General features: G+C 41.8%; 2 protein-coding genes across 2 annotated transcripts; one reads left to right on the top strand and one right to left on the bottom strand.

Moving 5' to 3' along the window:
* The first annotated feature begins 43,994 nt into the window (after positions 1–43,994).
* Positions 43,995–190,416, top strand: RBM33 (RNA binding motif protein 33). The gene is made up of 19 exons (XM_065397927.1): positions 43,995–44,075; positions 57,103–57,181; positions 67,212–67,260; positions 70,458–70,534; positions 74,047–74,359; positions 75,569–75,691; positions 86,681–86,852; positions 93,750–93,958; positions 96,914–97,163; positions 105,789–105,847; positions 128,346–128,514; positions 129,322–129,653; positions 130,910–131,200; positions 132,213–132,500; positions 142,663–143,304; positions 160,903–161,112; positions 166,352–166,540; positions 189,486–189,574; positions 189,787–190,416. The coding sequence occupies exons 1-19, from the start codon at positions 44,051–44,053 to the stop codon at positions 189,833–189,835; spliced, it is 3,615 nt and encodes a 1,204-aa protein (XP_065253999.1). The 5' UTR covers positions 43,995–44,050; the 3' UTR covers positions 189,836–190,416.
* Positions 190,417–229,936: 39,520 nt separating this feature from the next.
* Positions 229,937–243,501, bottom strand: SHH (sonic hedgehog signaling molecule). Its single transcript, XM_065399438.1, has 3 exons — positions 243,193–243,501; positions 237,776–238,037; positions 229,937–230,640 (listed from the first exon to the last, which is right to left on the bottom strand). Exons 1-3 carry the CDS (start codon positions 243,499–243,501, stop codon positions 229,937–229,939), a joined length of 1,275 nt encoding a protein of 424 aa, XP_065255510.1.
* Between the last annotated feature and the right edge of the window lie 6,188 nt (positions 243,502–249,689).

Below are 249,689 nucleotides of genomic sequence, written 5' to 3'. Positions count from 1 at the left end.
ATCTTTAGCAAATCTAGATCTACGTTTTCCCTCCTTGAAAAAAGTCAGCTTTTATATAAACAACTATCTAATAACAACCCAACTAGCACAGTTCCATAAACCATCCATATACCCAATGTGTCAACTACCTAGATGTGAGAAGTTACCACCACACCACTCCGGAGTGAGCCTTTACCACTCACTTCTCCAGGCAGTTTAGCACATCTGAGGCCATGTCTACACTAGTGAGCTTACAGCGGCACAGCTGTACTGATGCAGCTGTGCCAGTGAAAGATCGCTCGTGTAGCTGCTCCATGCCGATGGGAAAGAACTCTCCCATTGACATCATTAAACCACCTCCAATGAGCGGTGGTAGCTATGTCGGTGGAAGAGCATTTCCCACTGACATAGTGCTGTCCACACTGGCGCTTCTCTCGGAGTAACTTATGTCACTCGGGTTGTTTCCCCCCCCCACACACACACACACCTGAGAGACATAAGTTATACTGACAAAAGTGCTAGTGTAGACATAGCCTGAGTCTTTCAGGACATTTGATCTCCCTCTTTGATTTTCACAGTACTGTATCAGCTTTTCATTAGAGTCTCTGTTACTTGCCAGTTCCTCCTTTGTCTGTTGATGATAAACGATCCATTTGTTGGTAAATGCCAGAGTTCACATCTACTGTGTCAGCATATTGGAACTTTCTGGAATTATTCTTCGATTCCTTCAGTTACACTGAAATGTGTCCCCTTGTCCTGTCCGGACTACATAAGACTTTGAATGCAGCTATTCTTTAATGGTCCCCTTTGTTCCCAAGCATTAGCGGTGTGTGATTCCTCAGGCACACTCTATCACCTGATTAAGAGAAGGGAAGTCATGGGCCCTTTTGTCAAAATAATTTCTGCTTCCACTTCTGATTTTCTTTCATCTTCCATATGGTTTCATTGTCATGAGATTTTTGGCAAGTTATCAGTGATTGATAAATTAGATCTGATCCTTCTTCCCATTAACAGCTGAGCTGTAACACTATTCTCCAGAGGTGAACTGCAGTAAACTAATAAAAATTTATGGAAATCACTCCCACTATCAAAAGTCTTTTTCATAAGGTTCTTTACTGTCTGTATAGACCTGTCCACAAGTCTATTCAAGGGGGTAATTTGGATCTGATGTTTTATAACAAAAATTCCAATTTTAATTGCCTAAAATCTGTGCTGGAAAATTGTGGCTCACTATCACTAAAGAAAAAACAATGAGGAGTCCTTGTGGCACCTTGGAGACTAACAAATTTATTTGGGCATAAGCTTTTGTGAGCTAAAATCCACTTCATCAGATGCATTAAGTGAAAAATACAGTAAGCTGTGTGTGTGTGTGTGTGTGTGTGTGTGTGTGTATGTATATATATATATATATATATATACACACATACAATAAATTTTACAGCACATGAAAAGATGGGAGTTGCTTTACCAAGTGTGTGTGTGGGGGGGGTCAGTGCTAACGAGGCCAATGCAATTAAGGTGGACCTCGCCCATTCCCAACAGTTGACAAGAAGGTGTGAGTATCAGCAGAGGACAAACTACTTTTTGTAGTGACCCATCCACTCCCAATCTTTATTCGGGCCTAATTTGATGGTGTCCAGTTTGCAAATTAATTCCAGTTCTGCAGTTTCTTGTTGAAGTCTGTTTTTGAAGGTTTTTTGTTGTTGAAGAATTGCCAATTTTAAGTCTGTTTGAGTGTCCAGGGAGACTGAAGTGTTCTCCTACTGAGGTTTGGCCAATGTACATGGCAGAGGTGCATTGCTGGCACATGATGGCATATATCACATTGGTAGATCACTAAAGACTTCATTTGGATTTCCATGTCTGGAAAATATTCCTTTCATGATGGCTATCACTGACTCACTACTAGCACTGTGCAATGTACAAATTTCTGAATACAGAGAATACTCCTCTGTGTCTATTAAATAATCCTTTGATTGCCAGGTAAATAACTCAGTACCTACCACCTCATAAGGCCTTTGTGGAACTGGATGAGGTCTCAGCAGCTCTGCCTGTTGACATGGCTTGTATTTCAAGCTTGAAAAGTAGTTTCCTACAGCATTATTAATGTTGTGATTGATCCACGGCCAATACATCACCTCTCATGCTCGTTGTTTGCACTTCTCAATTCCTAAATGACCATTGTGGATCTTCCACAGCATTTCTTTCTAAAGGCTGCTTGGAATTACAACCTTTCTGCCCCTGAAAATCACCCCATCTATCACAGCAAGTTACAATAGTCTCTTATACTTGGATAGCTACTGCTTATTTCTTCATGACAATTTTTTAAGGATCCCCAATGATTTGTCTTTCTCTGTCCCCTCTTATTTGTTGCAGTTTTTTGTTCGCCACAGGAATTGACTTTACAATCAAAGCTACATAGGCTTGCATCTCTATCTCTGAGGTCTTCTCTGGTTTCATAGTGGGACTCACCACTCTGGAATGTGCACCCGCAGTAAACGTGAATTTACTGGGCATGTAGATCACAACCAAATAATATTTTTTGAGTTTCATCATCATTCTTTGAATGCTTAAGATACAGCCATTCAGTGGTTGGCCAGACAATGCTACAAAATGTTTGTGGTCTGTTTCAACATCTACTATCCGGCTGTAAATATTATTGATTGAATTGTTCACAGGCAAGCAATATTCCTAAAAGCTACTTCTCAATCTGTGTGTATCTGGTTTCCTCAACAGTCAGTGATTTGGATGCATCCACCACTGGTTGCCAATGATCATTTTGTTTCTGTAAAATCATTGCACCTAACGCAGACTGTGAAGCATCTGCTGAAATTCCAATAGGCCTGGCCGGTGTGTAAAACTTCAACACTGGCTCTTGCATTTGTTGTTTCAAACCCATGATCCCTCCTGTTCTGCACCCCAGTACTTTTCCTTTTTTATTTTCTAGGCTTTTCCTCAAAGTTGCTGCTTTTGTAGATTAGGTATGAATTTTCCAAGATAATTAACCATTCCCAGGAATCGTTGGACATCTTTCTTTGACTGGGGACGTGGCATCATTTCAACGGCTGAAACCTTCCTCTTATCAGGTTTGACACATTCAAAAGTCAGTTCGGTAACACCTGAACCACATTTCTCCCTATTTAGTTTCAGATTTGCAGCTCTCATTGCTTGAATTCTACAATCATGCTCCTCTTTAGTTGAGCCCCAGATGATGATGTCATTCATTGAGGTGTCAAAACCATTAATATGTTCATAGATCATATGTATGGTTTTGCGGTACACATCTGGTCCGGAAGCTATGCTAAATGGTAGGCATAAGAATCTGTATCTTCCAAATTGGGTGTTAAATGTGCATAGTTTTGAGCTTTCTTCAGTTAATTTTAGCTACCAAAATCCTAAGGAGGCATCCAATTTTCTGAAATATTGTGCATTCCCAAATTGAGCCATAATCTCTTCTCTGGTTGGCAGTTTAAAATGTTCTCTGTTTATAGCTTTGTGGAGGTCTCTTGGATCTAAGCATATGTGTAGCTTAGCCATTATTTTTCTCCACAATACTAGGGAGCTTGCCCATTCTGTTGGCGCCTCAATTTTTCATATTAGTTGCGCTGTTTCCATCCTTGCAAGCTCAGCCGTGAGGTCATCACAGAGTGAAAATGGCACCTTTCTACATGGATGGTAACTGGACAGACCTGCTTGTTTATCTGGATTGTATGGTCATCCCGACAGCAACCCAACCCTTGAAACAGGTCATTTTATTCCCAAAGAAATGCCTCAGAGCCAGGTTCAGTATGATCTGGGAGTGAGAGCACCCATTTTACCAGACTGAGTTTTTCATGGGTGGCCAGGCCTAAAACTGGTGCCACCTGCTTTGGTACTATAACAAACTGGAGTCTGCACACGGTGTTTTTATATTTGATGCTAGCAATGCACCTCCCTTCAAGGGTATATTTGTTCCAGAATAACCAGTGACTTTTATTTTTGTCGGTCCCAGTTTTGGTCTTCATTTCAGTCTCTCATAATCTTGTTCAGAGAGAATATTGACCTGAACTCCTATGTCTAGTTTGAACAGAATAATTGTTTTGTTCACTTTCACTGGCAGTATCCAGGCCCTCTCATCAGTTTTGCTTGATTCCAGCTCATTTACCTAAAATCCTCAACCAGGTTGTCATCAACTGAATGCACTTGACTTTTCTGCATTTGGGATCTGCAGCATCTTGCAAAACTATTATTTTTTTTCTATCTTTATGTTACCCAAAGGCAAACCACTGTTGGGGGCAATGCTGCAATCTACACTTTCACATAACCATCTGTACCCAGTCTTCCCATTAGCAGTTGCTTTCATAGCAAGCGGTTCCACTTTTTGATTTGATCTTTTCTGGCTATAGTCAGAAGGATAACCCCTTCTGGTGAACTCAGCTCTTTGACTTGTGCTTTGATAGCTTTTTCCAAAGTTAAATCTCCTTCATGGAGCAGTCTCTCTCGTAACACATTGTCTTTAATGCAAATGATTCTATCTCTGACCAGAGACTGTTAACTAACCACAGTCACAAATCCTACGGAGTCCCCTTAATTCTGTGACATAGTGCCCTATGGTATCATCAGCTTTTTGAATGCATGTAAAAAAATTGTCTCTCACAGGTCTCATTTCTTTTTGGCATGCAATGTTCCTCTGATTTGGTCAGTATTTTACTTAACTTCATGTTTTCACCTTCTTCAAACTTAAAGTTGTTATAAATATCCAATGCTTCCTCCCCAGGAACAGGCAAATAGATTGATTTCACTTGCTCCCCTTTCCTCTGTTTTCAGTTTCAAACACAGGAATTACTCTCACAATTACTGCAGCCTCTTTCTCATTCAGCACCTCTGACACCATGTAATGACTTTGGGGTTTATTAAACAACAAACCAGTGAATGAGGAAGGAATAAGTTCTTATTCAAAACAACAAAACCTAGAAAGCATCCAAGATAAACTGCTATGCCCTTTGTTCTACACACACATACCCCCGCTGCTTCCAGGAAATGTTTCAAACTTCTTATATTCATAATACTGTCCCATATGAGGGAGCCTCTCTAAATTGTAATCTTTCACAAACATATCTCTACACACTGCACATTAAGCAGAGATTTTGATTAAGCTGTCCACAGGGATGCCTGGGTCTTTTTCCTGAGTGGTTGCAGGTGATTTAGAATCCAGCAATATATGAGTAGTTCAGATTGTCTTCCAATGTACGTGACCTTGCGTTTGTCAATGGTGAATGTTATGGAAAGACCAAGTGATCTTTAATGGCCACCTGTGGCCAGAACATCAATTTTGCACCTTACCAAACAACAAGACATCCACCATAACAGTGCCTTCTAACATCACGGTGGAACAGTGGCTCAGTATTAACCCAGAAGGATGGCTGTGATTAGAAAACCCAAACGGACAAAAAAACATCAACCAAAGAAGAGATTTCAACACAAATCTCCAGTGCAGACAACTTTCAGTTATTGCTCTCCCCCAGATTAAGAGAAGGCCAGTAACATCCCCACCCCCGTCATTTTTTTTCCCATAGAGAGAACTCAACGCCTGCCAGCTTCATCAGCTGGGATTTTAAACCTTACCTAATGTGTAACGTCTCAGACTGAGCAGGCAACCAAAATTGGGTTATGTATGGCTGGGTGGGCTTTCAGGTTGGACTGAGTCAAAAACTGATGGTGACGAATAGGGGGGGGGGGGGTCTCCTTAGTGCTGGATCCTTCTTCCTCCTGCTCTAGTCAGTCTGGCTGCAATGCTAGGCAGAAACAGCCGGGCAGCAAGTGTCACTGCCTGTTTGGATGGGCTCTCCCAGCACTGTTACAGTCAGCAGGTGAAGCAGCCAGTCAGCTGATTGTCAGGGATTTTAACCAATGAGGGAGCCGCAGGTGGAGAAAGAGAGAGCCAAACAACCAGCAGCAACAGGCAGGTAGATCTTCTTGCCTTGCCTGTGAGAAAGCTCTAGCGAGGGGTCAGAAGCGAGAGGCTGGATCCCAAGGCACCATGGGGAATAACCACAGGAGACGCCCTCCTGTGACATTTGCTTCTTCTCGGGTTTCTGGAGAACCCAGCAAGGCTCATCTTAATGCGAATTGTCCGACGGGGCTGCAGCGTCCGGTTGCTGAGAGCAGCTCATTGCACGCCCTCCCCTCCCCCAGTGCCCATTTCGCCTGAGAATCTGGATTGAAGTCACTAGTGGAAATGGCGTTTCACTAGTCCCCGTCTGGTTGCATCACAAAACCATTACACATCCAGGAGTCCCTGCTCCAGCGAGATCCAGGGCGGGGGCCGCTCAGGGCTGAAGGTTGTTGGCAGTACTCTGTGGGCACCTGGCACTGCACCAGTGCTGGCTCAAACCATTGCTTGCACGTTGGTTTTAACCGGTGCTAAGTACAATCACATGCACTGAAGGGTCCTTCATCCCAATACCGAGATGGATGTTACTTTTAAACCTACCTTACAAGGTGACTCAAATGGTTTCTACTTGGCAGATCTGATTAAATGGTGTTGGAGGGAAGGTTGGGGGGGAAACCTCTAACAAATCAAAAATGCAGGAAGGATCTGCCATCCTGTTAAACTTCATCCGGGGACTTCAGAATCTGAGTGTCTGGGGCTCGGTGGGAATACCATAATGCTGCTGTTACCAAACACAATGGTTGGGAGTTAGGGTACAAGAACTGAAATATAGATTGGGGGTGGCATCTGAAATCTCACCAGAATAGCAAGATTGAACTAAAGAGCTGGAGTGGCTGTGTGGTTAGAGTACTGACAAGGACTCAGGTTACCTGGGTACTATTCTTGCTGCTATTTATCTGCTGTGTGACTTTAGGCAAACCCCTTCACCCTGTTGCTACCCTCCCATCAGCGCTGGCCTCAGAGAAAATCGCACCCTGGGCAAACCTGTATTTTGACACCCCTGACCCCTGCTGTCTCTCCATTCATCCTCCCCTCGCCCCCGCAGCCTCCCTGGGCTCCCCACCTCCCCCATCACCTCAGGGCCCCACTGCCTCTTCCCTCCCCACATTGCCCTGATCTCCCTTCTGTGGCCTCGCACCCCAGGCCTGCCCCCCTCCTTGCCTCTTGACCATGGCAGCTGGAGAGCAGCAGCTGCTGGCCGGGTGCCCAGCTCTGAAGGCAGCGCCACCGCCAGCAGCAGCACAGAAGTAAGGGTGGCATGGTATGGTATTGCCACTCTTACTTCTGCGCTGCTGCTGGCAATGGCGCTACTGTCCGAGCTGAATGCCCAGCCAGCAGCTGCCCAGGCCAGGCTGCACAGGGAGGAGTTTCTGAGCCTAAGGGCTCCCCTGGCCATACACCCCCTTATCACCGGGCCTGCAGGAAGGGGTGGCTCAGGGACTGGCCTGCTCATTCTTCAGGGGCGAGCCCTGCTGCCTGCGCTTCCCCACCAGGCTGGCAGCTCCAGATGGCATTACCCAACCCCTGCCTGGCTGGACAGGGGCTCCAGCCCTGGGCTCGCCTGTACTCAACCCCACTTCGGAAGTCCTGGGCTGCCAGCTTGCAGCACTGGGATGGTGCCCCCCTTACCACATTGCCCTGGTCAATTGCCAATGTCACCCACTCCTAAGTGTGGTCCTGCCTCCCATCGTTTGTATTAGATTGTAAGCTCTTCAGGGTAAGTAGGGACTGTCTCTCACTATGTGTTTGTATAGTGTGTGGCACAAAGGGCCAGATCTCAGTTGGGGCCTTTAGGCACTGCTGTAATACAGATGGGGGTTGGGTTGAAGCTCTTATTACATAGGGGAGGGGACAGAACATCGCTAAGGGGACAGAGGTTGCATTTAGAATACTTGTGATTGAATGGTGTCCTGTTCATGACCTTTCCTCACTTCATTCCTGACCACCTACCTGTGGTCTGACTTCCAGTGTCCTCCATGCTGCTTTAAGATATGATCTTGAGGCCCAGCTACATCTCCACATTGAACTTGACTGCTTCATATCCTGGTCTCATGTAATGTGTCATGCTCCTCCAGAAGACATGGCCATTCATTAGAGAAGCACCACCCTACCACAGAATCTGTAGGAAAGTTGTGGTGTATGGAAATGTGCAGTCAGAGAGGAAACATCTGTTCCCTGTGTTTGCAGATGGTCTCCAGATGCTTACACATTCATGAAACCTGTTTCTACCAAAATGTCATGTTTTTCTGAAATACTCGGTGCTACACCTTGGAGCATTCATTGGCTCTAAGTTCTCTCTATAATAATATATCTTGGTTCCCAGGATAGCACACATCTTACTTTAGCTTTGCCCCAACTCTACTCTTCATGGATTCATAGATTTGGCTTAAAAAAAAAAAAAAAAAAAAAAAAAGGGACCATTATGATCATCTAGTCTGACCTTCTGGATAACCGTCTCATTGATCCACAGGATTGGTACTGTGCCCCCAGTAGTCTCTGCCTGGAGGAACCCCTTCAATGTGCCAGCCCCCAAAGGGTCTCACTCTTCCTTCAGAATAGGCCAGGCAGCCTCACCACTTCCTGAGACTGAACCTTTGGGCTCCAGCACTCTGGCTTCACATCATGAGCTCTACTCAGCAAGTCCAACTGAGACGGACTCCTGGTAGAGAGTGGTACACTATTCAGGAATTAATGCACCTCCCCAAGCATTTACAGTGATAGGCAGGTAGTGTTTTCAAAAGGGTAGAATTTATTAGTAAACTGGATCACAACATAGCAAGTCCTTAGGTTAGCATAGAGAAATGAAAGTTAAAACATTATCCATTCTGGTCAACCCAGAGTCCAGCCAAGCTGTTGTGAACTCCATTTTCAGGCTCTGTCTCTGTCTGACCTCTTTATTCAGTTTCCAGGTGAGCGAGCACCCAGCTTCCTTCAGAAGCCAACACTTAACCTCAGACCTTTCCATCTTTTGTTCTCGAGCTGGAGTCTTTGCTCAGTTTACCTGCTGAGAGGTGGAGAAATTCATCAATCATTGGAGCTTTCATTGTTTCTCTGGCCCCCTTGTTGATTTGGGTTGGTTTCAACTAGTCCCTTCCAGACAGGGAGGTGATACTCACCTAGGTATCTTAGTCTGCCCTGATAGAAAACTTAATCCCTTTCCCCCCACACTGGGTAACAATGCAGCATATAGGGGAAACTGAGGCACTGGTAGGGGTCATAAAAATATTACATAAAACTCCCATTTCATCACATACACAAACACCCCATAGATTTCCCCCCAAGTGATTCTTGCCTCAAGCCCATAATTTCTGTGTGAGTTAAGAGAGATCTTTTAGAAAGACACTCAATCTTGATGTAAAGATTTCCACTGGTGAGGAATTCACTATATCCCTAAATAGTCAGACACACACACTTGTGTGCATCCACACACACCCCACATCCTTTTTTAGTTTGCAAATTTGAAGATCATCAAAACGGACTTATTTGTGAATTGTGCACTGGATTAGTATCCAAACAAAGAGGAGTATTTTAGTTTGGGGACAGAATTTGAAGGCAGGTTTTGTTGCCAGCTAATATATTTTTGAAAGCACATGTCATTCAACACCCACTCCTGCTCCTATTCAGTTCAATGGTAAAACACCCACTGATTTCAACAGGAGCAGGACCAGACTTAAAAACTGCTAGTGATTTAAATGGGTGGTTTGGTTTCTAGAGCTGGTCAGGAATTTTTCAATGAAATGTTTTTCTTGGAAAACACCAATTAATTAAAACCAATTTTTTTTCATGAAAATGTGTCAGCTGAGGAAGTTTGGGAAAGTTTCTCAAGTCCAGAATGGAACTTCTGATCAAAGTGAGCAAGTGAGACCCCAGGACAACCGACTGTTTAGGGTACTCATCTGGCCTGCAGGGCTGGAGAACCAGCTTCAAATCCCTCCTCCAAATGAGGCAAGCTGTAATTTGAAGCTGAGTCTCCCACAGCCAAGGTGACTGACCTCATCACAGGCTGTAGACTCAATCTCTGCTTCTATCTATGGCCCAATTAATTTTAATTAGTTATACAAAGCAGAACAGCTCCTAGAGGAAAGATTGGCTTTATAGCCCAGTGGTTAGGGCACGCATCTAGAATATAGAGGATAGATGTGCAAGTCCCTCTTGAATCAGGCAAAGTAAGGATTTAAATCTAGGGCACTGACATTCCAGGTGGGGGTTCTAACCATGAGGCTACTGGTTATTCTAAGGTGGAGTTTCATTTTTCACAAAAATCAGAAAAGTCTTGGCTTCATTCCAATACAGAAAGAAAACAAATTCTGAAATCTTGAAATTTGGCTGGAAAACAAGAATTCTGTTTTGTGAAAATCTTACTCGGCAACACGCATGGCACCAACGCTCTCCTTTAGATTCTGATACAGTGCAATTGCTCCCTGTCAAGAAAAGTGAGGCACAAATCAGCAATACAGTTTAAATCACTTGCTCTTCCCTGTACAGTGGATGCCCAAAACAATTTTGAGAGCTGCAAGGGAAACTGGAGAGCTTTCATCTATCTAATCTACTAGGCCTAAGTGTTTCTACAGCACCAATCACAATGGTATCTAAGAGCCATGCATAGGAGTCAAAGCTAATTTTTTACTCCAAATTGACTAAAGAAGAGGAAGTCATATATATTTATGGAGACTAAACAACAACTCAGAGATATGGGATGGGGCTATGTCCTGTTTTTTCCAGTGGTGCTTAGGATCAGGTATAAAGCCAGATCTACATTTTGTTTTCTTTTTCAGGGTGCCAGTTTTTTCCTGAAGCAGAGATGAATAGGGAGACTATATTGATGACTGAAGATTCTCCTGAAGGGATCTGAATAGTTCAACTTGTTTGTTCTAGGTTCTAAGAGAGCTAAATTAAGGTATTTCTGCTTCTGATACTGTTGGCTACAGACTTTATAATGCCTATGGCCAAGTCTACATTAAAAACTTTTGCCAGCAAATATTGTTGGTTAGATGTGTGATTTGATTTCCGCCCTCCTCCCCCCCCCCCCCCCCGCAACATTGCTATGCTGAGAAAAGCCCTGGTGTAAATGCAGTTATATTGGCATAAAAGTATTTTTGCCAGTCTAGTTTAGTTTATTTAGCTCACTTTTTTGCTGGTATAAGCTGCATCTATACTATGAGGATTGTGTCAGTATAAAACTTAAGTGTAGTCCACCTAAGTATAAGCTGAGTATTTAAATTACCAGTATGTTCCATTCTGACTTTTCCCAAATGCTTGTGGCTGTTTCATTGGATGTGGGATCTTTCCTCATCCCCATACAGTACACAAAATGTAGGGTTAGTATGGTCTGATTTTTCTTCTTTTGTCTTACAGAGGAGTGGCTTCCTGGGCAAGTGCTGGCCATGCAATGTGGCTGATGACTGTTAACATTGTTCCTTGGATTCATGTTAAGTCCATGATCATGTTTATATGTGGATATGTTTATTTTGCAATGTTTTTCAGGACTGACACATAGCAGTGGGGACCTTGTATGAGAGTATTTGCTAAGTTCCTGCTGCCACCCTCACCTCATAATCATCTTCTGAACACAATTCCCATGGTGGGGCTCAGATGTCTGAAATTTGTTTCTGTGCCACTATTATGTATTGTCAGGTGAAAACTGGCAATTATTTCCTCTCATGTTCAAGGAGATTTAACAAACATGTGGGCGTGTTACCCTTACTACACTTGGGTTTGTAACTATTAACCCTCTCCATGGCATATTACCTGAAAACCAACAAACTGTAAATCAAAGCAAAAAGAATTTAAAATAAAGACAGGACGTTTTTCCTAATGTCCAACTTAAACCTCCCTTGCTGCAATTTAAATCCATTGCTTCTTGTCCTATTCTCAGAGGTTAAAGAGAACAATTTTTCAGCCTCTTCCTTGTAACAACCTTTTATGTAGTTGAAAACTGTTATGTCCCCTCTCAGTCTTCTCTTCTTCAGACCAAAAAAAAAAGATTTAAAAATTTGGATTTTTTTTTTTCTCATAGGTCACATTTTCTAGACATTTAATCATTTTTGTTGCTCTTCTTTGGACTTTCTCCAATTTGGCCACATCTTTCCTGAAATGTGGCCCTCCAGAACTGGACACAATATTCCCGCTGAGGTCTTAACAGCACGGAGTAGAGCAGAATGTGGTAGCCAATTCCAGTGCTTGACATTAAAAGCTTTCTAACTATGAGTATCCCACTGAATTGAAGTCAAGTCATCAAGGCCCTAGTGACACGGGATCCTGCAATCAGATCCATGAGGGCAGGCCCCCACACCTGTATAGAGTCCCACTGAAGTCAGTGGGTCTCCACACAGGTGCAAGGGTCTAGACTTGCAGATCCACCAGCTGGAAGCATGGTTGCTCTCTGTGTATGGAAAACCATAAAGTCAGCACTATGGAGGGTTTGTTTTCATGGACAATAGGATGCCAAAATCTCTTGATGGGATTACAGCCTTATTAGGCATATTTGAAGTTGCAGGTGTATCACTGTTTAAAGTGACAATTGCTTTTATTTTTACATTTAGCCTAATTGTAGGGACCATTACCAAGCGCAGTGCACTAGAGCAGCAATGCTCCCACCCCTTTTAATTTTTGCACCTTAGTCATTTTCCCCACTCATTTCTGCTCTTATCCTGAGATATGACATTTATAACCCCCCATTTTCTCTTAAGAAACAGGTTAATTGTTCCTCGCTTAAACGTACGAAAGAGCTCACTTTTTCTCCCACAGGTGTGTTTATAAAAAAAAAAAAAATAAAAAAAAAATCAAGCTAGTTTCATTATGTCAATGAATGTTTTACCTGTCTCAAAGCTATTTAGTAGGACTTTCAAGATGCTTTACTCTTTGAGGCTGAAAAGTATGCTTGTCTGGGTAAATTTTGTCTATGCTTTGTTCCTTTGTCTAACCAAATAAATAAACTGGTATGTGACCCAAGGATAATTATTGTATTTCATATCAGTGAGATCTTCAAAGAAAACATGTAAATTGTAGACTACAAAACTATTCTAAAATATTCACAGGCATATTCTGCTTCAGGAAACATATACATATGCATTGACAGTTTTTATTTGTCTTCAAAACACTGAAATAGATTGATTCTGAAAGAATAAATCACATGGAATTCTAAAAATAAATCCATTTGTTTCCAGCCAAGACTCCAGTATAGTTTCTCATTAAGTGATTAACATTTCTGCAATCATATTGAGCAGGCAAGAGTACTAATGAAGACATATTGGTTTGCTATGGTGCTTTCTATCCTCAACAGGAGACTTTCAAATTATTGTAGTTTACATGGAAGTTTTCTATGAATACCAATTCTCCTATTTCTAAAATTAAAGTTGCTTAAGATTTATAGCAATTCTTTTTACTCTACTTGGCTCATGTCATACCTTTCTTTGTATTTTAAAGTACTACACCTATTGAAATCAATTGCAAAATCCACAATAACTACAGTGTGAGCAGCATCAGGTCCAAAGTGTGTTTTCTCCAGGGCTAAGTGTAATTTATTGTGCTCTTTCAATGTGTAGCTGCATAATTTATGCGGGGGGGGGGGGGTTCTGGTCTGCATACACTTATCTACAATACTGAGGCTAGGTCTACACTACAGCGGGGGTCCGACCTAAGATACGCAACTTCAGCTACGTGAATACCGTAGCTGAAGTTGCGTATTTTAGGTCGGCTTACCTGGCGGTGAGGACGCGGGAAAGTCGACCGCTGCCGCCTCTTGCCGAGGTGGATTTCCGGAGTCGACGGCAGAGCGATCAGGGATCGATTTTACCACGTCTTCACTAGACGCGGTAAGTCGATCCCCGATAGACCGATTGCTACCCGCCGGATCGGCGGGTAGTGAAGACATAGCCCAAGTTCCAGTGACTTCAGGAAAAGTAGACCCATGTTCTAGTCCAGGCTGTGTTACAGACTTGCTGTTTAATTGTGGCCCTGCCACATAGCACAAGGAAAGATGGGCAAGTGGTTAGGATGCTAGTCTGGGATTTGAGACATCTGTGTTCAGTTCCATACAGCCTTCCTATGGGACCTCTGTGCCTCGGTCTCCCATCTGCAAAATGGGGATAATAGTGCTCCTGGGATGTTGTGAGGATAAATATAGTAAAGAATGTGAGGTGCTCAGAAACTATGGTCATGGGGCCATAGTATTGTAGAGAGATTAGACCCCCCAAATGGTCTCTTTCATGCTCACATTAGAAGGCTAGGGCCTCATTTACAATGACATTGTGGGTGTTAAGCACTCATTGAAGGCACCCAAAAATTGAGGCATGTAAAATTAGAAGCTACTTCTGACAAACTGGCCCTCTATCTCCCATGTGACTCAATTTCACTCTCTGTAGATAAGGAATAACACCTACCCTTGTAAAGTGCTTTGAGATCTTTGGATGAAAAGAGTTTATTCTACTTCCCAAGCCAGAATGAGCTATACTGGTATGAACACCTATATATTGGTATAACTGCCACACTAGTTTCCCCCCCACAAACACACTTTAACTATACCGGTATGGTTAAAGGAGCAAAACTTTCTAGTGCAGACAAGCCCTAAGCCACTAAAACCAGCTCTCACTTTGCCCTCTGTAAAACTGCACCAGAGATGAGGGGGAAATTTGAACACTGAGCATGCTGGGAGGCCAACAGAGATTCCCTTAGGCAACCGCTTTAAAGGTTGATACCTCTGGTCCATAAAAAAGGAGTGCAATGTAGGTTCTGTCAGCACTTAGCAAGTGTGCTGTTACTGCATAATGTTTATAGATCTTGGTAGCAAAATCCTGCCTCTAGCAGGCTGGAAGGGCCCTCAAAGAAGAAGTAAAACCTCTGCATGGCAGGGGGCAAGCTGGGGAAAAGCCATACAGGGCATCTCTGTGTCCCTAGCATAGAGCAGTGCCCTCTCTACAATAGCAGGCAGGGGGCATTGGATGGTGGGGAGGTGATAGGCTGAGGGAAGGTAGAGAAGTGGCTGCTACCCACCCATCTTGTGTGCAGGTAAGGAAAGAGCTCAGTGCGGGAATCCTGGGGCTACAATCTGCCCCCACACATGCACAATATTATTTTGATTATTTATTATTAAAGTACAAGACTAAACCTTGTGCACAGACTGCATCTATGAACATGAACAGTGACCCTATGTAAATGGCACTTAAGAGCAAGGTGATGGGGAAAGGTTGGGTTTGCCAGGCTCCCCTTGAAGCTGCTCAGGATCTGCACATTTAGGCACATTTTTACTTTTTCAAAAGTACTCACTAATTAAGGGGAAAACCTCTGACTTCTGCTTTGGAGCTAGCTGACTCCCTGTAGAGTGCCCCTACCTCCTTAAAAGGAGGCACCTTCCTTAGCAGAAATGAAAGGCCCCCTCAAATGCACAGTGCAGAACACTAATTTCATCTAACTTAAGTGGCAGTGAGGTTTCATCATTTAAATTACACAAAAACCTGAGGTTGGCAGGAAGTGGTGTTGCTAGCCTTAATGGTGATATTTTGAGAACACACTTAATTATGGAAGATCTCTTTAATAATATCAAAGTTTGAAAAGCAAACAAAACCACCCCAGTGCTATAAGCCATCAGCCCTGTGCTCTCCTAGCATATCACCTTGGTTGAAACAGAGGGATGAATACTCAGTTATAATTAAGGAGCAAGAGCTCAGTGAAAGCCTGGCTTTGTTTTGCTTTTAAGAGACGGGTGTTACCAGATTTGCCCATTACTTTGGGGTATGCTCATTTATTCGGGTTACTCTTCTGGGGAAGGGGATTCTGTAATCCTATCAATGTACTGCTTGTGTCACTTGTGTTTTCATATGGAGCTCTACCTCACCCTTCTGCAAGTCCCCTCCCAATGGAGCTATCCTGCAGGACCTAGGTTCCCTAGGGCTGGGTTACTCCAGCCCCAGAACCGGATGAACACCCACACATATATTAACAGAGCAAGTCTGAGTGGACCGGGTCAATCAGCACTGTCAAGCTGACCCCTGATATGTCTCTGGACTCACTGGGCTGGATGAAGCAGCACTTTCAAGCTGCCTCTCCTTATATGCCCCTGGGCTCCATGGACTGGGTCAAGCAGCACTTTCAAGCTGTTACCTTTATGCGCCCCAGATTCAGCACGTCCCTATCCCCACTCTCACATCACAATTGTACTGGCAGTAACCTACCTGATGAGCAAACCCCACAGTATTTTGGGCGCTGCAGGAATCTTTAGCTTAGGTAAAAGAAGCGTTGCTGTAGAGTGAATGGGGGAAGCTAAAAACACAAAAGAGTAAAGTTCAGCAAGAGAGAGAGAAGCAACCAAATTAACCATAAAAGTTATTTATTGAATAATAGTGATAACTACACAAGGAGGGCTAAACCAACATAACATACATTATTAAAGGTTAATACCTAAGGTAGAAAGGAAAACAGAGAGAGAAAGAGGGGGGATCTCACCTACTCCATGAGGCTTGAACTGGTTGGGGTTCCCAGGTGATGGTGGTAGCGGAGGGTCCTGAGTGCTGGAGACAGGCAGAGCCCCCAGCACGATCAGTCAGGAGAAGATGGAGTTCCAGTGGAACTGATGCATAGTTTGGATCTAAGCATCAGAACCCTGACTAGAGGGTGAGTAGGGATTTTTGTAGAGAAAATACAATTGTTCAAGGGAGAACACTAGATTTGTTTATAGGTAAGCTGATGACTCAAGGGTTTTCTTTAGGCTAGACAATAGGAGCTGATCACTCTTGGCTATGGGAGGTGTTTTCTTCCAGGGAGCTCACAATGCAACTAGGCTGCTTCAGTATTTGGATATCAATTAAGGATTCATTACTAGAATTGGTCTGATAACTGCTGAGCTGGGTGTGTGCAGGCATAGGTTTATTAGCATCTGGAGCAGAGATTCCCAGGATGCAGTGCTTCCCTGATTTTTCTGGTCCCAGAGTTCAGTGCGGTTCTATGTTCTCCATTCTGTATGGAAATTAAGATGTCTCCCTGTCCCATCTTTCATGCATATGAGGCTGGGGGAGTTGTCTTTGCTCTCCATTCTGTATGCTAATGGAGATGTCTTAATCTTGTCACCCTTGTCTAGGTGTGTCTCCCAACACCCTTCACTGCTCTCTGCAAGTTTTTTTTCCTCTGATGGGTTTTGGTTTAAGCAGAGGCCGGGGAGAGGGTGTCTTTTATGAGTCAGGCTGAATACTGCACCCTGGTTCCCCAAGAACACAGAGGTGTCTGGTATCAGGGGGCCGTTGGTTAGGATGCTGAGGTTGCTTTCCTACTCATTTGGAAGAGTCCCTTGGTAGCTTTAACTTCCACTTGGACAGTAAACAGAGATGAGCAGAACTCCCTGCTCTCCTGGTGGCACTTCCCTTGGTAGGAGGCTATCCTTCCGTTTTTGCCATTGTATATTGGAAAGGCAGAGCAATGGAACTATACTTTACTTACCAGCCAACTGAACTATAACCAGTGCAATCACCTACCATGCTGATGAACACAGTATAAATTACTCAATATACAGGTTTTTCTATTTCCACATTGCAATGCACTGAAACAAGCTGAGTCTTTATTTATGACCAAAGCAGATTTATTCCAGACTGCAAAGAGACAACAGCCATGAAACCTTTCCCTCCCCAGTACCAGTTTACTGAGTCACAGCTCAGAGCAGAACTACATTTCAAGCGGATTCATATTCTTCATCTAGTTCTGGTCCCAGTATGTGAAGCATGTAGCAATTGTTGTTGTTTAATAATCGTATTGCAGCAGCACCTAGTGGCCTTAATCGAAGATTGGAACCCATGGTGCTAGGCACTGTACAATGTTCTGCAAAAAAGATAGTCCTTGCCCTCAAATTGCTTACGATCTGAAACACAACAGATAGATCCAATAGTCACTGGGAGCATAAGGTTACAGTGAGTCAGTTAGCATAAGTGTAATAAGTAGTGGTCACAGCACCCCAGCTTCATTAAAAACCAAGTCCCTCTCTTTTGTAAAAAGGAGCCTAGCCATTTAGGCATTATCACAAGATACTGTGTATGTTAACCTCAAGAGGTTGGATTCACAGAGCGTGGTGTGAATTACACCCCCATCTTCCCAAAGGGACAGCTTTACCTGAGGTGGGATGTATTCGGGGGAGGCCAGGTAGCAGTTCCTATGTTCCCCTCCCCTAAGGAAGCAGCTTTAAGTTCTGGTCAGGTGCCACAGGAGCCCCTGAGAGAGGTGGCGTGCCAAATTCTACCAACTGGTGTCACCACCAGAGGTGTAAGGTAGAACAACAACATGGAGAGGAGCTGGACCAAAATGTATTAAACAGTAACAGGTGCTTGCCTATTTGAAATCTTTGAAGGGGGAGGCCAATAGTTGCCCTGCAGCCCGTCAGTCCATTGTATCATTAACTCACCAACTGCACTTCACAAGCACTAGTGGCCAGATTGTGGCTTTTAAACCATGGCCTGGAGAGGGTGCAGAGCAGCCACGCTGAAGGATGAAAGCCCCAGGAGAAACTGTCAGACTCAGAAAGGCTTCCAAGAAGCACATGACATCTCTTCCACCCTTACATGTGTGCCTCTCCGCACCCAGGCAGCGCTGTTGGCCACGGAGTAGAGAAAAGAGGCCGTGGTCTCACCTTTACTTTATTCCTTCCTGTTCCGGTTCCAGTACCTGTAAGTGGGTTCTCCAGAGAACCATCAAAGAGTGGGACCTTCACTCCCCAACAGGATTGTACTCTGTGGGGAATGCCGCCTGCTGCCACTCCTCCTCACTCTCTCACACACCTGCCCAGGACACGGTACAATTGGGTCCTAACCATTTGTACACGTCAGAGGGAGCCCTGTCCCTTTGTAATGTCATCACCCGCTTGGGAGTTGTGCCTTTTTTATAGGGATGTAAATGAAAAGTGAGGAGGGGAAGTGAACTGATTCACCTACACGGATAAGCCATGCTTTGCCCTTGGGAACTTTTTTTCCTTCCAAACATCAAGTAAAATACAGTAACTCCTCACTTAAAGTCGTCCCGGTTAACGTTGTTTTGTTGTTACGTTGCTGATCAATTAGGGAACATGCTCGTTTAAAGTTGTGTAATGCTCCCTTCCAACATCATTTGGCGGCCGCCTGCTTTGTCCACTGCTTGCAGGAAGAGCAGCCCGTTGCAGCTAGTTGGTGGGGGCTTGGAACCAGGGTGGACCAGCAGCCCCCCTAAGTTCCCTGTGCTGCAGCTGCCCAGCAGGCTATCAATTGCTGGGCAGGTCAGCTATCCCTCCCCACACTGCCATGTGCTGCTCCTGCCCTCTGCCTTGGAGCTGCTCCCAGAGACTCCTGCTTGCTGTGCAGGGAGAAAAGGGGAGCCTAATGTCAGGGTGCCCCCTTCCCCCCGCTCCTCACCCCACTTACCTCTTCTCCATATAGAGCAGGGAGGGGACACGGATGGAGAGAGACAGAGAGAGCCTGGGGCAGCAGTTGCTGTCTCAACTTCCTGATCCACTTAAAAAGACAATGCACTTAAGAGTAGGTCAGCTTATTTAAAGGGGCAGTGTGCATCTCATTCACTCCCACACACAAGGTGTGTGTCTGACTCTGTCTGCTATGCTGTCTCCCCTCCCTCATGTTCGTGCTGCCTTATGTGAGAGGATACATTAACAACGTGTTAACCCTTGAGGGCTCAGCCGAGTGCTAGTTCATCATTTAGCAGCAAGCATTCCCTGGGACATATCCCTCCCTCTTCCACCCTCTAACTTCACCACCTCAACCAAGCTTCACAATCATCATAGCTGTGAACAGTATTAAATTGTTTGTTTAAAATGTATACTGTGTGTATATCTATATAATATATAGTATTTTGTCTGGTGAAAAAAAAATGTCCCTGGAACCTAACCCCCCCCATTTACATTAATTCTTATGGGGAAATTGGATTCGCTTAACATCGTTTCGCTTAAAATTGCATTTTTCAGGAACATAACTAAAACGTTAAGCGAGGAGTTACTGTAACTTAACATTTGATCAACTAATTTCCCTCTCTCCCCCTAGCATAAATATAGTGCCAGTCCAACAACACTGGAGAGTACAATTTGCTCTATCTAGAGAAAGTACTGGTAACTTATAGCATAGCCTTTCCTGCACTGTGCCACGAACGTGGCTCAAGAGTCAGCTTTTAGTTCTGCCAGAGGATAGTTCAGTCTCTACACCAGGCAACTGTCCATCCTTGGTCTCGCTGGTGAAACTGTGAAGAAGGGCATCAGTTGTGATGTGGGCACCTGTCTACAAGAAATGTGTCCAAGACTTTCCACTGATTTCCTACAGGCCATCAAACAACTGTCACTAGCAGCTTGGGCCAGAATTTAAGCAGTGCCTTAGACGTAAAGGGTCCCTGGTCGATTTTTTTTTTTATGGCTGTTTTGGTGACTCACAGGTGGAAGGTACCTCACACCACCAGAGGCAGAAAAGGGGTGTCTCAGAACTTCCATGGTTTGTTTCTTCAAGAAGTCTGAGAGCTGCTGTTTCACCCTCCGAGAGACATCCCAAATAGAGTGGGATTGACAGTGTCCTTTAGATACTCCCTCATACTGGAAAGAAAATTACTTCTCTCAAAACTTAGTTGGGAGCAGAGCACTAATGTATTTCATAAAGTAGAAAGGGAAGCTCGGACAACCCTCTGAGATACCATTACTGGCCAGAATGGAAAGGTGCATGGTTTTCACAACTTGATGCTGGGATGAGAAGGGGCGGGGGGAGGAAAGGGACAGCTGTAGCCTACCCAGCTGCAGCCTTAGCTGCATATGAACTGCAGAGCCTCATTCCTTGCCACATACATGCTCTCGCTCCCCTGACCTGCCATCCAGCCACAGTCCTGCCAGACTCTGGCACCAGAGGCTGGAATCCCTAACCACTCTCCTCTGCTCTGAGGGTTGCTTTTCAGTTTCATTTCTGATCCATGTAGCAGGAGACCAGTGGAAGACTGAGCCTCACACATAGTTGAGGAGGTTGCCAGAGCCTGAGGTATGTAGCAAGCAGGCAGGGATGGAGATAGGGGGAGAAGAGAGGGCCTTATTATAGGTGGTGGGGGGAGCTGGATTGAGCCCAAGAAAATCAAGGACCCGCTTTGAGAGGATGGTATAGGGAAGTCCACAGACAAGTTGCTTAATTACAGTGAGTATGAGTCGCTGCATGTGTGTGTTATTTAAAGATCACCCCATCTAAAACAAAGCAATGAGCAAGGCTTGTTCTTTGTTACCCTGACAGTTAACCTCTCCTAAAGAGGATCATTAGGACCCTGATCCTGCACCCACTGAACCAATGGCAACATTCCCTTTGGCACCAGTGGATGCAGAATTGAGCCCTAGAAGAAAAAAAAAAGTCCTCACTATCCTAGGGCTCAGTCCTAGCAATGACTTGGCACCCACCTCTCACGAGCATTCCTTCTGATCAGGTGGGCCTGTGGTCTTTAAATAATCGCAGCCCTGCTTGGGTGCAATGGTTTCACCCTTTTGGTCTATTCTAGCCCCAGCTGAGTAGTTCAGATCCCCTTCTGAGGGTTTATTATTGTCCAATTCTAGGCCATTTCCCTACAATTGGACAATAACAGGCCCACCCATTATTCCTGGTCCCAGCCCAGGGACCCTAAGAATAGCAACCACATGCCCCTATGTCCCTTTAACTACACTGCTTTCAGTTCCCTGGGCCACTTCCCCGCAGCCCCAGCCTTTGCCAAAGCTTCACCCTTACCTCAGGGACCATCTAAGCTCAGGCCCACAGCCAGCCAAAGCTCTTCCTCACTGCCCCAGTCCCTGCCATCACTGAGCTATCCATGGGGCTACAGTTCCCTTTAGCCAACCAGGACCACCATTTACACTCCTCTAGCTACAGGAAGGAACTGACTATCTCTAGCTCTGCAGCAACTTTTATACAGCCCTCCTGGGCCCTGATTGGCTGCTTCCCCTGCAGCCACTCTAGGCTGCTTGATGGACTCCTCTACTGCTCCTTTCCTGGGACAGGTGTTGCAGGACACTGAGGCCTCCAGCAAGGGACCTCTGGGCCTAGTCCACCCCGTCATAGTCCTACAAATACCAATAGGCATAGAGCGTACTATTGTGAATGGTCCCACTGGCTTCCATGGGACTATGTTTAGTAATATGCTGTCTGGCAATACGTATTTGCAGGAGCAGGCCCCAGAGCTTGTTAAAATGGAAAGAATTAAACAACAACAACAAAAATCCCTAACGCTGCTTATCCAGTCAGTGGAATGACAACAGACTAGTCAGTTCCACTTCTGCTTCTATTATTATTTATAGTATGATGGCACCTAGAGGTCCCAACAGAGATCTGGACCTCATTGCACTAGACACTGGCCAGAGGCAGAGTACAAGATGGTCCCTGCTCTGAAGAGTTTACAGTCTAGATAGACAAAGGTGGGAAGAGAAACAGAGGCACCAGAAGGTGTCTTGCCTAAGATCTCAGAACTGGTCAGTGGCAGAACCAGAACTACAACCCGCATCTCCTGTCTTTCAAGCCAGTGCCCAGTGAACACACTGCCTCTCTTCTAACCACTCTCCCTTCTCTTGCACTCTGTTAATAATGCTGCTGTGCTCTGATTGCAGGGAGATGTTTAAATCCAAACAATAGGCAGTTTTCATTATTTTGCATTTATTAAATTCCTAAAACACCCTTTGCATTAATATTCAGTTTTGTAAAACATTCTTCTTCCCAGAAAACTGCACTAAAATTTGGCAATAAAATATGCATATTTATGGGACTGTATTAATAATACCTGACAGTGTCCTTTGAAAATCTGTTGCCTTCGATGAATGGCTGTAATACATTGCACATTTGGATGCACAAAACTTTTAAAACTCCAATAACAAAATTTAACCATAATGTAATAGAACATAATAGGATTGTTATTTCCTGCAAAATTATTACACTTGCAGCAGCTGTCTTCCTTGAATTTTTGCTTTAAGACTAAACGACTTATTCCTCATTATTGTCTCATATTATACAAAGTATTCTAACAGGGCCTGGAAACGGAATACCATGTTAACAATACATACTTTAGTAAATTTATGTCCATATTGATGCTAAAGGCATACCTGAGATTGCATAACCATACTGTATATTTCTATTATACTGTAAGTACAGTCTCAGACATAATAGGATTTATTCATAGTATATTTACTCCACGGATGCAAGCATAAATATGTAAATGTCTGAAGCTTAGACTGGGAATTGCCTACTGCTGCTTTCAAGTCATGCAGCATTCTCTGCACTCTAAATGAAGGTTGACAGCAGAAAAGGCAGAGCCGTACTTCCAAGGAAAAGTATTACAGAAGGATCAAGCTTGCATATCATTAGTTTGCCATTGAATTAGAATACAGAATGACAGTGGACACACAGTTGGAGCTTCCACCACTACTTTCTTGAATTGAGCAACTGTGTAGTGTGAGAGTGAACATTTTTGATTTGGGAAGGTCCCGTCACAGAGTGGTTTGACCAAAGAAAGCCCTCTTTTTATATCAAATTCATGTACCAAGTAACTCTGTGTTGAAACTAATCTAATTAAAGGATTCTGATCTTGTTTACAGGTTGTTAAGAATGAACAGATCAGCAGAATGCCTACAGAAGCAGTCAGACGATATTTTTTTCCTGGAATAAAAATTGGAATTCCAGAAACCTGTTGGGTCAGATCGTCATCTAGAGTAAATCGACATAGCTCGATTGACTTTAGTGGAACTGTGCCAGTTTTCACCAGCAGAGATCTGTCCCATTGTCTCCTCATCAGCAGGAGTTACAGAATGGGATGTCATAAGAAAAGGCGAGTTTGTGATTAGCACTTCCTCTGAGGCAACAAACTCAAGTCACAGAATCATTTTTCAAAGTTGCAAAAAAAAAAAAAAACCCACAACAGTTGCTCACAAGGCAGTTGCTGAAGGGTAGCTGGACCAAGAGAGAATAATTTAAGCTCAGCTGCTGCAGCTCCTGGTCTAAGTAAATATGTGAGTAATCGTCTTTAGCTTTGTATATATTTTAATTCACACCTTTCCAGCCACTTATGGCTTCTGCGTGCATATTTTTAAAAAAATGAATCAATTGCCCATAAAAGGTGTCAGATTGTCAACACTGGAAATGAAATCCTTTGGTTACTGAACAGACGCCAAACAGCATGTGCAAGCTTACCAGTCAATTTACCGCTAGTGTTACCTGGAGGTGCACACCTCATGGTGAGAAGGTGTCAGGAACAATTCCTCCAGCGGCTTCCATTGCAGTGTGACCCTTCCACACCCTGTGACTTCAACCACAAACTAGCCCTTAGTCTCTTTTCTTTGCTTATGGCTTTGTGCCATTTGTCATGCTGCCCCCTATGCTGCCTGCAATGCTGTCTGGATCCTCATTTACCAAGTGTCCTCTCCTTCAGATTCCTCCCCAAACCTCACTCCTCCCTCAGCATTAATAATGCCTTCAACCTCCATCTGAAGTGTGATCTTGTGTTTTTCTTATTTAGACTGTAAGCTTGTCAGGGCAGGGATGTCTTTGCATTTGTGAAGTGAAGGGTAAATTCAGGATATTACACAACTGTTGTGTAATACTAAAATTAATGGGCCAGATCCTCAGCTAGTATAAATTGTCTTAGCTTCATTGACTTCAATGAAATTCAGCTCACAAACTGAGGATCATACCCAATAATGTTAAACAGTTGCCTTCAAAGTAAAAGGCTCTGTTAGAACCATTTAACACTACTTCTTCTGAGCTTCCGGACACAGTGGGACAAAGTCATTCCAGGAATAACCAGTACATCCCAAGATCAGCAATGAACTTGGCTCACTTAAGGGCCTAGCCCAGGGGTGGGCAAACTACGGCCCATGGGCTGCATCCGGCCCATCAGGCCTTTTAATCCATCCATCAAGCTCCCGCCGGGGACCGGGATCAAGGGCTTGTCCCGCTCCGGCACTCCAGCCGGGGAACAGGTCGCGGGCTTGCTGCGTGGCTCCCAGAAGTAGCGGGAGGCTCTCCGCATGCTGCCCCCACCCCAAGCAGCTCCCATTGGCTGGGAACTGCAGCCAATGGGAGCTGCAGGGGCGGCACCTGCGGACGGGGCAACGCGCAGAGCTGCATAGCTGGTACCACGCCTCCGCGTAGGAGCCATTGGGGGGTATGCCGCTGCTTCTGGGAGCTGCAGGGGTGGTGCCTGCGGACAGGGCAGCGCACATAGCTACCTGGCTGCGCCTCTGCGTAGGAGCCAGAGGGGGGACATGATGCTGCTTCCGGGAGCTGGTTGAGGTAAGCGCCACCCAGAGCCTGCACCCAAGCCCCGCCCCGCCCAACCCCGTCCCAGCCCCGATCCCTCTCCCGCCCTCTGAACCCCTCAGTCCCAGCCCAGAGCACCCCCTCCTGCACCTCAAACCCCTCATCCCCAGCCCCACCCCAGAACTTGCACCCCCAGCCAGAACCCTAATCCCCGCCCCATCCCGGAGCTCCCTCCCACACCCTGAACTCCTCATTTCTGGCCCCACCCCAGATCCCGCACCCCCAGCATGGAGCCCTCATGTCCTCCCACACCCCAACCCCCAATTTCGTGAGCATTCATGGCCCACCGTACAATTTTTATACCCAGATGTGGCCCTCAGGCCAAAAAGTTTGCTCACCCCTGGCTTAGCCCCTTGAAGACAATGGGAAGAATCTTTTTGAACTCAAACTTCAGACCAGGCCCTCAATCTCCATCTGAATGGATGGCTTGATACACTGGAAATAAAATCTACAGACCTCATCACTTTCACCTAATGAAGGACAACGGCAACATTCCTTCTCATTATAATCTTCCTATAAAACCCCATCACAATCTTTACTGAACACTAAACCATCAAGTGTTGGAAGAAAAGGCAACAACCTAGAACTTAAAAATATAAAGGTCCTTTTAATTAAAGGTTTAAAACAGCAAGAAGGCACCAACGCATCTTTGTCTTATCTCTCAGATAAAGACCTCTTGGGCTAAGCTTGGCAAATCCTTATCTGACAGATAAAGGACCACTATCATGATGGGCCTTATCGCTTAATTAAATCGTAATACTATGAACAATGAAGTCAATAATTTGTTATACAAGAGAGCACTTCAAATTGTGTCTGTATTGGACAAAGCATCTCTATTCGCTCTCTGTACTGTGGATGCTGTAATGGGTCATGTTTTGTAACCTGTTCCTGGGCAGGAAGGAACTGATTATAAACAAAGCTTAACGTGGATAGCCTGAGATAAATAAATCTGCTGGATTGACCAGATAAATGAAAGAGCCCAGGAAGAAACTGATTTGACATATTAAGGGCATGATCCTGCCAGCCCTTCATGTGTGGATGGATGTCAATGGAGGTTCTGCATATAGAACATTTATAGGATCTGGCCCAGCCAAAAGGCAGCTCAGCAGCACAATGTAAAAGTGAATATATCCCTAAATCATTTTTAAAACATTGTGAAATCAATTAAACAAACACAGTGAATGAGAACAAACACCCAGGGGTGAGTCCTGATAGTAAGTAATAGGACTATAGTTCAAATCAGTGTAACATTGATGTCTACGTACACCAGTGTGAGAGGAGAATTAACCCAATAACATATCAGTAGTGTTTACACAGCAACAAATACCATAATACAGGGGTTTTCAACCTGTGGTCTGCGGATGCCTGGTGGTCCACGGACTATGTCTAAGTATTCCAGAGGGGTCTGCATCTCCATTTGAAATTTTCTAGGGGTCAGCAAACAAAAAAAGGTTGAAAACCACTGCCCTAGTATCAAGATTCCTTTTTTAAAATCAGCCTTCCATGAACATCAAAGCCAACCCAAAGTTATCTTGTTTGCTACACATCCAAGTGTATTTTTAGAAAACTGTTTAACACTTGCAGTTCTTTACAAATAAACCCATTATTAAAATAAAGCACTGGCAAGATCTTTCATAGTATCAAATGCACATGCAAAACATCAAATAACATCCATTGTAAGGGACCAGGGCCTAGACAGTCTGGCCCAGTGATCACAGATGTGCTGGTGTCCAAATGCTGACGACTGCCATAAGACAATAGTCCATGAGCAGGGGTCGGAAGAATCACTAGAGACAGGTTCAATAAGCAAGAGTCAGGGTTAGAGTCAGGCCTGGGTCAGAAACCAGAAGTAGTACGAGGTTGGAATCAGAAGGCAAGAGTCAGAGTCAGAGATCAGAAGACAAGATGTGGTCAGGAGTCACAACAGACCAGAAAGCAGTGTGGTTGCCAAGACAACTTCCTGGGGCACCCTCCAGGGTTAAATAATGTACTTGACCAATCAGAGGGCCACAGGCTGTAGTAGAAAGAAAAACCCTGAGACACGAGGCCTGGTATAAGAGGCCCAGTATGAGCCTGAGGCCTGAACTAAAGTAGTAATCAGGCCCTGCTAATATAAAGCAAAGTTAGCAAAAATCAGGCTGAGAGTAGAAGTCAGGCCCTGCTATAAAATGTGCCTACTTGCAAGTTCACAGAAACTAGGAAGAACAGGCCTGGTATTGCAAGAACACACACATTCCTAAGAAGTGCTAGGCACAGGACACTCATGCAAACACATTAAAGAAGGGCATGGGCGGCGGGTATAATAGGCCAGGGGAGACTAAACCTCCACTAACCCAGGCCGCCCATGCAGAAGAGTGGTACCAGAACACCCCACTACAGGGTTATGGTGTAAACGCACTCCTCGAAGATGATACAAGGACACACTGACCCCCTCGTAAAGATAAGGTTAGGATGACAGGGTGATGAATAGAGATGTTTTGATCGAACCAACCTGTATAAGGTAAAGGGTTGTAACTAGTTATGTTAGAGGGGCAATATGTAACTTGTTTGTATCAATGTATAAACGAGAGGCTCAGAGGGAGTGTCTTTGGCCAGCCCAGGGCGGAATAGAAAGTCCTGCCATTCACTGAGCTGAGGCCATGGTCACGGGCATACATCTCTTAGTATCCCTGTAGAGTCGTTCGGGTGCTATTAACGTGCTTCGTCGACAGTAAACCTGGCTGAGTGCCTTCGCTACTAAACCATGTCTTGTGGTCTTATTGGGCAGTTCAATGGGAGCCTGCTGTATGGGCTCTCTAGCCAGAACCAGTGCAGCACACAAAGAGAACACACATGCAACCAATGACTAACTACATAGGCTACTGTCATTCTGGACCCTTTGGGCGGTACTTCCTGCAGCACTCAATTTCTACAGTGTTGCCTGGATCTGGCTCTGCCTGCTGTCCTAGTAGGAATGTCAGCTAGCTGTCGCAGGCTCTACAGACCTGGGTTCTAGTCCCACAGATCCTTACATTACCCTACTTCAGGGGTGCCCCACTGTTGGGCCTGGTTTGTCCAGGTGGTCTTGATGAAAACTTTTGACCAGGTCAGGGGATGGACATGGACACCAGGTTCCCAGGAGTGATCTTCAGGACCTTAGCCCTCCCAATCAACTAGGTAGTACAGTCTCCCCCTCTGCAGTTTAGAGTTGAGGCCAGCCTTTCTCGTGCCTTTGGACCTGGACTGGTGGGGGTGGCTGTTGGGACCGGTCAGGAGAGAGGTCCTCTATGTAAGGCTTCAGGAGGGATACATGGAAAATAGAGTGTATTTTAAGGGATCGAGGGACCTGCAATTTGAAGGTGACTGGATTGATTTGCTGACAAATCTGGAACAGTCCAAGGTCTAGGGGATGTCCTGTTTGTACAGAGATATTTTGCTGCAAGCCAGACCTTCTGACCCACAGTGAGAGCTGGGCCTTCCTGGTGTTGATGGTCTGTATAATGCTGGTAGTCCCTTTTCGCATCTTTGAGGTGGTCCTTGAGCTCCTCCTGGATTTGATGAATTCATTGGATCCAGCCGGCGGCTGCTGGATTTGGGAAGACTGCTGGAAAGGCCGGGTGGAAGTGAGGATGGAACCCGTAATTTGAAAAAAAAAGGGGATCTGCCCCATGGAGAAGTGGTTGGTAGTGTTGTATGAGAACTCGGCATAAGGATGGAGGGAGAACCAGTTATCTTGATGGTAGTTGACAAAGCACCTTCAGCATTGCGCTAATATTTGATTCACTCCCTCTGTCTGCCCATCTGGCTGGGGGGTGTGATGCAGAAGAGGTAAAAGGCTGAAGGTCCATTAACCAGAACATTTCATGCCAAAAGCATGAGACAAACTGTGGGCCCCAGTCTGAATTGATATAGTCCGGAAGCCCATGAAGACGGATCACATGCACCACTAGGAGTCGAGCCATTGTTTCAGCAAAGGGCAGGCAGTCACAGGGGATGAAGTGTGCCATTTTGGTCAGTTGGTCTATAACAGTCAAGACTACTGTGTACCTGAACAAAAGTGGGACGGCGCATAGGTGGTCTGGCCTAGTGGTCACAGCTGGCTGGTGTCCACACATCAAGGACAGCCATAAAAAAGTAGTCCATGAGCAGTGGTCATAGGAATGGCTAGAGTCAGGTTCAGTAAACAAGAGTCAGGGTCACACTCAGGCCGAGATTGGAGACCAGAGATCAGAGGTAGTACCAGGCTGAAATCAGAAGGCAAGAGTCAGGGTCAGAGTAAAGCTGGAGTCAGAGACCAGAGATTGGAAAACAGGATGTGGTTGGGAGTTGCAGCAGGCCTGAAGTCTATGTAGATTGCCCAGGGTTAAATAGTGCACTTGACCAATCAGAGGGCTGCTGGGTTCTGTGTCACACTGTCTGGAGCAGCATGCAACTGTGAGTGCCCACTTCAGGGCAGACTGTCAAACACAGAGCAGACACCCCAAACTGGTGGCATGTTCTATAATTAGATTTCACAAAGCCAGTTACAAATGTCTCCTGCTGACAATAGTTCATCTTAATTAATTAGCCTCTTAGAGTTGGTTGGGCAACTCCCACCTTTTCATGTTCTCTGTATGTATATATAGATCTCCTCACTATATGTTCCATTCTATGCATCCGATAAAGTGGGCTGTAGCCCACGAAAGCTTATGCTCAAATAAATTTGTTAGTCTCTAAGGTGCCACAAGTACTCCTGTTCTTTTTGCGGATACAGACTAACACGGCTGCTACTCTGAAAAATGTCAACTCTGGATCACTATACCAGTCATACCATAGAGTCATAGACAGTCAGTCCCCTTAGACTCTCCAGTCTATCTTGCCACTCTGGCAAGCTGGACTTAGTGATAAATGGTCAGTCACACCAAGAATCACAAAACATTCAGTTGCTTCCAGTCCCAAGAGACCAGTCACTTACCCCAAATCAACTGGTACTCTAAATCTTACAAAGACAATCGCTGTAACCAGTCCTGTAATAAACTAACTATCTAAAGGTTCATTAACTAGGAAAAAGAAATAAAAGAATTATTTACAGGTTAAAGCAAGCAAACATATACACACACAAATGAGTTACCATCTATGATTCCTAAAGATGACAGAGATGTGGTAAACTGTCATTTCAAAATATCTTTCAGGGTGGACCCAGGGGGCTCCTGTGGTGAGCTCTGCCTTTGTTTAATATCTCTGGCCCTGTGACAGTTCAAACAGCAACGAGAGGATCAATTTTCCTGTGACCCTGTTTTATCTTTTACTTTTGGCCTCCCAGTCCATGAGACGAGCTCCCTTGCACATAGCATTTCCAAGATGAGATAGGGCCATTCACCAATCCTTTATATTGTGACATTTCTTAATGGCCATGCCTGGGTTCACAAGTTCAGAGCAAACATTTTCAGAGTTGTAGAGCAAAACTTACATATTTCCTTATAGCCTGGAATACTGACATTACAAGTGAGATTAATGCATGTAGCAACTTACAAGCATTCCATAGAGTCTAAACACTAAATACATTCTTATCAGACTAATATCTGTTTTGCACAAAACTAACATACACGTGAGCTGGTTTGGTTTCCTGCTATGCTTGTCAGTTCTTAGCTAATGCCTATGGCCTTGGCGAGAGCTGGCACTTAGCTTACCAGTGCCACATATTGTCACTCTGGACCTTTTGGGTGGTACTGCCTGTGGCACCCAGTCTCCACAGTGTTCCCTGGCAGTAGCTCTGCCTAGCCTTCCAGTGGCAATGTGGGAATATTAGGAATCCCAGGTTCTAGTCCCACAGCTCCTTACATCCGTTCAGTCACTAAATTCAAGCAGGATACAAGATCAGGATCAAACCCTACCCCATACTAATTCTGAACTCATGTCCTCCCAATCCATCCCAGCAGGCAGAAGCCTGACCAAACGGACAGATCCTGCTGTGTGCTCTTTAGGCCAATAAATCTAGATTCTGTTCTAGCAGTGGGTGAAGCAAAATACAAAGTAGAGGCCCTGTAATGCCTGCAGCTCTCACCCCGCAGTGTGAAAATGTAGACTGTTAGAGAGTCCCTGAGACTACCTGCTGGAGTGGTTCTGTAACACAGACCTCTGTCTGCTAGGAGTAGGACATCAACATACTTAGTGCTTGTTACCAGGATGATCAGTGTAGTATAAGCACTGTGTTTTGGATCTCATTCCCACAGAAGGCGATGGGAGCTTTAAAATGTATGTGATTAGTGCCGACAATGGGGTTAGAATGGTACATTAAAAGCAGATTAAGACTATCCCTGACCACAACTAACGTCAATGGAAGAAGGATCAGGGCCCACGATAGACAGGTTATCACATAGCAGTTAGATGTTGGAGCTACAGTCTCAACAGTTAGTTTAACTTCTGTGCCAGGGAAGATAATGGAGCAAGTAATTAAGGAAATCATCTGCAAACACTTGGAAGGTGGTAAGGTGATAGGGAACAGCCAGCATGGATTTGTAAAGAACAAATCATGTCAAACCAATCTGATAGCTTTCTTCGATAGGATAACGAGTCTTGTGGATAAGGGAGAAGCTGTGGATGTGGTATACCTAGACTTTAGTAAGGCATTTGATACGGTCTCGCATGATATTCTTATCGACAAACTAGGCAAATACAATTTAGATGGGGCTACTATAAGGTGGGTGCATAACTGGCTGGATAACCGTACTCAGAGAGTTGTTATTAATGGTTCCCAATCCTGCTGGAAAGGCATAATGAGTGGGGTTCCGCAGGGGTCTGTTTTGGGACCGGCTCTGTTCAATATCTTCATTAACGACTTAGATATTGGCATAGAAAGTACGCTTATTAAGTTTGCGGATGATACCAAACTGGGAGGGATTGCAACTGCTTTGGAGGACAGGGTCATAATTCAAAATGATCTGGACAATTGGAGAAATGGTCTGAGTTAAACAGGATGAAGTTTAACAAAGACAAATGCAAAGTGCTCCACTTAGGAAGAAAAAATCAGTTTCACACATACAGAATGGGAAGAGACTGTCTAGGAAGGAGTACGGCAGAAAGGGATCTAGGGGTTATAGTGGACCACAAGCTAAATATGAGTCAACAGTGTGATGCTGTTGCAAAAAAAGCAAACATGATTCTGGGATGTATTAACAGGTGTGTTGTGAGCAAGACACGAGAAGTCATTCTTCCGCTCTACTCTGCTGTGGTTAGGCCTCAGCTGGAGTATTGTGTCCAGTTCTGGGCACCGCATTTCAAGAAAGATGTGGAGAAATTGGAAAGGGTCCAGAGAAGGGCAACAAGAATGATTAAAGGTCTTGAGAACATGACCTATGAAGGAAGGCTGAAAGAATTGGGTTTGTTTAGTTTGGAAAAGAGAAGACTGAGAGGGGACATGATAGCAGTTTTCAGGTATCTAAAAGGGTGTCATAAGGAGGAGGGAGAAAACTTGTTCACCTTAGCCTCTGAGGATAGAACAAGAAGCAATGGGCTTAAACTGCAGCAAGGGAGGTCTAGGTTGGACATTAGGAAAAAGTTCCTAACTGTCAGGGTGGTTAAACACTGGAATAAATTGCCTAGGGAGGTTGTGGAATCTCCATCTCTGGAGATATTTAAGAGTAGGTTAGATAAATGTCTATCAGGGATGGTCTAGACAGTATTTGGTCCTGCCATGCGGGCAGGGGACTGGACTCAATGACCTCTCGAGGTCCCTTCCAGTCCTAGAATCTAAAACAGTGTCAAGCTGCAAGCCACCTTTCCATCTACCCAAGGACCAAAATTGGCCATTAGTGTAGTTAGAGCAGTCACAAGGCTGCTCCAACTTGTGTCAGCTAGAATGGTCCCCCTAGGGAACATTCTGTAGGCCTGAATTCTCTGGAGCTCAGATGATTGGGCCATCATCATTTCCACGCCACACTTCAGGCCCACCCTCACACAACCCCTGCACAGAACAGGGGAGTGGGTAGCATAAAGCCTGGGAAACCCCAGCTCTCAATTTAGGATAGTTATAAGTATACTTTGTGTTGCTAGTGTGGTGCAAAGGGGGCTAACCTAGGGCCAAAGGTCTAGCCCTTGGATTTCAATGCTAGATCTTCCTGGTAAATTACACTCCTATGTATGCATTCTCTGGTCCCTGTAGGACCTGTGCATCCCCAACTCCTGCATATTTGGCAAGCTTTTCTCTATATGCCTTCCAAATTTTAAAGGGCAGAACATCAACAGTTGGTAATTTATGCCAGAAAACCACAATGGGCCAAATTACTCCCTGATGTAATTCTAGTGAAGCCAATAGAGTTCCATTATGGAAGCATTTGGCCTACTATTTATTTTATTGAAATTTAAGGAATACACAGCATAAATTAAAGCAAAATTAATAATTGCTCTTTATTATTTGCATTGCAGTAGTGTTTACGGGCCCCATTGGGACTGCAGCCCCTTTGTACCAGGTGCTGAGCCACAAGCTTATATGTGGGGGAAGATCTCTCTATGCCTGTGCAAAACTCCACTGAATTCAGTGGGGCTCTATGTGGGAGCAGGGCTCCGCTCATGTGTATGAGTTGGTGGATCTGGGTCACATTAGAAAGTTGTTGCCCTGAAGAGCTTAACACTGAAATGAGATGCAACAAGTGGGTTAACAACCAACAATAATGGGGTGGGAAACAGGATGAAGACTACAGTGATAAAACAAGCAGACATACAGTTTAGCTACTGCACAACATGGTTATTTCAGATTTCATTGCAGAATTGTTTTGTTTTTCATATTTATGCCTATTTCCTTTAATCTTCTTTCTGTTCCCTTTTCTGCACTTATCACTCTGGGAAATGTAATTAAAGATAATGGCTGTCTTATATGTGTATATATTGTGACAAAGTTCCTCCTCTATCTTGGTGGGTCCTGCGCTTACTGGCGGATTTTCTTGCCTCAGAGATTCACCATGTGGGTTGGGGAACAGCCCAGAGACCTTCCCCTCTGGGAGAACCCACAGTCCAGGTCAATTGGGAGGTTTGGGGGGAACCCGGGCCCGCCCTCTACTCTGGGTTCCAGCCCAGGGCCCTGTGGACTGCAGCTGTCTATAGTGCCTCCTGTAACAGCTGCATGACAGCTACAACTCCCTGGGCTACTTCCCCATGGCCTCCTCCAAACACCTTCCTTATTCTCACCATAGGACCTTTCTCCTGGTGTCTGATAACGCTTGTGCTCCTCAGTCCTCCAGCAGCACACCCTCTCAGCTCCTTGCGCCTCTTGCTCCCAGCTCCTCACACTCGCACCACAAACTGAAGTGAGCTCCTTTTTAAAACCCAGGTGCCCTGATTAGCCTGCCTTAATTGATTCTAGAAGCTTCTTCTTAATTGGCGCCAGGTGTCCTAATTAGCCTGCCTGCCTTAACTGGTTCTAGCAGTTTCCTGATTACTCTAGTACAGCCCCTGCTCTGGTCACTCAGGGAACAGAAAACTACTCATCCAGTGACCAGTATATTTGCCCTCTACCAGACTCCTGAACCCCACTGGTCTGGGTCTGTCACAATATCTTTTAACTCTTCGGCTCAAGGTCAGCAACAACCAATATGTCATGGTCATCAGTGCACACGCCCCAACATTTGATGATGAGGAAGACAACAAGGAGAAGTTTTATAGCGCTCTTGATGCAGTTCTCACAGCCACACCTAAGGCAGACAAACTCATCCTCCTGGGAGATTTCAATGCCAGAGTCGGATGGGACTCCCAACCCTGGAGTGGCACAATAGGCAAAGAAGGGGTGGGAAATGTAAACTCCAATGGTATTCTCCTCCTCAGCAAATGTGTGGAGCATGACCTGCTCATCACAAATACCATCTTTAGGCAGAGTAACAAATTTAAGACCACCTGGAACATCCTCGGTCCAAACACTGGCACTTCCTTGACTATGTTATTGTCAGAGCCTGAGATTATGCCGATGCCAGTATAACACGAGCCATGAGAGATACAGATCACTGTTGGACAGACCATCCATCAGTAAGATCAATCATGTACCTGCAGGTCGCTCCACCACACCGCAAACACCCAAAGACTAAGCGAAAGCGGTACAATGTCAAAGCACTTCAAGACGAAGCCAGCAGCGAGACATTCCAGCAACACTTGTCTGAGAAACTCTCTAAATTGCCTGATAAAATCACTGACATTCAAGAGCACTGGGATCAACTTAAAAATACCATTCACAGTGCATGTGCTGAAACTATAGGATATTCCACTGATTGGCACCAAGACTGGTTTAAGAAAAACAACAAAGAAATCCTAGAATTAATTCAACAGAAAAGAAATGCATTCTGTAACTGGCAAAATGATTCCTCTAACCAATGAAAACATGAGGCTTATCACCTACTCAAAGCCGAAATCCAAAGGAGGCTATGTGACATCAAAAATAAGTGGTGGCAAAAGAAGGCCTCTGAGATCCAGGGTTTCGTAGACCAGGATGACATGAGAAGCTTCTTTCAAGCAACAAAAGCTATATATGGATCAAGCTCCAAAGGCCCAACCCCCTTACATTCACAGGATGGTTCCACCCTGTTCAAGGACAATGCGGCCACTAAACAATGCTGGAAGGAGCACTTTGAGAGCCTACTAAACCGTGAATCCATGGTCTCTGAAGACACCATCGAGCCTATTCCACAACGCTCAGCAATGAAACACCTTGCTGATCCCCCATCTTCTGAGGAAGTCCAGCATGTCATCACCGAGACAAAAAATCACAAGGCACCAGGCCCAGATGGCACCCCAGCTGAGGTTTTTAAAGCTGGTGGAACAATGCTCCAGCACAAACTTTGCCAACTCCTCGACAAAATCTGGACCTGCGAAGAAATTCCACCTGACTTTAAGAACGCCAACATTGTTACAATATTCAAGAAAAGGGACAAATCTTTGTGCAGGAACTACAGAGGTATTGCCCTCCTCTCCATCACAGGGAAGATCCTTGGCCAGATCCTACTAAACTGCCTTCTCCCCCTTGCCAAGGGACTCCTCCCTGAATCACAGTGCGACTTCAGGTCATCCCAAGGCACAACTGACATGATCTTCATGGCACGACACATTCAGGAGAAGTGCAGAGAGCAACACCAGGAACTGCTCATGGCATTCATCCATCTAACCAAGGCCTCTGACTCTATCAATCATGATGCCCTATGGAAGGTGCTCCGTAGTTTTGGCTGTCCACAGAAATTCATTTCCATCATCAGACTACTCCATGGGATGACTGCCACCATTCTGTGCAACGGCTCAGAGACTGAACCATTCATCATTTGCATTGGTGTCAAGCAGGGCTGTGTCATTGCTCCAACACTCTTCTCTATTTACCTCGCTGTGATCCTGATTCTCATCCATGACTGCCTTCCTGATGGAATCAGGATATGGATGGCCAACTCCTCAATCTCCGACAAAAAATCTAAGATCACGCGAATTGGCTTAACTGATAACAGTGCTACCTCAGGAGGATTCTCAGGATCAGCTGGGAAGACAGACACACTAACATCAGCATTATAGAAGTGCATGTCATGAAACACCAACTCCGCTGGGCTGGCCACTGTGTACGTATGCCTAACACTCGCCTCCCGAAGCAAGTACTCTTCTCTCAATTAAGTCAGGGAAGAAGGGCTCGCAGAGGGTAGCGGAAGTGCTTCAAAGACATACTGAAAGTACACCTTAAAAAGGAAGGCGTCAACCCAACAAACTGGGAGGACTCAATGCAGAACAGAACACATTGGCGCCACACCATACACCAAGCCACAGCTCACTTTGAGGCGAGCAGATGTGCTCATGAGACAGAGAAGCGACAAAAGAGGAAAGAAAGGGCACAACAGTCCAGCCAACAACTATGTCTCCTCCAAGATTACATCTGTCGCTTCTGTGAGAAAATCTGCAGGGCACAAAATGGGCTTCCTTGTTACTTAAAAACCCATCAATGAACCCCCTTAGCAGACATCATCCTTGCATTGAGGGACAGCGAAAGAAAATTTTTAACAAGTCCAGTCTCCCCCACTACCAGTATACAAGGCCTGATTGATTTCAGTTGGCATTGGATCAGACCAATAGACACCTGCAAATTAATTTCAGTAGGCATTGGATCAGACCAATAGACACCTATAAAAAGAACAACCTTGCACACCTTGTCAGGTGTGTATTGAATCCAGCATTTCTCATCAGGTACATGTTGGTACAGTGTGATGATTGTGGGCTTAACTGCAGCAGGTGCAACAGAATGTTTACTTGGCCACATGGCACTGCCATGACAGCCAAGGATGCACATACAGAATGCATCTTGTGGTTTACTTTCTGCACTGGAAGAGGCAGGCTGGGGCTGGAACTAACCTTGCTTAGAAGAAGGTTGCCAAGAGCTCAGACACCATTTTGAAAGGAAATGACGTGTCCAGGCTCACGATTTAAGGGCTGACAGGCTGGGTCTAAGGATGGGGCATCCATCTATCTCAGCCTGGAGAGCTAAGAGACCAAAGCCATATGTATTTGTTCTGGCAGACTAGATGGGTACTTGAATACAAGTTTCTGAGGAGGGAAGCTGTGGTAAGAATGTATCTTAGCATAATATATTAGGGAATTGGCATGCATTTGCTGTTGATAAGATAGTTGTTTTATTTTTCTTAGTTTAATTTCAAAGTGTTGTTTTATGGTAATTATTTTTGAAAGCCTGATTCATTTTCACTTTTTTTATGGATGTAGGTGCTTACCCCACAAAAGTTGTCAGACTTGAAAACAAATGTGTGTATATCTTCCCCTTCTTTCCCCCTTTACCTTGTGCTTATTGCGTTAACCTCCACAAAGTAATTTGAACAAGAAGGGAAGGAAAAAAATAATGTGACTGCTCCAAAACAGTCTACTAATCACCTTAGACAGATCTCTTGGAGAAAACCCTTAACCCCAAAACTATGACACCAGAAAAACAATACAGGTTATTGTTGGGGTAGTAACTTTAATACCTCCCTAGCTCTTATATAGCACTCTTCATCAGTAGGTCTAAATTGCTTTACAAAAAGAAGTCAGTATGATTACCTCCGTTTTACAAAATGGGAAACTGAAGCACAGAGAAGCAAAGTAACTTGCCAAAGGTCACCCAGCAGGCCAGTGGCAGAGCCAGGAGTAGAACCCAGATCCCTACTCTGTTCAGGGAAAAATCTTAATTGGTATGGTTCTCCTCTAGTCTCCATCTTGTTTTACAAAACAACAAGTAGGACTCCATTTTGGGCGCCCTCGTTCACGAAGAGCTCCCCGTCCCTCCTCCCCTGCCGTTTTCAAATTAGAGTGGGAAAGGGCATGGAGTGGTTGGAATCACGTGACAGAATAGTCTGCCTAGCAACCGCAGACTATTTCGGTGGCAGCCTTACTGCTGCTAGGGGCTGTCCATCCTAGCGACAGTGAGTGTCTCCCATATTGCCAGCCTGTGAAAGGAGTCCTAGCTAGGCCAGGATTGTAGTATGTGATACCAGGTTACCTCTGTTGTCATACACCGCATGCACCCATTTCCATCAGCAAGTCCGCATACTACCACTCAGGACGACGCACAGGGAATGGAAGACAGAAGAAGGAAGAGGACAAGCCATTCACCTGGTGATCATCACGTCCTGTGTTCTAGCATTCCAAGTTTCATTGGTTCAGTCCAGGATTCCAGAACCATCCTCGTTGCGTGGTTGGAGTTCGTTCCCTTGAACAGCCGGGGTTTGTGCCTAGGACAAGGAGAGAGATGGTACTGTAGTTTCCTTTTATTGTCTTTTGGTTATCCCAAGGTATCAGGTTGATGGGCTCCGGGCTTCAAGTCCTTCCATTCTCTGTTAACAACCGAGCCCTTACTGTTATTACTTGTATTTGTGTCTGTTAATTCTTTGTTAATTCTATAACAAGGGTTCTGTTTAAGACCACGTTGGTCTAATACATCTCGCTGTATTTACTCCTTACCCCATTGGTTTCATTCTTAACTACCCCGGTGATAGATACGGGAGGGGGAAGGGCCTGCAGTTTTTCCCATCTTCTGAGTGGCCTCAGAAGGTAAACACCTTAAATCTGTTTCGGGCTAGGTCTAAAGTGGTTTACAAAAGGAGGTCAGTATGATTATCCCCATTTTACAAAATGGGAAACTGAAGCACAGAGAAGCAAAGTAACTTGCCAAAGGTCACCCAGCAGGCCAGTGGCAGAGCCATGAGTAGAACCCTGATTCCTAGTCCAGTACTCTATCCACTAGGCCACATAATTTTCCATAGCTATGATTAATCCACCTAAAAGCTGATCTGCCATATTCCCAGGTCACGGTCAGCTAATGACTCTGCACTGGAAGCCATGATGACAACACATGATTTTCATTAAACTCTCAGTAATATTTAATAATTAGCTCTTCTATATTGGTTTTCATCCATAGATCTCAAACTGTATTGAGAAGTATCTTTAACCCCATTTTACAAATGGGGAAACTGAAGCTCAGGGTCTTCATACAATGTAACTACTATACACAGTTAGGTACTACAACTACCGTCCTAAATAACAGCAGAGGGAGAGAGAAACTGAGAGATGTACAGTAGGAAAGAGAAAAAAGATAGAGGCAAAATGTGCTGGAGAGAGAGTCAGTGAGTTCTAGAGATACAGGGAGGCTGTGTTGGATAACGACAGACATGGAGGAAAAAGCTCCTTCCACTAGCAGTGATGAGGAGGGATGGAGAGGGGATTGGATATTTTTCTTTAAAAATATGCTCTGATTCAAACAGGAATTAGTTAATTCAGGAAAGTTCTGTGGCCTGTGTTATACAGGAGGTAAGACTAGATTATCACAGTGGTCCCTTCTGGCCTTTATAATCGATGAATCTATGAGGTCAGCACTAGATAAGCATAACGCAAAGGAAACGGAGCAGAGGCAGTCAAGGTCCAAGCAATCCAGGAGATGCGTCTAAAAGAATCACAGTAATTCAGAAGAAAGACTTAAGGACTTTGAGCCTGGAGAGTCCTGATGAAAAATAAAGAGCATTTACAGTAGCTTGATATCAAAGATGAAGGACCACAACCTCACTTAAGGGAAAGTCTCAAGTAAAAGAGAATGGTGCTAGTAGAGCAGCGCCCGCAGCCATAATTTTATTAAATGCAAATTCTATGTTAAGGCACAGTAAAAATCATAAGAAGTCAGGAGGAGATACAGGCACCTGTTTGGACAAGGCTCAAGACAAAGGTCTGAGATATCATCATGGCCTGAATCATCAGCTTTAAAAATCAACAGCACAAACTTGAGATCAATGTAAAGAGCACAGGGTGAATGTCGTAGGATAATGGTTGTTCAAAACAATCAGCAAACATGTTGCTGCATTCTGACCAAGTTGTGAATGATACAAGGGGTACAGCCAAAAGCCAGAGACAGTGGGAATGATGGTAATTAAACCTTGTAGTATGAGGGCATGCATTACTTTTGCAAAGTTGTCACAAGGTAAATAGGGGAGGAGCCTGCACAAAATGTGCAACTGGAAAACACCATTGTACAATAGCTGACACATGGCTTTCCACGAAAAAGTCATACTTATCAGGATTCTTAATCTTCCTTTGCATATCATCAGCAAAAGGATGAAGCTCTAGCTTATGTTCTGAAATGATCTCAAGAACCAATGATACAAATCTCTCATTGATGAGCCATAGTGCCCCATTGACACAGATTGACTTTTGTCTTTTGCTTTTGTTGCCTAAGCATTGTCCCACTTGTGGGATGCATGCACTAGTGCAACTGGGGTTCGGAAACCTTAAAGAAATGGCCTCTTTGTGCCATCAGAATAGTATCAAGTGCCCAAAGCAGGATGAAAAACTTAGCCCCAAGTGTGATATCAGTTTAATATAACGTTTGTTTAATCCTTTATATGGCTGATATAGTATAACTCACTGAAAACGTTTAATATACAGTGCTGGTCATTAAAAGCAATCAAACTGAAAAGAAAAAGAAAACAATAAAGAAAATACTATAAATGCCAATTTATACATTGATGCTATGTCCTCACTTTGAATACTGTTTTCAATGAACACAATTTTCCATCTGAGAAATAGAAGAGGTTCAGAGAAAATCTGCAAAAATTATTAGAAGCCTGAGCAGACTTGCATCTTGTAATGGCTTTTCATTAGGGGTCATTGATGCAATCATCAAACCTTTCCTTAAGGAGCATAGGCAGGTTTAATTCACTGTCCTGTTTGGAGGGAAACCGCAATGAGTTTCCTTTTGTGTTGCAAAGCATCTACACAAAAGGAAGGTTGACACCAAGATGCACTGGGGGAAGTCCTGGCCCCATTGAAGTCAATAGAAGTTTTACCATTGATTTCAGTGGGGTCAGGATTGTACCTTCTGACTCCATAAAATTCAATCTGAAGGGTTGTGTTAAAGTACCAGCAGGCAGTTCCTGCAGAAGGACTATGTGTTAAAATGCAGTTAATTTTTGTCTGTAAGTCTGGGTGGGTCCCTGGAAAGAGACAAAAAGTAAGTCTCTAATCATTATGATTGAGACGAAAACCTCAAAAAAGAGACTGAATTTACAAATTTACATTGGCGTAACTACATTGCTCAGGGGTGCGAAAAATACACACTCCTGATTTGTCCTGAACTACAGTTATACTGACCTAATCCCCAGTGTAGACAACACAGTATGTTGATGGGAGAGCTTCTCTCGTTGACATAATCCACTTCCGCGAGAGGCAGTAGCTAACTACACTGATGGGAGAAGCTCTCCCATTGGCATTGTAGTATCTTCACTAAAGTGCTACAGCTTTTTAGTGTAGACCTGCCCTCAGTGTAACTGATGCAGAGATGAGACTGGCACAGTAGCTCTCAGAGGTGTGAACCGTCCATTCATCTCAGTGGCAGCTTATTCAGATGCCCTGTGGTGGTCAACATAAGTGACCCCTCTTTGGTGTCCACATCTGTATTTCCCAAATGCCAGCAGGTGGCATTTGGGAAATACAGCTTTTCCCCCCCTACAATCAAGGAGCTGAACCCAAGAATTCTGGCTGGGCCCATGGGCATATTCAAGCCCCACAGTGAAGGAGCTAAACTCAAGAAGGCCATCTGCACAATTGACTGTGTAAATAGCATCTCATTTTGGTGATTCAATGGGTGGGATTTATTTTGTGGGTGGAGTTTATAGGAGTACTGCCACCTTTTTTCACCCAATCTGAGCCCTAGGCAGGGGGATGCATGATCTAGTTGGTCTTTTCCATTTCTAAGCACTAGCAAAGATGCTAGAAAAGATTTGTGAAAGCATTATAAAATTATCAGCTCAGACACACAATTTGTTTGCCTGCACTGAGATGTGACCTCTACTTGGCACAGGTCAGGCCTCAGCTTGGAGTACTGTGTCCAATTCTGGGTTACACACTTTAGGAAAGATGTGGACAAACTGGAGCGAGTTCAAAGGAGAGCAACAAAAATGATAAAAGGATTAGAAAACCTGACTTATGAGGAAAACCAAAAAAACTGAGCAAATTTAGTCTTGAGAAAACAAGACTGAAGGGGACCTAATAATAGTCTTTACATGGCGAGGGCTGTTGAGGATGGTGATCAATTGTTCTCCATGTCCACTGATGGTAGGACAAGAAGTAATCTGCAGCAAGGGACATTTAACTTGGTTAGCTATTAGGAAAAACTTCTAATTATAAGGATAGTTAAACACTGCACATGCTTCCAAGGGAGCTTGTGTATTTTCCACCACTGAAGACTTTTAAGACGAGGCTGGACAAACATCTGTCAGGGATGATCTACACCTGTGGTTTTCAAATTTTTTTTCTGTTGACCCAGTTGAAGAAAATTGTTGATGCCCACACCCCAACGGAGCTGGGGATGAGGGGTTTGGGGTGTGGGAGAGGCTCAGGGTTGGGGCAGGTAGGGACTAGCCTGCCTTAGCCGGGCAGCACCGCTGATGGGACTTTTAACGGCCGGTCGCCAGTGCTGACCAGAGCCGCCACGACCCAGTGCCTTACATTCGACCCTCGGTTTGAAAACCACTGCTCTAGAGTTAGTCCTGCCTCAGCGCAGGGGGTGGGAGCTGATCTCGCGAGGTCCCTTGCAGCCCTACATTGCCATTATTCTCTGATCGGATTTCTGCACATGATCCCAGACCGACCACCAGGGGCCCATGGGTTGCCCGGGCAGGTGGGTGCAGCATCTTGCCAGACCAGCTTGCAGCACTCCCTGCTCTCTCTGTCAGGCAGCGCGGGTGTGCTCGTCCTAGGCCCTGCACCCACTAGGGCCTGGGTTTGCCAACGCTCTGAGCAGCGCTGCGCCGCGTCACTCCAGCGAAGCCAGTGCGCACGCCCCAAGGCGGGACGACTTCAGCCCACCGCGCTCCCTGGAGCAGCTCTCCTCCAGCCCAGCGTCAGCAGCCCTATGCGCATGCGCACCGAAGCCCGCAGCTCTGTCTGCAGCATCCCCGGCTGTAGATACGCGCCTGTCCAGTAGACTGCGGAGTACGTCACCAAGATCGGCTCCGTCACTTTTGGCGCATGCGCATTGCGTCTCAGTCAGTCTTTTTTTTGTATTTCCGGCAGAGGCAAGTGCGGCGCATGCGCCTATCGTAACAGCCTCGGTGCGGTCTTCCTTAGCCAGCCAACCAGCGGCCTTTCTTTGCCTTCCGCTCTTGGAGGGAAGGGTTAGCCCTCCACGATCCCATGATGCGGTGCGGCCGCGAACCCCAGCCGTCAGTGGCCGTCGCCATGTTGTGTTAGTTTGTTGTTCTCTTGCGGCTGGTGGCACGGAGCAGGCGGCGGGAGGGCGGAGTACCCTCGCCCCCTGCAGCCGGGCGCCGAGCGGGGCCTGCGTCCGAGGCCTTCCCCCCACTCCGAGCCCTCATTGCAGCTGCGGGAGGCACCGCCAGGAGCGGCCGCCGCCCGCGCAGGAGGAGGCGCCATGGCTGCTGCCTTGGGAGGAGCAGGTACCTGAGACCTGCGGTGCGACTGCCTGGGGAGGGGGCGTGGGCAGCAGTGGCGCTAGGAGTTATGGCGCGGGCCTAGGGGGACTGTGGGAGAGCTGACGAGAGCTCTGGCCATGGGGCCTAGCAGGGGGCGGGGGGCTTACGGCGCTGAAGGGGGCCTGTAGGTGGCGTCGATGGGAGCGAATCTACCCCTTCCCTGAGGGTTGGCTCCTGTCTGGCTTCCTGTGCTAGGGATCATAGTTTCCTCAAGCAGAAGCGCTGCGGAGCGAAATTGACTCGGTTCTGGTCAATTTCGCGTTTGCTCGACAGGTTTCGAATAACTGACCAAGCCCGTCAGTTGCTCTTCTGATGCCTGGGGAAATTGTGGGCAGCAGCCAAGGGGCTGGTGTGGGAAGCCTGAAGGTCTCACTGATTCACATTTAGAAAGATCTTTTTCCATTTGTAAGGGCTGTACGCTTTTACAACATGAAAGTTTCTATAGTTTGTGTTTTTGGCGCTCTCTTGCCAGGAAAGGCTTCTTTCTCATCACTGGCACAGCAGATTTCCCAAGCTCTGGACTGGATGGGACCTAATAGGTCCATTTTCATCTCGTATTTTTATTCAAAGCCTTTTATTCCCGTGGCATTTATAATCAAGAGTATGTGACCACTTCCCCAGTATTAATAACTTATCCTAAAAAACACCTTGTGAGGTAGTTATCCCTATTATACAAATGGAGAACTGAAGCACAGGGAGATTAATTAACTTGCTCATAGTAACATAGAAAATGTGTGACGAAGCCAAGATTTCAACGCCAGAACTCTTGGCCATTCTTCCTTGAGTTGTATGAGTCTATAAAATTAAAATAGCATATTGCTTTGTCTTGTCCTTTTCTAAATATCTCAAGCAATATTTTACATATCTACAAAATGCAATCTTTAAGAGTTAAAGATGGAAAAGATATGCTGGGTCACATCTAATCAGTTCTTCAGAAAAGTATAATGTAAATAACGTATTCAACTTCTCCCTACCCTGTAGCTCTTGGGAATCGGTTTTATTAGGAAATGTACTTGTATTTAAATACTTTTTAACAGTTTTTTTTACGGTTGGGTTAGCTGGTAGGATGCTGCCTCTTTGGTAGAAACAATGGCAAGTTATGATTATCATTTGCACTAATTATGAGCAAACCCAATTGGGAGCAAGATTTACTCACAAATAACTGTCATAGTGCTGAACATGGCTTATCCTTGTCTACACAGATAAGTCAGGTAACATCATGTTGACCATAGCGCAATTGTTAAAAAGAATGTAAACATAATTAAAGTTCCTAGTGAAGATAAGCCCTTAAAAGAAAATGATTGTCAATATTTAATTGTTAAAAGTTGAAAAAGTGGGGAGGATTTTGGGGTAGGATCAGAATGCGAGCAACATGGATACAAGTATATATGATTGTAAATACCTTTGAGGGCCTCAAGTTTTAATGGTGTCAAATATTGTTTTGTATGTTTTTTTTTCAAAACCTACTTGAGGTGACTAGATGAAAGAAACTAGTGCATTTATTATGTGAAAGTGAACTCTGAAAACTTGGGTTCTGTTACTGAGGTTTTTAAAATTCACATTGTAAAAACACTTGATAGTTTGTGAGAAGGAAAAATGTCATTTTTAGATGTATTTTAAAAACTATTACAAGCTGCATGGGCATCCTTTTGTGTGAAAACGTGTGCATGACCGGCAAGATCAGGGAGCTGGAGTTGATCGAAATGTTGTTTCAAGTTACAATTACATTATTATTTGTCTTCCTGTAGTGCCTAGGAGCCCTAGTCATGGACCAGGACCCCATTGTGCTAAGTGTGGTTCAAAAAAATGTTTGTTCAGTGTCAGCATTGTGTTCAGCAATGAACAGAGGTTGGGAAGATGTGGCCCTTGTCCCAGTGAGCTTACAATATAGGCTATGTATTACTTAAAAAAAAAAAAAAAGGGTTGCACGTTGAAATAGGTCTCCTGATGTAATATTCTAGTGTAGACAAAGTGCACATAAAGACTATCTCAATGTAGCTAGTAGAGGTGAACCCCTGGTTGGGCAACAAAGAGTCCTGTGGTACCTTAAAGACTAACAGATGTATTGGAGCATAAGCTTTCGTGGGTGAATGCCCACTTCGTCAGACGCATGTAATGGAAATTTCCAGAGGCAGGTATATATATGCAGGCAATAATCAGTCTGGAGATAACGAGGTTAGTTAAATCAGGGAGGGTGAGGCCCTCTTCTAGCAGTTAAGGTGTGATCACCAACGAAGGAGAAACTGCTTTTGTAGTTGGCTAGCCATTCACAGTCTGTTTAATCCTGATCTGATGGTGTCAAATTTGCAAATGAACTGAAGCTCAACAGTTTCTCTTTGAAGTCTGGTCCTGAAGTTTTTTTGCTGTAAGATGGCTACTTTTACATCTGCTATTGTGTGGCCAGGGAGATTGAAGTGTTCTCCTACAGGTTTTTGTATATTGGTTAGGGTGGTTGTTAAATATATTATTCAGTATTCCAGGATCTGAAACTGTGCTAGATGATTTAATGTACAAATAGAAAGATGTAATCCCTTTCTGAAGAGTTTGCAATGTAATTTTAAACCTAAGTCACGGTAGTAAACAGTAGGCCAGGGATGTGGTGAGCTAAAACAAGGAACACAACAATGAGGTCATATTCTTACTCAATTTAGGTATGTGCACACCTTGGTCAGTTTTTAAAAAAATATGCATTGATGTTGTAGATTCAATTCTTGTTCCCATCACAGAATTGAGTTTAAGGAATGAGGAGAGGAGAGTAATGGCTGGGTGGTCTAGAATAGGGGGGCCACTTCCTCTGTAGGGGGTGATACAGTAACGAGACATGGAGATGGTTGTGGGAGAAATGAACAGGTTGGTGTTATTAGCTGGGTAGACAATAAAGGATGGTGTTATTAGCTAGGTAGACAATAAAGGACAATGTTGGTTGCTGTGGCTTTGAAAGTAAAGATAAAAGTTGAAACTTGATGTAGTGAAGAAGCGGGGAGCCAGGGAAGGGGTGCAAAGAGGGAGTATGAAATGATCAGAGCTGGTGAGGCAGATAACTTTAGCCAGGTGCATTTTATGCAGACTGGAAGGGAGGTGATGTCTCAAGGAAGCTCTGGAGGAAGAGGTAATAGTAGACAGTTTGGGTTTGGATGAGAGTCGGAGCTCTTTGGATAGAGAAGGGTTGGACCTACGAGAGAGAGAACATAATTTCTGCCACTAGCACTCTAGCATCCTTCCTTTCATCTTTGTCTGTTGTTGGCCATTGCACAATTCAGAGGTGTAGTACAAATTCTCCTGAATGCTTCACAGGTCCAGTTGAAATTGTTTGTCTGACTTCACTGTAACTTAATTTCTCTTGACAACAAAAGGCAGAACCTAGAGAGAGATTCCATTTTTGTGCAGTCAGATGGGCCGAGTCCTGGATATTTTTGTGTACCTAAGATGCATGCTACTTTGTTATGCTGTCTGACAGTTTACCAGTACGGTGTGTGTTTTCCATTTTGGCTATATTGAAACTTACTTTTGACAAGGGCCTACAAAAGTTAGGGTTTTGAAAATGACACTGATCTGAGGTCAGGACTAGTTGTATCCGGTATGGACCAGTGCCAATAAGGCATTACTACTTTTAGGGACTAGTGGCAGATAGTTTTCATTTTCATGGCTAAAACCAACTCTTTTCATACCTTTGGAAAGCTGTCCTTAAAAGTCATACCATTCTGATTACAGTATTCATAAAGTGCCAATGACTTCAGTGGGTGTATCTCAATGAATAAGTGCTCACACACGCATAAGGATTGCACAATTTGGCCCTCAATGAGTATACTTCAGATCTTTTTGCCTCTTCAGTACATACAGACCATAATTTTATATAATTGTAATTTGACAAAATAAAGTTATGTCAAATTATGTAAAGGCCTGCAGGTGATATTTATTGAAATTATTTTCCGTTTTTTTGTTTTGTTTTTTAAAGTCTTAGATATCTGTTAGCAATCGACTTAATGATTTGCTACAGATGATGTTGTTTATGGCAAACAATTAGCAAAGAATATTAATTAATAATGGTACATTGTCAGGGATTATGCACTGCTCTCTTGCTGATCATTGATCTAGGACCAGTGTTTGGAAAAACTACTAATTCACAAAAAAATTTCTAAGCCCTGCCAGGTAAAAGAGAATGGAACTTAAAGAAAAATATATTCATGTAATTCTGATTAGCTGTTTCTTCTCCCATCTCAACTTTAACAGTTTTAACAGCCGTTGTCTCTCAAACACACTAGACACTAAAGTTCTACACCATTTGAAAAAGAGGTTCCAGATTTTGAAAAAGTAGCAGCACTAGTTAGACTCTAGCAGTTGTCAAAATAGCTGATGCAAGGTCACATTGAATTAGCCTGGAAAGATGGTACAGTAATTGAGTTACTCAGCTTTCCCTCCATGTTAACAAAAACTTCCTCCCAGAAACAGTGCCAGCTTGGTTACTTTGTTAAAATACCTGTTGAGGAAGCAGTTAACTAAACATAGAAGCAATTAAGAAAATACTTCTTGCCTACTGAACATTGGATTATATTGTAGGATATAATTTTTCTCCTGACTTCTACATATGTTTTTTGGACAAGGGGGAAATTTACAAAGTTTTTTGATTTAATAAAATAATGGGATGTTGTATGGTATCAAATTCTTGTACTTTGACCAGCAGTAATGAGAAGCAATGAAATGAAACATACAGGGTGGACTGATTTAAATGAAAACTATTTACGGTAGATCATGGTTATAAATTTAGTTTAGCATTTGTACTTTTTAGTTATTTTCCTAAAGAAGACTTGGTTCTAATTGATTGGTAAGTATTAAAACATGATGTTTGCAATTGAATTTAGCCTCTGCATTAAATTTGGTGCTTCTTTTTGCTAACCAGTAAGATCTGCTATAGCTACAAACATTTATTTAAGCAGTTTTATAGCTTAACTTACATTTTATTCAGATGCTTAATTTTTACATTTTTATTATGTTAGAAAATGATTCTTATTTACTAGGTGATTTTTTTAACTTATGATTTGTCAAGCTCTATTTGGCTGGAAATTTAAAATTTAATAAACAATTTTAAGATGCTGCTTGTATTTTTAATTAGTTAAATAAAACTACCTGAAATGTCCTGGATATATAAAAAAAATTTATTAAAAATTTATTAAAACATGTTGCATTTAAAACTAACTGATATATTCAACAAAGTATTATCAGTATTATCTTTAGTAAGTGAATTGAACTGCTTGTTTCAAGGTCACCATTTTCTTCAAGATTTTAGAACTAGTAAAACTCATCCTTTCACACTTGATTTTTATTTGTAGGTTGGAAAAGGAAAACAAGGTTTCCTGCTTTTTCACCTCCCAGTTGATTTCTTAACTCTAGTTGAACTGAACTAGTTGATTCAACTGAAATGAAAACGTTGTGTCTGCATCTGCAGAAGAGCTGCTGTCAAAAACTGGTTTAGCCCTTCAACCAGTATTGGTTCTAGGTGCTTAGTGACTTCCACCAGTTCAGTGGTTTGACTTTCTTTAAACTTGGCAGCAAACATGTATGCTTACTATTTTTAAAATTAATTTAAATGATTTTAATAGATTGTAGTAAATTTAGACCTTAATGTAGGTTGTCATGATTTCAAATTTAATTTTAATTAGGTTTATTTAAAACAATGTATTTCATTTAAATTTAAAAAGTCCAGTTGAAATAAAAAATGATTGATTTTTATCCCACACTGAAAACATACAACTTTCATACCGTTGGAGGCTTGCAGACTATTTCTGTCTGGTGATTGTGTGTGTGAGTGAGGGAGAATGGTGTGGTCAAATGTTTTGCTTGGATGAGAGGTTTTAGCCATCTCATCCAAGTGAAACTCTTGAACACTGCATCTTAATAACAAGTATATAGGGCAAGCTTTTTCTTAGCCTGCATTGGTATTGCTATAGGAAGTGTTATAAGAACACTGCTATGCAATCTTCCAGCTGATTCATCTACCACCCTAATGGGGTCTTTAAAGAGCAATTTTTTATTTTAGCCTAGTACACAAGGCTTTATGTATTTTAGTGAAGGTTTTTTAAAAAGGAGCTAGTAGATATGGAAAGAAAAATGAGATCTCCTTGCTCTGTGGAAGCTTGTTCTCAGAAAATCCTTATGATTTGCTGCCCTTTTCAGCAGGATAATACTTGTAAACTTTACCTGCTATACAACACTCAGAATCAGAAAATAATCAATCTACCAAATTATGGAAATGTGACTGTCAAATGCATGCAACAGTGCTCCCATGTACTAGGAAAATGTAATGCAAGGAAAAATATTGCCAGCAAAGTGAGCCTGCTATGTTAAGAAACTTTAATGCATGTTAAGGGATTGATGTTGGCCAATTCCAGAGGGAGGCCAAACTTGTCTAACAAAATGGCTGACTTTCAGCCAGTGTGTGTGCAGTTTTTTGCACTGACTTCTTTCTTTGATAGCAGGGTTTCTTTTGTTATGTTATTGTAGCGATACAGAGCCAAACAATGGACCACTTTTTTCCACTGATGTCCTTTGAGTTTACCCTTCAATTGGGAAATCCTGGTATGTTTTAGCACACAAATTTTCTTGTTTTCTTCCCTTGCCACCTGTGAAAGTTAATGTAGAGTGCTGGTGCCCTTAGTGAGTATCTTTCAGCCTTGCGTCAAGTGCCTGATATTATCCAGGGTGGCGAGGTGGGAAGAAGGAGAGAGTCATCTTGTTGACTCACTACCTACTGTAGGAGAGCCTCAGGCATGCATGTGGGCTGGTAGCACTTTTGCAGCAAGTCTTGTGGTTTCCTGTCAGGTTGGGGTTTATTTTTTGTGTGAATTCCTCCTGCTGCTGTCTGAGAGTTGTGGAAAATGTTTGGCTGTCAGTCTTACACTACCTTGAATGGTCCCTTACAATATGTACTAATTACTTATGCTAAACAATCCGTTTCATCTTGCATTTTGCTGTGACGCTGGGACTACTTTTCTCAGACATGAAGAAGAGTTCTGTGTGGCTCGACAACGTGTCTCTCACCAACAGAAGTTGGTCCAGTAAAAGATATTACCTCACCCCACCCTACAGTTTGTCTTTTGTGCTGATGCTGGGGAGCTTTCCTTCCCCCTTACATGTTATATTTTATGGGCATGTAACCATGCTTGACATTAACATGAACTGCTTCATAAGAATTTCTCAGGGAGCATCATCCATATCCATATGTAAAGTTTTATTCATTTACTTTTGGTTGTATTGTGAATTCCTGATATAAAGGCCTAAAAAGGAGGGGGGGGACCCTAAAATTTTTGTAGCTTCAGAAATGAAAAATTTACACTTGATATTCTCCAAATAACACTAGTCATACAATGAATCAGAAACCACTTTGATGCTTAATATCTTGCAAACCATGTGTTAGACAGGAATGCTGTTAACTAGAGGTTCCTAAATTTATTTCTGTCATGACTCTGTTCTTGACTACACAAATACTTGTAACCCTCTTATGGGCTCGTCTAACAATACATTTCAAAGTGTTGAGTCAAATTTTGATAGTACCATGCTAATTTGTAACTCACTTTTGGTCTGTAGATTTATTTGTATTATGCTAGGCAAAGTACAGAAATGAAAGTATGGTCCCTTTTCCCCAAAGAACTTACTGTCTAAATACATGGAACAACAAGAGACTGCAACAGACAGACATGGGAGGCACAAGATAAAAGTGTGAAAATCATGATTCTTGTAATAAGCAGTGTCTAGCCATTGTTGAGTCTTTGGTAAGAATCATGGCAGAGGAAACTTTAATGAGAGATTTGAAAGAGGATAATGTAGCTTTGTGGATCTTTACAAGGAGTTCCTCTCATGGATAAGGGATGGCATGGGAGAAAGTGCAAAGATATTTAGAGGACACTGATGAGTGATAGAGGGACTAATGGATAATAAAGGCTGGTAGTGTTGGTAGAGTGGAGGGCAAGGTCTACAGTAGAAAACTCTTGCTGGAATAGTAATGTTGATTAGGACTGATTTTTTTTTTTTTTTTTTTTTTTTGACACACTTCTATGCTGAGAAAAGCCCTGGTGTAGATTGTTATACCACAAAAGCACTTTTAAACTGGTATAATTTATTTTGTTCAGTATAAACTATACTGGCAAAAGCCTTTTTTTTGCTTATTAAAGCTGCATCTATAGTAGGAGAGGATTTGTCAGTGTAGTTTCCCCTTTTCTAGTGTAGACCAGGCTGAAGTAAAGGTTGATGGCAGCATACATACCATTATAAGAAATAAGTACGATGAGGTGAAGCCCCAAAGAGCCATAGGGCTTATCTACACACACAAGTTGGTTCTATTGCTTTAACTATACAGATATAGTTAAAGTAGGGCTGGTCTACACTGGGGGGGATCGATCTAAGATACGCAACTTCAGCTACGAGAATAGCGTAGCTGAAGTCGACATATCTTAGATCGACTTACCTCCCGTCCTCACAGCGCGGGATCGATGGCCGCGGCTCCCCTGTCGACTCCACTTCTGCCTCTCGCCCTGGTGGAGTTCCGGAGTCGATGGAGCGTGTTCGGGGATCGATTTATCGCGTCTAGATGAGACGCGATAAATCAATCCCCGATAGATCGATTGCTACCCGCCGATCCGGCGGGTAGTGAAGACGTAGTCGTAGTATAACTCCCCCTTAGTGGGCACGGTTATACCAGTATAACCTATTCCCCTTTTTGTACAGAATAAGCTGTACTAGTATAAAGTACCTTTTTACTAGTATAACGTGCCCATGCTAGGAGCTGTACCTGTAGAATTGTTGGTAAAAAATCACACCCAACTGACAGTTATATTGGTATAAAAACTATGTAGAGTAGACCATGCCTGTGAGTGTATGGTGAGCAGGGGAAAATGGAGAGAGTGGTGACATAATCGGAGCTATAATTTGGGGAAATGGTCTCTGCGGCAGCATTTGACTATATGGGGATCAAGATGGTATTTGGTAAGGCCGGAAAGGAGAAGGTTTTAGTGGTCAAGAAGCATGATGTGTGAAGTCCTGGACAAACATTTTATCTGTGTGGGCAGAGAAAAAGCTGTATCTTGGATGTAGTGGAGGAAAAAATATTAAAATGTAGATACTGCTTGGATGTGGAGTGCTGCACTATTATGCTAAGTAGTTGAGTTCCCTTGGTTAGGACCTTAAAAAATGGTGTATTGTTTCTTTGCCAAAAGAAATATAGAACAATGCCTTTTGCCTTTTATACTTCATCATGTATGACTTGACTTTCATTGGGTCACAAGCTACTGCAAACAATTTAAATACATGGGAATGTATAGTGACTACCATTTTAGTTTCAAAACTGTTGTATTCAAAACCCTAGCTGAGTTTTCATTATTTTTTATGCTCACCTTGGGTTTTCCATGAGTGCCATCAATGAAACCTGCATTTAAATTAGACAAAAGGAAGATAACTAGGGTTGGCCATTGGGTGGGGAAATTGTCGCAGAAGGATGCCCGGTTGAACTGGAGGACCTGAACACACACAAAATCCTAAGTGGAAATTGAAAAGGTATAGGTTTTTAAAGGCTTATTTCAAACCAAACCATCAAAAAACATTCTGAGATTGGCCCTAATTTGGTACCCCTTTGTCGTAAGAGACAAATAATTGTACTTATTCTAGTCAGGAAAGTGATTATGTAAAAATGGCACCTGTCTTATAGAAGCCATTAAAACAAAAAACATGTTAATCCAAAGTTCTAGTGATATCCTTTTTTCATACTATAACCATATTCCACTTGGGGGTGAGGAATGGATTATTCTCTCCTCACAAGAGATGGTCCCTCTGAGTTACAGGTCAGACATATTAGCTGGGCAATATGGGAAGATTATCTGAACGCTGCATGCTGCACCTGTTTTGTGGATAAATTTAGGACTTCAGTTTTTGAGGCTGCCAAATTGTCGCCACTTACAAACAAATTCACTTAAAAGCAAAATATTTCCTGATAACACTGGTCTACAATTTTTGAGAAGTCGTCTGCTTCAGAGATAAAAATGTGCTATTTATTATGTATTTTGATGTGCTGAATTCAAATATGACAATTAAAACAGATTGGCTACTGTTTCTAAGATATTTAAGTTTTTACATTTTATGTCTATGTATATTGTGTAGATAGTAGAGTTTTAATCATAAATTGTAAACCTAGGTCTTTTCATGTGTTTATGGTTGCTTTACATGATATTTCACCTGTCCTGTTTATGTAACACTTTAAAAATCAGCAAAAGGGTTATATAAATAAAATTTATTATGAAACAAAAGGCAAAAAACTATTCTGTACATAGTTTAGTCCTATTCAGTGTCTACTCGGCGCTTCTTGGCTTGTCTCTTGTATTCATTAAATGGAGCATCTCTTGTCACTGTCCAGCAATAGTCTGCAAGCATTGATGGGCTCCATTTGCCCTGATAGCGTTTCTCCATTGTTACAATGTCCTGGTGAAATCACTCGCCGTGCTCTTCGCTCACTGCTCCGCAGTTCGGTGGAAAAAAATCTAGATGAGAGTGCAAAAAATGTATCTTTAGTGACATGTTGCAACCAAGGCTTTTGTATGCCTTGAGTAGGTTTTCCACCAACAACCTGTAGTTGTCTGCCTTGTTGTTTCCGAGAAAATTTATTGCCACTAACTGGAAGGCTTTCCATGCCATCTTTTCCTTGCCACGCAGTGCATGGTCAAATGCATCATCTCGAAGAAGTTCTCGAATCTGAGGACCAACAAAGACACCTTCCTTTATCTTAGCTTCACTTAACCTTGGAAATTTTCCACGGAGGTACTTGAAAGCTGCTTGTGTTTTGTCAATGGCCTTGACAAAGTTCTTCATCAGACCCAGCTTGATGTGTAAGGGTGGTAACAAAATCTTCCTTAAAAAACAACAAGGAGTCTGGTGGCACCTTAAAGACTAACAGATTTATTTGGGCATAAGCTTTCGTGGGTAAAAACCTCACTTCTTCAGATGTGTCTTCCTTGATTCAACAAGTGGTGGATGCTGAACACTTTTCCTCCCAGGCTCCAATGACTGTCGGAGTGGCCAATCTTTCTTGATAGTGGGAATCTCTTGCACGACTATCCCATTCACAGAGAAAACAGCAGTACTTTGTGTATCCAGTCTGCAGACCAAGCAAGAGAGCAACAACCTTCAAATAGCCACAAAGCTGCCACTGATGTTGGTCATAGTTTATGCACCTCAAAAGTTGTTTCATGTTGTCATAGGTTTCCTTCATATGGACTGCATGACCAACTGGAATTGATGGCAAAACATTGCCATTATGCAGTAAAACAGCTTTAAGACTCGTCTTCGATGAACCAATGAACAGTCTCCTCTCATCTGGATCGTGAACGATGTTGAGGGCTGCCATCACACCATCGATGATGTTGCAGGCTACAAGATCACCTTCCATGAAGAAGAATGGGACAAGATCCTTTTGACGGTCACGGAACATGGAAACCCTAACATCACCTGCCAGGAGATTCCACTGCTGTAGTCTGGAGCCCAACAGCTCTGCCTTACTCTTGGGTAGTTCCAAATCCCTGACAAGGTCATTCAGTTCACCTTGTGTTATGAGGTGTGGTTCAGAGGAGGAGGATGGGAGAAAATGTGGGTCCTGTGACATTGATGGTTCAGGACCAGAAGTTTCATCTTCATCCTCTTCCTCTTCCTCGTCTGACTCAAGTGAGAATGATTCTGGTGCATCAGGAACCGGCAGTCCTTCTCCGTGGGATACTGGGCATATAGCTGATGGAATGTTTGGATAATGCACAGTCCACTTTTTCTTCTTTGACACACCTTTCCCAACTGGAGGCACCATGCAGAAGTAAAAATTGTTGGTGTGATCTGTTGGCTCTCTCCAAATCATTGGCACTGCAAAAGGCATAGATTTCCTTTCCCTGTTCAACCACTGGCGAAGATTTGTTGCACAAGTGTTGCAGCATATGTGTGGGGCCCACCTCGTGTCCTGATCTCCAATTTTGCAGACAAAATAAAGGTGATAGGCTTTCTTAACCATAGTGGTTATACTGCGCTTTTGTGATGCAAAAGTCACTTCACCACAAACATAGCAGAAGTTATCTGCACTGTTCACACAAGTATGAGGCATCTCTGCTCACTTTGGCTAAACAGAAATGTGTCCCTTTGCAAAATCAAACACTGACAAATAAGAGAGCACGACACTGTATGATTTCTAGAGCTGATATAGGGCAATTTGTTCAGCAGAGTGACGTAAGCTTCGTTATGATTGCATCATCCATGACTTCTAGGAATAACATGATGCAATTCATATCATGTATGATGCAATACCAGCTTCAGATTGCATCATTCATTGTTTTGCCTAAAAAGCAAGTACTGTCCAAACCCAGTCATAGATTTATTCATAGATCCAGTCAAAGATGTATTTTAGTCATTTCTGGTTTAAATTGAGATCCCTTCCCTTTATAACTCACTTATCCTCCGCCGTTGCCAAGTCAAGGGTCGTATATACTGACCCAATAGCATATCTTGAAAACTAGAGCCAGTCAACAATTTTAAGCATCATTTTTGTTCTCAGTGACCCAGAATTAGTAAAGTTTGACTACATTTATTTCAGAAGCATTTTGGCTGTAGAGCAGTGTAACCAGTCAGCACAACTTGGCTTTTTAAGCTAGCGTTTAAATATTTTTTACCATCTGAAATTTGGTTTCACTTTTCAACCAATGTGCTGACATCCTTTCCTATGTTTGATTTCCCCACATTGCAGTCTGACCTTCATTAGCAATAAGACCTCTACATCTTACTATTACTACTTCCTTACTAACTAAGACCAAACTACATCTTAACTTTTTGAATTAAATACTAGAGAAAAATTGTAAAACCAAAAAGGGGTAGGACAGTAATTCCTAAAGAGAACAAGTCATTGCTTCAGGATTAGAAAACTTCTGCGCTTCTTTTATATTCCAGTAAGAACTATCTAATGTAGTCTTCTACTTTACAGATGATGACTTTGATCAGTTTGATAAACCTGGTGCAGAAAGGTCTTGGAGAAGAAGAACTGGAGACGATGACTGGGACAGGTAGTTAACATTTTTTCATGTTTAGACATTGAATTACATTGTTTTAGTTTCTTGGAGTGCCATTTTGTATTCTAATTCTTAAAACAGTGCAAATTCAGATACTAATGAAGCTGTTGGCAGCTATGTGTCTGTCAGCGGATGCTAAATGTTGCCAAACATATATACCTGCCTTGACAAGCTTACAGTCTGAAGGCATGTCAGTCAGCTTTCTGACTACACTTACCTTCTCAATCGCTGAATATTTAAAGCTATTTTAGCCAGTCTTTGGTGGCATATGCCATAAACAACTGATAACTTCTGTTAAAACTTCTGATCTTTGGCTACCTTTTTTTAAAAAAAATTATGTCTTTAATCTGAGTCATTCTTTTTTTTTTGGCGGAGGGGGGGAAGGATGGGGTGGATTTCTTTTAGATTTTCTGTTGAAAAATATAAATCTATTGAAAAGATTTGAAAGTGTAACCAAACTTAGGGCTTGTCTACACGGGCAAGTTTCTGTGCAGTAAAGCAGCTTTTTGCGCTCAAACTGCAGACGTGTACACACTGTCAAGCCACTTTGTGCACAGAAACCCCTCAGTTGCAGTGCTGCAAAAAAATCACCTTGAGGAGACTCTTAAGGCTATTTGCGCAGAGGCTCCAGTGCTCTATTGCCAGTGTAGACACTTGATTGCTTTCTGTGCTGTAATTGGCCTCCGGAGCTGTCCCATAATGTCTCAAGTGACCACGCTGTTCATTGTTTTGAACTCGTCTGCCCTGGAGACATGCACCACTCCCCATTCAAAGCACCTTTTCTGACAGCCATCATGTGCTGTGCTGCTTTGCTCCGGGACACAAAGCAAACCATTAATGTGGAATGCTTGTGCTGTTGAACACGGAGGCATGTGTCTGTGTGTGAGAGAGAGAGAGAGATTGCTCTGCAGAGAGCCCATGGAAGGAGGCAGGGGCTGATGTCAGGGTTTCCCCCTCCCCCTGCCTCAGGACTGGTTGCTTCCTGCCGCTGTCTGAACTTACAAGACAGCATGCTGACACACTCTGTCACCCAAAACACACTGTCTCTCTCCCCGCCCTCCATACACACACACACTCCCTGTCTTTCACTCTCCTTCACCCCTCCCCACTTCAGTTGAAAAGCAGCTGGCAATGTAGTAGGATGCCCATGGAACAATGGGATTGGGAAACCTGCATCGTATGATGCTGTGCCTGCCCCATGAGGCATTGCAAACCCTTCCCAAAGCACCCTGCAGCCAGTTGTACAGTGGGATAGCTACCACAATGCACTGCTGTCTTTGCTGTTGCAAGAGCTGCTAATGTGGATGTGCTCCAGCGTCACAAGGAGCACAGTGTGGACACACAAGAACGGTTTAATTCCAGTGCTTTAATAAAAGTGGTATAACTTGTGGCGCAGAAACTTGCCAGTGTAGACATACCATTAGTTGGGAAACAAAGCTATGTTCTTTTGTATTGAGTCCTATGATCCAACTACACTTGTCAAGCTACTTGCCAAAAAGGTTTACACTTTCTCTTCCATGCTAGTAGCATGGTGAGTTGTTCAGACATTTAGTATAGTGAAACCGATGTAGAGTCTAATCAAAGTCCCTAATTGATTTAATGCTTTTGTCTGATCTTTCACTCTGTTTACAGTACAATTTTTATCCACTCTAAGGACATGTCTAGGCTACAAACTTTTGCTGCCGCAAGTTACGTCGGCATAAAGCTGTTAAAGTTAGTATATCGCTTGTGTGCATGCATTCTTGGCTCCTTGCATCAGCGCTGTGCATAGTCACCAGAACTGCTTGTTTTGATGCACAGTGCGATGCACTATGGGTAGGCATCGCAGTGTACAAAACTCTACTGTCCAGCATAATGTCTTTTGGGATGTTTTGGCAATGCATGGTGGGGCAGAAACAAGTCATGCAGGGGTGACTGGGACTGTAGGGTCAGGTTCCCATCATACAACTTTCTCCACCCCATAGTCTTCTCTATCCCCAAATTTTTGTGCCTGTATTGAAAATTCCATGAACTTGCTGTGACATTCCCCAGGATACAGTCTGGACCAGGGGCGGGCAAACTTTTTGGCCTGAGGGCCGCATCAGGTTTCAGAAATTGTATGGAGGGCTGGTTAGGGGAGGCTGTGCCTCCCCAAACAGGCAGGCGTGGCCTGGTCCCCGATTCCCCCACCGCTTCTCGCCCCTGATGGCCCCCCGGGACTCCTGTCCCATCCAACCCCCCCGTTCCCTGACAGCCCCCTCCAAACCCCCACACCATCCACTCCCCCTGCTCCCAGGAGCTCAGGGGCTGGGGAGAATGGTCCCGCGGGCCGGATATGGCCCGCAGGCCGTAGTTTGCCCACCTCTGGTCTGGACTGTTGAACAGCTGTGTTCCCCCAATTCTCTCACCTGGTGTACCTTTTACACTGATTCACTGTGAGAGCAACAACTCCTGATCTGCCCCAACACAGCCTCCAGCATGTAAATCACTCCCAGCAATACTGTATGAGTGTTACAGCCAGCCACCCATGAATTATACTCCAGGCAACACCAGCAAACACCCAGTCCCAGACTTTCCCCCAGAAATGTGCATCTTGTACTGCCCAGCACCCTCCTGGACAGTACAAGCTCATATAAAGTCCGTCATTTCATTAATAGATATGCACAAACCTCATCTCAAATGGAGTTTCCCAGACACTTCAATCCAAACACACACACGTTTAGATAAAACAATAAAATGAGTTTATTAACTACAAAAAAAAAAAAGATTTTAAGTGATTACAAGTAATAAGGCATAAAAAGTCGGAATTGGTTACAATGAAATAAAAGGTAAAATGCAACTAAGTAAACTAAAAGCCAAAGTTTCTCTCACCACAGGCTCTAGTAGTCTCTTCCCCCACAGTTCAGTGTTAATTTCCTTGTCTTTCAGGTGTGGTTGATGTCATGAGTAGAGATGAAGGGAGAGATAATTTGGGGCCTCTGCTCCCCTTTCTTATAGCTCTCTCTTTATTTGAAAATTATCTCCAGCTGAGGTTCAGGAGACTGCCTTGCATCAACCTAGTTGTGCATGTGTCTACACTTAAATGTCTACCACTAGTGTAATCTCTCCATTACACTGACATGGTAACACCACCTCCCTAAGCAGCGCTGAGCCATGGTCAATGTATTGGGGTCGACGTAGCACGAGTGTAGACACCGAATTGCCTATGTCAACCCTAACAGTCCTCCAGCAGCTGTCCCACAATGCCCAACACTGACCACTCTGGTCACAATTGTTAACTCCAAGGCCACGGGTTATGGTGACCAGAAGCCACACACCCCATCCCTTTAAAACCCTGCAAATTTTGAAATGCCTTTTCCCGATTGTCCATCTTGGCAAGCACACCTACTAACTTTCCACTGTTGTGTGAAACTGCCCAGCTGGCTCCACGTTCCAGACTGGAGTACACAGGAGATATTGGATCTCCTGGGTCTGTGGGGAGAAGAGGCTGTGAAACATAGCTATGGACTAGCAGTAGAAACATGGACATCTATGAGCAGATTGCACTGGAGGTGCAGGAGAAGGGGTCTGATGGAGATCAGCAACAGTCCTGTATGGAAGTGAAGAAACTGCAGCAGGCACATGAGAAGGACAGGTAGGCCAACAGTTGATTCAATGCCGAGTCATGACCTGCCACTTTTACAAAGAGTTACATGCAATACTTGGGGGGAGACCCCACCACCACCCCACACGCCACCGTGGATACCTCTGAAGAGTCCAAGTCACAGGCTCCTGACATGAATAGGGAGAAAGTGGAGGAGGAAGAGGACCGGGACATGCGACTGGAAGGTCCAGCTGTGCCACAAGCCAGGACCTGTTTGAGACTCCACTGCAGTCCAGTTGAGCATAGGCAAGCCTGATGCAGAAGAAGGAACGTTGGTTAAATGTGTGAATTTGTTTCCCATCACAGTGATGGCACCCCCAACTTAGGACACAGCTATCGACTTTTCATTAATCTAGTTGTACGAGAAGAGGTAGTGATACAACAAAGAGCTAGAGCTTTTTTCTGCTTTTTGTGTCCCTGTAGAGTTAGGCCAGGGGTGGGGGGCATGAGGAACAGTTTATCTCTCAGGAGGATGTCCTTTGAATCGTTCTGAGAGATCTCGATGAAACTTCCATGGAGGTACACAGCAATCCTCTCCCAAAGGTTTCTAGAGGGTGCCTTATTTCTTCCTCTGCGGTAGGACACTTTCCCACGCCAATCAACAATGTCTTCAGAAGGCACCAATGCAGTAAAAAGACTAGCAGCATACGAGCCTGGGTGGCTTCAGGATGCCTGCAGCAGCTGTGCTCTCTGGTTTTGTTACCCTCACGAGTGAGATATCAGCTAAAATCACCACCACCTATGGAAAATGCTGCCACTATTCAATGCCATTGCCTATGCTCAATTTCATGCAACCGAGCAACTCCCTCCTTGTTTCTCATATCCCTGACAGGCCATACTCACCACAGCTGCCGAGCACAAGTACTCTGAAGCAGAACTGTCAATAAGGATGTCTTGTTTAAAAATTTAGGGGAGCAAGGGAAGGTAGTTCCAAATCTTATCTTTTGCTTTCCATTTGTGACTATAATGATGAAGTACCTCTGTGTGTTTTATCTGTGGCTGCTGCTGTTGGGGGATTCCCCCTCCACATCCAAAGAACACCTGAGCCAGATAAGGAGGAAAAGGAAGAGGACTTGGGATGACATGTTCTGCGAGTCAGTGCTGCATCAGACAGTGAACAGAGGGCCTGGAAGATGAATACTGCAGATTGTGTGGAGAGGGAAAGAGTGAACAGAAGAAAAGCTCAAGAGTCCCAGCAGGAAAAGGAGAGGGAGATACACCAAGAAGTAGTGGGACTTCTCCAGGAGAAAACACGGATGCTGCAGACTCTTGCAGACCTACAGTTTCAACAATCTCAGGCTCACCTTCCTGTGCAGTCCATGGAGAACTCCAATATAGCACCTCCCTCCGCCAACATTCCACATGGCACCAGGGCCATCTCCCTATCCCTACCGCTCCACACTGGCGGACATTAAGGACAATATACATACAGTGACCTGTGAGTGCCACGCTTGATGCATGTGTAGCTAAAATTGAAATGACTGTTCCTTAAGTTCTGTTCCATAAATTTATTAAGGTTTTAATGTATTTGCTTTTAACTTGAAAAGAATTTTTTGTAGGTGTTTTCTTTAGTAAATAAAACTGAATTGTTCGGAAAATAATTCATCATTATTAGTTCCCAGCATATGTTGCAGAATGCCTGAAAGTAGTGAAAGCACCCACACAGCTAGTATTGTACACTGTGACAACTCATAGGATCAGTGGCAAACAGCCTAAATCATAAACAGCAAGCACCATAAAATTAATAGGCGCATTGTCAGTGTTGTATTGATAGATGTGCAGCAAGCACCACATAATTTGTAACAGGCCCCCAAACTGCAGGGCCAGATAGAGCACAGTACACCACAACCCATTATTGTGGCTCTCTGTTGAAGTGCTCTTTCAAAGCCTCCCTGAGCCATAGAGCTCCACGTTGAGCTCTTCTGATGGCCCTTGTGTCTGGCTGTTCAAACTCAACAGACAGACCTCTTCTGCACTCCGCCCCGGCGGCAACTCTTCACCTTTGCTTCACAGATATTATGCAGGACACAGCAGGCAGCTATAACAATTGGGATAATTTTCTGTCTGAGATCCAGTCTTGTGAGTAAACAGCGCCGGCCCCCTTCAGCCTACCAAAAGCACATTCAACTGTCATTCTTCACCTGTTGAGACAGTAGCTGAATCTTTCTTTGGTGCTATTGAGGTGGCTGGTGTACAGCTTCTTGAGCCAGGGGAGTGAGGGGTAGGCTGGGTCCCCCAAAAACACTACTGGCAGTTCAACATCGCCAAAGTAATTGGCTGTTCAGGAAAGAAGGTCCCTGCTGGTAGTTTTCTGAACTGTCCTGGGTTCTTAAAGATGCAAGCATTATGCACCTTCCCTGACCAGGCAACATTGAGCTTGGTAAAGTATCGCAGACGATCCACCAGCACTTGCATAACCATAGAAAAATAGCCCTTTCTGTTGATGTACTCTGTGGCAAGGTGGTCTGGTACCAAAATAGGGAAGTGTGCTGTCTACCACTCCACAGCAGTTCAGAAACCCCACTTCTGCAAATCCATCTATTATATCCTGCACATTGCTAAGATTCACAATTCTGCATAGAGGAGACAATTAACAGCCAATCAGTCGTTATAAGTTTCCACAGTGTGGTCGCCACTCACTTCTGTACTGACAAAGCAGCTCTCATTTTTGTGTCCCTGTGCTGGAGGTCTGGGGCAAGACTTGGCACACAAATCCAAGAATGTGGGCTTGCGCATGCAAAAGTTCTGCAGTTTGTCACCCCACGTGTGCATTATGACGCAATTCCACCGGTCAGCGTTCATTTCTCAGGCCCAGAAACAGCCCTCCACTGTTTGCAGCTGCTCCATGAACGGGAGGTGGTGTTACTATGTCAGTGTAATGGAGAGATTACATTGGTGATAGACATTTAAGTGTAGACACATGCACAACTAGGTTGACGCAAGGCAGCTTATGTTGACCTAACTTTGTAGTGTAGACCAGGCTAAGCAGTTTCCTTTGAGCTAATGCCCTAGAAGTGCAGCAGTTATCACCTACTAACTTTTAGTTGCCTTCCAGAGTAATTGTCTTCCCTTCTGCTATTGCTCAGCAGAGGAAGGAGGGAGTTGTCACAGCCTTGTGAGAGAAAAGGCGAGTAGGAATCAAAGGTTCCCCATTTTGCTGCCTTTTGCTTTTAGTAGATAGTGAGAAGATCTGATTTATTTTCACTACAGTTGACTTCCACTGAGAGTGACTAGGTGACCTTCTAGACATTGGCCAGTACTCCTTCCTATCCCACCCCACAACTGTGCTGCTATTGTTGTGATGAAAATGAGGGCACTGTTTGCCATGAGCCTCTTGTTATGGTAAAACTCCACTTATAATGAAGCTTTTTTTGGTTTGTTTTTTGTTTTGAAAGAAATGGGGAAACACTAATTTTTTTTAGTAAGGAGTTAAGGCATATGAAGGTTCAGGTTTTGAGGAGAGCTAATCCATTTCTTTAAATGTAGATAGCCTCTTCATTGTGCTTCATGAATTTATTTTACTTCACTTTATATTTTAATTATATGAAGCAGTAACTTGCCACCATTAATTGAACAGTACAGCTGTGATCTGCTTTGTTCATACAAATTGGACTTTTTTTTTTTATTGTAGTTACTACCAGGTGCTTATTATTTTAAGATTAAGGATATGATTTAGCCATGGAGGTCACGGCAGTTGCGGATTCCTCCCTGACTTCTTTGGCTTCAGCTGTCAGAGGCTGAAGCTCAGGACGGGGTTGTGCATTCCTGTCCCCCATCCCTCCCCCAGTGGTGGTGGGCCTTGTGCTGTCAGTCCCCCCACCACCACTCCAAAGCCCGCACCCCCAGCCGGAGCTCTCACCCCGCTCCTGCACCCCAACCCCCTGCCCGAGCCTGGTGAAAGTGAGTGAGGGTGGGGGAGAGCGAGCAACAGAGGGAGGGGAGATGGAGTGAGTGGGGGGGTGGGGCCTCAGAAGGGGCAGGAGCAGGGCCTCAGGGCGGAGGTATTCAGTTTTGTGCAATTAGAAAGTTGGTAGCCCTAACCCCCCTACGCGTCACCTCTGGTAGTTTTGATCATCTCCCATAGTCTACCCCCATGGCTTCCACCTTTTTGGGTCGCTACTTGGCCTAACCCCATCCCCCCACCGTGAAGCCCTTTTGAATTCTTAGATCACCTTACCCTTCCTTGGATATTGGAGCATGGTAACCAGGAGCTGGAGGACCTCTGTTACTTCGGAAGAGATATAGGGAGCAATCCAGAATGCAAAACAAGACACAGTTCTGGAAAATTGTTTCCCATTAGAATTTTAACAGTGCCTTTTTGTAACACTTGCCTACTTGATGGGGTTTGGATTTAAATTCTACTGGATCCATTTCCTTTACAGAGGTCTCTTCCTCTGTGCATAAAGGGGCCTAATGTCTGGTCACTTTACTGGGACAGGTGTCTACTATACCCACTCTTGTTTGATATTGCTACTGAACCTTTAGCAATCAGTTTAATATACAGGTATTCATGGGATGAAGTTTGAGAACAGTAAGCATAAATGAATGTTGTGTGCTGATAATCCCTTCCTATTTATTGCTGAACTGAAATCTCCTCTTCCTCATCTTTTGACATTTAAGAATATTTTTTGAACATTGTCAGGCAGTAAAACTAACTCAGCAAAACATATCTTATCCTTTTCTAAGGGCTGCTTTTGGTACCAGCATTAGTCCTGGAATTTTCATTGGGCTTCAGCTGTGTTGAAATACCTATTCCATATTCCCAACCAACTCTCAGATCTAGCATGCGTAATTTGGATCTGCAGCTAGACTTACTGGCAAATAAATTGGAAAAATGGCAAGTGCTTAACCATTTCACTATGGGCTTGATTAAATATTAAGATGAATGTTCTACTTTGGTCGTTGAACATCCTTAGTTACCTCCCTGTTTATATATCCCAAACTTACTTTACTGTAATTTATGGGCTGTTACCTTTTCCCACAAAGGAAATCAGTAAAAATCCGTTGTCTCTTCAAGCTCTGCTTGCCATACATCTAAGGATAGATTCTTATTCCTTAACACTAAGACGTATTCTGAATCCTTTGTGCAAACCTTCAGAATCAGGGCTTGGAGATCCTAATATTGACACTTACAGAATGGGAACTTCAGTTCCTGCCTATTGTTGTGTTTTGGGATCTACATGTTACTCTCTCTCTCCCTTGTTCTTTATGCCACCGGAAAGATCTGGGCAGATCTAGCAAGGGCCCTAAAGTTTCTCACCCGTAAAAGTGGTTCTTTGGGGGCAACCCAGAACTTAGTTATGGGAGAGAGGTTATGGGCAAGTCTGCGCTACAAAATTAAGTCAACTTAAGTTACCTCAGCTTACAGCCACTGCAGTAATTAAATCGTTTTTTCATGTCCACACTATGCTCCTTCTGTCGGCAGTGCGCGCTCTCACCAGGGGTGTGTCCATTGATTCAACCGTCAGCATGGGGCATTGCGGGTTGCTGACAGTCGGAGCCCCGCCGCCCGGGGTGCTGACAGCTGTCAGGCAGCAACAGGCAACATAAGCAACGCAATGTCTACACAGACATTGTGTCAACCTAACTACATTGACCTAAGCACTACTCCTCTCATGAAGGTGGCGTAAAGTCAGTGTAGAGGGCGACTTACATCAGTGGGAGCTACATTTTAGTGTAGACTCTTATAGATCATAGAATATCAGGGTTGGAAGGGACCTCAGGAGGTCATCTAGTCCAACCCCCTACTTAAAGCAGGACCAATCTCCAGGCAGATTTTTGCCCCAGATCCCTAAATGGCCCCCTCAAGGATTGAACTCACAACCCTGCGTTTAGCAGGCCAATGCTCAAACCACTGAGCTATCCCTCAAAAGCATTCAAACACTCTCCCAGCTTTGAACAAATCTTTTCAAAGGGGAGGAGTCTTTTTCCCCAGGATTTCTTACCCTCCAAATGTAAGTTCTTCTCACTCTTCAGCTGTTCATACTGGGTCTAATCGACTACCAGGAATTTAGCTTCTTTGTACCTCTTTAGTGGCTTAATCAAGTAGAATTACAGAGATGAAAGGCATGAAGATCTCCACATGTAGGGAATTGGATTTGAGTACTATGATTTGGCTATCTTGGGAAGGATGGCTTATAAAAGACTCCAACATCTTGAAAACATCCACCCTTCCTTAAGATAGAAGTTCAGTGCCTATCCCTTGCATAATGTAAACCTCTTTCCTGAGTCGTCATATTAATGTGCTATATATTTTATCAAATAAAAAGCATTGTGGATTCAGTAACAATTCTCCTCTGACCAATATTGAAATTACTGTATTGAATAATTATTCCAGAAAAAAATATATTTTTCTTCATGTGTGTGATATGGGTACTCTTAATATTCGCTTATATTTTCCAGTGAACTTGAAGATGATTTGCTTGGAGAGGATTTGCTTACTGGTAAAAAGGTAAGAAATAAACATGTTTAATGTATGCCCAATAATTCATTACAATTTTAAATGTGAACCTATATTTTACTCTCAACTCATGATGTCATGTTATATGACCATTTATAAATGATCAAGGATCTCCTATTTATATGGGTAAAATCAACTTAAATACCGAAATCTAAAAGACCCCCAAAATAATTCTTGCAGTCCACTGCGAAAGACGGCACAAACAATAGCAGACCTTTTAAACTTATACATATATTAATATCACCTAGATCATCTAAACAGTAAAGGTGGTTGGAGAAATTCCAACACCAACTTTTAGTGGGGAAAAAAAATTGAAACGTTTCGCAGAGATTGTTCAGTTTTGACTAAGTTCCTCTTGACCCCAGTGCTTTCAGTGTCTGTGACTCTGGGGCACCCTGCCTTGCAGATTGCCCCAGGGCTTCATTCCCTTTTGCAGAGAATTTCTAAATGTTTTGGTTTTGTTCCAACCAATCCTTTGTGAAACGGAGTTACTGTTCTCCACCCAGTTCTACTCACCAGTCCAGAGAGGTAGTTCTCAACACTAGTTTCTGCTTGGCTTATTCTGTCACTTAAGCAGTGCAAAAACAACACTTCCCTGATGCTACCCAACATTCTTCTCTTCCCTTCCTGAGGCCTGGCCTACACTAAAGCTGTAAGTCGACCTAAGTTACGTCGACTTCAGTTACGTAAGTTACATAAGTGAATTGGCCATAACTCCCACACCGCTCTGTATCGACGAGAGACACTGTCCCGCCAACGTACCTTCTGCCTCTCAGAGAGGTGGAATACAGACATTGACGGGAAAGCGCTCTGCTATTGCAGTAGTGCTGGTTTAGCCGTAAGTATAGACAAGCCCTGAGACCCATTCCAACAGTCCTATCCTTCTTGATTCCTTCCAGTCTGAGATACCAGTGCAGCTTCTACAACCAGTGAACTGCAGCTCTTCTCTATTAGGGATGCACGGGGAAGGCAGGCAGCAGCCAAGGCTCATAGCCACTTCCACTTCTTTCTGTGCATGGGGCAGCTACTAGGCAATGGCTTTGTCCTTCCCACAGTAGGAAAATCCCTAATGTCAGTTATTGGGGGACAGATGGTGCTGAAAGGTCAGATCCCAATAAGAAGGGCTGCGAGGAGTACGGGACGTCTAGGGGTCCTCCCTCCTGCATCACAGACTCCTGGAGAGAGAGAGAGAGACCCATTCCCAAAACAAAACTTCCTGTGGTGTGCCAAAAACAGGTTTTACTTGCTTCAGCAGGCTTACTCTGTCTGCTGGAGAGAGTGGGGCTTCTCCTCAGAAAATAGGAAGAGAAAATAGAAAAAGAGGAGGCTACTCTGTTAAATACTAAGTAAACAAAATTAAAAAGAGAAATTGTTTTCTGAACATTTTTACTCACAGCTGGAGGATAGATTTTATGATATAACTTCATGTTAAACAGACCTCAAGTACCACTGGCAAATCTGGCTTTCTTTGGTGCATTTTTAGTGGTTTGCACCATAAATATAAATTTAATTCCATTATTTTACATTTTTTTAAGATGGTAGGAATAATACCTACATAGGAAATCCTTGCCATAATAAATTGGTGAAAAAACATCTCTCAGAATGGTCGGAGTTAGACAAATAAATTAATCCAAATATGAATAAATTCTAATCCATCATACAGGCAATACAGGATTTCTTTTCAAAGTTACCTACTTACTCCTGGGGGAATTCTGCGTCACTGTGCAATGCAGAATTTTGCAGAAATTAACGTGCATGCAGAATTTCCTTTCCCCCACAGAAATGGGCTGCAGTGCTGTTAACTGCCAATAGGGGCTGCTGGACCCGGCAGAGCCCAGCTCGCACATAGAAGATACTGCCAGAGGGAGGGGGAGGGAGCTAGAGAGCTGCTGGCAGCTGCAGTTCCCAGCACGCCCTGAGGAAAGGAGAAGGCAGCGCGCACAAAACTCCGTGCAAGCCTGGGACCGAGCATCAAGCTTTTTCTCCCTCTGGATCCGTGGACTCGGGGGGTGTGTGTGGCTGGGCTCTGGGAGGGGGGAAGGTGGCAGAGAAACAGGAACTGGGTTGTCATAGGGGTTTCTTTAACTCCCTACTCCTGGGGGAATTTTTGTGTGTGTCTGTATTGTTACCAAATTACCAAAATTATTGAAACTGGCATGCTTATGTAGTGTTATTTTGACAAATAATATTTGCAGAGTTTTAAAATGTGCGCAGAATTTTTAATTTTTTGGCACAGAATGCCCCCAGGAGTACCTATTGTGCTTTGTGCAGTCTTATTTTAAATTTTTCAAACGGCAGGACTCCCACCACTTTCTGTGAGATACTGTTCAACAGCCTAATAATAAATCTTTTGGGAAGTTATTTCACTGATATTAAGCCTAAATTGGTTTCTTCTTAATCTCATCCCATTACTTATAGCTAAACCCACTTTTTACTACTTTGGGAGGATGGGAATACTGTCACTTAGCCAAGCTATGTGTAGTTAGCTCTTTTAGTTAGTAACTCATTGTTACAGTTAAATAAATAGAACAGTTGATAGCACGGCTGACAAACTGGAAGCAATTCAGAGAAGGGCAGCAAAAATTACATATGCCTGAGTAATTTTTTTCTCTTCTTTGAACTCCTTCCTATTTACCCATATTTCTAACCTCTCTAGATCCTTTCCATTTATTTGTCTCTCCCAAGTTAGTATCCTCAAGAAATGGCAGTAACATGATGTTCACTCCCATCCTGTGTCATGCTACTAGATTATTTAATTAAGTTGTTTGTAAGAAGGCACTTAATACCAACCCTTCTGATACTCCACTAAACACCTCCCCCAACTCATTACATTGCTGGTTGATCATTACCTTTAGTTTGTCCGTCAGCCAGTTTTCAGTCCCTGTGGCAGTGTAGAAATCTAAGCCAATTGGAATGAATTTTGTAAGTTTTCATGAGAGACTATATCAAATGCTTCACTGAAATTTAGATATGTTGTCTTCTACATCATTCCTTTCATCAGCTAATTATAGAATTCTTTCAAAAAGCAATCAAATTTGAACAGACGTTTTTATTGTCAACATGTTGCTTATTGCCAATATTCTTTTATCGTAGTGTTTAGAGAACCTTTTACTTTGCTTTTATTTCAAAGAGATACTGTGTTTTTAAAAAAAGTCATGAACATTTGTTCTTGTTTTATTATAATCTAGAATCAGTCAGACTTGTCAGATGAAGAACTGAATGATGATCTTCTACAGAGTGACAATGAAGATGAACAAAATTTCAGGTATGTGTTCTACGCCCCTCAGGGAGGTGGAGTTACTAAATGGGCATAGAGAGACACTCACATTGCCAAGAGCCACAGCTAGGTTGCCACAAGGCAGTTTTCATCGACCTAACCCTGCAGTGTAGACCAGGCTTCAGAGTGTCACAGCTAAATACAAGATGAAACAGATTGTTAGACATAAAGAGTTAGCCATGCTGCAAGAGACAATTCAAGGGGACGTGGACAGTTAATACCTTTGCATTCCTAGGACAAATAGGAGTCCATGATTTTTAGTGTCTAGAAAAAGTTAGGAATTTAAGCTCCCAGGCTCATTTTTTGATGGTGTTGTGCAGGTTTCCTGTAACCCACTAGCCCTCCTTTGTCCCATGACTGCAAAGGTGTTAACTGTCCACTTCACCTTGAATGGTCTCTTGCAACATGTGTTAACTCCATATGCAATCTGTTCAACCTTGTATTTAGCTATTGACACTCTGAGTACCTTTCTTGGACTGGAAGAAGAGCTCTGCAAACTCAGACTGTGTCTACACTGCCACTTTCAGCGCTAAAACTTTAGTCATTCAGGGGTGTGATTTTTTTCCCCCTTCCCCCCCCCCCGAGCGACAAAAGTTTGAGCACTGAAAAGCGCCAGTATAGATAGCACTTTATAGCCGGGAGCGCGGCTCCCAGTGATAAAGCTACCACCCCTCATTCGGCGTGGTTCTTTATCGCCGGGAGAGCTTTCCCCCGACGATAAAGCATGACTACACTGCCCACGTCACAGCATTGCCACGGCCGCGCTGTAACCTGGGTAGTGTAGACATACCCTCAGAAGCTTGTCTCTTTCACCAACGGAAGTTGGTCTAATAAAAGATATTATCTCACCCACCTTGTCTCTATAATATCCTGGGAGCAGCACGGCTACAACTACACTGCAAACAATAGGTATTCTTACTGACTTTTAATGGAGTATTAGGCATCAGGAATGCAAGATATTCAGGTAATCATTGCACTAGTAATGCTATATAGTAAAACCTGTTCATCGAAATCAATTCTGGCAAAAATTTCCATGTTCCAGAATAACGTTGTATCTGCATTATTTGCTTTGAAATGCTTTCCCTTGTATCTGGATATATCCATGACATTTTTTATATAAACCAAACATGCTTCTACTGTATTTATGGCTGAGAAAGCAATTGTAATCTTATAATTGCAGTGGTTTGTAAAACTATCCCTAAAATTATCGCTTGACCTGAAATTGCTGCTTATTTGTTTTCAGCCCATCATTTAATCATATAGTTTGAGCTATAAGACATTTCAGCTATGCAATCTTAACTTCCAGTTAATGGGTTTTTGTTTTTAAATCCTTGATATCAGCACAAGTCCTGTTTCTCCATCTCCCCCCCCCCCATTACCATCGTAAGCCATGACTCCTGCAGAACCCCTGGAATGCCCCCTTAACTTCAAGAGGGTATCTGACATCCTCTGAGTCTGTGGAGGGTGGCTCCAAATGCATGAAATTTGAATCGAGGACTGTATTGTTGCATCCCTTCTTGCACCATGCAGTACTGAAACTTATACAAAGACTTGTACAACGCTTTAGAGATGAACCGTCACTCCCTGCCACATGAATGTTCTGTGGTGGTGGTGTGTCCCTAACTCACTATATGCTGTTTGAGGGTACAGGCTAAAGGGGTCATATGATCCAATACAATATATCTGACAGCTTGGAAAGCTCACTCTAGGAGACAAAGTGGTGTCTGTCCTAAGATTTTTTTTTTCCCACCCGCAGTCCACATTGGGCAGGGAAGGGAGGAAAAGGAGGTAGCTTTCTCTACTGCAGTTATGGGAGTAGAGTCAAACTCCCTCCATCCTCAGACTAGCAATCTGGGCACATGATGCTGTTCTCTCAGCAGAATTGAGCTAAAGAACCATCAAAACAGAAACAGGATTTTCCTTTAAGTAGGAGATACCCAGTTATGTGTCCTTTATTTCTTTCCCCTGCTACCTTTCCCTTCTTGTGCTGTGCATAGGGTGACCAGATGTCCCGATTTTATAGGGACAGTACCGATTTTTGGGTCTTTTTCTTATATAGGCTCCTATTACCCCCCACTCCCTGTCCCGATTTTTCACACTTGCTGTCTGGTCACCCTAGCTGTGCAGCAGGGGATAGCTATGTGACTGCACAGGTGGTGAAAGGAAAGAGGAGAGCACCCAGAATAGGCAATAGTGCTGCCCAAGGGGAGGGAAACTGAGGCCTGGTCTATACTAGGAAATTAGGGTCGGAGTGCATGGGGTGAGAAAAATTAGATCCAACCCCTGGTATTGGCAGTGTTATGTTGATGGGAGAATTCTACCGCCTCTCATGGAGGTGGAATACCTGCGCCGATGGGAGAACCCTTCCCGTCTGTGTATGCAGTGTCTTCACTGAAGCGTGCCACTGCAGCATTTTAACTGTGCATAAGCCCTGATTTATATGAACTATTACTTTTCCATCTCTGGCAGCTGTATTACTGTTACCCATGGGGTGAACGCTTTTGCTGCTTTTCCCTCCAACTTCCACTCAAAGCCCTTCCAGTCTGGGGCCAACTTGGTGTACAAACAGCATACAAATCTGTTTAGATCTTGTGGTCCCAAATTTTGCAAAAGTAGATCCCTTTTAAGATAACTTGTAGAATTGTAACATGGTAAAGGAAAAAGTTTTTAAAAGTAAAACACCCCTCTAAAAACATTTTTCAATCAAAATGTTCATCAAATCAGTAATGGTGCATTTCAAGTAAATACAATTTAAAACATCATATTTGTGAATCAACTTGTTTTCCTACTTTCTCACCAAATCTCGAGTTGGAGATTGACTGTTTGTAGGTGGTTGTGATATCAACTGTTGCAAATTAAACATCAAAACTTAAATTCTAGCCTTAGCTCATAAGAAGAATCTGAGTTTTCAAACAATTTCTTAAATACTGTTTTTAGGTTCACACAAATTCTGTTACTGATATAAAATAATTTTTTTAAACCTCCACAGGTCACCTTTAAAAGACCGTTCTTGACTGTATAAATTGTATTTTTTTTCTGAATGGAAACTTAAATCTACCATAATTAATACAACAATCTAAATTCAAATTTCTTGTTTCTTGTCTATATTAATATAGTAATAAAAATGATTTAGTAGCTTACTTGGAGGTATTAAAAAGCAGATGCAGTTGAACTCATTTTGTGTATTTTTGTTAGTCTGGGAATTAAAATTGAATCCAGTCTGCTTGGTTACCATGCAGGACTTCTGCCAGCCTAACCTGTTAGACCATCTGGTTGGTTTGATTCCCCTGGTCAAATAATCTGCAGCTGGTGATAAGCTGTGGTACAGTATGCATTATGAGTTTATGGCATGCAGTCAAGTTGATGTGTGAGCTATATTTTTGTTCAATAATTTAGAGTACATGTATTTGTCTGCTCCATTGTACTAAATCCTCACAAATGTAGTTAATTGGTATATTTTCAACTTTGGTCTGAATCTTTTTTCCCCCCTTCCACTGCAGTTCTCAAGGTGTCACAGTTAGTCTTAATGCTACATCTGGCATGGTTACATCATATGACTACTCTGAGAACGCTAATGATCATTCGATAGAACATGAGTCGGAATATGACCAAGGGGAGGACGAAATAGCTTATGACAAATCGGATGAACCTGAAGTATACTCTCAAGAGTACACAGGGGAAGGACAGTATGAAGGCAATGATGCTGAGCTGACAGAAGACCAAATAGAATATGTGGAAGAACAGGGAGAGGAAGAAATTTACAATGATGAAGTGCTAGACCTTGAAATCAATGAACCTCTAGATGAATTTCCAGTGAGTTTCTTTCTATTGTATCTCCAAAGATCACATTGCTTCACGTGCATCGGTTTTTAGACTGATTTGAAATCTGTTTACTTCCCTAGGGAGGGGGGGAAATTAGACCTATTATCACTGTCTGCCAGTTTCTTTATCTAGGCTGTGACAAAGTTTGTGTTGACAGCTTGTTTGGCGGTAGGTAATGCTCCTTTGTCATGCTGGAAGGCAGTTGAGAACCATGACCTTGAGGGTTGTATCCTTAAGGAAGAAAACAGCTTTGTGTGGTGGAGATACACTGCCAATTGTTAGAAGTACTTAATGCAAAAGCTTTTATCCAGGCTTTAGACAAGATCTGATAAAGTCCTTCCAAGGTGAAAAGATTATTGACCTGCTAAAGACATCTTTAAGGTGCTAATATTCCAAAGTGATTGATGTCCTGCTCATTCATCCTTTTTGTAACTGAGAACTGTCTAAATCTGAATAAAGAGATTGGAGGTTAGTTCAGAAAATGTCACATGCATAATTTGATATCTTTTAAGCAGCATACAGAAGAGCATGTACTGATTTTAATTGCAAGTAAATATATTCCATAATCACAGTTTAAACTTCATGCATTTAGTAAGAAAAAAATCTGCTTAAAATATCAGCTGACATATTCTGAAAAGTTTTTGCTCTCTTTTTTATTCATGTTTGTACAGCATCTAGCATAACAGGTGCTTGATCCTTGTTTGGGCCTTCTAGACAACACTTACATACAAATGAATAATAGCTGTATACAATTAGTAGAATAACTTTTTAAAGAATAATGGAATATTTTATTTTTCCCTTTTTAAAATAAAGATGGCTATTGTCAATATAGTGCCATGGAGCAGATGGCACTTCAGACAAGCAAATATTCCAGATTTACCTCCAAAGAATTTAAAATCTAAGGTCCTGATCCTCATCCCACTGAAATTAATGGGATATTTGTTGTGGCCTCAGCTGGATCACACCATATTAGTTATCTGTGTTGCTGTACAATGTTATTAATATAATATTGTCAGCATTAAAGCCACTACAACTGTCCTAAAAACCCTGCTAGATTAACTACCACGTGTAATAGAAAATCACAGTAATAGCCTGGATTTTGATGAAACCTGTTTTCAATTGCTGTAACCTATACATGTATAGTTCTTAACTTTTACACATGTGGCCCTTCCTTGTAACTTCCTTTTATAATTGTTTTAGGATGAAGATTATATACAGTCATATAATGAACAACAAGGGATGGAAGAACAGGAAGAATATGTAGCTGAAGAGGAATTGGAGGAGGTTGCTGATTCCCAAATACCTACAAATGAATCAGAAGAGGTATGTCGTGCACCTTACAGAAATCTTGAAACAGTTACTTATTGCAGTATTTATAATAATTTAGAATTGTTCAAATTGCTGGCTAAGAATTAATGCCAATTGGCTGCAAGCTGGCTAAATGCCAACAATTCTTGATATCATCACTTTGTTTTTAGGATGTATGGTATGTTGCAGAAATGTTTTACTGTCCTTTGCTAGTTTTGCTAGCATCTGTGTTCACTTTTTTCTAATGAAAGTGTTGGATTTAATTTTTTTTTCCTGAAAACCCGAAGGAAACAGATAAGGGTGAAGGGCATATTTCCTTTAATGTTTACACAACTGGAGTTTTTAGGTGGGAGAATGATAATTCTGCACGGTATCTGTGATTTTATACATACAGTAGAACCTCAGAGTTACAAACATCAGAGTTATGAACTTAGTAGTCAACCCCACACCTCATTTGGAACCAGAAGTATGCAATCGGGCAGCAGAGACCAAAAACAGCCAGTACTGTTAGATGTAAACTACTAAAAAAAAGGGGGAAAGTTTAAAAAAAAAAAAAAAAAAAAAATGATTTGACAAGGTAAGGAAACTTTCTTCGCTTGTTTCATTTAAATTAAGATGGTTAAAATCAGCATTTTTCTTCTGCATAGTAAAGTTTCAAAGCTGTATTAAGTCAATGTTCAGTTGTAACCTTTTGAAAGAACAAACATAATGTTTTGTTCAGAGTTACGAACAACCTCCATTCCCAAGGTGTTTGTAATGCTGAGGTTCTACTGTATATCCCTAGTAACTGTAATGTGACACCTCCGTGCCCAAATGAATATATTGGGGTCAAGATGGTTAATATTTTCAAAAGTGCCTAAGTCCTATATTCAAAGGAAATGTAAGCATTTAAAAGCCTAAGAGTCATTGAAAGTCAAAAAGACAAAGACCCATCTGGTGCCTTATGTGGGAGCACCTTGTGCGTGGGTCTGAAAATTCTACAAGCTTCTCCTTGCAGTTTTCTCTTAATTCTTCCATCAGGAAAGACAGCAAGGTCCCTTGTTCCCTTCTTACAGAATTAGACAGAGGCTTGATGCCAAAAACCCACAGGTATTTGCTCACTGGCTACAGTAGGAAGGGGTTGTACTGACTCTTCAGCATTAACTTGCAACAGATTCCTGGTGGGGGTAGTAAGGAGATTTGTTGTCTACCGCCTGCCCAGGAATCTGCTGCAGTATTACTTTTATCCCAAAGTTTAATTTATAGGATCTATTGGAATACTCGTTGAGGTGGAATGGCTGAATATTGGGTCTTGTGTATGCTAAAATGCTTAGTTGACCCAGCTATGTGCTCCGGAGTGTGGAAAATCCACACCCCTGAGGGATGTAGTTAAGCCAACCTGATCTGGTGTAGACAGCGCTAATTCGGAAGAATTCTTTGGTCGACCTAGCTACTGCCTCTTGGCTATATATATACGTTGCAGTTGTGCCTCTGGAGCAATTCATGTAGATAAGCCCTTGGTTCCCTCTCCAGAGTACAAATCCATCAGCTAGTTCAACCCCAAGAGGTTCAAAAAGTGGCATTTTTGTTTGTATCCTCACTCAATTTTAGAACTTTTCAGTCTCTAGTTGTATCAAATAAACAAACTACACTGGAATAATCTTCTTTGGTAGATTAATATTTAATAAACATTTTAAAGTCTTAGTATTGTTTTATAGATCCATTTAGTAATACTTCATTTTGTGCATTTGTTGGCCTATAAACACCCCCCTTCTGGTACTCTGCTGTACTTTGACTATCCAGAGCCAAGGTCTGTGTATTGACTGATGAAAGCACAGTCCATCATGTTATTACTTAAAACAGATCATTGTATGTAATTAACACCCTGACAAGTATTAAAAAAAATTGTTGTGGAGCAGAAACCTAAAATGTACTGGGTAATTTGACCTTAGTGGGGCTGTGAAAATGCCAGTCCCTAAACTCGCTTAATTTTCAGTCGTTCTACAGTTTGAAACTACACCTTTTCAGCACATTGAACTCTTGAATTCTGCAGCTTTCTTTCTTACTATTAAATATTCTGGAGGTCAGAGCAGAAACTGTCCTCTGCACCCTGATAAAGCAACCTTTCTCTTTAGGACCACCAGGGTGTAGTTGTGGGTAAATAGTTTGATGCTAACAGATTCCATCTTCTGTGCAATATGACCCTACTTCAACATTTTGTTGCAAAGTTATACATTCATAGAGGAAAAATGAGATTACTGTTGAAGTAATCTCAGTAGTAATTCTTTCAGAGATTCTTCTGGACAGCTAAAGAAGAATCGGAGGCTGAGCAAAATCAGATCAGTCATCATGAGTTTACAGTTTGAGACCTTAGAGGAGTTGGTTTGCTGTTAGGCATAATATGTCGTAGACTCCTTTCCAGGAACAGCAGAAAAATTTAACCAGCTCAAACCCACTGGGAAAATGAGACAAATTGTATAACTAGAAAAGACATAATTAGTGAGCTTGCATATATGCACCCTGTATATACTTTATTATCTACTTTTTCCATCAACTCAAATCCTTGGAGATTCTTTTTAGTCATTGATTTAAAGCAGATGTTGTCAGCCTATGTATGCCCAAATTTTGACCTACCTTAAAGCTGACTGTACTTGCTCTGTAGCCTATATTTTGAAAGAGAAACTTCAGACTGCCTCAGATTTATAATTTGAGCACTGCCTGCCTGCAGTTTTTCAGTAAAAGCAATTTACTAATGAGCTTTGTTCCTTTTATTCAAAGGAGAATCAATAAATTCATGATGTGTGGTGTTATATGGCTGTGATCTTAGCTGTTTATGTCCTTGCTATTGACAAAAATGTCAACAGTATTTGATCTTCATTATCAGCTTGAAAATGCAGTGCAATCGAAAGTGTTGGTAACTGAGATCCACCTCTTAGGTAAAGAAAACATTGTTTTGTTTGTCCTGCCCATTACTAGCCTTCCTCTCCCTGGGAATGGAGATCCTCCCCATTCCTGAACAAAGCTGGAGTATTCATTTCTGCTACATTTCCCCTGCCTTTCCTCTCCCACAATCATTGCCCCACTTCCTGGTTGTAATCTGCTGGGTAGAACGTGCTTGTGCTCATCAGTGTGGCTCCTATAGCATCTGGAGATTCTGCTTTTTAGCAGAATGACAGTATCCTAGTGACAAAGCAGACAGAGACAAAGCAGAAGTTAAATGTCTCTCCAGCATGGCATGGGGTATTAATGCTAAGCCTTCCATATTTTTAGTGGTTTAATGTATGTGATTGAATAATAGATGGATTGTGCTTTGACCTCTGTTAGTCTGATACCTGAACCCTCAGCTTCAAGCTCTCATTCACTGAAGCAACTGAATTCTTCATGTTGATGGAGACATTATGTGTATGGAGACATCGCCATCATGTTGATGGAGAATAAGTTTTGGATGACAGTTACTTATTTTTTCTCTGCATGATCCTTCCACCCAATTTGGGGATGCATATAATTCTGTCCACGGTAATTAGTTTGTGATTTGGGACAGAAATACTGTTGAATCCTGAAGTGTAGCCCAGCTGTGGTGTTCTACAAAATGTTACTCTCATTGTGCTTGTGGCCAGTCCCTACAAAACTAAAGCTTTCTTTGCTTTTTGAATTGGAGTTTTGTTATCTTTTAGAAACACTTAGATTATCACTATATTGTAATAATCTTTTATTATAGTGTGCCTCAGGGCACTACTCATAGACTAGGACCCCACAGTGCTAGGTGCTGTACAAACACAGAACAAAAAGATGGTCCCTGCCCCAAGGTCCATATAAAATAGCCCTGCTGGTAAGATAGAATTTGTTTACATGAAGTTCCTTATCACAAAATCAATTTGAATGAAATCTAATGCTCTCTTGTAAGAGTAAAATCAGAATATATATTAACTTTCATCTTGAAATACATATTACACATAAACTCTGTATGTAAATACTCTATGAACATTCATTTTGTTTTAAAAAATAATTTCACTGCACATGCAATTATATATTTGGTGTAAAAGATAAAAGGGAGATGATAGCTGCTAAAAACAAACTGCAACTGTATTTTTCTGGAAGTAATCCCTAGAGATTCCCACTCCTGGGTTTCTAGACACAGATGTGAGATTCAACAACTGCCTAGAATTCAAAAAGTTAGAACTTTTGGAGGAGTCACTCATCATAAGACCCTAGTGTATACCCAGAATATCATGTTCCTTGTCAGTTACTTTTCAGACTTAAAAAAGCTAATACAGTTCCAGCTCTCATAGGGAGTTTTTTGGGGTTTTTTGTGTCTCTAAAACTTCTGCATTTACTGAGTTTTAATTACAGGGAAGTATATTTTCTTTTGCTAAAGTGGGATTTCCTTTTTGTCCTAGCATTCTTTCTTAATTTAAAAAGGGAGGAGGGTTGGCACAAGGAACTTAAATTGGGAATAAGATGTCATATTTTGGAAATGTATTTTAAACATAACTAGGGATATCCTGTTTATATTTGCTTGTGGGGTCATGTTTGCTGCTCTAAGCAAATGAGGAATCACTGAATAGATGACATCAAATATACAACACTGGACTCTGGCTTTTACAAGTCGTCCATGAATAGTGAACCTCATCAATTTTCACTGGATAGATGCCATCGTGAGAGAGGCTGCTCTGTGGTGAAGGTTTTATAGATCCAACTCTTCTATATTACAAAGTACATTCACATTTTTAATGGGTTAGCGAATCCCCCGCCCCAAACCTAGACTTTCCCTGGGCAAACTTTGTGCCCCTTGCTTACACGGAGTAAATATTGCTATAGTTTATTTGTATTGTAGTGTCCAGGGGCCAGCCAAGAACCATTTTGTTAGGCAGTGTATAAATATAGAATAATAAGTTCCTGCATCGAAGAGCTTACAATCTAAATAGACAAGATTGACTCAGGGTAGAGGAAAGGTTGTAACATACAGAGGGAACACAGTGATTGTTTGCAAATCTCATGCAATTGCCTTGATTTTTTTTTAAAAAAAAATTCTGTGGGGTTTTGTTAAGAATTAGCTAAATAGAGAGCAAGGAAGGGAGAAGGGCAGTAGAAGGAAGCGGAGTAAGCCAGATAAGATGAGAGAAGAGGGAAGGAAGGGAAGTGGGGAAGCATGGAGGACAGCTACAGAGAAGATTGTGTGTGTGTGTGTGTGTTGTGAGATGGTTTGAAGCCAATAGCTAACTGACACAGGAGAGAGAGAGAAAGTACAGTAGAACCTCGGTTACAAACTGACCAATCAACCACACACCTCACTTGGAACCGGAAGTATGCAATCAGCCAGCAGTAGAGACACAGACATACAAAAAAGCAAATAGAGTACAGTACTGTGTTAAACGTAAACTACTAAAAAAAAAGAAAAAGGAAAGCAGCATTTTTCTTCTGCATAGTAAAGTTTCAAAGCTGTATTAAGTCAATGTTCAGTTGTAAACTTTTGAAAGAACCATACATTTTGTTCAGAGTTACGGACATTTCAGAGTTATGAACAACCTCCATTTCCAAGGTGTTCGTAACTCTGAAGTTCTACTTTATCCAGAGTGATATGCTGGTATAATTTGGCTTGTAATTTTAAACTTAGTCTAATAAAAACATTTTCTGCTTAGAGTTCCATTGAGACAAGCTACAAATGTTGCTTCAGAGAATGTTTGTTTCCTATTAAAACAGTCATATTCAAACCTCAGTGGTTCGGGAGCCAAATTAGCCATCAGCGTTACCCAAAAAAGCCACAGTACTGTGAATTCATTGTTTCGTTTATTATAGTACTATATTTTTGTAATTAAACAGTATGACGGGAAATATTTAGTTTTTCTCTCTCTAATAACTTAGATTGGCTGATAATTAAATCAATGTTTTAATATCACGTGCTGCAAGCAGCCAGAGGAGACACATTAAAGAGCCATTTGCTGCTCGCAAGCCTTAGTCTGTGCACACTTTCTTAAAGTATGCACAGTCCAATATCCAGATGTCATGACATCAAGCTGCCAAATAGGGTTGACAGTTACTTTGAGTGTAATCTCTTACATGTTACTGTATTTCTGAAGAAGTAATAATATTGACTACTTTTACCATATTATTCAGAATAATGTGACCTTCCTTCCCAAATTAGAACTCATTAGTCACCTTTTTATTCATTATTCCAGTCATATTGATGATTAGTATTTATTATATGTCTAAATTCTGCTTCAAATTGATGAGTTTCTTTTCTTGGTACAAAAGGCACATAACTTTAAAAACCATGATAATCTGTGACTCCTTTGGAAAAACACACAAAAACAAACCTCTCAGGTTGGGCATCATTAAGCCAGTTTCTCAAGGATGTCAGCACCCTGCCATTAGTGCTAAATATGACTAATTAGCAGTGGAAATAAGAGTGGTGGTGTGATTTAAAAAAAAAAAAATTGGGTAAGAAACATGGGTTACTTGAGCACACAAAGGCTTTTATTCCTTTTCCGGAGGAGCTGAAAGATTTCTTCACTATGTGTGGATGAATCCATATCAGCTAAACTGGAAGAATTCCTCATATTGAATTTGACAATGAGGTTGACAAAAGGTATTTTGGTGTATACATGAATTTCCTTGAATATTAACTTTGTATTCATCCATCGAAAATTGGAGGATATTTTACTGGCAATGATTAAATTGCAATTCTTCATCAACCATTTCCTGGAGAGCTCCCAGAATTGTTTGTAAATAGTTGCAAATTTGAAGTCAAGGCTGCAATAATCAAAGATATATGCCTGTTGCAGAGTGTGGATTGCTGATCTAAGCTGGGCTTTCTCTGCTCTGGAATACTTAGGCCAGAACCTAAGAATGGTTTGGCAGGGGTCACAAATCCAAAAACCCCAGATTACTCATCAATTCCACATTTGAAAAGTAGTTTTCCAGTAATCTGTTTCTGTAAAAAAAAAAAAAAAAAAAAATTATCTGATTACATGTAAAATAATGGAACACAATAATAAGTTAACAACCCTACAGCCAACATTGTAAATGGAACGCCCCGTGAATCGCATGGGCACATGCTGAAGGGTAGAAGGCTTCTTTTTGTATAACTTAACTTGCTGGACCCTTTAAACCATATATTAGGTGATGTGATTAAAATATGAACAATGCAAACATTAAGCAAGAACATTTTTCATGCAGAAGTGCTGCATAACTGCTAAGTTCCAAAGTCTCAAAATTCTGGCAGAAGAAATTGTGCTATTGTCCACCTTTACTCTCAGATGTTCTCATCGTGCAGAGTAAAGTTTACAAACTTGATCTCCTCTCAGGACTTATGCTCAAATTTGTATATGCTTTGCCCCAAAGATTAAAGTCTATTTCTTACACACTAGAAGGAAATCTTAAAAAAAAATCCACAAAGAGTTGATGAAGCTCTGCACCAGAAGGATCCAGTTCCAAAATCTTACGTTTATGTATGTCACCATCAAGAATGTGTAAAATAAATATTTGAAACACATTTGAAAATTGACAGGGGTAGTGTAGTCTCTCTGCCTTCATTCCCTTACCTAGAAAATGGGGATAACATTCTCTTTGTCTCCTGTATAAAGACCAGTGGTTCCCAAACTTCGTTCGCGGCTTGTTCAGGGTAAGCCCCTGGCGGGCCGTGAGACTCTTCATTTACCTGAGCGTCCACAGGTACGGCCACTCACAGCTCCCAGTGGCCGCGGTTCGCCGTTCCTGGCCAAGAGTAGATAATGCCTCTCTAGAATACAATTGTTGAGACACATTCATTTTTCACAGAAACTATGTATAATTGTCTCATATGTTTCTTGTGGTATGATTTTTGTTTGTTGTTCATTTGTATTTTTTACTAAAGGAAAATTTTGTAAACTTGGAAGCTTTTCAACAGATACTTCCTTATTTAGTTTATTAAAATTCTACAAAACTTCATATTTCATTCCAAAATATTTAAATACAGCTTTGGCCCTGATCCTGCAATCTGATTCATGAGCATGCCCCCCACGTGGAGTCTCAAGGGTACGGGTTCCTGTAAATGGATCAGATTGCATGATTGAGGCCTACTTCTGTAAAAACAGTGGCAAGGAAAACATGTCAGGTTGGAAGAGACATGAGGGAGGGAAAATTGATGTCAATGAGACTTGTGCTTCCAAGTCACTTAGGTGCTTTTGAAAATCCCGTCCATAGGTGCCTAAGTATAGACTAGGGGAGCCTTACTTTAAGTTTCTATTGTTGAAAATTTTGGCCACAATCATTAGTAGAAATGCCTAAGTTTAATAGGTAACAAGAGTTTGAGTGCTTGGGTGAGCCTAGACATTGGGTTATATTGCCTCTTACCAGAAAGTGGAGATAGGAAATTCAAAGTAACATTTACCCCCATAAGAGAGCCAATAACAGTTGAGCAATCAGGGCATTGCTGTTAAACAGAGCAAAGATCAGGTTTCTTTTCCTTTCTTCTTTCTTTGTAAGACTATCTTGACAGTTTTAGCATTCATTGCTACCTTTTGAGGTAGGAATCACCCTGTGAGCTTATCCATCCAGATTCTAGGTTCTCTGTTTCTTTTAAAAACACAGGCATTTGGGCCTTGGTTACGGAGTTTTACAGAGACCCCCTATGTCTTCCCTACTTAAATCACAAGAAAATGACTTGTCCAGGCAATGCAGAAAGAAAAACGAAATGCAACAGATGTGATTTAATTTGGCTGCAACTTTATTATATTAACATACCTGGAAATATCCAACAATAAATTGCATAGTGCAGGTCATCATTAATTCTTCTCTTAATCATGTCCATCTCTTTGGAAGGGCTGCCATCAGCTCTCCTGCTTCTCAGCCTGGTCCCAGCCAGCCTGTTGCTAGGACCTAACAACCCTCCCCATGTATGAAGGTTAAGGGAGCCTGGAAAAATGGTGGGGTTGTTTCTCCACTCTACCAGATGTTAGCAGTCCCAAAGCACCTTTTTCTGGCAGCCTTAGGGGATGCCTCTTCCTAAATCCACTTCCAACTCCTGTTTATCAGGGAATCATATCCCCTCTGTAATGAAAAGAACGAGGAGTACTTGTGGCACCTTAGAGACTAACAAATGTATTTGGGCATAAACTTTCGTGGGCTAAAACCCACTTCATCAGATGCATGGAGTGGAAAATACAGTAAGAAGATATATATATCTACACACACAGAACATGAAAAGATGGGGGTTGCCATACCAACTCTAACGAGACAAATCAATTAAGGTGGGCTAATGAGTACTTGCACTGGACACCTACCAGACTTTCTACCTACATAGTTGCGATATCTTGACCTGGTCTCCATATCTAACTCACCGTGTCCCTGACCTGTTTGGGGAAGGCAAAAAACCCACCCCACCTCTGCTAGTCTAGTGGTGAGGAAAAAATTCCTCTCCAGTCTTAAAAGAACAAAGGGGAGTAGGGAAAGTCCAAAGCAGATCATAAAACGTGGTCCTACTCTGACCCCATGGATAGGAGGAGGGTGCTGATGATTGGTGATCGATGGGAAAGAGTTTTGTCTGTAATGCATGGCATGTAAATATACTCTCCTCCTCCTGGTGCACATGATGGGCCAGAGGCCACTTCCTAGTCCCTCCTTGGCTCCACTCAGAGAAGTCTGTCCCCCCCCCCCCTTTCTCTTTCCTTGTAATCCAGATGTAGTAGGGACCCTTAAAGGCGCTCCATCCTGATCTTCCTGTTGCCTAGACAGTCGCTGCATTCAGTTGCGGTGAGGACATTAGGCTTGATGTGTGTCGCCTGTGGAGCTAACTGGCTCCTATGAGTTCCTGCCTTGCCTCCTTTCTAATAATTACTATTTTAAGCGCCTTAATTTAGAAGACAAAATCATGTCTTGCTTTAGTATGTTCTTTCTGTGTTCACCAAACAGAAAAAAATGTCATAGTTCATGTGTAGGCGCTAAAAAGATCTAAAAACTGTGTGTGAGAGACCCAATAAATCAGGAATCGGACTGCTAGTATGTAAAAAAACCCAAACCCAATCTTTCCTGGCAAATAATGCTATATTATAATATTTTAAATTCCAAACTATAAATCAAATGTAAGATGAATGTAACATTCTTAACTTTCTGTCCACCATCCCAGGACAGGAAAACTTTTTGGGGGTGTGGGTGGGGGAGAGGGGACTGGGTGGAGGTTAGACAGGCTGGAAAGAGACACTGACACTTGGGACATGCTCTTCTGTGAATAATAAAGGTTTGCTCCCACAAGAAGATCTCAAATGTGACTTGAGAACAAGGGCATAACATTCCATTATGCAGATTTAGTATATTAAAATTGGGTACTGCATAACAGTACATTCTTTTGATGAGATGAGAAACTGCTCAATTTAAACTTCATTTCCACTAGAATATTTTCTCATGACAAGCAAAACTGTACCTAATCAAAGGAATCTAATTTAGAAATTGTGAAGTTATCTAGTCTTTATTCTTTCATGTTATTGACAATTGCTCTGAGTCATAAACACTAAGAATAATTAATTTATTCTTTTAAAGTGTTTTTTGAATAATCCAATGTTTTTTGGATACTGATGGTATCCAAACCCTGAAACTATGGAATAGTCATTTTTCTACATGTCATCACAGGATATTTGATGCGGTTTTGTTTTTTAAAAGCTGTGGACTAATAAGATTTGGTTCTGGTAGAATATTCAAAATACCCTCTTAAGCATTGAAATAACAATACAAGATATGTTCCAAGAGTTTGGCTAGAAATGTTTTACAGAAATCAGTTATACCTCAGATATGTAGCTACTGTATATTGTAACCAAACAAACCTATAAGATATGGTGAATCGCCTGCTGTTCCCAAACCGTGCACAAGAATTCTTTATAATAGCAGAATGGTACAGGCAGTGGAGCCCTTATATAAGACATTTATTTTGTTTGTTTGTTTATTTTGTTTCCTGTCTTGACAAAGATTCTTTCAAAAATGGTAATATTTTTAGCATGTTGAAAATCTGTCTCAGGCAACGTTAGTTTGTACTCATCTTTCTCTCTTGTGATGCAGGCAGCTATTGAAACTCTGGAACTTCAGGAGGAAACAAAAGAAGAATCTGATGAAGAGGAGGAGGAGGATGAAGAATCTGGACGACTACGTTTCAAAACTGAACGAAAAGAAGGAACCATCATTAGGCTCTCAGACATAACGAGAGAGAGGAGAAACATTCCAGAAACTTTGGGTAAGATTCTGTGGCAATGGACTGTAATAAATGACTATAATAAAAGAAAGGAAAAGATTGGATTACTTAAAACCCTATTAACCAATAAATGTTATTCTTAAGGTAAAAGAATGTAGTCTGCCATAGGCTCTGCTTGTCTATATCCAAGCTGTTCGCAGCTTGTTTTCCTAGTAGCTTTAGTTCTCCTCTTCCTTCAGAATATCAGAAAAAGTATATGCTTTTTCAAAAGCCAATGCAATGTATATTCATTGAAGTGTTTCAGATTCCTTAAACCTGGCTGTCCTTTAAACAGGGGTGCTGGAACAATTTTTATAGTGGGAGTGCTGTGAGCCATTGAACCAAACTGAAAATCCTGTATACAATGTAAACCACTTCAAATCAGGGGGGGCTGCAGCACCCGTAGTTCCAGCACCTATGCCTTTAAACAGCAGTTGGCTATACACTGGGAAAATTCCACTACTGTTTTAATATTTCCACCTCTTAAATGACCCCCCTCAGATGCGTGGTGTAAGGCTCACAGTTCAAGTAAACATCACACTAGTTGAAAGCAACTTGCTGTGGTACGTTGGCACACAGCATATATCCAGCTGCACTGAATGTATATTTGGCACGTGTTCAGCATTGAAGTGGGAAAGCCATTATGTGCTCAATCCTAATAAGACTTTTTCATCAATTAGCTAATAAACTGTTGTGACGTTATGTGCGATTTCAGTGAAAAAATGATAAATTGATTTTCGGCTTCCCCTTATTTGCCCAGTTTTAGTCCATCTGTCCAAATAAAGTCACAGTGAGGTATCTTGGAGAGGGGTTCATTTCACCAAATCTTTTTATGCTCTGGATGCTGAAATATTTGATACTGTGATATAAAAAAATCCCTTGTTCTGTTGGGGATCACTGAAGCTGCTGCTCATGTTGGATTTCAGATAATGGCAGCACTTTTAGTATATATTGAGGCCACAATCAATACCAGCATCTGATGTCAGAAGTGCTTGGTATTACTGGGGTTAAATGCTAAGACACAGTGATCTAGAATCAAGACTGCCCAGATTCAAAATATGGCAGCCCATGATGATGATACAGATGCTGGAACACCTTTTGAAGAAGTATTTGCCATTGCGCAGTGCTCACAGTTCTGCAGAAACTAAGTATCAATTCAAACTGTGGAAAAAGGTTTGGATGTCTTCCTGAAGAGAGTCAAGGTATGAAGCAGCTAACTTGAGAAGGAATGGAGGTAGCTTATCAGATACCATTGGTCTATAAAGCATTGAGAGCAGATGGTGCTTGCAGATCTGTATGGCTGCACTCATCAGATCTTCATAAAGACTTTCTGTAGGATGGATGGAATATTTTTTGGAAGCCTGCAGAGGCTATATTCACAAGAGCAAAGGGCACGATCCACTTTGTTTTCTCTGGTCCCTCTTCAGGCAAAGAAGGTGGCAAGGGAACGGCCTCAGCCTGGAGATTAGCCTAGATAGCTAGGTCTGAATTCAATAATCAGGCTGCTTCTGCTTTCCTTCCAAAGAAGGCCAACGTGTCCTAAACCTCCAGGTTTTGTGAAGGGTCCCATAACAAATAGCTAGACTGCCAGTGCTTTCTTCAGAGAGCTTTTTTATGGAGGGAGAATTAAGAGCCTTTTTACCTTCAATAAACACTAGTTACTTAAGATCCAGCAAGGCAACAGATCTTGCTTCAGAGAGACTCCTCCAAATTGCCCTTCTTGAGATTCCTCTACAGTTCAACAGTAAGAGGAATAACGCTGCAAGAAATTGGATTCTTCTTGGCAAAAAGTCATTGAGTTCATGCTATTGAAAGAAGAAGGAAGGAGTTTTTATTCCAGAAATTTATTCACTCTGCCAAATCCTGTCAGCAAGGACCGTGCTACAGATGTTGGCCTGATTGGCACAACAAAATTCATGGCATGTGATCCATGTCAAACCTCAGTGGACCCTGAGATTTCGGTAGTTTCAAGTCAGGGGAAGACTCTTATTGAATCTGGGCAATGAATTAACTAATTAGCCATGCTTGTTTGGTATTTCAGGCAAAAATCTTTAATTAGGAAAAGACTTCCAATCCACATTGTTATAGAATGATGAATGCATCCTGACTAGGATGGGAGGAGCTCTCCAGAGGGGCTTCACACCCGGGCGCTCCAATAATAATGTATAAGGAGTCTAGAGATGAGGTGTGATACTGAACGCACTAAGTACCCTCAGATGTGTTTGCCTTATCTACACACAATGTGTCACTGGCTCAATTAAAGTGATTTTTTAAATGAAATTTGTTAAACTGATATAAACCCTTGCATAGAATTGGTTTATAGTTGCCTAGTATTAAGGTAAATGGCAACTGTAAACAGACTTAAGTGTATCCAGGTGGTTTTGTAACAACTGTAATGCTTAAGGAAAAAGCTTAAAGGGAAACAGTGCTTTTATATTACAGTTTTTATCAAGTTTTTGGGTTACTTGATATATTGCTCAGATACAAGCAAAGCAAGGTAAAATGACTATCCAAATATGAACTAAAATAAATGGCATTTGGTTAGTTCTATTTTTGTATTTTTTGCCAGTTGCTTTTGTTAGAACAGTTTCTGTAAACGTGATTGGTTTAATTTTTGTGTTTGTTAATGAAAGGACATACAGTAAACTACAGTAGCCGTTAAACTAACAGCAATGCAAAATTTGTCATTTGCATATAAATATCAGCTCTGCTTTTGGGATTACTGTTAATAGATATTACTAATTTAAAAATGAAACTTTGTTGCATAGCTATATTTCTTTACTTTAAAATCTGGACATAGTTGAGAAAACACTTAAAGAGAAATTAACATTTCAGTTGAAGTTACAAACGTAATTTCCATCCTGTCACATTTTGGTGACCTTTTGTGACAGCTTGTCTCTATTGGAGGGAAGCATTCTTACTTGCTGATTAAAGATGTCATTTGAAACCATTTTATTACCAGGGGTAGTGAAATTAATCTTGACACTTAGAGCCACTAGAAAAATAATTGCTGATTCACTACATTAACTGTGTATGTGTATGAGAGAGAGAACTGTGTAGTCAAGATTAGAATGTGTGTGCTTGGAAAATAAATATATAAAATGTAGAAATTATTCTCTCATGAATGATGTTGAAACTTTTCCTAAATGTTTTTTTTAACAAAGAAAATGTAATAGGTGGTTTTGAAAAGATTTTAGGGAGACATGTTAAGGAAAGGATATAAAATAAGTTTCTGAGAATACTGAATTCATCCTTTAAATAAAGCTTTTTATGTACTCATTATTATCATGTAGAATTATTGACTGGCTGTATAGAGCTTACATTATGGATGGATGTATACAACAAACTTATTTTTCTTTAAGGAAAGAGCGGGAGATAATTACCTTATTTGTCCTGGTACAATCAAAAACCAACAGCATACTTCAAAGCAGCTCTGCTCCGCTCTCCTGCTCTTCCCAGGAACTCTTCCCTCTAGGCCTGATTTAAAAAAAACCAAACAGTATGGAAAGCCATACACAAAGCAGTTGGAACTAGTAGTGATGCTGTACTGATGCTGATGTCAGCAAGAATTTGCACAATGTAGTCTGTTTATGCTTGGTATAACATCTAACTTTGAATATACTGAGTTTTTGGTCTGAAATCTCAATGTTTCATTAAACTTGTTGCTCTTTCACACACACTCATGCAGAAATGTGTAATGTAATAAGGTTACAAGTCTGAGTGCTCAAATCAGGAAATATGCAAAATGTCACCTAATTTAACCTTGTCCCATCACTAATGCATACATAGCACCCAGTTTCTCCCTCTGATACATCCATGGCACTCCTGTTGAAAACCGTTCATGTTGTACATGTGTATATTAAACAGAATTATTCTCATGGTAATTTACAGTATGTTTATCGGCATTGTTCCAAAATATTCTGTGTATGCATAGAGGATGAATGAAGGATACTGTGAGAACCTTCACTTTTGCATTATCTGACTTTTGAGTGTTTAAGGCTCTGAACCGCCACATCAATGTACAAATAGTGTACTTCTCCATTGTGTCGCGTCTTAGGCCAGGCCAACACTACAGACTTCTATCTGTATAACTATGTCGCTCTGGGGTGTGAATAATCCACCCCCCTGAGCAACATAATTCTACTGACCTAACCCCTTGTAGATAGCACTATGTCAGTGGGAGAGCTTCTCCCGCTGACATAGCTACCGCCTCTCGGGGAGATGGCTTAACTATGCCGACAGCAGAAGCTCTCCCATCTGCGCAGTAGCATCTTCACTAAAGCGCTGTAGTGGCAAGCTGCAGCACTGTATGTGAAAACAGGCCTTTGCTGATTTGCAGGGTGATACCATGCAGATGCACATTTGTAGGGCTGGGGCATAAAGTTGGAGTCTCAAGTTGATTTCTTTGTTCTTTTAGGAAAGAGAGAGAATTAAAACACTGAATATCTCTCCTGACCTCATAACGTACTTCCACAGTCCCACAATCAAAAATTCGTTAAATGTTTCTAAACTGCAATGAAGTAAACAAAATCTTATCCAAATAATCACCGTCTTCATAGTACACGTGTAGCAGTGCCTGCTGTAGTTTGTTGCAGAACAGTAGCCATTATATAACCCTGTTATTTTACATTCATAATTTTATGGAACTGTATTTGTTGGCTGAAAAATTGAGCAAGTCGTCTGTGCTTATGTGACCTAAAATACATTTGACAGCTGTTATCGTTTTTTAGTTCAGTGAGTAGCTTCCTCTACAGTTTAGCCACCTCTCCTTTCCCTCAACTTAACCACATTTTTGGAGACCAACACAGCTGAAATTTGAACCTTGAAACATAGCATAGGCATTATCCTGGACACACAGGAAGAAAGATGAGAGACAAGGGATGTGGTTTTAACTAGATCAGAACTTCATTAACTCGTTTGGAAACTACCTGGCAATAACGTGTCCAGTTCAGTTTGTCCTTCCTTCCATAATCTATTCTATCTGGTGAAGGGCTGCTGTCAGTTTTCCAAACCTTTTCAACTGCTCCCAGCAACAATCTCCTGGCTCCATCTTCTCATCAGCAACTGGCAACAACTCTGTGCAAATGTATAATGAATATTAGGGTGTCTGCAGTTTTTGCCACATTTTGTAATACTCATCAAGTTCTAAACCCCTTTTTAAGGGTCTCCTAAAATATTACGCCACTAGTTATCTTTTCTGTTGCAAATATACAGCCTTCACAATCGAAACCCACACAAAGTATTTCCAGCCAAATAAGAATAGCAGCAGGTTCCTGTTTCTGCTCCTCCCACACATACACATGCATGCCTCAATCAGCTGTGAACTTGAAAGCTTAATGAGATCACTTATAAGTAAGTTTAAAACAGTGATTTAAGTAGCTTTAGCTATTACATCCCCTGCCATTTTTGTGGCTTTATCACATTCTTACTTTAAGATTTTTCTCCCCATGGTTGTGTGAAAGACCCATACAACATGGAAAAATGACTCAGTAGGAGCTGAGACACTGATTTATACCCAGCATGCTTTGATACGCAAACTAAACATTTTTCTCTCTAAACTTTCAATTTTAGGTATTATTTGTAATACCAATTGAGAAAAATATTTCATACAGAAATGTGACTATCTTGATGCTGTCCCTTCAAATTGTAACATTAAACATGGATTATTTCTTTTTGTGAAAAAAAAGGATCTGTAAATTCATTTCAGCATACAGCAAATACATATTCTAATAGTGTTAAGTTTGCACAGTTAACAAGATAAAGGGAAAAGTCAGTTTCAAAAGCAGCACTGTATTATTTATTAGTGATTTTCTAGTTAAGCGTTTAGCTTGTTATATTGCTTGTCACTAAGTGGACCCCATTAAAATGTACAACATATAAAGTATCGCCTGGTGCATGCTGCTGATGAAACCTTCACTCTGTCCTAATATTTAGTAAAACTTTGTAGGTTAGTCTACACTTCTACTGTAATCTAGTGCCCTGATTCATAGTTATCCCCTGACCCGGTTTGCCTTGGGTTTTAACTTAGTTCCAGGTACCTTACTCTGCAACATTTAGCCATGTTATAAATGAACTGGGGGCAACTGTTGTAACCAGGTTCTCAGTTGTAGATGGACCCAAAATCTATAGTATGTGTTTTAGGGTGACCAGACAGCAAATGTGAAAAATCGGGACGGGGTGGGGGGTAATAGGAGCTTATATAAGAGAGAGACCCAAAAATCGGGACTGTCCCTATAAAATCGGGACATCTGGTCACCCTAATGTGTTTAGTCTTTGTTTGTCCCCTGTAAAGTTCATCCTTTTTTTTGAGCCACATATGCAGGAAAATAAATTACATAAGAATGTGTGTATCATTTAGTTCTTTCATATTTCTCAAAAATGGCATTAGCTGAATTTGTTCAAATATTCAAAAAAGATCTTTGGCATAAGACAAACATACAGAACAGAAGGTGAAGCATTAGAAAACTATGGTTATGATGGAAGACTCAGCATAACCTTTACTATAGTGTTTCCTGCTGCTTCCTTTTCTGTACGTCTTTTCTGTGGATAAACAGAGAATTAAGTTATCAGTGCTGGCAGTCTAGCTCCTTTCACATAACAAACTTCTTAAACAACAAGCAACAAATGTGAGGCAGACTTCAATAGTAAAATAACATTTTCCTTCGTGTTAGTTTCATTAACCTGCCACTACATGTTTACCTTTGCAGCAGATACAAATACACAAAAAGAAAAACATTGATTTTGCTTTAATGAAATGTTAACATGCCATTGCCACCTTAAGGTGATCAAAGAGCCTGCAAATTTTATCTTGGTTGTAGTGACACTTTTCTCTAGTTATAATGGTGTCCTTTCTAATCCTTACCGCAAATACCTAACATATGCATTTTTCCCATATAACAGAACTCTCAGCAGAAGCCAAAGCAGCGTTATTTGAATTTGAAGAAAGGGAAAGACAGCTTAAACAGGGACGCTACGGCTCAAGGAGAGGAGGGAGGAGAGGAGGTTCCATAATGTGTCATGGAATGGGAGAACAAAGAAGAGACAACAATGAAAGGGGAAGAATGAAGGATCACAGGCCTGCGCTGCTGCCAACGCAGCCACCAACAGTGGTAACTAATGCACAGTATTTTCTTTATGGAATTGGTACTTTTAAGAAAATAATTATGGCAGTTATTACTCTGATTTGTAGATCTTTATGTAGCTCCTTGTCTTTCAAAATTGGGGTGAATTTTAGAAAAACTTTACTATTCTTAATCATTCACAAAGATTTAAAAACCCCAAGCCTTAATTTACTGCTGCCCCAGTAGACCTTACGGTAACATGGGCGTCTCACAGTCTTGTGATTAGAACTTGACACACATTTTTGACCAAAACATTTGTATGTGAAAAATACAGATTTGGTAACACTGAAATATTCCACAAATCCGTAGATTCCATGTATTGTTTTGGTCAGTGAAAATTTTTTTTAAAAACCCCAAACAATTGAATTTAGACATTTTTTGCAATTGAACTGTTTTGAATTTTTTCATTCAAAATGACTTTTTGTTTTGAAGTTTCCGTTAATTTAATTTTTAAAAAATTAAAAATGTTAACTACTCAAAATCAAAATGAAACATGTTGTTTGATGCAAAACATTTTTTTTCAACTTCTCGATTGCAGAAAATATTTAATAAAAAAAAAAAATTGTTTGACCCAAAACTCATCTTTTCTTCCCTGATTGTTTGGACTTGCCAGCAAACCCAAAAATAATCCATTATTCTCCCAACTATAGTTGTGATTGTGGAAGTATGAGAAGGGTCACGTTTCTACTTCAGAGTTTGAGACCTTTGTATATCAAAGTATCCAAATTTCAAGCATTTTTCAAATGACGCAAACAGATAATCAGGCTTTCTGTTTTTTGCATCAACAGAGAGGAACAGGTTAACTCTAGTTGTATAGGGAAGCCACCTCTGCATTTGAGATTGTTCAGTCCAACATTACTGGTTGCTACTTACCCTGGCATGGAAAAAATGTGACCAGATATTTCCTTTTCTGTTGAATTCATTTTGGTGACTTTCAAGACTCTGTTAAAATAGTGATGTTACTTTAAAACTCAGTATTTTTATATTTCTAATATTGTACATTATGCTGAGGGGAAAATAAAAACCTAGAGCTTGTCTATACTACCATTTTGTCAGTATAACTTACATTGTCTAGGGGTGTGGAAAAAACACACCACTGAGCAACATAAGTTACACTGACAGAAGCGCCAGTATGGGCAGTGCTATGTCGGCGAGAGAGCTTCTTCTGCTGACATAGCTACCACTGCTCGGGGAGGTGGTTTTACTATGTCAATGAGAGAGCTCTCTCCCGTCGGCATATAATGGCTACATGAGTGATACTATAGCCACGCAGCTGCATCAGTACAGCTGTGCCTCTGTAAGCTCGCTAGTGTAGACAAGCTCTCAGAGAGGAGTCGTCACCCACCATGGAAATGTAGTCACCTGTGGGTTAGCACACAGCAGTTTTCTACTTCAGCAATACTACACAATGGTTTTCTAAGATTGCAGGTGAAGTATAACTTCTGTAATTGAAATTACTAGGGAATTTAGGTAGGCAGATTAGTTACCCACATTGGAATTTGGCCAGGTTCTTGGAGTTAATGCCTCTGTTATTATGAAAAATGCCATGGGAACAACAATGACCACAAATGATTAAATCTTAATTTAATGTCTTATCCTAAAGAGAACACTTGAGTGGTCAAGAAATATAATTAATTTTTGTTTGTTTTTGTGAAGTACTGTTATCTGGGATCATAGAATATCAGGGTTGGAAGGGACCTCAGGAGGTCATCTAGTCCAACCCCCTGCTCAAAGCAGGACCAATCCCCAGACAGATTTACCCCACTTCCCTAAATGGCCCCCTCAAGGATTGAACTCAGAACCCTGAGTTTTAGCAGGCCAACGCTCAAACCCCTGAGCTATCCCTCCCCCCCCCGTTCCTAGATTACAGTCTGTGTATGGGTATGATAGAGGTAATGCATAAAAGTGAGGGAGCAAGGTTTTACACTGGAAATATTAATTAAACCATAACAGACTGTTAGTAGGTACTGCTGTAATATTTGATGGTTCAAAACATGCATGTCAATATTTCATGTAGTAGAACAGAAGGGGGGGGGCATAGATCACCTTTGTTTTTTCACTTACTATATTGCTGCAGTCTTCAATTAATTTAATGTATTTTAAATTTAAATCTAATAATTTTATTATAAGCCTTTCTGTGCTTTCATCATCAAGGTATCAAGACACATTTGTTTATGTACATCTGTAACTCTTCATGTGGAGAAACGCTATCCTACCCTCCCCACCCCTCCCACCCAATACTTTGAAGCTACTTGTTCAAGTCTGCAGGTTATGTTTAGTTAAATGTGACTTTTCCATGCAGCTACATCCTTTAGTGAATCCAAGTACTTACGCTGGAACAAAGTACAACAAAAAGATGCCAGTTTTCTTAGCGAGGTCCTACCCCTGTACAGTGATCAGATGCTAGTGGATTTATTATGGTATCTAAACTGTGCTTCCTAATGACACATACAAACAGAGCTAATTGTTTGGTACTACACTGCAGTTGATCCTCACTAGTAATGCAAGCCATTCTGCACCATATGTTAGTTTTTTTCCTACTTCTGTTCATTTTCTGACAGCTACACCCGGTACTTGACAGTGACATTTTATTCTCATCTGTCTTTTAAATTTTGTTTGGATACTGGTAACATTCCATGTGCTAGGCTCTGGCCCCAGACATAAGAATGAACAATCTCTTACCCCTTCCTTTACTACTTGTTTCCTGCCTATTTTCCCTTCATGCAGACATTTTTTTGCTTTCAAATTATTCCTTCCCATGCTGGTAGTTCCAATAATTTCAGCTGGTTTAATGATAGGAATAGGAGGTGTCTTTCTTTGAAAATTAGGCCTTGAACATTCTCAAAGAATCCCAGTTGTGTTTTTTGTTACTGATTTTTCTTTTTTACATCTGTGTACTTGGATTTTAACTGAATGGATTTTGTTCTTTTTGGTTATTTGCAGGGTCATTCACAGAGGTTAATTCCTCCTCACCAGCAGCAGCCTATTAGGAGTCTGTTCCAGCAGCAACAGCTACAAACGCTGCTTCCTATGCAGCATCAACACCATTCATCTCCTCCTCCAGGACTACATATGCCACCCCAGATAGAAACACCTGGAATAATGATGACTCCACCCCCAGTGACACCCCAGCAACCGAAGAACATACATATAAACCCACATTTCAAAGGGACAGTAGTGACGCCTGTGCAAGGTGAGTGTTCTCAATATTGTAAGTTTTGTGTTAGCATTGCCAGTGCAGGGAGCAGGGAAACACTATCTACAGGGTCGGTTTTCTGTGGTCATTCAGTCATAACCTACACAAAAACTTATTTCAGGCTAAAATTCTCCTTGCTTAATCATAGAGGAAATATTTTGCCAAAGTTAGTAGTTTGTTGAAAAAACAAAGCCTCTTCCACTTCTAGCTCTTCTTTAAAATGACACTTAAGGTAAAACTTGCATTATCCTGTAATAAGGAGCAATTGAATTGCCAACGGTAAAGAAGATATATTTAAATAGTGGACATCAGTTTTTAAGAACTGGCTAAGCATTGCAGTTTAAAATTTCACAAGTGACATACTAGCTTCAGCAAGGCACTCTCAGATCATCTACCCAACTATTTGTGTGTGAATATACTGTGACACCCCTCAAACTGCAATTATTGTGTGAAAGGTACAAGCTGCATCCATGTTATTTATGATGAATTTGACATGATATGCTCTGTTCTTTTCTCAGCTCCACTGCTTTTAATGGATTATTTGATTCAAAGCCTGAGAATTAAACACTTTTTTTCCATAACTTATTTAATTCAAGTACCCATTGCTGGGCAACTTTTCTGAGAACTTGCAACAAGGCTGTTGAAGTTGCAACTTCTTTGGCTGTGTTGAATCTGAGACCATGTCTACACTTAACGGGGATGAACGCTGCTGTGATCGATGCAGTGGGGGTTGATTTAGCGGGTCTAGTGAAGCCCTGCTAAATCGACAGCAGAGCGCTCTCTGGTCGACTCAGTACTCCACCGGAATGAGAGGAGTAAGGTAAGTTGACGGGAGAGCATCTCCCGTCGACGCACTGCTGTATAGACACCGCAGTAAGTCAACCTAAGCTAAGTCGACTCCAGCTACATTATTCACTTAACTGGAGTAGCATAATTTAGGTCTACTTACCCCAGTAGTGTAGACAAGGCCTGAGACTAAAGAAAAGAAATACTTGTATAATTTGAAGTCTCTTTGTGACTGTAGTCAGCACTAGAAAAAGCAAATATTTTTTTACCTTCTGATCTGATAGGTATTTTGTCCTCAAATGAGCAGAGGTCCTGGCCTGAAGCTAACTTTCTGCTTATCATTCTGTCAAATAAAGGAAAGTTGGCAGGACTAGGGGCTTTGCCAATTGGGAGAAATCTCAAGTATGTTAGTCCTGTATCAGATCTGCTTCTCACAGATGGGTTTCAGAATGGCTGTTCCCTGGAGATTTTAGTTTTCCATATCTAATAAAAGCAATACTTCCCACCTAGTCAGTCAGTGTACCTGCAATAGTCCAGAAACTCCTTAGTCTTGGATGAATCCCTTTTGTTCAACCTTCTTAAGATTTCCAAAGCAACTGTTGAAGGTATTTGTTTTATGAAAAGCAAAGAATCCATTCAGCCTGTCCCACACCGCTTCAACTAATCAATGAAAGTCTTGCATCCAGATGGACAGCCTCCCTCTTCTAATTCCAGCAAACAGCATTTGGGGATTTTTGCTCTGTCTGACCTCAAAAAGCATACCAGCACCTCCTCCATCGACCCTTTTATGGCTTTCTTCTTTATATCAGTGGTTACAGATACTGTCAGTATGTTGCTCACACTGGACCTTGCCACAGCACCCATAGTATTTTCTAAAATCTTGGTCATGCCAGTGGTACCTCTTCATCTCAAATATGGCTTTTGTTGTCTTGATTTGTTGATCAAAATATCTCCTTTCAACAACTTCTTGTATGCTCTGCGTATTCAAAGTTCAAAATGGATTTGTAATCTCTTTTCAAAAATTCATCTCTGCTCAAGATCTCTTGTGTGGGAGCTCATTTTTTTAGCTAGTGAAGGGTCTAGCTCTATTCCCAGGAGATAGGCACCTGAAGAATGAGTCTTGTAACCTTTACATATTAGAATTTCAACTTGACAAAGTTTTTGCCTTCTAGGTCTCATGATGATTTGTGTTGACACAGTTCATTGATCTCTTCTTCATCTGAAACTCCAGCAAATCTTCCTTTTTTTCTGAACTGACCATCAATAAGACAATTTAACACTTGTGTTAGTGGACATGCAGAAAACTGCTAAATACAGTCCTCTATGTAGACCAAAATAATAGATTCTAGCTTGTTTGGTTGGAAATCCTGGTCTGTTGAGATGGCTTTAACTCAAATCCAGCTATTGATCATTCTCTCAGATTGTAGCAGTAGATTTACTGTCACTTGAATGCCTACAAAGTGTATACTTATGGAAGATGACAATAGGACGTCAGTAGAGTAAATCTTGAAGGGGGGGAGACAAAGAATGATACTCCTCAATGAAGAAAAATACAGTTTTAGTAACACATATCCAGCACAATTAGTTGTTCAAGCGGACTGACTGAGTCACCATTCCTTTAGCTCAGGTAAGTGGGAGACAGAGACCCAAATATTAAAGGAAATTTAGACCTATTTTCCCAAAATAGGTGTTTGTATTGGCCATCAATAAAACAAAATATTCCTTATGCTCAGTTTCTGATACCTCTGTATGGTACCACAATAGCAAAAGACTGGTCAGTTGACAACTTCAGCATGCAGTGAATAGGTCTTTGACTGTATGACTACCTCACAACTTAATATTGGCATCACAAATAACTGTCCCACCAAGGATTTTAGGGCCACCAAAGTTCAGAAGTGAGCTACCAAACTGTCTCTTAGTAACTTACTAAATTGCTATGCAGTGACTCAATTTTATCCTTTAAAACTAACTTTTTAAATTAAAGCAATTTTCTGGTTTGTCAGAAAAAAATACTATTAAAAAAATCCCTTAAAACATGACAGGGATGGTTTCTGCTGTCTCTTTAAATATTTCCTGGTCATTTACCATCAGATGATATTTACTTCCATTCTTATTTAAAATCCTGTCCAACACTGTGCTGTTTTAAAATGTTATACCACCAGTTCTTCCACTTCTATCATTAAAAATTTGTGCATTAATTTGATGTTCCGAAAAGAGTGCTGGTTTGAGCCATCTTTGCTGCCTCAGCAGAGAGGCCAAGGATTGAAAGGATTTGAACTATCATCTTTCACGAGTATTAAATTCATTTGTGTGTTTAAAAAAAAAAGAGGGGGAGGAGGGGGGCACTGCCAGAGGCACTATACCAAAACAGATAATGACAGTTGAACAGAATGCTGGCCTATTTTTTGTGTTCCTTCCTATACAGCTTTTTTTATTGCATATAGGCCCTGACCTGTAACACGTAAGCTATTTTAGTCATGGTTCTGTCAAACTCCCCATCTTTCCAAATTGGATGATGATTGTATAATACTGACAGATGTTCAGGAAGAACTAAGATGAGACCATCAAACTGATTTTCACCTGTAACCTAATACAGAGGTTGAACACAATCTTCCAAAGGTGAAAAGTTAGTGCATTTAGCCCAGTATGTCAATATATAAAATAGTAAAACAGAAATATGCAACAGAAGTGTATGGAAGTTAGACATAGGTGTGAGCTAAGAATAGTTACTAATACATTAGTTCTTGTATCTTACTCACTTTATAAGAAGTGAACTTTGAGAAATCTTTGATAGGAGTTGGATTCCCCAATATGGAATTTGCTAATTCAGTGATGAAATGTCAAGTGCTACTAGTTGCTGTGAATACCACTAAGAATTTATGTATGCAGTGTAGTTGTAGCCCAGTTGGTCCCTGGGTATTAGATACAAGGTGGGTGAGGTAATACTTTTTATTGGATGGCTTTTCTTCTAATGTTAATTTCTCCTGTTCAGAAACATAGTATAGTGGCCTCCATCTAAAGTCAGTATTTGATAACTGACCATTAGAGATGTATGGGAAATGATTTCTCTATCCTGGGAAAATTTTGAAAAGGTCATCCCAAATTAGGATAAAGCAACAGAGGGTCCTGTGGCACCTTTAAGACTAACAGAAGTATTGGGAGCATAAGCTTTCGTGGGTAAGAACCTCACTTATAGATGCATAGATTCATAGATTCTACGACTGGAAGGGACCTCGAGAGGTCATCGAGTCCAGTCCCCTGCCCGCATGGCAGGACCAAATACTGTCTAGACCATCCCTGATAGACATTTATCTAACCTACTCTTAAATATCTCCAGAGATGGAGATTCCACAACCTCCCTAGGCAATTTATTCCAGTGTTTAACCACCCTGACAGTTAGGAACTTGTTCCTAATGTCCAACCTAGACCTCCCTTGCTGCAGTTTAAGCCCATTGCTTCTTGTTCTATCCTCAGAGGCTAAGGTGAACAAGTTTTCTCCCTCCTCCTTATGACACCCTTTTAGATACCTGAAAACTGCTATCATGTCCCCTCTCAGTCTTCTCTTTTCCAAACTAAACAAACCCAATTCTTTCAGTCTTCCTTCATAGGTCATGTTCTCAAGACCTGTAATCATTCTTGTTGCTCTTCTCTGGACCCTTTCCAATTTCTCCACATCTTTCTTGAAATGCGGTGCCCAAAACTGGACACAATACTCCAGCTGAGGCCTAACCAGAGCAGAGTAGAGCGGAAGAATGACTTCTCATGTCTTGCTCACAACACACCTGTTAATACATCCCAGAATCATGTTTGCTTTTTTTGCAACAGCATCACACTGTTGACTCATATTTAGCTTGTGGTCCACTATAACCCCTAGATCCCTTTCTGCCGTACTCCTTCCTAGACAGTCTCATCCCATTCTGTATGTGTGAAACTGATTTTTTCTTCCTAAGTGGAGCACTTTGCATTTGTCTTTGTTAAACTTCATCCTGTTTAACTCAGACCATTTCTCCAATTTGTCCAGATCATTTTGAATTATGACCCTGTCCTCCAAAGCAGTTGCAATCCCTCCCAGTTTGGTATCATCCGCAAACTTAATAAGCGTACTTTCTATGCCAATATCTAAGTCGTTAATGAAGATATTGAACAGAGCCGGTCCCAAAACAGACCCCTGCGGAACCCCACTCGTTATGCCTTTCCAGCAGGATTGGGAACCATTAATAACAACTCTCTGAGTACGGTTATCCAGCCAGTTATGCACCCACCTTATAGTAGCCCCATCTAAATTGTATTTGCCTAGTTTATCGATAAGAATATCATGCGAGACCGTATCAAATGCCTTACTAAAGTCTAGGTATACCACATCCACAGCTTCTCCCTTATCCACAAGACTCGTTATCCTATCGAAGAAAGCTATCAGATTGGTTTGACATGATTTGTTTTTTACAAATCCATGCTGGCTGTTCCCTATCACCTTACCACCTTCCAAGTGTTTGCAGATGATTTCCTTAATTACTTGCTCCATTATCTTCCCTGGCACAGAAGTTAAACTAACTGGTCTATAGTTTCCTGGGTTGTTTTTATTTCCCTTTTTATAGATGGGCACTATATTTGCCCTTTTCCAGTCTTCTGGAATCTCTCCCGTCTCCCATGATTTTCCAAAGATAATAGCTAGAGGCTCAGATACCTCCTCTATTAGCTCCTTGAGTATTCTAGGATGCATTTCATCAGGCCCTGGTGACTTGCAGGCATCTAACTTTTCTAAGTGATTTTTAACTTGCTCTTTTTTTATTTTATCTGCTAAACCTACCCCCTTCCCATTAGCATTCACTATGTTAGGCATTCCTTCAGACTTCTCGGTGAAGACCAAAACAAAGAAGTCATTAAGCATCTCTGCCATTTCCAAGTTTCCTGTTACTGTTTCTCCCTCTTCACTAAGCAGTGGGCCTACCCTGTCTTTGGTCTTCCTCTTGCTTCTAATGTATTGATAAAAAGTCTTCTTGTTTCCCTTTATTCCCGTAGCTAGTTTGAGCTCATTTTGTGCCTTTGCCTTTCTAATCTTGCCCCTGCATTCCTGTGTTGTTTGCCTATATTCATCCTTTGTAATCTGTCCTAGTTTCCATTTTTTATATGACTCCTTTTTATTTTTTAGGTCATGCAAGATCTCGTGGTTAAGCCAAGGTGGTCTTTTGCCACATTTTCTATCTTTCCTAACCAGCGGAATAGCTTGCTTTTGGGCCCTTAATAGTGTCCCTTTGAAAAACTGCCAACTCTCCTCAGTTGTTTTTCCCCTCAGTCTTGATTCCCGTGGGACCTTACCTATCAGCTCTCTGAGCTTACCAAAATCCGCCTTCCTGAAATCCATTGTCTCTATTTTGCTGTTCTCCCTTCTACCCTTCCTTAGAATTGCAAACTCTATGATTTCATGATCACTTTCACCCAAGCTGCCTTCTACTTTCAAATTCTCAACGAGTTCCTCCCTATTTGTTAAAATCAAGTCTAGAACAGCTTCCCCCCTAGTAGCTTTTTCAACCTTCTGAAATAAAAAGTTGTCTGCAATGCAGTCCAAGAATTTGTTGGATAGTCTGTGCCCCGCTGTGTTATTTTCCCAACATATATCCGGATAGTTGAAGTCCCCCATCACCACCATATCTTGGGCTTTGGATGATTTTGTTAGTTGTTTAAAAAAGCCTCTTCCACCTGGTTAGGTGGCCTGTAGTAGACTCCTAGCATGACATCACCCTTGTTTTTTACCCCTTTTAGCCTAACCCAGAGACTCTCAACACTTCCATCTCCTATGTCCATCTCTACTTCTGTCCAAGTGTGTACATTTTTAATATATAAGGCAACACCTCCTCCCTTTTTCCCCTGTCTATCCTTCCTGAGCAAGCTGTACCCATCCACACCAACATTCCAATCATGTGTATTATCCCACCAAGTTTCAGTGATGCCAACAATGTCATAGTTGTATTTATTTATTAACACTTCCAGTTCTTCCTGCTTATTACCCATACTTCTCGCATTTGTATATAGGCATCTAAGATACTGGTTTGATCTTTCCTCCCAGTTTTGTCCTGACCCTCCTTTCTCTCTGCCAATATAGCCCACACTCCCTCTCGTTTCCGACCCATCTCCCAGGTCTCCATGTTCCCCACTTACCTGCGGGCTTTGCTCACCTGTCCCCGTCGAACCTAGTTTAAAGCCCTCCTCACTAGGTTAGCCATTCTGTGTCCAAATAGGGACTTTCCCCTCCTCAAAAGGTGAACGCCATCTCTGCCTAGCAGTCCTTCCTCAAATAGCATCCCGTGGTCTAGGAAGCCAAAGCCCTCCTGGCGACACCATCTTTGCAGCCAGGCATTCACCTCCAGGATGCATCTGTCTCTGCCCGGGCCCCTACCTTTGACAGGAAGAATCGAAGAGAATACTTCTTCAGATGCAAGTGAGGTTCTTACCCACGAAAGCTTATGCTCCCAATACTTCTGTTAGTCTTAAAGGTGCCACAGGACCCTCTGTTGCTTTTTACAGATTCAGACTAACACGGCTACGCCTCTGATACTTGACACAAATTAGGATAAAATTTCTCATTTCACAGACTTGCAATCAGAAAGAAAAAATTGTTTTGGGTCAGTCAAAATGTTTTTTGTTTTGATAGTTTCAAAATGCTTCATTTTAATTTCAACCTATATTTTATTTTTTTTACTAAAATTAGCTCACATTTTGAAGTGGAAAAATGGAAATTTTCATGTAGAAAATGTCCAAATGGAATGTTCCAACAATTTCAAAACTTTTTTCCAAAAGTTTTTTGAAGCAGCAAATTTGTTCAAACCAACCCTGTTGAGATAAATCTGCATTTTCCAATGGAAAAACATATTTTCTGGAATGTTTCCCAACCAGCTCTAGTTACCACATCAGTTGAGATACTACAGTGTTCTCTTGTGCACCATATAGGGAAGAACTTTGGTAATTGTGTGTATTGTGGCTTTGTTAATAACAACCCCAAGAAGCTCATTAATATAGAGGAGTGCTGATCCACTGCTGAAGTTTTGAAATTCAGTTTAACAGCTTTCTGTTTTTGAGGCAGGGGATCCTTTGCCTGTTGCAGGCTTTTATAGAAAAGTTATTTTTCATTTGAGATATTATACTGTTTCTGTGAATATCACAAATCGAGTGTGACCCTTCTCAACCTGCAAGGTGTTTAAGGAAGGAACCTTGTGTGTGTGGAATGTCCCGTTCAGTAATGTTAATAGGAGACATCAGAGCATAATTCTGAACTTCTTACCCTCTCCCTCCCATTTTAGGTTCTCTGTAGTCATTCCAGCTCCTGATCCACTGTGATGCCTTAGCATGTATAGTGTTAGGATACTACAAAGACGCATTGAAGCGTGGAGTCTGTCGGGAGTCACAGTGGCAATCTAAAAGGGTCTGAGGGAGAAGAATCTAGGATGTATATGTTGAATTCCCTCTTTTTGCATTTGAAGCATTGTTTAAATGCTGTATGGTTATGTCATTTAGATCCACCTTTACAGGCCTAAAAGAGTGTACTTCCTTCATTTTGGCCATATGTAGTTTTTTTCCCCCTCTGTCAACAGGCTGTATAATTCTGGAAAATTCAGGATTGCATTATCTAAATTATGCTATGAGAATATTAATTGCCTGTTGAATGTTGGAAACAAAACTTGTCTCCTCTCAGCTAATTTTAGGGACTGTGGAGCACATGCTTAGTTCTTAAAGGTAAACATAACCAGCAGTGATTAAGATCTGCTACGTGACTACTTTTGGAGAGAAAGTCAACAACTGTTAGGTAAAATAAATTGTATTAAAAGGTGTTTCTTGTTTCAGTGCCCTTGTTGCCAGTCCCAACCCAGCCAAGACCTGCTGTAGGACCCCAGAGATTTCCTGTGAGTAGCAGCTGCTTCTTCTTCTGTGATATGGATAAGCATACATTTGCAAAGAAATATTAATATAGCAAATAAAAGCTGTTCCAATGAAATATAATTTTAAGGATTTGTAAATATTGACAGTAATCTCCGCAGTTGAAAATGTTTGTTAAAAGCTTAAGGTCAATGGATTTTTGAGAGCAGAATTAATTCTATTTAACTGTAAAATTGTTGAACCAGTCTCTCCAAAGGGAGAGGTACAAATGCATCTTGTCTTAGAGAACTTTTTTTCATTTAACTACTGGCATCCTTTAAAAAGGCTGTTGGGTAAAAAAAAAAAAAAAAATCTCTCCGGCTAAAAAGCTCCATATTTTTATTTTTATTCTAAAATCAGTGCCTTATTTTCTGCTTGCTTTAAGCATTTAAAAGGTTTCATTATTTTTTATATCAAAAATGGATTTGGCATTGAATGATCGATCCTTTCCTTCTTGCTTATCTTTGGCTTCCAAAACATACTAGCCATCTTTTAGCTCTTTCTCTAAACTAATCTGACCGCCTGACTTATTCTGAGTGGACGAAGTGTGCAAAATCACTTGTTCATAGTTTTCCAGTTTGTGGTAGTTTTCATCTTAATCTATTGTGTTGTATCATTTTAGTTACTTACAACTGTTCACACAGAGTATCAAATCATTTAAATGAGTAATTTTTGTGTAATGTTGCCTTCATTTGCCAAAACTTGGAGACCCACACATGCTTTTCTTGTACATGAAGCTTGTACATGGGAAAGCTAAACCGTGGTAATATATGGAATGTGGAAGGGGGAAGCAAATGTTCATGTATCAAAATATACTAATATACAGCGTTCATCTGTATAGAAATCAGTTGTAGCTGGAAAAGGCAGATCACAAAAAATTGTGCTGGTTTTGTGATTTCCATATGCATATAGTATGAGGATTATTTCTGTGCAGAATATTTCCTCTCAAAGATCCTTATCCAATCAATTACTTATGCCTGCTCATTTTGTACAGTTACTGATAGTCATATTCATTACCATAGAATCTGTTTTATGAAGTATAAAAAATGTTAAACAACCTAAAACAAACTCTAGCTTTACAAAGTCTGGTTATCGTTTTACCCAATTTTGTCATACTTCTGTGAAATTTCTATACTCCAGGTTACCACAATTTGACTGTGGTGTAACTAGAGGAAATACTTTTATCTGAGCAAGTCCGAGTGCAAAACAGAGAAATCTTTCTAGCATTTAAAAATGTTAATTTTAATTGTTCTTTGTGAAAATTGGAATTATGTTGTATCCCCGAATCTTGCACTTTGTTTTCCTGTGATATATATTTTAATTGATCTGCTAGTGAGCAAATTTTGAAATGAAAAGAAATCGGAGGAAGAAAGAATGTATAAATCTGTTGTATTTGACGTCCTTGAAAATGTGTTTACACCAACATATTAAAATTAGAACTTGATTTCTTTAAATAGGTTGTACAATTAGAATTTTTAAAATATTTTTTCCTATTTGCAGTAGACAAATACTAACTAACATACATATAGCAAAATAATTCATATACAGCACAACTTTTAAATGGAATAAAATAACAAAGATTCAGCTTACTTTTGATATAGAATTGTATTCCTCTTCTGGATAGGAATATTTTTCTCTTCTCCCCTAGAAGTTTCCCTAGAGAAAATGGGGCATCTTTCTTATGTAAACATGACACTGATACTTGCTGTAATATTAAGTAGCTGATATTCAGAGCTAAGAAAATTCTTTTGGTTAGAGTCTCTTTCCGTTAAGTGGAGAGGCAGTGTATTGTAGTAGACAGAGCACTGGCCTGAGATTCAAGAGACCTGGGTTCTATTCCTGGCTCTGCCACTGGCCTGCTGGGTAAGACCTTGGGTAAGTGACTTCCATTCTCTGTGCCTCAGTTACCCAAATCTGTAAAATAGGGCTAATGATACTGACCTCCCTTGTAAAGTGCTTTACAACTGTTTACATAGAGTACCGAAGCCTCTAGGTAAGAGGTAGGTATGAGTAGCATTATACATATTTCACTTTTGTTTTATCAAATGTAGTATATAGCTGTTGAACTCAAGTCAAATTTACCTTCAGATTTGAAAGTTCTAGGTGTTCCATTTATCTGTTCAGCCTGTTTTCCATGAAAATAAAATATGGTGTGAAATTTGCATAATTATCAGAGGTATAACATTTTTAAAATATCTCTGTGTGTGGAAGAAATGCTTTTGTTATAGAGCAATTTTTTTTGCTCTGATGCATGTTAAAATCTGCAAATATTTCTATTCTATTCTTAGTTGATGTATATTTTAACAGGTAGACCAGCAGTTAGAAAACTTTGCAAATACGGTTTAAAAAAACCTGTAAGGTTGAATAAAATGTTAGAATTCCTGTAAGTCTTTATGACTGAGAGAAAGAAGTCTTTGAACTTGATTTTACTGCTCCTTTATAGGACCACCTAAACAAAGGACATGTGTAGTCCACAAAGCAAATCAGATTTTTTTTGTGTTTTCATTTTCAAGCTGCTTAAGTGTTTCTAAAAATTGTTTGGGACTGTAGTTGATTTTTTTTTTAGTATATGAGAACATGTAATCATTCATTTTTAAAACCTTTAGCGTTAAATTCAGCCCTTCTGTGAGAGGACACAATTGTATTGACTTCAACAAAGTTGTACCAGGGCTGTGTTTGGCACATTGAGCTTCATGTTATAAGAAATTGGTAGAAAGCATAATGCAGTGCTTACAATGATTGGAGTTGAGCAGTGATTGGAATTGAGACAATTGTTAAACAAATCAATTGCCACTAAATACAGGTTTTGATACTGCATTTTCATATTCAGTTGCCAATAGTAATAAGTAAAACTTTAACATTTTCATCCCTACTTATTTATTTAAAGCTTTGTCCCTTGGGTGTTTTGGGAGGAAGTGGGGAGAAGACATAAATGGAATTACTTTTTTGGCCTTCTACACATTCCTTCTGGTTATTTCCTAACATATGGGGTAATACAGAATCAGAGTAAAATCTTGGAATACTCAAGGAGTATATCAAATACCTCATTGTCTAGCATTTTTCCTTTCAGTAAACAGTGACTACTTTGTTTAGTGTGCAAACAAGTCTTTATCAATAACCATATTAAACTCATTGGAAACTGAGTAGATAATGGTTCTGAAATGGGGCTGTCAGCCGAAGGCTATGGCACACTTGCACACAGGGTAAATATTAAAATTGTCGGTTCTGAAGAGTGCCTGTCATTCTATAAAAATTGCAGAAGACTCCATAGGTTTCCATTGTATTCCAGATCTTATTAGTTTTTGGCAATAAAATTTATGCAGAGATTTTAATCAGCGTGCAGTTGACACTATTTAATTCTTCCAGTTATTTTTAAATAGTCTATTTAAAAAAACAGCACATTAAGCTAAGACATTCCACTGAGCCTTCCACTAGGTCTTATGTTATCTATGTATCTTGGGCTTTAAGCAAATCAGAGCAGGGGATTGACTTTAGCTTTTGTCTCAAAGTGCCAATCATACAGTTGTCATTTAACAAATAACTAGTATCTAAAAGCCCATTCTCTCGCAGAGGTGTGGCAACTGGGCCAAATAATCCACCGTCTCCTCATACAGCCAGTGAAATTGCTGTAGAATAAAGGTGGTAATTTGTTGTCTTCTCTGATATCAGTGGTCTAGGACTCTTGGCATGGCATTGATAAATGCCCTACGTTAGCTGTACACTGCATGGATATCATTAGTAAAGTCAAAATGTCTGAGAACTTAAAAATTGGATGGTAACAGACGGCGAATCCCAGTGGTGATTGAACGAAGTGATATTCTATACAAAAAGCTCTCAGGCTCATGCTTGTACCTTTTCCCATCGCTTCACACTGATTCAGCCAACATTCTAGTGAGAATCTGGGATTTTATTATATAGATAGCCCAGCCAAAGATCTGCTCAGATGACTCTGCCATTTTTGGCAAAACTGACTGAAGGCTTTACCCATGGAGCAATTAACTAGGCCTTCTGTATTTTTATTACTGTTTCCTGGCCATATTATTTTATATTACGGTAGTGCAGATATCCCAATCAAGGTTCAGGACCCCATTGTACTAAATGCTGTTCAAATGAATAAGACGATGACTGTGCTTGCCACAGAGAACTCATAATTTAAGACAATAACAAAATGTAACAAGCAGATGGGGGACACTGTGGGGGTGAGGCAAAAGAAAGGGAGGAAAAGTTAAAAGTAAAAGGGGGACATCTTTCATAAATCAATGGTTTTATTATCCCTGGGTTGCCACCAGTCCAACCTGATGGCTTAAGATCCTTCTCAGTGGCTATAAGTTGGCGTAACTTCATTGAAATACTGACTTCAGTGGAGCTCCGCCAACTTACTCCAGCTGAGGAGGCTGGCCCCAAGGTCTTCATAGGTGATGACTTGGACCTTGTGCATTTGAAAACTCTGTCAGCAGCTCTCTCAAGAACCATTCTTGAACATTGTTTTTGCTATTAAAGATTTTAATTTTCCCATGACCTGGCCATTAGGACCCAACTTAACAAGAAACCATTTTGCAAATGGTGTTATAAACTGGGTAGTGCATAGAAAAACTGTCTTATAGCACTAATGTGCAAAAGTACCACATTTTTGACAGGAAAACATGTTTAAATATGGTTCTTTAGAAAGCTACTAGGCTCTGTTTTTACAGAGCTGGGAACCATGCTAGCAAAGTCTTCAAACGCTATTTGGCCAGGAAGTATAAGCAGATAAACAAGGGCAGGGGAGGGGTGAAAGCCTAGTCAGACAGTCCGTCTCTATAGCCTTTATTCCACTACTCCACCCAGGATAGAACAGTCATCCCCAAAGACATTTTTGACTGGATTTGGACCATTCCTTGCGGTGGTAATAAATGAGTTTAAAAGTAAAAAGGGGTACTAATTAATAACTTCAACCAAAAAGCCTGTCACCATAATTTCCCTCTTGTATGCCAAATCACCATCCTGTCTTCTTTCAAAACTCTCCGTAAAGTGCACTCAGTCCTTCAAGCCTGAAGGTTAATCCATTAAACATTGTAGACTAAAAAGAAGAAAATATTCTGATATTGGGCCCTCATATGGTCAGTTGAGATTCTATGCTTAAATTGTGTTTTCGTAGGTTCTAATACCATTGATACAAGGACCATGTTTCCAATGTGTTGTATGACATCAAATATAACAATGCTTAGCACTTACATGGCATTTTCCAGCTGTCAATTTTAAAGTGCTTTACAAAAGTTGGGTAAGTGTTCTTATCCCCATTTTGGCATAAAATGGAAGAGAGAAGATCTCTTGGCAGAACTCTCCTATCTTTCTCACTGCCAAATTAGAAAGCCCAAACAGCCAAATCAGAAGGAGATTTTTAATAATTAATAAAACAATTGCTCTGAGAAGAAAATCCAGCAGAGCCTGCCTTTTAACTGCTGGAGGCGGAACAGAGTGGATGGCATCTACACATGTGAGGGCACACCCATCCTTCCCTTACTGGAAAGCTTGGTTCTGTCTCTGAGCAAGCTGCAAACAGGATGCAGACCTTCCCATTCGAAGAATGGACATTTTCAGGGAAGTCAAGGTACATTTTCCTACAGTTCAATTTTGCAGCTGGGAAAACAGGCACAAAGAAGCCAAGATTTTCCAAAATAGTTGCTTAGGCCTGGTCTACACTGGAGGGGCGGGGGAGGGATTGATCTAAGTTACGCAACTTCAGCTATTTGAATAACATAGCTAAAGTCAACGTACTTAGATCTACTCACCGCGGTGTCTTCACTGCGGAGAGTCGACAGCTGACACTCCCCTGTCGACTCTCTGTCTGCGCCTCTCGCTCCGGTGGAGTACCAGAGTTAACAGGAGAGTGCTCAGCGGTCGATTTATCGCGTCTAGACCAGACGCGATAAATCGACCCCAGCTGGATCGATTGCTGCCCGTTGATCCTGCGGGTAATGTAGACAAGCCCTTAGTTAGGCCCCTAAATATATATATTTTGGCACCTAAATAAGAGGCCTGATTTTGAAAAGTGTAGTGCAGCCAGGAATACCCATAAGCATTTTTGGAAAAGTCTACCCTAAGTGAGTTAGGTGTCTAACTTAGATGCTTTTGAAAATCCTACCCATTGACTTCAAGTTGCAAAGTCAATAGTAGGTGCTGGCTGCTCAGCACTTTTGAAGATCAGACCCATTAATTGTAGTTTGAATTTGTAATATGAATTTATTAGCTTGAGAGTAGGGAATGAATTTGAAAAATTTCATGTTTAAGTGACTGCCTGGATCACGGTTGTGCAGCAAGTGAGTCATAATAACACTGTATAAATACAGTATTAAATATGTGTTCTGAATTTAAGCAAATGTGTTTGACACATTGGCTAAAAAGTATTCGTTCTCTAGCAAGAACTTTAGCTTTGTGCTGAAGTAACAACCTATGGCGCAGACTGTTTCCCCATCACACTGCTTGGTTCCATCAAGCTGCTAATGCCAGCTGGTATGCTCCATCTGAGAATAGGGGACAATGGCCAGTGGGTACCTATAGTTACAGATGCACTGACTGACCCCTTCTCTTTCGCTGTACTGGTCAAACTTATTTAACTCTGAAGCACAAGGTGTGTGGGGACCTCCTTAGTTGGATCTTGGAGTCATGTCCTCTCTCCACAGGCAGACCTGAACTAATTTCTTTATATTTAGGGCCTTTTGTTCCCATGGGGTTAAAGTAAGGAGGCAGAGTTTGGGCCTTAGACACTTGGAGAGGGTCCTCTAGAATGGAGAGGAAAGGATTGTGGGTAAGAGAAGTAGTAACTGAGGCATCTCTTTATACCACCTCTTTGGTGAATCTTTGCTTTTTCGATCCCATTTAGATATACCCTTAGTGGCCCCTGGATGCACCCCCAGTCCTTTTAATTTGAGATCCAGAAACTTTATTCTTTGATAAAACACTTGTGTATAGAGCAGAATTCAAATCTACTAAATTAAATAATTCTTATGAATGCTCTGTTTTATTCAGTATAAAAATAAGATTTTTAATAGACGAAAAAGCCCTCATGCGTTCATGAACAACTTTCCACGTTTCATAGTTATTTCCTCTTTCTGGTATCTATCCATTTGTATCCCTTTCTATTTAAAGAGCCTTGATTTCTATTTCTCTGATTGTATTTTTCTTACAAAAATAACCATCATTATTAAATATTCTTTCTATTTTCTGATTGCAGTATGCTTACATATATCTCCATTACATCAGCTCTTTTTAAAAATTTCAGTATGTAAGATTAGTTTTGGTTCTTCGTTGTAAACTTCTTGCTAAAAAAAGTCTTAAGTTTCTTAAAGCAGTATCTTACAATTATATTCTGACGTATATTTTATGTGTTATTTGTGGAAGTCTTTAAAATAGCTGTTTAAATTACTTTTCACACATTTCAGATAACTTAAGGTAGTGACGCATTTTTAAACTATTAATGTTTTATCTCTCTCTTCTACCGTTCATTTGCCACTTGTCTTACATTTTGAGGTCTGAGGCAAACACTGTCTAGGATTGCTAGGGCAATGCCTCAGGTGTAAACACTACTATGATACGAACAATAAATGTTGCTACTAATGTTAAAAATTCTAAGTAGCATTATAAAGTGGAGTACAGGCTGAACTTGTGGTCCAAAACGGAAACCAAAGCTTTAGCAAATTTAGTACCAGAACTGATTTTTTCGTTATTATACGAAAGCATTTTTTGTTATGTAAAAAATATCTTTCCTTTAGTGGATCCTAGACACTGCAACATTTTAGGGGACTGAGGCAAAATGAAATTGTTTTCATTGTACTGGAAAGTACAAAAAGCAAATTGAATTACATGTCATTTTCAAAATTATTTCAGATTTAATAATGAGGTGGTATAAAAATAAGGAAATCAGGGGTTTTAAAAACCTAGTATCCAAAGTTTTTGGCTCACATTAAAAAGTGTGTTACTCTTAATTCATGTCTTGCAATTTACATCTCCAGAGCAGTCTGTCATTTCTGAATGGTATTCAGTGATGGGTGGTGATTAACTATTACATGTTTTGTAATAGCATTTGTTTAGGAGGTAAATTATTGATGGAAATGAAAGAACTCTTGTGAAAACAAGTCTACTGAAGTACTTTCTCAAAATTATTCTGCTTTAGTTATGGCTTTACTATAATAACAGTAACAGTAAATGAAATTTTCACTGGATTACTGTGTAGCAACAGCAGATCACAGGTAGTGTAAAAAGCATTTTGTTTCCATTTAACAGTATACATGGTATCAGGTGGTGTTGATTGACATTTCTTGGATAGTGCTTTATATGGCATTTCATGCAAATCATGTTTGAATGAGACTGCTGCATCAAATTACATTTCTTTCAGATTATAGCCCTTGCAGATGTGAGACTGAGCTTTGTTCAACATCTACCAAAAAGCTTTCGTTTTGAACATTTACTGTTTTCACAACTTGTCTGCAAAGCCCTGTAATTACAGCACTTAAGATAGTGAAGGAATGATGGGCATTTTCTCTTATCAGATCTATAAGTAGTAGCAAGCAGATGCAGCATGAGATCCCTCCAGCTGTCAAATATTGTCAGGCTGGCATAGAGGGAATGCAGTTTAAAATGCAGGTGACATAATACCCAACATCCTCCATTTGCTAGTAGGCTTCTGATTAATCACGATTACCATACATTATCATACCATCAAATTTAATCATATCAGTGAATTCCCATCTGCAAGAGGAGCAGCAGCAGCTAAACATGATGGTAACAGCTATTAAATAAGAGAGGAATACATGGTTTCTAAAATGCAGTAACCCTTTAACTTGTCATACTATCTCCACGGTGCACATGCTCCATAGATGTTAAAATCAAACAAACAGAGAACTCATACATTTATATTTCATGGTACTTGCCATATTTGGTTTGTTTGCTAATTGCTATTTCAGACTTGTGAGCATCCTGAGTTGTGGAATTAAAGATAGGTAGAATATTTTTTTAAAGTTTTTTTTCCTGCATTAATGAAATCTTAGATTTTTCAATAGTTTCATTTTTTATTATCTTACTACTTAAAAGTTGCTAAAAAAAACAATCTGAATGAATGCAAATTTAACTTTTCTCTAAGTCTTCTTGTGAGAAAGATACAAATTCTCTAGAGGGGAAACCAGCACAAATTATTAAACATAACTATATAGCAATTAATTAGAGGCCAATAAGGAGACTCTGATGGCAAAAGTCAAGACCCCTTCCTCCTCCCATAAGGAAATCCAATGAACATGTTTCACACCATTGTATACAGGAAACAGTTGTATGAATGAATTCTGTCCTACAACAAACTGGATCTGCATCTGAGAGATAACGCACTGGATTAATAGAGTCTGAGTGCAGAAAGGCAGATGGGTCCCAAACCTGGAAATACATGTGTGCATAACATTATGCACACAAATAGTACCAGTGAGTTCAGTGGGAGAGCTCTCACATATAAAATTACTCAGATTACTCCTGGGGGGGTTCTGCGTGACTGCACACCTGGAGAACTCTTCCCCGCCCCCCCCGCTGCGCCCCCCCCCCCCCCCGAATTCCTGTGCTTCCCTGCAGAAAACGGCAGGGAAGCCACGGGGTGTGTGTGTGTGGTGGGGTGGGAGGAGAGACACTGCCATGGGTGCAGTTTTTTTGGGGGGGTTGCCCCCTCTAAAGGGGGGGCACACAGGGTTACATGTCACTTTTCTGCAAGCACAGAGCTGCCCAATTGAAGGAGGCTGCATCTTTGCTCTGCAGCTGAATGCCGTCTTCTGGGTGCCATTGCCAGTCGAGCTCCCCATCTGTGTGCTGGGAGCCTTCCTGTTTTCTGTGCAACAGTGAGTGCTGGCAGTGGGGCTGGGTAAGGGGGTGGATACCTGGTGCGCCTGGCACAGACTGACAGGGCCCGGGGGTGTTTCTGGGGTAGGCCTAGCCCTTGCACTGTGTCAGGGTCAGGTGCAGCCTCACTGCCAAGTCCCTGTACCGAGGGAGGTGGGAGCTTCAGGGTGATCTCCCACCTCAATGCAGCCAGCTGTGCTCCCCACTGCCATACTGTCGCCACATTTATTTATTGACATAAAAATTTGCAGAATTCTGCAGAATTTTACAAATATTTTGTACAGAATTTTTTTTTTTTTTTTGGCGCAGAATTCCCTCGGGGGTATCAGATGCAAGTATTGATAGGGTCAGGGCTATGTAAATCACTTTCAAAATCTAGTTTCTCTGCAGAAATATAAACCAGGAATCATGTAATTTAACAACTGTATAGCAAAGTCTTAAATGTTGTTTACTGACATATCTCCTAGTCTAAGTCAGCTACATCAGTAATATTAGTAGTTTGTAAAGCTGCTTTTCATTTGGGTTTTGTTTTTTGGTGGAAATAAAACATACTTGTTTTCATTTTTAAAAAGATATGATCACTCCAATGTTTGTTTTGCTTTGAGGTTCTCAAATTGCTTTTATATTAGTTACAAGAATATCCCTTTGCACCACCCAGGCTGGAATAAAATGTAGAAATCCTGACTTTCTTGTATTCATGATCTGATTAGTTCTAGTCTTTCAGAATTCTCACTGGTAACTTGTGGGATCACCAAGACACACCAGGTCATAAACATTGTTAATAGTCTTCCCAATTAATAGCCTCTAATCTAAGGAAGAAGAAATGCTCTTAATGAAGCTTAATCTCAATAGTCCTGAAACTGAGGAATTTCTAAAATGTGCTTTTCTTATTCACATGTTTGGGGACGCTGATCAGTCTGAGATTTCTAATATATTGTAAATTTCCCAGCACATCAATCTTCAAAAAGATCTTTACTGTCCTTAAGCAAAGTGGTTGCTGGGTTCTCTATTGCCAATGGGAAATTTTCTAGTCTGCCACCCTAAATTTAACTGCTATTTTGTACCAGTCCTCCAGATTCTGTTCTGTGTGCTATTCCTACGTTATATTGAATCTTCAATTAAACATTTCAGTGGTAGTGGTAATGGCCATCTTTAACTTTCTTATGCAAGACCCTAGAGGAGAGACTTGTAAACCAAAGATGAAATTGAAGTTGAAGCTGCAGAAGACTCATTAGTTTTAAAACTAAACAGCTATACTTTTAAAAAACATTTTGTCACGTTAGGGTTTCTGATCTCATCTGAGACATTTAGGGTTGCACCTCTCTTCCTGCAGATAAGAGGCTGTTCAGGTTTGTTCATGAGGTTTCATCACTTTGCTATGCCCTTTCCCTGCTAACTGTAAATACTCTTTTTCCAGCCATGCATACAGAGCAGTGAGAGCTCAGCTTTCAAGAATCATTGTTACCATCATGGCTTTAAAGCAGGAGTTTGGGACAAGAGTGAGCAGTATTTCCTGCCTTATTTACCTAAATATCCTAACATGAAATTCCTCCGTAACTCTCCTTGCCTTGCACAGATCTTCCACCCTCTCAGCCTATATAAGAGCATGGATGGAATTTTTACTGGTGTAAAGATAAAGAAACCAGGTGTTATAGCTCTTCTGGATTTTCCAACAGGATGGCTCAGACTTGAGCCTATACTTCCCAATGTGATTTCTCATGTCTTAGCATTATAAAGTGTCAAACATATATTCCACATCTAGTGGATCACCTAATATTAATCAAGGTTCCTTTAGTTTTGACTTAATTTGGACAGACATTCCCAACCTATTTTCCCATCCTGGATCTGCCTATAGTCCTACAGCTCCCACAGCCCTCTGTTTGAACCAGTTTTCTATTTCCTGAGACAGTTTGAATAGAGCTAACTACTGTGTTATGATTTTTTTAACTGACTCCTGAGTGATCTGATTCTATTGAAAGTAGTTATACATTCAGTATCATGTGAATCTGTTTATTACTATAAACTATTATTATTGTCCTACTTTTGATAAAGGCATATAAATGCTTAAATAAAGTTTAAGTTTAAGTATTAATTTAATTAGAGAAAATAATTATGCCAGTCAGTGGGCTATTTTCTCCTCAATGCAAACGCATCACTGTAATAAGCATTAAATGGAAGCTATTGGGCAGATTAGGTCCCAAATTTAGGTGTTTAAAATAGTATTAGAATGCGTATATTATTTTTCAATTTCAGTGAATCATTCCTCATCCTAAAAACATTGTGCCTAGTAAATGAGAACCAAGTGAAATTGATTAGAAGTGTACCTCTTAAAAGCATACAGTGGTGTGTATAAATTCTACATTAAAATCTTTTATAATGCACTCAAGGTATATAAAATGTGTCTAGTTATCCACGACAATAAGTGCTTTCTCCTAAAAGGTAGGCATTTTAGGAAAGCTTTTTGAAAAGTCTGATGACTGCTGAAATAAGAGGATTAACATCTTGTGACAGATGGCTATAGTTTTAATTGTCATAGGTTATAGCGGTCATTATTCTTTGCATTAAACCATATAATAAGAATTAACTGAGTGGCCCTGCTTAACTGTCAATGGGGTTCTCATAGCTCTTTGCATTTTAAGTGAGATTAATAAATGAAAACATGTTGTAGAGCCAGGGTATAATTTATTGAAAGATTCATGAAGTTTCAATGACATTGTTAAGGTATTTAATTAGTCTCTTGAAAAAAGTATAGAGTGACCCTTTTTGGGAAGCTGATAAGTCATATAATAGCTGTTAGATCCTCTTTATTCCTTGCTTTATAAGATTAACTTTGTGCTAAGCAATTTATGCTAAGTTTTCTCTTTTATTGGTAACCAAAGTTATTGGTGCTTCTTGAATAGATTATTCCAGATAACATCATGTAATTAACAAGAGATGCAGAAAAGTAAAAGTACAATTTGTGTAAGAATTGTATGAGAGAATGTTAATTTCTTAACTAGGAAGGATATTTAAGGGGATAAAAAGGAAAGCAAAATAGTGCAATTCTTTGAAAGGATTAAAGTAACCTTATCTCATATTCTTTCAGAAGGAGGATTGCCTGAGTGTGTGAAAGTCATGTTCAATGAGCTATTCACAACTCTAATGAATTGTAGACACAACTTGGCATTGCAATTTTTGCAAAAGTGATTGATAGCATGCAAGTTGTGCCTTAGATATATTGAATAATGGAAGTCAGTACAATGGGAAATTGCATAACCAGCATAGCATGTAAGACTGTAGAAAGAAATATTTGTCTGTGGAGCCATAATTTGTAGTATGAGGGGAAAAGTGATGGAGGAGTGGATGGGGACTTCTTTTTGTGGGGGATGAGGGTGTCAGGTAAAATTAACACACTATATTTCTGAGATTTCTAAAATTCAGCCATGAACAGTTAAATACAAAGTTAATTTTAAACATAGTTTATTTCAGGAATTTGCCTGTCACCATGGAAGCAGGGCAAATTTTACATGTTATTTTTTAGGTATCTATCCACTGCCACTTTCCTACCTTTTCAGAGTAGAACTGCACTTTCAAGTGCTCTGGGATAAATGGCATGCAAGAGTTCAACATTTATTGTTTTTCAAAGATTTCCAGAACAAGTTAATTCAGTTTAAAATTTGTAAAGATTTTTTTAAATTAACAGTCTGCATTCCCAACATGGAGTCTGGAAGTCATCATGTTTCCATTTTCTGAGAGATTGTATAGTGGGGACACGCAAATAAGGAAATGTGACGACCGTTGTCTGTTCCCCTCCAGACCTGCAACTCCCTTTGGAAAGCTCATAAGACCTGAGCAGTGGGAATGAGTCTCTAACATCATGCCTTCAAAGAAGGAAATTAATTACCCTGTCAGTTCTCTTGATATATTCTCATTACTGTTAGTTGGGGTGCTAGTCTAGCACTTTAGCAGGAACGTTGCCAATCCTTACCAACCTTCAGGGAAAAATACACTCTTAAATGCAGACCTTACGTGGTAGTACTGGGCTTGCCTACAGCGATCCTTTGTCACACAAGCTGCACGTTTGACCACTTTTGTCTGTCATCTTTCTATTTATAAATGGAATATTTTGAGCAGTAAAGATAGTAATAGGACACGAATTGCTCCGTTCACCTCAGTACTATCTTTGTAAGTAGGCTTAAATACAGCAAAACATTCATTTTGGAGTACTCTATTGGGATTATAAACTTCTCTGTTAATAAGTAAAAGAAATTAATCCTTTAAAAAATATTAATGTGTAAATTTACATTGTAAGAGCTTTGAGGCAGATATACCCTCTTTGTATTTCTGCAAAGCACTATGTAATTTACAGTTCTTTATAAATTAATAATCAGTTGTGTACTCTGTGGTTTGCCTTCTTTGACCTTTGCCTTCCATGATGTAGTGGGGTAATTTTATTATTATGTAATCAACCTTATTTCAAAGGGCCAATTCTATCCTAAGTTATGTTAGTACAACACATGAACTTCAGTGAAGTTCACATCCAGGTAACTGAGCAATATTTAACCCAGTATAAACAGTGATATCCACAAACTGAATGGTAAATAGCTTTTCACTAGCGTAGTATCACCCTTTTTTCAGTTCCGACCTTGGAGTCTCCAAAAAAAACAAGCGAATCGGTTCTCTAAATCTAGCTACGTAACGTTTTAGGGGGGGAAAAGCTAATACCAACACTTTTTCTCTGTTAGGGAAAATGAGCAATAAGAATTCAGTCCCACTGTACATTCATAATTGAGTCAGTCCTGCTCTCTTCTAATGAGCCTGCATTTGCTTTGGCTCTGTCCTGTAGAGTTGCAGATTTCAAGTCCCAAATGATAGGGTTTGTCTGCTTATGGGTAGTAAGAAGTTCGGAGCCTCCAGTCCCTTCTCGTTGAAGTTCTACTTACCTTTAAACTCTGACAATAGGAAGAGTACAAGAAGTACCATAACTAGAAAATGGTTTTCCTGGCTTTTGTACTATCAAACCCTAAAGCCAGTAGAGCTTAAAAATGATGTAGCATTTAAATCAAACCACTGCAGAAATAGAGAAGCTTCTCTGAGATTTTTCACCTTGCTACCTTTTTTTCCCCCCCACTTCAAGTGAGTGGTGCTGGTGACTAGTTGGTGTTAGTCCTGGGTTTTGGAATAGTTCAGGAAGCTTTACTTTCTAGGTTAGTTTATCATCTTCCATCTAGTGGAATATTTGTCTTGTGTAAAGTTTCATTGAAATATATAGTACAGATGGATACAGTATGGTTGTAGTAAAAAATGACCAATCCCATGGCAAATCGTTGCCAAAACTTCTTGTGCCTGTTAAGTCATGACATGCATCATAAACATTCAATATTGTACATTCTTATTACATTACGAAATCAATGATGAAACTAGTATTCCCTGTTGTTGATGGAAAGGACTCCTCCAAGTACCATCTACCCATCTTTCTTCACACATCGCACTGTAGGTCCTGCATTACAGCTGCCTTCTTTCTGGGATGGAAGTCAGGAAGTTAGTTTTGTGTAGCCATTTGTTTCTGCTGTTGCAGTCCAGCCAGGAGGGTCGCTGGAGGGTGACAGTGAGACACTTCCTCCTTTTCTTTCCTCAATTTAAGGACAAATCTCAGCCTTGAGATTAAGGGATTTGACCTCTATTACCTTGCCTGACAACACTAGCTTGTATGAGCCTCTTTCATTTAGTTGAGAACCAGTTACCTTTTTTTTAAGTATTCAAGGTTGTAAGATTAATTGAAGTGCTTCTACGGAATCAACGTACTGATTACTCATGCAAAGTAATGGGTTAAAATAAATTTTGTTTTCTGGAAAAAGACATCTTAGTTGACGTATACTCACTATTTTGCTGTAATTTGAAACTGGGCAGATATAAAACCATGAAAAATGGAAGTAACTACTGTGCATATCCAGATTTATTATGCATCTGTGTTACTGTATGCTTATTTTACCAAAAATATGCCATTATGAAAACTGGCTGCTGCACCTGCTCTGTTAATTTTTAAAGTTAAATAACTGCATGTTCTGCTTTTATTTTTGTTTGCCAAATACCAATGGCAGTTGGCGGTATTAGAGAGTTGCTGACTTTAGAGGTTAGTATTGTGATGAGTCATTAAAGTAATAATTCAGCGCTGGCATTCTAGTCTGTAAATTTAAAATTAAACTGCAGTTTTTCTAGATATATTTAAATGCAGGTTTGACCTTTATCTTTCAGAAATGTATGTAATGTGCATCTATCAGTAAAATAGTAAGTCTAATATTACTGTACCTTATTTCTCCATTAAAGCAACTGCAATGTCGTTTCATTCAAAGGTGCCATTGTGATTTTGGTGCTTAAGAGTTTACAATGTTTTATATGAATGAGAAATTTAATGATCTCACAGGCAAATAAATCCGTATCTCAACTGATTTGACTCAACTCATCAGTACCTCGAACGCAGTGCAAAAACAAACAAAAACTGGAAAAAAATTCAACCTACATGTATGCGCATTGTCTGAGAATTTAAATTAATGGAAGTCAGAAAATAAATGATAGCACTGGATAAAATTTATAAAATTAAAAACTTGGAAAGTTGTACAGCACATATCCTGCTCACAATACAAATTAATATTTAATAGAATTGTATTGAAACTGCTGAATCTATACAAATCTATAAAATTACACATGATTACTATGTAATTTAGGCACAGTAGTAAATTCTTCCTCCAGTTTTTAGTAAAAGTCAAATCAAACCCTGCTTAAAAATCATAGGGGCCCGATCCTGTTTCCATTGACATTTGGTAGAACAGAATCATGCCCATAGTTTGTCCTTACAGGAACAAATGTTACTATCCTTGAAAAATGTTCATCCTTCACATTTCTTTTCTATGAATAACAAATCTATTTATAATTGACTTTGCATGACTTGTCCTTCGTATTATCAGCCTAACAGTAAGTGGTAGTTCATGTAGTTTTTCACTGGCTACTCAAAATAACCAGTAAAAACTTTTAAAACATGTAAGTGGCAAAATGTACTCACCGCAACTGTTTGTAGTGGCTCTTTGTCCAGTTGACCAAATGAAAAGGGGTGGCTTTCCCTTTAAGGGCTCCCTGTAGAACTGGTGGTAGAGAGGGAAGAAGGGGAAAGTTTACCCCCTGTAGGAGCGGGAAGCGGCTAGACTATGTATCTGGGAGGAGTGAGCATTGCCCTTCCAGCTGCTCAGAAAGAAGGGGGGTGTTGATACCCTGTGCAGTCCCAGAGGAACCCTCTTTTACCTGGACTGAGCTGGCAGCATCCACCCTTCCAGCCACGATAACTGAAAGAGGATGGGGCTCCTTCATGATCTGCTGTGAGCATTATGCTAGTTGCCTCTTTTTCCTTGGGGACTAGGAAGGAATTTTTCCCTTACCACTGGATTGGCTGAGGTGGGGTGGATTTTTTTTCATCTTTCCCACAATGGGTGTGGGACCCAGTGGGGTAGGGCAGGGGAGTAAAGTTATAATGTTGCAACTTAGTATGCAAAACTTGCGGCAGATGTCCAGTGCAGGTACTCATTATGGAAGGGATGTGGTTATTGGATCAAATGACAGGTTTCAGAGTAGCAGCCGTGTTAGTCTGTATCCGCAAAAATAACAGGAGTACTTGTGGCACCTTAGAGACTAACAAATTTATTAGAGCATAAGCTTTCGTGGGCTACAACCCACTTCTTCGGATGCATATAGAGTGAACCATATATTGAGGAGATATATATACACACACATACAGAGAGCATGAACAGGTGGGAGTAAGACAACTCCCACCTGTTCATGCTCTCTGTATGTGTGTGTATATATATATCTCCTCAATATATGGTTCACTCTATATGCATCCGAAGAAGTGGGTTGTAGCCCACGAAAGCTTATGCTCTAATAAATTTGTTAGTCTCTAAGGTGCCACAAGTACTCCTATTGGATCAAATGGATTGGAAAAGGATTTGAAGGGAAAGCATCCCTTATGGGAGCTGAGGAAGGAGGGTTTGGGGCTCCTACATGTGATACAGAGGGAAGCCAAACTGCTTCGTTTTATAGCCCCCTTAGTCTTCTTAGGAGGGTAGGGTGACAGTTCTTGGCAATTGGATGGCAGGGGCCATGTTGGGGGTTATGAGGAAATTATGATAACCTTCACTATGCAATTTATTGCTAGGTACTCCCAAATATTTTAAGTGAACGATGTTGCAGCCTAATTAAACCACATCCATTGCCTCCTTGTTGCCTTATGGCTTGACTGGACTGGACTGCAGTTAGATATTTCCAGCTGTCAGCTGGGATGGATTAGCAAGGACTAATGCTTAAATAATACATCTTAATAGCTGAATAGACAGTATCAAGTGTTACTTTACTGATGTATATTCTACATCAATGATTTAGATAATGTCATAGAGAGTACACTTATAAAGTTTGCGGATGCTACAAAGCAGGGAGGGGATGCAAGTTCTTTGGAGGATAGGATTAAAATTCAAAATGATCTGGACAAACTGGAGAAATGGTCTGAAGTACATAGGATGAAATTCAATAAGGACAAATGCAAAGTACTCCACTTAGGAAGGAACAATCAATTGCAAACATACAAAATGGGAAAGACTGTCTAGGAAGGAGTACTGCAGAAAGGGATCTGGGAGTCATAGTGGATCACAAGCTAAATATGAGTCAACAGTGTAACACAGTTGCAAAACAAGCAAACATTCTCGTATGTATTATCAGGAGTGTTGTAAGCAGGACAAGAGAAGTTCACCTCTACCCCAATATAACGCGACCCGATATAACACTAATTTGGATATAATGCGGTAAAGCAGCGCTCCGGGGGTGCAGGGCTGCGTGCTCCGGCGGATCAAAACAAGTTCGATATAACACGGTTTCACCTATAACGCGGTAAGATTTTTTTTGGCTCCCGAGGACAGCATTATATCAGGGTAGAGGTAATTCTTTCACTCATACTGTGCGCTGATTAGGCCGCATCTGGAGTATTGTGTCCAGTTCTGGGTGCCACATTTCAGGAAAGATGTGGACAAATTGGAGAAAGTCCAGAGAAGAGCAACAAAAATGATTAAAGGTCTAGAAAACATGACCTATAAGGGAAGATTAAAAAAAACTGGGTTTGTTTAGTCTGGAAAAGAAGACAGAGGGGACATAAGTTTTCAAGTACATAAAAGGTTGTTACCAGGAGGAGGGAGAAAAATTGTTCTCTTTAACCTCTGAGAATAGGCCAAGAAGTAATGGGCTTAAATTGCAGCAAGAGCGATTTAGGTTGGACATCTGGAAAAACTTTGTCAGGGTGGCTAAGCACTGGAATAAATTGCCTCGGGAGGTTGTGGAATCTCCATTATTGGAGATTTTTAAGAGCAGGTTAGGCGAACACCTGTCAGGGATGATCTAGATAATACATAGTCCTGCCATGAGTGCAGGGAACTGGACTAATTGACCTCTCAAGGTCCCTTCCAGTCCTATGATTCTATGCCTGCCTCATTTATTGTAGAAGTGGAAAGGTGTGTGGTGAATGAGACAGGGCATTGCAGTAAGAAAAAGGACCGTCTCATAACTAAGGCAGTTGACTGATGCGTTGGAGAGTTGGATGCTATCCCAGCTTCTACCACGGAGCTCCTGTGTGATGCTGGACAGATCTGTTAAACTTTTTGTGGCAGCAGGGGGGTGGGGGGCACTAATTGTGGTGTTCATTTTCTGGTACCTGAGTTGAGACTTAGGGACTGATTTGCAGAACTGAAGTCTATGGGAGCAGTACTTTGAACATATTAAGTGCTATGAGATGCTGAATGCTCTGAAAAATCAAGGCCTCGGTGTTTAGAATTGGGCACCCAAAATTTGGTGGATACTTTTCATCTTAGTCTTTTTGTGCCTCAGTTCTCCATCTGTAAAATAGGGATCATAATGCCTCTTCACCTTATAGGGGAATTGTGAAAATAAATTAATGTTTGTGAAGCTCTGATACGCTAGAAAACTCCATGAGGAAATTAATAATTCTGCCTTAAGAACAGGGCTTGAAGAGTGTGCAATAAATACAGACTTGGGCTACACATTGAACAATGAGAAGACAAAATAGTGAATCCTGTGCACTGAATGAGGCTTGGGTCCTGTGGAATAAATAGTATGTTATGTTATTAAAGACCAGCGTAGTTCATGCATACATGTGGGTAGAATTAAGGTTGCGTTGACAACTGTAAATCTGGAATTTTCTACCTTTGAAGTATTTGACTTTGCAACCTAAATAACTTTCTTTTAACAGTTGTTTTTATATGCAGTTTGCTAGGTTTTTAAAAAGGTAAAACAGTTGCTCTTGTGTGCAGCTGTAATAATTTCCCAATCATGCATTATCAGCAGGGTTCGAACCCTGAATCTTTGGCTCTGCAACACACACTGCTACCACTTGAGTGACAGGCCTTAATTACATTGGCTGGCAGTAGCAGAAGTGTGTTTTTGTGGGGGGTGAGGTGTGCTACCGACACCATGTGCTGGGTAAAGTAGGTGGTCGGGGGAGCCCTGCCTGGATCTGTTTTCCCATCTCCTTTCCAGGAAGTGTGGGGCTCCTGTCCCATGTGTAGCCCCCGGAGGAGGAGATGAGAAACTGGTACCATGTGCCAGGTCTGGAAAAGGAGTTTGGTCAGATGGGGTAGCCTGGTTTGGCATGCTCTCCTCCTCCCCCACTCTACTACAGGTGCTCTGGCAGCTCCTGGGTGTTCCCAGTACAGTGTATGGTGATGGGGCTTAGGTGGTAGCACAGGCCTAGCTCTTCAGAATGTTCAGTTGTCATATTGGCAGGCTGCCAGAATTTTCCTGCACAACAAGTGAGAGAGAGGCAATATTTAATAGTAACATTGAACTAAACCTGAATAGAATTTCCTGGGACAAGAAAAGTCACTTCTCTAGCCCGAGGCTTTTTCCTTACTGAATTTCAACGGCTGGCTGCTTACAATGGAGGTATTAAGATGTTTCAAGAAAAGGTCCCAAGAATATTTTATAATGGAAAATGTTAGGCAGTCTAAATAGAGAAGCCACTATCAGCTCTTCCTATAAATTTTACATGTGTCGTGAAGACTTTCATGCTTGAGTTTGAAATAATACCTCTCCTCTAAATGAAGTAGCTACTGGAGACTGGATGGTTCAGGAGACTGATAATGGGATATAGAACCTTTAATCTGTAGGGTTGCTAAGTCCAGTCTAGTGCAGGGTAGAAGTGACCAAAAGTACTTATGTCTGACAGGTGTTTAGTGATTGATTGCAGCCCTGCTCTTAGTGGAATGGTGTTAATTGCTCAAAAACCTCAATTTTAGCACTCTCAGCAGAGAGGCCAGAAGTTTTATGGGCATGGAGATTCAACTGTTCTTAAAATTGATGACCAGCATAGTAAAAATTGCCCAACTTGCTTAAATGATATTCTTGAATTATGGTTAGCTCTGTGACACCTACCTTTCCCCATGCGCGCGCGCACACACTAGGATGAGTGGTAGGGTGGAGGCCGTGGCACATGTTTCTTCTGGAAGTATGCTAGATTTGGGATTTGGTAAACTTCCTAGTGCCATTTTAAGATCTAAGTTGTGATCTTTCAGACTTCTAACGTTCTCTTACTTAACTTTAAAAGGGAGTGTCTCTTCTCGAATCTGTTTATTTTGAAGGGCTTGTTTTTGCTTAATGTGGTTCTAATTGTTGGTGAATACCAGGTGCACATGTAATACACATTGCTAATTTCTAAATGCATATTAGTTTGAAAACAAGGATGTACTGAGATGACATTGATTACCTTTCTGACTTTTTCATGCATGCTTATCATGAATATGGTATCTGTTTCCTTGTGAATGTATTGATAGATGGGAGACTGCCTCACATTTTCAGTGGATGGTATCAATTTTTAAAATTGTCAAACATTTCCATATAAAAGTAAATAATGATAGTGGTAGTATGAATTACTGAATTAAATCTGAATTATTCTGCGTGTTCCTGATTGTGAAATAACAGTACATTAAGCCAGTGTTTAAAGGCTTATTTAAAACTTTTTTAAAAAATCAAGAAAAGACAGATTCTGTATAAATTTTTCTTATGCCTTTTGAAATGCTTCAGATGCTTAAGTATTTAAGTTTTATGTGAATTGGTAGAAATGTTAGTTCCTGTTATTTATTGAAAGATGATTGCTCTAATTTTCTGGATGTCACAAATTGATTTCCCCCCCCCCTTTTGAAGTAAAGCTGCTTCATTTCTGTAGCTTAGGTTGTTCTAAATAGATGGCAAAGAATAGCATGGTTTAAGAAGATAAATGTCAGGAACGTTTTCTAAAGTAGACATTCAGACTTTTGGATTAATGGGAAAGAAGGTCAATAATTGCATGGATTTCAATAAGCTTGAAAAGAAATGGCATTCCTGTGGTGCTACAATGACTATTAAAATGCTGTGAAATCATTTCAAGATCCTGTTCTCAGCTTCAGTGTCTGATCCATTGTGCAAGAATGACTCAGTAGGGCTGCCAACCTTGTACATATTACAGGAGATAATTGATAGGTCAACTGGTTTTTTTAAGAGTATTTTTAATAAACTATGGATGAATTTCTCAAAGATGGACTTAGTTTTGCTGATTTTTGTTTTATTAAACAGGGCCCTCCAGATTTTCAGCAGCACCCTCCTGGACCTGTTCCTACCAACTTCACCCAAGCCCCAAGAATCCCTCTACAGGACCAGTGGAGAGGCCCACCTCCACCACCTATGCCTCCACCTCCTCCGCCTCCTCCTCCTCCCCAGGAAAGAGACCCTTTCTTCATGGGAGGTATATAATTTTTATTTTAGATTAGTATACAGGGTGACCTTTTTCATTGCAAATATACTATTTGAATATTCTTCCTTTTCACACAGTATCCCCTTCTCATATGTGTGGATAGATTAATTCATAGATCTGAAGATCAGAAGGGACCATTATGATTTAGTGTGATCCTGTATTTTGTCATCTCTCAAAAAGCAACCAAATAACATTTTCAGTTTGTTACAGTTCAGATATTAAATATCAACACCATTCCTCCATTCATCTGTGGTCGTTCCCCCATTAACAGTTGTATCTATCTGGAATATTTGGTGCCCTACAAATTTAACTTTCTATGAATTCTGTGCAATCTTTCAGTTAATGTTAAAGTTACAACACAACAAACGTGGTGTCAAGTAAAATACAAACATTGAATAAAGTGGCTTGACTAGATCTTTGCGTGGATTGAAAGGGTGTTAGTTTTGTTCAGATTGTCAGTGCTTGCATTTCTCTAGTCCTAATTGCTGCTTGGAGTTGTTAAGTGCTTTTGCAGTAGAAATAATAAAAATAACTATTAATGCCAGCTAGTTATCAAATTGTCCTCTTTCTCCCAAGGGTCTGCATCTTCCATTCTAAGGTGGTTCTTAGCACAAGCAAGAGGAGTATCTCTCATATAACCTTGCGGAGCTGCTCTTCCAACTAAAATATTTTGTAGTTATTCCTCAATCAAATTATCAAGTTACTCTCCTGAAGCTGAAAATATGGCAAGACTGTATTTAAAACACATTTGTATTCATGAGGAGGTTGTCACTTAATTAAATGTTTTGATTTCAACAGATCCAAGATTCCCGAGTCATCATATGTTCGAGCAACGGAGTCCCCCACCTCCACCCCCTCCCCCACTCCTTAACAGTACCCATCCTGTCCCTACCCAGAATCCTCTGCCTTTCAATCAACCTGGACCAGGATATAATCAGCAAGGGCAGCAACCAGTATTTCCCAGAGACAGACCAGTAAGACCAAACATCCAGCCTCAGAATCCTGCCGGAATTCTTCACTTCAGCCAACCAGGTTCAGCAAATCCACGGCCTTTCATGCAACCCAGACAACAATTCTTACAAAACCCAGGACAGCCATTTCTAGCAACACATACACAGCCCAATATGCAGGTATTAATCAATAGTAAAAGGGGCTTATAAGCACTATTTAGAACTTTTGCATTTAGAAAGCTATATTGCGATCATTACATTTCAGCTCATAGCAGTGATCTAACCAAAATGGCTAAGTCTTGTTTGATATTACAAATATGAAGTAGATTTAAGTGTAGTGCCTATTATAGTGTTAGACAGAGAAGCTGATTTTCATCACCATATCAACAACTCAGTTATGAAACTTACACCAATGTATATTTCAAAAGTGAAATTATTAAAATTGCTGTGATTTCTGATCAACTGCTTACAACTAATGAGATTAGAAAAGTTCTTAATGACATATTTTGTTCACCCACGGTTCCTTAAATTAATTTACTCCAGGAGAAATATGACAGTATTGTATTGTTCAGAATGTGTGTTTACAGAGAGAAGTGTATGTATACAAAATAGACATTGCTGGGTTATTTCACCTCTTGTCACAGGTCTTGGCTGCCCTCTGCTGATAAAAATGAGTTGTGTGTTTTAGGGGACTAGCAGTGAGAGAGAAATCAGTATGGCTTCTTAAAAATTAGTTTTTCTTTTAAACTGTTTGTTAAAGTAGACAAATGGTTTGTATGACCATGAAAAATATTATGCAAAGAATTTCGGGGCGGGGGAGGGGGGTTGTTATAGATTGATGATGCATACACTGTGGATTTCTTCTTAAGAGTAAATATTATATTCTATAAAAAGCAACAAAGAGTCCTGTGGCATCTTATAGACTAACAGATATATTGGAGCATAAGCTTTCATGGGTGAATACATGCGTCTGACGAAGTGGGTATTCACCCATGAAAGCTTATGCTCCAATACATCTGTTCCAAGTCTATAACGTGCCACAGGACTCTTAGTCTGGATCTGTAAAAAGCAACAAACACAGTTACCCCTCTGATATTATATTCTAATAATTCTTAGAAGCAAGTAGGACAATTAGACTTATTTATTGTAGTCTCATTAATATCATTATTTGAGATTTTTTCACGTTAAGAAGTTGAGCTAAAATCTAAGTACAAATGTTCAGTGACCAAGTGATATCATTACCCTTTACAGCAATCAACAGTCCTCGTTTACCGCAAATACTATTGCCCCAGGAAAGCCTATATTTCTAGAGCTCCTTACTTACCAGCCAAAATATTGTTGCCATACAAGAACAAATCTGATTGCTTAAGGAGCTTATTTTCCGTAGGATTGAAAAAAATGTGTAGAATGTTTTTTTTTCTTTTTAAAACGTAAAGGGTCCCTTGCACCCTCCTCTACCGCCTCAGCCTCACCATCAGCAACAACAACACCAGCACCACCAGCAGCAGCACCAACAACAGCAGCAGCACCAACAACAGCAGCAGCACCAGCAGCATCATCAGCATCAGCATCAACATCAGCATCACCATCATCTTGCTGGTCCACCACAGCCTTTGATTCCCATTACCCAGCAACAGTTCAGACCTCATTTGCAGACTTCACAGCAACAGTCAAATAACAATAGAATGCAATGTCAACAGCGGCAGGGTCCAATGAATCCAAGACATGTAAGTACCAGTAAATACTGGCATACATCAGTGTTCCCTCATTTTGTGTGTGTGTGTGTGTGTGTGTGTGTGTGTGTGTGTGTGTGTGTAAAGATTGTGTATCTGAGCTCAAGTTTAAAGCCTTTGAGCATAGGCTCTCCCACTCCTATTCCTTCTCCTCTTACTCTGTCCCCTTCATTCACTCATCCTCTCCTCTTTCCTTCCTCATTTATTCAATATCCTATATTTATAACCACATCCCCTCCACCTCTGTCTCCCCCTTGACTTATTGTCTTTCCCTCTTCCCTATTCGCCTCCTCTTCTCACTCACTATGTGAAAGAAAGACAGACAGACACAGTGCCCTCTCGTGCTAAGAAGCTAGAGATCAAGGATGTTTGGGAGGGTGGAGTAGGGGGAGGGTTGTAGGGTCAAATGTAAAGCTGTGATTGGGGTTGGGGAGCCTAGTGCTTCAGCAATGAGGAATCTGTGCTTGACGATATCTCCATAGCACTGCTGACTAGGCTTCCTGGTGCACCATGAAGCAGTGCCATGGGGGATCCCTTGTTACTCTGATTACTCCAATGCAGAGAAGTTTTGCCCCATTTCCTTCTGTCCCTTCTCCCTTCGCCCATTCACTTGGTTGGTGGGGGATCCAAGGCATCGTACCTTGGCTAATCTGGATATAGCTCAGAGCAGTTATATTGATCAAACAGTCATTCTTTGGGTTTATTTTAGAAATGGTGTATATGTGAGAGAAGTCTTAAGTTTTGCTGTTTAAAGAAACCTAAAGATATGTGGTAGAACTGAGAAAATTTCAGAAGGAGGGCACTTTTAAATACTTACTCCACAAAAGTTAGTGGGTATTTTACTAAAAAGCTATATTGAAAATGCAATTGTCCTCTGAAGAGTTAGTGCCAATTTTTGAGACTAAATGTTAGTCCTGCTTGAAGTGGAAATCTCAACATAACCTGAACTCTGAAATGGCTACCAAGGCCTCCATATTATATGTATGTTGTCTTTTGCCTCTGTCAGAGTACACCAACACAGAACATGGTCAAGCGTCCGAATCAGCAGCTACAGTCAACTGCTTCAAGAAATAGCAACTTGCGTGAATTACCAATAGCACCTTCGCATGCTATTGAAATTAGTAACAACCGGCGAACCGCTGCACCTGCTGCGCAGGTGAAACCCATTACCAGCACAACACCTGCTACAAGATCTGTAGTAGGTGTTGGAAGCCCACATGGAAGGACTGAAATGAAAGCTAGAGCAGTCGTGCCAGTGGTCCAAACTAAAGTAGAAGTAAAATCTGAACCAGAGGTAAGGGAGATTTTCCATTAATGTTAAATGGCTGTTTGTAGTACATGCATTTCTATTTCTTAATGTAACCGGTTGCTATATAGGTACAGATGAGAAATACCTGAAAAACATACCTGTATGGTGCTGCTAAGTAGGAAGTCATGGCCAAAAGTTAAAACATTGGCTAATCTATTTACCTTTCTTAAAAGAATAAGTTTATACATTTGCTAGTCTGATTTGTGGAGTATAAACTCACCTATATGCACCCATGTGCTACACTTCATTACCACTAGGTGTCCCACTTCCAGGTTGCACTCTCCTCGTAGTGTTGTCAGAAGGGGAGAAGGGGATTAGCTGCAAGCTCCTCCCAGGAGAGGGGTCCAGGTCTTGAAGATTGGAAGGGCTGGGTGACTCAATTTTGGGAGGTAAGGGAGCTACTCCCACAAAAGTTGGGGACAGGTAGCCTACTTGATTTGGGGCACCCTGCTTTGGTATATGATGTGGTTAAAGTAGGAACAGCTACTGAATGAGGAAAGGAAGAGAAGAAGCGGGAGGACACTGAGCAGGAATGAATCAGACTTAAAGTTGCTTCAGAGATGGTATGGGCAGGACATTGCTGACCTGAAATCTGGTGGTGGAGGTGAAAGTGTCTGAGAGAACCACAGCGAGTGACATGGAGCTAAATGAGGCTGGAGTAGGGTTAGCAGCAGCAGTGCTTCTCTTCCCTTGCCTCAGGTCCTGCAGCTTCCCATATCAGACTAAGAGGCTTCTGGGTCCAACCAGCTCCCTGCTGCTCAGTTTAGGTTTTCTCATAAGAACTGCCATACTAGGTCAGACCAGTAGTCCGTCTAGCCCAGTGGCCAGTACCAGAGCTTCAGTGTAGTTTTGGATAGCTCCATTCCTGTCTTCCCCTCCTGGCTTCTGGCATTTAGAGGTTTAGGGTCACCCAGAGCATGGGGTTATCCCTGGCCATCTTAGGTAATAGTCATTGATGGACTTGTCCTCCTTGAACTTGTCTAGTTCTTTTTTTAACCCAGTTACATTTTTGGCTATTATAATATCCCATAGCAATGAGTTCCACATATTAATACCACCAGATACTACTTTATCAGCAATACCTATCCCTATCTAATACTTCCTCTTCCAACCTGGTTCCCTACTACTCATCACTTCCTCCCCAGTCTTTTGAATAAGACAGCCACCAGATCCCTCCATTCCTCTTCTTTTCCATTTTCTGCTCTCTCAAATGAGACCCAAATGACTTCCAAACATGGCTTCCCAGCCCAGCCAATCTCCTCCAAGTCCTGGAGTCCTCATGATAAGCTGCAGCTGAGCCATCCCCTCAGGCACCTCTTCTGCTGATGGAGCGGATACTTGTCCTACATCTCATCTGGAGGAAATATAAAATATTTTGTTTTTATTATTTTCCATTTTGGAAAAAAGTTGCTATTTAATTTGCCAGGACCCCCCAAGAGTGTGAGGTATGTCTGTACTCTGAACCTCACTCAGGTCTTGATCCTGAATGCTGCTGTGTGTGGATCCTTACCCCTGTATGGAACTCCATTGAAGCCGGGGGGGCTCCCCATGGTCACAGGGAGTCCTCTTGTGTGGAGCAGTTTGCAGGATTGGGCCCTTAATGTTGAACGCTATGAGACACTGTATCTACATGATGGTTAAATGACTGTTACAATTTTCAAATGTCAAGTCATTCCAAGCAGAACCACAAATCCTTCATGTTAAGTTAGCTATGAACCCCTCTGTCTCAAACACCAGGTTTCTTTTAAGAACTTCTTCTTTTAAGTTGCTGGTGATTAGCTCCTCTTCTTTTTCTTGAATCAGTTATGACCATCTCTCCTTTCCACAAATAACTGCATGTTTCCTTCATGTTTCATCAGTATTTAACTTCCTGTGCACTTATTCATCATCAGGAATAAAAACCCCTTGGTTCAGCTTTTCAAGAGGTCACTTATTTAACTTTGCTCTTTAGTTTCAGCAGATACTAAAGATTTTTTCCCTTTCATATCAGTTCCTCATAGAAGAATCTAAAAGTAACAAAATAACACAGATCTTGGGAAAATTCTGCATCTTTCAGGCCAGTAAGAAAGGTGATGAAGATTATAAGCTTGTTACATATAGTTACAGGCTTCCTCTCTCCAGTTAAATATGAATTAACTCCAAAATGTATACATTAGTCATTAAGTCTTTTGTTACTGTCTTTGACTGGGTGTTCCCTACAAGACAAGACAGAGCAGCCTTCTTGTCCCCTCAGATTTAATTTAAATTTAAATAAATCCCTGTAAAATTTTGTATGTTCTAAGATTAACTGGCCTTACCTATCTGAAACTTTAGTCTTACAGAACTTCTGTATCCCTTATCTTTTTGTGGGTGCTTCAAAACTTTATTTGGAAGCAATTTCTGAAACTTTCTGTTCATGTAACTTGCAGAAAGCTTTTTTTTGTCCTGGAACAGAGGAAGTGTCTCCTTGTAATTCCCAGTAGAACCCACCACAGTAAGTGCGGGAAGATGCTCAACAATTAACTGAGACGCTAATGGAAAATGGGGCTTAGAAAGCAGCAACAATCCACATACTATACCATATTAACAAATGTGTCCTTTCAACCTCACCACAGTTTTGTACATCCTGTGCTTTAAATCAGTATGTAACTTCTATTTACATTTAGTGGGATACTTCTGCACTCTTTTTTTTAAGTTGTGTTCCGATAATTCTCTTTAGGGCAGACCTGTACAGAACTCTCTCTGGTGCAGTCATTTTTCCATATTTTTCTTTCCTTCTTTTCTTTCAATAATTTCACTCTGTCCGCTTCTTTACCTTTATGGTGTTAATGAAGAGTGAGGAAATGTCCTCTTCTCTTGTCATATTGTTGCATTGCTCATAAGCGGCAAAGCCACAGATTAGTTACGCAGGTCATTTTTCAAGTGTGTTAGAACTGAAAAACTAAATTATTGGGACTATTTCTTGCGTCCCTCTTTCTCTAAAGCCAGTGGCCTTATTTACTAGGGATCCTACTAGGGCTCAGAAGAAGCCCTACAAACATCCAAATATGACCTCATATAGATTTTGGCGGTATTTTAAATTGTGTCATTTTAAAAGTTTGCAGCCCTGCAGGACTAGAAGCAAGTGCTGGGTCCCACTGAGAAGTTGGGAATCTACTTTTCCCATAGCATAAAGCTCCTCTTTGTAGCCCTGCTACAGGGCTGCAAAATAGAATTTTTAAAAAATAGATTGATATGTCTATGTATAGAAAAACTATTACTGTGTTATGCTTATAAGAAGCACACGGGATCTTTTTCAGGAGAAAAGGCAATACTCCGGGTTTATTGAAGATACAGCAATTAGCATATGCATTCTTTCTCTCCCCCTTCTTCTCTGCCCCCCTCTCCCCCTCCCACGCCAGTTGATGTTAGAGTCCAGATCAATCTAGTGGCCAGCTAGGCTGATCACGGGTAGGGAGGAGCCGGGTTCCATCAGTCACGACATGATGCTCCAGGGAGGTCTTGGGAGGACGAACCCAAAGTTTCATGGCAAGGCACCCTGTTTATATAGTGATTTTTCCTTCATTGAGACCAATGAGTTTTGCACCGTCATGCTGTAATTAATTGTTGTTTGACGAGTACTTGTTTCCTATTCATCCTGAGCCACAGACAGGTGTGATTTTTGGGAGTGAAATTGGGGAGAAGTAAACTGGTGTAATTTTTCTAAAGGGCTCAGAGTTGGTCTAATTCTGCTCATGTTGAAATCAATTAAATAGGAACAAAATTAGACCAATATTGAGCACTTTTGAAAATCCCATCCCACCCTTACTCTTGCAGGTGAATTAAAACAGAAAAATGTTTATTTTAAACTATTTAGGGCAATTGGAATGTTAGAACTCAGACCTGGCGAGATGAACTAATAATCAGAGGGTAGGTGAAGCCATCAAAGCTGCATTTTAAATGTATCATATTATTCTAAAAAGTATAATTGGGATATTACTGCCAACTGTATATATAAGCACCTTGCAAAATTCCATTCTTCTGGGCCAAGTAATTACTTCTAAAGGAACTCTAAACTCTGTTAAAATCAGTCATCACTATAAAGGGCAGAGAAATGAATTTTGTGGATGGGCTGGAAAATTTTCACATCAGTTTTGCAAGGCTGGCAATATATGAAAGAAAGGAGTCTTATTAATTTGTGAAGTGCACAAAGAAAAGTTTTCTTTGCCTCTGTTAAAATAAAGCATTAACTTCTCTCGATAAATCTTTCCCTCAAGGTGGGAAAACGGGCTGATAACTTCCTGTTTTTGTGGTCATTTTTGGTCTCTTTTCAATTTGTATAGGCTTTGGTTTCCAGATTTAGGAGTGTTTTCCTCCTATTTTGTTTGAAGGTTGTTTGATTAGAGGACTTTTGTCATCATTTCTTTTCCCCAGTTCAGTCCTCTCTCTTTAACAAGAAATTAACAGGATGAAGGAGGACAATGCACTTCTTCAAAAGCAACATATCTCGTTATTTTTCATTCTCTGTTTTTTGGTATAAGTAAGATGTTTTAAGACCTGCATCCTGTGGGATGCACCCACCTCTTCAGAGGCTAAGAGCCTATCATCAAGGCTGTCATCAGAAACCTGAAGTTCATTTCAGATCTTTGGGTTATAGCTCATCAAGCGTCAGACAGTCCGCATTTTGATTTGGGGTAAACTTGAATTTAAAACATAGGCATGAAAGTCAAGTCATCTGTGTTCTGTTCCCATCTCTGACACATACTTGCCTTTTTTCTTTGGACAAATTACTTAACCTCTCTGTGAGTGATACTCCATCGGTATAAAGGGAATAATAGTACTCTGAGTGATTGTACACATGATTCCACTCATGGTGTTCATTCACGTGAAATTGGATTTTTCTGGCTATCAGAGTCCATTGGGGCTGCTCCTATACCCTCCTCAACCCACCCAAGGTCATAAAAGGCAGAGCAGGCCCTACCATCACTCAGCTCCTTCTTATCGCTGGTGCGCAGTGTCCGCCTGCTTCTCTGCGACGCTGTTACAGTTAGTGTTAATGACTAATTAGTTAGTTGTTAGGTAGTTAATTACTTTCCGGTTGCCCATTGGTATTAAAAAGATCATTTTTACTAATTCTTCATAGACAGTAGGCTCTGAGTGCCCTCCTCAGTACTGTGTCTTGAGTTGGTATGGCAGAAATTGAATCTCTGGTTTGACATGCCCCTCTTGTGATGGGCAGTCTTAAGTGCCTTTATTTAGACAAGGAGCATATCCCTAACGTTGATTCTTCTGCCGCTCTCTTTCCAAGTGGACTCCAAAGGCAAGGGATGCCTACCTAAAGTTATCCTAGAGCCTTCCATGAAAGCCTATTCAGAGGAGGATGTAGCGAAGGCTCACTCCTCTCTCCATTCCTGCTCAGCAAGTGCCCCAACAAACTGTTGTTCCTTCCCAAGCTCCAGGGCTAAGATGTCTAAGAGACTGCAGTTGTCGACTTCAAGAAGGGATTGAAAGGAACCATGCTCCAGAGACAAAACATCGGTCTCCCTCTGTGGGACTCTTAGAACAGAGATGCAAGAATCAACATATTACATTGTCTCAAGCTCTGCATTCAAAGGGCTGCAAATGGCCTAACACGGGTGCCTCTGGAGCCTCATTACCAGGTATGAAAAAAGTGCCTTTGGTACTAGCTAAATCTGCTGCCCGCCTTCAGCACCAGTTCTTGTAATCTTGGTATGCAGCTCCCACATTACTAGCCTTTTTGGTGCCTATGGCCTGTTCATCACCAAGTGACATATCTGTGAGCCAGTACCAGAGTTTTCCCTGTTGGAGCATACGATCTCAAAATGCTAACTAAGCCTTCAGTCACTGAAATCATGGTACCGCATAGAGCTGTTGAGACATTGGGTGTCATCTACTTTTCCTGCTCAGGGTGGGACCCTTCCATCTCACAGGATCCTAGAGCTTGAGAGCCAGCCTGAGCCCTAACTTCTACACTGCAGTTAAACAGCCCTTTAGCCCGAGCCCCGCGAACCCAAGTCAACTGTCATGGACTAGCCACTGGTTTTTAATTGCAGTGTCGACATAACCTAGGAGACTTGATCTGTTCAGCAGAAAAGTCTGCTCCTCTACCAGTCTCCAGATGTACATAGTCATTTTGCTGGAAGCATCTAGTAATTGGCAATCTACACTGGGACACATTGTCTTAGTTTATGGAAAGACTCATGCAGAACCATGGAAGAATTAAGGTCTATTGTGCTAGAGGGAAATCTAATAGCTGGGATTTCCTTGCTGGCTGTTTTTGAATGTATCTGATCTATCTACATACAGCATGATCACATCAGCGGTGATGCAGAGAGCCTTCTTTCATCAGGAATACCCAGGTAGGCCCAATGTAGACATCCCACCCCTCTTCAGCTACAGTGCACTTAACATCTTCCTCTTGACAGGAGGCTTCATGCCACAGTTGAAAGTCTGGCAGAACCTTTGGAGAAACTCTGCCCTCAGCCTCCTTCTGGCAAATACCTTTTTTTCAAGAAGCTGAGACTAAGAGCATCACAGCTGAGAGATTGTCAGCACTGGGTATTGCATACAATTCCAGTTCCTTCCTACCTTCTCTCCCATCTTCCCCATCCACACCTCTCATGAGATACTGTTGAAGAAAGAGATGGACCCTGTCCTGCATCTTTGAGGAGCAGAAAAGGTACCCTTAGAATTCAGAGGCAGGGGGCTTTGTTCCCGTTATTTTCTCATTCCAAAGAAGAGGGCTTGAGGGCCTATTCTGAACCTTCGATATGTCAAGAACATACATTCTAAGAACATGATGCATTTCCTGTGAGCTGGAACATCTCACTAGCAGTACAGGATCCTGCCCATTGGACTTCCCACTGTACCAAGTGTGTTCACCAAATACTTGACAGTTGTACCAGCTCTCTTAAGGAGGCAAGGGATACAGGTTTATGCATATCCTATTAATGTGTTGATCCGAGGAAGATCATTACATCAGGTCATCAACTCAGTTCAAGTAATCTTAAATCTCTTTGCTGCAGTAGGACTAAGTCAATAGACAAATATCCACACTTACTCTCACTCAAAGCATAGAGTTCATAGAAGCCATGTTAGATTCCAGGTCACTGAAAGCCTGTCTCCCACAAGAAGGATTTCAAATTAGAATAGACTTCATCAACCAACTTCAAGCTACCCCAAAGATGTCACCGTGAGCATGCTTTAAACTTCTAGGATATTGGGCCTCATGCACCTGGGTGATGCAGTTCACCAAACTTTGCCTGTGCTCCATGCAAGGGTGGTTGAAATCAGTGTATCTAGTCGGAAGACACTGCATGAACATGTTGGTCCCAGTCCCACAAGAAGTCCCCTCCTCATTAAACTGATGGAAAGACCCACATCCCTATGCAATGGAGTACCCTTCTCTGTATCTTTGCCTACAACGATGCTTCTGCTAAGGGATGGGGGAGCTCGTCTAGATCACCTACAAACACAGAGCCTTTGATCCTCTCAAGAAGCTCACCAGGACTTAAGCATCCTGGAACTCAGAGCCATCCATCTGGAATGAATAACATTCCTGCCTCTGCTCCAGCAATCCCCAATCCAGGTGCTGAGAGACAACACCACAGCTACGCAGTATGTCAGCCAATAAGGAGGAGCCAGGTCATCTCCACTCTTGTCAGGAGCCTGTTCGATCTGTATTTGTCACCAGATCACACTGATGACCCTGCATTTTCCAGGAGTTCAGAACTTACTAACAGTTCACTTCAGCAGACAGTTCTCAGACATCCATGAGAGGATGATCAAGTACCCAGTGTCGCAGAGCATCTTTTGCAAGTGAGAATACCCCTTAATGTACCGATTTGCCACAATCCAGAACAAGAAATTCCAAGTGTTCTGCACCAGAGGGTGCTCTAGACCAAACACGTTGTTAGTGCCTTTCTTATCCTGTTACTCTGTGACAGATGTATGTCCTCCCATCAGTCCCCATGATACGAAGGGTCCAGCGTAGTCTGAAGCAGGATGCTGGACTGAAGATCAAGATAGCTCCGACATGGGCCAGGCAGGTCTGATGTTCATATCTGGTGGATTTTTTGTTATACTTCCCTATTGTGTTGGCTGCTCTGCCCAACAGTCTCACAGAACAATGGTTGGATCCTACGCCCAGACTTGTCATTGTTACGTTTGACAGCTGTGATGCTGGCTGGCTGACCCACTGAAAGAAGCAGTTCAGCTGAAGTTCAGAAAATTCTGCTCCAAAGCAAGAAGGTCTCAACTAGACTGACATATATCAAAGTGGAAGAGAGAGTTTTTATTCAAGTTCCTCCCACCCCCCCAGTTTGGAAGCCCCCGCAGTCTTCAGACTTCAATATAGTATTAGCAAGGTTGATAGATTCCCCCTTTGAGCCTTTAGCAAGCAGTTCCCTATCCCATTATCAATGAAGGCTGCCTTTTCAGTAGCTATTACATCAGCTTGAAGGGTAGGGGAGATGCATGTCCCCTGATAGTTTTATAAGGATAGGCTTAGGGTTAGGTATCATCCCAAGTTCCTGCCAAAAGTTGTTTGAGTTCCATATTAAACTAATTTATTTATCTCCCAGTTTTGGTTGGGCTGTTCTGCAGTCATTGGTTAAACAGAATTCCTAATACCTGCCTCCAAACAGACAACTACTTGTTAATCATCAGGAGTGGAATCCATGTGAACAATCACTCAAAGAAGAAAGAAAGAACAGTTACTTATCTTTTGGTAACAGTGTTTTTTTCAAAATGTGTTGTCCACATGGATTCCATGATTCCCTACTGCTCCAGAGTCTTATTCCTCTGAATTGGAGAAGGAACCGTGGGGTATTTGCACCCATTCTGCCTCTTATGCCCTTGACCGGGGTGTAGGCTCAAAGACATCTAGGACACAGGTACGGCCCCTAATGAACACTGCTTGCTACAATAATTCAATCTCATGTGCATACCCATATTTGAATCTGCATGGACAGTACATCTCAAAGAACCAGTATGGTAAGTAACCATTCTTTACTGGACACACAGATTGTTTGTGAAATACTTTAGTATCTTTTTATGGAAGACTTTACTAAAATGCAATGTATTATTATTTGATGAAAGCCTAATCTTATTTTATTTGATAAATATATCTGGTAAGTATAGCCTAAAATCAGAATGATCTGTTCATTGAAATAGTAAATTCATTATATAGCGTGTTTTATAGGCAGATTGCTTTAAAAACAATCTTAAATCCATTTAAAATGGAATCTAATTTCATCGGGTATATTTTGTAATAAAATATGTACATCCTGTTGAAGCAGCTATCTCAAAAGCAAGCTGGATCTTTTTTTTCATGAAGATGGGCATCTACATTTCTTTAACTGTTCTCTGTTTCTTATAGCTTCCTATAAGGACACTTTCTGCCAAAGTTGCAGGACCTTTAGAAAGGTTATTTGACAGAGTATAATACTTTCAGAAAGGCTTAGGGATGGAATATTAAAGGCATTCTCTATATACCATTAATATTCCAACACTGCATGTGGCAACATTTTGATTCTGAGGAGAGTGCATGAGTTCAAGGTCAGAGAGATTGACTTGTGCTGTTCATTATAACCAATTATTGTGTGACAAATGAGTTTGAGATCAGGCTGAAAATTCTGTAAGAAAAATCAATAGTTCTAATCAGGGCCTTTCAGGTCATTTACCACCCTACCTTTTGTTAGTTTGTCAGAAAAGAGAAAGATAAAACCTGTGTGACAGTGGATTGCCTCTGTATTGTTACTTTCCATTTGAAACATATTTTGATATCTTGAATTATATTAATAGTTTAATTGGTTTCAGAAACTTCTACAAGAGTTCCGATTTATAAGACTTCATTTTTAGTATTTTGATAAGATTTCCAAACTAGCAATATAGTGGGCCCTCTTCTCTCTTTCTCCCCCCCCCCTCCCCCCAGGATGTAGTATATTTAATTCCTAAAACAGATTCAAGCTGCTTGTCTCTAATGAATAGCAAATCTTACTGGAAGATATGTCACTAATAGTTTTAGCACAATGTCGGGGTAATTTCAAAATCTCTTTTCAGAGTTATGCCATTATGACAACTTGTAAAATAATAACTTCATGTTAGCTTTGACTAAACTGGACATATTTCACTATTTCAGTAAATGCCTTTCCTTTCCTTTTTGTAGTTTCCCGATGAAGATGAAGAAACCAGATTATACCGTTTGAAGATAGAAGAACAGAAACGCCTAAGAGAAGAAATTCTGAAACAAAAGGAGCTGAGACGGCAGCAGCAGGCAGGTGCTAGAAAGAGAGAGTTACTTGAAAGACTTGCACAACAGCAGCAACAGCCTCCTACACAACAATCTTTCACACAGCAGGAAGAGGAATCATCAGAGTTTCCCACCAATGGAAATCCATTTATAGTCCATCCTGGTGCACAGGCCAGGCAAAATGTGAAAAATAGACTTCTTGTTAAAAAGCAAGACATGGTGGTTGCAAATATTCAGCCCAAACCCACAGATTTCATGCAAGATGGGGCTAATATGCATTTTCAAGGACAGCAAGTGAAAACAGTGAAGCCTTTGAGACAGACTAGAACAGTACCACAAAGTCAGCTTCAGCCATCGCCAAAAGTATTACAAACAAAACCTGCTGCAACTACAGCATCGTTCACCCCAGGACAGACTGCTAGGGTGGCATCGATACAAGGAAGGCCTCAGGAACTGAAACCTGGTGTGAAAAGGACTGTCATGCAACGGGCAAACAGTGGTAGTGGAGATGGGCCCCATGTCGGCACCAAAGTGAGGGTGATTAAGTTGTCAGGAGGGGTAAGTTTCCAAGGCTCATCTGTTTTTGTGTTGTTTTGTCATGGTCTGTTTTTGTGTGTGCTATTCAGTGCAATCCTAAAATAGGAAAAGAACCTATTTTGAAAAGACAACAGCAAATTCAACAGAACTAATAATCCATATTTCAGAAGATGATTTTCAGAGCTATAGACAAGTTATTTTTTAAAAAACTTGTAGGAACAGCGGTTTGCTGTAATATATTGCACTGGAGTGGGGTTACCATTAAGTTTACATCACTGTTTCCTGAATAATATCTACTCATTTTGGGTGCTTGTAACTTGAACCTAAAAATTCTTCACCTGTGAATCTTTGCATAGAGCAGCAGTTCTCAAACTTTAGCAACCCGATGACCCCCATTTTGATTTAAAAATTTTTGCGGACCCCTAAATCCCCCGCTCAGTCATAGAATATCAGGGCTGGAAGGGACCTCAGGAGGTCATCTAATCCAACCCCCTGCTCAAAGCAGTACCAATCCCTAACTAAATCCCTAAATGGCCCCCTCAAGGATTGAACTCACAATCCTGGGTTTAGCAGATCCAATGCTCCAACCACTGAGCTATCCCTCCCCCCAAGTCCTACCCCCTCTCCTCCCCACTCCAGCCCTTCCCCCCCAAGGCCCCATCCCTGCTCCACCCTTGCCCCTCCTCTTCCCCGCCTCTTTCTGCCCCGTCCCCCGAGCGCACCCCGTCCCCGCCCATCCCCCTCCTTCCCTACGCCTCCGGAACTCCACTGAACAGCTGTTCCACGGCGTGCAGGAGGCACTGGGAGGGAGGTGGAGGAGTTTATCAGCCGGGCCAGCAGCCCCAGACATGATTTGCAGACCCCCTGGAATACCCTCGCGGACCCCTTTAAGTTTAAGAAACCCTGGCATAGAGCATTTTGGTCCAGAAATGTTTTGATGTATGGGAGAAAAGAATTTGTGTAGCTATTTTTAAGTTTGAGGGGTTACCAAAAAAAAAAAAAAAAAGACCTATGCCCTGTCCATCGTGCAGTTGAAACCATACTAGCAGCCAGTCATGTTTAAGCATGGCTGGAGCTAGCATAGTTGCCTGAACAGTGTGGGCAACCCTTTTTTCTTTGAGAACCACATTGAAAAACTGTGATATAAACAGAATTTGGGAGAGTGGGAGAGGAAATTTTGTACTAGGGACTAGATTGAAAATGCCACCATTTCACTTTTGTGTCTAAATCAGATTTACTTATCTTCTGACAAAGGGGTCTACATTGGCCCCTGAGCCCTGGTGGTGGTCCTAGTAGCATTATATATTCACTATGTTTTTCTGTATTCATCCAGCAAGTATCTGTATCGGTGGTTTTCAACCTTTCATTTACAGACCCCTAAAAATTTTGAATGGAGGTGCAGCGGACCCCTTTGGAAATCTTAGACATAATCTGCAGACCTCCAGATGTCCATGGATCACAGATCGAAAACCACTGATCTATATTAAATTTGATTTTCTATTATTGAAAAAAATAGGAGTGCAGAATAAGATGAGAATTCAGGTCTAACTACAGGATTTTCCCAGAGAGCTCTGGCCTCTGCTTTGCCTTGGGCAAAAATATTTAAATATAAAAATCTTTCTGTGCTGTGGTACCTTTTAGGAGAGGGGCAATCTGAAAGAAATCTATACGCTAATTGAGGAAACCACTAGAACTGCACTGAGCAACAAGCAGATGGACATACTGAGTGTGTTAGCAGAGGTTGAACAGGACCTCAGTTACAGAAGTTGTTTCTCACTCTTCTCTCAAAATCTGATTTTGTTAAATAATAGAATTTAGCAAATAAGTAGCCCAAAATGTAGTCTTAGGTGCTCAGATACCTTGGTAATGAGCACAGTATACATATGCAAAGGGAGACAGATATCACTCTTGGTGTTTTTAAAAGGGAAGAGGAAATTAAAATGCTAGAGAGACTTAAGTGTTAAAGGTAACTACTTTTCATAAGGATTTTATTACATTACAAATAATTTCAAAATGTTTCAAATTATATAGTTACACGGTGACTGTAAAGGTCCTCTTAACCTCTGGTTAGAGTGGAGGATGACTTTCTTCAGACATTGGTAGTAACTTTAGTCCAGTAGAAGGAGTAAATACACCTCTACCTCGATATAACGCGACCCGATATAACACGAATTCAGATATAACGCGGGGGGGCGGGGCTGCGCACTCTGGTGGATCAAAGCAAGTTCGCTATAACGCGGTTTCACCTATAACGCGGTAAGATTTTTTTGGCTCCCAAGGACCGTGTTATATCGAGGTAGAGGTGTACCAGAAGTTGTAGGTAATCCATTCTGTTGGACTAAATAAAAATATAATCATGCTTTCAGGAATGCCATTGGCCTGCAAGTAGTGTGACTGGCTTATTTTATTCTTGGTAATTCAACAAAAGCAATCGGGGCCCCAACTTTTCTTTTTATCTGGTAAAACAAAACATCAAGCTGCAACCCCAGCCACCAGTGCATAGAGGTCTCTAGGGTAAATGATTCAGTGCCCAATGTTGCAAGTATCATGAAACAGTTTTTTTTTTTTTTTCTTAATGTTCTCTTTTTCCAGCAAACCATAAGTGACTTATTTTTTTACCGATTATACACTAAGGTTGCTTGCCATCAGATTTAGCCACATTAAATACACGTGTCGTTCCTGCTGCATTGTATGCTATGTAGACTTGCTCTTGTCCCCTGAAAATTCAGTTCATATCTGCAGGATCATCAGCATAGAACAGGCTGTCTATGCATGGTATGTAGTTGCTTTTCCTTGCCACCATGGAATATTTGTTTTCTTTCGAACTATAGAAAAATGAAAGCGAGTGTTACCATTAGCTTTTTAACTCTGATCAAGATGGTTAATTAATTTTTTAATAGTGTGTCAAAAAGCTGAATCTATATTACTTTGTTCCATGTGCCACACAGAGAAAAAGGAAAATCTCAGCAACAGGGGGGCAATCTGGCCTATTTTGATGCTCAGTATATTAAAAAAAATTAACATGTTTATGAGAGGCCTGCAGACTATAAGGATCTCAGATCCTGTTTATAACTCTATTTTTTAGTACTGCAGCATACAGCACTTATTGCCAGACCTTTGAGACGCCCAGGTACTGGGTTTTTTTTAAAAAAAAAGAACATTTACTCCCTAATCTTTCTTCCTCAATCTAAATTAGGTTTGCCTGACTTCCCTGCTGTCAGCCACCAGAATATGCTTTGGCTCCTTTTATCTGTAAGCAGTGACTTGATTCTGCAGTATAGCAGCCTCTCTGCTGCTGTCAAAACTACAGATCATTTATACCCATTTCCCTTTCTCTTTAATTTTTTGTGCAGGTGAAGTCTTTAATGCCCATGGAATGGTGAGATTGATACTGGTTAGCCACTGTGCAGGCCACTCTACCCAGCTGTGCCAGTGTATGTCAGTACACACTTGAAAAGTCCTCTCTTTCAGCAGACTGGCAATAGTACTGAATAATGTAAAGTAAACAGTTATCTAACAGGGAATGGACTGAGATCATGCTCATACCACCTTTTATCTAAACCGGTTTCGCTTTGCACAGGAGCTGTTGGCAAAAACTGTCTGCTCATTAGACTGCTCACTGATACCGTGGTGGGTAGAACAGTTATCAAAGTGGCATTCTATGCTAATGATGGGTTTTATTTAATCTCAAAGCAGCTGTGCCAAACTTGATTTCCCTTGTTAAGAAAGTTGTCAGTTTTCTTGGTTCAAAATTACTTTCAGAGAACAGTGGCTCCTGCTGTTGAATAAGAGCACACCCCAGTGTGAGTCTTTATTGTGTGTGCAGCAAGCCCTTTACGTAACTAGGTGTTAGGGTACCGGCTAGAGAATCTGACTCCAGGTATGCAATATCCCCATATCTCTGAATAAAATAAGATGGCCTGTCAAAGTGGCTATGACTACACTTCGCACTCCTGGAACGAATAGTCTTTTTAAAGAAGAAATTGCAATATTTACCAATTAAGTATCTTAAAAAAAAAAAAAAAGATACTTGCTGTCCAGTGTGTCTGACACAGTAGATCAGGGGTGGGCAAACTTTTTGGCCTGAGGGCCACATTTGGGTGGAGAAATTGCATGCAGGGCCATGAATGTAGGGCTGGGGCAGGGGGTTGGGGTGCAGGAGGGAGTGCAGGTTGTGGGAGGGGGTGCAGTGTGCAGGAAGGAGCTCAGGACAAGGGTTGGGGTGCAGGAAGGGGCTCAGGGCAGGGAGTTGGGGTGCAGGAGGGGGCGGGATTCAGAAGGGGGCTTGGTGCAGGAGGGGGCTCAGGGCAGGGGATTGGGGTGCAGGAAGGGTGTGGCGGGGGCTCGGCAGGGGGTTGGGGGCTCAGGGTAGGAGTTTGGGTGCAGGAGGGAGTGCGGAGGGGGCTTGGCAGGGGCTTGGGGTGCAGGAGTGGTGCGGGGTGCGACGGGGCTCAGTGCAGGGGGTTGGGGTGCAGGAGGGGGTGCAGAGTACGGGAGGGGGCTTGGCAGGGGGTTGTGGTGCAGGAGGGTTGCGTCAGGGGGCTTGGCAGGGGATTGGGGTGCGGGGTGTGGTGGGGCTCAGGGCAGGGGGTTGGGGTGCAGGAGGGGTGCAGCAGGGGGCTCAGGGCAAGGCATTTGGGGTTCAGGGCAGGGGTTGGGGGTGTAGAGATGTGCGGCAGAGGGTTCAAGGCAGGAGGTTAGGGGGCTCAGGGCAGGGGGTTGGGGTGTGGGGTGCAGAAGGGGTTCGGGGTGCGGGGCCCCACACCGCTTACCTTGAGCGGCTCTGGGGTGGCAGTGGGGCTAAGGCAGGCTCCCTGCCTGCCCTGGCCCCGCGCCACTCCCGGAAGTGGCCAGCATATCCGTCAGTGGCTTGGTGGGGTGGGGTAGGCGGCTCCGCTGTGCGCTGCCCTTCCTGTATGTCAGACACTGCAATGTATTGCGTGCCCTATCAGGGACTAGTGGTGTGATGCAAGGGGTTAATGCTAGGATTTATCCTTATTTATTCCATGTCACAGCTGTCATTTTTACCAGAATCCTAGTTCCTTAAACATTTTAAGGCCAACCCTTCCTTTCAGATGAGCAAGGAAGAATGCCTATGTGAGTGGCTTTCTATTTTGATTATTCCCTTTCAGTCTTGGTAGTCCAAATATACTTGGCAAGTTTAGTCAGTCTGATCTTTAGAACTTGAAGAGACAGTGGGATTAAGTGTTCAGCGGATATATTTGATATCAGGGCTTTGGTTTTTTGCAGAGCTACAACACCTCTGTTGGCATAGCTTATCTAGCTTCTGTCTTACTTTGTTGCATATCTTCAGGACATCACTGTGTCTTGGATACGCAAGATCAGCATTTTATTATCATGCTGTCCATGAGAAAAAGTCTTAGATTTGTCTAGCTCAATCAGAGGCCTGATCTCAATACTAGATAAAGAACACAATAGGATTCAGACAGGATAAGATCTTGAAATGGTACTTGTTGGGAGGAAATACAGTAATAAATGGATATTTGTAGGCAGGCATAGTAGATACTTCAAAAAATATCTAGTGCAGTTGAAATCTGTAAAACCAATATCATAGAGCAGGAATGATCCTGGTCATGAGGGAGCAGGTTTGTACCCAGTGTTAACCATATATTTCTTAAGTGTTAAAAGGTTATACAAACTGGGCATGTTAGACATGTCCATTGATTGGTCTGAAGTTCTGTTGGCATTGCATGATGTTTTAAAATCATTGTTGTACCACTCAGTCATCTTATATTATTATTGGGTGATCTCTCCCTAGCCAAAGACTGGTCTTCCTTGCTCAAAGTGATATGTCTCAGCCTCTGTGGCCCGAAAATGCTGAATCTTATGCTGGACCAAGAATACACCACTCTTTGTCTATGTGGGCCTTTTGTATAAGTGCACCAGTGGGCCTTTTGTATAAGTACCTATGTTCTGTTTGGATTAAAAGTGAAGTCTTAGATTTTCATGAGTTACGGCAACTACTGCCCGACACTGCATCTGAAAAGCTTGACCGAAATAGCTGACAAACTATTTTGGTTGGAAATTCAGTCTGTAAGGATATATTCTTGGGTTGTATAAAAAAGATTGAAGAGGGGAGTTAAAGGACAGATAGCTTTGCTTTATTTAGGATAGCGGTCAAGGAGGGAGGTAGTTGAACACTGAATTCTAAAAAATGGGAAAAAATGTTCTTGGTTTAGACAGTCCTGTTGGATGATGTACATTTATCTACTAAGATTTGCTTGATGATTGTATTTGTTGTTTTGCTTGTATGTGTATTGTTCATTACAGCCAATAAAAATTGTTTAAATTTAAATTTCTATAGCGCCTTTCGTCCAAAGACATCAGAAGAGCTTATACAAACGTTAATTAAAATCTCCAACACTTATGTGGCAAGAAGTATATAGGGAGCTTTCAACCCATATCTGAAATGCAGCTCTGAGGTGTGGAACGTCAGAATGTTAGCAGAGTACAGTAACATTATTTTCACAGTGGGAGGATGGCATCAGCATCAGTACTCATCCCCCACCATCTGGTAAGGTCAGTGTCTGTCTTATTAGGTGCGCAGGCAAAAATTTAATGTAGGCTAGCATTTTAAATTGCGTCTTAATGCCTCTTTTTCACACTTACAACTCAGACAGCACAAAAAGAGTGACACCCAAGAAGCTGCACTAATCTAAACATCAAGGAGATTAAAACTCAGTCAAAGGTGATGGATGGACAGACTTCCAGTATCTGTAAAATTTCAGTCTAGCAATATTTTGCAAATTATAATGTTCCCTACTGAAAAACTCTCTGAAATTCTTGCTCTGTAAAAGTACAGTCTAAAGGCACAGGTTGGTGCAAAATATTAAAAACTATATAGGTGCCATTGGGGCATAGATTGATATGGTTCAGTGAGGTGGAATAAGTCATGATTTTCAGAAATTTTTTAGAGAGGGGGGGTAAGGATATTGCATGTTAGGAGATGCACCTCTTATTGGGGTGGTACGAAAGGAGACATGAATTCACACATGGGCAAAGGAGCAGTTAATGGGCGGGCAGTTCAGGAGACCAGGGCATAAAGGTACGTGAGGTCAAGAGCAAGAGAAGAACTAGATGGCACTTTAAGAAAGGCTAGCAATCAAATCCTGACTAAAAGGAATCCATGTTTAACTGGTTAAATTTGAATCTAATTTCACTGCAAATAACTTGGAGTATATGCAAAATAAAATGCTTCCTCTTATTAACCTGAGAACAGGCTGAGGCTCCCTGTAGCTTTCACCTTTTCCTCCCCAGACCTTTAAAATTTAGTCAAAATTTAAATATACAATTGTAAGACTAGGCTTTCCATTGAATACTGTAAAAGCAGATTCCATCATTCCCTTAAAATTGTAATAGAAAGTCGTCTGCAGTTTAATTTTGGAATTTTATACTGTAAAACAGTCTCTCGTGGTGGGCCTGATGTACATTATTGCAACATCAAGCAGTAGTTGGATTTCATAAGAGGAAATGGTAGAGGACGACCATGACAGTGTAAGTAAAAATATGTCGCTAATAGAAATCTTATTTTAAAGTGAAAATTGGTCAACATGGGATAATTGGAGTGGGAAAGGATGCAGATTTGTCCCATTTAAATTTAGTGACTCCAAGAGCAGTGAAATGCTTTAATATAAAATGTTCAAAGTTTAAGAAATTAGAGGAGCTAGCCACTAATACAGGTATGCCTCGTGTCGAGAAGACTTTCAAACGCAAATGGAGAACCTAATTAACTGAATACCATCAGTGCCATGGAAAACTTAATGCTAGAAGCTTGGGGCAGGACATTGCAAGAGTTGAACGAACAGATTTGTGTAGCCATAGCAGAGTGGTACGCACTGGGTTCCTGTTTTGGATTGGTAAAGAAATTGTTAGTCTGCAGGGATTTGTTCATCTAAGCAACTCTAATGCTGCAAGATGCATGTGGCTGAAGAGGACTACATTAATACAAACTAGGGAAAATTTTATTTCAAGTGCACAGCATCCCCGTGGGGGAATTACAGTGCAGCACTTTAGTGCACACTGCTATTCATACCGCTCATTGTCCAAACTATGGAGCAGTGTAGATCAAGCTCAAAATGACTTTACTGTGAGGTGAGACATTATCTGAGTCTCTTTCAGAGAGACAACTCTCAAATTTACAAGCATTGACTTTTCTTCCAAGGTTCTAGGTGGTCCTACTTATGGATGAATACCACAATCTGTTGAAGAGCCAACCAGAGTTATTGGTTGTGGGTATAAAGTGGGGTGCACTTTCCTCCAGGAACGTGGGGGGCACAGTCAACAGTTTCTAGAAATGAGCATCCTGTAAGTTTTACTGTTCTTTATTTAAAAGGAAAAAGTATGAGGTGAGAATCCAGTACCAATTTCATGGCATAAGTACATCAACAGTCCGAGGTACTTGCTGTTGACATGTAATATATCAGTGGCTCACCAACTTTTAATGTAGGCAAAAAGAAACCTTCAACTAAGCCAGGAATTTTAAGTTACAGGAAACATGAACTTGCCGACCTGGAAACTCCAGTCAGTTCAGAACATAGCAGCTTGTTTGCTCAGCAGCACAGTCCAACAAAAGCACATCATCCCAGTAATCTCTCTTCACTGGCTTTCTGTTGAATGCTGGTTCAAGTTTAAGATTTTGGTTTTCATGTTGAAAGTGCTACATTAGGATAGCCTTAAATATCAGTGGGACTCTTTCACTCTGTAAAGTAATGACCACAGTGACATTTCCACTAGTGTAGTGTCAAGATTGCAAGGAGGAGGCAGAGTTGTTTTTCCTAGCAGAAGAGATCAGAATGACACATCTGGGCATGTTCAGAACCTATTCTGACCTATCCACTCATGATAAGAACACCAAAATCATGTTTTGAAACAAAACAAGCATCTTGCAGAATGGGGGAAAGTGAAAGGTTAATCTTGTTGTGCTTAGTTTAATGGCGTAAGAACATAACAGCCATACTGGGTCAGACCAATGGTCCATCTAGCCCAGTATCCTGTCTCTGACTGTGGCTGGTGCCAGATGCTTCAGAGGGAATGAACAGAACCAGACAATTATGAGTGATCCATCCCCTGTTGTCTAGTCCCAGCTTCTGGCAGTTGGAGGTTTAGGGATACTCAGAGCATAGTCCTTGACTATCTTGCGTCCATAGGGTTGTGTCCTTGATCTATCCTCCATGAATTTATCTAATTCTTTTTTTGAACTCAGTTATAATTTTGGCCTTCACAGCAGCCCTTGGCAATGAGTTCCACAGGTTGACTGTTCACCGTGGGAAGAAGTACTTCCTTTTGTTTTGTTTTAAACCTGCTGAATATTAATTTTGGTGCTCACGTATCTCAATGATGGGTGTGCTTTAAGAATCAACTCACTTAGAAGGAGAAAGAACTGCTTATAGAGGTTTTCCAAAAGAAATGCCTGACATGGAGATTTTCTTTGAAAGATGTACTGCATGACTGGAGAAACAAAATAGTGACCAACTTCTATGGTCTGGTAGTCCCTAGCATTTTGAATGGATGTTCTACTCCCAAAACAGGAATTTTCCTTGACAAGTCCCTTGTCTCCATCCAAAAAGGTGTGTCCCAATAGCAGATATGCATACTACACACCATGTATTCTATGAAATATGTATTATGGGGCTTTCTTTACCTCTGCTAAAATAAATGCCCAGTGTACTTGCTCTGAAGTGATCTTTTTCTATTGCTTAAAACAGTGCATTGTTTTTGGTGGAAGGAGGTAGATTTTAAAATAGAGACACTGTAACTCAGTGAAGGCTATGTACATAGCAAGTTTCAAACTTAGTGGATTTTACTGTATCTTTGCAGTTATATTTACATTTTATTGGGGAATTTCTCATACAGCACTCAATAACTCAGAGGTTGAGTCTACCCTAGTAAAGTAAGTAGCGATAATTCACCATTTGTGCAGTTACTTCAGTCATAGTAATGGCTAAAGCTGTAGCGTAGATAAGGCTTGTGCTCTTTTACTGCTGTTGTCTAACCCTGTCTATGCTACAGCCTGTGCAGTTATGAACAACATACACTTCCAGGCGGAGGCCAAGCAAGGAAATTTTCAGCCCCCTTTTGAAGGAGGCATGCAGGGTATTCAGTACATCATTGCTCACTGAATGCCCGTCTGTAGTTTGACTGAAACATGTTTCCTTTTTACCGAGCTGGAAAGGGAATGTGGTTATGCTGGGAATAGAAATAGTCAATATTTTTCTGCCCACATTGTTTTGTATGGTATTTGTATGGTATTTATCTCTTTGTGTATATTTGTTCTGAGTAAGCTTGCTTCATGATCAAAATTTTAGGAATCAAAAGGGGAAAAATATACATTTCCTCAAACATCCGTTTTAATGCTCTGATAAGGCTTAGAAAAGGTCGGTTCCTTCAATATAAATGGAGACAGCTTGACTGGTCACCCAGTTATTTGATTTCAGTCATACTTAATCTAACCTTGTGTCTGCCAGGCATATACTTTTCTTTTTTGTGTGAGAGTAAATAGTTGGAACTTAGATAATTAATTTCTGTCTTAGATTGCTCATCAGTACTGAATTTCTCTTAAATAGAGATGGCTATGATCCAATATGGGTGGAGTGAGCGAAGTGGGAATTGTATTCAATCAATGTATTGTTGCTGTTCTTTCATTTAAAAAGTAATGACCAGCATCAGACATGTCCCAGTCAGGGAGAACACTGAACTTGAGTCTGAAGACCTGTGGTGGTTCTGCCACTGACTTGTGTGATATTTGGTAATTATGCCTTATGCCTTAGTTCCCCAATCTAATATTTTTCCCAATTTAGAATGGGAAAAATATTTGCCATCTTTGTACAGTACTTTCAGTATCTATAGATTAAAAAGTGCTACATAAGAGTTTCTTTTTGTCTGACACCTATTCTGCTAATACTGTTGATAAATGTCCTGAACTACTGATTAGCTGTTTTCCTTACATTTTAGTGTAGATATCAGTGGCTTGGCTTTGTTTTTACAGTGTTTATTATCTGCTGTGTGGACTTTAGTCTTTTTAACTATAACCCATTGTAGTATCAGTTTAAAATCTATTTACACACAGAGACCTATATACTGTAGATATATGATAAAATATAGTGACTATCTTTTGTCATTGAAGGAGGATGACTTTAGTGATCTAATAGGTATTTTCTCTCTTAACTGCTGTGATCTATAAAGTGACTTTTTTTTCTGGAAATACTGACTTTTAAACTGCATATGGAGTATTTATTTTTCTCCCCCAAGGAAAATCAATTACAAAGACCATTTGGGGCTTTGAGGTTTTCGGGGTAAGATTTAAGACTTCATCTTTTGCCACATGCTCTGTTTGAATTATGATGTATGTTAAATAAATAGGCCCACAGAATGAGGTGAGCATATTAGAACCTCTTTTGTTGTTGTTGCCTCTGTGTTTTATGCATGTGATACTTAAAGTAAATAAACTTAGGTTGATTTGTGAAGTGCTTTTGCAGCATGCACATCCATTTACTGTTGGGTGATTTTTGAATTAGCTTTTTAAAGATTACATGGATAGACACAGCATTGTAGTAGTTAATAGAAACCTGTGCAGTGAGGTCTATGGGCTGCAAGATCAGTAACAGTGCCGGTGACAGTGAAGTATGGCCTTATCGAAAGGAGAATGCATAAGAGGCTGCCCTGGGACACTACACCACTGTCCTTCTGTGTATCCTGACAATGTTATCTGTCCTCTCAGTACGGAGTATCAAATGTCTGTCATGAGTATAGAAATTAATTTAATGTCACCTGAAGACATGCAATTAATCTTTTAGAGGTTTTCATAATACCTTTACAGAAAGAGTTGCCAGTTTGGCGGATTTGGATTTTGGGGTTTAGCAGAAGATAAGGAAAATTAATTTTTCATCAGGGTTAATACAAGCTAGCAGGGCCACAAAGGCTGAGAAAAATGGTTGGGGAATTTGTCAAGTGTTGTCACTCTAGAATAATGCTGCTTAACGTCTGATAGGTGTAATCAAGAGTTGAGATTTCTATAGAGAGGGATTAATCAATTTGCTCACTACAGAATGCAAGTTGGTGATATCGCTCCTTCATGGGGTTTAAGAATGAAAATAAGATTTGATCTGTCAAATTGCAAGAAGCGCTGACAGTATCAATGGGCATTTTTATCAGTACATTTTTAAAGCATTTGTTATAAATAAATTTGTCCTGCTAATGTTGGTGGCAAACAAACTTCATCTGTATTGTAAAACTGTCATAACATCCCTGATAGAGTACAGTGCCTTAGCTTACTAAATTCAGGCGCCCCTCTTAAAAAAAAAAAAAAAAAAAAAAAACCTCCCTTCATAGAACTCATTTTTATATTCAATTAAGACAGGATGACTTTTAAATTTCTGAAGATGAAAAGAATTGATAAAATAAACAACTGAAATATTATATAGCGACCATTTTGAAATATGGTCATAATCTGTATCTGACAAATCTGTTTTAAAATCACTGGCATGCATGAATGAAACGATTTCTGTTCATTGCACTGTTTTAGAATACTTTGCAAATATGTTCTCTAGCCTTCGAAGTTTGAAAAAGATATTCATAATATAGACCAAATCCACTTGCTCATTCCTTTTGAGTTTTCATTTTTAAATGATATTCAGTATTTAAAACTAGTAGGTTTTTTTATGTCAGGTGACTTTTAAGAGCAGATTTTCTTTGGCAAATAACCAGTTTCCCTTATGTTCCAAAGACTTCCAGGTGAACAGATAGAACACTTGCTACACATAGCAGCTTTTGTCATGACTGCCGTTTAAACCCAGTTTTTCAGGGCTTTGACCAGAAATGTTCACGCCTGACTGTAAATTAGCAATTGGGGAACAAGCCTTGGGTAAAACTTGATAATTCAAATTGCGAAGGGGAAAAACGGTTTGTGCTTTAGAGTTTAAGGGGCAGCCAATATCTCAAGAAAATATTTTTTCATCATTGGTCTTTAGACGAAGGGTGAAATTCTCCCCTGGGCAGAAGCCGTTCACCACTTAAATCATCCCAATTAAGTCCTCAGTATAGGTTTTAAGTGGATTTGTAGTATAGAATTTAAGTGGATTTGTGGTCCATAGCCATGTGTTGGCTGTGTGGATGGAGTAAATTTCACCTGAAGTGTCAAAACTGTGCATCAAATTGTCTGATAGAGTAAATGAATGATAGACGTCTCTTTGCAAGATCTGGTATTAAAATACATATCCCCAAAATCAAGTGTTTTTATGAACTTTTTAAAATCAAAATAGATTTTGAGGACAAAAGTTAAAATGATGGATGGGCCTGCTAGCCCCTTTCTTTTACCCCGGGGTGTTAAAACTTTTAATAAATCAAAAATAGGCTGGTGAAAAGGGTTAAAAAACCAGAAAATTTGTAAGAAGTTGTCAAATTTTTATTTTTGCTTCCAAGAAAAATCAGCAAGAATTAAGAGACTTAACGGTTATACTAGGATATACTAGAGACACTAGCATCTCAGGCGTACCCTTCTACAAGCTGTGGGCCTGATTCTTCAACAGCTCAACCACCTGCTCTGGCCCAGGCATCACAGAATCTAGCATCAAGTAGAATTCAACACCACCACCCTCTTCTATCTACCATTCTACCATAAACCAGAGAACCTTTCCTGATTTTAATATGCAGATTAGAAGCTCCACTACTGTATGTATTGTTTGCCCTCGGGATCCCACCTTAATGTTTCCCCGGAAGGAGAATTGGGAGCCAGCATGTGTATTATGTTTTACATTTTCCTTTGTAGGTAGTATGCAAAAAATTGTTGAAGTTGATGCTGTATCCCCATCAGGGATAAGTGATCTGTTAGTTATTTTTGTAGCATGAAGTCTAAATGTTCTGACTCTGAAGTATGTGTAGTTGATGTATCACAGTGGGTCTCAAACTTTTTTACTGGCGACCCCTTTCACATCGCAAGCCTCTGAGTGTGACCCCCCTAATAAGTTAAACACACTGTTTAATATATTTATCACCATTATAAATGCTGGAGGCAAGCAGAGTTTGGGGTGGAGCTTGACAGCTCGTGACCCCCCCATGTAATGACCTTGCGACTCCCTAAGAGGTCCCGACCCCCAGTTTGAGAACCCCTGATGTATCAGCATTACTGGCTTAGTTTTTCAGATTTAGCACTTGTGGAAACTGACATTGATTGTGTCCAATGTAAGGAATTGGACTTAAAGCATGATGTGGATAATTATTTTAATATTTGAACTGTGATATAAACATATTGACACATACACTTGGTTCATTTTCACCTTGAGCTACCTTTTTTGGCTTGGATAATGTGTCTTTGATCAGCTATGTCTGTAACAAACTGAAATGAATAGTACTAAGACAAATTCATTTTACAAGCCTTTGCTTGCTTGCTCCTGGGCAAGTGCTGACCTGGCAGCAATATTTGCTCTTGAACTCCCCAGAGAAAGACAGTGATACCATCTTAAGTTAAAATCTTGAATCTTTATGCAAAGAAAAAAGAAAGAACTCGTTGCTGGCTTGCAATGAACTGGGGGTGGCACTGTTGGCCCTTTTAGCTTCCAAATAGTTTTAATGCAGACACAAGTCTCTTTCAAGAGCTGCTGCTGTAGATCCCTCTCATCACATGCATGGTACTCCTGCACTGTGAGTTCCAAGCCATCTAGAAAAGCAGTAACCATTTGGGCTTGCATAAGGGACCTGTGGAAATCCTAAATGTTTAGAACAAGGCTATAAAAATAGATTTTGAATCCAGCTGCCCTTCTTTCTCCTTTGCCAGGGTCAGTTGTGGGTATCACTTCTTTCTTTTGCTTTCACGTGTATTTGAGTTAGTGAACCTTCTTAATTTCTTTTTATAACTTTTCATTTTTCTCTAAATAGTTTAAGCTTAGTACAATTTTTAGATAATTCCCCATTGTTCGGGCTTTAGCGATTAGAATTCCTGCAAGATTGTGATGCAGTGTTGCTGCCATTAAAGATTTTGTATTGCTTTTAGTCATCTTTCAGTCTGGTCAGTTTCATTGTGTGATATGTGGGCCCAGTAGTTAAGCATTGGTCTTTCCTGGGTCTTTTAAACAGGCCTATTTGAAGAGTTGTATGTTGTCTGATTCTAAAATATCCATGATGCATCAGCATGCCAGATACTGCCTCTTGTATCTCTGGATTCCTCACACCTGAGGTAGTGTTTTCTATATATAGGGTTCATTTTTTGGACTTGTAAGAAAAGAGAGCATTGTTTAAGTCTCTCCTCCTCTACCCCGCCCTCCCCCCCAGACCCCCCAGCAGGCACTTAACCATCAGGTCAGGCTTTGTCAGTCCTGATTCTTGCATCTGAAGCCATTTTAGGATCCTAGTTCCTCACTCCTGTGTTCATGCAGACGTCATAATTTTCTAGCTGCCATAATGTTTAATTCAAAATCTTTAAGATATCCAAGATATTTTGTTTTTTTGCTTTAAAAAATTGTCAGCTTTGATAATCCGAAGTATTTGCTTCAATTTTTTGCCCATATCAGAGTGCATTTGTCAGGCATTTCAGCAAAGATACAAGAGGCGTTTGAAAAGAGAACCTGCCTGATCTTGAATGTTTTTCTGGTATAAAACCAGTAAGAAGAGTGAGCAAGTTATGGGTTTCAGTTAATTATTTTCCTTTAGAGTATCCCTTGAGATGAAATTCTCAATGATGATTTTATCAAAAAGTTACTGACTTTCAGACTATATAGACCTGTTGTTCTTCCCAAAACCTCGTATGTTGTCTGTCCTGATCAGTACGAAGTTGGCATGTTAGGATGAAACCCTTCTGTTAATTCCCCAAGTTATTCATAGATTTTGGTGACAAGTCAAAAAGAGGGAGGAAAGGGAACTGTGAGAACAAATGCTTTCAAAATGGATTAGATTTTGTATTCACTCACATTCTAGTTTAAAGACTCGGTTCATTCCACAAAATTGGACAATTTATGACAATTAACATGTTTGTTTCACATAAATTTGTGAAGCCAGTTTGTGTATGTGTATACATTTGTGCGTCATGACACCCTGGTTGGTACTTCATTGCAGTGATTGTTTTGGGTGAGTTAGGCAGTTCTCTTTTAATCATCTGGCTTCCTCCAGGGTTTGGGCGCTAATCTCCGAGATTGGGAATCTACAAAAGTAATTCCGAACAGAGAGAGACTGTTTTCCAGTAACCACTGTTCAAGTCTTAATACCTCTGCTCATCCACCCTCTCCGTCCTCTTTCCCCTCTTCTTTGAGACCTTCTGTAGATTCTTTGAATTAGTGAAAGAAACTGAGTAGTTGATGCTGCGGGGCCCTTCTGTTACCTTGGTCTTCTAGAATATTCTGTTCAGTGAGTGGGAGCTCATGCAGCCATGACAGGCACTAGGTGCCACCGGACTCCTTGTTGTTTTTGTGCATTTCTCAGTGGTTCTGAGTTAGCAGTTCTGTGGGAATGAGTGTTCTGAGTGTGGGTCTGCAGAGGCAGTATATACTCAAGCATAGTTACTGGTGAGTAGCCTTTTCTCTACTATTCTGTAACAGATATTGAGTGTTTTGACGGGAGTCCCCTTAAGCTGTTAATGTGCTGCATAGCATTGCAAGCTAGAGCCTCCATTTGAAACACTTTATAATTGTGACTTCTCAGGTTCCCATAGTAGACTAATTATATTGCCTCTTGCTGTATGTAATCTTCAGAAAACTGTGTATGGTGACTGTAAACTTGGCCGTATCTGATCTGGGAAAGGTGGACATGTATCCATGTGAGAGAATCACCGGTTCCTTGGGTGGAAGTAGCCGAGCTGCTGCACACCTCTACTCTTTTCTTCCAGCCTCCTCTCTTCTACCTCTCCTCTCATCCCAAGCTTGAATTGCAGAGACAGCTCGTTTTGGGAAGACTGTAGTACTTCCATATATGACTTCAGAGGCTGGGACAGGGACATGGTTTGTCGCCTCTGTGTTTTTTTTTTTTTTTTTTTTTTTAAGGGAGAAAAAATAAAAACACTTGGAGGAGAAAACTACTCTAATATTGGTCATCGTTGGGGGGAGGAGACTACTTAGAAGCTTATTTTAGCTATAAATAGGCAGCATAAAGGTGCACTTAATAAAAATCACCAACCTTTAGTCTTGGAAGGATTGCTTGGTTTGAAAGATGCGTAAAGGTTCAGACTGGTTCCTGCTTCGTTGAGACTGCTTTGCCGCCCTTCTCTAGTCTAGAATATATGTCCCTTAAAAAATGTAGTTAGCGGAACGTAAACGTATAGCCTGAAAAGCTGGAATTGTAGAGAAGAATGGATAGGTGGGTCCTTGGATAAATAATAGGACATTTTCACTGTCTACTGAAAGGAAACAATTGAAAAACACAGTGAATTTAATATCATACCAGATGTAGTATTTTGTACTTCCTGCATTATGGCTTGTGTAACTAACTATAGTTCCTAGCTGAAGTGTGTACCATACACCCTTCTCTTGCGGACACTAGTTTGATTTTTAGTATGCAAGTATGTGTTCTTCTAATTCTCTGTGCGCTAACAAAGTTCTTCTCCACAGCAGGTCTCACAGGAAGTGAATGTTTGCATTGAGTAGATAGGTACTGAACAGCATGTTCTGGTTTTGATTTCAGCAGGAGGGGGAGAATGTTGGCTTTGTGCAGCCAGAGGGCCAGCCCCAACGCCTCCAACAACCTCAAGAACTGAGACAGCAGCCAGTGCGGAAGGTCACATTGACAAAGGGACCACTCCAGCAGCAGCAGCAACAGCAGCAGCAGGCTCAGATACATTCAACAGTTCCACAAGGAGTCAAAAACATCCAAGGGATTCATCCAGCTAAAAAGGTGATTTTTAGATGCATTGTTGCTGCTAGGATCTGTATTATCTGCTGAATGTGTTGCCATATTAATGTTAGCATTGTTTAAGAAATAACCAGAATCCTTACCAGCATTGAAGAAATTTAAACTGTATCTGCCCAGGTAAAGTTATTAATGGAAGGCTGTATGACTCAGGAAATTGATAAGGGGATATAAAGCTTTTAACCTACAAGATACTTGTTTGAATCCAGCCCAGGTTGGTAATGCCTGAAAGTTGTTCCGATCTCATTGTGGTTCTGTGGCCTGCGTAAATTCTGTTAGGTGATATCAGTCCAGTATTCCAGTGGAGGAATATCCACTACTTGAAAATCATTATCACAACTGACAGTGCTTTTTGGCATTATGAGTAGAGCTGTCAAAGATTGAATGAATACTCTCTCCTTCTAGAAGCGTTTCCAAATTAGGCTACTTAGGGCTTGTCTACACTACTGCGTGGGGTCAATCTAAGATACGCAACTTCAGCTACGTGAATAGCGTAGCTGACGTCGACATACTTAGATCTACTTACCACAGTGTCTTCTGCGGTAAGTTGACAGTTGACGCTCTCCCGTCGACTCCGCTTGCGCTCCTCGTTCTGGTGGAGTACCAGAGTCGACGGGCGAGCGCTCAGCGGTCGCTTTATCGCAAAATTGACCCCCGCTGGATTGATCGCTGCCCGCCGATCCGGCGGGTAGTTTAGACAAACCTTTATTCTATGTATATGTCTGGTGAACAAAGGATTAGCACTGTCAGGATGGTATTTTCCACTAGGATTATAGATAAAAATTAAGTATTTATAACTGTTTTCTCTATTTAAAATTATTAAGCATGTTATTTTTTTTTTTAATATGGAGATATACCTATCTCATAGAACTGGAAGGGACCTTGAAAGGTCATCAGGTCCAGTCCCCTGCCTTCACAGCAGAACCAAGTACCGTCCCTGACAGATTTTTTCCCCCCAGATCGCCCCCTCGATGATTGAACTCACAACCCTGGGTTTAGCAGGCCAATGTTCAAACCACTGAGCTATCTTACTGCTTGGGTAAAACTAAGTAGGGTAAACCTCTATTTGTAAAAGTCCTACTCAAAACCTATGTCTGTATTAAATCCTGGAACACTAATAAAGTATGAGATAGTGGCTGTAATTTTTCCGAAGTACCTCTGGCATCTTATTGCTTTCTGGTTCATGTGTTAGACTATATTAGGTGGTACTGCTATACCATATAACCCTTTGTCAAAACATTCTCCCTTCAGCACAGAATTAAGTATTTGGACCTCCACTAAAATAAACATTTGTAAATGGAGAATACTGGGAGAAGGAACCTTTATGGGGCGGTCAGTAAAATAGTACTTTTGTGAGGTACAGATTTCTTGGTGGACAAGGCAGCCTCCTTATTTTTCTTCCATGCTATGACTTTTCTATTTTGGACTCAAACAAGGAACATCCCTCTAGTACTGAATATTCTATAGTTGATTCAGGTTTGTGTAATTTTTCTTGTATAACAATGGCAGTATGGAGTAGGCCATTAAAATTGACCTCCAAAGCAAACACAAAAATTCGGTTCAGAACACATTTGCTGAATTCCCCACTAACAAGGCTCTCAGAGGCACTCAGCACTTAAATAAGTTTTAACCATTTTTAAATTAATCCCTATTTGTGTGATCTCCTTGGTACTGTCATCTTTACTGAAGAGATCCCATAAGTCAATGGTTCTCAAACTGTGGGTCGGGACCCCAAAGTGGGTCGCCACCCTGTTTTAATGGGGTCACCAGGGCTGGCATTAGACTTGCTGGGGCCCGGGCCTGAAGCCAAAGTCTGAGCCCCACTGCCCAGGGCTGAAGCCCAAGCCCAAGGGTTCAGCCGTGGGCGGTGAGACTTAGACTTCGGCTTCAGCTCTGGGCAGCTGGACTCAGAATACAGCCCCCCCACCCGGGGCTGAAGCCCTCAAGATTCAGATTCAGCCCCCACCCCATGATGGTGGGGCTTGGACTTCAGCTTTGCCGCCCTCCCACACCCCCGCTCGGGGTGGCAGGGCTCAGGCTTTGGCTTTGCCGCCCCACCTGGGGTGGTGAGGTTCAGGCTTCAGTCCCCCTTCCCAAGGTCATGTATTAATTTTTGTTGTCAGAAGGGGGTCACGCTGCAATGAAGTTTGAGAAACACTGCCATAATACACAAGTCACAGGTGTAGTAATAATAACAGGTGTAGTAATAATAATAATAATAATAATACACGATATCACAGGTACCAGAAATTTCTTTGCAGTCTATGGTATTTGTAAGATCACTGACTAATGCATTCTCTGTTGTGAACCTGAAATTGCCAAGAGAATTTTAGAGGGAAAATATATTTTATTTTTTAAATTAGTTGAATTACTTCTGTGCTTGTCCCCTACCTTCTGGGGAATGATGACATTCACCACATGAAACTAAGTTAAAGCAAAACAAATGTGTACTTGCAGTTCACCTAAGTTGAGCCAAACATTGCACTGCCTACTGTTCTGGAGCCTTCTGCCTTTGCTTCAGGGCATTTCCTGTTCTTTAGGGAGAATTATATTGAATATCCTTGAGTTCTTGTAAATTTTAGAAGGAGCAACACTTGGAAGACATTTCTCCTGAGAATAGGAATTTTTTCATAGAATCAGAACTGGAAGGGACCTCGAGAGGTCATCTAGTCCAGTCCCCTGCACTCAAGGCAGGACTAAGTATTATCTAGACCATCCCTGACAGGTGTTTGTCCAACCTGTTCTTAAAAATCCCCAATGATGAAGATTCCACAACCTCCCTAGGCAATTTATTCCAGTGCTTAACCACTCTGACAGTTAGGAAGTTTTTCCTAATGTCCAACCTAAACTGCCCTTACTGCAATTTAAGCCCATTGCTTTTTGTCCTATCTTCAGAGGTTAAGAACAACAAATTTTATTCCTCTTCCTTGTAACAACTTTTTATGTTCTTGAAAACTGTTATGTCCCCTCTGTCTTCTCTTCTCCAGTCTAAACAAACCCAATTTTTTCAGTCTTCCCTCATAGGTCATGTTTTCTAGACCTTTAATCATTTTTGTTGCTCTTCTCTGGACTTTCTCCAATTTGTCCACATCTTTCCTGAAATGTGGTGCCCAGAACTGGACACAATACTCCAGTTGAGGCCTAATCAGTGTGGAGTAGAGCGGAAGAATTACTTCTCGTGTCTTGCTTACAATACTCCTGCTAATACATCCCAGAATGATGTTTGCTTTTTTTTGCATCAGCGTTACACTGTTGACTCATACACCTCTACCCCGATATAACGCTGTCCTCAGAAGCCAAAAAATCTTACCGCGTTACAGGTGAAACTGCGTTATATTGAACTTGCTTTGATCCACCGGAGTGCGCAGCATCGCCCCGCCCCCCTCTCCCCCCGGAGCGCTGCTTTACCGCGTTATATCCGAATTCATGTTATATCGGGGTAGAGGTGTATTTAGCGTCCTCAAAAGCTCTTAGTCTTCTGATGTTAATTATATTTGCCAGAGACAGCTGAAGAATCAAGCTCAAGAACTGGTGTAATGCTGCTAGACATTACCTTCTGTGCTGTTTCATCTTGTCCTGCCAGCCAGGGTTAATATTAGGATATTTAATTTTAGTAGTTATAAGTATGTTTCTGACAGTGACTCAAGACCACATGAACTGTGCATCAAATTAGATATGAATTCTACAGCAAGAACCCCAGAATAATTCACACTTCCCTGTTCCCTGTAGCTTTCACCCCTTTGTCCGGTCCAGTGTAATGAGTAGAGTTTTTATTCCTTTGATATTCAGTTTTTGTGATTGACAGTATCTACCCCAACCTGACAATAACCCCACTGGATCCCATCACAACATCCGCGCTACATCCAACGATAATGCAAAAAATGTTGTCTTGAAGTTTCTCTTAAAATAGTCAACAGTCAAATAGTTAACGTTTACATTTTAGGAAGGGTCCTCATTAATTTTCCACGTTATCTCCCCAGTGAGATGACCTGAACCAGTTCACCTCTCTCATAGCTAATGTTTCAAACTGTCTGCAGAATTAGGCAGATGTTAAGGCTTTGGTTACATCTGGCTTACATTTTGAAAATTGTCTTTGCAATCATAAGAGCTTAGAGACCTATATTTTATTTTATTTTGTTTACTATAATGGAAGCTTATATTCTGAAACAGAATTCTGCAGCAAATACTAAAAAAAATCTATGCAGCCGCAAAAGTGCATTATGCATGAGGTACTGCATTAAATCTTAGTCAATATTGCCATCAATACTATAAGATACCTATGAGAGTCAGTTTTTAGGGTCAGGGGCTCTCCAACAATGTGTTGGTTTTGTAAGTGTGTGAAAGCTAGTCTCCTCTTTTCTCTAAAAATTGCTCACTGTTTTCATTATGGAGATTATATTGATAAACCGGTTACTAGGATTAAAAGCTTGATGGTGACTTTCCCTAAGAGTCATAGGTTGTCTTCCCACCTCATTTGCTTCCAAAAAGCTGCTCATGGCTAGCCTATGAGGCCAGTGAATTCTGGATCCCTGGAAACTTTTGTTTGTGAAGGGGAATTAATTAATTTATGGTGAAATTGGCAGCAGCCTAAGTGAGTCAAGTCCTACAAATCAGGCTGGGGTTTTTCCTCAAGTTCTTTCCAGTTCCTGGCTATAGATTGGCCATACTGATCGGCCAATGTGGACTCTCCTCAAAAAACGAGGGGCAGTTCAAGGTAATGGTTAGCATGGTCTATTGAGCAACATTTTTCTGTAGCAGTGGAGACTGGGGTGGGCCTGCGTCCCCTTCCCATACATACATACATACATACATACATACATACATACGTAGAGAGAGAGAGTGTGTTAGTTAGTTAGTTTAATGACCCATCCCAAAATGTTAGAGCTGATCACATGCCTGTGATGCAATCACTGTGAAGAGGAGTAGACTCTATAGTTTTTGGCATGAGATGCTCAATTGCTTTGTAAACCCACCTCAAAATGCAAAGGCAGACTTTGTACCCATTATAACTTCTTGTAATTTGGGGAGATATTTGGATAAGAAGCAGATAAATATGTTAACATGTGGCCTTTTAAATTAGCAAACAGTGACATGCTGCTTTTTATTGACATGTACTTTAATCAAGTCTTTAAATAAATTGTTAACTTTCATATTATCTGTCAAAGTTACTTAACAGAAGCACTAACTAAGGAAATCAAAATACTGTTACTTTTGTTGTTGGCAGGTCATTATGCATGGGAGAGGCAGAGGAGTAGCAGGCCAGATGGGCCGAGGACGCTTGATGCCAAATAAACAGAACCTGCGAGTGGTGGAGTGCAAACCTCAGCCCTGTGTTGTGTCAGTTGAAGGGCTTTCTTCATCAACTACTGATGTCCAACTGAAAAACCTGCTGATGTCAGTAGGACCCATTCAGGTAGGTCAAGCTCGGTTTATAATTTTTGTGCTAGAAGTCTTTCATTCTAGAAAACTCAGTTAATTCTCTGACACTAAATACATTATTTTTATTGGCAATTACTTATATTTGAAGGAATTTTTTCCCACTTTTTGAATAAAATGCCACAAACATAAGCATATAATGAAGTGTTGTAATCATGTCCAAAGAAAGTGTCTTTAGTTATTTATTATCCTTGTTTTTTATTGTCGGTTTACTAATTCACAACATTCAGTAATTGTTAATATAAGTTAGTGAGGCTCTTTTGTGACGTTTAGGTCTGATTCTTTAGAATCACTAATTTTTTAAAGGATACTGTCACGTGATTTTTTTTTAAACTGGATGATTTTTAAACAATCAGTTTTCAGTAGTATAGTCTGATATCCTAGCCAGACTTTAAAAAACCTTTTTTTGGAAGGATTTATTCAGATTTTTTACTTGGTGTCATTTAGAAAAGTCTTTTCAGGAGCAGTTTGTGAACAAGCCCAAGAACCATACCAAATATGATCCAGCCTAACTCTTGTGCCTATTTCTGTGCATGCACTGCCTACTAGTGCATGCGACTTATCAGCTAAATAGTGACGATGACTTTAAGCAAAAGGGGAGATTTTCAAAATGCCTATTGAATTTAGAAGCAGAAGTCCCATTGATTTTCACTGAGGAATAACTCTGAAAATATCCACCAAAGTGCTGTGAAATACACAAAGCAAACTTAAAAAAAAATGGATTCTTTTCCCCTATCTTACCTTTCAGTTTTAGTAATTTCATGTGTTCCTTGTAACTCTAGGAACAGAATTTGCAGACAGAAATACAGTTGTCATATTGATGCTATTTCTTGGCTTTGAAAGCTTTTGAGTTAGGTTATACTATATCGTTGTGTATCCTAGAAAACAGATGTCATAAGGAGGTATGCCTCCATCTCAGTTTCCTTCTTTATTAAATGGGACCCTACTGATTTACCTATGTCTGTAGTTCTCAGAGACTTAACTTTTGTTTGTAAAAAGCTTTGATAAGTGCTACTGTATATGATTTATTATAGTGTTTAAAGAAAACATTGTTAGGTTTTTCTGTATTTGCGTACTCAGAACATTCACACACAATAATTTGTCACTTCATCTCCTACAGTACTTTGTACAGAAATTATTTTCTAGAGGTTTTTTTAAGCCATTCGTTGTGCCTAAAATCCTGCACTACAAGGAAGTAAAAGCAAGGGTGGCATTTGCACTATTAAATTGGTCTGCTTCATTCAATTTCTAAATGTAGGTGTGAGTCCAGCAATTTCTGTTCTAGGGTGTGATGAAAAATCAGAAAACTCTGTGCTGCATTATCTGATTTGTGCATGCAGAGTTTCCATATAAAGGGTCAGCTTTGAAGCACATTTACTCAATTTTTACTTGCTTACTCCTGTTTGAGAATATTAGTAGGAAATTAGCACAAACCTTGCTGTGGAATTATTCAGAGTAAAGAAAACTTACTGTGAACGTGCTGGAAAACTTGTTCACCGCTTCCTATTTCATATCAAATACCACAATCGCTTGATTCCTAATGCAGTGTCACAGCACAGTCTTGCCGAGAAGGGCTCATCTACAGTACGGAATTTCTTACCATTTTTCAGCAGAATCCGATAACATGGTACAAGTTTGTATGCCCAGGCTAACCAATTGGTAGAATGGATGCAGCTGCACCGTTGCTGAAAAAAGAATATTTTTTAGTATAGATACACCTTCTAGTAACGATTGAGCGCTGGCATTACATCAGGAATCTAAAGGTTATGATATTTAATAAGAATTAGGTTAGCAGTTAGTAGCAAAAGCACACCTACATTTGAGTTTACACCATTGCTGGGAAAAACAGGTCAGAATTTTCCAGGTGTAGATATGGTTGAGAGTGGTTAAAAGGCGGGGCGGGACGGGAGAGGGAAGAGGGAGAGGATTGAAAGGATGGGTATTGTACAGAAGCCTGTTGTATAGAACACCTGCTGCTTTTCATCTTCAAAGTACTGTAGTGATATTAACTAACCCCCACAACAACCTGATGAAATATCATCTGTGTTTACTGATGGGGAAACTGAGGCCGGTAAGTTCCTAGGCTGCAAAGAAAGTTTGTGAGAGAGCTGGAATTGAAAAATGTGAGAGTTTAAATTGACATTTTTCATAGTATGACCCATGTTCACAGGGATGCTCCCTTAATTTTGAAAGAGAGGCTAGAAACCCCAGAGAGAATGAGTCTTAGCTAAGTTTTCTTGTGATCTTGACTTAATATTTTTATTAGCATCTGTGCTCAGCACTGTGCAAGACGGAGTTTTGCACAGAGGAATTTGGAATTTAAATAATTTAGAAGGCGAGATGAGCTTGGGAGCACCAGAAGAGTGGGATGTGTGTTTAAACATTTTCTACCTCCTGTTTCCTTGCTTTCTTACTCCTACTCTCCCTTCCTTAAAAATGTGGATAGAAAAGGCATTTGACACATATTAATGGCTGTGGGTAACACAGACTTGGGCCATTAGGAGGGATCTGAATGAACAGAGGAAGGGGGCTCATCGCACAGAGATTGGAGGCTTAAAAGGTCAGAAGGGCAGTGATGCTGGAGAGAGGCAAAGGGAATGTGATGCAGTACAAAACAAGGTCCTGGTGGATCAGGATTGTGCAAATCTCTGAAGGCCAAGTTGAGAGGTTTAAACCTGATACGCTGTGCACGAGTGATTCAGACAGGAGACTGACATGATCTGAATTAGCAGTTGTTTTGGACAGACTTTGGGAAGGTGGTCTGGGTTTCAGGGAGGACGACGTTCCGGTAGTCCAGGCAGGGGGTGGCCAGGTCATGGACAAGTATTTTAGCTGTCAGAGATAAGAAATATCTGATTTTTTTTTTTCAACATTGTGGAGGCTTGGTAACACATGGATGTGTCAAAGGGGAAACTGGTGCCAGGGTGACCCTGAGGGGTGAGATCCATAGTGACAGGGAGGCTGGAGTTGTCCTCAGCAACAGAGAAAGGTGGAAGTGGAGAGGATTTGGGGTGGAAAAGAAACTCAGCTCATTTTGGCCATGCCAAGATTTTACTGGCAACAGACTGCACCAGACAATATACTAGAAAAACATTTGGATTCATGGGAGACTGGTCAAGTGTGATAAGCTAGATTTGTGAGCCCTCATCATAGGAATGATAGTTGGAACCATGTGAACAGATGAGATCACCCAGGGATAAAGTGTAGAGGAAGAAGAGCGGGGACCAACGACAGAGCCCTGACTCCACTAGAAAGAGGGAAAGGGAGAAGAAACTCCTGAAAGAACTGTTAGGTAGGAAGCAGACTGAGAGGGAGGGAGGGTGAAGAAGGCCAAGAGAGCACAGCTGCTGAAAAGAAGAAAATCACCTGTACTGAAGGCTGCAGGAAAAGCAGGGGTGAGGTGAATGAAGTACTGGTCCCACAGCTCAGCCAAGAAAAGGTTGTTAGAAACCTTGGTAAGGGTATTTTCAGTGTAGTGAAGCAGGGGCTGTAACAACAGCCTATTCAGATTGCTTAGTTGTGGAGAATAGAGAGGATAGTTAGGGTTTAGGTATTTCTGAAGGCAGTGGGATATGCAAAAGCTTTGACATAGACTTGCCTGTGGCAAAGTAGACACTTTCCCTAGCAAGTGAGGGACTTTTACCATCAGTTTCTATAGAGCCTGTGATGTTAAGTTTGTTTGGGGGGGTTGTTTCTGGCCCTTACAGTGAGCAACAAAACCTACCAAATCTATGTCAGATGTAAGCCAGTGTTCCCTTCCTCTGTCAGCAGGCCACCCTGACAAGGGGTGTGGACTGCCTGAAGTCCAGGTCCCTTGCCCTAGAGCATTGCCTGAACAGTCCTTCCTCTGGGATAAGGGAAGGAATTCTTCTGACATCCCAGGGACTCTACAGGAGCAGAGCCACTCCATGACCACTAGTCCATCCTCAGTGCTGGAATAGTCTCACGAGTAGTGGGAAGTGACTCGTGTATCCACATAACAGTTGATCCGCCTCCCTTCATTCCCAGTTGCGTAATTGCCCTGCAGCTGGGCCCCTGGCTTCGCAGGGGCACACATGCCTTGTCTAAACTCCCAAAATCTTGCCTAACCCCCTGTATGACAAAAGTATACTGGTTCCACTACAGGAAAACCCTCTGCATCTATGGGGAGAGGGGGCAGGACTTGCCACTGAGAGAGGTATGCATTTAGAACACTGGTGGCAAATAGAATCAGTCTGGGTGGTACCTACTGGATAATTTGTTAGTCGGAATACTGTAGTGTGCTTTTACATTCCAGTGAAGTATTGTCAGATTTGGTTGTTCTCAGATTGTGGAGGAAGTAGAGCAAGTCCACTGCCATGCCTCAGAGACCTGCCATGTGTAAAAGCTTTGACTTTCTTTTACCCTGGGACTGCACATGAATTTTAGTAACAGGATACACCAACAGGCAGCTGGAAAATGAAATTGAAAAATGAATTTAGTTCTCTGCTCCCTCTCAACATTGCCATCTTAGATTTCACATTAGGATAGTGATGCTGTGAATAAGGGCAATAGGTCAGATCTGATAAGCTGGGAACAGTTGAACTCTGAGGTAGGAGGAGGTCAAGAAGGTGTATGCAGTTCGTGGAAAGGGAGAATGCACCATCATTTTCCATCCGGACTCGGGAAGCCGGGGGGGAATTGTTTTATTCCTTCACATGAATGTTTGAAATGCTTCCTCCATCCTGTCTCATCACTGAACTTCTCACTTTCCCTGTCCCTCTATAAAGCTGCTCTGTTCTTCGAACAGGTGGAAAACCCATGACCATGATTCCAGGGATACTGAAAAATGTAATAAAATGCTTTAGGCTCCAGCATAGTTATTGAATCAAGTGCTCTGTTTAAAATATATATATATATATTTGGGTATAAGCTTATATATAATTTTAATTATGATATATATATATATATATATAAATTAAAATACAAAAAATGCTTCTTTTTGAATATTGTCCACTGTCATCTTCATAAACTCTGCCGAGCGGAAAGAATCAATAAATCAGCTATTTGGCTGTTTTTAAATAACATGACATTAAACTAGGTCATAATCAGAGTGAGGAACTACAAGATATGCATTGTTTTACATAATCACACTTTTTAAGTGTTTGAAGGTACAAAAGGCTCTCAGGAACTATTGTGTGTTTAAAGCACAGCCTCATAGGCCTGGTGCCAAAGTATGTAATGACATTCAACACAGTTATCGCTATGTAGTAGTGCTTACTAAAGTAGATTGTTAACATGTTGAATTTAAGCAGACTTGTCTGAATTAGATTTATTTTTGGATTGCCAAGAGCATGAGTGTCAAGTATCAGGGGGTAGCCGTGTTAGTCTGTATCTACAAAAACAACAAGGAGTCTGGTGGCACCTTAAAGACTAACAGATTTATTTGGGCATAAGCTTTCGTGGGTAAAAACCTCACTTCTTCGGATGCATATCCAAAGAAGTGAGGTTTTTACCCACGAAAGCTTATACCCAAATAAATCTGTTAGTCTTTAAGAGCATAAGTGTGTCTCATTTTTCCAGCACTACCCTGAAGGTTCCATGTAGTGCTACCTTAACCTGTCTAAAGAGGCTTGATTGCAGCTAGTCGTTACTCTTCTGTATCTGTTGGGACTGTATGGGAGACAGGAAATAATCACGTGAGAGAAATCAGATTGTTCCAGTCGCCAAAGAACTTGAGTAATGATGGACCATTTTAGGCAGCAATTCTGTAATAACTGTTAATCAAATATTTCCTTGCACCAAGTGTTTCCCAAAATAGACCATGAGTGTAGACTCCCAGCACTGCTTTATTAAGAGTTAGGATTAGAAAGTGTTTCTCCTGCCATAAAAATAGCTTTTCGTGATTGTATGTAAATACAGCTCAGGCTGGTGTAACTCTAGCCATACTCTGAATAAGTGTCAGAATTGTATCCTGATCTCTCTCTCACCGTTCCTTTTCCAGTTTTAGAAGGGGAAATGATTGTGCTTTGTTAATGCATCCCACTTAGCTTTCTTAGAGTGATGGCACTACCTAGTGCTCAGTCGCAGTAATGGCAAGTTTTTCAGTAGTTTTATTCAAAAGTGCTGATTCTATTTTCTGAGCTGAAGCTTATAAGTGAAAATGACAAATGGGGTAATGATAGATGAATAATCCCAGCCCATGGGGTTCTTATAGTATCAACAAGGTTCATTTTAGAGTGTGACATTGCATACAAGTCTGGTGACCCATTTGTTCCTCTAGGCTGTGACAACCTTGTATGCTGTCACAACTGAGAATTTTTACTGTCTCCATTAGCGCACTCTGGGAGCAGAGATGGTCACCCCTGCCATAGCCTCCCCATCCTCTTCCCTGGAGCTGGAGGAGAAGGCTGACCCACCATGGGCATCATCTGGGGTCTGAAGTTTTGAACCAAGCTTTCCTGAGTCAGGAATTCCCTGTGTGTGTCTGAGACAGAGACACTAGTTGGTTTGGGGGTCATGCTCTTTTTCCATCCCAACTTTTTTTTTAAGCAGTTGCAGTTTTGCTTCTGGAATCTGTTGCTAGCAATAGACTGGAAATCCTATGTAGTACACAGAGATATTGAAGCAGGGAGAGTGTCGAGGGGGTAGCATGAAAAGAGAGAGTGGGGCAAAGGGGAAGGGTAGCAGAAGGGAAAGAGGTCAGACACAATAGGAGAAGAAAAGGCAAATGTATCCTGAACCAGAATCTGTGCTGCTTGTCACTCTCAGAAATGAAGGGCAGGCATCAGGAAGTGGTGGAACAATAAAAGGAGGCTGAGTTATGTGACTTAAGCTGAGGGAGAAACAAAAATAGAATCTGATCCTTTTTAAATGTTCCTGCTGTGCTATCGCTTCACTTATTGGAGAACAGGTTAGATCACACACCAGCGTGGAAGTTCATGCTTTATTCTAGTGTGGATCATTTCCTGCAAGCTTTTATCTCTTGGGCTGCCACCTCTCCTAACCTGCCCCATTCACAAAGCCACACCGACTCAACAAGATCTGCAGTCACTGGTGAACTGGTACATGTACAGTTAATATTAAAATCCATTTACTTTTTACCAAAATCTCTCCTTCTTCACTTTCTTTGTCTATATATGGCTCCCATCAGTTAATTAGCTGAACGCCTCCTATTTGTGCTTCGGTTTCCTTCACTATCTGACTAGTCTCCTGTTCCCACTCTCCATTGTCTCTTCTCTTCTCCCTCCTTGTTCAAGTACCTCATATAGGAAGCTCTGGTCTGACCAGTGACTCTTAGCTGTGTCCCCATTGACAGATCTTGTGCATCTAGTCACCAGGCTTCCCCATTCTGGTTGCAGTGGCCCCTAGTGGAGACTGCTAGTTTTGCTGCTCCCTCCTTACTAGCTGCTTTTTACATGTGCCTTGGATCTCCTTTGAGCCTGGACACTTGTACATGTAATTTTAAGGCAGGAGAAGCCAGTGTAACCAGCAATCACTCTGTAGACCAATAGTGCACACGGCCACTGTTAGAGAAATGTTGATGTAGAGAATAGTCCCTTTAAAATGCCAGGGATCAGATTGGATGGCCCATGTTGTCTTTTCCAGCCCTACTGTCTGAGTTGACGCTAAACATGAGCATTTCTTAGGCCCTGGCAGTGTTTCTCGGTGATTTTCTTGGAAAATGATGTTTTCCCTACAATTTGCTCACTAAAATAATACATTGTAAAATAAAGGTGATGATAAATGAGTTATAAAAGCACCAGTGATTTTAAAGTACTGGTTATTTGTACTTTTCTTTTGCACAAGAATTCCGTACACCCAGCTCTACCCATCAGTACACGAGGTACGTTTACTCTGCTAACAAAAAACCAACAACTCCCACCTATGGCAGCAAGTCTGAGAGTCTGGATTATCTGACTCGGGCTCATGCTAGGGTGCTAAAAATATCAGTGTAGAAGTTTGGACTTGGGCTGGAGCTCGGGATCTTTGACCCAACACCTACAATGCTATTTTTAGCCCTGTAGTGTGAGCCCCTTGAGTCTGAGTCAGTTGATCCAGGCTCAGAGACGCGTTGCCATGGGTCTTTTTTTGCAGTGTAGACATACCCAAGGAAGCAAAAGAATGGGCAGTCAAGATTGGTATTAACCTCTGTCCTATAGCCACCCAAGTCCCTTTGCTTCTTCCATATAGCAAACACGGAGTCCATGCCTGAGCTTTGTTTGGTTCTTATCTAGGAATGGAAGATAAGTGGGAGAGGAAAAGAAGTAAAAGTGGGAAGGTTTGTGGGAGCAGAGGATGGGAGGGAAAGATGGGTAGAAGAGTATCATTCTTTGGTGCCAGCTGAGCTGCTTTCAGGACAGGGTAGTCATGCTGCCTCCTCCCCAGTCATACTCTGTTACAAGTTGTTTTTGTTAACCTGTGAGCACTTCTGCAGATCTCGCATGGTATGCTGGCAACCTCATCTGTACAGGACTTCCAGCTTCTGTTCACCCTCCAGCCACTTTCGTTCCTGGAGAGGTTAGAGGCAGAAGGCTTCTGCTATATTTTCTACAGTGGTAAAACACCGTCTGAAACTTATGGCCTCTCTTCCCTGGGATTAATGGAACTGGTTTTTGTTTTTTGTTTTTTTCCCCCCAAAGTGTGTGTGTTCTCCACTTTTCATTACACTCTGGTTTATTGCCAGGTTTCAAGTGGAGCCATTCCCGTCACCTCCAATTCCCCTCCCTGTTCCTCAGTTTCCCAACCAGTTCAGTTGGAAACAGGTTTTTTACTGCTGAGTGTTCCTAGGTCTCTCTTATCCCATGGGACAGACAGGGAAAAGAACAATCTGCTGAAAAATATCAACATACATAGTTCAGGCTTTCAGGTGAATAACTTTGAGTCCCTGTTAGCCTGAATTCATTTTTCTTCAACAGAGTATCAGTCACATAGGCTTAACTGTTGATGCAGTTCAGATTGTTGAGCATTGCTAATCTGTAGCAAACAATGGTGATCTCTTAACTTTATACATATCTCAATCTTAACTATAACAGTGCTACCACCCCATTATAATACATGAGTGCTTCCTATGGTACATCTGTGACTGTGTCATCTTCCACCTCCAGCTGTTTTTATAATACAGCTTTGGAAAAAGTACAGCTTCTTCTGAATTTTCAGGGCTCAGAGCTTTTGTCTTCTGCACCCTTCAGGAGAAAGGATGGATAAGGGTTTATAGAGCTGCAAAGTCTCTCAACTGAACTGAATTGGCTGGCCAGCCCTCCTCAGTCAGATGTATCAAGCTTAATCTCCTCCTCCTCCATCTCTCATTGATCTAGTTTTAAAGGCACTTGTTCTGTAGGCCAGGGATGTGTCTTCATTTTCAGGAGAGGAGACGGGTGGGAGGTAAATGATCAGAGTTAGAAAGTGCTTCTAAATCCCCCTGGGGGTGATTTTGTGTGTGTTTCCAGGAGTTGTTCCATTGTAGGTCCTTCTTAACTTTTTCTGAATGATCCTGCTCCATTTCCTCTGGATCTGTTGTAGTGGCAAATCCTTTGTGTCTGAGATGGATCCAAGAGGAGGGCCTTCATCCTCTGCTGCTCCATCCAGTTAGGCCATGTTCTCCAAATGAAGAGTATGTTCCTTGAAATTTAAATCTGTTTCTTTTGAACTCCTAAAGTCAGAAGAAATCTACTGCTTGAGACTAGAGGTTGCTGAAGAGTGACTGGACTTCCTGTGTAGCTCAGTGCAGCAGTACGTAAGCCACACAGGAGGCAGAGCTGCAGAACCAAGCTGCCATAGGGGGAATCCAGCTAGCTGTCTTGAATTAAAGGAGCTGAAAAATGTGAAGAGACATTGGCTTCAAGCACGAGGTTTAGCAGCTTTAACGTATTGTATCTCCATCTAGGCTAATAGCCCAAAGACCAGATCCTACCTTTGTTTTATTTTGGAAACATGCATGTAATACGTTTGCTGTCCTTACACTTGTTCTTTTCATGCAGGCAGGCGCTACTAAAGCAAAAGCCTCCTGAATTATGTTCTCTGTGAATACCCAACAGAATTTTTGTTCATTTCAGTTTACTACTTGGGGCAAATAAGCAGAGTGGAGAAAATGTTTCATATGTGTACAATACTAGAGCATGAGGTTAGGTAAATAGCTCATTTTTATAGGATCACACAGGCATGCTCTTGTTTTGTGAAACTAATTTAGTACATTTTATGAAAAATTACTTTCTAGGATTGGTAGGGTAGTGTGAAAAGAAACCAACAAGTTTTTAAATTGTACTTGATAGCTATATGATATTGGTTGTGCGGAGATGGTAGGTTATAAATAGATGTATTATAGTGAAACATAGGCATTGAGACTTCATTTTATGAGTAACTACTGTCTTTATATGTGCAAGATACATCACTGTATAACATATGGATAGTACTGGGTAGCCCTGATACACAAAAGAAGAAGCAAAGTGAGCACTTGAAAATGTAAGGGATTTTTTTTTTTTTTTTTACATGAAAGAAAGTACACGGGTGAGGGAGTGGGACTAACAATTCTGAAATGCTTCTTAGGGAGTTTTGTACAAGTCAGCTAGATAATTGTTAAAAGGAGGAGGGAGTTTTTAATAGTGGTTTGGACAGAAGTCTAAATAAATTTGTACAGAGAATGCTGAAAATAACAACTTTCTTGTGAGGTTATTAGAATGGGTGTGTGTGTGTATATATATATATATATATATATATATATATATGTATATATATATATACATACAAACTCTTATGAGAAGGAGTTATATATACTAGTAATGGTTAGTTTTGATGTAGAGCTGTCTTTAACAGGGAGACAAAACTAAGGCTATTACACTGAATATTATAGCAATGTAATTATGATATACAGATTAATTAATTGTATGTGTATTTTCCTAGCACCTGCATTTGGAATCCAAAAAGCAGAAGCTGGTAAAGTAAGTTTTAGGATAACAGACTTTTACAAAATTATGGGATTCTAAACTTCATAGTATAATTTTTTTAATACCATAAGGCCTGATACACCTCTACCTCGATATAACACGACCCGATATAACACGAATTCGGATATAACTCGGTAAAGCAGTGCTCCGGGGGGGCGGGGCTGTGCACTCCAGTGGATCAAAGCAAGTTCACTATAACGCAGTTTCACCTATAACACGGTAAGATTTTTTGGCTCCCGAGGACAGCGTTATAGCGAGGTAGAGGTGTACTGCATTTTTCTTGTGCAAAAGTTTCATTTTATTCAGAGTATCACTGTTAGCTTCAGTAGGAGCATGACCAACCTAAGTTTGTGTATCACCCAACATTAAATGTATGGAAGATAATGCAGTAGATTAATATGGTAACATGTCATCTATTGAGACTTCAACTGAAATGCAGTTCAAGTCAGTTCAATGGAACCGTTTCCCTAGTTGGCGTTAATTTGTTTCATACAACTCATCAGTGATTGAGAAGATTTTCTAACTCAGGGCTAGAATAACAGGTCAACACTAAAGTGCACTGTCAAAATTGCATGCAGACAACATGTACCTGCACTGTGTGTGGCTATAGCCCAGTGGTCCCCAAACTGTCGTGCGTGCCCCCCTGGGGGAGCACAGACGAACATTCAGGAGGGCATGGCAGGGCCCAGGCCAGCCTCAACGGGGGGCAGGGAGGGAGCACCACCCAGCCCTGCTCTGCCCCCAACTCCATTCCAGCCCCGCCCGCAGTCACAGCTGCCGCCCCGGCTCCTGGCCTCCGCTGCAGCTCCGGATCCTGGCCCCAGCTCCCAACCACAGCTCTGGCCCCAGCTCCCGACCACAGCTCTGGCTCTGCTCCTGAGCCCGCTCCCAACCATGGCTCCCAGGAAGATGCAACATAAAAAGTTTGGGGACCGCTGCTGTAGCCAGTGCCATCAGTCCTTAGTTTCCTAAGCAGAAAGTTCATAGTTTAGGAAGAAATAAACTGAAAAAATATTACCCCAAAACCAGAACACAACTGATTTTTTAACAAGTTTTCATTGGTGAATTGAACAATCCCCACAAATCTGTTGGGCTGTGACATAAGTACACATGATTTTTTTTTTTAAATAAAAGGCAAAACAAAATACATTTGAAGCTAAGATGCTACACGCTTTCTGTCTGTAAGGAGGCTTGGGGTAGCTATTTAAAACTATGGTATTGTATATGCCAAGTAGTTTACAGTTTAAACTAGTGGCCTAGTTTATTTTTGTCCTTACTAGAAAAAATATTTTTTGATCCAAAGTAAGCCTAAACTGTATTGTATGAACCAGATATTGAGTGTAAGATTGAAAGTGTCAACACTTAATATCATGCTAAACTATATGTTAAGTGATTTTCAGCTAATGTTAAAAAGACAAAAACTGAATAATACCAGTTTGAAACAATCTTGCATCATTTTCACTACAATGTTAGTTTAAGTGCAGCAAATGTTAGTTTTTGTTCAAGCTGTTCGGCTTGAATTAAGATCCCTTTACTAACATGTTTTATTTAAGATCCAACCTCTTTAGTAAAAGAAATTAGATCTTTCACTTTTGTTTTGCAGTCTTTAATTTTATGTTGCCAGTTCATCTTCAGTATTACACAAGCTAGTCCTGTACAGTATTTATATACAATGTAACATAACAGAAAATGGAAGAAAATAATTTTAGCTTGAGAGGTTTTTGTTTAGCCTTGTAATGTACTCTTGACAATAACCCTTCAAAAAGTACTCAAAGGGACAAATTGAGACCTGGTTCTAAATGAGCACAAATCAATCTTGATATAATGAAGTTAATTAGCCAATAAAACCTATATTCTATCTAATGGAATTACATTTGTAAAGTCTTTAATTGTTTTCAGTTACAATATTTAGTTGCCTTGAGAACAAGTAATATTTTGTAGCTAGAACTAACATGAAAAAACGTTCTAATTGCAATAATTGAAACTGTAATTGTTTGTGGAGATACAAATCAAAATATTTCCTAAGGAAACTGAACAAATCAAGCACTTGGAGGCAAATTTAGACCTGATGTAAGTAGATACAATTTCCACTGAAATTCATTGGAAATATTTTCATTTTCGTTGCCACAGTATTGCATATTTGCAGCTGAAATGAGCATCGCTTTTCCATACTAGTTCTATCTGGGAAATGGCACCTTGACCTCCAGTCCACACCAATAAGTAGTAGAACCGAAAGTAATTTAGAAGTACTTTTTTTAAATGGTTGTTTCTCTGTGCAAATGCATGCCACAACGGAAGAATCGTTGACAAGCGATGATGCACCTGTACCTCAATATAACGCTGTCCTCCGGAGCCAAAAATCTTACCGCGTTATAGGTGAAATCGCATTATATCGAACTTGCTTTGATCCACCGGAGTGCGCACCCACCCCTGGAGCACTGCTTTACCGCGTTATATCCGAATTCGTGTTATATTGGGTCGCGTTATATCGGGGTAGAGGTGTATAATAGCCAAACCCTTTTGTCAACAAAATTTACAATCTCACATTAAGTACAGGTAAATCACATGCCGTAAGATTATTTTTTAATGCTTTCTAATTCTATTTGCTAACATATAGATTTCCCTGGTGAATTAATGTACCCTTTATCAAGATGGCTCTCTTTAGTCAGTCTCCTTTTATTACCCTATTGTTTTAATTATGGAGGCAACTTGCTCAGAATAATGTCACTGTTAAAGGGAGATGGGCTGTAAACTCACTGGTTAACCAGTTTTTGGCTTTGTGCATCTCAGGTAGGTTTGTGGAATGATACATCAGTAGTTATTGTGAAAAATTGTTCTGTAGCTAAATACAGCTTCTTCTTTTTTCCTCCCTTCAATTGATTGTGACAGGAGGCTGGAGCCTAAAGCAATGGGAGAATGTCCTGCAGTAGTTGAAAGAGAAACACCTAACATTGTTGTGAGGATCAGTTATTAGCAAAAGGGCTGAAGATGGTTCAGGCAAGGGGAGAGAGCAGCAAATGACAGAGGAGGACTTGCGGAGTGCAGCTGATGGGACATATCCCTGTGTTTCTTTTTCACTTACACTGGCTGATGGTACTCTTAAGTATTTCATCCCTTCAGTGAAGTTACGCGGATTTTTCTCTTGTTAAACTGCCATATTCTGTGGCAAGCGACACAGGAACAGGATTTGCTTCTCTTGATTTGATTATACTAATTACTTCATCAACCTCTGTTTTTCAAATGTTTGCTGCTGCTTGCTTTAGTACACCTAAGCACTCTCTGTTGTTGAGTATGCAAGAACAAGTGACAAATTCAATAAATATTTCAAAAGTGTTTCTCTAGTCTGGATAATAAGATGGTGTTGAGAAAGTAAATTTATATTAGATACTGTTCTATAAAAAGGGGGGAGGGATAGCTCAGTGGTTTGAGCATTGGCCTGCTAAACCCAGGGTTGTGAGTTCAATCCTTGAGGGGGCCACTTAGGGATCTGGGGCAAAAATCAGTACTTGGGCCTGCTAGTGAAGGCAGGGGGCTGGACTCGATGACCTTTCAAGGTCCCTTCCAGTTCTAGGAGATAGGATATCTTTATTTATTTATAATTATGCCACAATATGCAAACCAAATAAAAACAGGTCGGTAAGAAGAAGCAAGGCCCACCACCCAGAACTAGCTGGAGCTGACTGACTTTCAATATTTATTAAATATGTACATTTTCCTGCAATGTTAAATTAAAAACCCTGCTTTGGTTTTATTCAGAACCATTCAAAAATGCAGGCACAGAATTTCTGTAGCATAAATATTTAGGTACTTTTATTATCATTTTAAGGTTCAGCTTTCCTTTACATCTTCAAAATTATTTTTAAGAATTACTTGGAAATATACACAAGTACATTTTTTAAATTACTATTTTTCAGCAAGGTAAACAACTCCTTGCAAACACAAAGAATAGAATAAGTGTCAATGTGCATACGATTACTTTCAGCAGCAAGTTAAAGATCAGAATTGTATTACATAGTTAAACTGCTCAACTTTGACTTGGAGTAATGGAATAAATTACTTTAATTAATTAAGCAGGACAAGAGAATGCAATTTTTGTTGCTTTATATAAAATTTTAGCTAATGTAATTCAAACTCCCAAAGAAAAGGGAAAGTCCGCATGAAACTTTGCATGTAATGTGATCTGTTTGTAAAGAACACTGTAGCTTTAACAGTAAAACATTAAGACTTGCTGATTACAGTGGAAATGTAATATTAAACTTACCCTGCCAATGTTTCTAAGTTTAACACTGACCAGCCTCCAAAATTTTGACATATTGAAGTTCCTGTTAGGTGGCTGGAAATCCTTAAAGTAATGACTTCCCAACCTTTCTTAGTTGTAGCCCTCACATGGCATAGAGTATCCGCACCTGACCCCCTGGATTGCCCATGTCTTACCCTGAGACAGCTGCTACCTGTTCTTTGCCCATCTTCTCACTCTCATGGGGTTTTGTTGTGTTTCTCCCTGTCTCATTATCCTTCATATGTATTTTTCTGCAGGTTGCTTTCCATTTTTTCCCCATTTTCTCTCCAGTTTTTTCCATTCCTTCTGCCCATTTTCTTCAACTCTTGCTGTTGTCTCCTTTCCTTTCTCTCTCCTTAGTTCCCAACTCCCTGTCTTTATCACTGTTATCTCCTCTTTTCTTTTATTTTCATCAGGACTCTTCTCCCTTCTCCTCCCCCCCCACCCCCACCCCCACCGGTGTGCTGTCCTCCTTACTGTTTCCCATTCTCATTCCCCCACTCAGTCTTCCCATGCTTGGAAATGCATTCCTACAATATGTTCCCTCTCACCTTTATCATCTCTGTTTCTGCTACTACCCAGTGCTGCCCCCTACCACAGAGCGGAAGGAACAGCGCTGTATGCACCACTTAGTGTAGAGGAAGAGAAGGAACCTAAGGTCAGGGACAGTTGGAACAGCAGCCCCCCGAGGAGGGAACAGAACTTGGCACCTCAAAGGGTCAGGAACGTTAGGCTGGGATTCCGTACATGGAAGTACAGTATATCTTTTTAAAATCCTTGATGTGCATGACGAATCCAACATCCTTCCCCTTTCTAGACCAGTACAGCATGCCTCTGTCAGCTCACAGAGGGGTATGTAGCATATCAAACTTACCTATTCATGTACATTATGTGCTGCAGCACTGGGATGTATGTACTATATCTGTAGAAATGATACAGATTAGTGTGTGTAGTTGGACTCTCTCAACCTAGGCATGTGAAATGCTCATCCTGCATCATGCAGACACCAGGCTGACAGGAAAGTGGGGAAGAGTAATGTGGAAATGCAGTCTTTTCTTGTTTTCTTTCTCCGCTTACGACTCCTTCATTCTCTGTTCCTCTTGCCTTGGAATTCTGATTGGTGCTTTGATCCCCATGATGCCTTTGGTATGAGCAACACCGGCAATGAAGTGCCAATCAGGAGGAGAATGCTCTGAAGGAATCAGAGGGTGCCAAAGTACTGGATGATAGGCCCAGTTAGCAGACTTTTCTTTGCCTTTCAGACTCAGTGCTGGTCACTTGGGAGTTATGTTTAAATAAAACGTTCAATAATGTTACATCAGTTTTCCGCTCCATCAGTGTTGATAGTATCCTTGTATAAGTAAAAAGAGGATAGTTTGAAATAGTTGCAGCAGGTGTGTTTCTCCATAAACCACAACTGTCACAATTAATGTGGATATTTGTCTGCCACTTAATAGACTCTGAATCCTGGTAATAAAATGGCAAATATTTGCTTTTGTTTGCTATAATAGTGACGTCCGTATGCTTGATAGATGTAGCATGAGATTACTACAGGAGCCTCATGGAACTGTGGATTTGTATTAATTTTTTCATTCCTATGCTAGAATGTAGATAGTGAATTTTGGCTGAATACTGACTGGATAATGTACTCCAAATACTCTGGACTACTGACTAACATAATTATTCACATGTCAAATTCTGTGATTGAAATTAGCATGAGACAATTATGGAGGCATGAGACAATTATGGAGGCAAAAAACACTACAGAAAGTCTTTTGTCAGTGATAGTGTACCACTTAAGCAAATAAGTTTGTGCCAAATACAGTAGTTATAACTAACACATTTTCTCAGCATTTCTTTGAAGGGAATAAAGGTTCTTTGCCCCACCCGTCACATCCAGGGTGAAATTTTAGGGGTTCTTTGTCAATGAACACCTTGTATATATGGCAGTATGTCCTTTGCACTTAAATTTTAATATTTAAAGCCATGCAGTAAATTTCAGTAAAGCTCCAAGACATAATATACCTATCTCAGAGAACTGGAAGGGACCCCGAAAGGTCATCGAGTCCATCCCCCTGCCTTCACTAGCAGGCCCAAGTACTGATTTTGCCCCATATCCCTAAGTGGCCCCCTCAAGGATTGAACTCACAACCCTGGGTTTAGCAGGCCAAGGCTCAAACCACTGGACATGTAGCATATCTCCCTTGCAAGGCCATACAGATAAGGACTATTGACCCACATCTTGTATCCAGAGGGGCAGGCTTTAATATTTGACTCCTCATTTCCAATAGATGGGTGCCTCCCAGTAGTAATACCTGTGCTTGTACCATACTATGCTCTTCCTCATTCCAGGAGGCATCAGCAGCAGTGAGAAACTATAAGGAACAGTGTCAGTTTCATAATATTGGAACCATTGTGAAATAGCTATTGTTCAGGAATGTGGTTCTGACTGAATGGCCCCATTCTGTTGGAAAAGACTGAAAGGAAGAGAAAATGAGGGGAGACCACAGAGAAAATTGAAAAAGAAAACTGCAATAAAGGACAAGAGAGTGGGAAGTCACAGGTTAAAGGGGGGAGGGAACAGGAAAATGAACGAAATCTCAAGTATTTTTCATTGGGTCTGATTCTCATTTATACTACGGCCCTTTTACATTGCTGTGGTAATTAAAGGGGCCCTAAAGTGAGCATAATTTACACTGCTAGCATGGTCTTAATGTAAATGAGAATCAGGCCCATCGAGATTTCTTAGTAACAGTTTTTAGTTTTGGGGAGGAGGGGTTCTCAGTGCCGTCCACTAGCTTGAAGAATTTGTGCTGAAGTTTTATATTACAAATATACTGTCATCTTTCTAATAATTTAGGGGGGGAAAGTTTGTCTAATGTAGCAAATGTGATCCATTTGCAGATCTTTTCAAAAACCATTTAATTTACACACCTGCACTCTCGTTACCGCGTATAGTTATTTTATATCCTGTACGGGCAGAAGAAACATGTTGAAATCATCATGCCTGTTGCTATTTTTTAAACGACTGTCCAACCTGAAGAGCCTGTCTGGCCCCTGCAATCAAGTTATTTTCCCTATTTTTTGGTACAAAACTTTATTTCATGCTTTCCCATAATCAAACAGTAGAAAATGCCAGTCACATTAATGTCATGTTTGCGATTTAATTTTAATATGTAACAACTGAAAAACTGGTGTTTTTAAAGATTGTGTATAATATACGATATGAATAGAAAATGCTGTAGTGTATGATGGGAACATCATATCCTTGTGAAGAAAGTTTCATGTTTGTAGTATATACATACATTGTATGTAGAAACGTGAATACTTTCCTGTTAAATTGAATGTTTTTCTGTGTTCATGGAAATGTCTCACTGAAAGAAGAGTACAATTATTTTCCTATTAATGTTCCATAAGTAGGTTACCTAAATCTTAAAAGAAAAAATTAAAGTAACAGCCTTACCTCACTGGTGCCAGTGTAGTTTTCTGTTGTAATCAAAATGCGTCTCTAAACATGCCCTAAACATTCGGTGAACCTCAGACATTTATGCTTCATGCATATCCTATGAAGGAAAACCCCCAAAACGCTCAGTGGAAATATTCATGCAAGTTTACACTCAAATTCTGGGACACAGGTGGAATAAAAGGCATATTAGAAGCAGTGTCATGGTCCCTCCTCTAAAATGTAGGAGTTTAGGGCTGTTGCCACAGTTATGCTCATGGTTGAATCCTATGTTGATAATGTAAGGATTACTTTAGCTGACCGATTTTTTTCTTTCCTTGGGATTGCCACCTAGTAATGGAATTTTTGGGTCAGGTGTCTTCAATTATTATTTTTCTTCCCTTATTCTTTATGGGACATCACAAATGGTGATGGATAGGATATGCTTGCCATTCTGAGGAAGTTGTCTGTTAAGCAAACCTACCTGGGTTCTCCTGGTATAACATGTGGTCCATTACACACCTGACTTATTCCTGCCTTACAGTGAAATTAAGTTATTCGTGAAAATAGAATAGTTGTTACCCTACGGTCAGGGAGAGTCAGTATGCAATGATTGTCACAGTCACCCCTCACTTTTGACCATTTCCCTTTTTGTGTGCTCCAGGAGTCATGTTAACATATATGCCTATGCTCATCATTGTTTTTTATTGGTTTCACTTTTAGCACAAATGCACTTGACCACATTCCAAGGTACACTTCTTTCATGCTTAAATTGCTCATTTTTTGTCCTTCCTCGTTTGCACACCTTACCTCTATAATTGGGCCATTGATGCTTTAATGCCAGCTTCTTTGCCTTAGATGGTAAAATAGTAGTCTAGGATCCATTTTGCAGGATTAAAATTGATAGAAAACAAAAAAGCTTAATGTATTTGGCAACCAGTTAAAATGGGGACGACACATTATACTGCCTTCCAGTTCTTCACTGAGAGAAATAGCGAAGACCACACTAAACTACCTAGCATAAAACTCTGATATCCCCTGCTAAGTTAAGAAATATGAAGAATTTAAAGAATGAATGTATTCAAGGCAGAATACACTGCCCCCACTTGCTGTAAAGTTATAGCTCTTTTTAGCTGGTAACGAACAGTGACCAAAAAAAGCAATAATTTTGTCTAGAAACTCCCAAGAATGATGCTGCTCGCTCCCTGCTTTCAAATATTTTGAAAAAATCGGGGTGTTGAAGGCAATTTAAATAAATATTTTTTTTAACTTCTGTTTTGTAAAAGAGCAAACCTCTTACGTCCCCCACAGCGACAAATCTGGATATTGCCCCTGAAACTTTGATAATGTGCCTTTAATTTAAAGCAAAGGAAAAAAGTTATTGTGCAAGTACCCATTACATGGCCCTGGCCAGAGAAGTCCTTGAGCAGCGGAGATAAATGGAGAGCCTCTTGCAGCTACCACACAAGAGCACAGGCAGCATTTACTTGCTCAAGTGAGGAAGCAGCCATTCAGAGCCATGCTGGCTACATGTGTTTGATTTTGTCTCCTCATTCTAAGGAGAGTAGTGGGTTGCTGTAGGAGAGATCTAGCCCCATTTTTTAGAGATGCTCCATTCAGCAATGGGGATTGGAGTCTGCAGTCCAGGTAGTAATTCTGCAATCACAGAATTGCGAAGCACAACAGATGGAATAAAATGCACAAAAAAAGGGTCTACGGTCTTTTCCTTGTTGCTTCTTTGTAATACAAAAAATAGGTGATAAGTGACTTACAGAAACCCAAAAAGGTAAAATCCCTGCTCCAGACAGCCTGCTATACAATCTAAGGGTATGTCTACATTGCCCACACCCTAGAAAAAGTGTGTTCTGAACTCAGGTTACTAACCTGCATCACCAAACTCAGCTTAAAATAGAAGGGAAGACATGGCAACTCAGGTGAGCAGCTCGAATTAAAACCTATAGGTGAGTCTGGGGGGAGAACTCGACCAGCTAACCAGAGTTAAAAGCCAAGTTGCCTTGTCTTCACTCCTGTTTTAACCATTCTAACAGCTGGTAACTGGACAGCCGAGGCCCTGCCCTTGCCCCACCTCTTCCCCCCAAGACCCCGCCCCCATTGCTCGCTCCTCTTCCCTGTCCCCCGTTGCTTGCTGGATCTTCTCAAGGAGCCTACCTGCAGGTAGGAGGCAGCTGTGGCTGAGCAGGGACTGGTACAGGGTAATGACCCGGCACCTCCCCCGGTAACCGGACTTTTGGTTCGTGTGCCATTTTGGGTTGCCAGTTCCCCTTTTTGAGTGGATTTTCCGGTTGAAAACCAGGCATCTGGCAACCCTAAATGGTACCTGGACACAGAAGCCAAAACCCCAACTGTCCGGGTAAAGGCCGGATGGGTGGCAACCCTAAATTGAACCTGAGTTCACTAATATGCGTTACCTAACCTGAGTTAAGAATACACCTTTATTTTTATTTTTATTTTTTTGCAGAGTAGACCTGCCCTTAGACATGATGTAGTGATACTGTGACAATCGCAGGAACAGTGTGAGGAAGAACAATTTGTTACAGTAGTAAGATCACGTGTTGATTCTGTTTTAGGTTGTGCATGTCTTGAAGTTTTGTTGTGTAAGATGATATTCCAGCCTTTATGGCTGGAATACTTTAGAGTCGGGATGTGTCTACACTGCAGCGTAAGCCCAGGGTTAGAACTTGAGTTAGCAGACCGTGGGTTTATTAAGCTCGGGCTTGAGCATTTACACTCATTTGTAACCCCAGGATAGGAATTGTTGAGTCCTGCCTCACAGCCTGGCGCTCTTGTATCTACACTGTATTATGTAGACCTGAGTCCAGCTATGGATATCTGAGACTTTCTAGCGCCCTCCCAAAATGTGACTGCTTTAGCACTTTGTTCATGATACATTGTGGGAAGACTTGACTGTCCATCAAACTTGACTGTCCAGAGGACAAAGAAAGGCTGTCTGTGGGGTTGTGGGATATTTTTGGCGGACTTCCAGCACACAAGTCCAGTGGGGGTGCATCTACACTGCACAGCAACAAGACTTGAACCCTGGCTCCCGGCTTGACTCAGGCTCGGATCCTCCATCCCCATGGAGTCCTGGGACTCTGGGTCCGAGCCCTGGGTTAGTGCAATTTGTGTGTAGATGGAAGGGGGGGGGGGGGAGTGCCAGGCTTTGAGCCAGAGTTTGAGCTTTGGGCTTATATTGCAGTGTAGACTTACCCTTAGTTTGAAAAAATAATTCCCAGAAACATCTTTATTGGTGTGCTGCAAATTGGGATTAAGACTTTTAATTATAGTTTTATCAATTCCCATGAAAGTTGAAGGGTGCCTTATATACAGTCTCTTCAATTAAATCTTCCCTCTCCCAACTTGAACATAACTCTGGACTTCATAGGTTGTATATTGGTCTTTGGAGAAAGGGATGTGGGGCAGATCTTCTTTTAGGTGAGTCTCCAGTCATGCTGAACATTTATGTTTATGAATCAGTAGCTGCTTATTATGCACATCATGTGTAAATATATTTTTTTACATTTCTCAGATTTCTTCCAGTTGCATTATACGTGAAAAGTTTGCCATTATAATAATTAAAATGCTAGTTTGTAACTTTTGTTTCTGATCTTAGCTGGCAATCAGGAGTTACCAAAGCACTGTAACTACTGTATTTCAGTACATTCTGTAAATTTCCCCTAATGTCTATCAAAAGCCAGTCCTATATATTTTTATGAAAATACAGATGGAATGTGGCCTCGTGGTTACAGCATATGGCTTGATGTCAGGAGATCTGGATTTTGTATCTGGTTCTGTCACTGTCTGTCTTGTGTGTACCCCTGATCCTTCAATCTGATCCCCATGGCTAGACCCCCGCACCTGGGCCCATGTGGATACTCCCAATGAAGTTAGTGGGCCTCTTTGCAGATGCTATGGTCCATCCACATGGATCAGATTGAAGGATTAGGCCCTAAACTTCAACAAGATACTTAGGCATCGCTGCCTCGGTTTCCCCATCTGTACAATTGTTAGTTTGGACTCTTAACCTCTTCTCTTGGAAAGCTCCAGTGCGTTTCCAACTTGATTTCTGACTGAAAGCTCTCCATATAGAACAGCAGGGAACTCCAGTTTCACATCTCAGCTATGTAAATAATACTAACAGTCTAATTCCCTTTTACAGGCCAATAAGCATTTCTGGTAACAGAAAAATGACCAGTTTTGCAATGTCTCTGAAACAAAGATAATGAAATTTTTTGTAGAAAGTGATCATATCTGAGAAAACTGTGTTTTTTGTCTTCCATAGAGTTTACAGATGCTTCCTCAGCAACGGAAAGCCATAGCGAAATTTAAGGAACCAGCACATGCATTAGCATTTCAACAGAAATTCCACAGGTAAATATTTAGCCATTGATTCATTCTTTAGTTTATCTGCCCTCTTTAAAAGCTGAAATCATGGTCTCCTATGACAGTTTCATATTCAAGTCCATATTCAAACATATATTTTACTACTGACCTTCAAGAAAACCTTGTTTTCTACTCTCCATACACATAGTAGTATAAGTTTGTGTGCCGAATATACTAACTATTTCTTTAACATTTTACAGGCATATGATAGATCTATCCCACATTAACGTGGCTTTGATAGTTGAGTGAGCATAGCTGATAACGCTAATAGAAGCATACTGTGGAGCTACGTAGGGAGAAGATACAAAGGCAAAACCATCAGGATCTGAAGTCTTTTCAGTTTACAGTCTTTCTTTAACTGCTCTGTAGAACTACAGAAAGTAACAAGATTTCCTCAAGATAAGCTGAACTTAAGAGGATCTAGCAAAGTGGAGTTTTGTGTTCAATTTCTTCACATTCGGTTGTAACCCCATGGAACTACAGATTTTTTTTCCAAGTGCTTACAATGCATGTAGACATTGTTCTTCAAGATCGTACTGTGTGATCACAGTGACTTGAGTTGAGAAAAAGAACACTTACATTGAAAAATTTAAAAAGTTTCTTCATAGCAAAGAATATTTGATAATGGTTGCTCTTATCTTCAGTGCAGGGTATTTAAATGAGAACTCACTTCTCTAAACAAAACACATGTATGTTGTTCCTCTGAGAAGATAGAAGGTGCATTCTTATATAGATTAAGACATGGCCTACTTGATTGATGATGATAATCTGAAAGGCTTTGGAGGTGACACTGGAAGTCTGTAGTTTCTGTTTTTGTAAATATAGTAGATCGGTTTTTGCATCTTCTAGTCTGACACATTCCCTCTTTACTCCCTCCCCCCTCGCTTTGTGAAATGAAAACACGTTGTAGGAATAACATTGCTACATTTCCCCCCATAGTTTAAAACGAAGGATCTTGATCTTCACCTTTCAGTAGCATAATGGGGTAGTTTACTCCAAGTAGTAATTTATTACAGTTTAGATTGTTTTTTAAATGGGATTGCAAGATACGAGGAAAAAGTGAAACACTTAAGCTCATTTTAAAAATAGGGTGACACAGAGAAAGTGGTACATTCCCAATAGCGTTTCTTTGTGCCACTATTGCAGAGTATGCTTCCTCTTAATCTTTGTCAATTAGTTTTTGTCCTTGAAATTTAGTTTGTGACTAATGCTAAACCATTTAAAAAAAAAAAAACATCATAGCAAAGGCATTAGAATTGTGACATGGTGTTCCCCACAAAGATGGGATTATGAGGATGTTGTTATGCTGCGGGTGAAATTGGCAGTTCTAAAAATTATGTGCAAATATTAAAGGAGATTGCATTTTATAGTTGGTAAAATCCATTATACTTCCTTTGGGTTAGAACCATCTGGATGGCATTTCCAAAGGAACACGTTTTCAGTTACTTTTGGACAAATTTAGCAAAATGCCATTGTTTATATCCGATTGCAGGTTTTATGAAACATTTTCTTAGTTTTTATTTGGTGGGGTTTTCCTTCATTCTTTATTTTTAGGATATACTTTTGAGTGCTGACCCACTTTTTGAAGTGGGCACCTACGGAAACTTCATAGTCTTTGAGGATACTCAAGTAACAGAAACAGAAAAAACACTAACATGATGTGAATCTGCAGGAGCTTGTGAATGGGGTCTAAACAAGTGCCAGAATATGGAAGAATGACAGTTTGAAGCAAATTCGTTGCAGTAAACCTTAGCTTGTATGTAAGATTTAGTGGTGACAGAGTTCACATAGGCTTTCTAATTGGCTTTCTCACAGCAGAGTTTTTTGTACTGATTTCCAATTAAGTAGAAGTTACTAAAAATTAAATAAATAGTGTCTAAAGTCTCCTAGGTAAAACTGCTTTCTTTTTCCACTGAAATAATAGGAGACTAATGTAGTGTATTAACATTATTACAATGGGAAAATGAAAATGTTTAAGGAATAGTGGTTTCTAAAGCCATTTGCATCTTAGCAAAGCGTGTATCTTAGCAGATCACAGTAAGATCATTAGAATATTCACATATGAAAGTGGGTTTTCTCACATTTGCATATCTCTAAATCATAACATTTGGCGCAGTGCAGCACAGTTGATGTTCTCTGCTCAGGACAGATCCAAGACTGGGAGTAGCAGATGTGTCACAGGTAGAAATGAGTTGGTGGGGCTGTAGGTGAAGGCTAGCATGACACCTGACTTCCCTGGTGCTTGGTTCTCACTAGTACTCTTCCCTTCTCACGTCCACCATTACTAAACCCCACAAATATTGTATTTTTTATTGTTAAAAAGGAATGCTTACATCTTAGATGGGCCATTAAAGGTGGTGACGTACCCACTGTTAAGGAACAGCTTCTCTGTGAGGGGAAGATTGGAAAAACATCCAGAAAATAAATGGATCCGAGTGTCTGCCCATGGAAGTATGGGCCAGATGTGACTACAAATAGCACAGTAGGGGGATTCCAGCAGTGGGCAAGTCTGCAGCTGATCAGCTGTTCTTGTATAAGCAGATGATAATGTTGGAATATGAGCTTTTTTGAGGCCTAAAGAATAGGGGCCCTATCCAAAACCTGAAGAAGTCAGTGGAAAGTCTCATACTGACTTCAGTGGGTTTTGAATCAGTCCCTAGGAGAGCAACATTTTGCAACTACAGGATTAAGAATTTTTAGTCAGGGTTTTTTAAACTTTTCCCCACATAACCATCCTGTGGCATTGAAAACAAAGACATGAGCAATGTATCCTTAAACTTACCAAATAGATTGGAGCGATGTAAGCATTGTTTAATAATTGTATATATCCCTCTTTATAGACTTTTACTTTAGATTACTGCTTGTGCATAGATAGAGTGCAGACATATTCGATAGTGACAATAGCTGCTTATCACAGTAGCTGGGTATCATATGGGAACTGTGAGTATGTTCTGTATGTATGTATGTTTATATGGATACGATTATGTACATACATACGTCCTGTATATTACAAATCTTTTTAACAGGTTGAACTTCAAAAAAGTACAGTAGTAACAACCACCATTAGGTTTAGGCATGCATTAAAAATGTTTCAATAAAACATATCTTCAGTAATAAACTCCTAACTTAAAACTGGATTTACTGGCAATGACCGATTTGAACCATAGCATCACAGTTTGGTTCCATTTGTTGTGGCTCCTCCCACAAAAGCAAAGGAAGTAGAAGTAAAATTAGAAAACTGTTATTTCCATGTTCACTTACAGCACTTCGTTAAATCTGGCCATCTTAAGTTAATTTTCTTGGAAGATCTGTTGCAACCATTATCTTGTTCTTTCTTTATCATGCATTTAAAATAAGATGCAGAATGCAAAAATTGCATTTAATATACAATGTAAATATGGAACTTTTAAAATTAAAAGATGTTACTCAGAGTGCTTACAATTCAACCACATCTTAGCTACTTGTTAGTTTTTTTTGTGTTGTCTTATCTAAGTTTAATGGACATAGTTCCATAAATGTTGATGTGTTTTTGTGTATCTCTTCAATTTTTTATAAAGATGCTAGTAAGTCAATACATATATCCTGATCTGTGTATTATTTGTTCACAAGTTTCAGAGAAACTTAAATTTAGTAATGCTATTTTAAAAGGTAAATACCGTAGGTGATTATGTGGAGCCAAATATATATTTTTTTCGTTTTCAGTTATCTTGTTTTGATCTTGTGGCACTTCTAAGTTCATTTTACTCTATCATATCACATCTTGGCTACTAGATTGATCTGGCCATATTATGTGTGAAATTATAGAAGAATGGTCTTAATTTCTTTAAGAGGCCTTTGTCCTTAAAGGTTAAACGGATTATACATTACACTAGATCTTCACATTCTCATGTCGGACCAAGGTTTGGGTTTCTAGAAGGGTTCTTTATGTTGTATAAGTACAAAGAGGTCGGTCTAAAGATATTGTTCTCAAAGATTGGGAGCTTGGGGTTATTTTAGTTTTTTTTGTTCAACACGTAATTCAAGTTGGTCATGTTAACATTTTATTCTTTTCACAATCTCTGAGAGCAGGGTGGCACGTTGTGTATGATGAAAAGAAACCATTAAACAGAATTGAGGAGCTTGGTTAAAATCCTATCGATAGGGAGAGGCAGAAGTGCAGATCTATAGAATCTTCATAAATACAGGAATTGCTATAAAATGTTTTATAAATTATAGTGACCGATTTTTTTAATTTAGCAGGCTGATGTGGGCCAAGAATGACTGATTCATCTCCAATGTAACTGGACAAAAGATTATGATGATATTTATAAATATTGAAGTCAAATCTACAGAATATAAGACAAAAATACATCTTCAAACGAATAGGTTTAATTCCCATTTGGGGGTTGGTTCTGAAAACTCACTTTTAATTTTCACAGCCCTGCTTAAGGCCCTTTTAGTAAGTAAACTACCAGATCTTCATTGGGCATCTTAATTCCTTTCATAGTTGGATTCCATTGCAAAGATTTAGTCTGAAGAACTTTTACAAAAGTGTAGGTATTCTCAGCATGCCTGTGTATTACTACATTTATTACCTTACACGTATAATAAATACATTATAGCAACTAATTCTGACTACTTTGGGGAATAAATAAGAGCATTTTATTTGGTCCTGAATTTTTTTTTTTTTTTTTTTGAATGTTTACACCATAAAGTATCTTCAGTCTGGTCAGTTTTAAAAGTTTTGCCCCTTCTAAGACGATGCTGTGGGCACTTCCTAGAATTAGCAGAAGTAGCTGTGGGTGTTGCCTTTATCCATAGTTTGACTTTTCTGGATATGTCCTAGATTTGTGCTCCACCATACTCCTGTAGATGTTGTATTGTCCTCCCCATTAGCACTGCAATATTCTATGTATGTTTCTACCCCAAGGATATGCTTCTGGCTTCACATACTCACTGTTAGACAGGATTTTTAGTTTTGGTCCTCTAGGTGTAACTTTTTTCTTTTTAGCAATTTTTGGTACTTTGATTTTTCTAGCAGCAGTGTTGGATGAAAAATAAAAGTGGGGGAAAGAGGCACTAGACAGATCAAAGAAAGTCCACTAGATTATGAGAGGAATAAATCATTAGGGTAATTTAAGGCTCTTGTTTCAATGTTACCTTTAAACTGGCTTTGATTCTGAAATGTTACTTAGCACCATTCTTTAAATATGAATCAATTCAACAGTTTTAATACTAGAAGTATTTTATCTTAAGTTAGTATTAAATCCTAAGGATTTTATGTAAGGTTTTTTGTAACCTAGTTTAATTTTATCATAAAAATTGCCTACATTTTAACTTCTTATCCACATGAGCGCAAGGTCTTGTGTACAAAAACACTGATTCATATTGGATCCTCATGTATACCATCTTCTGGTATAATATGGTTGGGAAGGATCATTTGTTTTATTCTTTAGCACTACCTTTTGCGGGGTTTTTTTTTTTTTTAATCTTCAGTTTCCATTTCTGTGCTTATTTTGGTGGGAAGTACATTGTCTTTTGCACTGTGTAAAACTTAATGGGAAGGCTAATTTCACTGGGTCTGTAAGCACTTGCATTGTTTTCTCACTTCTCAAGTTGGACACTTTATTTTTCTAACTCTAAATGGAAAGGGGTCATTGTACATATTTAATAATTTCTCAACAGGTTTACATCAAGGATTTTTAATTTAACAGCATCCCAGTTAATTGAGCTTACACTATTTTAAAATTTATTACAGATTAAATGTAGGGTTTTTTTAAAAACAGCCCCGTGTACAGTTACATAAAATATATTATGGCTGAAATAGTATCTGTGATTATATGGAAAATCACTGTTAAATGAAGCATTTTACTGCTATTTTTACCTTTTTTTTTTAATGCATTTCATAGTTCAGGCTTTTCATTGTGCATAGTAATTTTTCTAGTGTCTCACAGGTTTACTTTGCATAAACAGAAATAAAACTACTTATTTTCAATAATTAAACAATTTTTTGCAGGACTACTTTGCAGGAGATGGGAGTTTTCAGTAATTTTAACTTTCAAATTAATACACATTTTCATTTACAGATACAGCAAAGACAAGACTAATGAATTTATTTACAGTTGATCATCTGTCTCTGATGGACCATATAATTCATACTCTTAAGAAGTTACACCATTAAAACAAGTCATAACACTTTATTTTTTTACAAAGTTATCCCTAGTCACCTTGGTTCTCCTCACCCTTTCTCTGTCCCCTTCCTATTTCCCCTCACTCCTAGTTCACCTGCAAGAATGTTAATTCTTTACTGCTGTCTTTTCCTTGATGTTCTTCTCATCTCTGTCCAAAACTTTCTCTTTCTGCCTGTCTGACAGTTGTAGTACCCATCTCTCAGAATCATTCTCTATTCTAGTTCCCTAATACAATGTTTTGGTCGCCTGTATTGAAAGTAAATTGTACTGCTGCGTCTTTCCTACAGATGTTAGTTGTAAATGTTTGAACATAAACAGCTGCCACCCAAAGGAGGGGTCATTTTTAGAGGTTTCACATTTTAGGATGTGTTGAACATTCCAAAGATGTGGAGAAAATATTACTTAACCATTTTGTTTCACAGCTCTTTTCCACTTAGGGGAGTGACAGCAGTTTCCAGATATGCTCTAGCTTCTGTGGCATACCAGGAGATTTAAGACTAATTACTAACTTTTTTCCTACCCTTTACTTTTGCAGGAGTTCTATTCTTGAATTCAGTGATAGTAATAGTACTTTATCATTGCCACTTAGAAGTAATGAGCACCTGTCAACACAATTCTACCTCTATTACTATTACTGAATGTGATCCTTCCTAACCTATAAACTCTTAAGTGCTGGATATATTTGGGTATATTGAAACTCTAATTTAAAATGTACTGTTCTAATCTGGATTATGAAGCTTGTGTTTATTAGGAGTTCAGACTATAAATTCAAGAGGCGACTGTATCATGATACTGACTCCACTGTGGGTTCATCTGCTTCATGTTTTCTACTGCATCATCTACACACATTATTTTACTTCTCATTTCTTAAGTGTTATATGCCTGATTATACCAAGTCCTTCCATTTGCATTAGATACCTTTCTGTGGTATATGCTAGGTGTGAATGTAAAAATGAAAACACAGAAATAATGTACAAGTTCCTTGTATGTGATTCCATACTTCAAATGTCAGTATGTATTTAAGTGTATTTATTGTAACTAAATTGTGTCAATAAAATATTTTTTCCTTTTCTTTGTAGCATATTGCCTTTGTATCTTGTTCATATGCACCACATGAACGTCACATTTGTCACTAATTACAAATACCGTGTATCATTATTATTTCTTGGTAGCACCCACAGATGACCAATCACAAGGCAGGGTCTCTTTTTCTAGGCACTGCAAATGAGTAGAACAAAAAGACAATCCATAACCCAGAGAGGCTGCAATTTAGTTTATTTTTTTAAGACACCACAGGTGAATAAGCAGACAAAAGGGGATGGGGGCAGGTAGCAGTAAAGATATGGCTTTTTGCATAAATTAGTAATCTAAATGCCAAACAGTTATAAATTAAATTAAATTATAAATTAATGGAGATATCCTATCTCCTAGAACTGGAAAGGACCTTGAAAGGTCATCTAGTCCAGCCCCCTTGCAGGCCCAAGTACTGATTTTGCCCCAGATCCCTAAGTGGCCCCCTAAAGGATTAAACTCACAACCCTGGGTTTAGCAGGCCAATGCTCAAATCACTGAGCTATCCCTCCCCCACTGAGGGATTCCTTATTAACCTGAATATAGCTCTATTGATTTCAGTAGGGCTATTCATGAGAATGAGGACGTACTCATACGAAGGTTGCATGATTTTGCCCTATTGCATCAAGGCCATATGCCCAAAGTTAAGTGCTGGCGCTTTTAAGAAAGCTCACATCTAAATTTGTGTTTAGATCTTTTGAACTGTGTTGCTGCTAAGGGAATTCTGGCTGAATATCTACCCTTCAAACTAAACAAGCTTCTTCAGACTGTTGGCTGATGACATGGTGCTGGTGCTCTTTATCTCCAAATGTTACATTACATTAAAAGACAGCTAAACATACATTTACATATCTTCTCTATCTTTCCATGTAAGCTCTTGTTGCAGTTACCACAGGAAAATTATAGCTGCAAGTGGGAAGAGAGGTTGCCAGTGATCGAGAATGGGAGAAAGGAGAATCCATGAGAATCTTTCTGGTAGGATGTGATCCACACTATGAAAAATTTTGCGACTCCTTAGGAGAGTGAATATTTCAGGTCTTCCTGTTTCTTGTCCTACATTCCACCAATTGAGTACTGTTCGAGTGACCTCTTTTTGTGCAGTTCCCTGGCCAGAATGTACTACTTCCATGAATGTGTGTGGTGGGGGTATACAGGTTTTATCAGCATGAGTTTGGGGGTCACATGTCTCAGAACCATCTAAATCCCAAGTGAGTTATGCAGTTGATCCCAAATGAATGTTGATGAAACGTTTACACTATTCCACACCGTTGCATAGTCTGCATGGTACAGAAACTGTTTTAACAAATAGTTTTAGGGAATTTTTAAAATGTTCTTGGGACTATTTCATGATCCTGTCTATCTGTAAAACCAGGCGCTTTAGTTACTATGAATCCAAATATGCAGGGCTTGGAGGGCATGAAATTAAAATTGTAAGAGCTAGAGAACCTGTTACTTCCCTGACTCTGAACCTTGCCTGTCCTCAGCCTCTGGCATATTGAACTTTGAAAGGGTTTGCAATGTTAGAATAAGTCCCAGATAGATGGCTTAAGCCTCATCTACACTTAAAACTATTTCCTGTGTAGCTACACTAGCATAACCATCCTAGTATAGACAGTTTATGCCAGCAAAAAAGTGTTTCTGCCAGCATAGCTTATACTGGGTTAGCGAGTGAAATAAGCTATACTGGCAAAAAGTACTTTTTTACACCCCTCTCCCCCACATACAGTTGTATCTACATTAGGGTTTTTACAGGCATAGCCATGTGTCTGTCAAACTAACCAGAAACTCAAACCCATATCTGACATACCAGTAACTATGCCAGCAAAACCTATAAGTGTAGACCTGGCCTAGAGGGTAGGTGATGCAGTCATAGGCAAGTGCTAAGTTTCCAACGTAAATAAGGTACATTTTCCTTCTTCTATTAAGGAGTGCTACATAGGAATTACCATACTACATAAAAATATAAGAATGGCCAGACTAGGTCAGACCAATGGTCCATCTAGCCCAATATCCTGTCTTCTGACAATGGCCGGTACCAGGTGCTTCAGAAGGAATGAACAGAACGGGCAATCATTGAGCGATCCAGCCTTTGTCAACCACTCTCTGCTTCTGACAAAGAGGCTAGGACACCTAGAGCAGTGGGTCTCAAACTTTTGCATTGCTGACCCCTTTCACACAGCAAGCCTCTGAGTGCAACCCCTCCCTTATAAATTCAAATTTAACACTGTTATAAATGCTGGAGCAGAAGCAGTATTTAGGGTTGGAGGCTGACAGCTGGTGACCACCCATGTAATAACCTCATGACCCACAGTTTGAGAACCCCTGACCTAGAGCATGGTGGTGTATCCCTGCCCTTCTTGGCTAATAGCCATATGATGGACCTATCCTCCATTCACTTATCTAATTCTTTTTTGAACACTTGTAATTTTGGCCTTCACAACATCCTCTGGCAATGAGTTCCACAGCTTGACTATGCATCATGTAAAAAACTACTTACTCATGTTTGTTTTAAACCTGCTGCCTATTAATTTCATTGGGTGACCCCTGATTCTTTTGTTTTGTGAAGGAGTAAATAACACTTCCTTATTCACTTTCTCCACACCAGTCATAATTTTATAGCCCTCTATCATATCTCTTCTTAGTCGCCTCTTTTCTAAGATGAAAAATCAATCTTTTTAATCTCTCCTCGTACAGAAGCTGTTCCATACCCCTAATCATTTTTGTTGCCCTTTTCCAATTCTAATATATCTTTTTGAGATGGCATGACTGGAACTGCACACAGTATTCAAGGTGTGGACATACCTTAGATCAGATCCAAGGCCCATGTAGTCTAGTCTCCTGCTTCCAACAGTGCCCAGTTTCAGAGGAAGAACGCCACAATAGGCAGATTTATGGTAATCGGCCTCTCACATTAGGTCTCATCCTGATCTCTAATAGATCGGCTTAAACCCTGAAGCATGAGATATAATATCCCTTGCAAAATTTGTTGTCATTAATTATGATTATTCTCTATATTCTTGCTATCCACATAAGTGTCCAATTCCCTTGATTTGCTAAGATCTTGGCTTCAACTTCCAGTGGCAATGGGTTTCACAGTCTAGTTACACATTTTTTTAAAAATATTTCATTTTATCGGTTTGGAGCCTATATTTTGAAACACCAGAGCTTTGCATGACACTTTACAGGTAGATTAAAAAAATATATGCTCCCTATGACAAATGTATTCCATTTTCTTGTGCAACTTTATGGCTATCCCCTCCATTTAAGATGTGCATCTATGTACACACACTTTGTTGTAGCCCATCTGGTAGGCAGAGGCATATATTGGGGGCCTTGCAGGTCAGTTTTCCATTGGAGGAGAAATCACTGATGTGGTGTCTGGGTATTGTCTAAGTGTAACATCATTTCAGATCATCTACACCAGCCCTGAAACAGAGATGGCAATCCCCTCTTTCAGGAATCTGAGCCCATTCCAGTGCCTGATTCCCAGGAGCGCCGCCAGCTTTTCTGCCACCCTAGGTGGCAGAAGGTCCCGCCCCGAAATGCCGCCCCCCACAGAGGCGGCGGAAGGTCCTGCCACCGAAATACCACCGTGATCACCGCCCCCCAAATTGTAGCGCCCTAGGTGACCGCGGGCCCTGCCGATTCCCAGGAAGCAACTCTGCCCCCAGAATTCACTGTAAAAATCCCTTCTTGTTTGCCACAGCTCCTCCAGAAGGAAACCACATCACAAAATATAAGCATTTCTTCAACGCAGCTGCTTCAGTGCTGGCATGCTAAGAAAATGGTAAAACTATGCACCAGCTGGTCTCTCCTGCCATCACATTGTAGAAAGTGCACTGGTGGTACTAACCAGAAATGCAAGTTCAGCACGTGTCCCCCAGTGGATTCATGATACTTGTTTGGTGACATCCATGCCAACACAGAGGGTCTACACACCATCTGCACTAAAGAGTAGACTTGGTCAAAAGGTTGTTACCATTTTTAAATTCGGAAGCGTTGCGTTCTGATAAAACAAAACATTGACAACCTTTTTATTTTTCTGTTTCTTTCGTTAAAAGCTAATGGAAAATTAAAGCAAAAAACATCCCGCAGCTCTACTTAGTGCCATTTCAGTCCTTCCTGCGCTATGCTGTAGTCCAGGGGTTCTCAAACTGGGGGTCGGGACCCCTCAGGGGGTCACAATGTTATTACATGGGGGGTCGCGAGCTGTCAGCCTCCACCCCAACCCCCGCTTTGCCTCCAGCATTTATAATGGTGTTAAATATAGAAAAAAGTGATTTTAATTTATAAGGGGGGGGGGGTCACACTCAGAGGCTTGCTATGTGAAAGGGGTCACCAGTACAAATGTTTGAGAACCACTGCTGTAATAGGTCTTCCATGGTACAGAGGGCCTGGTGGATCACCTCTGTTCTGGAATGAATTTCAGCCCCTTTGTCCCAAATTCATTATCTCCCTGGCCTAATCCTTTGTTTGCTCTATGCCACGTCCCATCATGGGCTGTTGTCACTTTTGCTGGTCTTTACCCTAGAATAGGAGCTCCTTAGGGCAGGGATCCTATGCAAAATCTTGGCTCCATTGAAGTCAATGGGAGTTTTGCTATTGACTTCAATGGAGCCAGGATTTCATCCTACGTCTTGTTTTTAAAAAGTGTCATGTGCAATTACGGTGCTGTGCAAATATATATTAATTTTGCCTTTCGGTGCTGGACATCTCAGCAGAACTCAGTAAAGAGCATCCTAGCACTTTCCTTAGACCTAGTGCCAGATTAGAATTTTGAGCCTAAAAAAAGGCAATGAAAACTGAATCATAGCTCAGCTGAATGAGAGGATAAGTCCTTTATATGAACTCTGATGCAGAGATTGCAAAGAGGCCAGTTCATGGCAAAGTGATGCTTGACTTCTGGTTCCTAACACTCAACCTTCCTGGTTGCAAGAGGTTTGTTTTCATTCCCTGTAGCCAGAAAAATGCAACTATCAAATTAAAATATGAGGATTTTTCTTGGGCCTTCCCCACATGACCCTTAATCAGTGATATCCAGAATGAGAACATGCTTCCCCTTGTATGAGTGGGGGTGGGGAGGTAATCATTGCTCATCAGTTAGACCCTCAATCACTGAGCTTCAAACAGCTGGTGGTACATAACCCTCATCTTCATTTAACATTTGTAGTACCCCTTCTCTTAGCTGTCTCCATTTCCATGTTTTTTTCTCATACATTTTTATGAAGAATTTATGGGGGGGAAATGGTAGCGTGAGTATGTGAAAATTATAACAGCTAAAAGGCTATCACAGTTGTAAATGAGGCTGAATGGTTATATGCCAGCAGCTGTTTATAGTTCAGTGATTGAGTCTAATTGACAAGAAGTAATTACCTCCTCTCTAAAAGGTGAAATGGGTTCTCAGACTGTGAATACTACTGATGAAGGGGGTTGTGCCGGGAGAGGGTTAGAATGTAGGAAGGATCCATTCTAATATTTTATGCCTACAATCTTAGCGGTCTAAACAGACTAAAATCAATAAAATAAATTCTAGTTTTGCTTATATGTGATGTTCCTCGTCAATGACTCAGCACAACTCACTGGGCTTTGTGTTTCCAGGGAGTTTCAAAACCCAGGACAAATGGTTTACTAGGCAATTCCTTCCCTTTTGGGTATGGGCTTAGAGCCAAAACACTTCCCTTGTTGCTGATTGAAAATGGGGATAGGTCTCTTAGTTAGTCCTTTTTGTTTCAGTGAGTGGAAATTTACATAATTTATTGCAAGGGGTTCTATGTGCTTTTGGGGGCGAAGAGCACCTTTTCTGTTCCATAGTAATACTCACTGTATGAGCGTGCACAAATTGGATATTGTGGATACCCAGGGCTAAGCCTATGCATGCACAGGGTCTCCAAACTCTGCACATGTGCAATACTTGTATGTGCAACAATGTACACACAAGCCAAGAATCGTCTTTTTAAGAACTTCTGGGGATTCTAAAATCCAGTTTACAAGAAATCTGAACCAGGACATGTCCTTCTAGCTCAGTATGAAAATACTCAGATGCCCCAAGTGCTCACGTGTATTTCCAGCAGGACCCACCACTGAGAACAGCTTTCATTTCTGAGCAGTTGCCTTGATAGGGCCTGAGTAGAACGGCTGTCTCTGAAATAAATGGGGCCAAAACCTAGAACTGGGGGTCATCACTTTCAAGGATCCTAATCCCTGCCTACGTTCCTCCTCATCTCTTTCCATCACCCTACCCCCTTTTGGTCTGCCCCCTCACAGGACTAAGTACACACCAGTATGTCTGCTTCCCAGTCTTGCTTCTGGGGCTTCATGCTGTCCCTCTCTGCAGTATACATGAACTGCACCTTCTTCCCTTTCTCCCTCCCTGACATGTCATCTTCATGTAATATTGAAGATGCAAGCATTGTGGAGCTAACAGAACATGCTTAACTTCATTATTATTTGCATTCTGGTATTATTCAGAACTCGGGCCCTAGTATGCTACACACTGTGCAGAGAAAAACAAAACTTACTATCTAATTCAAGATAAGACACTCTAAGTTGGAGGGTGGGAGAGGGTTATCAAACAAGGCAACAGTAAGAGGAACATGTGGTTACTCAGCTCTGTCCCTGGCTCAGTTGTTCCTAGCAATACTTTTTTTTTTAAATTATAGGCTTTAACTAAACTAATGAATAAAATACAAAGCCCCGTGATCACCCAACATGACAGCAGGTGGCACCACACACCCAAACTGAGCTACCTGAGTGCCATATTCAAAGACAGTGAGGAGACAACAGCCAATTTCCCAGCTCCTCCACCCTGCGCCCTTGCTGGAATATAAACCCAAGATTGTACTGTCTTGCCCTGTCCAGGGATCTGTGCAATGTAAGCTCATAAAATTCGCCCCTCCCTCAATGTGAAGAGGAATATGCAACAAACTTGTGTTAACTAAGTTGAGATTTTTCCCCCAGGACACTTCACTGAAAGGCACAGTGGTTTAGATTGAAACATAAAACAAGTTTATTAACTACAAAAAGCTAGATTGTAAATGATTAAAAGTGATAGCAAACAGATCAAAGCAGATTACCTAGCAAATAAAGAAAACCACGAACTAAGCCTAAAATACCAGAAAGATAGGGTATGAATGAAAAGTTTCTCACCCTGGCTGATGATACAAGCAGGCTTGCAGATTCTTAAGGGACAAGCTACATTTGCTTTGCAGCTTGGGATCCCCTCCCACATTCCAAATCTTTTTCTTTAGGAGCTTATCTCAGGTGTTGAGTTGTGGGGGAGTGAAGAACAACCGATGATGTCACTCCCGGCCTGATATAGCTTTTCCATAGGGCGGGAACCCTTTTTTCAAACTTGGTTCCCAGACCAGTTTGAGAAAAAATACAGGTACCCAAGATGGAGGATATGATAGAGGTCTATAAAATCATGACTGGTGTGGAGAAATAAGGAAGTGTTATTTACTCCTGCTCATAACACAAGAACTAGGGGTCACCAAATGAAATTAACAGGCAGCAGGTTTAAAACAAACAAAAAGAAGTATTTCTTCACACAACGCACAGTCAACCTGTGGAACTCTTTGCCAGAGGATGTTGTGAAGGACAAGACTATAACAGGGTTCAAAAAAGAACTAGATGAGTTAATTGAGGATAGGTCCATCAATAGCTATTAGCCAGGATGGGCAGGGGTAGTGTCCCCAGCCTCTGTTTGCCAGAAGCTGGGAATGGGTGACAGGGGATGGATCACTTGATGATTACCTGTTCTGTTCATTCCCTCTGGGGCAACCTGGCATTGGCCACTGTCAGAAGCCAGTATACTGGGCTAGATGGACCTTTGGTCTGACCCAGTATGGCCGTTCTTACGTTGAGTATAGTTTGCAGGTACCCCTTGAGCTACCCCCAAAGGACTAGGGGCAAGGGGTCTTGGGAAGGCAGGAGCGGTCCCTGCCTAGACTGCCCCCACTACAATTAACTAAGGCCTCAAATCTGCCCCCACACAACAATCACTTCAGGCTGCCCCCTCCAGCACACACACATTTCAGTACCAATACAATCAGCTTAGACCTCTCCTTGTCCAATTAATTTAGGCCTGGTCCTACCTCTCTGCAGGGCTCTATAGCTGCTCCCTCCCGGGAGACTGCTGCTGTGACACTGGGGCTCTGCTTCTCTCAGGGGCATAAAAAGGAGGCCAATTCCCGCAGATTTCCATGAGTGGGGCAGGGGAGGGAGTCAGAGGGAGCAGACTGGGCCAGCATTTTTTCACAGGCTGGGATGCTTTCCTCTCGTCTGTGAAGAGCCCAGCAGTTCAGGGACAATTCCACTTCCTGCTCCTTCTGCTTTGCTGCATCCAGCCTCCTCAATCCCCTCCAAAAACCTCTCAGCTCCGGTCTTTCCTGGGAAGAGAAGGGCAGGGGTAGGTGACCCAGTGCTGTAGGAGGAGGGTCGTTTCCACTCTCTCCCACCCCTGCCAGATGGTTACAGAACCCTTGCTCCATGGCATGCAGCCTTCGTTTGCTGTGCAGCAGGGCACAGAGCCAGAGCCAGCTGGCACGTGAGATATATGGCCCAATGTGGTACATTTCAGAGATCTCTGCTAGAGGGTGGGGAGTGCTGTTGCCAACTCATAGAATCATAGAAGATTAGGGTTGGAAGAGACCTCAGGAGGTCATCTAGTCCAATCCCCTGCTCTAAGCAGGATCAACCCCAACTAAATCATCCCAGCCAGGGCTTTGTCAAGCCAGGCCATAAAAACCTCTAAGGATGGAGATTCCACCACCTCCCTAGGTAACTCATTCCATTGCTTCACCACCCTCCTAGTGAAATAGTTTTTCCTAATATCCAACCTAGACCTCCCACACTGCAACTAGAGTCCATTGCTACTTGTGTCATCTGCCACCACTGAGAACAGCCGAGCTCCATCCTCTTTGGAACCCCCCTTCAGGTAGTTGAAGGCTGCTATCAAATCCCCCCTCATTCTTCTCTTCTGCAGACTAAATAACCCCAGTTCCATCAGCCTCTCCTCATAAGTCATGTGCCCTAACCCCCTAATCAGTTTTGTTGCCCTTCTCTGGACTCTCTGCAATTTGTCCACATCCTTTCTGTAGGGGGGACCCCAAACTGGACGCAATACTCCAGATGTGGCCTCACCAGTGCTGAATAGAGGGGAATAATCACTTCCCTCAATCTGCTGGCAATGCTCCTACTAATACAGCCCAATATGCTGTTAGCCTTCTTGGCAACAAGGGTACACTGTTGACTCATATCCAGCTTCTTGTCCACTGTAATCCCCAGGTCCTTTCCCGCAGAACTGCCACTTAGCCAGTCGGTCCCCAGCCTGTAGCAGTGTATGGGATTCTTCCATCCTAAGTGCAGGACTCTGCACTTGTCCTTGTTGAACCTCATCAGATTTCTTTTGGCACAATCCTCCAATTTGTCTAGGTCACTCCGGACCCTATCCCTACCCTCCAGCATATCTACCTCTCCCCCCAGCTTAGTGTCATCTGCGAACTTGCTGAGGGTACAATCCATCCCTTCCTCCAGATCATTAATGAAGATGTTGAACAAAACCAGCCCCAGGACCGACCCCTGGGGCACTCCGCTTGATACCAGCTGCCAACTAGACATCGAGCCGTCGATCACTACCCGTTGAGCCCGACGATCTAGCCAGCTTTCTATCCACCTTATAGCCCATTCATCCATTCCATACTTCTTTAACTTGCTGGCAAGAATACTGTGGGAGACCGTATCAAAAGCTTTGCTAAAGTCAAGGTATATCACATCCACTGTTTTCCCCATATCCACAGAACCAGTTATCTCATCATAGAAGGCAATCAGGTTGGTCAGGCATGACTTGCCCTTGGTGAATCCATGTTGACTGTTCTTGATCACCTTCCTCTCCTCCAAGTGCTTCAAAATGGATTCCTTGAGGACCTGCTCCATGATCTTTCCAGGGACTGAGGTAAGGCTGACCGGTCTGTAGTTCCCCGGATTCTCCTCCTGCCCTTTTTTAAAGATGGGCACTACATTTGCCTTTTTCCAATCATCCTGGACCTCCCCCGATTGCTACGAGTTTTCAAAGATAATGGCCAATGGCTCTGCAATCACATCAGCCAACTCTCTCAGCATTGTCGGATGCATTAGATCCAGCCCCATAGACTTGTGCATGTCCAGCTTTTCTAAATAGTCCTTAACCTGTTGGTTCACCACTGAGGACTGCTCACCTCCTCCCCATACTGTACTTCCCAGTGCAGCAGTCTGGGAGCTGACCTTGTCTGTGAAGACTGAGGCAAAAAAAGCATTGAGTACTTCAGCTTTTTCCACATCATCTGTCACTAGGTTGCCTCCCCCATTCACTAAGGGTCTCACACTTTCCCTGACCTTCTTCTTGTTGCTAACATACCTGTAGAAACTCCTGCCATATTTACTGTGTTCCTTAAATCCCCAACTCCTGGTGTCATGTCACAATGTCAGATTCATTTATTTTTTAAAGTTACTTTCTAGCCCTTGTGGTTGTGGAGAGATTTTGAAGCTCTGAACCCTAAAGGCACAAACTTCAGAAGGCGAATAAAAGGAGCCCAACATTTATTACTTTTTAAAAGCACAGGATTTGTGAAGGGTTGGAGTTGGCAGTACTCAGGGTAAAAGTGAAAGACTCTGGGTGATGGAGAGGGAATTGGCCAATCAAGTCTCCTGGGCAGGGGTAAGAGAGCAGTATTGGTAATCCCAAAAGTTTAAAAATCATGAATCAGACCCCCATGTGTGTGATAGAGAGAGAATTAGTGTCTCCAGTTCCCCCCAATTTATTGAGAAGGATGATTGTGGCCCGTGCCGCAGGAGCTCTCGCTGAGTGCCTCATGGTGCAGAGCTTCCAGCTTCTCCCCAAAATTCTAATTAATTCATTCAGTGTCCCCAGCCCAGTCCCATTCCCCCAGCTCAGCCATGAATTATGCAGTCCCCACATAAAATCTGACTCTCCCTCACATTCGTTCTGTCCCCCCTCAGTCCTGGCCCTGAAGCTCCCAGGGTGCTTCTTCCTCCAACCCCTTTCCAGTCTTGGGTGGGGAGCAAGTTCCCCTTCTCTCCCTTCCCAGGCCTGGATGGGAAGTAGTCACTGCTCCTTCTTCCCCCTCCTCCTCTTCCTCCAAAAGATCCTGAGGGGAGGGAGGAGAGAGCTGCCTGCTTCTGCAGAAGCTCTGATTGGCTGCTCTTTCCCCGAGGCAGGCGAATGGGGACGGCAGCCAATCAGAGAGGCTCCCCCACTCTCCCTCAGGCAAGGCTAAAATTCCACAGAGGAGGGGAGCTTCTGTGATTGCAGCAGTAAAAGTTTCCTGGGGAAGAAATCACGAGAGGTGGAAATTTCTGAGAGTGTGTCCATAAGGGGGAAAGAGGGCGAGATATGGGGCATAGATTGTGCAGGCAGAACGGTGGGTGGCAAGGAACATCTGGAGCTATGCAGCATCTTGGCGGGAAGCTGGGTTGGTGCCAGAAACCAGGCGAGTAGTACAAACATGAATTGGGGCTTGCTGGAGGGTAGAGGGGGAAGAGGTCTTGCTAGGGACTGACTTGCAAGAGGAGGTGGTAGGGAAGCTGCTAGAAGGGAATGTCTGGGAACTGCTGCAAGTTAAGCAAGTTGGGGTGGGGATTGTGCTGGACACCTCCTGTGTGTGGCTCATTAGGTTAGTGGATGCTGGTGGTCACAGGAGGTGTGGAAAAGAAAGGACTCTGCACTAATCTTCTACCCAGTGTTAAAGCCACCTCAGGAAGACACACTTTAAGAACTGGTTAGAGTTGTAGCATAGACCTGGATCTAAGTAGTATTAAGTGGCCTGACACTTAATTAACCAGTTTCAAATTGTGGTCTTGGACCTGGTGTTAAAAACAGATTAGGCTGCTGAGGCTGTCTTAAACCAGATTTATACTACAACTCTTAACCAGTTTTAAAATCAATTTAGCTAAACCGGTTATAAGCTTTCCCTAGTGTAGACAGGTCAGAATTTCTTTGGATAGAACTATAATGAAAACAAAAACTAAACAAAGACCATCTGACTCTCTGCTTATTAACATGCACCTAGTGTAGTGCATTTCATAACATTATAAACCACACTCTGTATGCTCTGCTCCACAGAAGCAGCAGTTCAACTGCAGCAAATGCTAGTCCTTTAAAAGAGTATGAGAGGAGGTGTTTTCAGCCAGAGCAGTCCAAGAACCAGCAGATCAACGGAGAGCATCCACTTTCAGTTGCTAGGAAAAAAACATTCTACATTGTACAAATGAAGAGACTAAGAGAGAGAGACCCATTGTATCTGAAATCAGATTGCCGCTTTAGGTTTCTAAAGTAACACACAGAAGCCATTTAACCAGGCATTAAGGTAACCTTTAATCACTGGATATACTAACCCCACAAATAGTCTTAAAATAATTTCAGCGGGGGTCTAGGGAGTTTAATTGGGGGTTGCACTGATTATCACATCACATTACAAGGCACAGGCTTTGTGTGTATCTGATTTTGCCCTCTACTAGCTGGGTGGGCCCACAGAGATGATAAGGGCCTACTACTGCTTCCTGCTAGGAGAGAACTCCTTTAGCTCAAGTCCTAGAGGCCTGTGTGTGTTCAGCGGTGTGTTCACTTGCTTACTGTCGTGAAGAAGTCTTTGCAAGACTGGTTATGCTTAGATCTTTGCAGACCTTATAGTCCAGTAGTAAATGCTGCACAACACCGGCTACCTTTTGGGTGCCCAAGGAAAACCTGGTGAGACTAGTTTTGGATTTCACCAATTATCAGACATTTATATTACCCTTTTCTTCCACTTCAGGAACTTGTCATTCAGATAGGACCCTCTTCGCCAGACTGTTGCTCATGTGGTCCTTATTCACATGAGGTAGTAACTTCAGAGCAACTACTCATTTGAGGAAAGATTTGAAGTATTAGCCCCTTAAATCTTTCGGCATGCATTTTTCTTTGACAACTGGTGCCCATATTACATGGTTGTTACATTTGTTGCCTTTGCTTTACAAAGATTAATGAAGTGCTCCCTGTTGTTACTGAAGACTGCTACTGGGGTAGTTTTTAAATAGTCTGGCTCAAACTTTTACCGGACTTAACACAACACTTCAGATCTACATTTCAGCAGTGGTCAAGGAACGACATTGCTGATCAATTTTAAGCATGAGTGCTGCTAAACTGAGATGTTTTTATAAAACATTCCAGCAGATGGTGCTCAAAACAAAGGAAGGCTTTTCAGACCTCAGCTTTTAGAGCGCACTTGGACAGCATATTGCAAAAGTTTATAGCATACCAGTGAGGCAAAACTCTTCCTAAGCCACATTTTAAAATATAACCTGCTGGGAACAGCTATTTGGGTTTCAATGGGTAAAATACATTAAGTCTGTAATGTGGCCTCCATACTTATCTCTAATTTCTAAATTAATTTCAAGAAAACAAAGATAATATATTCATGTACACATGTTAAATGTGAATGCAAGACTCAGGCACTATTTGGTAGCAAGATAGTATCTGTTTATTTCTAGTATAAAGGGACCCAGTGATTAAATAAGATTACCTGGGACATGGAATGGCATTCAGCTCAAAGCTGATTCGCAGTCTTTTTCTTTACAGACAGCGGGGTGAACTTTGATTGTATATATTAGGAGAAAATAATGGTATAAAGCTAAGGAGGGAAAGTTTAGGCTAGATTAACAATAATTGCATTACATTAGATAAAAGTGTATTATTAGCAAGCTTTGATAGCGTTATAAACATTAACCTTCAACCCCAGCTGGTCCTTGCATCAAGTCAAAAAAATCACATACATTATTGCCAGTTCCAAAAATTCAAAAAACATGAGTCACACCAAACAAAAAAAAAAAGGGGGGGGGCCCTAGGGAGAGAGGAATTGACCAAAACACCCCAAGCCTAATAATGTTATTTGGCTTGTGTTCTGATTTTTGCACCCCCCGCACACCCCAATGAGTATGCAACAGGCTTATGAATTATCTAGATGTTATCTCTTGACTCCAAAATAGAATAGATATTTTTTAGGATTTCCCCTCCTTTAATTGGGTGCTTATGTGGTGCATAATCATGTGACTACACCTATGGAATCAAAAGAAAACAGTTCTCTCTCTCTAAGGTTTGATTCCCCACATTTTTTGGCTTTGGATAAATGCATCAAACAAACAAACAAACAAACAAACAAACAAACAAAAATAAATAAACTCAGCTCTTTATTCCACGGATGCACTTTCCTTCCAAGTTCTCCAGGGGCAACAGATCCTTTCCAGAGTTCCAAGAAACTTTAAAAGTTTCCCCAGTTCCCAAAGGTACTGTTTCTCGGGCTCTCTGAGATCACAGATTCTCCTCAGAGATCTGGGTCTCTGTCCCAAGCAAACAGAAAAGAAAATTCACTTTCTCAGGGTCTGTCTACACTTACAATGCTACAGAAGCTGCACCTCTGTAGCTCTTCAGTGTAGACACTCACTAGAGTTGTAGTTAATGCGTCTCTCCAGGAGGCGGTAGCTAGGTTGATGGATGTTTTCAGTGTAGACGAGCCACAAAGCTGGTTTTGACCCAGACTCTCCAGGATCACAAATTCTCCCCAGAATCTGTATCAAGTTCACCAGATTTTCACCATTTCCCTGGTGAGACTGATTCTTTACTCTCCAAGATTCTCTCTTTTATGAGGAAATTTTTTTTTCATAGTCTGCCCGCTTCCCCACATGCCTTGCTGCAGAGGCCTACAATTTCCAGCAGCCCTGGGACTAAGGATCACAGCACTGAGGGCAGAGGGCAGCTTTGACCCACCCTGCCCTTTGCAGTTCCAGTCGCAGGCCCTGAACAGAGGCAATAGTTGAGGTTTGCTTCCCAAACTTCTAGCTACCTTCCCAAGACTTCTTTTTACTCCTTAGTTCCTTGTTCCAGAAGGCTATCTTTATTATAAACCCCTGGCATGGGGTGGTGCTGGCCCCAGAGCCTTCCCTTATTAGCCTGACAGGGCCAGTACACCCTGTTACCACGGTGAAATATGAAACAGAGCTTGCTTGCTTTTCATGGTATGTGGTGTTGGGCAGGCAAGAACATTTCTTTTGTGTTTGTGTTGGAAAGCTGTTGAGGGTTAAAGTATATTAAAATTGAAGAGGGTGCGAAAATGAGCCACAAAAATTATTCGAGATCTGGAAAAAATACCTTACAGTGTGAAATTTATGGAGCTCACTCTGTTTAGTTTGTCAAAAAGATTGAGAAGTGACTTGATTACGGAGAGACAATCCCAGGTATTAAAAGGCTCTTTAATATAGTAGAGAATGACATAAGAACCAATGGCTTGAAGTTAAAGCCAGACACATTCAAATTAGAAATAAGGCACAAATTTTCAACAATGGGAGTGATTAACCAATGGAACAAACTACCAAAGGAAGTGATGGATTCTCCATCTCTTGAAGTTTTCAGATCAACACTGGATGCCTTTGTGAAGACATGCTCTAAGCAAATAATTATTGTGCTCAATACAAAGGTAACTCTATGAAATTCTATGGCCAGCGTTATACGGGAGGCCAGACTAGATGACCTAATGGTGCCTTCCGGCCTTAAACTCAATGTTTATAGGGAGCAGATGGTTGGTCTGAGGGCTGTTGTGAAAACAGTAGACATAGTGGTGGGTAAATGAAGTTATCTCTGGGGCAGCAGAGGCTTTTATGGATATGGGGTAAAATTCACCCCTTCACAGAGGACCACACATGGCCTCTACACACCACTTAAATCCTATGTAAGCATTATTGTGATCATTTAAGTGGGACTTGAATAGTGCATAGCCCTTATATTCAAGGGTGAATGTAACCCATTATAATGTCAATGTCTGTTTCTACTTTTTGTAAAAGCACCCAATATATAGAATGATGAGTGCCTTAGGAAAACCTGTACATCAATCTTCAATACTTTACTGATGTCACAAGTTTGACTAAAAGAGAAGAAGCAAACCCCTGAAAGGAGGTAAGGAAAGATACAGGAAGATGCACTTTCCATGAGATCTAGAGATAAATTTGAGAATGACATTGGCATAAACCTCGTTCCATTTGCAAATAGCCAACTTTGTTTTCTGATAATCACAAGAACATCCATGAAAAATTAGTAAAGTCACATATTGGAATTACCCAACAGCTGTTCCTGGCATCTGTTGTCACAACTGTTGACAACTGATTTATTTTAAGAAATCAAAATAAATAAATAAAAAATAACTATGCAATAGCATGTTGAGTTGACTTTTTCTATCTGCCCAGAAAAGGGAAACCACTGAGTGTGAAGGAATGTAAGGTATCTGATGTTCCACCAAAAATGTGATCTACATATTTGATTGCCTTGTAACATCTTTAGGGCCCGATCCTGCAATCACTTACTGCAGTATTTGCTCCTGTGAGTAGTTCTGCTGAAGTCAGGGGCCTATATAAAGGGTAAGTCAGGTTCTGATGTAAAGACGCTTTGGCAGTCAGTGGGAATACTTACAACACTATTAAGCACTATGTTTGGGGCAAGTGTTTGCAGTTTTAGGGTCTATGTCAAGGAAACGGCAGTGGAGCTTAAACTGAGAAAACATGAGACCTGGGACATCTGATCTCCCCATATTTTCACAATTTCAGTGTAAACCATCCATCGTCAGATTTAAAATTTCTTGGATAGAGAAGGTCATCTTCACAGTCAGGCCAAGTTTATTAATATACCATTTTTGCAAAGGGAGGTTAACTGTATCAGTTTGTCTCAGGTGGAAGTATCCTGTGGCCCTACTGAATCTTTCTGTTTTTTCCTCCTCCCAGAATTTCAATTGGATTGTACTGTTTCTTTAAATAAAACATTTAGAATGAGTTACTATCAGCATGCACTGTCATTCTACATCCTGGTACTTTGGTGACCATTTTAAATGGCAGGCAATCAGCTGTTCTGGCCTTTAATACACTACAAACAATATACTTCCATGAGGATGAGTATAGACGATACACCTGCTCAAGCTTAAGGTAAATAGTTTTTATTATCAGTGTGTTTGTAGCAAGCATGTACATTGTTAATCATGGATGAGAATGAATACTTGACAATGGTTGTGAATCAAGTAGTAACTTTAACCCTATGAATTGACTAGTAAGACTATGGGCTTATGTCTTAGGAAAAATGCACCCATAAACTTAATCACATCCAATCAGTGAAATTCAAACCATACAGAGAACCCCCACAAGGCTGATGCCCTATGTAGGTCCTACTTAAACCCTAATCTGAGATCTTAAAAGGCATTAAAGTGGCAAATACGCCTTGTGCTGGCTCTCTGCAGAAAAGTGAATTATATCGTGTATCAGTATATTACTATTTAGACTGGTGTTGTGCTAAGCAGTGATTTATAGCACAGAACTTGAATACTGTATATTGAAAAAAACTGCTCTTGTTATGTTGGTATTTGACATGTAAGGGGTTATGGATTAACTTTCTTCTGCTTTGGGTTCAAAAGCACTTCCTGGCATACTACCCAAAGCAGCCTTAGCAAGGGAGCTATACCTATCTATCCTTTTGTTATCCTTTTCTTCCATTATTTGAGTTGGTCAGGTTTGCCCCTTATGGAAAAGTCCTACAGAAATTTATAAAGAATGAGAGAATTCCTATTGACTTTGAAAATCAACTGTATTCAATCTTCAAGTCTGTAGGCTTTTTTCTGTAAAAACCTGTTAGATTTCGGTATTCTGTATTCAATTCTCTAGGCTGTTTGAGTAATTTCTATAGAAGTCTGTTAAATTCCTGTAGAACCCTATTGGTTTAATTCCTACTAAATTCGACAGAGCCTTTTCTTAAGGAACATGTTGTCATATCTACTTTCCTTACAAAGAATTCTTGTTTAGACAACTCTGAAAGTTTGATGAAATATGTAAGGCCAGAATATCAACTTTCCTTCTAAGAAGTATTAAGTCAAAGGTCATTAAGTCAATCTGTTCTCTTGAATTGTGCTAGGCTGTTTTCCATCTGTCTGGTTTAGACATTTCTATAGCATCCAACATCATAGAATCTAAATGCTTCCAAGGGTTTGTTTTGACTTGTACTGTCGTCAACCCCAAGAATTCAGAAGTAATGAGTCAAGTCCCCCAAGATCATAAAATTGTCTTTAAAATGATGAGGTTTTTTTAAATGTTGGGTTCTTTTTATTTGCCCGGGGAGTTCACATTTTCAAGCTTTTCACTGCAACAATGAGGAGCTGGGGCCTTAAGAAAAACCCCAAATATTGGCAGACTCACAATAAAACATTGCCTGTAAAGCCCTAAATGTGGTGGACTCTGGGTACCTTAGATCTCCTCTTTCCTGTGTCATAGTGCTGTACTTGTAGGAGCATGAGAAGTCTAGAGGGGGTTAATTGTGTTATTTTGTATTTATGCTAATGGTTCTTTCTACTTTGGAGGCAAATCTCTGTATTGATCTAAGCGCAGATTGGTTGGCAACTACTTGCTTTGCTATATTTTTATGGCTTTAAACTTTTAAAATGGACGTAATAAACGAAAATCAGTTTGTTCTATAGTAGGGTCTGAGCCCTAAAGTCAAGACGAAAACCCCAGTCTCATGACTTCTGGTCCTTTATATAACCTACACTGGACCTCAAAAGTGAAACTGACCCAGTGTACTCTCTTGCCTTAGCTGAAAAAAGCATGTATGTGTAAAGTAAACTAGATTTTTAAAAGCTTTCAGGTGTATCAGTCCACGGTGCTATAAATAATGTAGATTGGCACACATTTGTTTTTAAAAACGATATGATTTTAACCTAAAAGTATCCCTTTCAAAACAGATTGTTTTTCCAGCCATTGTCCTTCATTAAAACTGCATAATTTTAGACAAGTGAACAGGGAATGCTTGCAAGTCTGTTGCATTTTTGAATGGTTCTGAATAAAACCAAAGCAGGGTTTTTAATTTAACATTGCAGGAAAATGTACATATTTAATAAATATTGAAAGTCAGTCAGCTCCAGCTAGTTCTGGGTGGTGGGCCTTGCTTCTTCTTACCGACCTGTTTTTATTTGGTTTGCTTTTTGTGGCATAATTATAAATAAATAAAGAAATCCGATCTCCTAGAACTGGAAGGGACCTTGAAAGGTCATCGAGTCCATCCCCCTGCCTTCACTAGCAGGCCCAAATACTGATTTTGCCCCAGATCCCTAAGTGGCCCCCTCAAGAATTGAACTCATAGCTCTGGGTTTAGCAGGCCAATGCTCAAACCACTGAGCTATCCCTCCCCCCTAATTGTCTTTCTTTTAGCCTGTAAACTTTAAGAGCAAACATAGGTCAAGTGATATTTTATTTAACAGTGAAATGTGAACGTGACTTGTTGCTACTTCTCTCTCTACTTCTACATAAACCTTTCATGGTTGTAGGAGGAGAGAAGTTTAGCAGAGCATAGGAAAGAACATCATTATGCTGCAGATTTATTTTGTATTTATGCTAATGGTTCTTTCTATCATCTTATCATCTGCAGGCCAAGTGCATGTGATCTGGCTAAATACTAAGCTCATTTAAGGAAAAATAGCTGTAGCGTATAGTTCTTTAAATCTGGAAGTTGGAGATTTGGGGGAGAGGAGGTTGAGGGTGGGAAGGGAGAAGGTCATTTGGGAGTTTTAGTATTTATTATTTATTGAATGCTGTCAGTGTTATTCAGCTGCAGACAAACTTAGGCCTACAAATATACATGCTTAACTTTAACTTTAACATGTGAGTAGTCTCCTCATGTCCCAGGATGAATAAGGTTATACTCAGTAAATGCTCACATTTCTAAATGTCTTAATATCTCAGTATTATAAGATAAAACAACACATTAATATGGGGCAGAATCCTATAAACCTCAACTCACATGAGTATCCCTTATACAAGCAGTCCCATTACTCACAAGGGAAGTTATTCTAAAATTTGCCATCGTCATTTTTTAAATAATACACAATCTCAAGAGTAGGAGGTGCAGAGTGCTGACAAAAGCAACTAGGGGAAAAAAGTAGCCAGATTGCAAAACTTGATGAAAGTAATACTGACTACAACAAGGGGGCAAGTTGCTTCCAAGCCTGGGCCACTGCAGTGCATAGACACTCTGCCAACCTTAATTATGGAGAATGTTAAGGAGCTCTGGAAAAGATCCAAATAGCAATTTGAATTGTCTCTGAAAGTCCGAGGGGCCAGTAAAAGGAAAGATGGACAAAAGACAGTGCTCTTTTTTTTTTTTTTTTTGCTGTTTGTTTGGATGGGAAATGCAGAACCTCTGGTTCCATAGTGAGGATGATGAAGAAGGGGGAGAAAATGTGAAAGACAGTTAGAAGTGCAGCTGCTCAAAATTTTTCTAAATTTGTGATTTTGATGAAATTTGTCTTCAAAATTCAACCCCTCCAAAAAGAATGACATTTTCGTGGATTTCCCCCTGAAAAAAATGACATCTTGGTTTTCATCCAGCTCTAGTTTGAGGATCATTGTGTCCCCAAGAAAAATATTACCTATAAAGGATTAATTTTTAATCTGTATTCTTTAAGTATTAGCACAGCTCAACATCTTCTCATACAGTATTCATCCCTAACTCCTGTTCCAAAGTGATCAATATCTTATTTATTGCCCACTCAAAAACTAAAATCTGCCATGGGGACGTTAGGCTAGAACTCCTCATCATCTAGCTGCTGGCCTTGATCCCTTCATACTGTTGTCTGGATGATTATATACTGGTGAATGGACCTGAGTGATATCCCATTTGGGTCTCCGTATGCTACTGATTGTCATGGTAAACTGACATAAATTGGCTGATGTATTTTTAGTTGTCCACATTACTGATTAATTGTATCGTCCTTTCTCTACACTGTTATTTTTACTTGATAGTTAGTTTGAAAAAGATCACTTAGTATTGGTAAAAATCGCTTTCTTTTCATCCAGACTAAGTACGGGTGGAACTTTGCAAGTTATGCTGTATAAGAAATAGTAAAAGCTTTGTCATCAGGCTGTGACCATTCCACCAGATAGCAAGAAATCAGCAGGGTCATATTTCTAATGCACATTCTGCCACCCATACTCACAGTGAACAGCACCTTATACTTCAAGTAACCCCAGAGGACACATCAATGGTTAAGTTACTGGTGCAGTTCTGAAGTTGCAGCTATATTTGTTTTGTTGCTTATTTTTAATTATCTAATAAGAACAATCAACCTCTTTTGACCATATTAGTTATGTACAATATATTGGGCCAAACAAGCAGTACACTGAACTAAGAAAAATAGTAAATTACATTAAAATATGTTTACACTTGAATTTTAATAATGATCTTCAGAGCTGCTAATCCCTACGATTAGGGTTTAATCAAGTATTGACTGCATTTACAATAGCTGAAGGTACAATACTATGCTATCATTGTACAAATAGTGTCTTTATGACTCTTAAGCTGCACAGTTAACAGAGAACCACTAGAGGTCACTTTGATTCCACTTAGAAAAGAGAATCCTTAAGATTGATTTGGTTTTGTTTGTTTAAAGAATCTTTTTGAATGCAAACTTTTTTTGCACATGGTTATGATGCTTGTTTATGTAAACTTCTTGGGCCAAATTCTCTGCTGGTGTAAGCAGGTGAAACTCCATTGAAGTCAATGGATCTGTGCCCATATAACCCAGCAGAGAATTTGGCCCTGAATCTCTTTTTTAATATGAAAGGTTCTCCACATAATTTGATATTCGTAATAACATATGCAGTTATTTCACTCTCTTGAAATAGTGCAGTCTTGTCAAGACTGCTATCAATAGGAAGGAAATTACACTGAGACTATAACACTGCAAGAAAACTTTCTAATTTTTCTTCCCACTGGGTCACACTCAATACAGGCACAGAATTAGAATTGCATATGTATGTATGTGTGTGTGTGTGTGTGTTTGTGTGTGTATATATACACACACATATTTGCATGTTTTTTGTCTTTATCTCCGCTTCAGATGATGCATGATATACAAAAATATCTTTACAAAAAAAACCCTGAACACATCATGACCATATGAAAAGTTTCTTCTGTTGTACATGGATGTTGGGAAAGCAACTCCAATACCAAGGCCCAAATTGAGTGCCTTTATGAATGTCCGAAATGTACAATCCTTTGGCATAAAATCTTGCTTTCCTTTAGCAAACCTGGTTCTGTGACCATTTTGGGCTCCATCCTGCTAAGTTCTGAACACCTTCAGTTCCTGTAGATTTCAGTGTGTGTTGAAGTTATTTGAGCCCTTAATTAGTAGCCTGTACCAGAAATCACTTTAGAACCCCCCAGTGCTGCCTATCTGCTACAGTATCCTGAACCCCTGTGACGGGCGTCAGGCCTGGGCAGGGTAATGAGGAGGCACTTGTTGCTCTGGTGAATGACCTCCTCTTGCCCATTGACAAGGGAAGTATAGCCATGCTCATCATGTACCTGGATGAAGAACAGCTGGCTGATGCTGAAGTTAGGCAAATCTGAGGTGATAGGCAGAAGAAGGCACTTTGAAGAACTTGCCTGATGGGTAACATCAGCCCCACTGTTGAGGACAACTCCCCTCAGATTGCGAAGACGGTCATGAGGTCCTTTGGGAACTCGCTCCCACAAGAGATAAGAATGACCTCAGACATCGCAGCATGGAGAATTCAGCTTTATGGGTTTACTTTCCTCAGTAGGTGCTCTCTCAAACACACTTGCCCCTGGATAACGAAAAACCAACCACCCTGATATCTAAGGCTATGTCTACACTGCCCACCACTGGCAGAAGTATGTAGGGTACATATAACTACAGCTGTAGGGAAAAGCAAGCTGCATCCACACTGCAGTGTGTAGCTACATGTGTCAGTTAAAGGCTCTGGTGGGGGAGGCAGCGGGGAAAGGCTCTGGCAGCAGGAAACTTTCCCTCCTGGCCACAGGCGCTGACTTTCTGAAGTGCTGAGGGGTGTTTGGCCCCCAGCTCTGACCCAGGCCCTGCCCCAACTCCACCCCTTCCCTGAGGCCCCACCCCTGCCCCGCCTCTTCCAATCCAGTTCCGCCCCCTCCCCCAAGCGCGCTGTGTCCTCGCTCCTCCCCCCTCCCTCCCAGCCTTTTGCACGCTGCAAAACAACTGTTCGCAGTGGGCGGGACATGCGAGGAGGAAGGGGGAGGTGCTGATCCATGGGACCTGCTGCGGGGGAGGGAGAGCTGATACGGGGGCTGCTGGTGAGTGCTCAGCACCCACCATTTTCCCCCTGTGGGTGCTCCAGCCCCAAAGCACCCATGGAGTCAGCACCTATGCTGCTGCCTCCCACTGCCAGAGGCTTTCCCTGCTGCTGGAGCCTTTCCCTCTGGCAAGGAAAGGCTCCAGCAGCAGGGAAGCAGAGGAACAGTACACTGCTAAAAATAGCAGTGTAGAGGGGGGAGGGGGGACACAGCTTGGGTGTGTAGAGAGCTGTGTAGGTAACATAGCCTAAGCATTCAAGTGTTTCTTTACTCTACTTGCCTAAGCAGTGCCTTGCCTGCTATTCATACCTGTGAAATCTTACTGACACTGCTATTTATACCCCTGCGGGGGTGTGCGGAGTGCATGCACTCTACTCACTGCCATAAGGAGTGTGCAGGGTAGATGTACCCTATACGAGTAATTCACTGCTACCTGCTCAGAAGGGGGAGAGAGAACGCAAGTCTGTTCTTGTTTTCGTTGTGAAGACTTGGAAGGCTCTTAGACACTAGGCTGTTTCAGAGCCATGAAGCCGGAGCCGTTCATGGTTGAGCCATTGTCCATGTCACTCCTGTCTCCATCAGAGCAGAATGAGAATACCCAGCCATTTACCTAGTCTTGCCATCCAAACAACTGGCTGCTGTGGCCTCTCCTGGTCATGTCTCTGGCTCAGTGCCCCACATCTGATCCCCGGATAGGTGGATTTCCCAGATCCTGACAACAACGTAAAGGAGGACCAACACCTATCCCAAGCAGGGAGCAAATATCACTTGTGTGGGGTGTGGCCAACCTATTATGCCCCTCTCACGTGTAAAAGGGAAGGACTGTCATTCCACAGTGAGATTGCCACTCTTCTGGCTGCCGCCCCTTCTCTTCCTTTAGAACATGGGATATTTTTTTCTGAAACATCTACAGATGTATGTTCTACTTTTCTATTCAGGTTCTGACACAGCCCTCCCCACAATAGACCTGAGTGTCTTCCAGGAGTGCATTAAGCAAAGTGACTAGCATCTCCCACATGTAGTTCTCTCTCTTTTTTTTTTTTTCTTCTACCCAGGGGATCTTTGTGTGGGAATTTCTTAAATTAACCAGTTATGTGTACGCTGTGCTGTGTGTTTGTATTAATGAAGGCAAGGTTGTTGAAGTGTGCCTCGCACTTGGCGTGAAAGGTGGGGAGGTTTGTGGTGGGTCTGAAGTCCTGCAGGAGTTTGTTCCACCGTCTAGGACTGACCCCTGAGAAAGCTCTGTCTTCTGCTCACCCTTGTACTGGACAGTTCCATTGTGCCTGAAGAGTGTAACTATTGCCTCATTATGGAAAGACCTTTTATGAATCCTGGGCTTGGATTGTTGAGTGCCTTGAAGATAATGACTGAGGCCTTAAATTTGACCCAGTATTCTATGGGAAGCCAGTGTAGAAAGCAGAGGACAGATGTCATGTGTTTCCTGTGTTTCTTAGGAGTGATGCTTCCACTTTAGGTACTACTAACTAACAGGCTTTATGCATAGTGAAGGTGAAGATAGCTTGCAATCAGTTGACCAGTTGTGGACTGTGAGATCTGTTCAGGGTTTAAAATAGTTTAAAAGAGAGTTGCCGTCTTGTCTGAGTGTACCCAGAATTGTATTAAAATGCCACAGGAAATGTGTTTACAAAACATGCATGTAAAGTATAAAAGATGATAGCACTGGCAGTTGTGAGATTTTTTTAAATTTCTAGAAATTTATAAACTAATATATGTGTAATATGACTTGAATAAGTTTATACATAATTGACACATATATGACCATTGTTATTTTTCTTTAGGCTTGCCAGCCTGCCTGCAAAAGGCACTCATTTATTTAAAAAAATAGTGTATGATATCTGAATGACTCTTTATATCTAGATATTCATATGGTCCCATTCTAGGAGTGTCCTAGCACCTCACAAATCTTAATGAATTTATCCCCTTAACACCATATGAATTATAAGTGATTTGCACAAGGTCACATAGGAAGTCTGTAGAAGAGGTAAGAACTGAAACTAGATCTCCTGAGTCAAGTCTAGTCCCATGTACACAAGACTTTTCTTCTTGTGTAGTTGTAATTGCTCTGAGTAGAATTCTTTTCACATCATTCTACGTTGACTGGTATCCTCATAGGCTTTTTTTGTAGTTTAATTTTATAAACAAGAGTTGATATTTTCAGAGTAGTCTAGGAGATCTGAACATGCAAACAGAAGATGTAAATCTAAATCCCCTTAAGATTGCTTTAAAAATTTCAGCCAAGGTCTCCAATATCCATTTGTAAACAGCTCTGGCTTTAAAAAGGTGCACGCTATGCTGGCTTTTGAAGATTCTGTTGCTGAAGGCAAATGCCCTACACAGTTGTGAATAAGAACCTTGTTTTGCTTTTTGAATGCAGTAGTACATGAAAGTTTCACTAGAGTCTATATCAGGTGGAATTTTTAACAGCACCTATATGCATTTAGGCTCTTCTGAAAAAACCACCCTATGTGTTTCTATGCAGTAGTTTTTTCTGGCAGAATTAAGAGTCCATTTAAAAAATTAGTTTCATATTACTAAATGTGTAAATAAATTGTATACTGTATTATTATACTCTATTGCAAAGAGTAAATATTCAGTGCCCTGTTCTGCACTTATTGAAGGTAATGGCAAAGCTCCCAATGGCTTAAGTGAGAGAGAGACCAGGACCTTGGAGGCAAACTTAATACCAGGTGGCACATAAAGTGGGTTGACACATTCTGACCTCACTTGCCCATTATGTAACCCTACTGATGTTGATGGGGTTGCACACATGCAAATGAGGGCAGAATTTGGCCCACTATGTTAGCTGGTATAAGAAATTCCTGTTTGCATTATAGATTGTATTACTTGATCATACGATATGAAAACAAACTATACCATGAGTACAGCTGGCCAAACAGAGCCTAACACAATGCCCATTTGAAATCCGTGGAAAGGCTCCTGTTGACATTAGTAGTTGTTGGATAACGCACACAGCGATTTACAAATATTTTCATCATTTACAGCAGCAAGTTTGGTTTTCTGTTATTTATGGGATCACACTATTCATTATTTGCAAATATTTGCATGGCTGCCAAGCGTTTCTGAAGATAACTCTGAATCCTGAAACTTTCACCAATGTTAGCACAAATGATTATTCATACAAATATTTGTGCCAGAAGTGACCTGTTTGATATTTGCTGATTGTTATTTTCTTGTTTTTGAATAGTTCCCCATCCAATCAGGCAGGGAGTAGAAACAATCCCGTGTGACTGAGATGATCAACCACACACCATAAATAATGATTGTTCAAAGAGAACAGTTCATGAGCAACCCATAGGCTGAAAATTGTATGCATTAGCTGTTTGGCAAATAGTTACCAATTCCAAATTCATTAACAGAAAACAGAATGGGTTCATCGGTTATTTGCAGACAGGAAAAAAAGGCTAAACTTGCAACTAACATTCACAGCAAAATGATTCTACCATCTCTAATTTTAAGCTGTGCGCAGAAAGGGGTGGAATTAAGGCTAAGCATTCAACCTTAGCTTTAGAATATCCTGATTTTTTGAATGCTTGATTTCTTTAACTTAATATTACATTATATTGCTTCCATCCAAAAACTAGTGTTAAAGTGAATCTGAAAGGGGAATTTAGAGAGGCAGAATGTAATAGTGGAGTAGATATTGGGCTAGAATACTGGCGGTAACACTGCTATCCTTTGAAAAAAGAGTCTTGGAATCTTTTAATGGTCAAAACTGGCCAGGACCTTGGCTTTACATCTCCTTCCTAGAGAGGAAGCCCATTGTGAATGCTGTGTGTGTATAACTTACAAAAGGTGTCTGTAATTCTATACATATTTACAATTAATTTATTACAATGAATTTCATGCCAGGACAAAAGAATAAGTTGAATACCTTCCAGTGTATGTCAACTGAGAGCAAGGTCCCTTTTTAAAAAGACAAACCCTGATCCCAGGGCATATCCCAAGTACCTGGGCAAGTTGTTGGGGAAGTACCTGGGCAAATTGTAGAGGGAGATGGAAAGAGCCAGGTAGCAATTCAGGGGGCTTTGTGCTGCTAAAGGGGTGCGCCCCTCCTCTGTGATCCACCCCCATCCTGGCTCCACCCTCCCTTGAGCAGCAAAAACATACCATTTTGCAGCCAAGGGGCCCTCTGTGGGAGATGGGGCTGGATTTGCCCTTAAGTGACTATCTGAGTGAAGAACAGCTGGCATTGTACAGATAGCTATCTTTACCTTTTGGTCTCCTTGTTAATATGAATGGACATTTGTTTACAACACACTGTGTGAATCTAATGTGGTTTTTTTTTTCACGTTTAGGACACAATGCATCAAAACAAATGTTTTTCCCCCAAAATCCATTTCCTGAGCTCATGGTTTTATTTCTGAATTGCACACAAGTCTTGACTGTAAGAGTTTTCTTACACTTCATTTTTTAAATACATTCAGCTACATAAGGATCCTTTACAGGACTAGATTGAAATAAGGCAGCTACTAGGTCAGTTATGTACTGGACTGACTCTAATTGAAGTCAGGAGGAGTTTTGTCATTGATTTTACTAGGAGCAGGTTTAGGGACATACGTTTGAAAATTTGGGCCTAGCCTTAGTTTTGGACACTTCTCTTTGAGCATCCAATTTGTGTTCTGTGCTCCTGAAAGTCAAGCCTAATGTAGCTAAAGTTTAACACCCAAAAATGGAGGCGCCAAAAATTAGAGGTCACTTCTACGAATTTCAGCCTACTGGTATTTATTGGGCCTGTTCCTGCTCCCATCAAAATCTGGCAAAATTCAACTGTTTTCAATGGTGCAGGACCAATTGGTTTGCACACTATCCATTTTTTTTTTTGGTTACGTTTGCTCCAGATTAAGGCTGAAACTGTTAGAAAGAGAATTTCAGCATTTTAGGAACATCTACTGGTCCCCTATAGCTTGCAGTAATGAGTAAAATAAAATGTTCATTTGTATTTCCTTTCCACTGTAATTGAAATGGATGTCATGCTGGAGCTGCAAACTTGCTATCCAATTATCACCAAACTCAGTTGATTCAAATCTCTCATTCAACTTTAGTACGATGTGAAATGCTCAGGAAGACTGATGCAAACACAGTTATAGCCTAAATATATCGATCTATCTATAAATAAGATGAGGGAGAGAGACAGAACCGGATTGCAACTAGGAAATGAAATACTTGCTTTTACTAAGATGGTTGGCTTGACATATCTAATTAGTATGCATTGGGGTTGTGATCCTGCATTCCTTGTGCACCCCAAATTCCCTCTGGTTTCATTTGCTGTTCCTGGCACACAAGGATTTCAGATTTGGATGTTGTGTTAATTATCAGTTAAGATTAATGAAAATAAACATAAAATCCCCACACTACTTAGAATGATATCTCATTTTGAGTCTGAGGGGCAGGTTAAGAAGTGCATGCAGTTCTTCATGCACTAGTGTTCTATTCTTCTTTCTTCCCAAAATGCTTGACAAATTAGGGATTTTTGCACAGCCATACAGTATTTCGCATGTAAATATTACGCAGTTTACGTGGGTATTAAACGGGGGGGGGGGGGGGAAAGAAGGTTCCCATAGTTGCACCAAATGGCACACCTAGAATTCCTTTCTTGTTTGAAATGAGTCATAAGCGCCATTGCACCTCCAGTGAAAAATCACACGGATGCATAATATTCATGCACTTAAGGGAGAGATTTGTAAAATGTGGTCTCTCCAAATTCTGTTTTATGTCATAGGGGGAAAACATCCAGCTAGTTGAAAGTATGTGATAGGAATGCTGTCACATAACAGACATTTCAGGAAGTCTCTGTAATTTCTTTAATTATTCAAACAACAGAGCACAAGGATAATAGCTTCAAGTACATTCTTATACATTATTTTAACAGTAATAGATATGTATTTAGTCATAAACTATTCTGTAGCCACCACTATTTGTACATTTTATACAAACTCAGACCCTGAAAACGGACTGTGACATTTCCTAAACTTTTTGCACAATGTTAAGACAGTAGATCCTTCATACGAGAGCTTTAGTTATAGATTCTCTATTGATCCATCTAACAAAGCACTTCTAATGCATAAGATGGAGGGGGTGTTCAAGACATAAAGCTCTGAAGGTATCAATAGGAGGTGTAATAAATGGATTGTGAGAGGGGAGCATATAGTCATTAGAAATATGTGCAATGAAAACACAGCACAGTGTTTCTTTACTTGGCTAAAATAGTTGATCCTAACATAACCCAGCATCTTAGCGGCTCTCACACTGCAGTGCTCTGAGCTCTTCTTGGCCTTTTGGCTAAGATCAACTGCAGCAACATCTGGGGACTATGTCCTACCCTTTCAGGGGAATGGGCTCTGATCTAATAGGTCTTTTTCAACTCTAACATTTCTGATTTATAGTAAAGCCCCAGACACAGCCATGCCTTAAATTCAATAGCCTGCATCCCTGAACACTGTAACAGTGTGAACTCTGAGAAAGTACAGTCTTTGACATGGTCACAGTCCAACAGTAGAGGCCTTACAAAACCCCAGCTGCTGGTCAGAGATACTGGTAAGAGAGCTTAGATGCCCAGACACTGCCACATTAAGGACAAAACTCCTAAAAATTCATTTGTTTTGAGATCATATTTTACATACCCAGAAATATCCATATTCTGAGCTCAGGGCATTTATAACCCCAGATGTATTAGCATACACTAATGGCAGAGAGTTTACAACCCTAATGACATTGACACAGCACAGCCTGAACTGAGAATGACTTTACGAACCCAAGGCCATCACTTTGTAAGGCCAGGCAGTTTACAATCTCAAGCAATATCCCACTCCGGGGTGGCAGACAGTTTACAACCCTGACCGACCAAACTCTGTGGGCAGAGTGCACAACTCCATGCACTGCCAGCGAGCTTAAAGTGATTACAGCCTCAGCCACTCTCATCGTCTGGTCGCGAAGTGATTGTGTGTCCAGACACTTCCACAAACTGAGTCTGGAGTCATTACGATCCAAATACTGCTACATTTGGAGCTGAGATTGATTATAGCCCCAGACTTTGCCAAAGAAGGAAGACAGAATCTGCAGCCTCAGACACTGCCATAGTCTGAGCTCAGAGTGACTAGGCACTGCCATGTTCTGAGGTAAGAGAGTTTACAAACCCCAGATGTTGTCCTACTTTGAGCTCAAGGAGATTGTTGTCTAAGGGCCTGATCCAACACCCATTAAATTCAACGAAGAGGCTCCCATTGACTTCAGTGAGAGCTGGATTGGGCCTCAAAACAGCGCCACAAATGGTGGGCCAAGAGATTTAATCTCCTCCCAAAGAGACGACTATATTCTGACACAGGTAGTTCACAACTCCAAGACACTGCAACACTCTGAGCATAAAGAGCTTACACACCCAGGTTCTGCTATCGATGTACACACAATCCCAGACACTTCTGAGGGAAAAGAGGTCACAAAACCAGAGACTGTCAGAGGACAGAGAGCACATCCAGTTGTCAATTAATTGTACATGATGTACACATGATCAGAATTTAGCCATGACAGCCTACTACTGCTCCAGAAACGGACACACTTTGAGGATAAAAAATTATGAACCTCCTCCTCCCAAGACTGCCACCTTACAAGAGCCTCAAAGCCCAAGCAGACCTCTTGGAAGACTGAGTGCAAGGTAGTTGCTTTCCAGCTCAGGGGAGGACTTTGCTAAACTTCTGGAGCAAAATGGTAACTTAAGTGTAATCATCCTAATTGTAATCAAAACTGAAGAAAAAGTGTTCAAGGAAAGTCTCCCTTATGTTGTGTTCTTATCTGAAATGCACACAGTTTTGCAAAATTTTTTGAAATAGAAAAATTTCCTTTGAGGTGTAAGGAGATATCAGAAAATACAGCAGAACCTCGCTAACTGGCACCTTGCTAATCAGCACATGTGACAATTCTCACCAAAAGCCTGGTAGTCAGACCCCGATCCTCAGCAAAGATTTCATCTCTTGAGTACAGTAGTGAAATCACGTATTACTCAGATTGCATCACTAATTTTACAGAATACACTCCAGTACATTTACTAATATATTGCGAAGTATCATAAATAGTTATAACTAAATAATACATCAGAATAAATGAAAAAGTATATTTGGTGATGTAATATCCTTGTTTTTTTTTTTTAAATATTTTTCTCTTCCTTGTTGATTTTAAAAAAGCTCCAATCCCTGCTTCTTTACTCAGGCAAGACAGCCACTGAAATCTGCTGGCCAGATTCTTCTTTCAGCTACAGCAGTGTGAATCCAGACTAACTCATTGAAGTCGGTGTGGTTGCACCAGATTTACATCAGTTGAGAACCCCATTTCTGCAAACTAATAGAAGTCACTGGGGCTCTTCGTGGGCACCGTGGTTCACTTGCAGATTAGCTTGCTTTAATGATCCAATGTACTCCTCTGAGAAGTCAATGGAAAGATTCCCATTGCCTTCAGTGGTCTTTGGATGAGTTCTTAAGTGAACACAGAATCTGGAACAGTGGAGCTTTGCCTGAGAAAGGGTGGCAAGATTTGGTCCAGACTGCAGTAATCCAAAATGTGTCTGCTAGTCATTAGTGCGAATAAGTGAGGTTCTACTGTTAGTACAACAAATCTGAGGTTTCCCAAGAGCTGATGTGATGTATTTGGTTACTTCCTTAAGTTTAGCAGAATTCAAAGTATAAGCAACACGTCTAAAGAAAACAATGGGCATTTCTTTGGGTATCACGTTTCCTAAACCAATAAGCAAAAAGAAAAAAAATGGGATGCACCAGGAACTCTTAGTTATTATATACTAACCAGACTGTGCATGGCACATTTTTATTTCTATAAAACTATTAAAACTATTACAAAATATTCAAAAATACATTTTAGTAAATTTACAGCAGTTATTTCTCAATTTATTAATGCAAAACATCCTTTTTTCCCTTCTGTACAAACTACCCTCTCCTTCGTCACAGAATCACCGCCATGTGCGCTTTTTTAAAAAATATTATTTTCTAATACATTTCTTCTTTTTTTTTGACGTTAAAAATAACAAAGTTTCTTACGGTTTTGTAAATAAAAAGTTTGTGTAACAGTCTTGACTTCCAAGAACGTGGCCAAATGCTGTTTTTACAAAGCAAAATATTTAAGAAACATGAAAAACAATACAGGAAATGATGTTACAGTTGAAACTATTTAAATTAAAATAATATATTCTCATATTTTACACTATTTCAAAAACGAAATGTGATTCAAGTTAAGTATTGATCTCTCAAAAAAATCTAATTTACAATTCTGTGTACAAAAATATAATTTATGGACCCCATGAAGTTTGTCTTTTGTTTGTGTTTAGACTTGCTGAAAAGAAGGAGCATTGCAATGGAGGGATGGGAAAAGTACAGAATTTTGCTTTCTGAAAGTCAGGACACATGTGACATGTAGAAAAATAGACTCTGCGCAGTTTTGCTTGGCCTCACAAAATAATGTTTTCCCCTGTGAGTGCAGTTCAGGTGATAATAAATTATCAAAGAAACTTCTTAAGGCTCTTGAAGGTCCGGTTCATATCCATTTTAAAACATCTATTCAAAATACCAAACCAATAAATATCCAGGAGAGGAGGAAAAACAAAACAACAACCAAGAGAACAGAACAAAATAACCAACCAAATAAAAATATATATATAATATATTTATAAACTAAACAGAACAAAACTTCCCGGGGTCTTTGTTTTCCTTAAAGTCTACTTTGGACTGTCCTACTTTATTATTATTTTTATTATTATTATTATTATTATGTCTTAAGCCGTGCTCGCCTTTAAAAATATGTTTTTCCTTTTCTTTTTCCTGTGAGTTTGTTTTTTTCCCTCTCTTTCTCTCTCGGCTGCCTGGGCCTGGCGGCGGGGGCGGAGCTGCTCTGCTCTCAGCTGGCCTGCACGGCCATGCCCAGCGGGTGCAGGGAGTCACTGTCCAGCACCCAGCTGCCGATGCGGTAGAGGAGGCGCGAGTACCAGTGGAGGCCTGGGGGGGCGGGCTCCGCCTCGGGCAGGCTGGCGCTGGGGGAGAGCACGGCCAGCAGGGCGTGGGCCAGGCGGAAGGGGGCGAAGGCCCAGTGCGCCCAGCTGTGCTCCTCGATGACGGCGTAGCAGGAGGCCAGCACCCGGTTGATGAGGATGGTGCCCTGGGCCGTGAGCGGGGCGTAGGCCCCCGAGGCCTCCTCCCGCAGGGAGACGCTGTGCACCGCGGCGGGCAGCAGCCGCCGGCCGCCCTCGCCCAGCACGTAGACCCGCTGGCCCGGCCGCACGCGGCTGGCGAAGAGGGCGCGGCTGCGGGCGGGCTCGGGCTGGGAGTGGTTGTGCGGGGGCGCCACGAAGAGCAGGTGGGCGGCGGTGAGCAGCAGGCGGGCGCGCGGCTGCCGCGTCTCGATCACGTAGAAGAGCTTGGGGGCGCCGTGCTCGCGGTCCAGGAAGGCCAGGAAGTCGCTGTAGAGCAGCCGGCCCTGCGCGTCCGCCGCCAGCACGCGGTCCCCGGGGCTCAGGTCCCGCACCCGCTTCGTGCCGCCCTGCTCCAGGTGCACCGTGGCCGAGCCCGGGAAGCAGCCGCCCGACTTGGCGGCCACCGAGTTTTCTGTGCGGGCGAGAGAGGCGCACGGGTTAGAGCCGGGGGCGGACGGAGGGGGCCCCGGGCCGGGCTCTCTGCGCCCCGCTCCCGTACTTCTGCACCCTCCCCCCGGGCTCTTTGCGCCCCCCCCCCCCCCGCTCTTCTGCACCCTCCCCCTGTGCTCTCTGCATCCCACTCCCGTTCTTCTGCACCCTCCCCCCGGGCTCTTTGCGCCCCGCTCCCGTACTTCTGCACCCTCCTTCCCGGGCTCTCTGCGCCCCGCTCCCGTTCTTCTGCACCCTCCCCCCGGGCTCTTTGCGCCCCCCCCCCGCTCTTCTGCACCCTCCCCCGTGCTCTCTGCATCCCACTCCCGTTCTTCTGCACCCTCCCCCTGTGCTCTCTGCACTCCCCCCCACCCCCCCGCGCCAGGCTCTCTGCGCGCCGTTCCCGTTCTTCTGCACCCCCCGGGCTCTCTGCGCCCCCTCCCCATTCTTCTGCATCCTCCCCCCGGGCTCTCTGCACCCCCCCCCCCGCTCCCGTTCTTCTGCACATACACACCCCCCGCCGGGCTCTCTGCACCCCGCTTCCATTCTTTTGCACTCTCCCCCCCCCCCGGGCTCTCTGCATCCCCCCGCCCCCCATAGAGCCAAGGGCAGGGGCTCTCTGCGACCTCCACTGTCTGCATCCTACACACAGGCATCAGGCAGCTGCTCGGCATCCCGCCCTTTCAGCCTATGGGTTGGCTTCATTTCTTGTCCCAACACACAATTACCCAGGGGCTCTCTGCATCCCGCCCCCCATAGAGCCAAGGGTAAGGGGGCTCCTTGCATCCCGCCCCCTCCCCATGGAGCCAGAGGCAGGGGCTCTCTGCATCCCGTCCCCCCCCCATAGAGCCAAGGGTAAGGGGGCTCTTTGCATCCTGCCCCCCTTCCCCCTATAGAGCCAAGGGCAGGGGCTCTCTGCATCTTTCCCCCCATACAGCCAAGGGCAGGGGCTCTCTGCATCTCTCCCCCCCCCTTCCCCCCATACAGCCAAGGGCAGGGGCTCTCTGCATCTCTCCCCCCCCTCCCCCCCATACAGCCAAGGGCAGGGGCTCTCTGCATCTCTCCCCCCCCTTCCCCCCATACAGCCAAGGGCAGGGGCTCTCTGCATCTCTCCCCCCCTTCCCCCCATACAGCCAAGGGCAGGGGCTCTCTGCATCCCCCCCCCCCATAGAGCCAAGGGTAAGGGGGCTCTTTGCATCCCGGCCCCCCTTCCCCCTATAGAGCCACGGGCAGGGGCTCTCTGCATCCCACCCCCCCTCCCCCCATACAGCCAAGGGCAGGAGCTCTTTGCATCCCACCCCCCTTCCCCCTATAGAGCCAAAGGCAGGGGCTCTCTACATCTCTCCCCCCCCCCCCCGCCAAGGGCAGGGACTCTCTCTATCTCTTCCCCCACCCCATAGAGCCAAGGGCAGGGGCTCTCTGCATCCCACAGTCCCCCCACCTCCTCTCCCATAAGACATACGTTCCCTAGCCAAGTCTGCTCAGCGTCCTCCTCCCCATATCCCCAGGTTAGGAGTTGTCTGCATTCCACACCTCAGGTTATGAGTTTCAGTGCACACATTTATAGCAGTGGCCTTAGCATGCCACCTTTCCAGCTCAGGTTAGTAGCTGTGAACCCCTTCCTCTCCTAGGAGTTTTTGCATCCTCCCCCCCTCCTCCATTAATAGTAGTACAGTAGGGCCTAGAGGCCCCAGGGGCCACGTGTGCTAGGCATCAGATATACACATCACCAGAGAGAGTCCCTGCCCCAAGGAGTTCACAGTCTAACTAGACAAGACAGTTAATGCCTTGTCTAGAAAAGTGCTCCGCTTTCACTAAAGTAATAAAACTGATCTTGTGAAAGTGGTGCAGCCTCCTTTGTAGCTGCACTTACATTACAAAGAACATAAGAACGGCCATACAGGGTCAGACCAATGGTCCATGTAGACCAATAGCCTGTCTTCTGACAGTGGCCAATCCCATTGCTTCAGAGGAATGAACAGAACGGGCAATCATCCAGTTGAAGCTGAAGCTAACTCAATATAAGCTAACACTTTAAACCAGTGTAAGTGGTTTATATTAGATGGGGGTTGGGCCAGTTTAACTGGATCAGTTTCAAAATTAATGTTGCCTTGTCTACATGGGGGAAATTGACCAGAATAGCTACTGCAAAATGACCTATTCTGCAGTAACTATTCCAGAATAGCTCCCCATGTGGACACTACTCTGGAAAAAAAAAAACTTTAATCCTGAATAATTAGTGCACTTCCAAAGTGGAGTTGTTATTCTGGAATAAAATCACTTTTATTCTGCAATATCATGTCCATGTGGAATACTTTATTCCAGTCAATTTCCCCAGTAGAAAAGTTCATAGTTAAATTGTGCACTTTTACAATTTAGGGTGACCTAGTTACACTGCTCAGGGCTATGAAAAAATCACACCCCTGAGATACATAGTTAAACTGACCTAACCCCCTGGGATAGATACCGCTAGGTTGGGTAAGTCTACACTACAGTGCTACATTGGCGCTGCTGCACTGTTGTAGTGTATCTGGTGAAGACGCGCTATGCTGACAGGAGAGCGCTCTCCCATCGGCATAATTACTCAATTTCAGCGAGAAGCGGAAGCTACGTTTCCCACCGACATAGCACCTGTGTGGACAGTGCAAAACTTGTGTCGCTACGGGGGGGGGGGGGGGGGCTTTTTCACACCCCTGAGTGACGTAAATTATATCAACTCAGGCTGTACTGTAGACCTGCCTGACGGAAGAATTCTGTGGACCTAGCTACTGCCTCTCAGAGTGGTGGATTAACTACAGCAATGGGAGACGCTCTTCTGTCACTTAGCAAGTGTCTACACTCGCCATAGTTGTGCTGCCGATTCATAGACAGTGTAAGGGCAAGTTTACATTTTAAACACTGCATTGGCGTAGCCGCTGTAGCGCTTCAATGAAGACACTAGGCCGACAGGAGACAGCTCTCCCGTCGGCGTAGTTAATTCATCTCCCTGAGAGGCATTAGCTGAGTCAAGTTCTCCCACCAAGAGCACTGTCTACCCAGGGGATTAGGTCGGTATATGTCACGCAGGGGGGTGGATTTTTCACATCCCTGAGTAACATAGTTCTACCGATATAGGTCTGTAGTGTAGACCAGACCTAATACAGCCAAAACCAAAGGGCGGAAGGGGAATCAGAGGCACAGAGAAGTGAAGTGACTGGCTTAATGTCACATAGCAAGTCAATGGTAGAGCTAGACTTAGCTCCCAGGGCTCCTGACTCTTAGGCAAGGTCTACACTGTGCACCTTACGTGGCATGGCTGCCGCTGTAAGGTATGCAGTGTAGCCACTCCTTGCTGGCAGGACAGAGCTCTCCTGCTGGCAAAATAAAACCACCCCCAATGAGAGAGCATCTTCCACCAACAAACTGCTGTCCACACCGGCACTTTTCATTCGTAAAATTCTTGTTAGTCAGGGGGTATTTTTTTTCACACCCCTGGCTTTAGGACTGGTCTACACTGGGAACTTACTTAGACATAGCTATGTCTCTGAGGGATGTAAAAAATCCACACCCAAGGGATGTAGTTTTACCAGCCTAACGCCGGGGTAGACAGTGCTAGGGGGATGGAAGAATTCTTCCATTGCCGTAGCTACCGCCTCTTAGGGAGGTGTAGTACCTACCCTTATAGGAGAACCCCTCCTATGGGCATAGGTAATATTTACACTGAGGTGCCACAGCAGTGCCACTGTTGTATTTTAGGTGTTGACAAGCCCTTAGTCCACTGTCCTATCCACTAGATCCTCCTGCCTCTCATTGCCTTAGGAACTTCTGAGCACTCCCTCAGAGCAGTCTCTGTGCCCACACACCAGGTGAGGATTCTCTGCAGCTCCTTCCACCCCAGATAAGAGAGTATTTGCCTCCCTCGCTAAGTCAAAAGTCTCTGCTCAGCCCAGGTAAGGAGTGTTTCCCTCCACCCTCCCCAGCCCCCTACCTAACCTTAAAACACCCTCTACTTTATGCACAATGACAGGCTAGTCATTGGGGCTAAATTTTAACCTGATCCTAAATTTTGGGGCTCTTGGTTATTCTGTCACCACTGCCTCATTATTAGTCCTTCAGAGAAATCCTAGCCATTTTAAAAACAAGATCAACCCACATTTATGGATTTGAATTCTCTGTCCTTGAAAATATTACTATAATATGTAGAAATTTAAAAGCTTTTCAGGCCAGAAGGGACCGGCATGACTGGCTATTCTGCCCTCTTCCATAGCATAGGGTCTGGAATTTCACCTAGTGATTCCTGGATGTTCCTGAACACCCTAGTTACATTTTTGTGTATTCGGTTGCACCCACAGTATTCCACTGTAGCCAGGGCATTTGATAAAATTTATTTCCATTCTTGCTCCCTCCCTTGATTTCACTGCAGTTTTCTCCCAGTTACTGAGTGTGCCAATTTCTAGTCCAAGTAATTTTCCTCCTAAAAGTTGTAAAACCACAGATACAGATTTTATTTTTGTGCCTCTGTAGCTGGTGCATAAGCTATTATGATTTAAATAAACACTTGGAGAGTCTCCTAATGACTTTCTCAGGAAGGACAGGAAGGGCGAAAATTAGAATGTTATTGATTTGCTAACGACTTTATCACTTGTGCTTCAGAAATGGAACAGCAAGATCTCCAAGGCCTCTTCACTGAGAACATGGCAACAAACGAGCTATGCGCTTTATGTAGAGTCCTTTCCTAGCAAACTACACCTTAGTACAAGCCCCGAGTAAAGCTCTTGCTTGAGCTTTGTTTGCATATTCAGGGGCTTGATGAATAGATCTAGTAGTGTAGCAACTCTACAAACATGCCAGTGAATTGGCAGAGGTGTGAAAATCTGCTGCTTTGAGCAGTGCTGTTTGGGTTCTCTAATTAAAATCCAATAAAGGATCAGCATTGTCATTCTGATTCATGTAATAAATGCAGACACTCTTGGAAGAGAGGACACTTCCATTTTCCCCCCAGCTTCTTCCCCCCACCCCCCTCCCCCTATTTGTTCAGGTGCAGAAACCCTATGTGCCAATTCACACACATACTCTCCAAAAAACCAAGACCTTCCAAGCACTATTTGCACAGCAGAGCCACTTTTCCAAGACACTCAAGATGTGTATTTGAATTTTAAATGTAGGAGCTTGCTCTAAATACTTGCAGTAGCCCATTATCAATGTCCCTTTTACCACCCCAGCCTCTCTTCTCTGTCCTGATGACAATAATTCAGACCTTGGGGGAACTCTTCTTTGCATTCCAATCTCCGGGATCATACTTTTTGCAAATAGAGATCTAGATAAAGAATCTTCCTGCCTGGAATTATAGGGTTTAATCTTCTCATAAGATTCTCTGTCATGAAACGAGGTTTTGACAATTTGAAATCAGACTTAGCTGGCGGAATTCAAGCCTGCTCTCTTGAAGCCCGTGTAGTACAGTCACACGACCCTGCCTGACATGCACTAAATATTACCCCAAACCTCCAAGTGTGTGTGGAATTTTAATGAGTAGATTTGTTCTCTTGGAATTATTCGTCTCCTATGAAATATACATGGAGTTGGATTATGTTCATTTGGAATAAGGTTACTGTGCATCACAAACAGACACCTTGAGCTGAGATATCTTTACTATAGAAAAGGACATTTAATATCACTAGCAACTTTGTAGAGATTTCTTTGGCTAAATAAGACCAGAAGATTAACCAAAGCAATATCACAGACTCAATGTAAAGCCTGCATTGGCCAGAGAAGTGTTGCTCTTCATCAACCCAGGAATGTAAAGCTGGTTAAGGGGTCTGATCTGCTACTAGTAGAGTCAATGGAAGTCTTGCCATTGCTTTGAATGGGAGCAGGATCAGGCCCCTAGTTACCTTACTTCTAAGCAAACAGATATATTTAGAGAGAGAGTAATTATTTTCTTTCACAACTAAGTATTTCTTGACACTTTAAAAGTGTTTCTTGGCTAAAAGAGGCTATTAAAATACAGTTTAGATGCTATGCAACAAACACTTAGAGGTGAAAAACCCAGCTCTTCTGCTATGCACTGTTAACAGTTTTGCTAAAAGCGTCAATTTATGCGCAGAAATGAAGTTTCAAATTTCGCGATTTATTGTTAGCAAGTTATTCCTTTGTTGAAACAGCATGTGGCGTTGTAAGCACAGGGGAAAAAAATCCTGGGGTTTCCTAGCGGCTACAGATTAAGCCATGAATGGCATTAATTTTCTTTTTCCTGCGCACACTAGCAGGTCCTGTTGGCAATAGTAATAATACTAGACTTCGGGGCGTGCAGCCAGCTAGATGTTTTTAAATGGTCACGATATTTGTTTGTAAGATACTATGTGAATTTAGAAAAAAAAGAAATGCCAGGGGGGACGACTGTTATTTTGCAGAGCTGTGGGCTCAGTCGGGGCGGGAGGGGATCAATACTTTAACAGAGTGGTGGAGTTGGCTGCAGGTTTTTGCATCCTTATGATTAATCTAGGACTATAGAGGTGCCTGGCACGTCAGATACATGGCATGCATTCTTCCCCCCCGCACGCAGAGTGAGAAAGCTAGAGAACCGTATTAATATCCGAATCAGTTCTCTGCCCAGATTGTCACTGTGATCGGAATGAGGGCTTTCCCCTGCCTTTGTAAACTCCACTCTAAATCTACATTGTCCTCCTAATAGCCCCCTCCTACGTAGGCAGAGAAGCACAGGACGAGGCTGGCTCATAAATGTGACCAAGCCCTGTAGTTATGTATGGCTCGAAATGAGTTAAATGGGAAGAGCAGCCCAGCCGCTATGCAAAGCAATGGCTGGATAACCGCATCCTCCCCCAGGTCAAGTGCCCGGTTCTGATGCAACCTGCGCTTGGCACAAGCAGCAGCAGATCCAGGGCTTAGCCTTGGGGAGTGCCCCTCCCGTCGTAGGCCCCCAGTGATGCTGTAGTCCCTTCAGTGGCTGCCTTGGGAGGGGTTCACACGCCCTGTTGCTGGGATACTTTTAGTCTCCCTTACGGGTCCAACCTGTCAGGCCTGGGTCCCACCGTCCTTAACGGGGTGCTTTGGCTAGACGCCCCCGGGCAGGCCTGGGGTGCCAGCCGCGGTGAGCCAGGAGGCTCAGTTGTCATCCTTACCTGCTTTGACGGAGCAGTGGATGTGGGCCTTGGACTCGTAGTAGACCCAGTCGAAGCCAGCCTCTACCGCCAGCCGAGCCAGCATGCCGTACTTGCTGCGGTCCCTGTCCGAGGTGGTGATGTCCACGGCCCGGCCCTCGTAATGCAGCGACTCCTCGGAGTGGTGCCCATCTTCATCCCATCCCTCGGTCACCCTCAGCTTCACTCCGGGCCACTGGTTCATCACCGAGATAGCCAGGGCGTTCAGCTTGTCTTTGCATCTCTGCAGGGACAGGGGCACACAAGGGGCACACGCATTGCACGGGCACTGTGGCATTTATACAGCACCCCCTGGCCCCCCATCCTCTATTAAAAATAACACACACCTGGCATTTCAAGAGTTAAAGACTATGGACAAAGCCTCAGCTATGCTCAGTCAGTAAACTGTGATCCTGGGCCTACTATCATTGAAGTCAAGGGCAAAACTCCTGGTGACTTCGCCCTATATATCCGTGCAAGGGGCCAGCCTAGGGGAATTGAAAAGCTTCTCGGATACCTAATGGGCAAGTCTGTTAGTCTGATGTAGGAAGTAAAGTGAGGTCGGTGCAGAGAAGGTTGAAGCCCGGATAATACGAAGTGAGTGGGGTCGAAATATAACCATTCTTTTAAACGATCGCCCACTTTCTTACAGCCTGCAACCTGTTTGAGTGTCAGAAGCATGACAAGTATCAGAGGGGTAGCCGTGTTAGTCTGAATCTGTAAAAAGCAACGGAGGGTCCTGTGGCACCTTTAAGACTGTTAGTTGCTTTTTACAGAAGCATGACACGATCTCTCCTCATTCCTCCAACTAAGACGTGCATTTTCACATTGTTGGGAGCAGAGTAAAGTTTTCCAAAAGACAAACACTTGCCATACATCTGGGAGTCAAATATTTTTTCCCTGCAATGTCTCTCCGGGTCTTTTCAACTTAAGTCGGTGATGAAAAGGTTCTCCATACGCGTTCACAGCCTTTCTGTGCTAGAAGGAGTTTTTCCTTCGCAGATCACTCACTAGAGTCCTTAAACCAACCTGGGCTACAAACATTCATCCTGCTTGAAATATACACACGTGTATATATAAGAGCAAACCCACCCGATATCTCTTAGGGGAAAGAATGAAAAGCAGAGAGGGATCAAGTTGATAGCAATGTTAAAAACCAACAAACCCAGAGGTGAGCTATCGTAGAATATGAAACCGGGAGTGACAACAAGCATTCTTTATATGGAGTGCCACATTCTTTTAACTCTATAGACCACTGCCACATGATTAACTTTCTGTTTTCTTTAACTAGCTCCTTTCCTTTATGTTTTCTTGGTTTTATGAAATTTACCAGGCAGGACCCGGCAATTCGGCGAGAAATTGTAAGGGGTTATGGACAAATGTGTAAAGAAGGGGCAAAGAGGGAGGACGGAGCTAGGAGATCATTCTAAATAAAGTACGAAAAGTTTGGGTAGATTCTTATCACATCCCAGAGTTTAAATAGAATACTGCCCTGCATGAATTAATGAGCTCTAGAAAAAGGTCATCTACCATCCACACCCATTGAGGATTAGAAAAGCAATATACATTTCAGGCACATTTGCAAATGTGAGACTACAGCATATTGCCAGCTAATTTTTGTTTAAAAGGACAAAGCCGTTTCACGATGTGGATATTTGACTGTTGCAGTCAAACAAATATCTGCAGTTGAGTAAAGCTAAAGGCAAACGCATCAAGTGGGTAGGGATGTTTGGCTTTCTACAGGAGGACTCACCCCAAAACGTTATCAATGTGTAAAATAACACACCACAAAGGTTCTTTTCACAGCTCCCAGAAGGGGAAAAAAACTTGCATGATTCCTGCTACACTACTTTTAGGTACGTGACCGGATTGCTCAACAGGAAAGTTCCAGCGCGTATATTACAGCCATAAAGAGATACCCTAGCAATACTTCGGTGGCAGTTAAATATAAAATGCCCTGGTGAGTCCACTTTGGACTCCCTGGCCGATTGTTCCATGTGACTTAACATTTTTATGGAAAGAGCTGATTGTTTGGTCTTTAATGTGATGTTAGTCTAGGAAAAGCAGAAAACCATAAGGAAGTTTAGCTTGTGAATTTCTCTCTCGCAGATATACTGTGAGAAAAAGGCGAAACATGCAACGTTTTAGGCCACTGACAAGGAGAAAGCCCTTAGCTGCACAGCAGTCTAAAGCCATGTTATTTTATAACTAAGAAAACAAGTAGGGAGGAGAGTAGACGAGGCGGGTTTGCTATTCCAGCTCCTTCCCCTATAAATATGAGCTAAAGTCTCTCTGGCAAAATAAAAGGGAAAGGAACGACCTACTAAAGGACTTTCCTTCCTTTTATATTGGCTGAACTGGATTGTCAGAGTCAAAAGCCGTGAAGGCCAGACTATTTATTAATTCATTGGGTCGTGTGCCACAAATCAAGCCCAATTCTGTTCAGCCACCGTGAAACTCAGCAGGGCTGCCTCCACTAACGCTTTGTGTGGAGGCAAAGTTGTTCAACAAGCCCTCTCCTGCCAGCCCCTAATCTCTTCACAAATGAATTGCTTGAAGGAAACACTTAACAGGTACCTGTCAGTGTAAACAACCCGGTGGGCTTCCTAAATGCCAAGTTGATCTCCAAATTCCTCACATCATGCACCGGTTGTGTGCCTGTATGGCACTAGATTTCTATTTTATTTCATACAAATTCCAGCTTTATCATATTGACCTGGCTCCCTTATCTCGTTCACAGATCCAGCCAATGGTTGCTGTGTGTGTGTATATGGGGCGAGGAGGGGGGGCATTCAGCAAACTGCTGTTGTCACCTGCAAAGTTAAGAACCTGACTTACCTAGCTCTGCGTTTTTTCCCTTCTTAAGTTAATATTAACTAGCAGCTAATGCATTCAGCAACGATTCTGAAAGTTTAACAATTCCATTCAGGGAAGAGCTTTCCATGGTTGAAGGGCTTGTGAAGCAGGCATTTAAAGGCTTGAATTTAACAGAACAAGAGGTTGCTGATTGAGAGAGAAAGAAAGAGATTGGCCCAGCTCGTTGTAGGATTGCAATATGAGGGAATTCTGATGTCAGCGGCAGCTTCCCACCACCTCCCTACAATATTGTTATTGGAAGACCACCGAGCAATTCCCCTTCCAACCCACCCCGAACATTGCTATAGGCTCACTACTGTTCAGTCACCCCATTACCTCTCCCCAGCCCCAGCCAGGGGTATGAGATCACTCTTGTCCCTTCCTCTCCCCTCCCCCAATATCATTATGCAATCACCGATGTCCCTTTCTCCCCTCTCTTGCTCCCCAAAGGGGGTTCAGTAATGAAGCTGCAGCCAGACGTTGATCTCTTATTTTGGTGTGGTACCTAAGCTGTGCTGTGAGGCAGAGCGGCGTTATCTACCCCCCCCCCCCTTCTTGTGTGTAAGGAACGAGAATAGTCGCTGAAGGAAAAAGTATTTGTTTTCGTTTCGTTCGTCTGAGGGAAGTTGACAGAAGGTCAGAAGTTCAAATGCTGCCAGCTATTGCAGCGAGAGTGGCAAGCCATGTAGAAGGCTCAGTATTCCCAGGGAAGGGCAGCTAGAGAGACAAGGCACATCCAAGGCTGCAGTAGAGGAGAAAGGAGACACTACCACACACGCTGGGGTCTCCCCCTCTTCAGCCCACCGCCCCCTTTTAAAAAAACACCATCACACATTTTCCCTTCCTCTGTGGGTCTCCATCTCTTTCCCTCTGTATTTCAATCTATGTCTGGCTCTCCTTCTCTCTTCCTCTCTACACCTAAGCTTCATTTGCTCTTTCATGAGTATGGTGTGTGTGTGTGTGTCTAATTACACACACGCACACATACACACGCACACATAAAAGCACGTCTTTTTTTTTCTGGGGCTTCCTAGCAGCAACAGCAGCAGCAGCATTTGCCGTATTAAAAAGGATACAAACTGAAATTCTAGCCGTTGCGATCGATAAAAGAGGAGTAAGTGGAGCTGAAAATGCGAGATGTGTCTCACTTGGCTCACTGTCTTGCATCTTTTCAGCAAGGGAGGATGACCGAGGGCTATAAGAGGGACTGGACTGGATCTTACAATGCATGCCACAATAGTCATCCTCTCTCACTTGCCTTTCTCTTGCATTAGGAGGCGAGATTAAAGCTGCTATCGAATTGGACTGGGAACTCTCTACACAACATGCTCTGCACCGTGGCCTGTGCATATTTAATTGAGGCTCGCGCTTCTATCTGGCAGAGGCGCGCGCGTCAACACTCATAGGTACAGTAAGATTTAAGGTGGTCGGGAGGAGATTGGAGGAGACACGTCCCTCGCCCAAATAAACCTAGTAAACGTGCGGAAAATCAAGCCGAGGCAAAGGGGAGAGTTTAGGAAATTCTTCCCATGCTCAACGCGATTCTTGCAGCCGAGTTATATTATAGCACTGAAGGAGGGACTTAAAATACATTAATAGTGGGAAGGGAGGGGGGAGGCTGTTGACCTATATTTGGATGAAACCCATCTCCAGTGTCTAGATGGCATCTAGATTCCATGTAGTTTCAAAAACTCTAGAACTGGGAGACTAATTGCTTTCACCTATCTTTCCGTGAGCAATAACAATATTTATTATTATAATGTGGCTGTTTGGGAGGGTTTATTTTTTGCATACAATGGTTCCGCATTCTGATTCACTCCCGATTCAATATTTATTCAGCTGTAAACCTTGTGCCATCTGATTTTTAAAACAGAAGTGATGCAATGCTGATAAGTTGCAAGTCCCTCCCATTTGGAAGTACCAGAGCATTGGTGGCGAGCATCCTTAAAGAAATATCAATATATTTACGCTCTGATGGGCACAATTGCAAAGGATGGTTTTGCAATACAAGCTATATAATACAGAAACAGGAGAGTAATGGTCGATTGGACTTCAGCTGCCTTTTGTGAGTGCAAGACTCCATAGGTACTAAATTTAGAATCCGCTTGCAAACAACAATAATGAAGGGTAATAAAATAAATATAAAAAAGTCAGCATCTGTACCAACCGATGACTGCATTTGTAATAATGAAAGAGTGGCCTGGCGGTCACTAGACACTTGGGGTCCTCTTAGCTGTATACAATTCGTTTGATCAAAGTGCAGCCTTGGGGACAAATGCAAACAGAAATCTCTAACCAAGTTACAGGGAACGTCATGGCAAGGTTATAATTGTAAGTATTACACAAAACCCCAACAAATATATATCTATGGCTATATGCCCCTGCAAACTTAACTGGATATTTAAATATGAATCTAACCGATGAGGTTTTGGGGGGGGGACGGGGGGAGGGCAGGGGTATCTTTCAAAAATGCTAAGACGTTTTAATTTATGATTGCTCAGATATGCTAACAAATAAAAATATATGTATCTATGTAGCTCTACCTGAGTCATCAGTCTGTCAGCTCCAGTGTTCTCTTCATCCTTAAAAATAATGTCAGGGTTGTAATTTGGGGTTAGTTCTTTAAATCTCTCGGAGTTTCTTGAGATCTTCCCTTCATATCTTCCACTGGCCCCTAGGGTCTTCTCTGCCACATTGGGAATAAACTGCTTATAGGCTAAAGGGGTCAGTTTTTTGGGGTGTCTCCTTTTTCCAATACCCCTGCCTGGTCCACAAGTCAGCCCAGAGGAGACCAAAAGAACGCAGATGAACCCCACCAACAGAATTCTTGTCAACAGCCGCATTTCGTCCATTGAATCCAATTACTTCAAAGCTCTCTGTGCCTATCCCTGGCTGTCTCTCTAGATCTCTCTTCCTACGTCCTTGTCTGCTTTCTGAATCGTATACTATCCACCGATCCCTAGCAAGACAGGTGTTGGAATGGCAGGCTTTAGGTCGCTGATAACGGAACACATCGGAGTTTGGTCGTGAGACAGCAATCGAGAGACAAAAAGGGTCTGATTTTAATGGTAGCAAGGCTAGAGACGCTTGTGAGAGGAGTCTGCCTTTAGTTCTATATTATAGCTGCCAGAGCCGAGTTCTGATTGGCCAAGGCGAGACAAGCTTGTCTTCTGATGTATTAACCCTCAAAAAGGCAACAAATTCTTGAAAGATTTTTTTTTTCTTTTACCTGAAGGGCTTGGAGCTGAAAGGGGTGGAGATAGCGCTTTCTTGGGATAACATCAATTACATGCTGTTTTTTTTTAAAACTTTCTTGGCAGAGTGGTACATTTGTCAGCAGGAGTAACAGATGTCTCTGTGAAATAAAAATATTAGCAGGCTGCCTTACTGCATTTCAAGTTTTTAAGGACGGGTTTAAATAAAAATAAAAATAAAATAAAAAGTTGGCTATCAAACAACTCTGAAAAATAATCTTTCAGGGGCAAAATGACTAGCCATTTGAAAATTAACCCGTCTAAGTGTATCTTTCTTTTTCATTGAAAAGAAATGTTGCATGAAAGCAATAGGACTTTTCAAACACATTTACTTTTTCAGCAGGTAAGTGACTGGCTTAGGGGAGGAAAAAAGTATATTTTTAAATATAAAATGGTAGTTTTATAAAGTTTGTGTGTATAACTTTTATATGATGCAATTGCAGTGTATATAGATGTTAAATGGTACTTTATTACAAAACAACTTTAAATAAGAAAATATTGTACCTGAAGAAAGAAACAAGCAGCGAACTGATTAAAAAAGACCAGACTCTGATTCCTGAGCATGTTGGGACTATATGCTTTGTTTCTTTGGTCTAACTCTAAGAAGTGCATTTAAAACCCTTATACCTTCTTGTGGGGTGTCATTAAGTTTTTAGAAAAGCATAGTATTGAAAGCATCCGCAAACACAATTACCAGAGATCGATCCAAGTAAAGTGAATGGAAAGAGGATAAGTTTAATGTTAAATTAATTGTTATCTTATGCAGCGTGGCAAGTGATGTCTTTATCCCGATCTCCAAAAGCTACTAATCAGACAAAGGTGTTGAGAGACGAGCAAAATCGCAGAGAGATGGTGCTGATAAAGCAGGTTAGACAGAAAAGCAGCGTCCCACTATGAACAAACACTTCTGTTTCTGTAAAGAGCTCATTTGCTTTTGCTCCAAAGAAAATACAATTTGTCCAAGAATTTAGAAACTTTAAAGACTTTTTTAAAGAGTTCTTGAAAATCCTAAGCGACACGTTGAAGTAATCCCAAAGTTCCCCTTCTCAGGAACAAAATCCACTTTATTTAAAAGGACAAACTTTTTGGGACAAGGTGCACATGGGAGTTTTCCAGTCTGCGACATAACTAAGTTGAATCAACTTAAACCGGGTAAAAATGGACTTTACAAAAACCAACATAGTTTTAAGTGCTAAAAAGTTTTCTGTCCTAAGCTGTAACACACAGAATACCAGAGTTTCAGAGGACTGTATGTGATTTTCCTTTAGAATTTTTTTTAAAGGCAAATGAACGTTCAAAACTGACAGACCGATTTCAACCTGTGATCCTCCCCTAAGAAAAAAAGACAAGCAATTTTCTTTTTATTTTTACTACTTCATTGATTTCCCCTTTCCATTTTTAAACTTGGAATCTGGAAAGATTTACCTTTTAACTTCTCACAGAGAAATAACTTAGTTTAAGAAACAAGTTGTACAACAGCTAAATACCTGCTTGACACTATTTTTTAAACTAACTTGTGTGTGTGTGAGTGTGTGTGTGCGCGCGTGCAAAGACAAGATACAGGGAATATATAACTTATACAAAAAAGCGTATATTCTTTTGATGTGGTTGCCTCAAACAGCATGACTTGATGTAACAGTTGATTAGATAGTGCCAGGGTGTAAGTACTACTAACGGTGGGGGATATTACAAATCCTTTATCACCCCCCCTATTTTTCCCCCCGCCCCCGAAAGATGATCGATGCACCAGTTAGTAAATGCGTGGACATTGCAATGATGAAGTATAGAATAAGGATAAACACCCTCATTATCAGATTGCCATATGTACAAAGCAGTCACCCAAAGATTAACAGGAAAGGAAACGCAAAGAAGGAATTAATTAAATGCAAGCAATAAATGCATGGGGGGAGAAAAGGGAGAAATCAAGAAAAGTTGTAACGATGGGAAGCTTAAAATCAGCCTGCTATCAAATTAGATGTGAAAGAAAGCAGAGCTATGGTTTCTGGGTGGATCTGGTCAGTTTCACCTAAAGTCTATGGCTACCAGCTGTACTTTCTGATGACCCAGTAGAGAAATGAACGTGAATGCAAACGGAAGGTTATTTCTATGGGGTAGGAGGGGGGCAGCCTCTCCACTTCAGCCTTTGTGCCTTGATGATAAATTCTGCATGCCTCAATAATACTAGTTTGTGCTGTTACTAAAATTACATCTTTTTAACCATAACTTCTAAAGAAATACTGGGGCTAAAGAGACCGGAGCACACTTTTACCCGATGTGCCTGGATTTTTGAGATTGTAAATTCTGTGTATAATATATGTGTATGTGTGTGTGCATTAAAAAACCGACAACCACTATTCGGGCACTGATGCCTTCTTTAGGAGGATTAATCGCTCAGTCTTGGATTAAAAAAATCAATGTTGAGTCCAGTTGTCTCAGAAATCGGAAGCTCTCTTGGCTTTTTCTTTTGCTCTTTTGTGAAAGAATCTTCCCTTCTTCAACCAAATGGAGCTGGAAAAGCTGCCAAGCCTCAGAAGGGAAAGATGCAGAGCCCTGATCCCTCTGCCTTCAGGTCCCTAGCCACTAGATTGCTCCTGGCTTCGCCTCCCACATGCCTAAAAGGTCACAGAGGCTGCTCCCTCCGCTGCCTGCAGGTCCCCAGACACAAGTCGGCTGCCTCCTTTTTCGTGAGACAGTCCCACCGAGAAAAGATTGCTCCCTCTCCTCCTCTAGGTCCCCAGATGCAAGACAGCTCCCTTCCTCTGCTTCCGGTCCTGGACACAGGATTCCTTCCTTCCGCCTTGAGGCCCAACAGACATAAAAGTGCCCCTACCTTGAGGTCCCATCCATTTCAAAGGCTGCCCCCCTCCCTCTGCCTTCAGGTGCCTAGTGTCTCTGTTTTCCATTCACAAGCCTGCCCCCACCTTCAGATCCCAGTGCCTCCAGGTCCCAGAGACACCAGCCCACTCCTACACCCTCGCCCCTCACCAGGCAGCCCTAAACTCTTTGGGGAAACAACAAAGCAGGTCTCTCTGCTGCCCTGTATCCAGGCTCTGTCTGCATCAGACTGCGAGGAGGGTTCTAACACCTCTTCCCCCCCCCCCCCCCGACACCCGCTCTTTCTTCCTGGCACTTTGTCTCCAACACCCCACTGCCTCATCGCTCCGTCTTTAAAATGCGGAGCATCAATGCATATCTGGCGTGCCCCCCCCCCCCCCCCAGTCCTGTAACCCTACTGCTGAGCTCTCCAGGTCTCTCTCCATTAGCAGCATCTCTGTATCTACCCCCGCCAGTATCACTCTCTCTCTAGCCATCACTCCGGGCCTCTCCTTGCGGGGTGTCTCTAGCTCAGCTGCCAGTCACTGCTTCCCTCCCCTGCCGTGCCTATCCGTACAGCGCATCTAGGCTCTCTCTTCAGCCTTCCCCCTCCAACTTCCCCTCCTTCCTATGCCCAGTGCAGGAGGCCAGCCCGTGCCCTGGCACATCTGGATAACCTCTGTGCAAGCCTCTCCCCAATTCTCCTGTCTCCTCCCCACCCATGTGAGATGCTCCCTGCCCTCTGTGCCTTTCTCTCCCCATCACTTCCCGGGCCCGCTGCTGCCCACTGCTGGATGCCAGCCCTGCCCTGGCACAATAGGAGAATCCTTGTCAACGGCGCATTTCTTCCCCCGGCCACCTCCCTGCCCCCGCACGTCTCTTCTGGCACATCGTTGCCCACCTTCCGCTCCCCGATTCCCTCTCTCTGTCACATAACGGGGTTCTCCTTTCCGCTTCCGCCCACCAGCGCACCCCGATCCAACCCTCGGCGCACATAAGGGGCCCGATCTCTCCCCGGCGCTCGGCAGGGCCCCCCAGGCGCTCGGCAGGGCGCCCCGGCCCCCAATACACATGGCAGGGAGCCCCCGATCCCTCCCCCTAGGCGCTCGGCAGGGCGCCCCAGACTCACTGCAGGGCGCCCCCGATCCCGCCCCCCCAGACATACGGCAGGGCGCCCCCGATCCCTCCCCCAGGCGCTCGGCAGGGCGTCCCCGATCCCGCCCCCCAGGCGCTCGGCAGGGCGCCCCAGATTCACCGCAGGGCGTCCCCGATCCCGCCCCCCAGGCGCTCGGCAGGGCGCCCCCGATCCCGCCCCCAAACACACGGCAGGGCGCCCCCGATCCCGCCCCGCAGGCGCTCGGCAGGGCGCCCCAGACACACGGCAGGGAGCCCCCGATCCCGCCCCCCAGGCGCTCGGCAGGGCGTCCCAGATCCCGGCCCCCAGGCGCTCGGCAGGCGCTAGCCCCCCTCAGTGCTTTTCTCCCGGTGTCTGAAAGTTGCCAGGGAAGCAGCGGCGAAGGGCGGCCGCTGGCTGCCGCAGCTGTGTCCACTGGACCCGAGTCTCAGTCGGGCCTATTCCCGCACCTAGGGCAGGGCTGCCTGGGACCCGCCCGAGCCCGGTACTCACAGCGCCGGCTGGCCCCCTGGATCCCGCCGCCCCGAGAGGCACCGCCGGACCCCCTCTGCCAAGCACCCGGTTGCAGCGCTTCTCCCGCAGGCTCCCACCCCAGCTGCTCCAGCAGCGCCTCCGCGGCGCTCGGGCTGCGGCAGGGTCCGGCTCCTCTCCCCGCTCCCCCACCCTTGCAGTGTTTCCAGCCCGCGCCATCCCCAGGGCTCCAGCGCCTGTCAGCGCGGCAGCGGGCTGAGCGCCTCCCCCCCTCTGCACTGCAACCAGATTCCAGTGCCCCCAGCTGCTCTGCAGCCAGATTCCAGTGTCCTCCCCCCCCCCCCCACCACTGCAGGGCTCTGCCACCTCTGCTTCGCGCCCTGCGGGCAACCCTCTTGGTCGGGCTCCAGCGCATCTCACTCCCGCTGCACCGGCTTGGGGGTGGGGTTAAGGCCTCCCACCTGCGCTGCAGGGTCCAGCGCCTCTTACCTCTCCTATAAGGGCTCTGCCTCCAGCCTCCCTCACCCTGCCCTCTCTGTAGCCAGGGGCTCCTTCTCTTTCCTCTAATCGTAGTTCCAGGGAGGCCTGCTCCTCTCTCGGGCATTTCTCCCTACACCTGCAGCTGGCTCCAACCTACTGACTGGGCCACCTCCATTTTGGGCGCTTCTCACCTCCACTGCAAGCTGTAGCTTAAGCCTGCCTTGACAATGGTTCTAGCCCAGCACCTCCCACTGGCACTGCTGCAGGGCCAGCTCCAGGCCTAGCACACTGCTCCAGTGAGTCAGCCCCTTTCATTTCCATGGAGCATCTCCTGCTCCAGGTCAGTGGCTAATTCCTCTCCCCACCTAGCTCACTGGAACTGCTCTGTTATCAGGTGTGGGCTCCAGAATTGTCTGCCCTCATCTCCCCTGGAGAAGTCCCAGCTCCTGTACTTTCAACTCCTAGTGTGACATTCAGGCCCCACTGAAGTCCATGGCAATTCTCCCATGGACTTCAGTGGGGTCAGGATTTCTCCCCTGTTGCAGCAACTTCAGCTGTCACTCTCAGCCTCTGCAGCAGCAGCTTCATCCTCTCTTACAACTACTGTTGCTGAGATCAAGGGTTGCAGCAGGCCCAGCATCTTCCATTGCCCCTTGCAGAGGTTCTGGCTCTAGTGTCGTAGTCTCTCAGTGGCACCTATTGTAGATGAATAGCGCCAAGACAGACACACAGAGAATCACATTTAGATGGCCCTCATTGGCCTGACATTCAGAGGTGTTGGGCAACCATACCATCATTGAAAGCATTGGCACTCTGTGAGTACCATTGTATTGCTGAAAATCAGGCTCTGCATTAACTCCAGTGGCTTTGGCTCAGACACAGCATG

This window comes from Emys orbicularis, chromosome 2 (assembly GCF_028017835.1).
Source record: "Emys orbicularis isolate rEmyOrb1 chromosome 2, rEmyOrb1.hap1, whole genome shotgun sequence".
Classification (NCBI taxonomy): domain Eukaryota; kingdom Metazoa; phylum Chordata; order Testudines; family Emydidae; genus Emys; species Emys orbicularis.
The sequence above is the reverse complement of the archived record's forward strand: the minus strand, read 5'-3'. Positions and strand labels throughout refer to the sequence as shown.

Coding starts and splice junctions, on each gene's coding strand:
- SHH (XM_065399438.1), bottom strand. CDS start 243,501: ATGGACGAAATGCGGCTGTTGACAAGAATTCTGTTGGTGGGGTTCATC. Junction 238,038..243,192: donor CTGACAGACTGATGACTCAG/GTAGAGCTACAT, acceptor CTGTCCCTGCAG/AGATGCAAAGACAAGCTGAA. Junction 230,641..237,775: donor CCACTGCTCCGTCAAAGCAG/GTAAGGATGACA, acceptor TCGCCCGCACAG/AAAACTCGGTGGCCGCCAAG.
- RBM33 (XM_065397927.1), top strand. CDS start 44,051: ATGGCTGCTGCCTTGGGAGGAGCAG. Junction 44,076..57,102: donor TGCTGCCTTGGGAGGAGCAG/GTACCTGAGACC, acceptor TCTACTTTACAG/ATGATGACTTTGATCAGTTT. Junction 57,182..67,211: donor GGAGACGATGACTGGGACAG/GTAGTTAACATT, acceptor TATATTTTCCAG/TGAACTTGAAGATGATTTGC.